The sequence below is a fragment of the Saccoglossus kowalevskii genome, chromosome 14, assembly GCF_978046115.1.
Source record: "Saccoglossus kowalevskii chromosome 14, keSacKowa6.1, whole genome shotgun sequence".
Classification (NCBI taxonomy): Eukaryota; Metazoa; Hemichordata; class Enteropneusta; family Harrimaniidae; genus Saccoglossus; species Saccoglossus kowalevskii.
In genome coordinates this window covers 26,058,150-26,340,285 of record NC_140654.1, presented here as the reverse complement: position 1 = coordinate 26,340,285, position 282,136 = coordinate 26,058,150, and the positions used below count along the sequence as shown (strand labels likewise).

The 282,136-nt window shown below is 34.8% G+C and overlaps 8 protein-coding genes and 1 long non-coding RNA gene across 20 annotated transcripts; 4 read left to right on the top strand and 5 right to left on the bottom strand.

Moving 5' to 3' along the window:
- Positions 1-1,242: 1,242 nt before the first annotated feature.
- LOC100367684 (uncharacterized) lies at positions 1,243-56,153 on the bottom strand. 4 transcript variants are annotated; one of them, XM_002737443.4, is made up of 5 exons: positions 55,770-56,153; positions 55,319-55,389; positions 36,041-36,216; positions 4,629-4,886; positions 1,243-3,968 (listed from the first exon to the last, which is right to left on the bottom strand). In XM_002737443.4, exons 4-5 carry the CDS (start codon positions 4,875-4,877, stop codon positions 3,609-3,611), a joined length of 609 nt encoding a protein of 202 aa, XP_002737489.2. In that variant the 5' UTR covers positions 4,878-4,886; positions 36,041-36,216; positions 55,319-55,389; positions 55,770-56,153; the 3' UTR covers positions 1,243-3,608. The 4 variants fall into 4 exon arrangements, with proteins under 4 accessions (XP_002737489.2, XP_085364201.1, XP_077867658.1 ...); XM_085508075.1 differs by lacking the exons at positions 36,041-36,216; positions 55,319-55,389; positions 55,770-56,153 and adding an exon at positions 32,938-33,013; XM_078011532.1 differs by lacking the exons at positions 36,041-36,216; positions 55,319-55,389; positions 55,770-56,153 and adding an exon at positions 9,062-9,176.
- Positions 56,154-60,546: 4,393 nt separating this feature from the next.
- Positions 60,547-126,576, top strand: LOC100367838 (oxidation resistance protein 1-like). 4 transcript variants are annotated; one of them, XM_085508074.1, is made up of 17 exons: positions 76,330-76,430; positions 93,616-93,755; positions 96,461-96,534; positions 99,580-99,687; positions 100,967-101,062; positions 101,658-101,924; positions 105,062-105,243; positions 105,529-105,725; positions 106,575-107,351; positions 107,568-107,798; positions 110,026-110,043; positions 114,053-114,212; positions 114,839-115,001; positions 118,693-118,806; positions 119,299-119,451; positions 120,054-120,223; positions 121,440-126,576. In XM_085508074.1, the coding sequence occupies exons 1-17, from the start codon at positions 76,354-76,356 to the stop codon at positions 121,573-121,575; spliced, it is 3,063 nt and encodes a 1,020-aa protein (XP_085364200.1). In that variant the 5' UTR covers positions 76,330-76,353; the 3' UTR covers positions 121,576-126,576. The 4 variants fall into 4 exon arrangements, with proteins under 4 accessions (XP_085364199.1, XP_085364196.1, XP_085364197.1 ...); XM_085508073.1 differs by lacking the exon at positions 76,330-76,430 and adding an exon at positions 60,547-60,935 and having other exon boundaries at positions 106,575-107,798; XM_085508070.1 differs by having other exon boundaries at positions 76,329-76,430; positions 106,575-107,798.
- On the bottom strand, positions 103,172-104,182 carry LOC146734635 (uncharacterized). The gene is made up of 2 exons (XR_014931628.1): positions 103,843-104,182; positions 103,172-103,347 (listed from the first exon to the last, which is right to left on the bottom strand). It is a non-coding gene; the product is annotated as an uncharacterized LOC146734635 (long non-coding RNA).
- A 9,262-nt stretch (positions 126,577-135,838) lies between the features above and the next one.
- On the bottom strand, positions 135,839-140,849 carry LOC144356984 (uncharacterized). The gene is made up of 3 exons (XM_085507723.1): positions 140,773-140,849; positions 138,033-138,392; positions 135,839-136,885 (listed from the first exon to the last, which is right to left on the bottom strand). The coding sequence occupies exons 1-3, from the start codon at positions 140,774-140,776 to the stop codon at positions 136,617-136,619; spliced, it is 633 nt and encodes a 210-aa protein (XP_085363849.1). The 5' UTR covers positions 140,777-140,849; the 3' UTR covers positions 135,839-136,616.
- Positions 140,286-141,914, top strand: LOC146734634 (uncharacterized). Its single transcript, XM_085507722.1, has 2 exons — positions 140,286-140,913; positions 141,225-141,914. Exons 1-2 carry the CDS (start codon positions 140,340-140,342, stop codon positions 141,608-141,610), a joined length of 960 nt encoding a protein of 319 aa, XP_085363848.1. The 5' UTR covers positions 140,286-140,339; the 3' UTR covers positions 141,611-141,914.
- A 6,007-nt stretch (positions 141,915-147,921) lies between these two features.
- On the top strand, positions 147,922-163,437 carry LOC102800710 (uncharacterized). The gene is made up of 4 exons (XM_085508064.1): positions 147,922-148,240; positions 153,574-155,105; positions 157,664-157,834; positions 159,682-163,437. The coding sequence occupies exons 2-4, from the start codon at positions 153,620-153,622 to the stop codon at positions 159,966-159,968; spliced, it is 1,944 nt and encodes a 647-aa protein (XP_085364190.1). The 5' UTR covers positions 147,922-148,240; positions 153,574-153,619; the 3' UTR covers positions 159,969-163,437.
- Positions 163,438-164,121: 684 nt separating this feature from the next.
- LOC100366925 (elongator complex protein 6-like) lies at positions 164,122-206,821 on the bottom strand. 6 transcript variants are annotated; one of them, XM_085508066.1, is made up of 8 exons: positions 206,664-206,821; positions 184,156-184,234; positions 178,153-178,223; positions 176,252-176,376; positions 171,504-171,696; positions 170,077-170,220; positions 165,098-165,206; positions 164,515-164,604 (listed from the first exon to the last, which is right to left on the bottom strand). In XM_085508066.1, the coding sequence occupies exons 1-7, from the start codon at positions 206,715-206,717 to the stop codon at positions 165,147-165,149; spliced, it is 726 nt and encodes a 241-aa protein (XP_085364192.1). In that variant the 5' UTR covers positions 206,718-206,821; the 3' UTR covers positions 164,515-164,604; positions 165,098-165,146. The 6 variants fall into 6 exon arrangements, with proteins under 6 accessions (XP_002737485.2, XP_085364195.1, XP_085364192.1 ...); XM_085508068.1 differs by lacking the exon at positions 165,098-165,206 and adding an exon at positions 167,360-167,384 and having other exon boundaries at positions 164,525-164,604; XM_002737439.4 differs by lacking the exon at positions 165,098-165,206 and having other exon boundaries at positions 164,122-164,604.
- Positions 206,822-209,759: 2,938 nt separating this feature from the next.
- Positions 209,760-222,215, top strand: LOC100367992 (bifunctional UDP-N-acetylglucosamine 2-epimerase/N-acetylmannosamine kinase-like). The gene is made up of 11 exons (XM_002737445.4): positions 209,760-209,839; positions 214,508-214,721; positions 214,851-215,458; positions 216,207-216,507; positions 216,887-217,100; positions 217,212-217,335; positions 217,937-217,999; positions 218,486-218,638; positions 219,432-219,602; positions 219,704-219,814; positions 220,727-222,215. Exons 2-11 carry the CDS (start codon positions 214,558-214,560, stop codon positions 220,975-220,977), a joined length of 2,160 nt encoding a protein of 719 aa, XP_002737491.1. The 5' UTR covers positions 209,760-209,839; positions 214,508-214,557; the 3' UTR covers positions 220,978-222,215.
- A 13,192-nt stretch (positions 222,216-235,407) lies between these two features.
- On the bottom strand, positions 235,408-278,620 carry LOC100368142 (solute carrier organic anion transporter family member 5A1-like). The gene is made up of 8 exons (XM_002737446.4): positions 277,844-278,620; positions 256,062-256,376; positions 254,611-254,775; positions 252,681-252,876; positions 250,824-251,010; positions 245,507-245,706; positions 243,702-243,766; positions 235,408-242,790 (listed from the first exon to the last, which is right to left on the bottom strand). The coding sequence occupies exons 1-8, from the start codon at positions 278,508-278,510 to the stop codon at positions 242,363-242,365; spliced, it is 2,223 nt and encodes a 740-aa protein (XP_002737492.1). The 5' UTR covers positions 278,511-278,620; the 3' UTR covers positions 235,408-242,362.
- Positions 278,621-282,136: the final 3,516 nt, after the last annotated feature.

Below are 282,136 nucleotides of genomic sequence, written 5' to 3'. Positions count from 1 at the left end.
AATTAAATCTACTCACTTTAGTTAATTTTTCAATTAATTAACCAGATTTATATGGATTTTTGTACTTTAGAGTTAAAAACCAAGGGAAGGTTTTGTATAGGTTATCATACCTGACTACTTTATATACCGGTAATCTTAAACTACGCAAACTTGGATTAAATTATAAATCGTGGTGGCTACACTGTCTTTTTTGTGCATATTCTCATAAGTATTTCTGTGTACGTTACACAGCAAGCCACATCATCTTATTTTTTTTGGTTCTAGAGTACCTGTCGCGTATTATACACTGCTAGCTGTGTATAGAACTAATTTCTTGAGTACTCTGCATATACGCAGAGACAAGGCAGCCACATTTAGCTGGGTTTTCTTACATAGTGTTGCCAAGTACAAAATGGCTAGGGTCCCTTCCATAAGGGATACTTTAAATCAGCCTACAACCAATGCTCCTTCTGAGGATGGCAAGACCTCTGCTACAATGCATATACCTGATTTATTCTGAAAGACTAAAGAGCAGTGGTTAATTGCTAGAAAATATCAACTCTATTGATATGAATCACTACTATCACCTTTTGGTCTCTAAACTTAAATTACATACTTCAGCACATTATAGTAAACAAGCTATGCATGGCACAGTCCCCGTTAGTTATCAAATTTAAGATGTATAGTTTTGATGACATCTTGTATCTGATCGTCAAATGAGAACTTGTCCATATTGAGAGATATTTTGAATATATCTATAACATAATGTACAATGAAGAAAGAAAATTTGAACATAATCAGTCAAAGCATGTCAGAGATATGGTTCTAGAAGCACGTTCATTGAAACAAAAAGGCCACCAGTCATATAAATATAATAATGTGCATCAGGAACCCATTAATGTATGTACCAAGTTTGAACACAATACATCCATAAATGCCAGAAATGCTTGATATTTGATGATTTTCAGCACAAAAATAGCTATTTGGAATCAGAACGTGAAACAAATTGATGTGCATATGTATAATATTATGTTTGATGTATGTGTGAAGTTTGAATGTAATTGGTCCAAGCATGTCTAAGATATAGGTTCAATCCATAAGTCCCTGTTTTCGTACTAATAATTCTTTAGTTTTACCAGAAGGCAATGACATTGCATTATTTTTATATATAACAACAGACTTAACATGTTCCTGGTTTGTTAGGGCAATCAGAATACTAATCGATTTTAAATGTTTGTGAAAACAAAGAAGCAGTCAACTCAATATTTTCAAATACAGTTTACTAGTTGTCAGTAGAATACAAAATAACATGTAAATACCCTCCACCTGAAAATACACAATACATTCTAGAATATAAGGAGCAACCATGGGTAAAGCTATCAACAAGCCACTGCAATGTACATTGTACATTCAATTATCGCTTCCTCAACTACAAATTTCGTCTTTGTATAAAATGTTCATATCAACCACTTACTTAGCAAAACACTTTGAAACTTTTCACCACCCAACTTTCTTGTCCAATTTTTCTGCATTTTTTTTGTTATATTCTAAATTCTATAAAATGAATCCTAATTTTGGAGCCAACAGACAAAATTTGATTCAATTTTCAGTTTTTACTCGAAAAATTGGCAATTTTTTACCAATCTGTTAAAGAAAACTGTTTTGTGAATTTGGGATTAATTGAGGGAATTGGTGGTGAAAACGTTTCCAATCTTCACACCAAGTATAAGAGTAGATATTTTCCAAATCAAACTAATGTTATGCATCCCAACAGATCAAGTTAGATTGCAACATTAAAGAAACTCTGTACATGTGTTCTTCACATGTATTTACCACAAGTTTACTTTTATAAACAATAATTAACAAACAAACATATTAAGTTAGGAAAAGATTCATGTGGACAGGTATTTTGCGTAGGTAAGCATCTTTAATTAGTACACTATTATTATATTTTTCTCTTCACTAATTCAGTATAAATGTTGAGACTTCAAGGATTGTGTAGCATTTTCATGTAACAAGATGAGTTAATGAATTTGAGTTGATGATTTATCTTTTGTAACTTTATTACAAATAGGATCCCTCCATTTACCTAAGGGGGTACCATACTCATTTGACTTGACACAGGGGGACTCTGCTCCAGTATTCGGGAAAATATCAATATAATATCCAAAGACCAGGTTTTATGACTAGACAGTCAAATTTGGGGAATTTTGGAAGGGATGAGGGCTAAGTGAAATATCCCAAAAATAGGGAGGGTCGTGTGGTTAACATGGGTTCTATAAAGACAGAATAGTATGGTTTCTCTCTTATAGTAGGAGCCGTGGAAGCTGAAAATGCAATCCCTGGACTAGTTTTGCGTAGTTTTTATGTCAGTAATCATACAGTACAAATGATTAAATTAGAATCAATGCTGCATTCCATGGATACCATAAATGCCTACATACAATGCTAGTAATATCTCATGTTATATGAGTAATAAAATACTCAGTGTTCATTAACCAGTTTAAATGCTACACACTGGATATTCTCCATAATCACAGAATCTCAGATGATTAACATGTTTTGATGTTATTTTTTCATTCTACAAATCAATAGCTGACTGTTACTAAGTGTTGTAAATATAGTGAAGTGGAATGAAGCGATTCTGGGCTAGTATTAGACGATTATATATACAAGTAAAACTGGTTATAAATAAAGCCAACTTCCATAAGGCTGTGAACTCTAGGCTTACAGTACATATCTAGTCTACCTATTTCAGAAAGAAATCTTTTGGCAATTTTTCATCATATGGTCTTTTTCTTATTCCTCTGATAAAGTGAAGATTTTTTACTAAAATGACAGACGAAATTATTCACTCAATAATATTAAATGGATCTACTGCTACTGCAAACGGCACTAAAAAAAGGATGACTTTCAAAAAATTCCACCGTACTGAGAAAACTCTGATCCAGTATATATATTTAAATGGGGTTATGTCCGAAATTAGAAACAGAGAATGCTAGGTTAAATATTGAATTACTGTATTTGTAAAGAATGTAAAGACAAATCCATTTTCTACATTCTTAATTGGCTATCTATTGTTACAATCCTTCAGATATCCTATGCATATGTCTCAGACAAGCCACTACTGATCACACTTAATTCATTTTGTTTTACAGATCAGATTCAAAATGGCTGATTGATATGGCAATTTGATTTATTTAGATTTTCCAGCATCATGTCTCTGACATGAATCCAAATTTTTTACATAATTCACCATTTCAGCACCATTCACATACACATGGGATGAAAACAGGGTATTTCAGTTAAAATTAACAATTATCTAGGTTTAATAGGTTATTAGTATGCCTCAATATGAAGTCAGTAGGTAATGGTGACCTTTAACCTTAGCCTCCCTCTGCAGTTAGTTCATTGATTCCTCCAATTAAATTTACATGGCTTAAAGGTGTCATAGTCATCGTGCATTCCAGTATTGTTTAAACAAATAATCTATTTTATTTTACGCATGTCGCATGAGACCCACATTGAACAAAATGCAATGTGATGACTGTACATTTTAATTGTTTTTTTAATTCACTGTTAATGCAAACATGAAAAAATTACAATAAGCTCCCGCGTTGTTGAATCAGTTAGTCTTTTTTCTCATTATTTTTATCGTCAGTCATCTTTGATACAAATTGATATTTCCAGTCTTCCTCACACACAAACTGTGCCCACTGAGGAACTGCTGTGGGCGGCAATGAAATACCGGACATGGCGTCTTTGATTTGGTCATCGCTGGCCATTGATGTTTTACGTCTTGCAACTGATTCCGCACTGGAAGAAAACTGTGTGAACGCATCGTCGTGGAACGCGGCAGGTTTTTGCGTAGGTAAGCATCTTGCTAAATGTACAGGTAAAGTGGGTTCATTACTGGTTGCCAATGACGAAGCTGATGATGTTGTTGTTATTACTGCAGCATCACTGTGATTTTGAGAAATTATTTCTTCCTTCAAAAAAAAAAAAAGATCACAAAATCATGCATTAACAATAGATAATCATCACAGATGACCCAGATTCTTCCCCCTTATTGAGTGTTTCAACACCCAGAAACTTGTATTCGTTAACATAATTCATTTGCCTAACTATTTCTGATTAGCGCCCTCACAGGTCACTTGTATTTTTACGTGACCTTTGACCTGTGGTCTAATAATAAATCGAATTCAAAGAAAATAAAGATCCAAGATTATTGTTAACCGCAATTCACTCAACCTCTTTATCATGTTTTTTTGTTCTGAAACATTATAGAATGCTATATCGATAAATTTTGTTCTTATTTCAAAAATCTGGGTTTTCAAAAGTATCAAAAATGCATTTTCCTTCAACATGGTGTTTTATGGAATTATTTTAAACATAGAGATTTTTGAAAAATATTAGGACGAGTTTCTCAAGAAACATAACAGTAAAACACAAAAGAATGCTATGGAACAATAGCTTCATGATTGCATGTAAAACCAATGAACAATGATGCCATTTATGACCAACTTTCTCAAAAATTATGAGTAGGTCTACCTTAACCTGAGATATCAATGACTACACTCACACCTTTTTATATTAAAATCCATTTAAAATAAGTTTAGCACCTCTTAAAAAAAGATGAACTATATTACCTCCTGTGGATTATCTAGGGCTTGGGGCAGTAAATGGTATCCAGTTTCCAACCAGTCCAATTCTGGATCTGGATCCAAATCTTCATCTTCAGACCAGCTGTCATCATCATCATCACTGTGATCATCATCTCCTCCACCTAGCAATCCCATCTGCATCTCAATTTCCCCATCAATCTCATCATCATTATCAGTACGTGGATCCCTTGGTATCGGCCCCATGTTATTACCAATCTTCTTTCCTTTTGACATTAATTAGATCTAAAACAATAATAATAAAACACAGTTGGTTAAATATTAAGTATTTTCTGAAATTTTTAGCGTGATATACATTGTGATAGGACAACATTGTCTCTAGACAATTATATGAAATGTACTAGCATAAAACTTCCTCCAAAATATTGACAACTGCTTCTGTCAAAACAAATCTGAAAGAGAAATCAAAAAAGAAAAAACCAAAAAAGTGTATAGAGATTTTCATCAGTTGAAAATCTATCTGATTATGACAACTCTTTATCATAAGTCATGTATCGTAATTTTCTCTCACTCATGGCAACTAAATGTAAATATAGCTCGAGCAAAAACTGTTTTTTCCCCATCTGCAATACAAAAGTTGAAACTCTATCTGATTATTTCAAATCTTTGTCATATATTACATACCACACTAGTGGACAGTAAATGTAAATCAAGCTTAGAGCATTTTTTTTTTTACAATTCATGGTAAATTAGAGTTGTTTACTGTTTCATTGTGTTACTATAGTAACATAAAATGTGAATACCGTAAAGTGTCAGGAAAAATGGTAGACAGGAAATCAAGTCATAATTAAGTACTTACATAAAATTTATTTCCCAGCCGAAATAAAATATCTGTGGTCCTGATAACCCTACCTAAAATTGATTGTCTTCCCTTAACATTTTTGGCCAAACATGGCAAATTTGTGCAAAACTGAACAAGATTTCAACTGGAAAAAACTGGATTTATTATTCCTAATTTTGGAAAAAATGGAGACTTTCGTCTAAACAACATTGGACATGGATTTTATTAAGAAGTAGGCAAGTTAGCGCTGAGTGAATAATGTCTGAGCTACATGTGTCTGACTTGTTTTTGAAACACAAGTAATCAATACAATTTATTTTTTATTTACTTTTGCCTCATCAATGATGGAGATAATTAAATACTCTAGTAGACCAACTTAATCTTATACATCAATGATGGAGATAATCAAATACTCTAGTAGACCAACTTAATCTTATACATCAATGATGGAGATAATCAAATACTCTAGTAGACCAACTTAATCTTATACATCAATGATGGAGATAATCAAATACTCTAGTAGACCAACTTAATCTTATACATCAATGATGGAGATAATCAAATACTCTAGTAGACCAACTTAATCTTATACATCAATGATGGAGATAATCAAATACTCTAGTAGACCAACTTAATCTTATACATCAATGATGGAGATAATCAAATACTCTAGTAGACCAACTTAATCTTATACATCAATGATGGAGATAATCAAATACTCTAGTAGACCAACTTAATCTTATACATCAATGATGGAGATAATCAAATACTCTAGTACACCAACTTAATCTTATACATCAATGATGGAGATAATCAAATACTCTAGTAGACCAACTTAATCTTATACATCAATGATGGAGATAATCAAATACTCTAGTACACCAACTTAATCTTATACATCAATGATGGAGATAATCAAATACTCTAGTAGACCAACTTAATCTTATACATCAATGATGGAGATAATCAAATACTCTAGTAGACCAACTTAATCTTATACATCAATGATGGAGATAATCAAATACTCTAGTACACCAACTTAATCTTATACATCAATGATGGAGATAATCAAATACTCTAGTAGACCAACTTAATCTTATACATCATATCATATTTTTAATATATTGGCAATTACACTTCATTTCCCATTGAATTTCAATGCCTGTAGAATCAAAGCTTTCAAGAAGCAGGTAGAGGTATTGATGTCATCTGGGATAATTGAGTGATCAACAGAGATATCTTGTACAAGTTATTGCGTGTAAGTTTAGATAGCTGCAGTTCTGTAGCTTGCTTGGTTGCCCTGTCGGTTATTTTGTTCGTCGTGGTGTTAACGCGAAACCAGGGAGCTACAGTTCCATCCTATGCGAGTTACCATATTTTACCGACCTGAAATCAGGTCGGGCCGTAACAGCCGTTTTTTTTCATTATTTTCACCTCAAGTTTCTACTTTTCTACTGTCGATGGGTCCCGAAACTATTTCATCAATTATTTTGAGGGCGATTGTCCGAAATTGGTCGTTTTCACGACGAAAACTGCGTGAAATGTGAAAACTGTGACGCCTTGTGACGTCACGATAACTTATTCAAGATGGCGGTAAACGCGGGGATTTTGCTGTAGTTTTCCGCGGTTTTCGTCGTGAAATCGACCAATTTCGGACAATCGCCCTCAAAATAATTGATGAAATAGTTTCGGGACCCATCGACAGTAGAAAAGTAGAAACTTGAGGCGAAAATAATGAAAAAAAACGGCTGTTACGACCCGACCTGATTTCAGGTCGGTAAAATATGGTAACTCGCATAGGATGGAACTGTCAGTAGCTCCCTGGTTTCGCGTTAACACCACGACGAACAAAATAACCGACAGCGAAACCAAGCGAGCTACAGAACTGCAGCTAAAGTTTAGACTACAAAATCTTTTTTTTTCAAAATTTTTGAACATTATTATCTTCACTCAAAATTTTAATGCATATTCTGAATTAATTTTTCCTTATTTTATTTGTAATTTTGAGATAAATTTGCCAAATTATCGAAAAAAACTTCATACGCAGGTTTTTTTCTAGCCTGGCATCCAGCCACTCAGAATATTCTTGAGGGCATGCATTTTCACCACCTTTGCGACCATCATGTTGAAAACAAAGGCTGAAATCTTTCAAAAAACTGAACTTTGGGATAGTTGTTGAGAACACTGTAACAAGATCACCCCTACATGTACAACAATTTTGTTACTCAGGACTATTTCAAAATTGTGCTGTTTCCTCAACTTTAGTTGTTTTCACTGGCTCTTTGACTGGCATTCCACATCAGCTCACATACATTGTAGAGTCCATAGAAGTACAATGTACATGGTAAAGTGGTGTGCGTCTTAGCAACAAACAACGCATGTTCCGTCCCAGAGAATACCTAAGAATGAATCGCTATGTAACTACATAGACAGGACTGATTTGCAGTCTCCAAGACTTCAGTACAAACATAATATATATCCATATACAGACTCAATCATATGTAAGACCTTCCCACAACGCTTCGGACCCACTCACTAGTCTTTTATTCACATATCTTTCAATGTCTCACAACCATAGATGTCATCAAATCAAGTTTATTTTACAAAAATAGGTTTTAACAAACTATGGCTTTTTTGCACAAGTTATAACATTGCATGGAAACAAAGTATGCATTTTATACTTTTGACAGGTGACTTTATGTCTTAATACAAAAAACATACAAGTACATGTCTTCTAATTAGTAGTAACTATATGTATAATATCAAATCAATCGGGCTTGCGGTTTTCAACAAGAAGAAAAAAATATCACTTTTGACCAAACATGACATATTTTACATGGATTGTATACGTCGCTATGAGTTCCATATCGAACAGGACGTGGTGCGACGACCACCGCACTTTAAAGATATCATCATGAAATAAACAAATCTAAGTGAGGTCTACCCAGGGTACATATACACCAAGTATCAAAGCAATCGGATTTCAGATGACAGATGGTCATACAATCACTTGTATGATTACTCCACTCGATAAAGTCGACAGCAGAGCTAAAAAAGCCTTTGATATGAGAAACAAATTTATTTTTCCTAAACTATGAAAAAATTATATCCAGACCAGTAAACATGTAGCATTAGATTTGAATGAATGAATTTGTTTTACTACTGAGGTATGTTAAAATTGCTGCATAGCAAAGTAAAGTATTTCACTCAAGAAATATAATCCAGCTCCGATCCAGCCAAAAGAGGAAAAAATATTCACAAAAATACTTGTTAATTGAAAATTTGCCAAGCTATTGAAACTGCACAAAAGTATTTACAATATGAACAATGATGGTGAAGACAGACATATATATTCCCCTCATCCGCAAGCATAAAACGGATCCCCATACAGGGCTGAAGTACAATGTAAGATGTGATACAGAAATATCAGAGTGGTGACATCGGATGTTTATGTAACCATAGATACTATTTATCTTGTGTGAATCTAAATCAAATAAAAAAGCGTGTCATGGCGGTGTATGCATCATTAAACAGCCTCTAGATCGACACACACATTGTACACTCCTAGACTACATGATCTGAAAAGAGGTACTTAGAATGCAACAGACACGTAATTTACCTTACTTTTGCAAGTCAATTGTGTGCATGACATTTTGTCGCTTCAGGAATACAATCAAGACGCAAATCTACCGCTCGCAAGTATCAGACAAGTGTGATAAAGCTGACAGAAATATGAATTTTATATTTGCGTCACAAGATATAAATTGAATAACGACCTAGGGTCATGTTAATTAAATCTCTGCTTGCTATACATGTGATAAATGGTTGTCATAACTACACCACTTTAATTTTGAGAGACCAATTTTTTGAAAATTTACCAAAACTAGTGAAATTTTATAGCTGTGAAAATTTCTTTGGGGTTCTATCAACACGGTGTGTCAGTGAACTGTGAAAAATCCTAGCAACAAAAATTAAACAGTTTCTGTAGTCAAACCTCATTATCAGAATTCCTGTGGCTTGGATTAAAACTTCCAGATAATGATTGCAAAAATTTATAATCCAATAAGCTATAATTTTTTCCAGCCAATATTTTGACCTTATTTATACATTTTTTTAATAATTTATTTTGACCTTATTTATACATTTTTCCATAATTTATTTGATATATTTTATTAGAAATGGACATAGTTTACCATATGTTACAGGGTTTGATGAATATTTTTTTTAAATAAGGGATTATAGTAATCCAGATTAGACTGTACATTTGTGTAAAACGGAATGCATTCATTTGATACACATACATTTGTACACTGTCTCATATTTTCTTTACTAAAAGTGCATCTCAAATAGAAACAAATATGTAAATATACAATTGTACTTATTGCATATAGGATCCTTCAAATAATACCAACTTAGTGTAAGTACATATTGTACATGCACTACGGTAGTAATAAAGCAATGACTTATTTTGATCACAGACACATCTCTGTAATTTATGTAAGTACATGCACTACTAATAGAGCAATTACGGTATTGTATGTTGGATTTTTAAAATGACTTATTTTGATCACAGACACATCTCTGTAATTTATGCAAGTACATGCACTACTAATAGAGCAATTACAGTATTGTATGTTGGATTTTTAAAATGACTTATTTTGATCAGACACACCTGCCATTTATGATAATTTAAATGTAAATGCTTTAATTCAAGAGAATTATGCAGAATGACATTTTGCATCTGGTAAACGTTTTCACTGAGGTCACAGTAACATTCACATAATATGATACTTGCAATCAACTGTGAATAAACAAATCATAAAATTTGAACAGTTGACTGACTGTCAAAATAAATCAATCCTTTTTTGAAAACTAATAATTATACTTGAGTTATTTGTTTTAGAAGGATAACATACAACATATTCATGGACCACTAAACAGTTTGTCAAACTTGAAATAGCACAGTACATCACAGAATGTGCAATAGCGCCCTCATATGTTCTGTTTTTTGGTGAAGTAAAACTTAGAAACAATTGTCATTGTTACTAAAAAGCCACAACTACAACTCCCTTTGACTTGAGTGAAATTGTCATTGTTGTATGATATCACCTAAATGGCAAATGAGACCAGGTGAAGATGCCATTTGAGAGCGTATTTGAGTCTGTATTTGAGACCGATTTAGAGACTCTCGAATACCACAAAGCCCAGAAATGAGACCGTGTTTGAGACCAGCTTTAGAGACCGTCAATTCGTTCGATCTGATTGGACAACTCAGCATCATGCCATTATAAACCAACCACACACACCATTTCCTAACCATGGTAAATATTTGAGTTTACGACACGTGGTCACGCCTGTAAAAGAGAATCTGGCGTCACACGCCACTGATTACATGAAAACAATGGAAAGCTTCAAAAGTATTCACACTTCGCAGGTGTTAAATTTGACACAAGGGACATGAAAACTACGATGGTTGTTACTGTTGTAGTGACTCGTTTTGACTCAGGTAAAATTGTCATTGCTATGAAAAGCTTTGACCCAGGTGAAACCGTCACTGCAACAAAACGCTACAACTTCCTTTTGTGCAGTTTTTTATTGACATTAATAGCTGATATGCATTTGAGGACACCAAATACAGTATATATTTGGTTTTGATAGTTAGTTAGTGCTACAATGTATTTATATGCACCATACATACAAGTTAAGCTTCTTTTTTTGTTAAAGAATATTGTGCAATGAAATTATTATTTTTGCTTTCATTTTCATAATATTTTAACAAAAACACAACATACAACATGTTAATCAATTAATTTGTTAATTAATTTGTTATAATAGTAGCATTTTATATGTAGTAATTATCGGTAGTATGTAAATTAGGCAATTATTAATACATAATGATTAATTAAACCATTATGAGTAATATTATGAGTCATTCAACCACATAATAAAATAGCATATATTCAAATACCAGGTTTCAATTCATTTGAGATTTATAAAGAGTTTCCTATTATGCAAATGATTTAATTAATATGCACAAATTTGAAACAAGAATTTCAGAGCCCGATAAAATTAATTTATCACAAGCATAAATGTTTGAGTGATTGATATGTGTCACCACCACTTCTGAGAAAAGATTACGATTGAATGAAGGCTAAAAATACTGACAAATTTATCAATTTAGTTTTTGAAATTATGACTCTCAATCAGCAGTACAATGTCCTTGTAACTTAATGGTAAAGTAATTAGTGCACAGTGGTAAAATTGAATTACATTGTGACGTGAGGCAGTTAATTCTTCCAACAGATACTCTATGTAATATCCGCTCTTACGTACCCAGTAGGCATGTGACACAAACAGTTTTTTAAACCCGACTCCAGGACAGGCAGGTGCATGTCTTTTTTTAATGACATACTTTCCAGGTAAAAAATTTATCCATTTTTTTATTGTTTAGGAACTTTAAATCTACCTTATAATATGTTGCCCAGTAATTTGTATTTATGTATGTACTCGACCAGTCAATGCGTTTGCGAAATGATCTGGTTATTAAATAACCAGCCTCTCGGCTGAGATAGCTCCATTGAGAATTGAAGATATCATCACAAAATGTACAAATCTGAGATAGGTCTGCCTGAGGTACCTATAATGTACAAGCCATGCATGGCACAGTTCCCGTTAGTTATCAAGTTTAAGATATATAGTTTTGTTTATAGTAATATAGTTGGAACATAAACATGTCAGAAATATGAATCCAGAAGCTGATGATTGATTATGATTATGAATTTTTAATAACATTAAAATTGCTGAAACTCAGTCATCATGAAATATTGTTCTGGAACAGCATTAATTAAAACAAAATGACCACTCATATTGTTATTAACTTCTCTAAATCTATCTATTTTCTTAATATGAACAAATTTGATATTTGTTGTAGTATATAGACCATACTGCTATATTATTAATTATTTACTGATTTTTAATTTGCTAAATTAAATTCACCTAAACATGTAACATAACAATAACACTTATTGTTTCCATAAAAAATTAGTGAACTTCAAACTTAGTGAAAGTCAGTTCAGCGAAAATTTATTTCCGCTAAAATAAAGTATTTTACAGACCCTAAAGAGCCAGCGAGCTATTAAAGATACATGTACACTCAGACTGTAAACAATTCTGAGTATCTAAAACACTGTAGCGGAGTATACACAAATATACTTTATTCAGAAGTACAGGTTCATTTAGGTGCTTCTTCAGTATTTCAGTTTGTTACACACTGCTGCCACATAAATACTTAATGATAGGATTGTAAAAACACTTGTGTGCCACTTTTAAGTGTATTTACTTGCTTGCGGAAATAGAAGTGAGCCAAAAGGAAGGATTTAAAACTATAATCTTTTACTGAATCAGAATCTAAATCACACTCTGGCCCAAATATTAAAAACTCACCATTTTAAGCAGTAAAAAAGTGTTTCCTCTAAAAATTAAGGATCCCGGGTCGTTATTTGATCCTCAGAGTTCCTGTAAGTGGCGACTTTGAACCTCGGATTGATCTGAATTTCGCTGACATGTTCCGAATACTATGAAGTCCATATACCTTGGCTATTTACAATACTCTTAGTTTTCACAAATTTAAAAAAAAAAAAAAATCTGATCGACCAAACGACCCAATTTTTAAATTTTTTGACTTGAGGGCAACATAAGTTTGTTTTTTGTTTTTTGGCCTAATACTGTCTCACTCTTAATAGGGTCAACCCGGAAACAGTAACATTGCCAGCTATGTTGATGACTGATTAAGTTAAGGTGGTACCACATATATGTACATGTAGTTAATTTTGGCTTAATATTACTTGAATTGAAGAATATTAATACTTTCAGCACCAGGAGCAAACAACCAAAAAATCAAAACACATCTACATCCACAAATTACTGCAATCTGTGTACCAGTCTAAATTGTAATTAAAATCATACAAATATTAACAGACAATTTAGGTTATTGTGTTACCATAGAAACCATACATTGTACTATGTCATATCAATCCACTTAAAATGAGCAATACTGATAATGATTCAGAATAGATGAGTAATTTATATTGCAGAGATGAGGAATGTTAAACATAAAACACTGTAAAATACTTTATTTTAGCTGGAATTAACTTTTTGTTGAAAAGACATTTTGGGTGTTTCGTATGGAATTTATTTTCACTGATTTTTGGTGAGTTGAAATATAGGAAAAAGTTGTATTCGCTGGATTTCATTTTCACTGAATAAATTAACTTCTTCAGAGAAAATGGCAAAAATTAATTCCAAGCGAAAATAAAGTATTTGACAGTATATATTATATATTATAACGCATAAACTACCCTTGCCTTGTGGTTATTTGGATGGAAATGATATTATTAACATGTGCAAGACAGCCAATCAGTCATCTGTCGTAGATGATTATTGGAGTTCTCAAAGTAGTACTTACTGTCAAACAAGTTATAACGTAAACAAAATTCCCTTAGGTGTTTATAAAATATATCTGACTGCTCATTTCTTTTGTGACAGTTTAGGCATTTGAGTGCTCTCAGATGGCTTCAATTAAGAACATATTCGTGTTTTTTTACGAATTTCTGTTTAACATTATGTTTTAAATTTTCATTCACAAAGTGCACTTTTATCATCAGTGTCTCATCCATGACGTACAATTCTTGCAATATTTCTTTGATTTTGCTCATTTTTTCCCTCAAATTGGTAGCTTTTTAAGTAATGACTAATGACATTTGCAAGTATATATGCACTATTTATGGCCAATCATCAGTTGGTATTACAGCTGTCTTGAATTGGCAAATGGGTATTCTAGAATTTTTATGGTTATATGCCTTAACCTTGTAATGGCATGGTAAATGATATCAAAGTATTGACAACTCAAAATGTATAGCCAATTGCCTACTAATTAAGCTATGTAGATTGACATCAACAAGTGGATTGGTCAAAAGGAACTCCCTATTTCATAAAATTACTTAAAATCTTAAATCATGGTCACATGATGGTTATGACACATAAACAACTCCTGGTTTATATGATTTAACCATCATGTGACCATGATTCGATCAGTACAAACAGGAAATAATATATAGTACTGTAATAATGATTTTCAATACAATGCGATACATGTAAATAGCAGACACCATTCCTAAAGTACCACATAATAAAGTATGAACTCGATGACATCGGTAAATGGTTTCATCTTTATTAAAATCCCATATACAGTATACAAGACTAAAGTGCATGTTTGGAGTTTAGAGCATGGCATGCTGGGAGTTTACCATACGTCAAGTTAATACGGCACACAAAGCCAACAATAGAACACATATGTTATTTGAATACAATGGACAAATAAACTACTGCATTGAATTGTATACAATGTGCATGATCTGAATGAAAATAGAAAAAAGGGAATTCGAATAAAATGTGGTTCGACTGACAGTACAAGGTCGAAGGGGTCAATTTTCCCCCCTTATGTTTTAAAAAAAAAGCCATGCATGGCACAGTCCTCGTAAGTTATCAAATTTAAGATATATAGTTTTGTTTATCGTAATAAAGCTGGAATATAACCATGTCAGGAATATGATTATGACGATTGTTTAGCATTAAAATGATTGACATTTGTATCTGATCGTCAAACGAGTAGCATTTTGAGAGATATTGCTCTGGAACAGCATTAATTAAAACAAAATCAGGCATTTTGGAAACATGTACATATCTATAATATGATGTATAATGAATACATAAAATTTGAATGTTCACAATCAGTCAAAGCATGTCAGAGATATTGCTCTAGAAGTCCATTCATTAAAACAAAATGGCTGCCAGTCAGCCATTTTGAATCCAATCTGAAATATAAAATGACGTCCATCAGGAACTTGTAATATCTAATGTATGCTATAAGTTTGAATGAACTCCATCAATAAATGCCAGAAATGCTTGATATTTGATATTTTTTTTAGCATAAAAATGGCCACCATTCGGCCACTTTGAATAGGATGTATAATGAATATTAAAAATTTGAACATAATCAGTTAAAGCAAGTCAGAGATATGGCACTAGAACCACATTAATTAAAACAAAATGGCTGCCAGTTGGCCATTTTGAATCTTATCTGAAAAACAAAATGATGAGCATCAAGTTCCTAATGCCCAATGTACATGTACATGTATATACCAAGTTTGAACAAAATCTATCTGTAAACAGCCGAGAAATGCTTAATTTTGATGATTTTTCAGTACAATCTGATCGTGGAACAAATTGATATGCATATGTAAAATGTCATGTATGATGTATGTGTAAAGTTTGATTGTGATCCAGGAATTTCTAAGATGCAGGCACAGACACACAAAGGTCAAAACATAAGTCCACATTTTCGTGAAAGAGGGCTCATTACAAAATGAACATGTGAAGGAGGGCTCACTACAAAATGAACATGTGAAGGAGGGCTCACTACAAAATGTACATGTGAAGGAGTGCTCACTACAAAATGTACATGTGAAGGAGTGCTCACTACAAAATGTACATGTGAAGGAGGACTCACTACAAAATGTACATGTGAAGGAGGACTCACTACAAAATGTACATGTGAAGGAGGGCTCACTACAACATGTACATGTGAAGGAGGGCTCACTACAACATATACTTGGGAAGGAGGACTCAATACAAAATGTACATGTGAAGGAGTGCTCACTACAAAATGTACATGTGAAGGAGGACTCACTACAAAATGTACATGTGAAGGAGTGCTCACTACAAAATGTACATGTGAAGGAGTGCTCACTACAAAATGAACATGTGAAGAAGGACTCACTACAAAATGTACATGTGAAGGAGGACTCACTACAAAATGTACATGTGAAGGAGTGCTCACTACAAAATGTACATGTGAAGGAGGGCTCACTACAAAATGTACATGTGAAGGAGTGCTCACTACAAAATGTACATGTGAAGGACTCACTACAAAATGTACATGTGAAGAAGGACTCACTACAAAATGTACATGTGAAGGAGTGCTCACTACAAAATGTACATGTGAAGGAGTGCTCACTACAAAATGTACATGTGAAGGAGTGCTCACTACAAAATGTACATGTGAAGGAGGACACACTACAAAATGTACATGTGAAGGAGTGCTCACTACAAAATGTACATGTGAAGGAGTGCTCACTACAAAATGTACATGTGAAGGAGTGCTCACTACAAAATGTACATGTGAAGGAGTGCTCACTACAAAATGTACATGTGAAGGAGTGCTCACTACAAAATGTACATGTGAAGGAGTGCTCACTACAAAATGTACATGTGAAGGAGTGCTCACTACAAAATGTACATGTGAAGGAGTGCTCACTACAAAATGAACATGTGAAGAAGGACTCACTACAAAATGTACATGTGAAGGAGGGCTCACTACAAAATGTACATGTGAAGGAGGACTCACTACAAAATGTACATGTGAAGGAGTGCTCACTACAAAATGTACATGTAAAGGAGGGCTCACTAAAAAATGTACATGTGAAGGAGGACTCACTACAAAATGTACATGTGAAGGAGGACTCACTACAAAATGTACATGTGAAGGAGGACTCACTGCAAAATGTACATGTGAAGGAGGACTCACTGCAAAATGAACATGTGAAGGAGTTCTCACTACAAAATGTACATGTGAAGGAGGCCTCACTACAAAATGTACATGTGAAGGAGGACTCACTGCAAAATGTACATGTGAAGGAGTGCTCACTACAAAATGTACATGTGAAGGAGTTCTCACTACAAAATGTACATGTGAAGGAGTGCTTACTACAAAATGTACATGTGAAGGAGTGCTCACTACAAAATGTACATGTGAAGGAGTGCTCACTACAAAATGTACATGTGAAGGAGTTCTCACTACAAAATGTACATGTGAAGGAGGACTCACTACAAAATGTACATGTGAAGGAGGACTCACTACAAAATGTACATGTGAAGGAGGACTCACTACAAAATGTACATGTGAAGGAGTGCTCACTACAAAATGTACATGTGGAGGACTCACTACAAAATGTACATGTGAAGGAGGACTCACTGCAAAATGTACATGTGAAGGAGGACTCACTACAAAATGTACATGTGAAGGAGTGCTCACTACAAAATGTACATGTGAAGGAGTTCTCACTACAAAATGTACATGTGAAGAAGGACTCACTACAAAATGTACATGTGAAGAAGGACTCATTACAAAATGTACATGTGAAGGAGTGCTCACTACAAAATGTACATGTGAAGGAGTGCTTACTACAAAATGTACATGTGAAGGAGTGCTCACTACAAAATGTACATGTGAAGGAGTGCTTACTACAAAATGTACATGTGAAGGAGGACTCACTACAAAATGTACATGTGAAGGAGGACTCACTGCAAAATGTACATGTGAAGGAGGACTCACTGCAAAATGAACATGAGAAGGAGTTCTCACTACAAAATGTACATGTGAAGGAGGACTCACTACAAAATGTACATGTGAAGGAGTGCTCACTACAAAATGTACATGTGAAGGAGTGCTCACTACAAAATGTACATGTGAAGGAGTGCTCACTACAAAATGTACATGTGAAGGAGTGCTCACTACAAAATGTACATGTGAAGGAGTGCTCACTACAAAATGAACATGTGAAGAAGGACTCACTACAAAATGTACATGTGAAGGAGGGCTCACTACAAAATGTACATGTGAAGGAGGACTCACTACAAAATGTACATGTGAAGGAGTGCTCACTACAAAATGTACATGTAAAGGAGGGCTCACTACAAAATGTACATGTGAAGGAGGACTCACTACAAAATGTACATGTGAAGGAGGACTCACTACAAAATGTACATGTGAAGGAGGACTCACTGCAAAATGTACATGTGAAGGAGGACTCACTGCAAAATGAACATGTGAAGGAGTTCTCACTACAAAATGTACATGTGAAGGAGGCCTCACTACAAAATGTACATGTGAAGGAGGACTCACTGCAAAATGTACATGTGAAGGAGTGCTCACTACAAAATGTACATGTGAAGGAGTTCTCACTACAAAATGTACATGTGAAGGAGTGCTTACTACAAAATGTACATGTGAAGGAGTGCTCACTACAAAATGTACATGTGAAGGAGTGCTCACTACAAAATGTACATGTGAAGGAGTTCTCACTACAAAATGTACATGTGAAGGAGGACTCACTACAAAATGTACATGTGAAGGAGGACTCACTACAAAATGTACATGTGAAGGAGGACTCACTACAAAATGTACATGTGAAGGAGTGCTCACTACAAAATGTACATGTGGAGGACTCACTACAAAATGTACATGTGAAGGAGGACTCACTGCAAAATGTACATGTGAAGGAGGACTCACTACAAAATGTACATGTGAAGGAGTGCTCACTACAAAATGTACATGTGAAGGAGTTCTCACTACAAAATGTACATGTGAAGAAGGACTCACTACAAAATGTACATGTGAAGAAGGACTCATTACAAAATGTACATGTGAAGGAGTGCTCACTACAAAATGTACATGTGAAGGAGTGCTTACTACAAAATGTACATGTGAAGGAGTGCTCACTACAAAATGTACATGTGAAGGAGTGCTTACTACAAAATGTACATGTGAAGGAGGACTCACTACAAAATGTACATGTGAAGGAGGACTCACTGCAAAATGTACATGTGAAGGAGGACTCACTGCAAAATGAACATGAGAAGGAGTTCTCACTACAAAATGTACATGTGAAGGAGGACTCACTACAAAATGTACATGTGAAGGAGGACTCACTGCAAAATGTACATGTGAAGGAGTGCTCACTACAAAATGTACATGTGAAGGAGTTCTCACTACAAAATGTACATGTGAAGGAGTGCTTACTACAAAATGTACATGTGAAGGAGTGCTCACTACAAAATGTACATGTGAAGGAGTGCTCACTACAAAATGTACATGTGAAGGAGTTCTCACTACAAAATGTACATGTGAAGGAGGACTCACTACAAAATGTACATGTGAAGGAGGACTCACTACAAAATGTACATGTGAAGGAGGACTCACTACAAAATGTACATGTGAAGGAGTGCTCACTACAAAATGTACATGTGGAGGACTCACTACAAAATGTACATGTGAAGGAGGACTCACTGCAAAATGTACATGTGAAGGAGGACTCACTACAAAATGTACATGTGAAGGAGTGCTCACTACAAAATGTACATGTGAAGGAGTTCTCACTACAAAATGTACATGTGAAGAAGGACTCACTACAAAATGTACATGTGAAGAAGGACTCATTACAAAATGTACATGTGAAGGAGTGCTCACTACAAAATGTACATGTGAAGGAGTGCTTACTACAAAATGTACATGTGAAGGAGTGCTCACTACAAAATGTACATGTGAAGGAGTGCTTACTACAAAATGTACATGTGAAGGAGGACTCACTACAAAATGTACATGTGAAGGAGTGCTCACTACAAAATGTACATGTGAAGGAGTGCTCACTACAAAATGTACATGTGAAGGAGGACTCATTACAAAATGTACATGTGAAGGAGTGCTCACTACAAAATGTACATGTGAAGGAGTGCTCACTACAAAATGTACATGTGAAGGAGTGCTCACTACAAAATGAACATGTGAAGGAGTGCTCACTACAAAATGTACATGTGAAGGAGGACTCATTACAAAATGTACATGTGAAGGAGTGCTCACTACAAAATGTACATGTGAAGGAGTGCTCACTACAAAATGTACATGTGAAGGAGGAATCACTGCAAAATGTACATGTGGAGGGCTCACTACATTTTTTATCCTAATCTCATCTTTGTTGCATACATTAATGCTGAATAAACTTGATGTGATAAAAAATACTTGCCATGCAATTTCTTCAAATCTATGAGAGAATTTGTTTTTCCTTCTTAAGCAGTGATTCGGTGACGAGGCCGGATTACTATGGCAACGATTTTACAAGCTCTGAACGAAGAATCCCGTAAAAAATATATGACATAGTGGTTTATAGTTGTAATCATTCAAAAATGTAATATATACAAGCACAAAACCCAGATTTTGTGTCTCGTACATGGAAATGTACCACATAGATTTGATCTGTAAGCACATATGCCTACAATGCATAGTATACATAATATCTACTGTAAAGTGCTTAATTTTTACTGATAACATTTTGGCATTCAGGAAGACAAAATTTCACAAAAGTCACTGACACAAATATTTCACTGCTACGAAATTTTGTAATTTTCACTGACCCGCACAACTCACAAAAATGTGTCTCTTGCGAAATTAGAATGCTTTTTAATACTGTATATCACATCAATGAGGCCACAACAACCACCACCAAATTTTGAAATCAAGAGTCTGAAGTGAAATGTAGTGAGCACTCCTTCACATGTTCTAAAATACATGTAGATGCAAGCACAGTTTTTTCAACACTTATTTTATTATTATCTGATATACTCAAAGACTAGTTTAATATTCCAGCAATGATTTCCTTCTATGATGTAGAAAATGTGGACAACCTTGGTTGTTTTTGTCATTCAGAATTTAAGTCTTTAGATTTACTGATAGGCAACTGCAGATAAAAGCAATGGAGCTCCTGATCACAGAAATGTATTTTATGCAAATTAGCTGATTAATATGCACTGAATATTTTCAAAATATCAGACTTTTTATGTACAAAGTTTCAATTCATATGAAAAAAAGCTGTTCGGAAACCACTAAAAGCTTTCAACATTGGGGGTATCAAGGGGAAAACATTCCAATGCCATTGAGGACTTGATCACTACATGTGATACAAGACCTTAGGAGGATTGTGACAGTAAAGTCTGGGAAGAGAAGAAATGTCTAAGCTCTCAATTTTCATTGAAACAACATTAATACAAATACAGACAAAGCTGCAGAATTTAACTGCATTCAGAAAAGTTGATGGCACATGTCAATCTTTTGTTAATTCGTTATTGTCTGCATGATTGGGGATTAAACAAAAAAATCTTCCCTATAATGAGACTTTTAGGTAATCCCCTGCTTGTAGATTACCATCAAGTGAGGATCATAGTTTCATCTCTGACTTCCCCAACTTATTTTTGTTGCTTGTTTGTGCTGTCGCAAGGGGATATATACATAGTCTTGGCTCTGATCATATAGGTATAACTATGGGTTGTAATTTCTATTCTATTTAGTGGGAAAACAGACAGAATCTGTTGCATGACTGAATAATTACCACTTTCACTGGATTTTTCTAATTTCTTGACTTCCTTACATAATTATTATAATAATAACCCTCCAAATAAAAGATGATTACATCTTTATTGATTTTCAGGTGTGTTCACACATGTTTAATGTGTTTGATGTAAGTTACATTGTACCTGGACGTAAAAAAAAAACATAAGTGAACATGCCCCTTGAAGAGGGTCCATCACCGGCATCAAGGAGTTTAAATATGGCGGAGACAGCGCCAGCGTTTATTTGCAAAAGATGTTGTAAGTGCATTAGTTTCCTAAACTGAATTTGAGTTCCCCAGTCAACTGTTTTTAAGTTTATGCAGGCTCGCAATGTGTCAAATTTGGTGGTTTAGTTTAGGTTTTTATATTGACCTGTATACATTTGTAAACTCAAAATATGCCGATTAGATCCAACACTTGGGAGTGAATTTCTTTTTTTTTTTTTGCTTTTTATTATCCAAACAGTCTTGGCTATAGACTGTTAAAATTTTGTAGAATTGTGAATAGTGGAACATACTCAAAAAATGATTTTAAAATATAGATAACAGGTGAAAACATTCTCTCTTTTGCTTAGCAAGGCTGTACATAAATAATAAAAAAGAAACATGGTGAAAAAAAGTAATGACGGGATCTCCATATTATGCACTATATTTAACTTTTTACAAAACGATAATACATTTAAATTTGGACCTGTTACAGCCATTTTAATTATGAGCAAGAGCAAACTTCTTACTGAGTGAATTGTTATGCAAATTAGCAATTATCTCAGCTTCTTTTTAGTGCACATCCCAGAACTTTAAAAAAAATAGCTCCTAGACGCTTTGACCTTTTGTTTTGAATTTTCACAAGTGATTGACAATGTGCTTATGTTCAAAACGCCGTCAGGGCATTGTTTTTGGTTGAACAGTGTTACAACAATCGTACATCCAACTAGCCTGGGTGTTAATTTATGCATAAACTGGAAGTAGTAAAATTTTAGATGCTGCCCTGCACTTTTTTCATAGTAAACAGATGTACCCATAAACCAATTTTGACAGGAAACAGAAGCATGGTTTAGAAGCTAATTTTTTTTAAATCACTTTGGACTAAAAAAGCACATTTTTGTGCATATTTCAAACTACAGTGTCCATAAAAAAAAAATACTAACAAAATTTTAAAATTCATACAATAAGCTTTCCGAAAATATATAGTTTTGTGGACAAGGGAGGTCATCTTGGTTTCCTAATTAACTAATTAAAATACATGTTACGTAAACTGCATCTCTACCTTAAAAAGATTCATGTTCTAACAAGTTTATATGTTTGTTTATTATTATGCGTCTGTCACCGTTACGTCAGAGTAACAGCGTAATTTTGTGGTATTGCACTGGTTGTTTTTATCCTACCATATTTGGAAACACAAATTCCAAATATGGAACGATTACGCGTGTTAGCATCCTATAATAATAAAAACAAGCATGGCTGCCCCAGGGGGTCCGGCCCCACACATGGTTTGCTAAATCTGTTCTAAACGTTTTGGATTTTGGCATTCCCATGATGTATTCCTGGGAGACAAAGATGTATAATAATAAGTTTATTACGAGAATACTGAAAAATATGCACTCAGACAATACATGGTCGCATTGACTTCTGCTGATCGTCGATTGATACTTCCGCTGTACTGTCTTTGTGCATTCTTAGCAGTATCCTCATAATAACCTCATTTACACAATGGATGTAAACTTCTTATTAAAAAAGATTATGGAGAATAATATAGCCGTAGCAAAATATTTGAAGAGCACAATTTTTAAAACCACAGAAAGTAATTAATTTACTTTTTCTTTTACTGACATTTTTCTTTTATTTTATCTTTTTTGAATTTTATGGTTTTTGTATTTATGTTCCTTACCATACAAAAACCCTCTGAAGGTTTTTAGTAGTGTAATAAAGTTATTATTATTATTATGGCATTTTCCATGGTGCGGAATTGTTAACTGTAAATTGTTAATGATTGCTCGATTGAAAAATTACACCAAGGACAGAAGTATAAATCTACCAAAACATATGCATATAAGTTGTATGCTTTTATCGAGTGGCCCCTATATTGACACCTCTTGTAAGAATTTCTAATTATCTGAAACAGCTTACGTGAGCTCAACTTTTTCTAGTGAGAACATGGTATTAGATTTACATATTGAAGTCTTTTTGCAACAAAAATTCAAGACAACAGTCGCCCGTATCCTAGTCGTATATTTTGAGAAAGTTGGTGATGAATTGTATAACAAAGTTTATTGGTTTATTATGTTGTTTGAAGTGGTATAACCATGCTCCACATACAACTATATTCCTGCTTCATATCCATGATTCAATTTTTTGACTCAACTAAAGTAGACAAACTGAAATTAGTTATTATAGTTAATATTTACATATAGTGTCAGAAATTCAAATACACATGCAGTATGTACGAGTTTAACCCTGATTGATTGAACTACTTTTATGAAATGTTAATTAGTATGCAAATTATCCAATTAAGATGCACAAACTCAGATATTTCTCTACACAAGCAGCAAACACGTACAGAGTTTTAATTCATTTGGCCAAGGTAATGTAAATATACAAAAAGAACAAACTGAAATTTATGCAAATTAGCTAATTGAAATGTACAGAATAATTCACAAATAGTATGTATGTTTTAACCCACTTACACATAATACAAAGATTTTTCTATTCAATATTTTAATGATTCAGTATACAACAAATACAATTTTTGGTTTATATGTATTCTATTGGAAATGTGCTTCTAATAGAGCATATGATTATATATATATAATTTATTTTAGGGATTTCTTTGTAAATTTAAATACTTAACTGTTGACACACACTCAAAGTAGACATGCCAGTCAATAATGATGGTGGACCCATATGCCACAGATCGTTACTGATACATTTGTAGCATCAAGATTTGTAATTGGATAAGTGTCAATAGTGTTGTAATTCATTAGGTATCAACTGACCAATCTGTCTGTTTCTATAGTGATGGGCTGAGAAGTATTATGACATATTGAATTTAATGAAGCAGAATCGCCTGAACCCAAGGACTGATGCAGTAAAGAAGATTATATTGAAATAACATGAGAATACTTTAATTTTAATACTGGTAATAATATGGTTTTGCCAAGTTCTTAATGATCATTAAATTCACTTGATTTAGAAAGAAGGAGACCAAAATGTGACACTTTTCTATAGTTTGCGAGTCGTAAAAATACATTTAGTAGCTGATTGTACAACTTTTTAATAGCTAGAATTGGTCCTTAATGAAAACCCTGTAATAATCTCAGGGCGACATCTCATTTTTCAGTTATACCGGTATATTCATTCGTCTAGGATGCCTAATATTACCCTGTATTGATGGACAGCTATAAAGTGCCAGAAATTAATATCTGCTTATTTTACTAAATATGCATTCTCTAAGTCTTGATGGATTTCTGCAGATAGGGGCTGGGATGAGATGTAGCATCACTCAGCCACTAGGAAAGTTTCACATGTTTTTTTGTTTTTCAAATACTATTCATATTTTTGTATTTCACTTATTTATAAAGTTTTTTATAAAAATATTTCATCAAACCAAAATTCAGAAATGTGATGAATATAACCACAGAAATGTTGCCAAAGTCAAAAAAGTAGGTCTGCTCCTTTTCACTACCAAACTTTCTCGGCCAAATTTTTCTGCACTTTTTTCTTCAATTATTCTGAAAAGAATCCATAATTTTGAGGCCAACAGGCAAAATTTGAATTTTCAATTATTTTTGGTTATTTCTCTCTTAATCTTCTGAAGGAAAGTGCAGACTATAACTGGGACTATTTTGTAAATTTGTGATGAAAAAAGGGAGCAGTATTAAGTATTGCATGAATGCAATTACAATGTAGCAATGGAATTATCAAAATGATTCAAATAAAACACAGAAAACAAAGCAAAAGAAAGGTTTTCAGGTTCAGGGAGTTCAAAATCTGTTTACAGCATGTTTGAGTATCAGTAGAAAAGTTCAAGATAGATGCAAGCTGTTTGACAAACTTTTAATGTGCTTGTATGCGATGAATTGAATTGTTGATATGTACAGTGAAATAACGATTCAATTTTGAATGCTTATCAGTTGAATGCATTTTTAACCAATGACATCACAGAAAGCTGTGAATGCTTGAAATGGTTCAGAATTATTGCATAAGCGCAAATGATTAGATTAAAATATGAGAAATCTGTTTTGCATACACTCCAAAACATTAATGATAATCATATTTATTATCAATGATTTGTCATAAAGTAAGCTCCTCTGCTTCACTGACTTGCCACTAGCAAATGTTTTAATAGTACTATGCACCAACTGGAGAACTTAGTTCATGGCAGATGTTCATAGGGTTTGTACATGTGCGAATTCCTTAAATTCTGATTTGTATAGTTGTGTGCATTTTTCTAGTTTATCCTTTCGTTTTACATAGGAATGAACCGGCTAAAACAAAATTCTGGATCTGGCTCTGAATTGGTGTGTTTCCAAATATACAGAAAAAGGTAGCTAAAATATTTTCTATGACAAATTTTAATGAATTTAACATGTCAAGAAATCTTCAGGTAATTATGGTAACATTTCATTTTGGGTCAGAAAATCATAGTGGTTATCACGAAATGTTGTTCCCCATATGCTCCCGAATCACAAAAATGGATAAATATTAAGCAGCTATTACTACATCGATACATGGAAAAAATTGATCAGGATTTTTTTCATCCAAACCTACATGTATACAGATTAACATGTGAGCACATGGTGGCATAATAGACCATTATTCAAATGAAAATGGACATTGTACGTCATAGCCACACTTTGGCAATTTATTGCCATCATGGAGGCAATGATACTAGCAGCTTTCCTTTGTCAGGAAAATCTGTTTCAATTGATGTCTTTACCATTCATCAAAGATTGATCCAGTCAGCAGTCAATTAACTACTTTAAATATCTTCTATTTGTCACTGCATCATTGCACGCATCCCAAGATGTTAAATGGTTGACACATGGTTTAATTTTTTGTCCAACGTTTTTTACTCCAAAATAAATTGTCTCACAAAAATGTAAATACAAGTGACAAAGTGTAGAAAAAAATTCAAACATAATAAACATTCGAGACTTCACTATAACAAGGAAAAAATATTTCTCTTGGTCTCTGGTTTCACATGGATGGGTAATTGTCTTATAATTTCTAAACTGATGGAACCCATTGTATTTGTATCTATGAGCTCATCACATGACAGATTCAGTCAATGGAAATACACTACTAGATCATTGTTAGATGGGATTGGCACAAATAAATGTCTGATTGATGCACAAGTGTTTACCGAATGGTCAAATGTTGTGTCTACCTAGCAAATCCAATACTGTAAAATACTTTATTATAGCTGGAATAAATTTTCACTGAAAAGATGTTTTGTATGGAATTTATTTTCACTGATTTTTGACGAGTTGAATGTAAAATATAGGAAAAAAGGTATATTCGCTGGATTTTATTTTCACTGAATCATTCCTTCAGCGAAAATAGCGAAAATTAATTCCAAGCGAAAATAAAGTATTCCTCAGTAATCTCTTAGATTAGAATGGGATTGACTTCAAACAAAAACAGTTGGGTTTAGAAATATTTGTATAACACGAGTTTGTTGACTTCAGCGTATATATTCAACTACATGTACCTGGTTAAAAAAAAAATGTAATGCAATATTACTCACTAGATATTCAAAATAAAAAGGGAAAAAAACATTGTGATATAGAAGTCATAAGTGTATTAACTTAACTAGTAAAGTTGTAAGATTTAATCAAAATACACTTTTAAGTCGTTTCAAATGCAGGACATATTCACGATATAACTTGCAGAGAATTATTTATATAGAGTACGGGTATTTAAATTTCATGGAAACCATTGGGAATTAAATTTGAATGTAACAGCATTTTCTGATTTGTTTGAAGTTGGAAATTAGGTTTTTGTCCAAGAAGGGATACATGTACATGTATAATGTATGGTCAAATAACCAAAGCTAGGCCATGAACATGTTCGGCATACATTTTCTTAAAAATTATCTAAATATTCAAACAATTCAGACAAAAAGTATGAATCCCCTCTCTACTAAAGACAGGAGGATGGTGGCACAATGGGATATCATCAGTATCATAGTAAGGCAAGAGTTTTTCTCGAAAAAATAAACAAGAGGGAGCACACAAAGATGATCGACCTGGAAACGCCATATCGGGAAGGGTTTTAACGGTGTATCGCCATTGAAATATTTTTGAAGTAATTTTAGAGTATTTGGTGTCCAGACACATTGTCAGCTGGTGTTGCTGGGAAGTTTTCACACAGAAAAATATATTTGAGAAAGATTTCATGTTGTACAGCAGCCAGAAGTGCGCGGCTCAAAAAATATATTTATGACTTGAAGATCAATCGTCGATTCAGTAAGAGGGTGCCAGCCGAGAGTATCAGGGCGCTGCATCCCTGTTCCCCGGTTTAGAAAAACCCCTGGTATGGACTGACGGAAAAACACTTGAAATCTCCAAGCTGTATGTACATAGGTTACATGTACACATTAAATTGACATGTACGTCTTGATGTCCTGCAGCTTACTGTATAAATATATTATTTAAGTAAAAATCCATTATAATTACGTACATGGACAGAATTTTTAAAACAAATCAAAATAAGTACACTGCATTGCAGAAGTTGAAGTAATCATGAGAATACTCTTTACACGAAGGCAATTGTAACAAATGACTCGTAGCAGAGGTAAATGTAATTTTGTACTGCCTATGTGCACACTTTGCAGTATTCTTGTGAAAACATTTTTATATACATTGTAGTTATGATTCATAGAGATAACACAGGGTCCATAGCACCAAAAGCCAAATAATTTTAAAGACTTTTCCAGACCTTTTCTCAAACTTTCTTGCATTTTTCCCCAAGAAATTTTGACCCTTAATTCAGGCCAACATCATCACCAAAGCTCATCAAAAATGAATTAATATCTATGAAGAAATTTAAAGACTTTTCTAAGATTTTTTTATTTTTCCTGTAATTTAAAGAAAACTCAGACTTTCCAGACCTCAAAAAATCCAAAGACTTTCAAAGGATTTTCCCAACGCTATGGACCCTGTAACAGCCCTCACTGTGAAAATAAACTTATGAAGGCATCTATCATTCACATCAGATCGTGTGACTAAAGCTATAGTCATCAATAGCATGACGAGAACACTTCAAAATCAGTCGCTGTCATCTTGTCTTTAGTGCCAGTCATGTTGTGTGCATTTCAATTTTAAAGATGTATAAACACATCACACAGAAAAGGATTTTAGTGAAAATGTTGATGAATCATGCAGTAACTATAACTGCCTTGAACCAGGCTAGCAAACAAGTGTTATGAGAGACATATTTTGTTGAAGCGCAGTCCACCAGTTGAGTAAAAACATACATGTATGTACAATTTGATACAAAAATACAGTATTTTTAATTTATTTTGTGATGAAGATCGCATTTCTATTGAGATACATGTACAGTAGAAATTAGATAATTGAAGATATCATCATGAAATGAACAAATCTGAGAGAGGTCTACCTGAGGTACCTACCGGTATATGCATAATATCAAAGCAATCCGGTTTTTAACAAGAAGTCAAAAATATTACTTTTTACCAAAAATGACAAAAATATTCATCAAAATTAGAGAATTTAAGATATCATCACCAAATGAACAAATCTGAGAGAGGTCAACATGTAGTACCTAGATATGTAATATCAGGGCAATTGGACCTGCGGTTTTTAACAAGAAGATGAAAATATCACATTTTACCAAAAATGACAAAAATATTCACCAAAATTAGAGAATTGAAGATATCATTACAAAATGAACAAATCTGAGAGAGGTCCACATGTAGTACCTATATATGTAATAGCAAGGCAATTGGACTTGTGGTTTTTAACAAGAAGTCGAAAATATCACTTTTTACCAAAAATGACAAAAATATTCATCAAAATTAGAGAACTGAAGATATCATTACAAAATGAACAAATCTGAGAGAGATCCACATGTAGTACCTATATATGTAATATCAAAGCAATTGGACTTGCGTTTTTTAACAAGAAGTCGAAAATATCAAATATCAAATTGTTTCAAGGCCAAAATGGTTGACAGACAGCACATATATTAGATTCACTAAAATATGATGTTATTTTACCGTGTATATTACTTTATAAAAGTACCAGCATAGAGCTTGTAATTAAGAAAAAAACAACGAAATAGTGAAACAAAAGACAGGCATAATAAAAAGCCCATCGTAAATTTGAATGAAATCTGCATGTATGTATATCTGAGGAATGGCATAAATAAAGAATTCTCAATTAATTGCAACCAGTCAGATAAATTGGATCAGGTAACTTCACTTAGTCAACTTATCCAGGAAATGATACATTGTATTTGACAGTCAATACCAAAGTAAACGAATCAAAATTAACAGTCCCTGCTTTCAGGCAACCATATCTGCTTACGTAAGACACACACTATTGAGAACACGTCAATGTCTGCCATTTACATCATCAATATTGACAGTTCTCAAACGAGAGCATCTTAATTTAAAGCCCACGATCGAACGTATTCAGAGCTGATGACAGGTACTCCAGTGAACATAACATAATCTTAATGTTTGTATGAACTGTCAAAACTAATAGCAAAATGGCATTAAATTTTAATGATAGGCATTTTAATATTTGATAATTATACCATTAAAATCTTGCACCCTAAAATGATTGCATTGCAATATACAGATGTATGGTATGAAGAGATTTGAATCATTGTCATTATAACAAAAATACATGCTCTTGAAATGTCAATTATTTTTATAATTTTGTTGACAGTCGTCCTTTGTATATCAGGCCTATTATAGACAAGCAATAAAAACTGCCACAGTGTGATCTAGACATACCATTGAATTGTGCAGACTCGTTTATTTTTAGCATATGGTTGTCTATGCTGTATTGTCCATTTTGAATAGTAACGTAGCAAAATCACAAAAATTTATAAAATTAAAGAGAAAAATAGACTCTTTTTTTTTCTTTGTTACTGAAACAAACATACAGGTATTAAAGGTTGTTGAAGCGACACACAATAAAAGTGTTCAAGTGATTGCATTACCCAGACCCCCGTGAGTTATCAGGTTAAGGTCTTACATGATGAATTTCTCATACATACACCTTTACTGGTGTATTATGTCAGCTTCAAGGCATGGTTCAAGCAATGTGGAAGCTATAAATATATCAAATAATTGCAGAGATAATTGAAGATTTCAAGACTGACATGTATCTATCATCAAGAATTTCTATTGTGGATGACGGAGCAAGCTCTGCCTTCAGACTTTGTTTGCCTCTTTGAGAGGTTTTTGTACATACATGCTGTACAATTACTGGAAAATCGGTGAAACCACCCCAAATTTGTCTGTACTTTTTTTCTTAAACAAGGTATTCTTCAATATTTCTGGAAATGAATTATAATTTTGTAGCCAACAGACAAAATTTGAGTTGATTTGGAGAGTTCAGACTATAAACAGAATTATTTGATGAAAAGAGGGATCTGGTAATGAAACGGTTAAGGTGGAATGCTACACAAATGTAAAATTATTGTCATTTTCTTCATTTTTACATATTTGATATTTCATGTCACAAAAAAGAAGAAAATATATGGAAAATCAGTGTACAAAATAGAGTGAAATAGCATGTTCTGTCTGTTTTTGGGCCTTTTACCATTGTCTTCTTCAGAATGGATATATCTTGCTTGATGACATATGCTGGAAAATTACTTTTTGATGCCTGGCATAACTCTAGGAATGTGTTTTCAGTGTGGTCTATGGAAACTGCTGCCAAAATGACATTTTATTCATATTTATTCGCTGTTTTTCTCAAAACAGCACCCATGTAATATCCATTCAGTGGCGTAGCTTCATCAGTGACAGAATAATTAGAATTACATTTGTGCATATTAATGAAGTCACATGACTTTTATAAAACCATGTCCAAAATGTTGAACAAACATTCAGGCAAATAATACCAAACAGTCTCTTGGCTGACATAGCTCCACTGTTAGCAATGCACATTTCAATTAAAGAACTGAAGATATTATTGGAAAATCAACAAATCTGAGAGAGGTCTACCAGAGGTACCTATATGCATAATATCAAAGCAATCAGACATGCAGTCTTTAACAAGTCGAAAATATTACCTTTTACCAAAAATGACAAAAATATTCATCGAAATCACAAAATGAATAAATCTAAGAGAGGTCTGCCCAAGGTACATATATACAGGTAAGTACCAAAGCAATAAGAATTGTAGTTTTCAAGAAGAAGTCGAAATAGTTGACGCGGATGACAATGGACAGTCATTCATATGATAAGCTTGGCTCGACAGTGGAGCTAAAAATAATGACGTGGACGCAGGACGATGTACAGTAATATGATTAGGTCCACTTGACTTTTTCAACAGCCGACCTAAAAATTCACAAACAGGAATTGGGAGAGGCATGTCAATGTTGGAATTTAAAAAGTAGAATTAAAAACCTGAATCCTAAAATTGGTTGTAATCTGCCCATCACCTCTGAGGGGAAATCATTGTACAATATGACATGTAGGGCCATAAGTCAACAACTATAAGCCCTCATATCATGGGCTAATAATGCAATTACTGGATTAGTCACGACTGAGTAGACATGTACATGTACTGGTAGAGGTTTTATCAAAAAGGTAATATATCATTATATCTAGGCTAAAACACAACATAAAAATAGAGGTCATAACTCAACTTGTATTTGACAAATTTATTTATCCCTGAATTTTTGCAACCCATTTCAAGAAGAATTTTGCATTTTAGGACGAAAAATATGTTGGTACTCAAAATTCATGGGATCACCACCAAATTAGACACGCTGTATTCCTGATACCTAGACTTTCACTTTTCTGGCCAAACAATAATGTCCAGATAACTTAAAGGGCGGCAGTCGTCGTGCCGCGTCCTGTTCGATATGGGACTCATAGCGACATATACAACGCGTGTAAAATACATTGTTTATTTACATGAAATTCGAACACGTGCTGCGCGATGACCACCGCGCTTTAACCACAGTTAAATAGCCTGCTGTAAGTCTTAAGAATCATAAATAAAAGTAATACTTATTGATTTAGAAGATATAAACTCCTCAACACTCGCATATCTGCCGTTTAATAATACCCGTTTCATATACACCTGCCGATAATGCCGAGGTAGACAGAAACGAAACAGAATGTCATCACACTGCACAAATATTGATTATTTGAGCTGCCTTGAATTCTCTGACGTATTTGAGAATTACAGTATTGAATATGTTATTAGAATAAAAGCAAAAATCAATATCACTCGCAGAGAATGACAGCTGAAAAAGAAACGCAGGACACTAACGATTTTTAATATTTCAAAGAGCAACAGATCAGGTAAAGTATAAAACGAAGAGAAGCAAATTTATCTGAACTTGTTTCCATGGTGACAACGATTTTGCTATTTACCGGTTCTGACACTGCTCAACAAGTGGTAATTTACAAAGATTCACAATATCTAACTAAACACGTACTGCAGTGAAGCAACAAAGTGACACAGTTACTAACAGTACAACAAGACCTGAATTTAAACGAAGACATTCTATTCAAATTGTTTTTCATCACAAGTTTCCTCTTTTCATCACAAATTCACAAAATAGTTCTGTTTATAGTCTGCTTTTTTTTTTAGAAGACTGTGACAAAAATAACAAAATTTGTTGAGTAAAAAATGAAAATTGAATCAAATTTTGTCCAAAATTAGGGTTCATTTTCAGAAATATTAAAGAATATAAAAAAAAAGTGCAGACAAATTTGTGCGAGAAAGTCCGGTGGTGAAAAGGTTAATGAACTTATAATTTTCTGTTTTATCAGTGATGATGCTTTATGCCTCAATATACGTACATCTTTCTAAAACCCAATAAATATAAAATAATCGTCTTAAAATGCAACACATCAACATGAACATAAGAAAGCTGCATATACGGTACAAGGAATTTCAAAATGTCTTCAAATTGGCACCATGCACTCACAGAGGCTAACGATAATGTCCATTAATTAATAGCTAATTCTTATAAATCATAAAAAATCCAATTTCAGTTAAGTTATGTTATTCAAGAAAAGTAAATTCTTTCAGTTTTATAATGCCACAATAAAATAGCATTATTATGTGTTACAGTTACATACACAATGTTAAAGAAAAATTACATTTTTTGAAACTTTTTAAAACTCAGATTTTCAAAATAATTCAGCATAACAAAAGGTATCCCATCATTAACAATAGATGACTTTTTCAGCCTAGGTTACCAGCCTACAATTTGAGATATAATATCTCTACCACAGAAACTCATGGTAAAAGCATTAAGATACTACCAAAATAGCAACTACACTGTATCACTAAAATACAACAATCATTTTCTCAAAAATTAGGCTGACTTTTTTTAAGTCAATATCTTTATTATATCACCTTGAAATATAATTTATTGCAAAAAGAATAAATTTGGGGTATTTTCATTTATGAGTAGGCTTCTACCTAATACTAAAACCAATAGATGGAATGCAGATGTTGTACATATTGTGTTTATTGATAGAGCACATGATAACGCCTCTAAGGAGTTGCACTAAAGTTTCTCATTAATTGAACACCAAGACTTCTGGGCATAGACTGCATTCATTTGTCTGCCTTTAGAAACATCTCAAAACCCATCTATTAGTTACCATGGAAACATGCACAAACAAGAAACATTATCCTTCCTTAACTGCCTACTATTTTTGATAACTGACAGATCAAATGTTTCTTCAAAACTTCATGAGACTATAAGTGATTTATTGTGAGAACTACCAAGATGCAACAGTCACTATATTTTTCTAGTGAAACAATTATTTTTGGGTAGGTCTGAAGTCCCACTCTAAAAACAACAAGCAGCTTGTCGGCTGAGATAGCTCTGCTGTTAGCAATGCACATTTCAATTAAGAATTGAAGATATCATTAGAAAATGAACAATATGTATAGTATTAAAGCAATTGGACTTGCTGTTTTCAACAAAAAGTCGAAAATATCACTTTTTACCAAAAATGACAAAAAATATTCACCAAAATTAGAGAATTGAAGATATCATCATAAAATGAACAAATCAAAGTATTCAGATTTGTAGTTTTCAAGAAGAAGTCGAAAAAGTAAAACATTGACACGAACGTCGACTGATGACGGACAATCACTCATATGATAAGCTCCGCTCGAAAAAGTCAACAGCGGAGCTAAAAAAAACTAAACCTACACAAAATTTGACCACTCTTAGGTTACATGACATTTTAATAAATGTTCTATATTTCATCTTGATTAGCATAGTTCTATAAACTTTCATTTCCTTGGAGACAAATTTCTTGAGCCAGTGAAAATAGTGAAATTTTGTAATCTCTGCTGTCTTACGAGACAAATTTTTGCAAAACTTTTTTTTCACAAATGTCATTTGGTAAAAGCATCAAATCGTGTAAATATGAGCCAAAATCCACTAATATCCACTCTAGTTTTGTGGCTTTATATGCACCATAACGGATGTATTTTCGTTGTTAGACTTTTTTTTTGGCAATTGAAATTATTTAATGATAAAGTTGATATGACTGAAGAACCCCTGTGAAGTTAACACACCCACAAAATTTTTATCCAATTTTTATTGATTTGAAATAGTTTTGTTTGGTTTAAAGCGAGGGAGTTGTCACCTGCGCATGCATCAGATGGCCATAGCATGTCATTGTTTACAAACAAGAGTCTACCCATGAGCCTTTGCAATTTTAGCATGTGTTGTTATCTTCACTTGGGACTCAATTCCCGCGTGTGCGCAGGTGACGACCCTCTCGCTTAAAGTTGTTGTTGTAAATTGTTGACTAGTAAATTGGATTATGATTTCTCATACAGGTAACTGAACATTGTTTTTAATGTACACAAAGGAGAATTTGTTTGATGGAATATATGTTGAGTAATTATACACGAGTAGAGAACATTTTGTACACCAGTACTATTTCATGCACAGACAAAACAACATTATATTTGAATATAATAGTTTATGTTGGCCGAAATATTGCCAATCGTAATGAATAACAGGTTTATTTAGAAAACATGTGCTGACCTCACAAACGTTTACTGAACAAACACATTTAAAATTTAATTATCTGCTAGAAAAAAAATGTAAACAAATATGGCACGTACCTTTCAATAAATCTTCAATTGTCAACATATGTTGTAATACTGTAAGAAATGTCAACTGTTTCACCTTTCTGTTTATATTTTGTATGTTTCCATTAAATACAAGATGTTGATCAGAGTTTGAAATCGTTGACTGATGTACTGGTTGAAAATTTAACAATGAATCTCCTGATGATAGTCTGTGAATGGGATTTAGATAGAGTACCATTGTTAGTCAAATAGTCTGTAATGTTTGTTACAGTGCTTTGACACATATTAATGTAAGTGCACATTGACAGCAATGAAAAATTACGATTAAAGCAAGCCCCAATATTGAGTGCAACTAAAAAAAAAAAAATTATTGCTTCTTCGGTTTTCAAAATAGATTGTGGTAAAATTTAATATAAATCAGAAAACTTAAAGAATAAATTCCATCATATGTGCCCATATGAATATTAACAACAGTTTATCCATGTTTTGTAAAATACTTTATTTTAGCTAGAAATAATTTTCGCTGAAAACACTTTATTGGCCTTCTGTTTGGAATTTATTTTCACTGAATTTTGATGAGCTGAACGTAAAAAATATAGAAAAAAAAGTTTATTCGCTGGATTTTATTTTCACTGAATTATTCCTTCAGCGAAAATGATTTCCAAGCGAAAATTTTACAGTACATGGTAATACTCATAGCAACGTGTTGATGCCCTTATGGTGGTCACTAAAAGATGATAACGAAAATTATTATAAAGACAAAATATATAAAATTAATGTATACAGCCATATTTAATATTAGTAATGTACATGTATGTGCATGCATTTTAAATAATAAAGGTCTACCTATGGCCATAACTCAGATTGTAACAATTCTTTGAATAAATGCATTTTTTATGTGCTTTTCCATTGGAAAACACAGTGCTTGTGGTTGATATAATTATTTAAACAGAGTCAATTTGGATAAAAGGTCTTCCTTTTATACTTTCGGAAATTGCAAGTATCTGAATTAAATGTAATCAACTCAGAGATTGTAATACCGTATTTGCTTTACTTATAGCACATATGCTGATTTTTCTATAGTCAAAATAAGTTATACTTTATTTTAATGATTTTGTATACAGTTAATGCATTAGAAAGAGATTGGATTACTGTGATCAGATAGAAGCATAGCTAAGAAAGATCATAATATCGATATCCGGCTTTTAAAGTTGTATTCCCACTTTGTATGATCTGTAAAAAAAATTCTCACTGACCTTTGTATGTATCATATCAAAGTATCATGTACAGTAAGTATATCAGAAATCTCATATTACTGTATCCAGAAATTAAATTTAAAAAAAATTCTAAAATACATTAAAATAACCTTGATTGATTACAATCCAAATTAAGTTTGATTTGGTGATTAGACACCATCTTGTTCCTCCCAAGTATAGGCTAAGCTCAGAATTTTAATATATTTCAAGTTTTGTTGACATAGCAACTGATTTTATCATATTTCATGATGATCACAATAATTTGTGTGAGGTATTCCGCATACATTACAAAATAATTAGGTCAATTAAGTCAATTAAGTCAATTTTGTAAAAATTTTAAAATTAAATTAAGGCAGATAACAAGAACAGGTATAAATGTAGAAATTGCCTATCCCAACATGGATAGACAAATAAATTATGATATCACTAAATTGTTTTTAAATGATTTATTTTGACGGGAAATGGAACATCATCGATTCTTGGGGAGGAGGTTTTACATGTGTAGGTTGTTTGGACGCACACCTCTGTACCATCTATTTTAATAGGCTCTACACAAGCTGCTGTGGAACACCAGTCAAAAAGCTGGTGAAATCAGATGAAGTTGAGAAAACTTCAATCCTGAACAACCAAATTTATATACTGTAAAACAGTAAATAGCTACGTATCACTTTAGCAAATTTGATTCAATGCATGAATTAACTGAATCTTAATTTAGATAAAGTGTCAATAATCCTACTTCGAGAATAGACTGTTCTAGTGACATCTTCATTCAGCAAAATTGTGGATTAGCTAAAAAATTAGCTAAAATATCTGTGGCTGTGATTTTGCTCAAAGTATAGCCACTGTACACTATAGGTCGGAACAATTCACGAAGTCGGAAAGTCTCATGTCAGGATTGACATTTATTGAACTTTGAAATGGAAACGTCGACATCGGCTTGAAACAACAACAAACGTAAAAATAATAATGACGATAACAATGTCAGGTGATGAAAATCGGGATGTTCGTCAGAGAATAGATGAGTTTTTTGAGAACGCTTGTGACAGAAAAATTGGGTTTAAAAACCAGCAGCCCATTTGCTAAAGTTGTTAAATAGACAAATATCTACTACAAGTACAGTATGTACAGATACCAAATGTTATCAATTTTATTTTGTCCTCCTTCATAGTGTATAGATGAATGATAAACATGTTTTCTATATTTAACAAAAATTTCGTTAAACTTTCAAAGTGGATAACTACAATAAAGAATCAATAGGTTCTGCACAAAACTGAAGCTGATATAATGTATATACTGTGTCTAAAGTTACACAATCTTGCATACCAGAGGTAAATCGATGTAGATTCATGCACTAGGTTGCTAAGCGATAAGAAAAATCTTAAATCATCTGCTGAGACTCTTATTCAATAAGCTATAAATGATAACCAGAGTAGGGATAATGCTATGGGAAAAATCACAGTCACAGTATCCATGGAAACAAATTTAAGTACCTTGTTTTATTATTTACTCTTTTCCATTTATTTGTCAGATCGATTCTCTCAGCAAAAAATCAAGAATATGTTTTGAGAGTCTTTTTTACTCGTTTACACATACAGTATTTTTATAGTCGTCTACCATACTCCAGTTCGAATAATCTGCACTTTGACGTAATTGACAACTGTGTTATTCATAAACTTGTCAGCATGATTTGACTGCACGTACCTCTTAAATCATTCTGCATACATATGTACCATAAAAAAAGATGAACAAGCAAACCTGATGAATAGACATTGTGTACAAGTTACAGGTAAACTCATCTATTAAAAAAAAGTCACCTGTACAAGCAAAGTTCAAACATAATTATGGCAGTGTGACGTAAAAACGACAGACTGACTCTCATTAGAGCTGCAATGTGTTTTTCCAATCGATTGATTGCCCTGGTGACAGGTACGGTCATGAAATACACCAATAAAACCACTTTTAACGCATCTACCGCTGAAAGCCGCCGTGGATAACCAATATGAACAGGAAAAAAACAGCATCAGTAGACAATGAGTGATGGTCTGTTTTGTAAACAATTATTTGTCGGCATGCAGGGCGCACAGGAAATATAACAGGGCGCTGACAATTTAAACAGGGCGCCAATTTCAGATAACAGGGCGTGGCGCCCTGTTAAATTCCCTCGTGGAGAACCCTGGTGTATGAATGCATAAGCGTATTTGCTCTAGAAATGGACATAAACAACATTGCATTTATTTGTATACTGGATCATAAAAATAAAAAATTCCCATTTACTTGTGACAATGTGGTACTAAAAAAGCAAATATAAATACATGTAGTATACCTATTAAGTCATTGGAGCAGTATGATGAATATTGCATGGCACATTTAATGGGTTGAATTTTCGCAAATCACATGGAATTGGATATAAAAATTCAAATTTCAAAAATTTGTTGTGATCGTTTCACTTCCAATTCAAATGTATGTTAGAATTTGATTTGTTAATGTTTTGACATAGTGTTTGTACGCATGTGTAATCACAAAAAATTTGCTTCTGGAATAATTCAAAATAAATTCACACATATTCAGACCATCAGATATTTCACATAATACCGGTAGTCCCAAAACCACAATAAAGCTATAGGAATGATTTTATTAAAGTACAATTTTAACCATTTGAAAGCCGGAATAACAATTTCATGAAAATGTTCTATATACTGTTAAAATAATGGGCTTAAAATCCCATTGACTACAAATCTTAAAGAATTATAGAAAATAATTATGTCAATTAATTTTGTTTATTATTAAAAATGATTGTAAACATTGAATTTCATGAAACTACACTACAATTGAAGGTGGAAATAATGATTGCACTCAAAATATAGAATAATATCTTCAATACGGGTTGAATGCATAAACCCCATTTTTTCACATGAAATTCAAATAATGTGCTATTTGTGGCATTCTAATGATTTGTTCATTACTTTTTTTTAAATTGAGAAAGACTTTCTTTCACTGTTTTAAAAACATATATTGAAGGAAGATGCATTAAGATAAAATCCATGAGAAATAAAGTGTTTTTACTTGCATGGTTTATCAAGCAATTACCAGATTAAAGCCTAAAAGCCTTCTGGGTGAATATTTGATCTATGACCAGCAAGTTTTGTTTTAGATAAACCACAGTATCCATAGCAACCATCAATAAATCATGTACTGTATTTTCCTTGGATAAGGTACAAAAAACAACAGCCCAAAGCGATGAGCGAGTGGCAAGCTAGGAGGTCAAAATAGTTTTTAAGGGTTAATTTTCTTTGCACAACATGATTGCATTATGCAAATTATATGTTAATTAATATGCAAATGAGAGCCTATATTTGGTCAAAACCTCCTAAGTACAATATTGATAAAATTTCTTATAGTATTAGAAATAATACAACGTGAAAATCTGAAATTGCAAAGAACTGGTATCGTATTTGCTCACCTCTGTCATTTACTTATTGAAGTGCAATATGATATATGGCATTACAAGGCAACTACAATATGTAACTAAGAAGACTACAATGTATGTAACAGATACGGTAAAAGGCTTTAATTTCATGAAGCAAAGTTTGGTGAACCAAAAAAATTCAGCAGTGAATATTTCAAAAGATGATTGTATGTGTTTTATCAAAAATCACAAGTGAATACAATCTCTGTAAAAGAGATCGACTATGACTGGCCGCAAGACAAGGACCTTTATTATATGCACTTTCATGATATTTCATCTTCATTGCTGCTTTTAAATCAAAACATTTTATGGTTAATAGTACATTAATAAATATTCTTTCTAGTCTTGTCCTACTATAGGACCAGTTCCCTCTTTTCATCACAAATTCACAAAATAGTCTCGTTTTCAGAAGATTGGGACAAAAATAGACAAATTTTTCTGAGTAAAAACTGGAAAATTTACACAAATTTCTTCTGTTGGCTTCAAAATTAAGGTTCATTTCCAAAAATATTGAAGGATATTAGAAAAAGGTGCAGACAAATGTGGAGGAGAAAATCCGACGGTGAAAGGGTTAAAGGCTTTCGAAAAAGATCCATTGCTCGAAAACATCTCGTCATTTTAATAAATAGTTACTTAGAGCACCAACTACAAAATATTATCTACTTCATGTATATATCATGAGGTTATTACGAGGATACCTCGAAGTATGCACTCAGACAGTACAGTGGGAATACCGACCGATGTGCAGCGGAGGTCAATATGACTGCGTACTGTCTGAGTGCATACTTTTCGATATCTTCGTAATAACCTTATTATTATACATCTTTTCCTTCCAAGGATACATCATGGGAATGCTGAAATACAAAAAGTTTAGAACAGATTGACCGAACTTCTTTGTATGGGGTCCGATCAAACCCTGGGGGCTGCCATGTTTGTTTTTATTATTAGAAGATGCTTACGCGTGTAATCATTCCATATTTGGAATTCGCATTTCCTAATACGGTAAGATAAAAATACCATGTAAAATATGGCAAAATTACGGTATAATAATATTTATTTTTCCATACTTTATCTGTATTATTTTTAGGCACTTAAAGCTGAATTAAAATTTTAAACTACTGAATATTATTTGAATATAATAGAAAACTATTACTCTGAAAAATGATATGCCAATTTTTTGAAAGATTTTTTTAATTGAGATATTTGCTCGATTAGAAGTACAGCACTAAAAGAAGTAGATATAAACTGAATATTTATTTTTTGCTAGATTACTAAAATAGGCTTATTTTGACGATAGACACAACCCTGTCATTTAAACATACAGTGTACAATGTATAAAGCGTACATGTATGTGCTACCAAGGGTACATACTAATGAACAAATTTCAACATAAACCCTTTGCATGTTCAGTATTTCAAACATTCATTTTAATTTATACAGCATCAATACTTTTTCAACAGTTCACAAAACCTCTAACATGTAGAACATTACGAGGTGGAAAACTATAATTACATTGCATGCATAGACACTATAGACATATTCCTTACATGCAACAACACAAACATCTTTAAAAATAAATGCAATGGAAACCTGCATGAAGAATAGCTCGCATGTCATTGCAGGTCAGTCTAGGATTGGTCTGAGTTTATAGATGACTACAGGCTGTAAGAGATATCACAGTATGCCTACTGAATTTAGTAAAGATTTATATGCGTAGACACGCTTGTCGTTTTGATATGTACAGGTGACATATTTGATGACCTAAAATTACACACCACATATTCACTGTCTATTGACAGAAGCACTTTTTTAACCAAATTGGTATCCTCAATACAGTGAAATGCCACTGATGCCCAGGAGAAACAATTTTGTATCTTAAGGATTGTAAAACAAGACTGTGCAAAGTGTGTCTTTCTATTCCGTCTTGGGAGTTGTAGCATACTGATACATGGTATTTTATTTCCTGTGTGTAAAATAAAAGATTCTCAGTTATAGCTGCTCAGAGTCTGTCAGCAATGCCCAGACCAGCTGTAATGTCAGGTAACCAACTAGGATTGGATAAAAAGTCTGTATGGGAAAGGGAAAAGTAGAAATACCTGTCCCTGTGGATAAGTGAACACACAAATTTATATGTTTAATCTCATTGGCCAAATGGCGAGTCACAAATGTTTTCATAGTCTTTAAATTTTACCCTACAATTTAAACATCATGAACCAAAAGCGAAAGAATATCTTAAGTTAATATTAGGTGCATTTATTCTCCAACAACCAAATGGACAGGCAATTTTTCAATGCTAATCACTAAAAATTCATAATTATTATAATAGAAAAAACAATTACCATCCTTCCACTGAATCACAATTTTTCTTTTAAAAATCCATGAAAAATTATACATGCACATAAATTAATATTTTTTACAATTAATTACCTCAGCAATAAAACTCCTGGAATAGCATACACTGAACAGAAAAGGAAAGCACTTATGCTTCACTTCTCATAATCTGTGAAACATAAAACAAAATGGTGACGCCCATTGACCGGAAGTGTGGCATTCTCAAAACTCTTAGTATATTTAGATTTCCTATACTTATCCATACTTTTCTATATATTACACATGTTATTTATAGAGCTTGATTCATTTTTTACCAAATATATCACACTATTCTAATATTTTCTAACTGAAAATGCTCTTGTTGTGGGATAGTGATGTTTTTGAGTTTGACAACCAATATTTTCTTTTTTGAAATTTGTGGATTTTCTACCCTCAGTTTATAATTTCAACAAGCCTAGCAAATTTGATTGTTGCATTTCACGGATTCCAGAAAAGATAATAAGTAAGATGGGTATATGAGGGATAACAAGCAATGAAATAATAGTCATAAGACTACAGCAGAATAGCCTATTTACTACGTTCACATAAGAGGATCTTGGCATGTGCCGAAATTTTGAATTCTTTGAGTTTGCAGAGGGATTACAGCAAATGTGTTCACATTAGAACCCACTTCGAACTCACTTGGCTCCTGTTGCAATCACATCCTCATTCATTGGCTATAGTAGCACATAAATAAGTATAACAGATAACATTCTGCATTCATTTCATTTATTACTATAGTATTTGACCATATATAGCTGTCTTTTCCTCAATCATCATGGCATACTTGTATGAATTGTTTTCTTAAATTCACCACTGAGGGCATGATTTCGGTTTTTGCCAAGCGTTCAAAAAGCAAATCTGGCCAAGATTTTTTTTTTTTCTGTACTTGCCCCCGATCGTTCACCATTCACACACATACATTTCGACATGTGCTGACTCAGTCCTGACTCTCATCATGTGATGGGATTTCTAACATGAAAGCCACTATCCACTTAGCTTGGGGGATAAATGTAACACTAAATAGAGGAAACTAAGAAAGGTAGCTATCATTGTCACAATCTTTAAAAGACCCCAAACTGACATGAAATACTGACATAAAAATAAAGTACAGCATATAATGTACAGTCAGTGGTTTCACCTTGCAGCAATGACAGCTGAAAGTTAATGACAAATGTGAGCTTGATACATTGTATTGATTGTTACAGTCTACCTATATACAAATGACAAGTCCATTAAACCTTGAAAGCATGTTGTGCTGTACACGAGAATTGCCAAGTATGCCTTGCAGCGACAAATGTCACAGATAGTACAATTACTCTATTTAACCAATTGTGGGACAAAGATTGATGTACACGCCCCATCGTACCATGCTTTCCAAACAGATTTTATAGGAATTTAACTATTTAAAGCAAACAAAATAATAGTAATAAATTAAAGACCTGTCTGTAAAATCAAACTAAACTAGAAATGTGTTTAAACTGAACACCTTTCTAACGTCAACATTTTTAAAATGTGATCGAGCCTGTACTCAACTTGAAATTATGTCCATTTGATTCAAAAATAACAAAATAACATTATGATTGTCATTAATTAATAAACAAAGAAAGGTATATGCTTCTCGGCAGGAAAAGGGTGTTAAAAACTTCCACAAACCTTTGTAAGTGTTTTGTAGTCCGCGTTAGTTATCAAATTTAAGATATATAGTTTTTTTATAGTAATATAGTTGAAACATAAACATGTCAGAAGTATGGATCCAGAAGATGCTTGATTATGATGATTTTTTAACATTAAAATGATTGACATCTTGTATCGAATTGTCAAACAAGTACTCAATGTCCATATTGAGAAATTGCATCTGAAAAATAAAATGATGTGCATCAAGGTCCTATAATGTCCAATGTATGTATCAAGTTTAAACAAAATCCATCCATAAATGCTTGATTTTGATGATTTTTTTGCACAAAAATGGCCAGATAATGAAACAAATTGATGTGCATATGTATAATATTATGTATGATGTATGTGTGAAGTTTGATTGTGATTGGTCCAGGCATGTCTAAGATACAGGTCGAAATGCATGCACGTACAAAGTCATTGTTTTCAAAATGCATTTGAACGGGGACTAACAACCTCTCTCAGACAGATTACACTATAAAAACCTCAATAAACTAAACACCTCTCTAAAACAAAACAATTTCTTCATTCCCTGTGCAAGTGTTCAGTACAGACAGGTTACACTATAAAAACCTCAATAAACTAAACACCTCTATAAAGCAAAACAATTTCTTCATTCCCTGTGCAAGTGTTCAGTACAGACAGGTTACACTATAAAAACCTCAATAAACTAAACACCTCTCTAAAACAAAACAATTTCTTCATTCCCTGTGCAAGTGTTCAGTACAGACAGATTTTACAGCAATTTAATATTTCACTAGAATTTATTTATAGCTCAATTAAAACACTTGGGCATGATTTTAGCTGAAGGAAAAGATATTTTTATACAGAGCTAAATTTTTGCTGATTCAGCAAACACAAAGAATATATATTTACAGCAAAAATAATCTACAGCAATTTGAACAGAACCTAATTTAACAATTAGTTTGCATAAATACCATGTGACCTTTCAAATCACTCAAGTAGAAATGTACATGTACATTGTCATTGTGACTTTGAGCAAAATTAACCCCAATCAGTATAGACTCTATTTTGTTGTAAAAACCGTAATTTAATTTTGCCACAGACTGCTTGGTTTATTACTGTACATCATTCCATTTATTTTTGTCAGGAAATCTTAACATGTCACCCGCTGAAAGACTCCACAGCCATAAATGTACCCAAAATATATCAAAGTGAAATTTGAGCCGCACAAATTTCACTCCAAACGTGCGTAGCATATGATTGTTAATGTGTTAACACATTCAGTGTAACACATATGCACATTACAACACAGCAAGTGAAACTCAATGAGAAGCCTAAGTTGACTGTGCTCTTCGATTTCAGTGTTTAAATTTTAACAGTGACTTCTTCTGTTAACAAACAGAGTTATATTGAAATCAAGCGATAATTAATATCAGTGATTCCTCTAAGCAAATTTGGTATTAAAAAATGTTGAGATTTCATCTCAAAAATCACTTTGAATCAGATGTACTTGAATGCAGCAGTTTAAACTGAGAAATCTATTCACCAAAAAAACCAAGGAACCTACAGCATATACACCCCTGTACAAACAACCATTAACGAGATGGGGAGATGGGTAGCCATGTAACACTGGCACAACCCATAGGTGCATACTAGCACTACATCGATAACTAATTACCCATATACTTTTCTGAATACAGTTATACAAATTATCTGTCTACTGTCTGAAAACCAAGTCATTTATAATAATACATTTACAATAAACAAAATGAATTATTTTATTATAACTGCAAAAAATGGACAATCTGTTTAAACACACAAAACCCTAGTGTAATGAGTTGAAGCTATGACTTTTAGTTTAGTTATTTGCATAATAATATTGATACATTGTCATGGAACATCTTGTGAGTATTTAGACTTAGTTCCAGGCCTAGCAGTTGAGCAATAAACATCTTAGCTAAAAGTGCTCCCCTCCAGTGCATTATTCTCCTCCTGGATTTGGTGACCAATACTCACTTTCACTCTACCTTGAGAAGTCTGTTCTCAGGTTACAGCTAGCTTGTCACATTAACCAATCACAAGTTAATAAATGGTGGGAAGTTCAAAACTAGATTTTATGTATGTAATTATTACAATTAATTGTCACAATTAATCTTAATAAGTTACAGGATGCTTCAATTCAAATGTGAATTCCAAATACGGAATATACAATGCTTCCAAGAATGCAAAACTTTTTGAAAACGATGTTCATTCATAGCGAGTAAATTCCAATAATTTTTACCATTTTGGACTTTCAAACTCAAGCGACTGGATCAAAAGATTTATCATTATAAGAGTACTGCAAAGTATGCACTCAGGCAGTACACAGTCACACTGACCTGAATGTAAATTTATCTATCAAGCTATCATCCGTAACAAATTCTGCCTGAAGCATATATGTAATGTAGCAGCAAACAGTGAATAAGGGAATTGTAAATACTTGCCAATAGGTGCTCTGCACTCGGAGATCATGTTAACCCCATTTTCTGCTTCCAGGACCCCCAGATTTTAGAGAGGGATCGAACCCCTACTTAAGTAAAAAAAACAAGTCCCATTTGTACACAGAATATATTGCCAGTTCCAGTTCATTTCTTTTTGGGACTTAATACACAGAAATGCTAATGCAATCTGTGGCCAATTGAAAGATTACATTGCATACTCTGCCACTCTAGCTTACATATGTATAATAAAAGATGACTATATTAAAAATACATAACTGAAATCTGATGTGCAATACCTTGAAAAAATTTCAAATTTCAAATAGAGTTTCTAAATATGAATAGATTCCATGATTAAAAAGATACTCTGAATTATGTGTCTATTGTTTGCCACTCATTGACTTAGTTATTAGTTAAAATCCTATACAGTACTGTTATTTTTAGGGTCTAAGTCTGCACGGTGTTGTTTTTGTTTAAGTTTGTCTTCTGCTTTTATTTGTTTAAACAGCATTGAAGTAGACTTCTGAAAATTGGTGATATACCTAACTTTCAGAATTTTGATTGGTAGAATGGTTGTTCAGCAGCCATCTTGGATTGAAATTAAACATGAAGTGGCTATTTAACTACTTTCTGAGAATCTAGACAATCTGACTTTTTATGTCATATACATTTATATACGAATATATATGCATGACAACTTTATCAGTAACATGACCTATTTTCGGTGAAAAACAGCAAAGAAGCTAAAAAATCTTCATCTACAAAACGGCTGGTCCGATTTACTTCAAACTTCATACATGTACATATCATCTCCTGGGTAAGACCTCTCACTTTACAATTCACTTTTCAGCTTATTCCAAACATAGATATCACTGTGTACATATTGAGGCATATTCTATGGTCAGCCATAATTTTAAAAAAATGCTAGCAGGCTGCACCAGGCAATGCCTTGATGGATGTAATTAGGACTAAAACGAAGACACACCACCCTTTGGGTCTTCAGAATCTTGAATTTGCAATCATTCAAATCTTGAAACTTGAAAAGACAGAAGCTGTTCTGCAGTTTTAATTGACTTTGTTTTGAGTGCATGCTAAATACGCCTAACCTAGGGAGTACACTATGTGAATGTAATGTATGATCTAATTCACTCAGATGCAGTAACATGATCAGTAAAACAATCATCAATAAATTCTGAAGTGGAGAACCCAATAGCTGAACAGGAAACAAATAAAAAAAGTCTGGGGTGCATCGCAGACTAGTCTTAATGGGAACTACATCACACCAAATGTTGATTTTTGTGACATGCTCACAGATTTTCCAGCCATCCAACTAGTTTTGCAGATCAAAATGTTGAAAATTTAATCACAAACGAATCTACAGAAATGCTCACTACATGCACTTTATATTCCTAATAATCAGTCTATTGTTTGTCATATACCGGTACTACATACCTATTTAATCAGTCTATTGATTGTCATATACTACATACCTATTCAATCAGTCTATTGTTTGTCATATACTACATACCTATTTAATCAGTCTATTGATTGTCATATACTACATACCTATTTAATCAGTCTATTGTTTGTCATATACTACATACCTATTTAATCAGTCTATTGTTTGTCATATACTACATACCTATTTAATCAGTCTATTGTTTGTCATATACTACATACCTATTTAATCAGTCTATTGTTTGTCATATACTACATACCTATTTAATCAGTCTATTGGTTAACATATACTACATACCTATTTAATCAGTCTATTGTTTGTCATATACTACATACCTATTTAATCAGTCTATTGTTTGTCATATACTACATACCTATTTAATCAGTCTATTGATTGTCATATACTACATACCTATTTAATCAGTCTATTGTTTGTCATATACTACATACCTATTTAATCAGTCTATTGTTTGTCATATACTACATACCTATTCAATCAGTCTATTGTTTGTCATATACTACATACCTATTTAATCAGTCTATTGTTAGTCATATACTACATATCTATTTAATCAGTCTATTGTTTGTCATATACTACATACCTATTTAATCAGTCTATTGTTTGTCATATACTACATACCTATTCAATCAGTCTATTGTTTGTCATATACTACATACCTATTTAATCAGTCTTGTTTGTCATATACTACATACCTATTTAATCAGTCTATTGTTTGTCATATACTACATACCTATTTAATCAGTCTATTGTTTGTCATATACTACATACCTATTTAATCAGTCTATTGTTTGTCATATACTACATACCTATTTAATCAGTTTATTGTTTGTCATATACTACATACCTATTCAATCAGTCTATTGTTTGTCATATACTACATACCTATTTAATCAGTCTATTTGTCATATACTACATACCTATTTAATCAGTCTATTGTTTGTCATATACTACATACCTATTTAATCAGTCTATTGTTTGTCATATACTACATACCTATTTAATCAGTCTAATGTTTGTCATATACTACATACCTATTCAATCAGTCTATTGTTTGTCATCTACTACATACCTATTTAATCAGTCTATTGTTTGTCATCTACTACATACCTATTTAATCAGTCTATTGTTTGTCATATACTACATACCTATTCAATCAGTCTATTGTTTGTCATCTACTACATACCTATTTAATCAGTCTATTGTTTGTCATATACTACATACCTATTCAATCAGTCTAATGTTTGTCATATACTACATACCTATTCAATCAGGCTATTGTTTGTCATCTACTACATACCTATTCAATCAGTCTAATGTTTGTCATATACTACATACCTATTCAATCAGTCTAATGTTTGTCATATACTACATACCTATTCAATCAGTCTATTGTTTGTCATCTACTACATACCTATTTAATCAGTCTATTGTTTGTCATCTATTACATACCTATTTAATCAGTCTATTGTTTGTCATATATTACACACCTATTTATTCATCCTATTGTTTGTCAATATCAAACCAGTGTGACAACGACAGGCAACACTAAAATACAATCACTGTACTCTCAGTGATCACAGTCAATGCCTGAGGAGTGGTGATCCTGGGTGGTATAGATCAAACATGATAACACAGTTATGATAGAATTAATAAGACATCATATCCTCACGTTGAAACTTACCTCCAACTACACTCCGAAGAATGATGAGAATCTTTACCGAAAACACCTTGGAATAAATACAACAGTGATTGCAAACTGCTCACAAAATTGCTATATTTGAAATTAGTAACAATGAATCTGTTTGGGTGATAACTTTGTTATCATTCAGTCAGATACGACTTCCAACATACACACATATGAATAGACTCACCATGCAGGTTTATGAAGGAGGGTTGAATGAATGAGTTCAATATCATGGTTATCTATGCAACAAAATTCTTCCATGCATAGCAGAAATTTGGTTCAAGGAATTGGATAAAATATGATAATGTATATACGTTCACATTAAAAGAATATTTTTAATCCTTGTGACAACTCAATCCCAAATTAAGCCAGGCATGTGCTTAGATCTTTAATGTGAATGCCACTAATGCTTGAATAAAATTGGACCAGGCATACCTGAAAATGAGCTCAGAAAACGAAAGGGCCGACGGACAAACCAAGTCCAATCCATTAACTAGCATCAAGGAAGAGGGAAACCACTTAAATGAAAAAACCTTGAGGTGGTTTGACCTTCAGACTATAGGAAACAGTCACAATAGTTTAAAGTAAAAACCAAAGCCATATATATTACAGAGTGGATGTCTTACAATTTTGGAATAAATTGAAAACGTGAAATATAACAACGGCAATAAAAATAAATTTTGCTGAAGGTAATCAAGATTTTAAATTAGTGGAATAAATGAATGAGCTATAATTTTTAATAAGTGTATCCTTGATAATGTTTTACCCTGTGGCTATAACTGTGTTAAAGTAATAATTAGTACATCTAAATGATATTTCACGGAATGTTTTTCTTTTATTTCATGGAGCAATACTCTAGCATACAGTACAATCCGATTGTATCATGACCAAAATCCCAAAATAGTTATCTGGCATTACCATTTTATAACAATTTACAGTGAAGTTCAACTTAATCTTTGCAGTATTTATGGTACTTCTGTTACTAATATGAGGTATATTTCATAGGCAGATAGATCAATACAATGTAAATACACATTGTATGTTCAATGGTTATGATAGCAAGCTAAGCAGGATAAAAACTTGCAAACTGTTATTATACTCAGACTGTACCAGTTGTTCTACAGGTTTCACTGTTGCTATAACACAATTAATGAATATAGATTCTGGGTGAAGAAATTTTTTTTTTTTTTCATTTTTTTTATTTAAACAAACTTGGCGAGAAACTGCTTTGTTAATGGTGGAATATACCTAAAAAAATGATTTTAAAATATAGAAAATGTGCACTAACATTCTCATCTTGGAATGCTTAGCAAGATTTATAAGACTGTAGATAAATAGTAAAAAAAAATTGGTAAAGTCTATAATATGTACTACTGTAGAAGGGTTGATTATTCAGTGAGTTTTAATTTTGCTTATTTCGCTGACTGGAAAATGTGCTAAATCACAGTCCCTCTGGGCTGTGGCTAAATTAAAACCCAGTGATTATGTAAAATTTAGCATAGAATACATTATCCAAATGATAAAACCCACTGAATATGCCCGAAATGGTAAATCAGTGAAATTTAAACCCAGTGAAAATTAGTCATTTTACAGTAAAGCGATTTTCAGTTTATATTTATGACTACAACAGTCATTGTAAAATAATCATCACATATATACAATGTAAATATATATCGGCAAAATCAGAGACATCGTTTTCTCTCTCATCAACTTTGTTGCCATGGTAATCAAATTGGTTACATACACTAATTAGCATGATTACAGTGCTTCATGTCCCATACTCCTTGGGTGGCACTGTCTACTTAAAGAATTCAACATCACTAGTTGCCAATTTCCTTGGCATCACTTGATGTACATCACAATAATAAGACATGTCTTTACCCCTGACAATGCAGGTAGCAGATATCATATTTGAAGCACGACAACTCTTGTGATCTCCTCTAGTGTAGCCGCTGTATAATCCCTTCAATGCTATGAATTTTTTCAGTTAAAATGTGGGTGCAACGTTTTGCAAATTAATTGTATTTAACAATAATATTTGTTTAATTTTGGACCAAATTCAGCCTAATTTCCCACTTCCTGCAATGTTTCAATGCTTTTAAAACAAACAGCCTGTCAGCTGAGATAGCTCCGCATGTAGCACCTATATATGTAATATCAAAGCAATTAGACTTGCAGTTTATAACAAGGAGTCGAAAATATCACTTTTTACCAAAAATAGGGAATTGATGATATCATCATGAAATGAACAAATCGAAGAGAGGTCTACCCAAGGTACATATACACCAAGTATCAAAGCATTCAGGCTTATAGTTTTCAAGAAGAAGTTGAAAAAGTTGACACGGACGACGACAGACTATCACTCATATGATAAGCTCTGCTTGACAAAGTCAACAGAGAAGCTAAAAATATGAAACAAATGATTTTTATTTGTATACGATGACTTTGTCATTCAAAGTGTCCACACATGCTCTTTCTTGTCACTTGAATTTGAAAGCAAAGTTTAAAACAATCTGAAATTGCTGCAAGATTATGAAAGTGCTTAAATTTTCAATATCTTTTATAAAATTTTAAGGTGTTGAAAGGTGACGAAAGTAAAGCAGGTTTTAAAATAATTAAGTACAAAAATTTTATAGTCCCAAACATTGAATATAGTTTTTTTAGATAAAACTTAGGAACAGTTGCATAGCACATATACATGTATTTAAAAAAAATAATACCACTATCACAAATATCATGCAAAACCAAAAATTTCTAAAAAAAAATCTTTGCAACTTTGATATTTATGATGTTATGCAATGCACATATAACTTCAATAACTTCACAGAATACTGTGCAGTAGTCAAAGGGTCTGATCTCATAAGCAGAACATGAGTGAGTGAGTGAGTGAGTGAGTGAGACTGTCATCATGTCCATGCATAAGACATACTCAACAAATAAGTAAAGACACTAAATTGCCCGAGTATTTTTCAGAAATGTATGTTTGTCATGCCATTTTGTGATTATCTCACAATTTTTCAATGCATTTCTCACAAGATCTTAAATGCATATCACATCTCTTGCACGCCTTCATTTCATAAATCCTTGATAAAAATAATTACTGTACAATTCGAGTGTAACATCCATACTGGCTTCAGGTGGCTTTGCCTTTTCATAAAACTGATAATTTTTAAAATGAGTATCACTGACATCGATAATTTTAACTTACTCCTCGAATAATTTACCTGTGTTACTGATATGAGACATATTTAGGCAAATTAATTTGCATGATTTAAATAATGCTGAAAAGACTTTTTGGGTGTTTTTTTTAAATTTATTTTCACTGATTTTTGACGAGTTGAATGTAAAATATAGGAAAAAAGGTATATTCGCTGGATTTTATTTTCACTGACATATTCCTTCAATGAAAATAGCAAAAATTAATTCCAAGCAAAAATAAAGTATTTTACACTAATGACATTTTAAGCAGGGTAAGCTAGTTTTAAGACTGCTTGAAGCTAGCTGAACGTTATGCATGGACCAAACTTATATATGTATGTATGACGTACTAAACTGGTACGTCAGTGGTAATGAATGAATCAAGTCTGTGAATTTGTTAGATATTTGTGCTGTTGTGGCTATGCTTACTGCTTGTTACAATAACACTGCTTCAAGGTAGATATTTATAAAGTTGGAGTATAGCATTAATCACTCACTTGATATGACAGCTATTATGTGTACATGCCCAAGGCACAAGAAAACAGTCAATTCAAGAACTTGTAGTATATGAAGGCACTACATTTTAATTAACTATTGTCAGTGTGTTTGCTGAATCTATATCAGCTTTAATGAATCCTGTAAAAATTTGTGTGACCAGAAGAAAATCACTATGACGATCTGTTACTTCAAGTCACAGTCAGCATAAAGTAGATTTAGAGTTTTTTGAATAAACAAATAATAGACCATTTTCTGTTCAATGTAAGATCCATAGCGTTTTGGGGTATTTTCACACTTGGTAATATATTATAACATTGGAATACAGTTAGTTTTGATGAAGTAAGGGTATCTCAATACAATAATACCCTCTTCAACGTTTTTGTGGCAAACGTTCAATTGGCGCCTTTCACATAATAAATGAAAACTCGAAATGAACAGAAAATCAACTATTCAGATACATTTTTCTGTTGCATTAAACCCATGTCAATTATAACACATTGCACACCTGTGTCATCTTAAGATAGACAAATTTTTATTGATACAACATTTAGTACAATTTCTAGACCCGTGACATTTAAATTTAAACAGCTGTGATCACATGGCAACAACAAACTGACACTAGTTAATATTATTGTTATATCATGGCATGAATGAATAAAGTAAATATTTGCTTTCAATTAAATAAAAGCACCAACCTTTTAAAAATTGAGATCAAAAATGTGTAATTTAATTTTGAGGTTAAATATAACTTTTCATGAGAAATGAATGCAAACTGATTATCTAGGGGGTTGAAATTTGGGAGGGGACATAATAAAAAACATTACCCCGGTAAGTTGTTTTTCTTCACTTACAGGTAGTGTTGAGGTAGATATTTTTTCAGGATGGTGTTTTTTTTTTGGCTGCTGTAATTTTGTTAAACTGGTGATACAATTAAAACAGTAGTCTGTATAGTAATATGCACTCAAAAATAACTGACAACACAGAAAAGTAAAGATAACATCTGTTAAAGGGGCACCTTCCAGTTAAGATTAATTTCACAACAAATTTACTTTCTGGATTAAAATAACAAGGGATAACAAAAGATAGATTAACATTGTAAACAACATAAACAATAGTGTCCCATGATTCTTTGGTGCAATCCATGGGATTGAGCGGTTCCCCTTTAAGATTAGAATGCCTTCCTTTGTGATCACGGTTGAATGCCACACTACCACAATTACAACAACAGTACATTACATTACCTGTTAAGTTGAGCTCATACACCTGGGGGCAGTTAATTCCCTGGGTTAATGTGCTGATAATCCGACAGCTTCTGAAATGCCAAGAAGCCAAGAACAGAGCGTTAAAACATAAACACACAGTTCACATCGTTGAAAGTACACATACAGTGACGAACTGTGAGTGAAGTGTTTTGTTTTCACCCGAACAGATGTTACTAGTAAAGATACGATTCACTGCAATTGATTGATTTTAATCATAACACGTTTTTCCATGGCACACATTATGAAATAAATAAATCACTGTCTCAATTCAGAATGACATCAAGGTCAGCGAATTATCGATAAATAAATAATAAAAACAAAACAAATAAATACCAAGTTATTGTTGTTATACCACATAAATACAACAATTATAGTAAATAAACAAACCATGAAATAGATTAAAAAAAAAATGCACTGTGCATTCCCATACCTAGTGTGCCTATTTAGGAATGGCGATCCAGCATAAGTTACAGCTAAAAGAGAGTTAAAAAACAATGCTGATGCTCAGAAAAAAACAACTCCTGATTCTATCAGGTGTGTATCGGTTCCACACGAATGAATGGACGACGTCGTCAGCTGTTTATACCAATATTACCAGGATATACGGCGCTGTGACTGGCAGGTGCTATTGTTATTGACACTGGAGTAACGATGTCGCACAATTTGTCATCCTACTCCAGCGGAACGAACATAACGATAACGACGACGACAGCAACAACAACAAAAGAGTCGTTCGCCTGCTACATTTAGCAGAACACAAGAGTCGACTCATCCACTCAGAACTCATGAAACGAGGGTCAAGGGGAAACTGTCACGTGATAACGTCCTCGTTCGTGTAAAATATATTAGCCTGCGTTTCTCTGACAAGTTGTGGAAAAATATGACATTGCACGGTACTAGCTGGGAATTCGGAGTAGATATATGATTATGGTTGGGACACACGTGCTCATATTACCCGATTTAACCATACGACAGTATCCACCTTCTGTCCATGTTTTTTTCTTACAGCGCCCTCTGTTGACAAGTGCAACGAAAAGTACAGTGCGTGTCTTTAGAAACAGCTCGCATATCTACACTCTATTACACTCTATATGCAAATTTAAACTTGAAAAGCATTTATATTTTGAATAATAGTATGAGTCATATTCCAACATTTTAAAATAGTAGTCTCACAATGAAACCTAGCAACGAATTATCTATATCGCAGTGAGACTTACTAGGGAACAAACAAAAGTCAATACAACAACACTATACGTATATTTTGTGAACCCTGGAACGTCTTTAGCAGTGTTTATCAAAAAGGCATATTTATGAATAACATATTATACAGCATGTAAAGTATGGTGAAATATAAAGTAAAAGGTAATGCGTGGTTAACAGGCTCATTTCCTCCAAACAATAATGTCAAACAGGGTTAGAAAGTTGGGCAGAAAGTCGAGAAATGATTGCAAAGATGCAGAGGTTAGTTTGGAAGTTGAAACTGTTTCATGGAAAATCAAAAACAAATTCTGAATATTACGTGTCGTGAAAATAGGTTGAAATGTCACTAAGTTTGATTGAAGGCTGCAAAAATTGGTTAGCAAAGCAAAAAATGTAGAAAACGTTGAGCGGGAAGTCGAAAATAGTTGCAAAATTGCAGTACTAGCTTGAAATTCGGAAACCTACAAGGAAGAATTGTTAGCTGAAAAGTTGAAAATGTTGGGCGGAAAGTCAAAAAAATAGCTGCAAATTTCGAGAAGCTATGTTGGAAGTCCAAAAGCTTGGCCGAAAGTCGAAAAGGGAAGATGAACAGTTCGAAAAAATGGTTGTAACGTTAGATAGATAGAATAATAAAATTGACTTGAATTCGACGAAAATACGTGATAATATTGTTGCCCAACTCCAATAGGTATTGTGGACAAAGTAGGTGCCATACTGAATTATTCTAGTGAAGAACTTGAGTAATGTAGATTCCTGACTCCCTTAGCAGGTTAGCAGGTGCGTGCGTAGCGGCCTTATAGGTGTATCAAATGTGCGCCTATACATACCAATACTTATTGAACAATAACAATAATGACAAACTAGAAACAGAAATATTATAGTTTATACATTTATATAATTGTGTTACAATAACAACATAATATTCTAATAAAACAATACACTTTAGTAAGAAAACATGAACAAAACAAATTTTTTTTTCGCAATACAACATACCACTGCATGAGACAATCTTTGTATGTTTTCAATGCCTTCAAAATGGACAGAGATATTCAAAAGGAAGGATCCGAAGTAAAATTGACAGGGCAATTGATACAAATATACGATTGTGGTTCATCTTGTTCTTGTTGACAAATTGCGATAATACCGAAGTATTTTAGAGAAAAACGAAAGAATCGAAGTTTGGTCGCTTTATCGCCTCACGAGCACGTTCTTCGAAGTTGTCAATAAACCAAGATTCGTCCAAAATATAACACTGTCAATCTTGAACACCATAGAAATGAGGGCGCACTACATTTGACCAAAATACATTGAACAATTTTCGAATCGCCGAGCTCAATAGCCTCAGCCCATTGTTGCTACAACAACATAGATCGGTACATTGTCTATTTTGGCAAGAGGTCAATTTTACAAGGACACTAGTGTGCTACGTTTGTAACAACATTATTCTGGTTTGTTTGTGAATTTTCAAAAACCCTGGATATATTGCCACTCAATTAACACACCCTCCATGAGTTCTCGTGAAATTTGCATATTATAAAATGTATTTTTTCAACAACAAAAACTACTGAAAGAGGTCAATTTCGATGGTTTTGGATGTACGTATGCGCTTGAGATAGGTGTTTTCTCAAACAATAGTCCAGTTGCAAGTTGGTAGCAGCCGTGTCAGTCTACGATGTAACTATACACAACAGTTGTCAAAATGATTAAATAATATAAGGTTATTACGAGGATGCCTCAAAGTATGCACGAAGACAGTACAGCGGGAGTATCGACCGACGCGCAGAGGAAGTCGATGCGACGGGGTACTGTCTGCACGTCGGTCGATACCCCCCCCCCCGTACTGTTTTCGAGCTTACTTTGAGGTATCTTCGTAATAACCTCATATTATTAGTCGGGAATTGTGATAATGATCAGTGTGGTGTCACTCTAATGTGGGCAGAGGCTCTAGAGTCGCTTTAAAGATACGATCGCAACCAAAACCTTACCTACCTCAGACATATTTTATATTTACTGGACGAATACACCAACAAATAGAGAACATTTTACTGTATTTTGCATGCATCAGGAATCAATGATTATAATAAATTGCCTAAAACATAATTTTAAAAATAATGTTGCCGTCATTAAATACATATTCAAAATTTGAAGAATTTGACAATTTCTTCGTGTTTTGCCATCTCCGAATCATCTTCGTATACGGTTTCTATTTGCATTTGTCTAATATGACGGAAAATGGTATGCGAAGTCAGAAAAAAAATGTGGAAAAGTTGTATTGCAAGTCGAATCGGCTGTCGGGAAAACTGAACTGGAAGTTGTATGGACAGTTGTTTGGAACCTCAGGAAAGGTCAGTGCCTACAACATATGTCTTACGAGGGATCGTTCCGAAGTTTATTCGGAAGATGTCAAAGTTGTCCGGGAAGTCTGAACTGCAGACAAGGAAAAGCAAAAAGTTAATTTAAAAGTCCGAAAATTAGCTTACAAAGGAGGCGATGTTTTCTGCAAATTCGTGAAGTTACATGTACTTTGTAATGTCGAAAGTTTTAAAACGTTGTTTTGGAAGGCAAGAAACATTAGATTATCTCATAAAAATACTGTTGTTTAAAGAGTGGCTTTAATGATAACTATGTCTGCTAAGCATCAAGAGGAGTGCGACTCCTATGAACTGCTGAAACTCAAAATGTATGTACAGTCTGATACTTCCACTTTTCATATGTACTCGAGTCGCGAAAACTGACGATCTGGCGGGATGTTCATGTCCACAGTGCACGTAAACAATCACAGCGAGTAGGGAATACAGCATGATGATTTACCATGATGTCTTTCCAGATTTTTAATGGGCTATCGTTAATGCGTAATGTAAACAAATTAAACTTCAGAACTAATGAGAATTGTTTTAATAACCTCAAAATAACATGATAATCTCCCAAATTCAGACGAGTTATACAACAATTGTCAAATTTATCAAAGTGACGTGATTGTGTTCGTTGAATATCGTTTCTAGGCGTTGTCGGGGGTGTTTGCACACCGCGGTAAGTGCATTTTTTTCATATCTACAACCAGTAGCAAACATGTAATATCGTTGGTGATATCGCTAGCGTCACTGGTAAAATCGCCTAAAAGATACTACTCATAAAAGATCATTGCCCTAAAAGTCTGGAGATATTGAATAATTGTCAATGACTACGATTACCTACTACCATTTTCAATATATTGTCGGTGCGAGCAGCTTGCACTATTTTCTTTTTTTACGATAAGCACCTTCGCCGATAGTGTCATCTTGTTACGTTTGATATATCGGTGAGGGCGCTATCATGTTATCTTGCCAAGACCACACCATCACCAACCAACTCGATATTGTTATCACAAGTTGGATAAATTCTGTAACTTGTGCACACCTGAATTATTCTTAATTACATCGTCTCATGATGACGCCGCCACTGTTATGTGTGAATAAAGAAACCCAAACTAGTATAAGACTGTGTCAACAAATTCCATTATATTAGAAATCGCATGTTATGCAAAATTACAATAAACTCGAAATTGAGTTGTATTTCATTACAGAAATCAACATTCCAATACATGGTTCAATGGATTGCTTAAAAGAAGAGTTTAAATGAATAATTATATAAGTAATACGATAGTTTGACAATTATGTACAATATTTAATAATAGCACATTTAATGGCATTCTATTATTTGTAAACATTAATTTTGAGTTGTTATTTTCATTACGGCCCATTCAAAACTACTTTTTGTGTGTATTTAACAGAGAAGAATATTTATCGTAATAAAAGATGTTGAGACTGTCTCAGATTCACCGCTGCGTCACATGTAATACAACATGAATAATAAAATGTTATTTCCTGCATAAGTACACGAAGGCGTTACATTTATTATGTGCCTGTTGTTTGTTTATTTATTCCCAAGTTTTTACAAAACGTAGCGAGGGCGTGGTTTATAATTGCCAGCTTGTTCTCGCAAACTCTCGCGAGACTTATTCTAGACGTCATCATAACAAATCAAAATGGCGGCGACTCATTTCGACGATTTTCGCATCGTCAATTCAATTTTCGCTGATATTTTTCGTCCTTAAAACATTGTGCAATTTTTTTCTAAAAATACGCAAATCACGTGAATGTGACCATAGTCATTATCGAGCTGCTAAGACGTCAGAAATCCCCTACATGAGAAGAGCAGCGCCAAGCGATAAAACGCAACTGACGTGATTTTAAATGGTGGAAAAGGAAAACCGAAACACGCCAACTCAACAACAAATTCCAGTTTTGCTTATTTCATCTCAAAAATATTGTTGATAGTTAACCGACAAGGATATATATGTATTGAACATGGCCTCTCTATCGACGAAACTCGGCGAGCAGTGTGATGATGTCTCCCAGTAAGTATACCTTTATTTTGCACTTCGCTTTGTACGTGCTTCGCCAAGTTTGTTGATGTTCATTGTTGATATGAAGTTAATTTGAATCGTGCGGTGCTTCCGTGCTCTTGACTGGGTGTGGTGTCGAAGAAAGCTGCACGTGGCGTTGTTTATCCCCATCATAATCCAATTGAATGAGCGCAGACTGACATTGTCTGCTGAGTCATCAGTTCCATATGTTTTATAATAGTTTATATTAATTTGGTAATCGTGTACTAAGTATATGACGTCACTGGAAGCGATAATAGCAAAACGTGTGAGGTACTGTTAGATACACGCGACAGTGTTTACAAACAATCCATTGTGTAATTACAGTGTGTTGGACGATTAAAACAACATAATACAATGAATGTCCCACCATTCATTCATTCATTCATTGTCCCACCATTCATTCGTCCATTCATTTATTCACTCAGTTAATTTTTTAAACACAGTCCCTCTATCACTGTGGTTAAACAATTGCCATCATAAAGTTTGTTTATGGAGGCTGAGAGGCCTTAAGGAACTATCTATTTATCAGCATACATGGAGGTCTTTCACATTATAGCATCCAAGGCCTCCAGCACTAAGTATAGGGGAATCTTTAGGTTGGATTTCATACAGTCCCTTTATAGATTTCCCTGTCCCTGTATGTTGTGCCCCCAATATCTTCTTTGCAACAATGTTCAGCATATGATGTGCATTCAGGTGTTTTTTTAATGACTCACAAAGCAACTATCCATTTCATCCAATTTGGACAAACGAAATAAACACACAGTATAAAGTAAGTGACAATGTTTTTTGATATCTAGCTTTGGAGATACACACATATTTGGTCACATATATGCATTACCACAATACACAGAACAATAACGTAATTGATTTCCAAAATATAGTTTTCATCTGCACATTGTCAGACTTTTACCTTTCAATACTTTTGTTAAATCTATTGAAATCCAGTTTTTTAAGTGAACCCTCGGGATTATAGTACAATATGACAACTTACCACCTGTGGGTGAACTGAAAATACATCTAATACTAGCCCTAAATACAGTCCTGTAGGTTGGCCATCTTCTGCTGATCATTCGGCCCCCACAGTCCTGAGAAGTCGCATAGACCGAGGATTCGACACCCGTTTACAAATTATAATGGAGAGCCTTTCTGCGCTTGTCATGATTGTAATCAGCCAAAATGTCTATTGTCCAATCTAGTGATCATAAATACTTTTCGTGTGGTCGAAAAATGAACTTACAAAACATTGGCGAAAGCTAGTTTTATGCAACGAAGCAACCTTTTGTTTATAAATATGTCAAGAACAATGTTGATTTGATCGACCCTAGTGGGAAATCTATAATTTCGTATTTGGGATAGTTAGTTGTCGCGTATTGACCTGCTTATTTTTTAAATCGCTCAATACAACCCTACACATAGTGTTGAGGATTCGACACCTGTTTACAAATTATAATGGAGAGCCGTTCTGCACTTGTCATGATTGTAATCAGCCAAAATGTCTATTGTCCAATCTAGCGATCATAAATACTTTTTGTGTGGTCGAAAAATGTACTTACAAAACATTGGCGAAAGCTAGTTTTATGCAACGAAACAACGTTTTGTTTATAAATATGTCAAGAACAATGTTGATTTGATCGACCCTAGTGGGAAATCTATAATTTCGTATTTGGGATAGTTAGTTATCACGTATTGACCTGATTATTTTTTAAATCGCTCAATACAACCCTACACATAGTGTTGAATCCCCTGTCTAAACAACTTCTCAAGATTGTGGGGGCCGGATGATGAGCAGAAGGATACCAACCTACATGACTACTCTAGTCTAATACATGTCATATTGAGAAGTTAAGTATTTCTAACAGTGAAATTAAAATGATTTATATATAATGTACTCAGATAAGGGAAAATGGTAAATGAAATGTGAAGAATATCTGTGTTACCGGTAGTGTTTTTATTGTCGGAGATATTTTTTGGTGGTGGGGGTGGGTGGGATGTTAGCTTGTGTGAAAGGAAAAATGTTAATCTGAAAATGTTTGCAGAGATTTTGATCTGGTTCTATCCACGGTCTCTCGTCTTATATTAGAGACGTTTTCATCAACTGAATTACTGTATGTAGTCTGTTATTTATATGCTAATTGTTATTATTGAAACAAAAAATAGTAACATTACGATAATACAAAAACATGGTACAAGTAATTAAAAAACAAAATATTGAGGAATAATAAGTGATGTATTGAAAAAGACATGAGTCTTATATTAATGCTGGATATGCAACTGCAATTAATTTGATGTGTGATATACAAATAAATGTAAAAAGTTATTAAAATTCATAGCAACATGTTGAAGTTATATAATTATGAATAAATATACTGTTAGTAGCTTTAATTTGACGAGTGACAAATTTTCACAAATTTTGTGAGTCTATGAAAATCGTTAATTTTTTTGGCATTAAAAATTTTTCTTGAGCACCAGAATACAACACAGTGACTTTTTTGAAATTTTGTCCAGCGACAGTTCTGGACATTGAGTGTCACTGTTGTCTCTCCTGACATTTTTTTTGCAAGTGCAAATTGCAAGTGCAAGTGCTGACACATAGTGCACTTTGCCACAGAAGTCATATTCATGTTTGGGACTACATGACAAGGCTTTGTGGCCATCTCTCTGTCAAATGGCAATTCAATGCACTATCCTGGCGTCAACTAGGCCTGGCCAACCAAGATTACCCCAAAGTCGCATTTGTTAGTGAATGAATCTCAACCTGTAAAATTGGCCTTCCCATTGAGTCTGTGGCACACTCACCCAGGGTAGGGGTTGACCCCTTTGATGTTCAGCTTAGGGTAGGATTTGAACTTGAGTCTGATGCGACAACCACTATGCTATCAGTGACCGGTAGTTGAAATTTTGTCTTCACATATGCTTATAAAGTCCTGATATCTTGACAATTTCTAACAATGAAGGTAAGGAAGGTCTAGGGATAAATTTTTAATGAATGATGTGAGTGTCATAAAAAATGTTCTTCTGTTTTCCCATAAGATGTTTGCCATTAATGTATTGATGATCATATCATAATAGTGTCATGTACATGTCAGAGAACTATTTTTGATTGATTTTAAAAAGTATAGACATATCGGTAGTGTATTATTACGTAAAGATTTGGTTTATGATGTGCTTGTTCAATTATTTTGATAAATTTTTGATTCATTGCACTACATGTCACTACATGCTTAGTATTTCTTTTATGATTGGTGCATTACATGCACGTGTATCAAAGTCATAATCTAAAAATATAGTTGAACAATTATTGACTTATTTGTGTGTATGTAAATTGTGATATATTTCTTGTATTAGAGGCACATGGTCACTGAAATGCAACTTAATTATGTGTACATGTATTTAGACTCGCCTCTCATCTAAATAAGCACATAACACTTCAAATAGAGCAAATACATGTATACCAGTACATGTAATAGCATGTACCCCTGCTAAAGTTGTACTTAAAATTGTACGCACGTCTTGCATAGATTTTAGTAATTCTTATAGTATATTGTTATTAAAAAGTACTCTGAATATTAATTAAAATGACATACTTGCCATGGAAAGTAACTCTTTGTAGTTCCTAGTACATGATCATAGCACAACTAGACTGTGAAATCTAGCTTACTTGTTTCAAATATACATGTACCAATCATTGGGAATGCAAATCACAGAGCACTCAGTTTCAAGGCCAAATGTGATAAAATTGGGGTAGTGTATATTTTGAAGAGCACGACTGCCTTTAATGTATTCAAGTTCCAAGCTTATAATGAGTACTGGTAGTCGATAACTATTGTGATCATATTTTCATACCATATTTACCCCTTCAGTTGAGACACTGTATAAAGCTGAATTGCTGAACACTATGCTAATAAAACACACACATATCGATCTGTACTTCAAAAATATGTTTATGATAATCTTCAATTTCACCGAAGTTACAAAAGTATGAGCAATGTTTTAAAATATTGACCATCATCAAAAAATACATGATGTTGTCATGTGCTTTCCATTCAGTACTTGTGACCATGAGTCATTAACTTTTAATATTACTATTAATATTATAATAATACATGTATCAGCGGGTTACCATGGCAGGGATGACACATGTAATCATTCTCTTCTATTACAATATAGTGATTTATGGACAATATCTCTTGTAATACAATTCCTGTAGGTGACAGTGTTAATATTTGGTTCATATCATTAATTCAAATCTCTTGTTCAGCCAAATAATATAAGGTTATTACGAAGATACCTCAAAGTATGCACAAAGACAGTACAGCGGGATATCGACCACCGCGCAGCGGAGGTCGATGCGACAGCATACTGTCTAAGTGCATACTTTGATGTATCTTCGTAATAATCTTATTATTATACATCTTTTCCTTCCAAGGATACAGCATGGGAATGAACAGAATCAGCGAACTTCTGTGTATGGAGTCGGGTCAAACCCTGGTGGCAGCCATGTTTGTTTTTATTATTAGAGGACGCTTACGCACGTAATCATTCCATATTTGGAATTTGCATTTCCTAATATGGTAGAATGAAAATACCCCGTAAAATACCGCAAAATAAAGGCACGCTGTAACTTATGGTGTTAAGGTTACAGATGTATATTAATGTTGGTTATTTGTACATGTAGCCCAGTTATTCACAGCAAATCCATCAAATTGTCATGAGATCATCAGCAGTGAACTTTCACACACCAGCTCAAATAATGGTAGTGTTTTTGGCAAAAACATGCCCGGTAGATGACTATCACCAAATGATCATTACGAAATGTAGGTCATATAACAAATTTCATACAAGTGTTCCCTGATGTTATTCAGCTCTGCTGTTGACTTTGTCGAGCGGAGCTTATCATATGAGTGATTGTCCGTCGTCCGTGTCAATGTTTTACTTTTTCGACTTCTTCTTGAAAACTACAAGCCTGAATGCTTTGATACTTGGTGTATATGTACCTTGGGTAGACCTCTCTCAGATTTGTTTATTTCATGATGATATCTTCAATTCTCTAATTTTGGGGAATATTTTTGTCATATTTGGTAAAAAGTGATATTTTCGACTTCTTGTTAAAAATCGCAAGTCCAATTGCTTTGATAATATGTATATATATAGGTACTACATGTGGACCTCTTTCAGATTTGTTAATTTCGTGGTGATATCTTCAATTATCTAATTTTGATAATTATTTTGGTGAAAAGTGATATTTTTAAATCCTGTTGCTTTGATACAATACATATTGTTCATTTTCTAATGATATCTTCTGTTCTTTAATTGCGATGTGCAGTGCTGACAGCGGAGCTATCTCAGCTGACTGGCTGCTTGTTGTTGACATTAAATAACCTATTGTCAAAATTTTCATAAAAAGTGATTATCTGGAGAACGGCATGCAACCAAACATACATCGATTTAGCTATTTGGGACTTAGTACATGTATCATCAATCAACTTGTTGCATTATTCTGTCACACTGTCACAAAACACAGAATTCCTATCCTACTAAGCAATGGCTTAGCATTACTTAGTATTCCATAGAATACACCTCTCACTATTGGTGATTAAAGCTAACTGATACATTGTACATGCATGTACAACCAGACACTGAAAAACTAATATATACTTTTAAATTGACTGCATGCTTGGAAAGTCCAAGAAAATGTTGATAGTACTCTGATTTCATTCATGAATGGTCTGTGGTATAAAATCATGGCTCTAATGGTTTAATTATTACAGATTTTCCACTGTTCTCTATACTGTTACAAATGTACCTGTATACATGTAATGTATGTTCTTTACTATTCACTCAACTGCAGGAGTTGAAATGTGGAGGATCCCAATGTACTTGATTTTACCTTGTGCTCCTAACTTAACTCGATGAAGAACCCAGACAGCTCTCTGTACTGTATGTTTTATTAGTAGTGCATGTGTAGATTACAGGAGTGTTTTAGTGCCATGTCTCTTCTACTCCAAAAGATCCTTGTTGTTTCACTAATTTTCAAGAATGACATCACTACTCTACCTTCTATTGTCATGTCTCTCCCATCCTAATCTAAACTGCCTTGTGTACAACAAGGAATCCCTGACTACAAAATTTTGCTTGCAAAAGTCAGAGTAAAAAGCCGAAAAAAGCTGTTTATGAACAAGCTGCTCTTGGATTGGTTTGACTGTTAGATGTTAGGAAGCCAATTAGCCACAGTCTTGTAAGTAGCTTGGCATTGACTCTCATTTTCATCTTTATGTATCAGTTATTTGACTGTACTGGTGCCAAAAGTGTGATCACTGGTCATATTAAACAGGTGGTTGTTATAAAAGTCACTTTACATATAAATTGCATTGGGATCACCCAAAGGTGGTTACTATTGTCTGGAGATCTTTATATAAAAGTGGTCACTTTACACAGGTGGTCTTTATATATAGGTGGTCACTTTACACAGGTGGTCTTTATATAAAGGTGGTCACTTTACACAGGTGGTCTTTATATATAGGTGGTCACTTTACACAGGTGGTCTTTATATAAAGGTGGTCACTTTACGCAGGTGGTCTTTATATAAAGGTGGTCATTGTACGCAGGTGTCTTTATATAAAAGTGGTCACTTTACACAGGTGGTCTTTATATATAGGTGGTCACTTTACACAGGTGGTCTTTATATAAAGGTGGTCACTTTACACAGGTGGTCTTTATATATAGGTGGTCACTTTACACAGGTGGTCTTTATATAAAGGTGGTCACTTTACGCAGGTGGTCTTTATATAAAGGTGGTCATTGTCCGCAGGTGTCTTTATATAAAAGTGGTCACTTTACACAGGTGGTCTTTATATATAGGTGGTCACTTTACACAGGTGGTCTTTATATAAAGGTGGTCACTTTACACAGGTGGTCTTTATATATAGGTGGTCACTTTACACAGGTGGTCTTTATATAAAGGTGGTCACTTTACGCAGGTGGTCTTTATATAAAGGTGGTCATTGTACACAGGTGGTCTTTATATAAAAGTGGGCACTGTACACAGGTGTCTTTATATAAAAGTGGGCACTGTACACAGGTGGTCTTTATATAAAAGTGGGCACTGTACACAGGTGGTCTTTATATAAAAGTGGTCACTGTACACAGGTGTTCTTTCTATAAAAGTGGTCACTGTACACAGGTGGTCTTTATATAAAAGTGGTCACTGTACACAGGTGTTCTTTCTATAAAAGTGGTCACTGTACACAGGTGGTCTTTATATAAAAGTGGGCACTGTACGCAGGTGTCTTTATATAAAAGTGGCCACTGTACACATGTGGTCTTTATATAAAAGTGGGCACTGTACGCAGGTGTCTTTATATAAAAGTGGGCACTGTACACAGGTGGTCTTTATATAAAAGTGGTCACTGTACACAGGTGGTCTTTTTATAAAAGTGGGCACTGTACACAGGTGTTCTTTCTATAAAAGTGGCCACTGTACACATGTGGTCTTTATATAAAAGTGGCCACTGTACGCAGGTGGTCTTTATATAAAAGTGGGCACTGTACGCAGGTGTCTTTATATAAAAGTGGGCACTGTACACAGGTGGTCTTTATATAAAAGTGGTCACTGTACGCAGGTGTCTTTATATAAAAGTGGGCACTGTACACAGGTGGTCTTAATATAAAAGTGGTCACTGTACACAGGTGGTCTTTATATAAAAGTAGGCACTGTACACAGATGTTTTTTCTATAAAAGTGGCCACTGTACACATGTGGTCTTTATATAAAAGTGGTCACTGTACGCAGGTGTCTTTATATAAAAGTGGGCACTGTACACAGGTGGTCTTTATATAAAAGTGGTCACTGTACACAGGTGGTCTTTATATAAAAGTGGGCACTGTACACAGGTGTTCTTTCTATAAAAGTGGCCACTGTACACATGTGGTCTTTATATAAAAGTGGCCACTGTACGCAGGTGGTCTTTATATAAAAGTGGGCACTGTACGCAGGTGTCTTTATATAAAAGTGGGCACTGTACACAGGTGGTCTTTATATAAAAGTGGCCACTGTACACAGGTGTTCTTTATATAAAAGTGGTCACTGTACACAGGTGGTCTTTATATAAAAGTGGGCACTGTACACAGATGTTCTTTCTATAAAAGTGGCCACAGTACACATGTGGTCTTTATATAAAAGTAGGCACTGTACGCAGGTGTCTTTATATAAAAGTGGGCACTGTACACAGGTGGTCTTTATATAAAAGTGGGCACTGTACACAGGTGGTCTTTATATAAAAGTGGGCACTGTACGCATGTGTCTTTATATAAAAGTGGGCACTGTACACAGGTGGTCTTTATATAAAAGTGGGCACTGTACACAGGTGGTCTTTATATAAAAGTGGGCACTGTACACAGATGTTCTTTCTATAAAAGTGGCCACTGTACACATGTGGTCTTTATATAAAAGTGGGCACTGTACGCAGGTGTCTTTATATAAAAGTGGGCACTGTACACAGGTGGTCTTTATATAAAAGTGGGCACTGTACACAGGTGGTCTTTATATAAAAGTGGTCACTGTACACAGGTGGTCTTTATATAAAAGTGGGCACTGTACACAGATGTTCTTTCTATAAAAGTGGCCACTGTACACATGTTGTCTTTATATAAAAGTGGGCACTATACGCAGGTGTCTTTATATAAAAGTGGGCACTGTACACAGGTGGTCTTTATATAAAAGTGGGCACTGTACACAGGTGGTCTTTATATAAAAGTGGGCACTGTACGCAGGTGTCTTTATATAAAAGTGGGCACTGTACACAGGTGGTCTTTATATAAAAGTGGGCACTGTACGCAGGTGTCTTTATATAAAAGTGGGCACTGTACACAGGTGGTCTTTATATAAAAGTGGGCACTGTACACAGGTGTCTTTATATAAAAGTGGGCACTGTACACAGGTGGTCTTTATATAAAAGTGGGCACTGTACACAGGTGTCTTTATATAAAAGTGGGCACTGTACACAGGTGGTCTTTATATAAAAGTGGGCACTGTACACAGGTGTCTATATAAAAGTGGGCACTGTACACAGGTGGTCTTTATATAAAAGTGGGCACTGTACACAGGTGGTCTTTATATAAAAGTGGGCACTGTACACAGGTGTCTATATAAAAGTGGGCACTGTACACAGGTGGTCTTTATATAAAAGTGGGCACTGTACACAGGTGTCTTTATATAAAAGTGGGCACTGTACACAGGTGTCTTCATATAAAGGTTTAAACCTTTATACACAGGTTTGTTTGTGGCTTGTACTTCCACCAAGATCACATTTTAATGCTGAACCAACATTTCTACTTAATTTTGAAATAAATATTAAATGTCTCGGCTCATTGAGCAGTAAATAACATACATCTGCTATTTGTAAAATAAATTACTCTTGTTTGACTGACAATATGTCAGTTTGGTTACGTTATGCATCAGCTGATATTTGGGGTAATCCGCTCCATTTTTTGTAAAAATTGTTTTTATTTTTGTAGACGTGCGTTTACTAAAAAAAAGTTAATATTATGAATTCAGTTCAAGTTTGTCCAATACTTGATGTTTTTTGCCTCTATAGGAATTCAATGGTCCTAAAATTAGCTTATAACATTTTGTCAAAATTGCAACTAGCTTCATGGGACATTTCTTATTCCTTGCCGTATTTAGGGCGCAAAGCAGTAAATTTAACAGAATGTACTTAGGCCCTTTGTCTGAAATGATTGAATAAAATATTTTGAAAAATATCTGCAAGTCGCTGCCCTTCTAAGGCTTGGTATTCTGATAAATATAATCTTGAGGCAAAAGTCTATATATTTTAAAGGACATCAATGCATTCAGATGTGATATCTAGGCATTGGCTTTTATAGACTGTGTGATTTGTTAGCCCTTGTAATGTAGCATAATGTAGTGAAAGCATTAATTTAATTTTAATTTTCCTATTTTGAGAATATTCAGTGGATTTTCCATTGAATTCTATTGTGATTTCACATGTTATTATAGATTTAATTTAGCAAATTTCACTTATCGAAAATAGTGATATTAAACTCAATAAATGATTAATGTATTTAGAATTTACATCAGACATGCATTTATATAATATGTACCGGTACATTTATAATGAAATGTTTTCGACTCAGAACTATGCTGTTAGTGTATTTTAAGATGTTTAAATGTTATGTAGATTGTCACTGTGAATAATCATGACAGTCGTAAAGATCCTTGTATGTTTTCACCCTGGATGAGAACCCTGGGAAAAATTAACTCCTCCATGCATGGTGATGAATAATTGACTAATTGTAACAAAGTAGAAAATAAAATTTCAGAATAAATTACCTTTAGTTGCCTTGTACTTATTTTATACTCATTGCTCTGATAAAATATTCAATTTTGAGTCCGGCATTGTGTTTTAACCCACTTAAAGGAGAGAATTGTGATGTACTGGTCGCTTACATGTGAATGCATTTTCATTCTCACTGCCTGCTATTGGTTAGAGTACAATCTATCGATGATAATTTAGCCTGCTACTGAATTCTCACTGACAGAACTTTTGAGAATGTTTTGTTTATTGTTGACAACTACATAAAAATAAAGTCGAGTGGCATTGTTATCGCATTGTCAACGACGTCGAATAATAGGAGGGGCATCAACAACCACTTCATATGCAAACTACAAACAGTATAAAACATCGGCAATATATCTGTGAGATGTCCATAATAATACTTTCTTTATATAATACCGGATTCTGCTGTAAATTCGCTCATCAGAAAAATCGTCCTGGGGATTTCACGGCTGGTGGGCGCTTATTTGGGGTGCAAAATTTAAAAAAATAATCATCAAATATTTTTGAGGGACTTATTTTCATTGAAATATCCTACTAAGCAGACTTTCAACGCCGTTAGTTGGGCCACCCAAGACGAAAGAAACTATTGCAGAATTAACAATAATTAATAATTCTTGCTGAATTAAAAAGTAGACTGCCTGAAATGTCATTACAGTGTCGCCCAGTGTCATTTTTCAAATACATTTGTTTTTATTTTATTGGTAACGAAAGAATATTTTAAACGAAGTTTCATATAAAAACAAACACAACTGCATTGCGTAGTAGCAAACGATCACAGTTGCGTAATCCGATCATGCTGCGTTTGACAATTGTTGATTATTACTCAGTAGTGATTATAATAATGCACAAAAAATAAATTTGTTGAATTGTTATGAAATTCAAACAAAATTCAATTTAGTTTCATCGTAAGCAAATGATTCCGATCGCATATAAACGCTCGATGCTGTATGGTATCCGCCATGTTTCTCTTGCATGAGTTGAGGTCAAATCGCTAATTAACCAATCAAAATGCTGAATGATGCCAACGTGTTCAAATCACCATAGCTCATTTAAATATGTTAATGTTATTGAACGCAACGCGGAAGAAATTTACCGATGTTGCGTGTTGTAGTACGATCTTTTGGCTTGGATTTTGATAGGGAAATGGCATGATTTTTTTTTTCAAACCTAAAAATAGTTATTTTCAAAAGATGAACTGAGCATTAGAAGAATAATTTAACATTGTTTACAGTGATAACTGCTCTTTGTCCAAACGAAGCTTATCCATTCACACTCCAAACACGCTCTTGAATAAAGCTGTGAAGGGTTTAATAAAATACGCATTTCACAACCGGAAATTCAACAGACGAACTTGTTACTTCACAGATTTTACATGTTTTAATTATTAGCAACTGTAACAAGTACAAGATTTCGAGAGTGTACAGCAAAAAATCCTAAGGACTCCTAACAAATATCATTGCAGAGAAAGTGTCTAGACATATAGCATATATAATATGGTCACGTTAAAAAATCGGCGAGGTATATCATATTCCGCTAACTGGTTACTTGTGTAAGCAATCGCAAACTATCATCGACATCAAAGATGAGCTACACAATGTCCATATCAGGATTAACTTGGGTTGAAACAAAAGGAAATAAGCCAGGCTCAAATGGTCACTTGAGATGCGTTGTGGACCCTTCCGTTAGTACCTCCATGCTCCGAATATTACCGAATGCTTGAGATTAGCGTAATCCATTGTAAAAAGAGGCTAAGAGCTAACGTGACCAATGTTTGTGAACGAATATTGACAAACGATCACAGGGTAAAGCTAAAACAATAGCGTCGTGACTTTTTTCCCGTTAGTACCGCCGTGGTACAATGTAACAACAGAATTGCGTGAATCCACTTTTACCATTGGTTGATTATGTCCGCAAAGGTCAATGTCATGACAACCAGACAACGATTCGTTTTCTGTCTGGTTCCCAGCGGTACTGAGCAACATGCCCATTCACAGGTCGCCGTACACACAAAATCCGCCGAGCTTTACAGGGACCCGGGACTTAGACTAGCAGTATACACATTTGTTATTTAGTTCATATATGCCATCATAATTTCATTTACGAAGATCTATTTTCATTGAGTGTGGCGCCGACCAGAAATAAAACGGCACGTCAGCGATTTAAAAAAAAATCAACGCTTTATTCCACCATTTACATACAAGTTACAAGTTTACATACGACGAAGTTGAAAACACAAACTTCCACACAATACCATTTCATACAGTGTATCTATTCACAATTTGTAAAAATTGCGAAGTTCGATCTGCAGTTTCACTGACCATGGAGCTAGTTTCCCGGCCGATCGCGTTGTTTCAAAGGTCTATTAGTTACGATTCACGTGGACAATGACATTCATGTACATACTCAGTTTTCCCACTGTAGCACATTTCCAATAAATGAAAGATACAACAACTTTACGTAAATATTAATTTATTTTCAGACAATTACGAGATGTCTCGACGTCGTTGACAACGCGATATCAATGCCACTCGCACTATGTACATTTTAGTACTAGATCTAGTGCCGTTTTAGCACTAGATCTAGTGCCATTTTAGTACTAGATCTAGTGCCATTTTAGCACTAGATCTAGTACTTTTTCGGATTAGTGCTACTAGCACTAACCACTCGCACTATGTCCATTTCGACACGTTTACATACCTCCACATTGGTGTAAAATTCATGTATAATTACCAAAAATATCCTCAGTAACCTATTTACTACCTTTGGCTAATTTTCCCCTGAGAGTTCTTATTACCGTCGCTTGCTGCTTATAACCTCAAATTCAAATGGTGACTGGTAAAGGTGACAGAAGCTTGGGGTTTCCATATAGATTTATGTTTGAAAGTGAGTGCATGTTGAAGTATGATGAATGCCAAAAATAAAAGATCAGAGTTTACTACTTTCAAAAGAAGCCCTACACATATTACGGTACTCCCATGGTGCATTGTAATACTCCCATGATGCATTGTTAAATTCCCATAATGCATTGGGATACTCCCTTGGTGCATTTTTTAAATTGCTAATATCTTGGGGATTTTCATATCTGTTTCATTCATGTAGCCATTATCACAATTTCAAATCTGTTCATTGATTTGCTGTCATATATGTACATGTAGCAGTGTTCTACCCAGGAAACGGTGTTTTGACTAATTTGCATAAGATATATTATGTCAATCACCTCTATGTTTGCATGGTTATGATAATTTAGTTCTGTTATATTCTATCCCAAATCAGCAATGAGTTATGAAAGAATTATCCAATTCTCACACATTAAATATTAATTGAACAGGATGGAGTGACAGTTTGTCACTCCTCTTCTTAATGCTTTGTCGTCATTTGAATTAATTACTAGTCTTTTTATGAAAACTGAATGCTTTGCACGGCATGAAGAAACTGTTGTATGCTCTACTATGTGTATGTACCTCTGATAACAACTGATAATGTACGCTTGTACATGTAGATGCTGGTGCTCGAAGTTTATTATCTTTTAATCCCATCAATTGAACTCATACCCTGGATAAGTATGTCACATCATTTTGAGATGGTATCTTAGTACCAGTAAAGATTCTGTGAGAACCTGGTAGTGCTATGCAAAGTACAATGTACACTGTTGTATCTTTTACACAAGCATTTACCTTTGTAAATGTTGTTCAGAAAACCATGATTTTGTAGGGGTGGATGCTTACCGAGCACCCCCCTCGGAAAAGAGTGCAAATGACATTTGTATTCACCATGTGACAGATTGAGAGGGATATTACATCTTTGAGGGAAAATAAAATTACGAAATTAGTTGCTTAGCCATTGACTTTTACAATGAAGAAACAGAAATTGTCACAAAAAATAAGCACATTTCATTATAACATTACGTACCACCCAAATTTATGAGGCTAAAAATATTAGTAAGAATGATGGACGGAAAATTTTACATATAAAGTACAGAGAAGTGACTGAGCGCAACAACAGAAGCGGTAGAGATCAGAAAACTATGCCATTTTGGGATGAACTACACGAAATATTAGGTGGAAGGCCAGCATTCAATCCTCAAACACCGGTGTTTTTACTAAGTGAGAACAGGTGCAGACAATTCCATGAAGGCACGACAATGTCTTATAAATCATCGGATAATTATCATCTAATAAAATCCAATGAAATGTTGGCAGAGATGTCTAGCTTAGACATTTTTAGACATTATTAGACGCCCAGACAAACCTGTCTAAATTAGACATTATTAGACGATATTATCGATAATATTGGAGAAAAACGAACTGTCCCAATAGTTGCCCAGACACACCTGTCTAACTTAGATATTTTTAGACATTGTTAGACGATTTTATCGATATTAACTCGTGTTACGGTTTTCTCCGATATTATCGTCTAATAAAGTTTAAGTTAGACAACCATGTGCAGGGAACCATTGGGTAATATCGAAATTATTGTCTAAGAATGTCTAAGTTAGACACCCATGTCTAATAATGTCTAATATTATCTAAGTTAGACATCCATGCATGGCAACTACTTCGAAGATCATTTTTTCTCTGATATTATCGGATATTTATCGTGTAATAAAATCTAATGAAATATTGGCATCAATAACTTGTGTTACGGTTTTTCTTCACGCACTTAGACATTTTTAGACATTATTAGACGATTTTATCGATATTATTGATAATATCAGAGAAAAATGAACTGTCCCAATAGTTCCCAAACAGACCTGTCTAACTTTTTAGACAACAACAATTCAGCAGATTATCTAATATTTGCACAACAAAAAAAACAGTGTTAACACCTGTGTGAGAACATAGCTTTAGTGTTGTGTGTAAACGTTGTGTTCAAATTTATTTTATGCACTAGTTCTTGTACTATTTATTTGGTCACTAAACACAAAGGGGGGAGGGGTGAGTGTCAAGCTTTGTCTAGCATAAATACTTCCTGCTTTACTTGTATCCATGTATGTAATGCTATACAAACAGTGCTTTATTGAGGGGGAAAAAGATGCCTTTTAAAAAGCTAAAAAGGAATAACCAACTAAAGCTAGAAAAGAGGAAGATCTCTGATCTTGGAAACACAGTGTAAGTCAGATTATTTTTATTCTCTTAGGTTCAGTAATGTGGTGTTGTACTCTGTATTATGTACTATTCTACTTGGTGGTAGGCCAGCATGTCTGCTAAAACCTCAGGTTGTTTATGGCATTTGTATTGCCGGCATATAGTGTTACGCTGTAAAGCATTGTTATTGCACTTGCATGGAAAGCACTAGTCTGTGGATTTTACTAGAATCCTGTGTGTGATTCACACACATTGGCACATAAAATGTGGGTTACGCCCCTTATATTGTATATCCGATATCACTCCATGCATCTACAATCAATATACATTCTACTGTTCAAGTTCAGATTATAATCTACTACTGTTGTTTAAGCTCTACAAGTTATTGTTGTGGATGACCATATACCGGTAGGTGCCAGTCAAGTTTTCAAAATCTTTGCAAACTCTGCATGCTTCAAAAATACTCTTTCTATTGTTCAATCGTAGTGCATCATGAGTTTGGTATGCAAGCTGTGTAATGTGTATAACACATGGTTTGTAAATGTACCAGGAAGCAAACTTAAAGAAACATCACATGTAATTAAAGATTTTATTGTTGTAAACTTTACACCACTTTTGGATATTGATTGAGGAAGTGGGCCCAAATTAAAACATCATTTTTTGTATGTACCAGGTACATGCATGTATCCAAGTCATTATAATGCTGAAAACAGGAAAAAATATTGTGGAGTCACCACCAGACAATTTTTTCAAGTCTGAAATTTCATGAAAAGAGGAAAGTAAAATGTTTTTTTTTTTATCATGGTTAAAATTATTTATTATTATCTAGAAATTTTTTAAACAATGACATGAGCTTAAATTTAATTATTCATATGAATCTTGATATTATTAAAAATTTTCAAAACAAAACATTTAATTATGTGGTTTTAAAATATGGTACATTTAGGAAATTCAAACTCTCTCACAATGTACATCTGTATGCTCAATTTAAAAAAATCTCCTTATTGACTAAACTAAGTTATAGAAACCTAAAACGATATATTCTGTTCAACAGGAATTCGCATAAATTGCTTTTATTGTAAACCGGATCATGGCATATTTTGTCACATGTGCTAATAATAAAACAAATTTGGTAACTATATGCATGGTTTTTGTGTATAATTTACAGCATGTCTCAAATGCTAAATTTTACAATACTTGAATGTTGAGGTAATTTGCTAATGGGATCAATAATTTCTCTTTACCTTATTTACTCACTGACTGACTGACGTACTAGACATGTTTAGTAACTACTGTATACACAATGGGGTAGAATTTTGATATCATCGCCATGGTGATTGTTATGCGGAGGAAGGAAACCAATCAGATATATTAACTGACACGCAAGGCATTTTTCCTGTGACCTATATAAAGTTAATTTTTGGAGTCGTGAAGGTTGTTTCCTGGTTTTGAAATGTCAGTTTTGAAATCGTCTATATGTAAATCATCGTGCTTGGCTAAGCAAGGAATTCTCATTTCATGTGTTGAGTTGTGCTTCTTTTAGAAAGAGTTCTAACCTTCACCCTAATGCTACCCCTACCCTCCAGTGCTCCCCAATTTAATTCTATATGCCCCTTCTAATGACACCTATAGTTAAGGTCGCGTGAGTTGTGCCCCCTGTGGTGCTCCAAACCCCAACACATGCCTGATAGAACGATTTAGTTTTTCGATTATGACGACAAATTTTTGTTGGTGCCAATCAAATTGCAGAAACGTCAGATAGTAACAGCCATCAAAGAACAACCATTCACGGCAGAGTTTATTTGTTTGTGTTAACACTGTTTTTTTGTTGTGCAAATATTAGATAATTTGCTGAATTGTCTGCTCGCGTTCTCACTTAGTAAAAACAACGATGTTTGAGGATTGAATGCTGGTCTTCCATCAAATATTTTGTGTAGTTCATCCCAAAATGGCATAGTTTTCGGATCTCTATCGCTCCTTTTAGAGGTACAAACTGTAGATGTAGAAATATCACCACTCGACCAGTGCTAATGTTTTTGTTACTTATTTATATTTAGTTAGACATACTTTCATAGATTTGACATCATAACTTGAACTTTAATACTAAAAAAGCTTTTGGCAATTGTACAAATTTACAAGGTTTTAAAAAGTGTAATTCAGTAAAATGTATTTTATATAAAATTTGGTTGTGTTTATACATAGACCCTTCACTGGAGGGTCTATGGTTTATACTCAACTTTAATTAATATTGTAGCATTCAATTGCCCATATTTGGATATTGTGTTATGTTGTTGTTGTACATAATCAGACAATAAATTACCATATTGTATTCTATTGTATTTCATGGGCCCTGAACCTGCATAACAATTGTATGTTTAATCAGAAACAAAAATTCATGAAACAAACAACTAGTATTTTAGGCGTTGTGGCATATTTTTTAAAAGCATACATGTATTACAAACTGGAACAAAGTATTTCAGATGAAGCATGTATCAAATTTAAACATTCGTTTGCGTACAATTCAGTGTGTCTACTGCATGTTTCAGGATAGTGATACATGTGTTCATGTTCTGGGGTCTTGGTGTTCTACACCACACACCAGCTGGTGCACTAGTCAGGTGCTGTTAGTGCATAAAACATGTACATAATACACATGCTGTATTATATCATAATAACAATACTAGGCTCCTTACAGTTAATTATTATTGTTGGAATAGTGTCACTAATTTTAATAAAGTGAGTGAATAATTATGTTCTTTCCACTTCGATTGATCAGAGACGATTCACCAAAATTACCAGAGGCTTCTTCACTTCCTCTTACTCTGACACACATATGCAAAACACACAATAACAAGACATGAAAGTTACAGTCCCCTTTCCCTGGTGACTGCCACCATAACCCACCAAGAATAAGAACATCATTTGAATGAAACCAAATCGAGCACACCTGAGAAACGGTTGATGACATGTTGAAATGTTTGTTGCTGCTAATAAAGAATAAAGTATTGTCACTTCAGCAGTTCAGCAATGTGAAACAATGACGATGAACAAATGCACAAAACATGAACCAAGTTTCAGACTACGTCCCCTGGGGACTGGGATTAATGTTAAAAAGTATACACTAGTCTGTGCACTTTGGGAAATACTAAATTCAAACAAATTATGCAAACTATATGCTAATTAGTATATAATTACTTTATCTTTGGAATGCAGCTTCCTGCAAAGTTGATTTAAAAGGGAAACAGAAGAAGGAACTATCAGATTCATTGGACATTTCTTGCTTAGCCATGATTGTCTTGCAAAGTCATGCTAGATGTCATTTATGCTAACATTGTTCATTGTTTTATGAATAATTTACATGTACATATTTTGCATTGTAATGCTAACATTGTTAGACAAATATTGTATTGTTATGCTAATGTTAATGATGTTACTCTCAGATTGTTAAAGGCCCAATTCACTTGCCCTGGGCAAGTGTAAATTGGAGGTGTGACTATGCTAATGAGTGTTGTTAATCACTTACATAGCCTATGACACATCCTGTTTCAGCAGTCCAACATAACGTGACTTTGATTGACAGCAGTTAATTACTCAAGATTAGTAGCGCGTCCCTTTCCCCAGTTCCTGTTTTTTACTTTTATCCGCCAAAATCTCAACTCTTACACTATTTATTGTAATAAATACTACACACAGTCACTGCTGTGATATTCATAGTAACATATATCTACTTTGGCACGACATAATCGACCTGTAAGTTAGAGAAAACGCGTTTTTACCGGAGCTTGGCTGGAGCTGTTTACTACAGTGTGACAAGCAAGGAAATAATCCCTATTGTTTAGGAGCGTATTTATAGTATACCTGGGCCTTTAAGGGCTGTAGTTGTCACGCTGTATCCTGTTCGATATGGACTCATAGTGGCGCACATAACAAGTGTAAAACACATTACATGAAGTTCGAACACACACTGTACGACGACCATCGCCCTTTAATATAAACTATTTTAAAATTAAGTGATACAATTTTAGATCAGTGAGCGAATAAAACAAACAAAATTGTCTTGGACTTGTTCTGCTTTCTATAACACCTGGACACCCAAATTTGATGCAATTCATCAAATTCTTAAATGCGAAACAGAAACTGATCAGGTGGTAAAAGGTTGTCCTTGTGAACTGGCTAAGTACATGTCAGTAATTTTGAATGGTTAATATGACAGAAAAGATATATTATTAATTTCAATTACGTACATGTATGTTGGTGAATTATCATTTACATTCCACATTTGTACATTGAATCATGTCAGAAAATGTTGTTCAAGTATTAAGTCATAAGCGCTGTCCAGGTCATATTATTTTATGAATCAACTTATTTTCATCGGCTGCTCTTTAACTGAATTACGAACATTTTGTTTTAGTTCAGTAGTGAATGAATGTCTAATCACAGCCAGCATACAAAAATTATTGAATTGATGACGTTTGAACACACATGTACCATATTTGCTCTAATAATGCATCCCTAATAAAAGCGCATTTAAACTAAATGTACACATAAATAAAACATTACATATAAATCTTATTTTGACCATAGACACCTGTCATTTACATAAGAATGTGTGCTACTAATAAAGCAAATATGGTATTGTATGTTGAAGTTTATTTGAACATGTGTCTGTCATTTACATAAGTACATGTTCAGAGTTTTACTAATAGAGCAAATATGGTGATACACATACATGACAAATTATATGCAGTATTAATACATTTATTTCTTGCGTGTGAGTGTTATGAAAATAGATATGAATATTGATAATACAGGTATATGTACATGATGTACATGTATTAGTTGATATATTGGCAGCATTGATGTACATTATGTTTAATAACATTGTAATTTGCCATCCATACAAATTTTACTCCATACTTTATGTCATAGACCCTAGAGTCTGTGGTTATGAACTGCAATTCGGTGTGCATTGAGTAAACTTATTGCCATCTAAACAATTCATCTCGGATACAATTCCGATATTATTGGCAACATTGGTGTACATTATGTTAACACATTGTAATTTGCTATCCATACAAATTTTACTCCATACTTTATGTCATAGACACTAGAGTCTGTGGTTATGAACTGCAATTTGGTGTGCATTGAGTAAACTTATTGCCATCTAAACAATTCATCTCGGATACAATTCCGATATTATTGGCAACATTGGTGTACATTATGTTAACACATTGTAATTTGCTATCCATTCAAATTTTACTCCATACTTTATGTCATAGACACTAGAGTCTGTGGTTATGAACTGCAATTTGGTGTGCATTGAGTAAACTTATTGCCATCTAAACAATTCATCTCGGATACAATTCCGATATTATTGGCAACATTGGTGTACATTATGTTAACACATTGTAATTTGCTATCCATTCAAATTTTACTCCATACTTTATGTCATAGACACTAGGGTCTGTGGTTATGGTCAGCAATTTGGTGTGCATTGTGTAAACTTATTGCCATCTAAACAATTCATCTCGGATACAATTCCGATATTATTGGCAACATTGGTGTACATTATGTTAACACATTGTAATTTGCTATCCATTCAAATTTTACTCCATACTTTATGTCATAGACACTAGAGTCTGTGGTTATGAACTGCAATTTGGTGTGCATTGAGTAAACTTATTGCCATCTAAACAATTCATCTCGGATACAATTCCGATATTATTGGCAACATTGGTGTACATTATGTTAACACATTGTAATTTGCTATCCATTCAAATTTTACTCCATACTTTATGTCATAGACACTAGGGTCTGTGGTTATGGTCAGCAATTTGGTGTGCATTGTGTAAACGTATTGCCATCTAAACAATTCATCTCGGATACAATTCCGATATTATTGGCAACATTGGTGTACATTATGTTAACACATTGTAATTTGCTATCCATTCAAATTTTACTCCATACTTTATGTCATAGACACTAGGGTCTGTGGTTATGGTCAGCAATTTGGTGTGCATTGAGTAAACTTATTGCCATCTAAACAATTCATCTCGGATACAATTCCGATATTATTGGCAACATTGGTGTACATTATGTTAACACATTGTAATTTGCTATCCATTCAAATTTTACTCCATACTTTATGTCATAGACCCTAGAGTCTGTGGTTATGAACTGCAATTCGGTGTGCATTGAGTAAACTTATTGCCATCTAAACAATTCATCTCGGATACAATTCCGATATTATTGGCAACATTGGTGTACATTATGTTAACACATTGTAATTTGCTATCCATACAAATTTTACTCCATACTTTATGTCATAGACACTAGAGTCTGTGGTTATGAACTGCAATTTGGTGTGCATTGAGTAAACTTATTGCCATCTAAACAATTCATCTCGGATACAATTCCGATATTATTGGCAACATTGGTGTACATTATGTTAACACATTGTAATTTGCTATCCATTCAAATTTTACTCCATACTTTATGTCATAGACACTAGAGTCTGTGGTTATGAACTGCAATTTGGTGTGCATTGAGTAAACTTATTGCCATCTAAACAATTCATCTCGGATACAATTCCGATATTATTGGCAACATTGGTGTACATTATGTTAACACATTGTAATTTGCTATCCATTCAAATTTTACTCCATACTTTATGTCATAGACACTAGGGTCTGTGGTTATGGTCAGCAATTTGGTGTGCATTGTGTAAACTTATTGCCATCTAAACAATTCATCTCGGATACAATTCCGATATTATTGGCAACATTGGTGTACATTATGTTAACACATTGTAATTTGCTATCCATTCAAATTTTACTCCATACTTTATGTCATAGACACTAGAGTCTGTGGTTATGAACTGCAATTTGGTGTGCATTGAGTAAACTTATTGCCATCTAAACAATTCATCTCGGATACAATTCCGATATTATTGGCAACATTGGTGTACATTATGTTAACACATTGTAATTTGCTATCCATTCAAATTTTACTCCATACTTTATGTCATAGACACTAGGGTCTGTGGTTATGGTCAGCAATTTGGTGTGCATTGTGTAAACGTATTGCCATCTAAACAATTCATCTCGGATACAATTCCGATATTATTGGCAACATTGGTGTACATTATGTTAACACATTGTAATTTGCTATCCATTCAAATTTTACTCCATACTTTATGTCATAGACACTAGGGTCTGTGGTTATGGTCAGCAATTTGGTGTGCATTGAGTAAACTTATTGCCATCTAAACAATTCATCTCGGATACAATTCCGATATTATTGGCAACATTGGTGTACATTATGTTAACACATTGTAATTTGCTATCCATTCAAATTTTACTCCATACTTTATGTCATAGACACTAGGGTCTGTGGTTATGGTCAGCAATTTGGTGTGCATTGAGTAAACTTATTGCCATCTAAACAATTCATCTCGGATACAATTCCGATATTATTGGCAACATTGGTGTACATTATGTTAACACATTGTAATTTGCTATCCATTCAAATTTTACTCCATACTTTATGTCATAGACACTAGGGTCTGTGGTTATGGTCAGCAATTTGGTGTGCATTGTGTAAACGTATTGCCATCTAAACAATTCATCTCGGATACAATTCCGATATTATTGGCAACATTGGTGTACATTATGTTAACACATTGTAATTTGCTATCCATTCAAATTTTACTCCATACTTTATGTCATAGACACTAGGGTCTGTGGTTATGGTCAGCAATTTGGTGTGCATTGTGTAAACGTATTGCCATCTAAACAATTCATCTCGGATACAATTCCGATATTATTGGCAACATTGGTGTACATTATGTTAACACATTGTAATTTGCTATCCATTCAAATTTTACTCCATACTTTATGTCATAGACACTAGGGTCTGTGGTTATGGTCAGCAATTTGGTGTGCATTGTGTAAACGTATTGCCATCTAAACAATTCATCTCGGATACAATTCCGATATTATTGGCAACATTGGTGTACATTATGTTAACACATTGTAATTTGCTATCCATTCAAATTTTACTCCATACTTTATGTCATAGACACTAGGGTCTGTGGTTATGGTCAGCAATTTGGTGTGCATTGTGTAAACGTATTGCCATCTAAACAATTCATCTCGGATACAATTCCGATATTATTGGCAACATTGGTGTACATTATGTTAACACATTGTAATTTGCTATCCATTCAAATTTTACTCCATACTTTATGTCATAGACACTAGGGTCTGTGGTTATGGTCAGCAATTTGGTGTGCATTGTGTAAACGTATTGCCATCTAAACAATTCATCTCGGATACAATTCCGATATTATTGGCAACATTGGTGTACATTATGTTAACACATTGTAATTTGCTATCCATTCAAATTTTACTACATACATCATGTCATAGACCCTAGGGTCTGTGGTTATGGTCAACAATTTGGTATGCATTGTTACGGCAACATTGGCATGCAATCTAAACGATTGTTCCATTCATATGGCCCATAACTACTGATTGCTTTGCTATACTGACAATACTGCTAACATTTGTTTGAATATACCATAAATCCAAAAACATTTTTTGACAGTTGTCAGTTACCTATATCACAGTATATTTTTTCTCATCCCAAGAAAAATAGACTTCCAGAAAACCTTGTTCAACTCATCACATCTTATTTCAAGTGCTGATCCTCCAAAGCCTTTAAACCCGTGTTTTGTGCTAGGCGACATTGAATGTCCTGACTTTTTTGTATGTGCAAACAGAAGTCATATTCATGTTTGGGACTACATGATATGGTTGTGCAGCCATCTCAGATGGCAATTTTAATGCGCTATCCTGGCGTTAACCAGGCTGGGTCAATCACAAGCACCGGCGGACTTTATCCAAGGTGGCACACTCACCCAGGGTAGGGGTCGACCCTTTCAATGTTCAGCCTCAGGTAAGATTTGAACTTAGGTCTACCAATCATGAGTCTGTTGCAACAACCACTATGCTACCAGTAACCAGTTCTTCTAAAGCCTTTGGTCCTTTTAAAGCCAGTGGTCTTCCACAGCAAGTGGTCTTCTAAAGCCTTTGGTGCTCAAAAGCCCATGGTCCTCTAAAGCCTTTGGTGCTCTAAAGCCTATGATCCTCTAAAGCCTATGGTCCTCTAAAGCCTTTGGTCCTTTTAAAGCCAGTGATCCTCTAAAGCCTGTGATCCTCAAAAGCCTATGGTTCTTTCAAGCCTATGGTCCTCTAAAGCCTTTGGTCGTTTTAAAGCCAGTGGTCCTATAAAGCCTGTGATCTTCTAAAGCCAGTGATCCTCTAAAGCCGCCCTGTGATCCTCTCAAGCCTATGGTCCTCTAAAGCCTTTGGTCCTTTTAAAGCCAGTGATCCTCTAAAGACTTCGGTCCTCAAAAGCCTATGGTTCTCTAAAGCCTATGGACATCTAAAGCCTTTGGTCCTCAAAAGCCTTTGGTGCTCAAAAGCATATGGTCCTCTAAAGCCTTTGGTGCTCAAAAGCCTATGGTCCTCAAAAGCCTTTGGTGCTCTAAAGCCTTTGGTGCTCTAAAGCCTATGGTCCTCTAAAGCCTATGGTCCTCTAAAGGCTTTGGTCCTTTTAAAGCCAGTGATCCTCTAAAGACTTCGGTCCTCAAAAGCCTATGGTTCTCTAAAGCCTATGGACATCTAAAGCCAGTGATCCTCTAAAGCCTTTGGTGCTCAAAAGCCTATGGTCCTCTAAAGCCTTTGGTGCTCTAAAGCCTTTGGTGCTCAAAAGCCTATGGTCCTCTAAAGCCTATGGTCCTCTAAAGGCTTTGGTGCTATAAAGCCTTTGGTGCTCAAAAGCCTATGGTCCTCTAAAGCCTATGGTCCTGTAAAGCCTTTGGTGCTCAAAAGCCTATGGTCCTTTTAAAGCCAGTGATCCTCAAAAGCCTATGGTCGTCCTCTAAAGCCTTTGGTCTTTTTAAAGCCAGTGGTTCTTTAAAGCCTGTGATCATCTAAAGTTTGGTGTTTATTTACAAACAACTGTATTTGCTTTATTAACCCGTGTTCACATAAATGACAGAGGTGTTGTGTATGTTCAAAATGAGTTACATTTGAAGAGCCTAACAGAGAAAAGATAGTGTTGGTTTAGGTCACTTCTATTTATATGCGCTTCTAATAGAGCAATTATATAGTCTCCAAAAAGGTATTATTGTTATCTTGCGCATTGTATGTTTTCAAATGCACTTATTGTATTTGCTTTATTATACCAACATGTGTCAATGGTCAAGCTATGTCATATTTTAACAATAAAATGTAGATTTAATATTTTTGTTTTATGTTGGTGTTGCGTTTCTGATAAAGCACATCCTGTAAATTGTATGTCTGTTGTAGCAATGTGCTCTACTTGAGTCAAACTATAATAGAACAATGTCTTTATTGGTCACAGCCTGGTCAAAATAGCCTCCATACAGTTGGTGTGAATAAATATCTTTTGTAATACCTCAATTTATTCATTGCAGTTTATTACAGTGGAGGTCATTGAAGTTTCACTTATGTAACATTTCTTGTTAGCAAACTGATATAAATTGATTCTACAAGGTTTGTCATTGTTCAATAACCTTAGCATATTACTCCAGTATGACATGTGCTAATTTACATATTTGAAAATTACCATAATTAATTTGACCAGCCGAGAATACAGGTGTCGAGTCTAAAAATAATTTTATGCACACCATATTTATAGCTATGTATCAAACATAAATTCTTTTACAATACAATGACAAATGCATTTATAAATTGATAACCATTACAGCACACAGCTTTTTTTCTCCAAATATATGGGATGGTTACCAATGAAGTTCTGAGTTACTGATAAGTCAATTGTAATTGTATTGTAGCATTGCCATGCATTTCTTATTTCACATTCAAGAAATATCAGATCCAGAAAACTACATACATGTAAACTGAGAAAAACAAATCTAAAGTTTATTTTGAATTGCTGGGCTACAGTGAGTTATTTGTCTGGAAAGAGAGCAGGAATTATAATTACCGGTACATGCGAGTGTAATTATATGTTAAAATGGCTCTCCGTGATACAGTAAAATGAGTGATTAGAGGAGCTATGCTATTAAAATCTTTTTAAAGAGCTGGAAAGTGATAATCAGCTCATCTGGGCCTTGACTTGGGCGAGTGATTACTCGCCTTAAAAAATAAGGTAGGAATTGACATTTTCTTGTAGCAAGTCTTGTTGAGAAATAAATCTTACAGCCTTTAGCAATAAAGCACTTCTGTGATGCAGGAATGACTTAGATGGGGGTGAGCTACATGTATGTAGTGAAGTTCTTGTTTGGTTTAGTTATTCGTCATTTGTCAATGTACACATGCCAATCTCTCAAATAGCTTAATTTTATTACTTGTTGAATAAATGTCATAATACGAGTGATGTAAGGAAAGGAAAGGCCTTCGTTTCACACATGTGTATCATTTGATAACCAGAACGTGCGACTTTGGAAAATAATTGAGAATTTATTTTGTCTATTTTCAAACGTACTGTAGAATACTTTATTTTCGCTTGGAATTTATTTTCGCTGTTTTCGCTGAATGGATGATTCCGTGAAAATAAAATCCAGCGAATATACTTTTTTTCCCTATATTTCACATTAAATTCATCAAAAATCATTGAAAATAAGTTCCATACAAAAAAGCCCAAAAAGCCTTTTCAGCGAAAATTAATTCCAGCGAAAATAAAGTATTCCACAGTAAATGGGACTTTCTGCACTTTCCTCATATATTCTTTAATATTTCTGGAAATGAATCCTAATTTTGGAATCAACAGACAAAATTTTAATTATTTTCAGTTATCATAGTCCTTGTACATTTGTTTCTCTTTTCACAAACTGCTTATACATTATACACTGTATTACTTTTACTTTTATTACAGTGGACAAAAATAATCTACAATGAAAATGTGACCTGTGGCCTAAATCAATAAATAAGAAAATCTATAAATCGTAACACAAATATTATTATATTCGATATTATCGGTATTAGACTGCAGTTGTTTGTAGATATCAGAAACTTCTTTATGCATTTATGTGACACACTACTTACAACAAGTACTGGTACACATGCCAACCTAAATAAACTTAGCTGCTTTCTCAATTCCTTTGATCATTGTTTGTGGATAAAAGTCTGGCGGTGTATCAGAGCTGCATGGCGGCATCACACTGTTTGTATCCTGGGTAGAACACTGTATACCTGTAATTTTCAATTTGGCTCAAACCTTCGAAAATAGAATTTTGTTTTATGACATTGCATATTAAACATTTAATAATACACATACAGTTGTAATATTTTATTAATTTTTTTCTCTCCAGACTGTAACTGTCATCAGTTGATTAAAATCTTTGATTTCAGACACTATGGCAAATACTGAATTGCGTATTGACTTGTAAAGATAACAAAATATTACTGTGAAGGCATTACTCATTCACTGCATTTCAATCTCAATATTTTTGCTGATAAGTTAAATCCTATAAATTAAATCCTTGTGGAGAAATTGTCTCCTTGGGAAATCCGTATGATGAAAATAGATCCCAGAGAAAATCACTGTATTCGCTTTAGAAGTGCATCTCAAATAGAAGCACATACAAAAATCTCATTGGCTATGTACAGAATTATTAAAATATAACTTATTTTGAACTATATCTAAAGAATCCCAGTAAAAATATTCACCATATCTTCCTTTTAAAGTATATTCTTTGAAATTACTCTAAAAGATGCAATTACCAGGATGTATGACCTTTTGAGGTTGTGCAGGATGTACCAGGATGTGCGACCTTTTGAGGTCATGCAGAAAGGCCTATTACCAGTAAATATATAGGTATTTGATCTGTGGATAAATGTGTGGTGTTATTGTTTAAGTTGTCGTTTTACATTATTGGTAATGTGTACTGAAACCACTGCAGTTTATATTTAACATTTCCCATCTTTATGAGCAAAATGTGAGATACTGTTATTCCTATTTCCTTTCCTTTGTTGAGGCCATTTTTCAATCTATCTTGGAATTAGATCTGTAATGTCATTGGGACATTAGGCTAATCTGATTGGAAATACATATAAAGTATGATGAATGTGACTTTGTGTAGCGCTTACAATATGCTTTCAATATGTCAACAGTTTGGAGTTAAGACTACATACAGCTCATTCTGTATATACTTAGTGTGGATGACATAATGATGTGGATTGCTTGGTAACTATAGTAACATTATGATGTATCTAAAAATTTCAGACTGATTTTATCTTGGCAGCTAGAGCATAATGTTTTATTGCCTCAGTTTTGATCACATCGATATGCTTAAAATGGTTTCTTTGTTTCCTCAATATCAACACAGACCTTTTTTAACCCCATAACCCAAGTTTCAACTTTTGTTATTGTCGTATATGTTTTGTCTATTTGACCAAAATATTCAGTTTATCTGTCTATGCCTTGGCTGTACAATTTGATTAGCAAGGAAAGTTGCTGAAAATATTCATATGTTCTGTACTTTGCGAAGTGTTCAAAGCTACCTGTGGGTTTATAGCTCTTCTTGTGTTAGTCTTTAGTCCTTGTGATGGTATTTCAGTCATTTGTGATGCATTGGTGTCAATAAATTTGCTTTTTTTCAGTATTTTTATCCACACTTATCGATGCCATTTGTCGTAGCATATTTGTGTTCTATTCCATGGGAGGAATCATACATATAGATCTTCTGTGTCAATACAAATCCTAATATCTGAAAATAACAAATTTAATGACACAAAATACATCACAAATGACTAAAATGCCATCATAACTTGTTAGACTAAAGAGAGACACAAGAAGAGCTATGGACCCACAGCTAGTTCGAAGCCTGTTATTAATGAGGTATACGAGGGGTGATCAATAAGTTCTCAGCCTTCCTTGTAAAACGTTACAGAAGAAAGATTTTTCTTACACTATTTTTGCACTTTGTCCATCGATGTACCAGTTTTCCTAAATACAGTCTTAAATACAGTCATAACTGTTTTTTAAAATACTATATGCTCTATTTACTGTACATTATGGAGCAGCCAAGATCAACAAAAAATTGAGTTTATCATAGATAGGTAGATAAATATTTTATTTGACACTCATTTGTTTTTACTGTGTCATCAAACTGCATCCATCTGATCTTTTGAATAATGATGTGTTTACCTAGTTGGCTTATCTCTTAAGTGGCGTTCACGTTAGAGATCTCGGCACGTGCCGAGACTCGGGACCTAGTCGGCACGTGCCGAAAATTGTGTGTGAACGGTCGGGACCGAGTCGGCACGTGCCGAAAAGAACTCGATCTCGGTCCCGATGGATGCTTGGGACCGAAACTCGGCACGTGTCGAGATTTACTGCCTGAACGCTCGGCACGAGCCGAAATCACGCTCTCGGTGGTAAATTTAAGAAAAACATAAGTTGATTGATACTAGCATGAAATTACGATAACAGGAAATTCGGATATACGAGTAGATGGTCGGATGCTGTAGTAATGAATGCAAACCGTCATCAGCGACGCATATTTATGTGCTGCTACAACCTCTATTTTCTTGCACATTTTACATTGACGTGAAAAAAATAATTATGTTTCGAATCTTCTTTGCCGTTCATGCGCACGATGGCTCGTAATAAACACCATTGCAACAAATGGATATAATTTCACTATAACAATTATTATTATCATCATATGCGTATCGTTTGAGCCAACAGATCGACGAATGAGAGCGTGATTTCGGCAGGAGCCCAGTCGGTCCTAAGTGGGTCCTGAATAACGTGAACACAACTGCTGTAATCCCTCTGCAAACACAACTGATTAAAAATTTCGGCACGTGCCGAGATCCCGTAACGTGAACGTAGTATTAGTTTTGAAGTCACATAACTGTTGTTACCTATTCTCCAAGGACTTACTGTACATACAATAAAACTATGTAAATTAGTCAACACTCATTTGTTTAGACTTACACATGCTGGGTGTCATTGACTCCATGTGTGGTGGCAGCAGTGGCCTTAGGTTCATTCAAAGGTCATTTGGTGATATAAGCACTAAGTATAGCTCTAAGTTTACACCTTGACGTGTGAGTGCATTCAGAATAGAGAATTGTCAGGTATGTATCAAGAGACATTGATGTATGATGTGCTCTGTAGAAAGTACTACATGTACCTCATAACCACATTGTATTATTTGTGCACATCCATCTTGCATGGTGCTTTTTAACCATATCATTTTATTTCAACAATAACACCATGATATATTCAAGAACACAAATATTAGGTAGTTATTTTACTGATTGCTAATTTCTCTGCATAACACCAGCACTGCTGTCCTTCAGCAATTATGATCTTTAGTCACCTCTTACTAGCAATCAATATGGTTAATTGATTTGTAGGTGTTATGACTTAGTATGATATATATTTAAATGCTTTGACATTGGTCATAGAATACATTGTATGTGTATGTGATTTGGAGTGAATTTCAGACAAATGCATTGTCAAGGGATACACACGCTCTATCACTGGGGAAAAAATATAAACCGCTTAATTTTTGTTGCTAGGAAGTAGGATTTTTTACGATTTTATGATTTTATGGCATTCAGAACTAGTGACATTCAGAATAAAAAAATTTCCTGAAAGTTACTGAGGCTGTTGGATGACTCCAGAGAAATGTTCAATACTACAAAGTACAGTATCCTGATTTCCACTGACTTGTGATATTAAGGTAGTTTATAGTATGTATGTATGTATGTATGCATGCACCATCTTTGAGCAATCATAAGACTATGAATAAAATAGAATAGAATAGAGAATAAACTGAAATAGAATCTTATTGTTATCATTGTCTCAATCAATGATGACGTCGTTTCTGACTAAGAAAACAATTTTGTGTGTCTTACAATATAGTTGTGTAACCATATAGAAAACAAATTATTTTGTTTTTCAATGACAATAAATGTTTCAATCTAATGTAATCAACAAATCATTGAAAAAGACAATAAATCTATATCTCTGTGCATCTCTGAGGTATCCTCAGTTTTCAAATACAGTACATGTACTAGTATGTCACAGTTAGCCAGTGACCAATTGACTTTAAAATTTAGGAGGTTTACACAGTTCATATTCTACAATTTGCAATAAGCAATATTATACAAGTGAAATCGTGTCTGCCACAGGCTTTACTGCACTTATTACCTACATGTATAATACCTCTATAATGTCAAGGTAATTTTATCAACTTTGGCCTTGAAATTGGGTACCTTCTCAACTTGAAGGGTGTTTTTCCTCCAAGCTACCCAAGTTTCTTCCATGCTAACGGAAAAATTCTTTGTCTTCTACTGTCTTCCTATTCCGACCCATCTCCCTAAAAACAGAATACCAGATATGTACCGGGTATTTAAGATAGAGGTAAATTTTTAAAGTTGGTTTCTGATTTAGAACTACGTGCATGTAATGCGTCATCTTCAAATATAGGTACTATAACGTATACCTTCACAACAATCTCTGAAAATAGGTCTACAATTACATTTCCATAAGTTCTTCATTCATTGCACGTCTTATTCAATATGGATTACAGGATAATGCTGATAATTAATCTGAGCTGGTAATAGGAATGTTATTTGTTCTTTTCACGGCTTTCGTCCAAATGTTATTTTGAACAAGTGTGAGAGTGAGGTTTGCTACACACATGTACGTGTATATATCGGTAGTATAAAGCATATTTATCAGTTAACTTGTATGCTTAATAAAGTAATTTATCAGTAAGACCTTGTATGGTTAGTAAGTTAAAGCAAATTTATCAGTCTGTGTTGAACAGTTAATAATGACCTGTTTGAAAAGCATATAGTGTACACAAAATCGGGAATTATCTTGTGACTGGATTGCTATACATAGACTTTTTACTTTATTTTATTAACAATTTATCAAATTTATCACCATTCAAATATCTGTAGATTTTTGTAGCTGCACTTTGTTTAGTCATTTTGAAGAGACATAGCATCTGAGTGAAAGAAGCAATGTGACTTGTAGCTCAACATTTTAGTGTCGTGTGTTTGTCAGTATTGCAAAGACAGTACCGCCATATAGATTATACATTTATGACTATACCGATTAGTGCAGTGGTGCATGAACATATATGCTTAACAAATGGAGTATAACTCATTAATGTGGATTTGTTTTTTTACAGGCTACGTAGTAAATCTCTGGATATTGGCCATGGTTATATAAACCCCTTAGCGCATGATGTACGAGAGTTCACTATGGAACGTACAAGTATACAAACAGATGGTATGCAACACAGCATAGTGCAAAGAACATCCTCCTTAGGTAAATTATATTATATTTTATTAGTTTCACTAATTTGTCTGTCTTTAGTAATTAAAAAGCTAAATTGCTATAAAAATGAGTAGCAAGGCCACCTAGGTTGTTGCTTTTTATGACAACCTGGTGGCCTTTAAAAAGTCTGATGTTCTCGAAAATAATTCCAATTATTTTCTTGGAAGTACTGGCTGTCAAATTGTGTATCTTCTGAAGTTTCACAGATGTAAGCCTAAAGTAATATATTAACTGGATTAAAATTTCACCTTTGTTAGATTGAAGTATCACTATTATTTGAGTTTTTAATTTTCAGCCTTGTCAGTGGTGCAGTAAGTTCTGTGCTTCCTTTCATATGCAGTCAAACATGCGTGTAGTCAGAGATTTTTTATTCATATAAACACCAGTTTATTAGTCCCCGTTCGGACGCAGTCCGAAAACGGGGACTTATGTTTTGCCCTGTGTGCGTCCGTGCGTCCGTGATCACCTGTATCTCGAACATGCATGGACCGATTAAGTTCAAACTTCACTCATACATCACACATTATATGGGACATATGCACATGCATTTTTTTCATGATCCGATTAACGATAGCCGAATAGCGGCCATTTTAAGGCCGAAAATGCATCAAAATCGCACATTTTCACCATTCCGGACCCGGATCTCAGTTATGCATGGACGGATTTTGTTCAAATTTGGTACATACATTAAACATAATAGGACCTTGATGCACGTCATTTTTTTTTTTGGATCGGGTTCGAAATGGCCGACTGGCGGCCATTTTGTTTTAAAGAATTCAGTTCTGGATCCGTATCTGAGACATGCTTGGATTGATCGAGTTCAAACTTCACACACACAAGATACATCATGTCACAAATATGTATGTGCATTTGTTTCATGATCTCATTAACGATAGCCAAATGGCAGCCGCTTTAAGGCCGAAAATGCATTGAAATCGCACATTTTCACCATTCCGGACCCGGATCTCAGTTATGCATGGACGGATTTCATTCAAATTTGGTACATACATTAAACATAATAGGACCTTGATGCACGTCATTTTTTTTTTCGGATCAAGTTCGAAATAGCCGACTGGCGGCCATTTTGTTTTAAAGAATTCAGTTCTGGATCCGTATCCGAGACATGTCTGGATTGATCAAGTTCAAACTTCACACACACAAGGTACATCATGTCACAAATATGTATGTGCATTTGTTTCATGATCTCATTAACGATAGCCAAATGGGGGCCGCTTTAAGGCCGAAAATGCATTGAAATCGCACATTTTCACCATTCCGGACCCATATCTCAGTTATGCATGGATGGATTTTGTTCAAATTTGGTACATACATTAGACATAATAGGACCTTGATGCACGTCATTTTTTTTTCGGATCAAGTTCGAAATAGCCGACTGGCGGCCATTTTGTTTTAAAGAATTCAGTTCTGGATCCGTATCCGAGACATGTCTGGATTGATCAAGTTCAAACTTCACACACACAAGGTACATCATGTCACAAATATGTATGTGCATTTGTTTCATGATCTCATTAACGATAGCCAAATGGGGGCCGCTTTAAGGCCGAAAATGCATTGAAATCGCACATTTTCACCATTCCGGACCCATATCTCAGTTATGCATGGATGGATTTTGTTCAAATTTGGTACATACATTAAACATAATAGGACCTTGATGCACGTCATTTTTTTTTTTCGGATCAAGTTCGAAATAGCCGACTGGCGGCCATTTTGTTTTAAAGAATTCAGTTCTGGATCCGTATCCGAGACATGTCTGGATTGATCAAGTTCAAACTTCACACACACAAGGTACATCATGTCACAAATATGTATGTGCATTTGTTTCATGATCTCATTAACGATAGCCAAATGGGGGCCGCTTTAAGGCCGAAAATGCATTGAAATCGCACATTTTTACCATTCCGGACCCATATCTCAGTTATGCATGGATGGATTTTGTTCAAATTTGGTACATACATTAAACATAATAGGACCTTGATGCACGTCTTTTTTTTTTTCGGATCAAGTTCGAAATGGCCGACTGGCGGCCATTTTGTTAAAGAATTCAGTTCTGGATCCGTATCCAAGACATGTCTGGATTGATCAAGTTCAAACTTCACACACACATGGTACATCATGTCACAAATAGATATGTGCATTTGTTTCATGATCTGCTTAACAATAGCGGAATGATGGCCAATTTAAGGCCGAAAATGCATCAAAATCACGTATTTTCACAATTCCAGAACCGGATCTCAGTCATGCATGGATGGATTTTGTTCAGATTTAGCACAATGTGTTGTACATATGCAGGTGCATTTCGGTCATGATCTGCTTTGAATGTATATGTCACTCAAATATGAACGGAACGGGGACATGTCATTGACAATGACTTGTTTGACCATACCATTGCCAAAAGGGCAGTCAAGTAATCACATGAAATAGGTGGTTTTTCATGTGACTACCCAAAAGTGGTCACTACTGAAGGCAAGTAATTGTTATATAAAAGTGGTCACTAACACTGGTTTGATTATAGTTTTGTCCAGTCAGTGTAATAAACCAAATAAAAACTCAGTAAATCATTTAAACAATTTCATCTCCAATCGTTGATTTAAATGACTTCAGCTGCGGTTTATTGTCAAAGCATGACAGCATCCTGTTTGTTTTTTGATTTCTTTATTTTCTTCTTTTTCTTCTAGACACTGCAAATAAGAGCAAAAGAAAAAACTGCAAGGGAATGATTCGACAGCCTAAAGGAACCTTGTCATATACGGTAAATAAATACTGAGTCATTAGTAAGAAAACATGTCTTTGTATGCACCACACAGACAGACACGACTAGCTAACAAATACGGGTATCTTATTTCGTCATTACATTTCGTTCAGTAATTCTAGAATATTCCCACAAGTTGTAGTATTCAAAAGCTGTTACTGTATTATTGCATCACGTGTCCTACTGTACATGCTCAGTATATATAGTATAAAAACGTTCTGTTCTCGGGACGGAGCTACGTCACAGAATGTTCTATGTTGCTGAGACGTGCATCACTGTATCATGTATTTCTATAGGCTCTGCGCGAGCTGCTGTGGAATGCTTGTCGAGGAGCTGGTGAAAACACAACACAAACTCAACTGAGCAATCAAATTAATATATGTTGTACATGTAGGGATCATTTTGTTACACTGTTCAGGAAGTCTCAACAACTATCCAAAAATACAGTTTTCTGAAAGTTTTTGGCATTTGTTTTTACCGTGATGGTTGCCACGTGTTGAAAATGCCCGGATGTCCGCCACCGAGAATACCATACAATATATTTGCTCTAATAGGAGTGTATATAAACCACACATTGCATTTATTATATACATGTACTGTATCACAATGTTGCTTATTCAGACCACAGACGTGTCTGTCATTAACATAAGTACATGTACATGCCTATTACCTACTCGCTCTTATGAACTGAACATGTGTTAAGCTGTATATGTTGTGGAATTAATTGTGAATAAATAATTGAACACAATTACTATAATAATACAATAGAGGTAATTAACATATTATATTTTTATGTAAGTTACTTAGCGCTTTTTTTTTATTGTGGAGGACAGTTGGCACATTAGTTAGATTTTGACAGAATTCACTGTATATGTTGTGGAATTAATTGTGAATAAACAACTGAACACAATTACTATAATAATACAATAGAGGTAAGTTACTTAGCACTAATTTTTCATGGAGGACACATTATTGCACTACTGCTGTAGGACTATAAATAGTACTGCATAATCTAGTATTGTCATTATCATTGACATTATGCTCAGCTCACTTAATTATTTATTATATACCCAGACCTGAGTGGTCTCAGTTACAAATCAATACATGTCTTGCTATATCTATATAAAGTAAATATTAGCAGAATTTCAGAGTGCAAATGTCTTGAAATCAGTATGCTGCATTAATATTGTATTAAAACGGTGAATGTTTGTTACTGTATGGTGTAGAATATTATTTTTTTGCTGACATCTTCATTATTTTAAATATGTTGTGTTTTTGTTTTTTTCTTGTCTCTGATTACGTTTTGAGTTTTATTTATAATTTATTCCTCCTGAAAAAAAGTAACAAATGTAACACAAACCTTTCTACTGCCGTAAGTTTTACTGCCAAAATTCTGGTGCTACTTTTTGCATTATTAGTCCCCGTTCAGACGTGGTCCAAAAACAGGGACATAAGCATTAATCTATGTGCATGCGTCGATGCATGCGTCTTGGTTGTTTACAGATGGTTTTTGTTTAAACCTGGTACATACATTGGACATTATAGGACTTGATGCATGTCATTTTTTTTTTCAGGATCAGTTTTAAAATGGCCAACTGGTGGCCATTTTGTTTGAATGAATTCTACTGCCAGTGGTTCTATGTTCAAAGTTGATATATTCATATATACTGTACATCATGTCATAGATATACAGATGTATTGGCTGACTGGTGGCCATTTTGTTTGAATGAATTCTACTGCCAGTGGTTCTATGTTCAAAGTTGATATATTCATATATACTGTACATCATGTCATAGATATACAGATGTATTGGCTGACTGGTGGCCATTTTATTTGAATGAATTCTACTGCCAGTGGTTCTATGTTCAAAGTTGATATATTCATATATACTGTACATCATGTCATAGATATACAGATGTATTGGCTGACTGGTGGCCATTTTGTTTGAATGAATTCTACTGCCAGTGGTTCTATGTTCAAAGTTGATATATTCATATATACTGTACATCATGTCATAGATATACAGATGTATTGGCTGACTGGTGGCCATTTTATTTGAATGAATTCTACTGCCAGTGGTTCTATGTTCAAAGTTGATATATTCATATATACTGTACATCATGTCATAGATATACAGATGTATTGGCTGACTGGTGGCCATTTTATTTGAATGAATTCTACTGCCAGTGGTTCTATGTTCAAAGTTGATATATTCATATATACTGTACATCATGTCATAGATATACAGATGTATTGGCTGACTGGTGGCCATTTTATTTGAATGAATTCTACTGCCAGTGGTTCTATGTTCAAAGTTGATATATTCATATATACTGTACATCATGTCATAGATATACAGATGTATTGGCTGACTGGTGGCCATTTTATTTGAATGAATTCTACTGCCAGTGGTTCTATGTTCAAAGTTGATAAATTCATATATACTGTACATCATTTCATAGATATACAGATGTATTGGCTGACTGGTGGCTATTTTGTTTTAATGAATGAAGTTCCTTGGGTTACATTTTGTGAAAGTGAAAGCAATGTCATTCAAAGTGACTGTTGTGGTTTCATTGTGTTGTGTCAAAATATCTCGAAAACATTACCAACAACCACAGATCAAAACAATATTGATGTTGTGATCTCACTTAAAATCACAGTTATTGTCACTTTGAGTATGTATCATATTACCTGGTATTTACATATAAAATTTTATCTTCATTCATTCAGCATGTGTGAAATCCTGCTTTCACCATGGATGCTAGAAAGAATGGAGATGCACAAATGAGACTCCTATTCTACACAAAAACTCATTTCTGTCACCTTGTAACTCCATGCAATATATAGCAGTTTGTTGTACATTTTCTAATAGTTTGTTTAAAGTTCTCTTTATTGTCATGTTATCATTGCAATATTTAATGATAAAATTTCTTCAAAATGCTACATTATAATTATATTGGCTTCAAATATCACAAAATTGTATTGTAAATTGAGTATTACCGCAGATGAAGTAGCAATCAATTGGTATTGTTATTTTTGTAGGTGTCTACTCGCGATTCCCTTGATAGTATAGCGTTACATTACAATACGACACCGTCTGAATTAATGAGATTGAATAGATTAGGATGCAGAATGATATTCCCTGGACAGGTAAGTCTAGACTGCTTTTGTCACTCTGTCTCCATGGCGAATTATTTTAATTACATTTTTTCCCTTCAACCACAACAAAGGATGATATGGTGTGACCTTTTTATGTTCATGCTGACTGCAGGAACAAATAGTGTGACCTTTTTATATAAATGCTGACTGCGAAAACGCTAGTTATGCACATGCGACAAGGGTGCTACATTGTACTTTGTCTGAGTCTGCTTGAACTGTGGTCTTTCTGAGCAATTCCCATGGTGTACATAAAATTAGATTGTGATAGCTGCCATTGAGATGAGACACAGTAGTAAAAAATGCATCAGAAACACAGGCGTTGATAACTTGTGTATCCGCAAGTCCTATACTGTATATTGTTTAATATCTTGTGTTTGGAATATTATTTTAGTATTTTATGGTAATCGGGAAAAATTTCACAAAAGTCAATGACACTCTGTGTCAGAGGACTACAGAGAAATTTCATGATTTTGACTGGCGCGAAAAATTCACAAAAATGTTTTTTCTACAGTATTCAGGGTGCATCTACACACATAAGCTGCAGAGTAAACTGAAAAGGGAAATGCCGAATTATTCAAGTTACGAAAACATTGAATTACGAAAAATTACCATGCCCATGTTTTAGAAACCACGCCCACTTTTACAAAACCACACCTGAATTGTAACTGTTGTAATGTAATTGTAATGTTTTTGTTTGAGACTGAATTTGGACATTAAAAAAAAAATGTATGTTGCTTGTAACTCGAACTTCTCTGTTAACTGTTAATTGAATATGGAGTTACAATTTGGATGTGGTTTCACAAAAGTGGCCATGATTTCTAAAATATGGGCGTTGCTATTTTTTGTAACTTTTGGTTTTATAATTGTATAACCATAATTCAAACAATTCAACATCTCCCAAGAGACTAATTTTCAAAGAGACAACATTTTGTTTCAGGGGAAATTTCCTAGAGATTAGTTCAGGTCTTGCCTACACTGTTAAATAGTTTTTTTTTCATAAGGAAATTGTATGTGCCAATGATTGACAATTGTGTTGAGCCACAATAAGTTCTCAAACTCATGGAAAATTGTTGCAAACATAATTTAACTATCTTCAAATATTTTAATAAAACAACTATTTCGGTAGTGTCAATTCAACGGTTGTCAACAGTTAACTTAATTGGAATGAGCATTGACGCCATTTTTTCATCTGGTAATATAGATTGGATGGCTACAGCCGCTGATGAAATACTAAAATTTGTACTGATATCATGTTAATTTATCTGTGTAGATGCTGTATGTACCAGACCCGGATTCCGTTGAGCCGGTTTGTGTAAGTCCATCTCAGTCACCTGAAGAAATCACACCTATCAATGAGAATTTCACTGTGAGTACATATCAGAGTCTATATGGCAGTGGAGGCTGTTGTGTTGAGATTTCAGCTGAACTCGAATGAAATACATATGCAAAATGAAGGAATTTTGCTGCTGACACTGTTTTTACCATTCATTTTAGTCATCTGTAGAGGCTTTTGTTTTAACTTCACCTTGATTAACCTAAAAAATCAGTTGTAGCGAACCATTATATTGTAGAATATGAGTTACAAAACAGGTTTTACCAAAATAGAAGATTACCAAAATGGAAAATACTAAATTATAGCTGGAATGAAAAAACTTTTTGAGTATTTTGTATGAAATTTATTTTCACTGATTTTTGACAAGTTGAATGTAAAATATGGTAAATACGGTATGCATAAAAAGCATTAGTGTTTTGTACACATTCACTGACTAGGTTTCACAGATTTGCCAAAATAATAATCTTTTAGTAAAACTATAGAATTATAACCTAGTGAGATATCATTGCTATTACAATAATATTTTCGTTCTACATTTATAATTTTACACCAGTTGTCTGAAGCAACACATGATTTATAACCATCCCAGATTTGGGATAACACCTGTCTTTGTATCATTTCTCCCTAGAGTATATCAGGAAGTTTTGACAAACCAAGGGATGTACCAGTGGTGTCGCAAAGACAAAAATCTAAAGACATTCCATTTACGAAAGATGAGTCATCGAAAGACAAAAGGAAAGACAAGAAAGATTTACTCCTGAAACGGCATAGTACTCCGAAACCAGGAAAAGTTGTCAGACAGTCATCACGACAGTTGTCTATAGAAAGCCCGGTAGAAACAGAATATTTTGAGAAATTTCTGAAGATTAATGTTAAGTACATAACAGATGGTCAGGTGAGGCAATACTGCTTATTTTCATTTGGAATTTTTTTAAATAGGTGAAAATAAGATTCAGTGAAACATTTATACTCTGTATTAGCATATAAATGACAAATGAGATTTACAGTTTTCTCTGAGATGACATTACATCTACTATAATGTGAAAGTAATAAAGTGAAGCACAACCTTTTATTTCTGACACACAGTGTTATGAAGTAATAAATTCAGCAGTAATTATCTGATATGGTCGGAACGCATTACATGTGAATCACACAGTCACTGCTGACGTAGTAAAACCATGTCAGCCAAATTATCATTTCCATCAAGAACATAAATTAACCAACTGGAAAACTACTTTTGCTTTGCATTCATCAGGAAGTATCGTGTTGCTGGAGATACGGATTGTTAAACAAGCCTTGGGAATGACACTCAAGGGAAAAATAGTAAAATGGATATTTCTCAGCAAGTTTGTTGGAATGGACTGAAAATGTGTTTGTATCAACATTTCACACATTAACAGTGCCCTCAATAGTTGTGCGAACCTCCTTTAATTAATAGCACTGGTTAAGAGGTCAAATAACAAGCATGAACGTTTAACATGGGCTAAAAAAAAATCTGGGTACTAGTTAAATCTGATCCATTTTAAAGACCCAGTCCAGATACTTAGCTTGGCTAATTGCCTAAAACACCATTGTATTCAATGTCCATTTGGAAGATTTACTAATTATATTCATCATTATTAGTCCCCGTTCAGATGCAGTCCGAAAACAGGGACTTATGTTTTGACCTCTGTGCGTCTGTGGTTCCGTCTGTGCGTCTGGACCTGTATCTTAGAAATGCCTGGACCAATCACAATCAAACTTCACACATACATCATACATGATATTATACATATGCACATCAATTTGTTTCACGATCTGATTCAATCTGATTAAAATCTGATGTAGTGTACGGGCTTTAATTATTTTGGCTATAAACTTATTTTAATTTTATTTTTTATTACTTTTGTTATTAATGCCCTTTTATTTTATTTATTTTATTATTTTACTTTGATTTTGATTTTGTGATTTTTTTTAATTCCGCCCTACCTACATCTGATCCGACGCCTATGTAAGTCCCGTTCAAATCTCGCGTAAGTAACAGCCAATCACAGCCCCCCTTTTATACAGGCTGTCGGTTGCTTACTTTTCAGTGTAGCGATACTCTACGGGCAATCTTTCTGTACATTATATTTTGCCAGCTTGAATAAACCATTAATAGAAAATTGTTAGTATATTTTTATTTGCAAAAGAAATTCCTCAGCATTTTACATTTTTTGTCATTACATTGAATATTTTTTTCACTTCCAACAAATGTGTACACTTCCAGATACATCTTCGCCAGCCAAGGTTCGTTCATTCAGTCATCGCTTCAATTTTACATCACTGAGCATAATTATCTAGAATGGAAGCAAAAAAATAAGTAAATTGTAATGATTAGAACACTGTAAACAGCTATAGTAAATAATGCAAACTGATTTTAAATTGTATAACGGTCACCGGCCCACGGCATCGACGCAGAAAATTGGAGCAAACAAATATTTCCTGATCAATTGCGATGTGTTCCAAATAAAAAATATTTTATTCCAGTCCAAATCAGCTCAATTACTTTAATAAAGAGTTATTGTATAATGTACAAAATGTTGATACAATTTGATGAATATTTACAGCTACGGCTTCAATACCGTAGACGATGTTGGCCCGATCTTCAACAAAACATCACCCGTCTCCAGGGCAGGCGACTGGAAAAAGACACTGGTGTTCGGTCGAAACGGTGGAAACAAAATCGTCACTCCCAGAATAACTATGCAAAATAACGATCTAAAGTCGAACCATTCGAGCCACAATATTAACATAAAAATGACTTTCGTTGCATTTGACAATGATAAACTTACCGTAAAGCCGTGTTATTCTCGGTCGCTAACGTCGGTATAATCCGCCATTTTATTTGAGTGTTTGCCACCCGACTCCGCCCGGTGACGTCATCATGTGCGCTATAGAAGGAGGTCTGTGATTCGTTGACTAAAATCGTCGATAGTGGGTCTCGTTGAAATCTCGTTACATAGGCATCGGCTCAGATGTAGGTAGGGCAGAATTAAAAAAAAATCACAAAATCAAAATCAAAGTAAAATAATAAAATTAAAAGGCATTAATAACAAAAGTAATAAAAAATAAAATTAAAATAAGTTTATAGCCAAAATAATTAAAGCCCGTACACTACATCAGATTTTAATCAGATTGGATCTGATTCAAGATGGCTGAATGGCGGCGATTTTTGTTTTAAAAACCATCAAAATCAAGTATTTCTCGGCTGTTTTCAGATAATAAATGTGGTTCTAGTGCCATATCTTTGACTTGCTGTGACTGATTATGTTAAAATTTTGAATATTCATTATACATCATGTCATACATATATTGGTTTGATGATCCTATCAAAAATGACCGAATGGTGGCCATTTTTGTGCTAAAAAATCATCAAAATCAAGCATTTCTCTGCTGTTTACAGATGGATTAACGAGGACTGTGCCATGCATGGCTTGTTCATTTTGGGATGCCATTTCCCACATGACAATCAACTTCTAGTACATCTGGGGACATTGTTCCCTGGGGAAAAAATGATCTGACTATACTACTTCCTGTGTTTTTGCAATCTGCACTTTCTTAATTGGGAGTCTAATGTTTATCTGCACTTTCTTAATTAGTACTAATACTTATGAATGATCTATGATCTCTGTGTATGTATGCGTGTATCCGTGTTTTCGAACCAACATCTTAGACATGCCTGGACTGATTACATTCAAACTTTCCACATACATCATACATATTATTATAAATATATACATCAATTTGTTTGATGATCTGATTCAAGATGACCAAATGGCAGCCATTTTTTGGTGAAAAATCATTGAAATCAAACATTTCTCGGCAGAAGATTGTGTATTCTTAACAAGTTTGGCCATTCCTTAACCTGTGCTGACTGCTGCTTCCTCTCGTGAGTGAACGCAGTTGGTTCTAGCCGATATGCAAACATGAAATTTGCTTAAATCTTGAGCATGACTAATCTCCACTGTCTGAGCTGAGGAAGTGTTCAACATAAAATTAATTTCTTTGCAGGGTGTTGTTAGTGGAGTGCTGTTAGTCACACCAAATGCCATTATGTTTGATCCCAATGTATCTGACCCATTAGTCATAGAGAATGGTGCCGACATGTACGGTATTATCACACCAATGGAAATGGTTATCAGCGCAGCAATGTACCATGATATATCCCCTATGTTGAGAAAAGACGCAACAGCGTAAGTATTCACTTGGAATATCGTGTGTGGTATACAGATGTTAAATTATGTTCATGTGCACCATGTTTTCTTCACATGTAGTTGCTGTAAGTAAACACCTTATATAGTGTTCCATTATTTTAAAAACATGCAATTTTAATGCATATTTAAAAATATAATAAAAATGAATGAAAATAACTGCATTTTCTGAAAAGCTGGTGGACAATCAAATAACATCTGTAAGTTTCAAGCCTTGAGGTGTTCATTTTTCAATTGTCAAATTAAATTAAACTTGACACTCGTTAGGGAAATCTACCATGCTGCCAATTGTCCGCTAGCAAGGAAGAAAAAGAAAAAAGAAGACAAGAAAGAAGATACTTCTGAAAATAAGGAGAATATTGATGATAAGATCTCCATGAATATGCAGCAGAGTTCACCAGAGGATGGTGAGACACAATGTGATGCTAACACAGAAGAAGATAAAGATGAAGTGTTCTTCCAAGGTAATTGTTACACACCAACTATAACAGAAAAGACTACATTTCTTTTGAGGAGTGTGATCACTTCATGTGACTGTCACGCCCACAGAGACCCAGAAGAGCATTCCATTTTTAAGGGACTTCATTATCCCAGCTCCTGTACACACTCATATCACTGTGTTTAATAGACACATTTCTTGCTCATCATTTTAACCAGTGACTTCATTCTTTGAGTTATCTAAGAAATATTTTGCACAGATAAATTATTTAAAAAAAGAAATATCAAAATATTCAGCCTATTTTGAACCAAAATAAACAAAATGTTATGAAAGTCACTGCGGCTCCCCATTTCTACAAACAATTGTCTTGCATGAATCTAATTTGGTTTTCTGTTCTGTATGCAGTAACACAAATATGCAAATGGCAACTCAAAAAAAAGTCAATAAAAGTATGCACATTTGTGTTATCTCTTCTGTGTTGATAAAAATCCCAATATCTGAAAATAACAAATTTAATGACACAAAATATATCAGAAACGACTAAAATACCATCACAAAGACTAACTAACTTCTATGCACCAACTTTCTTTGTGGTCCAATCGAATGTGGTTGTTTTGTGGCCACTGCTGACGACAGATTTCTAAATCATAATAAAATGTACTTGAATGTTTTTGTAACTGCATCTCTGAGATGACTTCATTCAAATAGTCAAACCTGTGTATAGGGAACACCCAAAACTTCATTGAAAAGGTCTGTTATAGACACATCGGTTTGACTGTATGTTATGATTACAATGCATGTTGTGTTTAAGGTTTGAGTTTGTTTGGTTTATTATTAAACATCTCTAATACTAATATATGTTTTTGTGTTCAAGCTCCTGAGAAGTTATGTGACTGCGTCAGTGAAAATAAATGTAAAGATGAATCAGATCATATCCAACCAGGAAGTAAAAGCCAAATTACAACTAAAGATACTGCCAGTGATGAGGTGGAAAAGTTGTGTAGAACCGTTGCTATAGACTCTGGAGATGGGAATGTTGAGACCAGGGAATCTACAGATACAAAACTACCAGGGACAGCAAAAATACCAGATAAATTGGTTACTGCATCAGCCTCCCTGGTAATGGGTGATGCATCCGTGGAATCTGGGAGTGTCAGTGTGTCTGAAACATTGGAAAATTGTGAAGCAAAAGGAGTGAAACGTGTGGACATAGAAATCCAGGAGGAGGCGTTGGTAGCTGTAGCTGACAAACAACAGATCGTGAAGCTCCAAGATCAGTGTGATATCGGTGAATATGTGGATGACTCAGTAAATAAAGGAAGTGTAGAAAGCGGTATAGCCGAAATGAATGAAACTATGACGACTGACGAAATGTCAGATATAGTTGTGGAAAGTGGAAGAATTAACACGCATGCGACTGTATTCAACGCTGATAACTCAAAACCTGAGGACAAAGCCAAAATGGTTAGTCACCGTAGTAGTAATGATGTAAAACAAGCTGAAACCGACTCTGTAGTGGATGGCAAAGAGGGTGTGTCGGAACTACCCTCAACTGATCCTGTTCCTGTGGATAGTGGCAGTGAAAGTGCTACGCAGCATCCCTTGGCTAGTAACACTAGCAATGTGAAGGGTGTGGAAGATGGGCGTTTTGGTGAGTTCAAAACTCTCGAATTAAGCCCCGATGGTGATGTGTGTGAACAAAAAGCTGAAATAGAGGGTACCACCTGTGATTTGTCATTGTTGAGTGATGTCTCAAAGGACTCGATCACTGAGATTCAATCTGGTGTTTGTAGTGATACGAGCCGAGATGATGATGATGATGATGCTATCAGACCACGTACTAGGAGTTTTGTTGATTTTTCCTCAGGACTCTTCGCTAAGGAACAGGATCCATCCTCGATGGTACCTGACATAACGGAAGTGATACGAGACACCAGCGCCACACAAATGGAGATAGAACGGATAAAAGCCAGCGCCCGACGAGTAAGAATCACTCCTAGAAATCGCAAGAAAAGCGATAGTGATCTTCAACAAGATCGCAAGGAGAGAACTAAAAAACAATTGGAGCGCCTTGCATCATGGGATACTAATTATCACGGTATGTTTGGATATACTGATTAATTGTCTCATTACACTTCAGTGTGCCATATTAATAATCTGATAATCTTCCATCTACAGTTATCTTTCTCCTCATCAAGGCATTTTAATTTTACACACTCATTTAATACACCATTATTGTGTGCTCTCGTGTTCAATACCATCATTGTTAATGACCCCAAAAGGTCACACATCCTGGTACTTTCTAGGGAGATCAATTTCCTGTAACAGCATAAATTTACAATATTAATATTTGTTGAAGTTCACTGACAACTTGAATTTTCTAGAAAAAACAATCACCCATCACCACCAAAAAAAAAAAAAACGGACACAGAAATTGAAATTACAACTGGTAGGTGTGAAACCTTGATGGGTAATGCATGAGGTACTATTGTAACAATGATGCTAGACTAAATGGCACAGTGCTATGGAATTAATGTTATGATATTGCACTCTCTGGTGGAGGTATCTCCATCTTTTCTCTTTGTTAAGTAAAAGATGCCACCACAATGAAGCATTGCCAGTCATTTCTATTCAGTCATGTGGATTATATTGCAAGCTTGTAACTTGGCAAATTTCAGAAGAAGCTGATAGTACCTGTGTACAAAATCTATGACTGTTCAGATGTTGTGTTCAACCTATACATGTACCATGAATTACAAACCAAACAGTATTACATGGAATACCATACTTGCTGTATTAGTAGCGCATACACTTATGTAAATAGCAGTATGTTTTTATGGTCAATTTGAGTAATATTTTAATAATCCAGCATACTGTACATGCAACTGTTGATTTACATGTGTTTCTATTGGATGTGCTTCTAATAGGGCAAATATGGTGTACTCTAAAATGACAAATTTTCACTGGGTTTTAATTTCGCTGATTTAGCATTTCAGGCATATTCAGTGGGTTTTAAATTCACGGTTTTATCATTTAGATAATGTGTTCTATGCTAAATTTTACATATTCAGTGGGTTTTAATTTCGCTGATTTAGCATTTCAGGCATATTCAGTGGGTTTTAAATTCACGGTTTTGTCATTTAGATATAATGTGTTCTATGCTAAATTTTACATATTCACTGGATTTTAATTTAGCGCATTTTCAAGTCAGCGAAATAAGCAAAATTAAAACCCAGTGAATAATTATCCCTTTTACAGTATACGCTGACTGATTATTAAATACTTGCGTCTTCTTGTTTTTTATCCACTCAAAACTACTTTGCTACAGTATCACTGCCGCTTGTTGGTTCATATTTACTTGTCTCGCTTAACTGTGCTGTGTATCATTGTGCTTTTGCTCATTTGGCTTTTGTCAGATTTCGTAGTGTTGTAATTACACATGTGTAGATTCTATAGGAAGTATTCAGAGTCGAAAATAAAACAAAGATAGCAAATTAGGTAGTGGTAAAGATGATACATTTTTGAGTTTTAGCATATCAAATAAATTGAATATTACTAGATAGTTACGTGTAGATACGTCTTTTTGCTATTTTTTGTTAAAGGGCTAATATTTTTTTTTACTTGAGGGGAGTGTCAACTTCTCTTGTAGAGTGTTACATAATGACTAGAAATGTGACAGAATGCTTTTGTGCTTCCAAGTACTTGTTAAATGTCATTAGCCTAGTCCTGAGCATGTTACTTGTCTGCTCTTCAATGCTTGTACAAGTTTGTCAATGCTATTCATGTAAAGTGTGCATTTTTTTTGCCATTCTCAGTCAAACTGCGATGTCTTTGTCACACATGTATGTTTTTATGTGTTTTTGCACTCAACATACCGGTACACATGTGTATGATGTCATTCATGTAAAGGGGAATGGGCTATTCAAGTTTATATAGAAATTTACAAAAAATTGAATTATCATTCTCTTGACCTGTTCCTCAAGTAAAATACTGTAAAATTTCTCGTTTTAGCTTGCATGTTATTTTAACTTAATCAGCTAATCTGTAATTTAGCTAATTAAAGATGTAGAGAGACTGGTATAAATTCTATGCTTGAGCAAATTTCTGTAAAATGACATGTATGGATTTCAAAGTTGTATAGTAGCCCCTCCCTCTTCATCAGACACTAATTATTTCCATGCTTCATTGTCATATATACTTCATAGGTTCAAGGTCAGCATCCCATAATGCACTTTCATTGTCTATGTATATTCACTTTATAAAGAATAACTCTTATATAACTCTAATATTTTCTGTTTTTTTCTACAATTCTTCTTTGCTTGCAGCTAAATCTTTATACAGAGGTAATGTTTTTTGCAATAAAGTAGTACATGTATTATGTATTGATAAAATTCCAACGGAGACAATGCTGGATATTTTGCAGTCAAGTAGATTGAAACTTGTTTTAGAAGGAGCTCTGTCTCCATGTTTTGACCCTGGTTTAAGGCAAAATTGTCATTCGAGCTGCATATGTTTACATGCATATTCAAACACAGTATTGTGATAAACGTAGCTCACTGTCATAACTACGGTACTCTTAAAGGCCCAGGTATACTATAAATACGCTCCTAAACAATAGGGATTATTTCCTTGCTTGTCACGCTGTAGTAAACAGCTCCAGCCAAGCTCCGGTAAAAACGCATTTTCTTGAACTTACAGAACGATTGTGTCGTGCAAATGTGGATGTATGTGACTATGATTATCACAGCAGTCATTATATATAGTATTTATTACAATAAATAGTGTACGAGCTGAGATTTTGGCGAATAAAAGTCAAAAACACGAACCAGGGAAAGGGACGCGCTACTAATCTTGAATAATTAATTACCGTCAATCAAAGTCACATGATGTTGGACCGCCGAAACAGCATGCGTCATAGGCTATGCAAGTGATTAACAACGCTCATTAGCATAGCCACACCTCAATTCACACTTGCCCCGGGCAAGTGAATTGGGCCTTTAATGGCATTGATTACCTGAATGACTCATCACTGATCTGTGTTATGCTATCATTTGGAAACTACAGTAAACACTGCTGTGCATGTAGAAAATCACATTCATTGCTCTTGAAATTAAGCGTTCGAAATTATGATTAATTATTAACTATAACTGAGGGGTATATGAAGATTTGTCTTCCTGATGTGACAACCTTGTCACCGGACACACTTTGAGACTTGGGTTCATGGATTTGGTTTTATCTGTCTGTGTCAAATCACAACTTTGAAACGTATGATCAGAATTGAATAAATGTTTTGGACAAATTGTTCAGTGTAATGTGCAGTGGCTCAGCGGTGAAAAATTGTTGTGGTTTTTTGCATCCATATTGACAACAATTTTCTGATTGTTGAAGTACTAGGTGATTTAGTTTTTTGTCAAACCTTTTCATATTTGGACTTTAAAAGGTTAAAACATTGCCCCCTAACGGAGTTGAATAAAACATGAAAATATATTAAAGCCAAATTAAATCAGTGCGACTGATAAGGAATATTTACAAAGGGATCCAGCCCTCTGTCTTTCAGTACACATGAACAAAGGCTATATACCGGTATATGCGCAGTTAGGATGACACTGTTGCTTAAAATAATAGACAAATAAATCAATATATGCACATAAATGCATTTCTTTGCAAAATATCAGCATTGTGTTGTATCATGGATTCCTTTGTCACCCACCTAACATTATCAGTTGAGAGTTATTGCACATGTTATATTAAAAATCTAGTTGTCAGTCTAGTCAGTCTCACCAGCAGTCTGCTTTGAAAACGGGTATTGTCTGTGTTCCAGTCTATTTTCTGGAGACTTTCTCACAAACAGAAATAGTTATGTTCAGTTTGTACAGATTGTCAAACTGAGGATAGTAGAAACAAAGTATTTGTTGTGTTTGGTTAACTGTCAAATTTTCGCTGCCGGAAATTTCTGTGATTACCATCTGTAATGCTGATGTAATTTCACATCAATTGTATATAGGTTTTGTTTCTCAGAATCATTTGTCTAGTTTCATTTAAGGCTGTTTGTGTCGGTGCAATGTTATAAAATTGACTGTAACTTCCTGTAAACTACAGTGAATTGTTTACTGCTGCATTTTGCAATGTGTTTGCGAGTGTATATCACCTGTAGAATAAAATCAATAGTATCTGATATTATCAAAGATTATAAAAATAATAATTGAGATGTTTATCCACTACTCTAATAATTACTGATTAATAAATTTTCCCTTAAGAGAATGGGTGAAATGTAATATGGCTGTCATCATTCGTTGTCTCCGCATCAGTAGGATGGGTTAGGATGTTTTCAGAGTATAGGAAATGTAGTCCAGCTGTTCTGTGAGAAAGTGAAACAGAATTTCTGATATACTAGTATTTCAAAAAATAGATGTGCGTTCCACTCGATATGAAATGTTTGTGTAATTTAGAAATGCTGAAGGAACTATTCCCTCATCAGAATTCTGATTTATTCAGCTATTTTTGTGCATGGAACAAAATACAAACTGATAATACTATCCAGAGAGGATTACGTTTGTTGATGTACTAAAGGAATTGTTTCGTAACACCTGGAGGGAATTAAAAAAAAAATTCAATTTGATGACCACTATGCTTGAAGATAGATTGACTAGACTGTTCATCTTTGATGTCTACAATATCATTCCATATTCTGTACTAACATTTAAAATTGTTATGTTATCTTATACTTGAATTATTGTTTGTATTTTCCATCAAAAAGTCAATAGTCAGTATACTGTTGTCAGTGACGATGTTTAATCATGGAAAGATAAGGTACTCTATGTAGATAGATAATTGGGTTTGGACATATTCATGTGTTTACTTTGTTAATGCCCATTGCATAAATGCTACCACTTCTATTAAGGAAAGGCAAATTTTAATAAATTTTGCCATTCAGGAAAAAACTCAAAATATTGCAGCAGTAAAGAATTCGCCGGGGACTTTACAGCAAGTCTCAGAAGTAATGGGACAGCAAGTTAGCTAACTTGCTCACTAATTCACCAACCAATGTCCTACAATTTCAATATTACTCTTCATTCTGTCACTAGAAATTTTTTGAAAGAAATTATTTTATTTTATTAATTTAAATTACTTTGTGAGATTTTACAAGACTGAAAAATTTGCAAAATTGTTCATGATGGTCAAATCACTTTGTCAAAACCAAAGTTGTTGGGAATTAGTGAGCTAGTTTGCTAACTTTCTGCCCCAATACTACTTTTAAGACAGGAATCACAGTAACTTTCACAACATTTTTCAGATTAAAAGATAGTGAACATTTCAAGCAATGACAATTTAATGATTTACATTTACACTTATGGTAGAGAAATTAGTGTACTATTTGTTCCTCAAAAGTTCATTTTAGTGTAGTTTGTTTTTGAAAAGCAAGTCTTCTCTAGTTTCACTATGTTTGTTTATGCACTTTGTGTACATTTTTCATTGTCATGTGACTTGTGTGATTACCCATCGTTCCACATTTCCTTTACTGGTGTCATTTCAGATACATGTACATCTTTTACATCGTTAAATCTTGGTGCTCCTGTCATACATTTGTATCTTTTCTGTTTTCTCATTTTTTCAATTTAATCAGGGCTTGAACTTCTTAAAGACATCAACAGTATATACCTCAATGCTCAAAGAGTTTGCCTTGGTGCTCAGAGTTTTCTTATACTGTTCTTATACACAAGGGCAATTTTATCAAATTTTGTCTTGAGCACTCTTAAGTTCGAGCCCTGCAGAGACTGTATACATTTGTATTTGTATCCATGTAATCAAGTGTGCATATAAGCTAAGAATACCTTGTATTGTTATGCTGGATATCACTGGGTTTGAGTGCCATTGCTATTTTTGGTGCAATAGCGCCCTCTAGTGTCACAAATGCCTAGTCTTGTTTAATGCAATGCATTGAATCATGGGATAGAGTTTTGCTCCATGCCTTCACACTGCCGTGGCTTCTTGGGGGACATTTTATGCTGATGTATAACATACATACTGCCAAGGACATATTAAGTAAGAAAAACGCAAGAGAAAGATGGAAAATGAAATCTTGTAATTATTTATGGTAGTGCACCAGCTAATGCTTTCCTTGTGGGAGATTTGGTGCCTGCTTAGGAGACATATCATTCCCAGTACAGTATCTCTAATTGGTATTAAGTTGCCTGATTAATAAGTCCAGTCATTCATAACGAGTAGCAGACTTGAGTCTATATGTATATGTATACTTGGACTTGAGATGTAGTATTCTCAAGCTTCTGTGTCGTTTTAAGTTTTGTTCAGCAAGAGATGTGTTATTTCATCTACCAATTGTTGACATTTCAGAATTACTCTTACGGCCAAAACGTATGAATGAGCCACCATTGTACCTGTGTTTAAAAGTAGGTCAGCCAATGAAGAAAACTTTTACTGAATCAAGTGCTATTGAGTCTTATAGCATTAAAACAAAGAAACCGGAGTACTGGTTTGCTGTACCAAAAGATCGGTAAGATGGTCATTTGTTTAACTAAGGATTGGTTTAACAAAAGTTTTTAATTGGACTTCAGTGTTCTCAAAACTTAATATTGTATGAGAACTGCCATCATTGGATTGTCTGTGTTTTGGAGCATACTACTGAAGTCTTTAGAATCTGAAATATAGACTGGAAGTCAAATTTGACCTATTTTGGTTCTTAAACAGTATGTTATGTATGGAAAACTGTAAAATTATTTGCTTTGTTCAGTTTTGTGAAATATCTTTTTGAGAGTTCGTACATTTTTGGGCATGCAAATTGTGTCATACATCACTGCATGCTGGCAGTCATGGCAGTAACAACCAATCATACCTACTTAAATTTTGATATTTACATTTCATAAGTTCATTTGGTGAACATGAGTTTGTATTGACCTCAGAACACTAGATTCTAGACGTTACATAGGCACAGACCCAAGAGCACTGTAGATTCTAGGCATTCGTGTAGCATAGGCTCAGAACACTGGATTCTAGGCATTCGCATAACATAGGCACAGACCTCAGAGCACTGTAATCTCTAGGCAGTCGTATAACGTAGGCACAGACCTCAGAACACTAGATTCTAGGCTATATATGTAACTTTCACTTTTTGTTTTCCAGAGCTGATCATTTATATGCGTTTTTTGTACAATGGTCTCCCAATATTTATGGTAAAGAAGACCCTGATGCCAAAGAAATGGGTTTTGTTGTGCTTGAAGAAGAAGATGCTCCAATGGAAATTGTTGAAGATTTCTTTAATGATCCTGTTTCCAAAGACTGGGAGGTAAGTTTATGTTAAACAAACCTTAGGTTATTTGAGTGTGTTTGCTATTCCCGTTACGGTCTTCTCACCTTAAGTAGACATCATGCTCAATGGCAAACTACTATATGTGAATAACATTGGCCATTGCACAGGAAACGACACTCTATTTTGCTCTAGGCATTATGTCTGTGTTAGAAACAGATTACGTCAGTTTGGTGTACTATTAATACTATTAATCAAAATTCGCTGATTATGCATTATACCATAATGAGTGTGTACCAATTTTGTGAGTTTAGGGAAATTCCAATTTTGTAGCAATAAGAATTTAACTGGGCTTTTACACAGTGACTTTCATCAAATAATGTGAGGTCCAATGGTTAACGTGTCAGCCCAACATTGTGAATATTGCTAATTTGACTCAGTGATTGGCTGCCTGCTTGCTAGGCTTGCAGCATTCATGGTTGGAAATAAGGTGTTCAGTTGGAGAGAAGGTGAAGCTGTTGATTCTGTTCTTGTCCTCAGTACACATAACAAATAATAATATCCTTGTCACAATGAATAGCTTAATAAATAAATAAATATTGTCATTCAAAATGTACTTAAAGTTATCAAATCAAAAACAAATTACAGAGTTCACATGAGTTGATAGGATGCTTTACCAAAGCTACACTTTTAAATAGATTTCACTTCATAGTATAGAATAATCAATTATTTGATTCTGAATTCTTTGTCATTCCTGTTATTTCTAAAAAAAATATTGGTTAAAAGTAATGTCATGTAATTCATAGAATAGGTATCTGACTCACCTAACACTATGTCATGCTAGGGGTTATCAGTGTTAATGTAGGAGAGCGAAGGTCAGGTTTGGTAAAATGCATGAACAAATGGAAAAAAAACATGTCATTATGCTTATCAGCTTTAAAAAACGACATATACTTGTAGTTTCTTCCAGCAAGCTTTCACAATATTTTAATGAGTGTGATTGCTTAGACCCTGTGTACCATGAGAAGTAGTACATGTGTTTTGTTGATAAGACGAATTGTCATTTCGCTGATATGATTTGCGGGCCAGTTACGAGGTCTTAGGTCAAGCTGATCATATTTTTGTTCCAAATATAGTTTTGGCAGCCTTTGTACTTTAGGTGTCTGCTTCAATGTGTTCTCGTTCTAATCTTTGTGGGATAGTTTTGGAATGTATCTTTGTTTCACAAAAAAAAGATGACAGTAGTAATACGGGTGAAAATGGATCCATAGATGTGATAGAACAGTTGGAGCTACAAGAAGTAGCTACGTACAACTGTCGAGAAGTGGACCTTGTGCGTCAAATGACGGTAAAGTGAGATGGTCAAATAACCTTCGACCTTGGATTATTGGATTTTCGATGTTATTTTATTTTTTCATTTGGTTAAAAACTTTGAAGGTTTACAAACATAGTCTAGAAAATAGGGTGGGAAAAGATTGTTGAGGCACATTTTTAAGGGAGTAAATTTTACAATTCAAACTGAAACAAGATTTCTATTGGGTGGTTGAATAACACTGGAACATTTTTAAATGAAATTGCACTCTGCATGTTGATTGACTCAACTTCAATTGGCATTGGAATTTATAAAGATATATGAAACTGAAGGGGAATACCTTCATTGGGCTGAGAGTAGCTAATCTTACCTTTGTTGCAATACTAGTCAAATGAGTGATTAACAAACTAGCCTTGCTATGTTTTGCATAAAATTTGTTTAGAAGTTTAGATGAAGCGCATATTTAATTTGAACTATACTTAGTTTATTTTTCAACAGTAAGCAAACATGGAACAGTAATGTTTGACAATTGATGTAACAATGAATAATACTAGTCACGACATTTTTTCTATGTTTTCTCAACATTGAATAACAAATGTAACTAATAGAACCCTGTCAAAAATCTACTTTCAAATTTACACCAATGATTTACAAGACAAGGAGAGATGTGAATTGTCTGTTTTTTGCAAAAACAATTTCTTGTCATGGAATAATGGCTCGTCAAAGATGTTAACATGGACTTTGTAACATTTAGTGTCTCCCATAAATTTGTTCGGATATCATGGATTTAGTTGTTTTGGCAATTAGTCTTTCATGTGATAAGTGACTATGTATGTTCAAATCCATATTTAGGCTTTCAAACAATATATGGTGAATGAAAGTTTTGTATAAGTTAACAGACATTGAATTCATCAGAAAAATGTCATGACACATTTTCGCTTGCTTAGCTTACTGATGATTCATTGTTATGCTGCAAAGCACAAATCTGACCATCTACTGCATGTAAAGTTTATTCATCATGCTCTGAGTGTTATCAGTGAAGAATTCACATAAATTTAGAATGCATTTCAGTATGATATTCACAGTTGTAATTTGCTAAAAAATGGACAGGTTTTTAATATTTTAACAGTTAAATATGCAGGTTTACAGGATCCCACATCAGAAGTGTTACTTGTACACTGATTAGCGACATTATAATCACCTTTGTTCCAAGTCTACATGTAGTAAGAATGAGTGATTAAAGCACGGTAGTCGTCGCGCTGCGCATGTGCAACATTTGTGTTGATAAACATTGATTTTCCCACAATCCAATGCGCTCTTCAAATGGAAATCAAAAGTATAAGGTTAGACCTGGGCGCGTCTTGCACTGATTACCGCCGATGACTTCTTCGATACCTTCCAATAACATGAAAATTGCTTAATTAAAGCTTGGAAATGTCTCATTTCGTACTAGTTGATCTGCGCAACAGTCAAGTCGCCATCTTTGTTTATATGAGACCCATATATCTCGCACATGCGCAGCGCAACGACTACCGCGCTTTAATATTCTCTTTGATTTAATTATTGAGTGCAGTTACAATCCAGTGAATAATTTACAGGAATGTTCAAGCCCTATCTGGAATAGAACTTTTACTCCTAAATTTGAGACTCTTGTATTACATCGGGTATACAATTATAGAACTACTCCATTTGTATTTATTGTATGTTGAATGTTGACATACACTTACAGTGCAGAGACTCTGTCAACACTTGTGCGTACTGTTAGAGTGACAAATGTTTGATTTGTTACTGTCATATTGAACATCAAAACAGCAACATTACCAGCTACCGCAAGTTGCTGACTGGTTTGCAATGCGTGTCTCAAGATCATTACTTGATTAGAACAGCTTAGTTCAAACAACTTTTCTGAGATTGTGCTGTTGAATCAAGTGTCCTGACATTTCATACTGTGTCAGTACATACATGGTGTTTGAACAACTTTGCCATTTATTGTGTAGAAATTTATATTATCGTGTCAGAGTCGCCAACTATTAGTTAGACGTCTGCTGTTGAGGTTGGCAGTCTCTGTTAAAGCAGAGCGAGTGTCACCTGTACACAGGTGAGAATTGAGTCAGCACACACTGAAGACACAAAGGCTCATGGGTAAAAGCTTATTTGTAAACAACACGCTATGGTCATCTACCACATGTGCAGTTGGCGACTCCACAAACTTGTTAAAACGGGAAGTCGTGTGATAACAATGCACATTACAAACGCAAAGGCTCATAGGTAGACGCTTGTTTGTAAACAACAGCACACTATGGCTGTTAGCCGCATGTGCAGGTGACGACTTCCTCCCTTTAATTTTAAAGTGTTTAGAGTAAGACAAAACAGTGTACCTTTCTCTGAATATAACGTTTATGTATTGTGTGATCACAGATTGTAACAATTGAAGAAGCTAAAAGAAGACTGTCCTTACTTGAAGGGGAAGAGTTACCATTGCCAGAATTGATTGGGAAATGTAGTTTATTAAGTACTGAACAGATCAGTAAGGTAAGTTTAAATCATTTGTACAATCATAGACCTGATACAACTCGGTTATATACTGTAAAACATGTTGAAAAAGTGACATACTATTTTAGCAAATTGTGGTAAAATGACATAATAGCGAAATGTTGATTCAGCGAATCTCTCTCGTCTTTGTTGATTTCCTGTTTTCACAATACCTGCCAAAACAAATGCTCTGTTATTTACCTCCGTAAAAACAAAGAAACTGTCAAGTGTAATAACGGAAGCGATCCAGATTATTACGTTTTCTGTGTTTATAAAGTGTGTGTGTAGAGAAAAAGACGTTGTTTGGCCGCCATTTTGAATTTATAATGAAGTTATTAGCGACATCTTAAATTAGCGAATTGGTTCTCTCGCTAAAAAAAATATGTCAGTGTAGGTATAGCAACACTGATCTCACTTAACTACTTTGACTGACTTCTCACTATACATGATATCACTCATCCTGTGTTTTCTAAAGTCTGTTGTTTTTTTTAGCTTATTTGTCATTTGCCACCTCGTGTTGAGGGATACAGCTGGGCCTTGATCTACAGTACTTACGAACATGGTTTTAGTTTAAAGACGCTGTATCGTAGTATGAATGGCTATGATTCCCCAGTCCTGCTGATCATCAAGGATTCCAAGGATAATGTGAGTTAAAATTATTAAATAATATCTTATTGCTCTTAATAACAACAATCTCTGGTGTCTCAATAAAAAACTTGAGAAGGAAGAAATTAATTGAGACTAATGGATTTGAGTTTTAGGTTTGCTTAAAGGGATCAAAATTAATAAATTTGGCTGCCTGTTTTTAGAGCTGGTAGTCCCATAATAATATTCAGTAGTTCATCCCATCTGGTGACAGACATGCAGAAAAGTATTGATAGAAATAAATAAATAAATAAATAAATGTCACTTTGCACAAATTGATTGGACACCATTGGTTCACTTAAAAAAAAAAATGGTAAATTTCTAGTAGTCCAGACGGGCTACTAATTTTGAAAAATTGTAGCACCAGGTTTGACAAGTATGTGCCTTGTGCTACTGGTGATTTTTGAGCCCTGGCCTGGTGCTGTGTTCTTTGGCATATAACTTTTAGAGGTTTTAAAGGTGCATTCCTGGTAGAGCAATATTTACAATTACAATAATTATCTTCTTTCATAAAAAATGTTTTTCCTGTATATGAGCATTAGAGGGCGCTGTGAGTTGTGCTGTTGATTTTAAATATATTTGTTTGTGTTTGTTTTCTCCAGTTATTTGGTGCATTGATATCCACCCCTATCAGAGTGAGTGATCATTACTACGGCACAGGAGAAACATTTCTTTATAACTTGACACCAGAATTCAAGAAATACTCATGGACTGGTTCCAACAACTTCTTTGTCAAAGGAGATTTTGACAGTTTAGCGATTGGAGGTGGAGAGTAAGTATAAGTAGGGCTCAACCAATTTTAAACCGGTTAACAGTTTATCCTACGGTAAAGAGCAAGAGGGGAGGGTAAACTGATTATTAAGGTAGAAGCATAATTGAGAAAGTTGGTCATAAATCGCATGACAGTGTTTATTGGTCTGTTAGGTAAACTCATGAAGCTATTGTTCCATGGCACCGTGAAATAGCATTCTTTTATGTATTCCAGTGATGTATTAAATTAAGCTAGTGACCTCCAACCAAATGAATAAATTCTGAGTATTACCATTCATGAGTAGACTTCTATTTTAAAGGAAAACCATGATCACCTTGGACATTCATATCATAGTCTGTTGTATATTCTTGTGACAAATGAAAACCATCTATGTCTTCCAACCCAGTGTGTTCCAAAATACCAAATGCTCTGCCCCTGTAGTAACACTACTGCTTGGTACTGTAAAACCATTTCTTTTCACTGGCATTTAATTCAACTTTTGATATTTTGAGCACTTTTCTTGAATTTACCAAGGAAATAATGTGTTCTATTGTTATTTTACATTTGAATATCAGTGAATATAGCTGAATTAAAACCCATTGAATAATTAATGCATTCATAGTACTTTATTGGTATAGCTTCATTGGGGAATTAGTACCTTAAACCCTTAACCTACTTGTTGATCACTGGCAGTAGTTCTATCCTTGATCAGGGATGTGGATATATCAAGATTGAATTTCTTCAAAAGAAGCTCATTTTTGTTGTTGTTGATGTTCCACATCATTATGCTGCATGTGACCCATTTCAAGCACATCATAGTGCTGTAAGCAGTGTGCCCTCTAACTTGCAGTCATTTGTGACTTTTGTGAGTCAAAAGAAAAAAATAGAATGGTGGATAGCATTGTTAAAACACATTGCGTAGCAACATATTGGGTTTGATTTGTGACAGGGTAGGGGGGATGTACAATAGTTTGGTGTCTTCCCTTTCATCAGTTAGCGATTTTTAAAAGATTCTAAGCGACATCTAATCTTTAGTAATATTTTTTTTTTTTAATCAAGTTTTTGATTGCAAAAATGACACATTAAAATGGCTTAGATGGCACACTTGATTTGAGTACTTGCAAGATGTTGAGGCATCAAGTTCACAAAAACTCACTCATGAATTACCATTTTGTTTTTATCTTTCAATGAGATGTATTCCATTGTGATTGAATAATTATTATCTTTTTATTCACAGTGGCTATTTTGGATTATGGTTGGATGGGGACATCTACCATGGAAACAGCCATCCATGCCAAACGTTTAACAATGACTGCCTATCAGAACATGAAGACTTTGTAGTGGAAGGCTTAGAAGCATGGGGTTTTGTCTAATAATTGACACTGATATATCAAATGATAAAGACATCAACAAGATTGTGCATTGCATAACCGTGCGAAGACGCTTTAAACATTCTATCCGTTATGTGTTTTTGTGCAGGTTGCCGGTAAACCAGGTTGCATGTCTTATACCGCAGAGAGTTGGAACAGGGGAGAAAAAAGTCTTGACTAAAATATAATTTATGAACTTGAATAATTCATTCTGTTCAATGAAATTTATTGTTTTCTTCATCTTTCAGTTATTCTACAAGACTAAAATGCTTATTATTAATGAGAAATATGGTTTTATTGAATTTTCTGCCAGTCAATGCAATCCTTCTGTTCTGAGTTTGTCTGGTTTAATCATCAGTGCAGTTATCTACTGGCGACATAAAGTTTTCATGATTAATGTGACTGACAATTCACCTTATGTCTGAGGAATTTAAATATATACAAATGTGCCAACCACTCAAATACACTGCTTTTGATTGGTGGAATAGTTAACAGTAAGATGATACTCAACCAATGTTTTGCTTAATTTGCATATTGACTATTTGCATAATACCGGTAGGAGAGTTTGTGCGACTAAACTAGGCTTTCCATGGGGTTGCTCAGCTGAACAAAAGTAACATGCAATTTAATGCGGCAGTTTTTAATTTCAAGTTACTTATATTTGTCAATAGGCTGTTTCAGTTGTTTAATATCCACAGATCAGAATGTATTTATCAACACTACTGTTTTAATTTGAGTTTCAAAACATGCTAATATGATCAACTGATGATTTCCACTTTGCGGTAGCATGTCATTTTGTGGGTTTCATTGTGTCTGCATTTCAGTTCATTGTATGCTTGCATGCTGACTTAGGTGTCATTCAATTGAATGCACTATAAATACCAGAATTGGCTCCATTTTTCTTTAAAATCTGTCAATATTGAAACCTCTAAATTGTGATGTAAAATCACAGTTAAACAAGCACTGATTTGAAACAATTTTAGGTCATTCACATTGCATCGTTCAGCACCAAGAAAACAATGCTTATAATGTCATGATTGATATGAGACAGTGGTACACTCCGTGTCAGAGTGCATTTAAAGCTCAGCAAGTCATCTGAAGTGATAGCATGGAACCATCATAGTGAATATATATATACATACTAATTACTACTGCATTGCATTCTCAGGAAGAAATCTACTATGTGTTTTTACACACAAATACTTCCAGTAGATCACAACTGTACTTACAGTAGTTTTAGAGAGCATGTCATTGTTAGGTTGGTCATTTTGAAAGAAGTGTTAGATAGCGGTCAGTTGTATCCACTGATGAGATGTGGATGTGGATATGCCAAGCAGTGAGCTGATAGAATTGGGTGTTGGAATTGTAGGTTAGGGGGTCTGTAAATAGTGTGAAGTAGTTGTAGTTAGGGGGTCTGTCACAAACATTTGTTTTACAATTGTCTTCTCATCTGATGGTATATGCAACCAACATTCAATCGTAAATTCTAGTCAGTTGTGAAGATACATGTATGTACTAGCCTAGGGTGCCCTTCTTCAGACATTATTAACCTAACCAGTCACTTTTTAAAGTAGTTTACAACCACTTGTCTAGATAGACATTTTTGTAGAATTTTGTTACCAATTTTGGTGAACTCCTAACCTAGACAGGCCTAAGTAGACTTCATTGTGGGAGCTTTCTGGACGAAAACTACATGTACATTGAAGTTGTTTGCCAATCTAGGGAGACTACTTCATGGAAGTTGTTTGCCAATCTAGGGAGACTACTTTTCAGCCTCTTTCAGCTCAGGATTGCATATCGATATTTATGTGGTGTAAATGGTATGTAAATTCCAACATTGTTGTATGTATGATAATTATTACCAGTCTTCAAAGGAAATACCTAATTTGAATTAACCTTTTCACCACCACCAGACTTTCTCGCCCAAATTTTTCAGCACTTTTTTTTTATATTCTTCAATGTTTTTGGAAATGAACCCTAATTTTGGAGCCAACAGACAAAATTTGAGTCAATTTGAATTTTTTACTCAAAAATGGCTATTTTTCTTCCAATCACCAAGGAAAGTGCATAAAAGAGTATAAATGGAACAATTTTTGTGATGAAAAGAAGGAACTAATGGTGAAAAAAAGTTAAGGAATCGTTTCATTCACACTTGTGGTTTTGCCTGTCGTCATGAAGTTCACATGTATGTGATTCAAATGTCAGGAGATAACCAATGTCTACTATAGTCTGTAATGAGGGAACTTATAACAATCCTCCTGCTTGTCGTCACAAGTGCAACCAGAGGTGTTTGTGGGCCATGTAATCTGAATAATGTAAACTTATAGTTACTGAAATCTTGTTAGGTCACATTTGCATATTCATTAACTTGCTATTAACCATCACAAGATTTTTCACTGAGTGTGACACATTCTTTGATTGTCAAACTTACATTTAACATCACAATGATTTTATCCAATAAGAAGTATTTTGTTAATCAGAATGTCTATTTGAAACACACTTTTCTATTGGAAGTTTAATGTTATTTGCAGTCGTATATAAAACTATTTCTGATTGGGTAATGATTTTCAACAGACCTGGCCATGTACTCCACCTGAATGTTCTCCATAAAAACATATTAATGACTGTTCCTATGTGTAAATTGTCTTGAAATCTCAGTACTAAGTCTTGATTAACTGCTGTTTCCGCTGATGTAACTGGTGTGTTGTCATGACAATTCATAAATTGACTTTCTAATCTCCTGTACAAATTTGGTTGGTGTGTTAAATGTGAAGTTTTATACCTAACAATTTCTTGACGTTGGTGGCGCTATATACATTCTGCATGCTGACGACTCACCTGCAGGTTGTATCCTTTTCATCACAGTCTGGTTTACAAGTTTATAAGTAATTGTTATTGTACCTCACAATTCCCCAAAATGTTGCGATGTTGATTTATGTGGTGTAATGAAAGCTCATTCATGCAGGTTACTTTGTTGCAATAGTTTCAGTGTATTTATTTTTCTGTTATATTAAAAAAAAAATGTATTATGTCGATTATAATGATTACGCACAGTTTACTTTTCATTCCTGGTGAGACACATACCGTAATTACAATTATTTGGTGTATTTAAAAAAAAAAAGTAAAGGATATTTTTATTTAGCAATTTACATGTACTTACCATGCATAAATGAGAAATTCATAGTTTATGTACTGGTATCTGACATTTACTTTATTTCATGGTTATGAAAACAGAAAAAAAGGTCCATTGAACTTCACAATACATTGCAGTGTTTCTTTGCAACTTTATTTGTATGCAATTTTCAGTGAAATCACTTACTTGAGCTGTGACATCACTTACTTGAGCTGTGACATCACTTACTTGAGCAGTGACATCACTTACTTGAGCAGTGACATCACTTACATGAGCAGTGACATCACAAACTTGAGCAGTGACATCACTTACTTGAGTAGTGACATCACTTACATGAGCAGTGACATCACTTACATGAGCAGTGACATCACTTACATGAGCAGTGACATCACTTACATGAGCAGTGACATCACTTACATGAGCAGTGACATCACAAACTTGAGCAGTGACATCACTTACATGAGCAGTGACATCACAAACTTGCTCAGTGACAACAACTTGCAGCAGCTTTTTAGAAGACCTATTTAGTCTTGTACTTTCAAAATAAATAATTATAACTTAAATTCTTTTCTCAAGTTTTGATGCATGTTTCATGTATAAAATTAATCAATGAATTTCCAAAAACAAAAATTGATGCTGTAATTTGTGAAAAATATCCACTTTTCCCTTCATATTTCATTTTGCAATATTCCATATTTGCTGAATTTTAAAATTTATTTTTTGTCATTCTTGTACGAAAATGTAATAGACAGCACAAGACAGATTTATTGGCTTGCCAGATATTTCAGTTATGCCAAAGGCTTCAGAATTAGTCTGTGAAATTGATAAGCCTTTATTTTTCGTGCATTTTCCCTTTAAATTTGTATGTAAAAATTTGAGATGTTTAGAAAGAAATTACTGTGATAACCAGTCATTTAAATGAGTGTTTTATTTCTCACTGTTGTCTCTGTGACTTTCCAATCAAATGGTTCTAACATCTGAGATTATATGGCTTACCAATTAACCTTTTCACCACCAGACTTCCTCATCCAAATTTTTCTGCATTCTTTTCTTATATTCTTTAATATTTTCGGAAATGAACCAATAATTTGAAGTCAACAGACAAAATTTGAGTCAATTTTTAGTTTTTACTCAAAAAAATTGGATATTTTTGTCCCAATCTTCAGAAGGAAAGTGCAGACTATAAACTATGTTGGGAATTTCTGATGAAAAAGGGAACTGGTGATGAAAAGGGTAATGATACATGAAAGCAAGGCTGTGAAAATCATGTGTCGTTTTGAGTAATGTCACCACACACTGAATATGTGTGCTTGTTAGGGTAGACCAAAACCCAGCTCCCAGTCTGTTCTACCTTTTGACACTTGTATTGATGAAGATTGTCACTGCTGCCATATACTGCCAAGAGTATATTTGCATAGTGCCTGGTAACATTGAGTCAAAGCATATATACATGACAGAACTTTATACATCAAAAAAAAAAAAACTGTCAACAAACAAGCTTCTTCCTGATTGGCTTAACTGTTATGTGTTAATGTTGGGTAGCCAATCAGGCAGGATCTCTTGAATAGCTTTGCATTGACTCATAACTTTGTGTCTCCTTACCTGACCATGAACTTTGTAAATTGAGATGTTGTCGTTTCATAGAAAGTATAATTTTAATGCACATTTATTGGGTGCTATTCAATTTCATGTTTTCGGACAGAGATGATTGAGTTAAGTAATGATTGTATCGATTACACATAATTCTTTTTTCTACTTGTGTTGACAAGTTACAATTTTGTGTTATGGACCTACTGTTTAACTTGCAGAGTATAGCCATTCAGCTGTCTGTAATGTAATCCGGACATGTGTAAATAAACCAGTGAAATGTACATGTTGTCTGTTTCATTTATTGTATAAGAACTGCAGAACTTTTGTTCGTGACTACTGTAGAATACTTTAATTCCGCTTGGAGGTTATTTTCGCTGAATCCCATTACGTCATACTGCTCCAAAGGATAGTCTGGTGAACTCATACAGCGGCGCTTTCAATTCGAATGAAACGGAAGTGAGAGCGCCACCAGTGTTTGGGATGTACATAATTCGGGGAAATTCGAAAAAGAAAAACATGTTTAATATTCGGTTGGCCGTGAATTGTAGAGGAAATAGCGTATTTTTTAAAAATTTCCATATTGTAAATAGAAAATGACAAAAGTCATAAATAATATTCCCCAAACCAATAGAATTTTGAACATCACCTTTTTTACTCCGTCGTGCCGCGTCCTGATCGATATGGACTCGTAGTGACGTATACAACGCGTGTAAAATATATTGTTTATATTAAATTCTAACGCGCTGCGCGACGACCACCGCCTTTAAAAAGCTGACAATCTTAGGGAGCAAATCACACAAATAGTTGAGCATATAAGGCAGTTTGAATCGAATATGATTAGAAACTCGCATCCCTAATACGTGACACAAAACAGCCAATCTACTCTGACTAGTATTTTCATTTTGAAGTTAGAATATTGTGAGATCTTGAGTCACGTGGTTTTGTTTTCAGATCGTATTAAATGGCCAACTTTGTTCAAATAAACGCAGAGCCATATCTCATGTTCAAACATAGATATATACATCTTATATCATGTCACACATATGAACATTTATTTGAGTGGTGATCTGACTCAAGACTGCCGACTGAACGCTATTTTAATGTTACAAAGGCATTTATGCCATTCCGGATCCAGATCTCAGTTATACACAGACAGTTTTCAGAGTTTTTGTTCATGTTGGTACATACAATTTATACACGACTATGTACATTTGTTTCAGGTTCTGATTGAAAATGGCTGATCCATTTCAGTTTTGTACACCACTAAACTTAGTACGGGGCTCTGTAATGTCACGACTTGCTTATTTCTTGATTTTCTATACAATTTTTCATAAAAAAGAATTCACACCTGTTGTTAGCTTTTATTTCTAGTCCTCTGGGTTACTGGTTCTTATTTTTATCTGTTGTATTTTTCGCCCCCTCTCGTCCTCCGGCCGACTTTACAACAAAATACGGCCAAGAACACGTAGTGAACGATGAAACCCCAGCCAAACCATTTGTCCCCGTATATACAAAACCCGTTATCATGTGACTGTTGCACTGACAAGCTTTCCTGCCCTTCGTGATACATTCTGCATGCAGGGAAATGTAACACTGCTACTTGTGACCGATGGTAGAGAATGGATTTAGGTGTGGTTCACGAATACCCTCTAGCATGCCGATCATATTTGTGTACACGCAAAGACATGTGGGAATTTGGGTTGCATATACTAGTATTACAAACACATTACTACCATATTACGCTTTACTATGGAGTTAAGTTTATTCCATAATAAAACTAACAATGGCGAGAGAGGCAGACTGAATATGTCGAGACTGTTCTATGTGAAATCAGAGAAGATCCATTTGATGTCTTGATTTCTTCCAGAACCCCAAAGTTCTACCTTGTCTCCATACTATGTTCTGTGAAAAATGCCTAGCGAATTTGATGGTCAAGTCTGGTGACAGTGTGTTAGATATGCCAAGAGAGGACAACTCACAGGGGTGTGGACTGTTCTCAATTTGAATGTGATTTATGTGTAAAAACCCATGAACACGCCAGCTCTCCGCTCTCATGAAGTACTCACGATTGATGAGTACAGAGAGATAGAATCTAGAGGTCATTAGATAACGGTACAGTCCTGAGTTTTACGTAGTAACTAAAATAAACACAAATAGAGTTCTATTGTGATATATGCCAGGTTCCAGTATTTCTTGCACTATACTATAGTGCACTATAGTTGATCACAGAGTTCCTGAACTAAAAAGAAAAGCAGCTAGAAGAAGAGAAGACAATGGCTAAAACTATACTAAATGAAATCATACCGCTGTGTAAGATCATAAAAAAGGGAAAGTTTATGGGAGTGCAAAGAAGATGATAGAAAAAGTAAAGTTGGAAGAGAATGATCTGTGCATTTAAGGACGGGAATAATAGATGCAGAACTGAATATTGATGTGATAGAATTTCACCATGTCAACGCAGTGAGGATAGAGCTATGATTGTGGGTAGGAGTGCCCCACAGCCAATTGAAAACTGGACCCCAAAAGATCGACGTTGGGGGCGTTATTGGGCTCAGAAGTTGGCGTTTCTCGCCAAAAAATGACACATATTTTGAACACTCACCCATGGTAGGATGCAAGCCTTTTTGGTGTTCATCATCAGGAAGGAAGTGAACTCTGGTCTACCGATTAAAGTCTCGTGTAACTGTCGATGAGATGGAGAATAATCCAATATTATTTCCCTAATTATTACTGTGATACTCATTCGTATTATTGATTCAATATTATTCAATTGTGTTTCAGTGCTTTCTTGAATTTCTTATATTGTTATTGTGTTTATTCAATTCAATCGTCTTTATTACATGCTTAACTCTTAATGCCATTCGATTCAAGTTCATAACCAATCATAGCTACAAAAGGACTGAATACTTGTTCTAGCACGCGAGTACATATAACCTTTTCCAGTGACGAGTAATAAAAGCAGTTCCTTGATATCGTTTATTTGTTTCCTGTTCCTTTTATTGACAGTCCCTTGTTTTACGCGCCTTGAACTTTACGCTCGTTAGGGTTGAGATAAGTGTGAAACCCTATTCTAAATTCCCCCCACAGTAACCGTGACAACCACTGCCATACCAATGAGCGGTTTAACATATAATAATCATGGTTGTATAAATCGAATGATTCCCAGGTTTGTGATTTTAACTGCTGATAGAAGACGCTTCTTGATTTTAATAAGTGCTACAATAATTAATGTTTGCTCATGGTTGAGGTGAAATTCCTAGAATTATGATACCGAAAGTAAAAACTGCCATCGTTCTTTATATTAGTCACGTGGTATATATTTGATTTCGGCGATGATAGTTATGGAATTTTAATTTAATTGAAGCTATTCTGTGTATCATGGGTTTTAGACAATGAAATATATCATGCATTACATTTTCATAGTGTGTTGTTTACTGTTTGTTTCACTGAGTGCAATGTGTTTTCAAAGTCTATTTCTCCCATGATGCAATGCGCAAAACGAAGTTTAAACGTTTCAACCGTGACACCTGCAAGCTGCATGCACAGTAATTGCACTCTTCCTTTCATTGCAGTTATAAACAAAATAATAACAATACAATGCATTTCTTGAAGAATTTCCATCGTTGTCAGTTTATAAAAATATCAAATTATGTTAAAAATGACTTCTATAAAATATTTAAACCACAGTTCAACTCTACATATACTACCTATATTCGGCTAGATGTATTCTTACAAACTATGGTGTTTAAACCTGCTTAGTGCTTGGTGTTTTTGTACAATTTTATTTGAACTATTATAAGAAATAGCTTCTTCACTATAAATGGATGCTAGGTCGGATGCTAGGTCAATATCAACTGTGTAATGACGTCAGAGTACTAGTATGTGTCACTACGAGCAGGGCGAGCAACAATGTACAAATCAGCAATGTGTGACGATTCATCGTCAGATCATGTGTTCATGTTTCAGCCAATTAAATAACTACTCTAAGAAAGTGGATACTAATCGCCGTGTTAAAAACATTGGAACAATCTCAATTCAAGTCATTACGCACGCCTCTCTCATGCTTACTTGTTACCACAGTCGATGATGACGCAAGAACAAAGTAAGTAAACAAACCGAACATTTATAGCAATTTCTAGATGTATAATGAGTGCGTTATAGAGAAATGAGGAGCGCGTATGCCTGCAGCTGCTATGCGCATTTACCGTACAATCGCGTGTTTAATGTTTATGTTGTGTAGATGTGCGTCTGCTACTGTGATTATGAATGAGTAACCTTACGTTTTCAAAGTCTCATCCATGGTTTCATCGGTAGTATTAACGATCTCCATCTATGGGAATATATTGTTAATGATTAATATTTATTTATTTAGTATTAATATTTTATAACTCCTCAATAACAATTTCGTTGTTTTCTTGTAGCAACAACCGGTATGACGAAACAACATCGTATATCTTTACTTAAAAATCGTGCGCGTTTAATCAACGACATGCAGTCTTCGTATTTTCTGAGGTACATGACGGAGGAGAAAATTCTAACGGCTGAAGTGGTCGCCGAGATGAGAGAAAGTGCGAGCACGGACAGAGAATTAAATGAGAAAATACTAGACTGTTTACCCAACAAAAACCGTGCGTTTAGAGTGCTTGTGCAGGCGCTGCGGTTTCACTCCAATCAACCCAGATTAGCCGAGCTTTTAGAACTTGATCATGGAAACAATGTAACCCAACAAGACACTGAGAAACAGGTCTCGGTCAAACGTATGTATTACACTAAACAATACATTTTATATCATATTTACAAAATATGTATTCGAGCAAAGCGTGGTTCTAAATGTTGCGGTTATGAATGGAAATACATATTGGATAAATGTGTTTCTGTTAGTGTCTTAGACTTAAATGGCGGTAGCCGTCGCGCCGCGCATGGTCTCATATAAACAAAGATGACGATTTTGACAGTCGCGCACACCAATGAGTACACGAGAGGTTACCAAGCTTTAAGTAGGTATTTTTGTTGGTGTTTGGAAGGTATCAAAGGAGTCGTCGGCGGTAATTAGTGCAAGTGTCGACCAAGGCAAAACTCGTCCTGGATTATGGGAAAACTAATGTTTATCAACACAAATGTCGCACATGCGCAGCGCGACGACTACCGCCCTTTAAACAAAATGAAAATTGTTCACTCGCTATATAGTCCAATAAATTCTAATGGTTCATTTAGCAAATTGTAAACCATCTGCAATTATCAAATTGGTATGCAATCAAGGTCGATTTGAATTTTTTAATTAATCTATTGATTTAATATCTCAATATTTATTATTTTTATTAATTTACTTAATTGTCACGATGCATATGGTAATTGGTTGTGGCGGTATGATGAAGTTTGGCTGAATGTGCTCTACTGAGGCGTAGGCGAGCAGGACGTAATGTATGTGTGTCTTTGTGTATGTATATCTTTTACACCATATATCTCAAGAACCACTCATCAGATTTCAATGAAACATAGTACATAGGTGCTCTAAGATAATTACTTAACTTTCATAAATTAACCATTTTTTTTTTACCATTCATCACATTCCAACTCAACACATAGGTGTTTTGGACTACCTGACTGCATAAATTGGATCATGTAACATCATATGCAATATGCATAACTGTAACTGTAACCATAGCCGCATTTAAATGCCATATATATTTGCCATATGCAAATTACAGAAGTATATGGTCATATTTCAATGATTCGAATAAAATAAATGCAATGTTTTGCTTCATGCCGCTTCTACTGGAGTTGTGCTTCTAACTTGAATATAGTGAACACAACATATTTTGTACTTCTTGCCTCCAATACCCTCGGCACCCGGGAGTTCTTTCTGTGGCCAGGCATCTCTGATTACAATTTGCCTAGCTTCATTATATCCTGGGTATTAGTATCTCTCAGTTGGATTGGAGGTTAAATATCTTAACCTAGCTCGGTGTCAATCCGGGGTACCAATCATTCTAATCTATCAGGCAAAATGATGGAAACGGGTTAGAAATCTTCCTCACTATGAGTACTCACGTCATGGAGATCACCTGATTCCATTAGCTACCATGACAACAATTTCCCTGTATACTTGGCGGTTTTGAACGTTGAAGTCGTTTGTATTGATACCTTGGATATCAGCCTGATATGTCAATATTTATAAGCGCATGGCCGGATTGCATTATGGGAATTAAGTGTATACTGATACACTTGGGTTTTAGTGTTAGGCATTGGTAATCGCTACCAATATTTCAAGTTTTAAGTATCTGTCAAATGCTGATGTTACTCTGAATTGAACATTTCTGAAAACAAAAATTCAAATAAAAATTCAGTCAAGTAAAATTGAAAAAAAAAAACATAAAATAATTTAAGACTTTTCAATGCAAAATGTACTCCTTGGTTGAAGTACATATAGAATGCATATTCCTGTGTATTAATTCAACCAAAGAAAACAACGCCGCGGCCACATTCCGCGGCCTTTGTTTAACGTTATTTAGTCTTACTGTAGCTCACTGTAGGTCGCACTCTTAGTAAAACAACCCGATGTTGACGCACGAGTGCCAACGATGCGAACTACGCCCTAACGAGATGGATCTTCTACACCTATTTACGTCATGGAAGCCTTCGTCGTCAGAGGGCGTGACTTATAGGAACGATGAATCGGTATGATTTGATAATGTATGTGATGTAACAAAAGTGAAGAATACTAGTATGTCAAAATGATATTTTGCCCTCTTCGTGCACGACACATTACCCTGTTGACATCCCGCCCGAACTTTCCAATTCAGCCACCCCCCCCAGAAATAATGAACTGTATATCTAACATGATTGAATCCTCTCACAAGTAAACTCTGATTTCTAGATGGGTGATATATTTTCATTGGTCGGTCTCTTAAATTGGAACAATGACCTCATTTGTGACGATAATCACGTCACTTCTGAGCAGCTAGTTCTTCTAAGTATCATGACTATGGCTGGCGAGAATTCATTCCTTGGAAATTTTTCACTTTGAATGACTTTGCTGACAATAATGGTTCAGCACAGTTATTGAGTAGAACACGGAATATATCATCCCGACCTAAGGCCATGTGTGGATGCAAAGACACTAGGAGTTTATGATTTAAATTAGCAGAAGAGATGAATGTTTTGTTTCAAACGTTACTAATGACGTCGTCAAAATCCGGATGTCCAGCTGTTATACCCAAGCAGTCAAAATGCGTTATCAGAAAAATCATTTTATATTATTTTTTATCAAAGATCCGTAAACGCATTAACTATTCGTTAATTTTCAATTTTGCTATTTTCGCCGATAAGTAAAATTTGCTAATATAAATAACAATTTAACTCATTGTTTCTCAGTCAAATTTGTCAATTTAAAGTGCGATGGTTGTCGTGCCGCGTCCTGCTCGATATGGGACTCATAGCGACGTACACAACGCGTGTAAAATACGTTGTTTGTTTACATGAAATTCGAACACGCGCTGCGCGACGACCACCACAAAACCCAGTGAAATTGCTCAAAGCATTAAATGCCAGTGAAAATAAACGGTTTTACAGTTCAAAGTATAGATTAATAATGTCGTGGAAATGTAAATGCTCTGTAAGCCGGGTTTGAATTTTAAAGCGCGGCTCCGCAATCCCAGGGATTGCACCAGTGCGTCATGGGAAATGTATTGCATTGCATTTTCAATTGTAGTTCATTCATAGTACAAATAACAGCAGTATTTAATAGAGCCGCTGTTGAATATTTGTGCTGAAGTCAGTAAAAACTTGAATTTTGTAGACATATTTTTAATCTCATAATTGCATTTGTTATCCATACTAATTGCGTGACGTCATTCTTTATTTTGTTATTATTCTGTAGAATTGGTGGAGCAGGCAGACACTGTGTTCATCAGCCGCCATCTTGGATCTCATTTCTACAACATAGGGTTGATGCTAGCCGTGTCCAAAGAAGATCTTGACGACATCGTTCAGTCATACCCATCCGACATCACCAGACAAGCAATGATGATGTTGTCGTCATGGATACTGAAAGCAGAGAGTTCTGCGTCGTGGGGCGCGCTAATAAGCGCAACTAAGAGCCTCGATTTGAATATGATAGCGCGAGTTTTAGAGGAACTTGCTTCCCAGCGGTGACGTGATACTCCAGGGCTCGAATGATTGTTATCTTCATCGATTACAAATCAAGTCATTGTTCCAATTTAAGAGACCGACCAATGAAAATAGATTACTCATCTAGAGTTCATTCGTAAGAGGACCCGAGCATGTTTGGGAAGGACCATTATTTATATGGGGGTGGCTGGATTGGAAAATTCAAGTAGCATGGTAATGTTTCTTGAGGTTTTACGCCACGGTGACGGCATGTTCATGGTGACTGTTTTATTATATCAATAGCTGTTTGTTTCAATGTAATGTTTACGTATTTTCAATCATGTAATATTGAACCCAAACTACATAAATTAGCACCGACAGGGCAAATGCTAAGATGTGCATACAGATAGAATACTATTTGTTGTAATTTCTTGACTGTCTGTATGCTAGTACTAGTATCACGCTGCTATTAAAGCGTACGATAAATGCACCTTTCCCATAAGTCACGCCCTCTGACGACAAAACGCTTTTGTGACGTCATTTAACCATTTGCTCATTGTCATTAGCATTTTTTCCAATGTTATGTTAGTTGGTTAAAATGCACCCCAGAATCATATTTTGAAGGGCTGATATATACAAAATGTGGCCAAGAAAACGTCAGAATAGTAAACAATTAAGCTAAAAGTCAGTTGCCCGTGTCAACTTTTGAAACTCTTCATTTTTACGCAATCATTTTTACGCAGCACAGAACGACGAAGCTGAAATATCGAAAAACTAACACATATCACAAATTTTAATTAAATAATCGTAGTATAGTTTAAGTCTAACTGGACAGTGAATGAAAATGTGTCACTACTCTAAATATCCAAACACATTTTAGTATAAGGTAGTAATAACAACTGTTTTTTTCAGCACACGCAGCACGTAGCGTGAAAAATGGGACAAACAGGATATTAAACTCTCACAGTGTGTGGTACACGTAGCGGCCGTCGTCACTTGAATTCTCTTCTTCAAATCGCCGTTTTGTTGTGTTTACTCGTAAGATTCGGCCACTCCAAACATATCTCTGATAATATACTACTCAAAATAGGAATGTGTGTTTTCATGGTTTCGTGACCTTAGAATCAGCCGTTGATTGTCTGTATTTGACTGTTTTTTTCAGGGTTCTCGTTTAGTTCGTGATATCAGTTGCTATTAGACATGCAATGAGAGCTTACAAACGCTTAGTGGTTAAGAGGGTGGTTAGTCAGCGCCCCTGTTTATTTCACGGAGTAGTTTTTGCATATCAATACGTGCGACACAAGTCGAGAAACAGGTTTGAAAATCATTGCCGTAACTTCATCGACGTTTTCTAGGGGTTTATGTTTTTGTCTTCAAATAATAATGTTGACTTTTATTGTTGCGCAAACCAACGAGTACAAACTGAGACGTTACCAAGCTTTAATTATGTATTTTTATTGGAAGGTATAGAAAAAGTCATCGACGGTAATTAGTGCAAGTCGCACCCAGGTAAAAACTCGTACACGTTATTTCATTAGAAGAACGCTTTGAAATGAATGAAATTTATTTTACCAAAAACAACATTAAAGGTAAAAATTGTACAGGTAGTAAATATATATAAATAAATAACGAATTCTGCTTAGAGTCCTTTTTTGCGGGAAAGTTTATCAACACAAATGTGACACATGCGCCACGCAACGACGAGAACCCTTTCACCTTCAATACTTCGTCATTTCAATTTTTAGGACCGTAGAAATTTGCATGTGATATATATTTAATTTCGGTATTTGCTCTTAGATTTGAGTCAGCAGACGCGGCTCTAATTGATACAAAACTCTGGCGGTAATCACTCGTGTGTGCTGACGTCAACCTAATAGAAAATATCGGGATTATATATAGAAACATAGTCAAATCAGTATTAGAGAAAGAAATATAGATCTTATGGTATATATGAAGTGACGTCTGTTGTTTCAAAAAGAGTGAGCATACCCTGCTCAACCTGTGATTGTCTCTGTATATCATTCCGTGTCATAACCAAGTGATTTTTGTACGAAACCCGAGGCCTACGTGAAACAAGGACATTGGTGCCACACTAGAAAACCATATGTATAATCATATTCAACCACAAGCTCATCTGCCGATTACCATACAATTAATGTGCGTGAAAAGCGTGGTTGGATGCAACGCTCCGTTCTCACAAACAGTCACGTGTTCATATTGCCAGCAATTCAACATCATCAGCAGTTTTGTTCAACTCTAAACTTCGTAAAGCGCGTATTAGACAATCCCATGATGCTTTGCGGCTGTACTTTGTCTTCCAGACTGAAAGCATCTTGATTGTTTGTCTCTCCGTGTTCCCATAGTGATCGCTGAATATGACATCCAATTGGTTGGCAGATAATCCGAGCACCAGTCCTAATTGATAGCTATGAGGGGCTAGTTGCCTAGCGACGAAGACCAGTTTCTCATCCCGTATTTCAGCTGCGTATAAGGTAATAATAATAACTGCAATTAACGATTTTTGTTTGGCGATTGACTATTCTAAATTACTAACCAATCACTCAGTGTCGATTAGGGAAAGGCAGTTATAGAGTCGTAATTAGGGAACTGTGTAATTCGGCATGGAAGGAAAATACGCTGACAATTAAAACAGTGTATAGGGACTCATTATTTATGCTGGCCGAGGAGTCAAGTTTTATTTGTTTTATTTTAATTTCTGTTTGCAAAGTACTTTAGCTCAGTTCCCGACAGTCAGTGAATTTCTAATATCTACAAAGGAACGCACTCTCAAATCTTGATTTTTAATAGTTGCTGAGTTTTTCAGTTTCAATACTTTTGTTTTACTTCAACATCACCATTACCACAGAGTAAGATTTGTTTAATTTTGATATAATTCCGTATATTTGAGAATATATGTCTTACCTTTAACTTAGAATCGCTTTACCAGTTTTAATGTGTGTTTTTTTTTTTGGGTGGGGGATTTGGAAATTCTTAATATTTTCATGGCATTTGTTCATTTTTTTTTATTTTCGAAAATTTAAATAGGACTTGTAATATTTAGTTATATTTATATGTTTGTCTGAACGTGAACGCTAAATCAGGAACGTCACTTATGTAAGTGACTTATGTCACGAATTACTAACACAAGTAATGCCCATTTAGAAATATTCACGCACCACAATAACTGTAGCTACAACGACCACATTAAGGATGGTCGTGGCCAACGCACTTTTGGGACAGAGATTCCCTGAAACATAATGCTAAATCATTCCCTGTGATAGGCAGTTTTAAATTCCGAAAAAGAAAATTAACAAACTAACTTTTACGAACTAGTTTACGGACCTACAATTGTATGATTTTTCCCATTTCAAAATAATTATAGTCATATCGTCGTTGTTTCCATGAAAACAATTTAGAATAGCCTCGATTTGCATTTGTGTTTTGTTATATATTTGATAGAACCTTTCACAAGAAAAATATCAAGAATTTGTAGTGTTTTTAAAATGTTTTACTTGTTATCGTCTAAGCAGAGTGTGGGAGATAACAACATACAAACACAGAACAGTGGGAATAATAATTCACAGATTTCTCAATTTTTTATTTTTGAAGTGGTATATATAATACGTACCAGATAGTCGTGTTGATATATTGTCTTGTTCTGCACATTCTGTTAAAGTACTATTGTGTGAGTTCGCACAAGTGTCTCTGTTTTCTTCGCTCTTCTCTAGCAGTTTTACCAAATTGTGTTGACCTGACCCGTTCCTCAACGCTCTGATTAAACCCACGACAGCGCCATCACCCCGCTGGAGTATAATTTCAAGTAATCGTTTGTTTTTATCAAGCAGCGTCCGATTTCCGGCATTGTTTATTTCTGACACCATGTCGAGGGAGAGTACGCCATCTTGGATAAGTTGAGGCGTGACGTAATCCGTCTGGATGCATTTAATAAGCTGCACGTAGTTCTGAAGAATCATCGGGATCATGTGACCTAGAGAAAAAAGTTATAACATTTATTTATTTCTAAGCAAAAGTTGCGATCACGAATTTCGAACGCTCAATGCACGATAGAACAGAATTGCAAGATCTTATTCTCACTGGTACCGTAGTGGTCCAGAATATTTACAGTCGACAACGTTTGCCTCGCTTACACGACTGTATTTCAACTGAAGTTAACGGCTCGAACCAGCAAAAATCGTCGTGTAAACGCGTTCGGCATTGACGATAGAACTGGGCCCCTGACCGAGTAAGCGCATCGGGCCGAAATAACGGCATCTATCGCCTTCTTAAAAACACGCAAGTTCAAAGCATGGCATGTCAGGAACCGATATCGTTTGCAATGTCTGTGAGGAAACTGTAGATAAACGTATTGCGGCCCCTCCGAGCATACCTGTTTTTCAAGGAATGTAAGTTCTGTCATGACATGAAACTCAAGAATTGGGATGGTCATCGGGGAACATCGATATCAAAGATGAGTTGACTTCCAGATCCGAAACAGTCTCTTAAATATTAAAAATATATTGATTCTCGAGTGACTGAGCTGTTCCGTTCCGTTCGGCTCTGAACGAACCAAACCGAGCTCAGCTCTCATTCGGACCAACCGTGTGAGATCTAATCTCATGATAATTGATTGGAGTATAAACCTAGTAGTTACGCTTAAACTCAATACAAGCTTTTTTCTTTCAGGATGTTTACGAATACAATACGTCACCAATTGATGACGTAGATGTGCACAAAATGGTAATCAAACTTAAGTTTTGCAGAGCTTCCGTGTGAATACAGAATATAAACAATAATTGGGGTTTTATAAATAAAAATATCAGAAAAATCAAACTGCATCACAGTCGGTGAAGGTCACACAAACATGTCCCTTAAATATGTCTACACATTACCTCCAATGTATCTAGATACCTAACTAATCAAAATCCGATTACCAATGTTTGAGACAGTCGATATGCAAATTAGCTACTTATTATGCACGGATATGGCCTTAAAACTAGGTTCAAAATTTAATCAAAAACCGCTGAGCGTTTTTAAGATTCTACTTACTAGACACTCACTCAGACAAACGGACAAACAGGCAGACAGGCAGACACACCAAACTCATTAGCTAAAAACTAATGAAAACTGGCGAATAAACGGAAGGTCGTGCGACTCACGATGATTGTATACGCTTGCACACAACCGGGATCAGTGTGGTGAAATCAATATCCACGACCATTTTAATTAGAAATACTGATTTTAGTTTGTTATGTTTCCAAAGGATGGGTGACGCAAAGTTCGTCTCAAAGTATTCCGAGTATTGGCACGTTCAATACATTCATGAGCAAGACTTAGTAAAGTATCTCGACCACAACTTACCGGAATTTCCCAAGTCATCTTGCCCCTCCATGCTCGTGCCACATAGAATGAGCCTGGGAGAAAATAACGTCTAAATATAGGTACTGTAAAATGACTAATTTTCACTGGGTTTAAATTTCACTGATTTACCATTTCAGGCATATTCAGTGGGTTTTAAATTCACGGTTTTATCATTTAGATAATGTGTTCTATGCTAAATTTTACATATTCACTGGGTTTTAATTTAGCGCATTTTCCAGTCAGCGAAATGAGCTAAATTAAAACCCAGTGAATAATTACCCCCTTTACAGTATTCGACGACAATGTTTACATGTATCGTTACTGGGGTGACGAACGCCATGCTGGAATTTAACGCGCATCGCGATTGTGCCGTTCTGAACCGGCGTAAAGTTACACCCCTGATACGTTACGAGAGACAATGGATAGAAACCGATCACATGCACGACTGTGACTAAAATGACTTGACGGGTGAACTATCGATTAAAACAGAGCGTATTTTCTTTCATTGAATATCCACAACAGCATCGACTCCAGCGTTGCATTGTTGTACTGTGATTAGGGAAGAGGCGAATGAAACATGCCGCGTACAAGAAAAACTACTCGTCAAGCATCGGTTGTAAAAAAATGTCCTAATTTGGAAGAAACTCTGTTGCGGAGACTAGACAAAATAGAAGATGATATCACGGAGATGAAGTGCTGTCAACAAAACATGACCATACGGATGTCTAGGTGCGAGGAATTGGTGGCCGATTGTGGCAGAAGACTGCAAACTATCTTTTACAAAACGGAGGACGTCGATAAATTCAGGAAAACTATTTCAGCACTGGAGAACAAATGCGCCGAATTTACGAAAAACACAAACTCGGAAAACTCAAAAATAGAAGAATTGGAATGTTACATTTACAAGGACACGAGAAATAAGTTGAATAAATTGGATATGAAGGTTTCGACTTTAGATTGGTCTATGAAGGCGGACCTTGATCGGATGGAGGAGAGCATCATCGGCTTACCCATGCTGAGAAGCGCTCTGGAAAATCTACGGAAGCACGCCGATCACAAGTTACGGATGGTGGAGGTGGAAATCAACAAATTAAAGATGGCCGCAGCAAGAGCAGGTCAGCCGAGGAACACGGAGTCCAGCATGGAAACAGGTAAGGGATTAGATGCGTTGAAAATAATAAAAATGCAACATAATGTGCGCACTGCAGAAGAAAGCTGGTCATGATACCCGGGTCATTTTCAATCTGAACGGGACATGGCCTCTAGCTTATTGTTACATGTCTGCGTTGGGTAATTTAAGACACCCGATCCAAGCTATTATGTTTCTAATTATTATTGCACAAATTTGTACGTATTTCTGATTCATTTTATGATAAGACGACTCACACGTTTTTATTTTTCAAATAATTTTTATATAGAGTCTCATTTATTTGAAATACATATTAAATTACGTTTGTTTCAGCGAGCGCCTGCCCTTCTCCCCAACCACCTGGCTGGACAAGCCGCTTGAGGGCGCCCGATAATAACAACACCACGGTGTCGGACAGAGATTTAGCTCATGTATGCTCAGTCGTTGCCACTGAATATTACAGGGTAGGACTGGAACTAGGACTCAGTACAGAAATGCTGTCGAGATGCTCTGCTAAATCCAGGGACGACAATTACAGGAAGACCATCGAGATGTTGAAACTCTGGAAAATGAAAGAATCGCGAAATGCAACATGGGACAAGTTGTTCGTTGCATTGAGGAGACTGGGATTGTCCGGCATGGTGACGTCACTTCAGGATAAAAACCTGCGATCCGGATCGGCAAAACTGAATTACATGGATAATTCAAAACTATCTTAATATTATTTTCGTATTTGCTGGAGGATGTTTAATGCCCTTTTTTGGTGGGTGCGGTGGAACAGGTATACTGAATGTCGGCACGAAAACATGGATTTGTTTTATTCGATGGTCAATTACTAGAACAACAACTGAATAGCATCGTTTTGAGTTTTGGTTGCATTACCTCGCTCCAGGCTTCATTTGGTGTTTTAATACTTGGGGCATACAATTGTGACCGCATATCTAATAATATAATGTCCGCAAATATTGTTATCATTGTTAACCAGAATAAATGGGAGACCACGAACGTGAGCGACTGCCTTAAGGTAGCGAGACTATTATTTGTGTTGAAAATTACGATTTTCACATTTATTTATTAATTGATGAAATGCACTATAAACTTTCATATGATAAAGTCAACATAACATAGAATGTCATGTAAGTTGGTTAAAATGTATATTTTCTGAAGGGAAGCAAGGCAGCCTCAGTAGTGTTTTCCAAAATCAACAACACAGGTTTAATCTGTATGCCTATAAGTTTCAAAGATAAACTCAAGACAAAGCAATGTTAGGATGTGTTATCAGTAGCTATCTGACACACAATGAGTGTTTCCAAACATTCGAGTGGTTTGTCTCCGCCCCTGTTTGTTTCACAGATTAGTCATTTGCATATGAATGTGTCAGACACAAGGTCACACAGCCACTGAAAAAAATCATTGATTTTGGTGTTTTCATATGCCGAATTTATCCAATTATAGCTATCCCATTCCTTTATTTTTTTGGTTTCTAATAGCCTTACACATTTGGATGCCCCTACACATGTTAAAACAGACCTTGATGGGAAAACAAATTGATTGTGCCGATAAACAAGCTTGAAAATCTTTGCTGTTACTTCATGGACGTTTTCTAGGAGTTTATGTTTTTCAAAATACAAGGTCTTTAACAAAAAATAACGTATACTTATTGTCGTCGGATTAACACCAAATTTTCACAGCTTTAAGGTGACAATGAGAGGAACTTGAATGTGTCCAGACAAACTATTTCATCGATTATTTACCAACGAGTTGTGGCTTGAGTTGGGGGCAATGTGACTAAAACAGTAATTGAAATTCAGCACACTATTTTTTTAAACGTGTTGCTTGAATAAAACTAACCAGACACATTCAATTTACCAGACTATTGAACAACTAGGAAAAGTGAAAAAAATTCTTCTTATTGCCAGCATAAATGCGTAATTATTTTTTTTACAGAAAAAGTAATTTTTCACCTTTGATTAAGTAACGGGTCATAGAATGCAGATACAGGCATGGCAAACACACCTTAGTAAAGCTTGAAGTCTGGCGATTCTAAAAATATATACTTTCCCGGGTCTATTTGTAGTCATTTAATCACAATTAGAAGATGAAAACAAGTAAGGTAGCGGGACTATTATTTGCATCACTGTGTTCAGGGCTGCTCGTTCCTAGCATTGATTTTAGACAAATGTGAATACTGAATATACATGGCCTATTGTATATGTGATTTGGGGCGCATACTGTCTAAATAGAACGGGAAATACAGTGTACAGATCAGTACACGTTTCTGGAGAAACCCGACATCTCGAAAGTCAAATATTTCAAATTTCGAGATGCATATTTATGAAATCAAGAAGAATTAAGAAAAAAGGATTTCGGGGGAATAGACTACGAACAAGCTATAGCATTACAATGAACATAAGTAATCTTGCAGAAAATTATGACGTCATAATTCAATACACTGTCTTTCTCAGGGACTGTGCTTATATGTAAGTGCAAAGCTACAACAAGCAGTTTGAATAATATTAATTGAAGTCGTACATGTCACATGACAATGTTAGTCGCTCACTCGGACAGCCAGAGAAGACCGAGTTACGATACAAATAGCAGAAGATAAAGCCGATGCAAACATAAGATATTGGGAGAATATCGATGCTCTGGGATGGAATACCCTTTCAGACCGTCAATAAAGTCCTTCATTTTAAAGAGGTGACGCTACTATGTGGTAATAAGATTCTGTCTGTTATACCCCCCCCCCCCCCCACACACACGCACAGTGCTTCATTCATCGCCCACCGACCACTATGCAGATGGTTTTCAATTTGAGACAGCAGTGTGGCGTAGGCAGTAAATGAAAGGATGGATAGTCTACGCAAACATGAGAGATGCTGCGCGTCATGAATTATACTAGCAAGTGAATATGACGTCATCATTACGTATCCAGCTTTAGGTGATAGCTCCAATGCTTACTGTGAGCGGTTCGTATAGAACCCAGTCACATTGCATATCGTTGTTTTGATAATGGGTCAATTGACCATTTGTCCAAATCACCCAGGGGCAAATCACTTAATTTGCAAGTTCATGTTGTGGTAAACATTCTGGCTGATGAAGTCACGTAATTGGGCACCAGCCGTGCCAAGAATGAAATACTCCCAGGCTGTAATCACCACTACACTCCTTTTTGTTCAACGAGGTTGTGAAGGTGTATATATATAATATATTGTTTTTATTAACTCGTGGTTGTTATGATAGAATAATTAATTGTAAAAAATATAATATTTTCTATATGATTTTTATATATTTAAGAGACATGTTTACATATTTATAAAACTTGGTTTGGAGTAAATCAAAATTTAGTGAATATTGCATGTTTTGTCTGTTTTAGGGCATTCTATGACATTTTGCCAATGATATATCTCAATACAAATTTTGCTTGGTGGAATATTGTGACAAATGATGTCTTATAAAATTGACATTATAGTTTGTGGGGTTTTAATGTCAAGATCTGTGGGAACCGCTGCCAAATTGTCATTTTATTTGACACTTTATTTAAAAAAAAACATAACACAACAAAAAATAGATTGACAGTAAATTAAAAAAGTTCATATACTATTGAGTAATACTAATGCAATTACATATTTGCCGATTTTGATACGAAGAATGATTGTCATTGCAATATATGCACAAGTCAAAAACCCACTAGTAGCATTCTACCCTAAATACAGTTTTAAATAGAATTAAAAAAAACAAGACATATTAATACATGTATAGTCATTCAATAAAACATTAACAAATCTTAAGACTTCGTGGTTTTCGGGAAAGATGCCTCTAAAATTAATGAAGACGTTTCATTTATAGTGCGCCTCTACGCCAATGCATGTATAGCCAATTTTTAACTGCGACTAGTGATTATATTTGTTCATTAAAAAACAGGGTGACACTCCAGTAGGAAAGATATACGTAAATACAAACAACATCTAGTAGTCTTGAACTCGGGCGTTTGAATGTACGAGTTTGTATTCAAGCCCAAACAAGTTTCAGATGACAGGCCCCTGTGAATTTATTTCGATTCCTTCTGGGTGGGGACTCAAAATTCTAGACAAGACATCACCGGGGAAATCTCCGAATGTATCATTCTGTTAGCCAGAGGGTCCATTGAATCCGGCGTTGGTGGTCACGTCCTTTTGGACACACAATTTCAGACAATTAGTTGTCTGAGACACAATGGAGCTAAAACGAGCTTTTTAGCTCCATGTACACACCGAACACTCGCACTATGTTAGTACTATAGGCTATGCGTCACGAATCGAACCATTGAGAAAAGGAAATTATTAAACAACACTGGTAGTAAAAGTCGTCTCGTACATTAATTTACACTATAACCAATATAAAATGAACAAAGACAAACAAAATCAATGAAGAACAACGATATATCTAAACCAAAATCAACAACGTTAGATCCGCGAACTGCAACGTACCACCCACTATATGCAGGAAACATCTAGTTATTTTGAATAATTTGATATGACAAGTAGTGTAATTTACTCACTTGATGCGTCGGCAAGGGCCGACTCTAAGAGTGAAAATGTGTACCCCAGTGGCGAATCCAGCAAAATGTATTGGGGGGTCCAAGCTACGCTTAAGATATACGGACCGTAAATCGCAGAGAAGCTATGCGTACTCCAGATGATACGAATCGTCATGCGTTTTTTTTTGGGGGGGGGGCATGGGCACCGCTGCCCCCCTCTGGATCCGCTACTGGTGTACTCTACTGCCATGTATCCGTCGTCTCCTGAATAAAGTCTCACAATACGAACTATGTACCGTGATGCTCTATCTCCAATTCTGACAAGTTACTTAGATTACGATTACCGAACATATTATCTACTCCTTATGGTTCACTAAGATAATACAACTCGGATTTGGCAAGCTGATGACACATTCGGCCAATATTAAGGCAGATATCTACCGGTACTCATAAATTGTGAGAAAGTTTGTCATAAATCACATGACAGTGTTCATGGTTTATTATGTAAAATCATGGAATTATTGTCCCACGGCACCATGAAATAGCATTTTTTTAGTGCTACAGTGACGTATTATAAGAAACTTGTCCTAATATTTTTCAGAAATCCATATTTATAGAACAATTTCATAGAACATAATGAACATAATTTGTTGACACTTTTTAAAAACCAGATTCTTTAAATAAATCAGGACAACATATTTTTCCGCCTCTGTCACCAGTCCACAGTCTCCGATACGACATAATATCAATGCCGTATGAACTTATAGTAAAAGCATTATAATCCTCTGACGAAATGCCCACTATGCACTAAAATACAATCATTTTTTCGAAAATTAGGCAGATGACCCCGAACTTTTTTAAAGTCAATATTCTTACACTGCCACGAAGTACAATTTATTGCAGATTGAATAAATTCTGGGTATTTTCATTTATGAGTAGGTTTCTACCCTGAGCTGCTCAATAGCAGGGATCGACTTATGTGATCGGCTGAGTTGAAAGAAAAGTACCGGATACGCTGTCCATATGCCGTACTTGCTGCATACATAGTTCGGACGATGGAGGTGATGTAAAACTGTCGGCCTCGTATGAAGTTCCCGTTAATGTACGTACAGTCCTTGTCAACTAATAGCGGATTACCACAGCATAGCTGGCACTTTCTTTTCTTTGGCCACCTGACTATGATAGTACTGTATTTAACTAACAATGTACTCGTATCGGTGACGATTTCGATTTATAACTTTTAAAATTGAGGGCGAGGTTCTTTATTGGTGTCATTAACAGTTTGTACAAGTCATTCTACTATTAGACACAGTGACATTTTCTATAATTTGTTAATAATTACGGGATAGTAAAAGACACGCAGCTAAAGTTTGTTAGCAGACCCAAGACGTATGGCCAAAATTGCCGACTGAAAGCCTTCAATAGACATAGCAAAATCAATGGGGAAAAATGAGACAGCAGGCAATGTGTTGAACTGAGAAATAACAAAACAATTAGATTTAGTTCACGTAATATTATTACCACACATACCTCGCACACGCAGTCGCGATGATATGATATAAATAGGGAATCGGATACAGTGATGGAAGTTAGAAGAGCTTACTAGAAATAACCAGCAAGCTCTATTGGCAACATTATAACATCTTATATAAGGAAGTACACGTCCTCACAACACTCACTCTAGGCCACACGGTGTGATGCGTTGTTAATTGCCAATATATTACATATTAAGCCATCACTCATGTTTAATGGACTCTCTGCTGATTGATATCTTGAAAATTACAGAAACAAAGTCTAAGCTCAAAACTAAGTAACCGAAAGGAATAATTTGCATTTTTTCCCCTGCCACACAGAGCCATGAACGTTTTTCATACAAAAAATGATAAATGTTTTATAAATTTCAAAGAAGTTTCGAAAACGACCAATCACAATGCATTACCAGATTCGGATGTCAAATTCAACGAAAGCCACGTGTGGAAATTTCTCTGTTACCTGAAAATTAATATTATCACAAATTACATATTTGCCTTCAAATTAGGTTCAGCAAAAATTAGGTTCAATTTCTCATTTTGAGAAGTTTTCCACATCGCCTAGACGACTTTTTGATACCGTATTTTACGGTTGACTTGCTCGGCCTTGCCCCCGTGTCTGGGACTGGAAATTTACTAAAGATTGGTGTATTAGGTACACTCGCTGTCCATCAACGAGAGAAAGAACGGGTCGTCTAAAACTGTTTCGGTTCGTAGAAGGCCAAATAAAACAGCTTAATCAAAATTGGCCCTGAATACACATAAGCTGATATATATACAAATATATATAGATAGATTTTATCGGGAATATCATATACAAACTCATGAATACATAATAACTTGAGTCGGTAAATACAAGAAAACCCCTATTCTAACAATAACTCATATATAGAGTTTGTATACAAAATATCTGGGGTAAGGTAGGGAGTTATTGACCTTGTAAATTTATTAACACCTAGGGGGTCTAATTTAAAGCGTCTGTCAGGCTGACTTTTTCACCTGCATATCAGACACGCATGGTTGGTCGAGGACCCAGTCCGTATACCTCCGTCGAAAGCCCCACTCCCCTCTGTATAGCCAGGACAGTCAGGCGACTGCGTTTGAAAGGAGTTCGGACCGTTTTTTAAGCGATGAACTCCTAAAAAATACGACCAAGAAGTAGATGGTTTGGTGCTACTACCAAGGTGCTGCTAGTACTACAGCTGACTTGGACGCTGTATTGTTGTTATGGACGCCACTTTTTGAATGACGACTGATTTTAGATTCGGAGGCATGCCAAGGCTGTAATACATATAGTACAGGTAAGTTGAAAACCCACTGTATACGTGTTTCTCCAAACTTTATCATCGTTAGTCGCCTATAAAAATGTCCTTTTTCATATATTTTTAGTGCGGACACAAATCTGATTGAACGTTTTTTAGTCTTTCGAGAGTAGACATTTTAAATAGATGCCGACAATACACAGTGAGACCCTGGCGATCCCAGACAAATAATTCTCAACTTTAAATAATCGTTAATTATGGCAATTATCCCCAAAAAATGAATTTATAAAAAAAAATCAAGTTATTATCTTCGATTGCCTATTTTTAGGGCTACCTGGTAAAAGCATTGGTGTATATGTGTGTGTGTGTGTGTGTGTGTGCGTAGGGGGGGGGGGGGTTACAACTCTGTTTTTAGATTTTTCACGGCCGCAATAAATTTAAAGTACTTTATCATCATGGTGTCTTGAACTTCCTTGTCATTTGAAAAATAACAATTAAATTCTATTGTAATTATTCACCAACTTCTCAAGGCCTGGATCAATTTCCTTCCCTCTGGAGAACAAAGGCATTTAAAAAAGTAACCTAATTTGCATAACAGAACTTCAAAGGTATCAAATATCTTGTACACAAGTACAGGATTTTATGGTTCGTGGATTGTTTCCTCCACATCAGGCCCCCAAAAGAACAAAAGAAAACAATAGGAACATTGTTGCGGAATGATCTGAGTACAGCAGGCCTGACCTCGCTAAATAATAGTCGGCTGGCATTGTCCCGCTCTTCAAAACACTCCATATTAGCCACGTTTTTTTAACCTATATGTGGTTTGCGATAAACCACCCTTATGATAATATTTATTTACAATTTTCAATTGCTGACCTTGTTCTTTCAAACTTAAGAACTTTTTTAAAACTTAAGACAGGTCTATTTGAGTGGTTTCGTGTCAGAACACGTTCACACTGTCTGATTTTAATGTCCTTGGCCTAACTGTTCATACCATAGACTTAGGAAGTTGATTTGAACATATTTGGATATTACTGAACTTTTTGTTCAGCTGACACAAGGTTTTTCCCATTCAAGGCCATATTAATTGATTTTTTTGTTAACGTACTACAAAGCTCATTGTCGAGAACCATCGGGAGATGGCCGAATTGGGGATGAAACTGGATGAAGAAACCAAGTTCCAGAATTCCCTAGATTATAGTACAGATGTATAGTTGGTTCAATTAGAATCAGGACAACGGACGCTGGTTGACTTGTTTTCAAAACCACTGTTGTGGACTTTAATTAGATATTGGCCTGCTCATATTGAATGAACCAGACTAATTGGGCAGATTTAGTACAAAGTTATTAACAGTTCAAGGTCCAAAATAAAAAAAAAACAATAGTTCAACAAAGTTATTTAAATAGTTTATAGCAATTGGTCTTAGCACAATTTTTCTTAATTTTTTTTCATGAGTAGATAATCAAATTTTAAATCTTAATGATTCACCAGAATTTATGAATAATTTCAACTTTTGTATTGACATAGTGATTTCATAATAACTTGAATTGTGTGAGTTGTATTGGTTAAAAAATAATAAAAACACATTATTTTACAAGCCTACTGAATGAGATAGTTCCTGAAAAAATTGTAATTTAGTACTATTTACAGGTGATCAAAATACTATGTGTCAACATGTCAGGAAGTGACGTCCATTTTGATTGTTTTGAAAAGAACAACCATACTTATAACAGTGAGTGAAATATATTACAGTGAACTGCTTTCGTGGTTCAATTTTTTTGGCAAATTCTACAGGACAGGGAAAATCAAATAATTTTTAAACCAACAAACATAAGATCCTTAAGATAGGGAGTCAGTGAATTTTGCTTTTATTGACACCCAACAAGTTACGAAAAATATCAGGCAGCTGAAATGTTTAACTGTTAACAGTAAAAACACAATATTACAATCAATACTAATGTTTAATTTGAGTTGTACAAGGTCAAACACAAAATGGAAAGAAAATTGGTAGTTTTTTGTCAGCAACTTATTGGTCTTTGTTTAATTTTGCGATAGACAACATTTTACAAATCAGGAAAAAATACAAAATTTTGTAGAAGTCAACATTTTGCCGAGGTTCTATTTTACCCGTTGAGTGCAAAATTTTTTTCTTACTCAAATTGGTTTAAATTTGTTCACATTTTCTGTAATTTTCACTGATTTCAATCTTTATTTTGGAACAAACAAACAAAATATGACATTACTTCTAGTTTTTGATCGAAAAATATTAAAATTGTTGCAACATTTTATGTAGAAAAGAGCAGCGCTATTTTGAAGATGATGCCTGAAGTTGACTTAAGGGTTAAGGCTGGAAGTCATATTGGAGGGGAGGGGGGGGGGGCAAGGGGGGTAGCTGGTACAGTTTTATGGGAAATAAAAAGGGCTTTTTACAATTTACAAGGAAAAAAAGACGTTTTTACAGTTTACAGTGAAAATTGTATGTTTACAGTTTACAGAGAAAATAAAGGTTATTTTACATTTTATGGAAAATTGAAAAAGAAAACCTAGAAAATTCTTGTACGTACCGAAAAAAATGACACATTTTTACAGTGTACGAAAAAAATATTTGATTGATTACGTTGTACGTCTAGCCTGTGATTACTGAATTACGGAATTTATTTTTTCAATTTACGTTGTACGAACAAAAAAATATTGCAATTACGTTGAACGAAAATAACCCTTGCCCCCCCCCCCCCCCATATTGACTTTGGGATTTGATCCCCACTGACCATCAAATCATTTACAGTTATTCTGTATCATAGACTAGTAAATCTGATCTGGATTTCTCATTCAAGAGAAAATATCCATTTTTGAATATGATCCCTGAATACACAATACACATACAGATATTTGGTATGTGATACACATTAATTTCTTTATAAAAAGTTAAGAACTGTATTTTAAACTGGGGTGGTCATTCTGTGCAATAAATACATTTGCCTCATACGAGTACAAATTACTTTTTTATTCATTCAAATAGACTGTAGTGTGGCAGCCATCGCGTTGCATGCTACCTGTCCCTCCATGTGTGTAAAATACAATGTTTACACAAAGTGTAAAAAGACATATTGAGAAATTCTAGATCTATATGATTTTGCAACAATGTTTTTTTCTCCCCACTTATTTGGGAATTCAAAACTGAGGTTCGACCATTTATGTACAGGTACATTAGACCCAATTAACCATTTTCACCACCAGTTCACTCTTTTCATCACAAATTCACAAAATAGTCCTGTATATAGTCTGCACTTTCCTTCAGAACATTGGGACAATTATAGCCAAATTTTTTGGGTAAAAACTAAAATTGTCTCAGATTTTGTCTGTTGGCTCCAAAAATAGGGATCATTTCCAGAAATATTGAATAATATTAATTTAAAAGTGCAGACAAATTTTGGCAAGAAAGTCTGGTGGTGAAAAGGTTAACCTTTTGAGTGCAACATTTTTTCACACCAAAATGTTGGTGCAACATTTTGTCTATTTTGGGTATTTTTTGTTCATTTTGTTGATAATTTTGGACCAAGTGGATAAGATTTCCTGCTAGCTACAAGACTTGATCAAAATTTTGAAAAAAAATATAAAAAAATTATGCAGGTTTTAATTTGCGATGGTTACAGAAGTTGACATTGGTGCTCAAAATGTCTCCAAAAAGTAATAAAAGTCCTGTCCAATGAAGTTTAAATCCCTAGTCATACACAAGATGTTTTATAGACTCTTGAAAACATAATCTCTTGACTACCTAAAAATTGCTTCTAAAGTAGTGAATCATGACTTGCAAAAATACAGTACAACATAACACTTCACCTGATTGGCTGATACCAACCAAATATTGTAGTATATTCACATTTCAACCAATAGTTATGGGAGTTATAAAACAACAGTGGGGATCAACCACCTGTTGATTTATCACCACATTCTAATCAGTAGACTCATGCTGGGGGAATTGTTGTAGTATTATGGTGGCCGACAACATAAACAAAGTTAGTCTGTTGACCCTTGACCCTGCTAATGTTATCCCACAATGCATCGTCTACAAACAAATCCATTCAGATTCTGAAGTGACTATCACCGACAGCCATTGTTGAGTTTCCAAGGTTCTGGTGTACAGATTTTCAACACCATTTTGGTTATGTCTGATTTTACCTGTTCAGACAAGCACATTTTTAACACCTGGAAGTTCAGTGTTCAATTAAACGATTTTGGATTATTGTAGCTCTATTTTGATATACTGAAGGGTGGGGGTTGTTTTCTCAACCAACCGTCTAGTAGAACACATGTACATAAATAAACCTTTTTTTTATTGGTTCAGGATTTGTCAGGTTGTCATGCACAGAACAAAATGTTCCTACTCAGGTCATCACGAACATCACTTTTTTTTAGGCTTTTCAATAAAAATAAAATTACTGTATTCACTGTATCATTGGCATGTGTTAGCATTACAGACTAAGGTATTTCAATGGCCAAAATAGATAATATTGTTTTATGATTCACTATACAACTTATTTTTGTTTTATATGCACTTCTATTGAAGATGCGCTTCTAATAGAGCAAATACCATATTTTAGTGACTATTTTCAAATAAAAATATGCTCATCGATTTAAAAAAAAAAATTGACGAAAAACTTTTTTTCTGAGCCATAAAATGAATCAGATGACATTATATGACATTGTGGTCTTCATTTGTTGATAGTACTTGGCAAACTGATTTTATTTTGCATAAGAACAATTTTTAAAGGACAAATTGTGGAAAAGTCATTGATGTTTTCTGTTATGTCTGGAAAGGTTTTTGACAATTCATTAAATCACGGAATTGTAATTGATCCAATTATCTTGTCTCAAAACACCTGGACTCGCCCAGGTTAAGGTTCATGTATATATAAATATAATGCAGTTAAATACTTAGTGCATAATGCATATGGTGAATCATGATTGAACACCAATTGTATCAAACGTATGTGAGTGTGCCATTTCACCTATACGCACCATTACATTCTCTTCATTTGGTTCGAGCACAAAATTGAGAAAAAGAACCACTGAACACTCACATTAAAATTTTAGCCAGAAAAAAATCTCTCTGTAAAATAAGTTTTTTAAAAATATAAACTTAAATTCAAATTTATACTGTGTAAGTAAAACAGGTTTATGCAACGATACTAGATTTGTATTTGTACTTTTCATTGTTATTTTTACGGGACACTGACAATCAAGATTTCAAGGTTGCATGACATAGCCTTGTCCTCAAGTCTCAAGTTCAAGGCCTGGTAGTACAAATGTAAACTTTCTGAATACAAATATCCTTTGATTGTAGTTTTAATCACATTTCTTTTTTTCACAGATCTCAATATAATCCATTCATTCCAGTGTTCCTAAGACAAGTTGCCATGGAAACCACTTATAGTTCTGGTGCTGATTTGCAAGAAATTGTCAACAAATTATACAAAAAGTATCAAGACATTTTAGAAGACTATGAACAATTCTCTTGTCAAAGATTCCTTTTTGTGACTGCTCTAAAAAACAGACTCCCATTGTACAGTGCTGAACCTCTTCGCCAAAGTCGGGTTCATATCGGTGTGCGCACACTGCAAGAAGTGAGGGCGCTATTGCACCACCAATGGTCATCAGATTCTGAGAATACAAGCAGTAGCACAAACACACATGGTACTTTAGAATTGTTTCTTAATTTAGTTGACCAATTGCGTAAACTTGAAGAAAACTTAACATCGCTTTTACCAGAACATGTTCAATTAATTTGTCAGGATGAATTGGGTGACTGGAGGAAACGACTTCTTGAGAAAAGCGACTTTTCATTTTTAGATAAAGAAAAGTTTACTTTGAGTTATGAGGATCAGCCGGGTTATGCTGGTGTCGTCAGCCTATTGCCATTTGTGTTAGATATTGGGCATAACACTTTTCAAATTTTAAATGAGTATTTAAGCGCCAGGAAGGTAACACCATATCGTCCGCAGTTATTGTCATTGGGGTCTATTGCTGACGATGAGGAGGATATTTTTGTGACTGCAAAGTCTTATATGCAAGACAAAGAGAATAATAAATCTACATCACCAGTTTTAAGAAAGCAACAATCACCAACAAGATCACCAAGGAAAGAACATGAAACTCAAGGAAAGTCGAGAAGAAAAACACCATATGCAAAATTAATCCGAAAGAGCCCAAGGCAAAAAACAGCAACTCGACTGCCACCACAAACGACAGTAAGACAGCCATCTATAGTTGAACTTGGCAGAGGGCCAATGATACGACAGTCTTCAAGGCTTCCATCACAGTATAAATATCATCCAAAGCAGTCAAAGTACATAGTGAAACAAGAAGTGCGTTCATTATCACAGATGAAATATGGCACATCCCAGGTACGAACTCCTCGAATGAAAACACCGATTAAAAGATTAAATGAGAAATATGATCATGTTAGATTTCCAAATATTGAGAAAGTTGTGCATTCGGGAAAAACTGATTGGAAGAACCTACAGGACGTGAAAAATGCACAGAATTATGAACACTCAAGGTTATCATATCAAGCTAATGGTGTATCACCTCGCGCATATTACAAAAGTCAACATCGATATCCTGTGAGTCCGGTTCTTTCACAAAGTCTTCCACACACAATGGACAATAAAAATATTCCAACCCCGTTGCAATCAAGTTATGATCCCCGCTACCGACAAAGACGATCCCCCTACCCTACCATTCTACCTGAAGCTCGACAACGACATGTTTCTACGTCGTCCCAAGACTCAGCTGATGCAGCTCCAGTTAGTGTTATTTATCATGGTAGTACCATCTATAATTATCCAGGGGAGGGTACCACTGAAATGGATTATACTACGAGAGCCATCAAACGCTTAGAAGGTAACTCAACATCTGTATATTAATAATTTTAATGATTCTCAAACATATCATATGGAATTATCTAGAAATAAATAAGAATGCCAGTTGTTTCAAACATTTTTTTTCTCATGTACCAAGTTTCATAAAACCAATGGCTGTCACACATTATTGACTGAGCAACATGGGCATTTGTTGAGTTTCAACAAAACAACTGTCCAATTGTCATGACAGGCTGCCTACTTGAGTCACGTTCTGTATATAGTGTCTGAAGTAGATTTGTTTCCAATGCTGGCAACCTACCCACAAACAAAATCGGTTGCAGCAATACTGTCTAATAATGGCAAACTACCCACAAACAAAATCGGTTACAGCAATACTGTCTGATTATGGCAAACTGCCCACAAACAAAATCAGTTGCAGCAATACTGTCTGATTATGGCAAACTGCCCACAAACAAAATCAGTTGCAGCAATACTGTCTGATTATGGCAAACTACCCACAAACAAAATCAGTTACAGCAATACTGTCTGATTATGGCAAACTGCCCACAAACAAAATCAGTTGCAGCAATACTGTCTAAATATGGCAAACTACCCACAAACAAAATCAGTTGCAGCAATACTGTCTAAATATGGTAACCTACCCACAAACAAAATCAGTTGCAGCAATACTGTCTAAATATGGCAACCTAGCCACAAACAAAATCTGTTGCAGCAATAAGGTCTAAATGTGGCAACCTAGCCACTAACAAAATCTATTGCAGCAATACTGTCTAAATGTGGCAACCTAGCCACAAACAAAATCTGTTGCCACAATACTGTCTGATTATGGCAAACTGCCCACAAACAAAATCTGTTGCAGCAATACTGTCTAAATATGGTAAACTACCCACAAACAAAATAAGTTGCAGCAATACTGTCTAAATATGGCAACCTAGCCACAAACAAAATCTGTTGCAGCAATACTGTCTAAATATGGCAACCTAGCCACTAACAAAATCAGTTGCAGCAATACTGTCTAAATATGGTAACCTAGCCACTAACAAAATCAGTTGCAGCAATACTGTCTAAATATGGCAACCTACCTACTGACAAAATCAGTTGCAGCAATACTGTCTAAATATGGTAACCTAGTCACTAACAAAATCAGTTGCAGCAATACTGTCTAAATATGGCAACCTAGCCACAAACAAAATCTGTTGCCACAATACTGTCTAAATATGGCAACCTAGCCACAAAAAAATCTGTTGCAGCAATAAGGTCTAAATGTGGCAACCTAGCCACTAACAAAATCAGTTGCAGCAATACTGTCTAAATATGGCAACCTAGCCAAAAAACAAAATCTGTTGCAGCAATACTGTCTAAATATGGTAACCTAGCCACTAACAAAATCAGTTGCAGCAATACTGTCTAAATATGGCAACCTAGCCACAAACAAAATCTGTTGCAGCAATAAGGTCTAAATGTGGCAACCTAGCCACTAACAAAATCAGTTGCAGCAATACTGTCTAAATATGGCAACCTAGCCAAAAAACAAAATCTGTTGCAGCAATACTGTCTAAATATGGTAACCTAGCCACTAACAAAATCAGTTGCAGCAATACTGTCTAAATATGGCAACCTAGCCACAAACAAAATCTGTTGCAGCAATACTGTCTAAATATGGCAACCTAGCCACAAACAAAATCAGTTGCAGCTACTGTCTCAATATGGCAACCTAGCCACAAAAAAAATCTGTTGCAGCAATAAGGTCTAAATGTGGCAACCTAGCCACTAACAAAATCAGTTGCAGCAATACTGTCTAAATATGGCAACCTAGCCACAAACAAAATCTGTTGCAGCAATACTGTCTAAATATGGCAACCTAGCCACTAACAAAATCAGTTGCAGCAATACTGTCTAAATATGGCAACCTAGCCACAAACAAAATCTGTTGCTACAATACTGTCTAAATATGGCAACCTAGCCACTAACAAAATTAGTTGCAGCAATACTGTCTAAATATGGTAACCTAGCCACTAACAAAATCAGTTGCAGCAATACTGTCTAAATATGGTAACCTAGTCACTAACAAAATCAGTTGCAGCAATACTGTCTAAATATGGTAACCTAGTCACTAACAAAATCAGTTGCAGCAATACTGTCTAAATATGGCAACCTAGCTACTAACAAAATCAGTTGCAGCAATACTGTCTAAATATGGCAACCTAGCCACTAACAAAATCAGTTGCAGCAACTGTCTAAATATGGCAACCTAGCCACTAACAAAATAAGTTGCAGCAATACTGTCTAAATATGGTAACCTAGCCACTAACAAAATCAGTTGCAGCAACTGTCTAAATATGGCAACCTACCTACTGACAAAATCAGTTGCAGCAATACTGTCTAAATATGGCAACCTAGCCACTAACAAAATCGGTTGCAGCAATACTGTCTAAATATGGCAACCAAGCCACAAACAAAATCTGTTGCCACAATACTGTCTAAATATGGCAACCTAGCCACAAACAAAATCAGTTGCAGCAATACTGTCTATTTCATAACTACACTTTGTTAATTTCATTAATCACTCTTCTACAGAGCGACTTCTGCCCCAAATGGACTTGCTGAAAGACAAGATGAGAAGAAGAGACATTAAACAAAAAGACAATTCAAATTTGATGAGAATAGTAGAAGATAAACTTAAAAAGATGCAAGATGAGATAGAAGACATTAAAACTAGACAGTTATTACATAATTATTATCTCAGGGGTAAGTACATGTTTTGTACAATTTCTTATAATTACTCCTTCATTGTACTTCATTCAGAAGACATGAATGTCACAGTCCCTGTTTAATTCTAAAATACTCATGTAAAAATAATACATGGAACATCTGCAAACAATTGAATTAATATGTACTCTATGTGGGTACAAGTCATCATAAAGTGATTTACCTTAATCTCAGAGTACACAAGTACAACCAAACTATGTCTCACACATGCTCAAGAAACTGCATTCATAAATTTGAGTAAACCTTGATGTACCTTTAATAACAACTTGACTTCTTTGTTAATTCAGGTCTTTGTATATTACCAGGACCTGGGTTTGTTTCAGTATTACCACTATAATTCCCGTCAAAATGTAGCCCTGACACTCCTCTACATTTTCTCCTGAGATTGGTAATGGTAATGTCATTGATTCAGATCAAGGTCATGACCAGGTCAACATCACTAAAAACCCTATCATTACCATCTTACCTAATTATTTATTCTGAGCATGCTCAGTTGTTCTCTCAGTTCAGTAGGGAGAGGTAGTTTTGAATGAAAATCATCAAAAAGACCCACTTAGGATTTTCTTGAAAAAAAAAATAACATGCATAATCGGCAGAGACTTGTTCATCAACCTGCCAAGTTTCATTGATATCTGCTGCAGAATTAAAATAAGAATTAATAGTCCGCCGTTCAGGCTGTGCCTGAAACAGGGACTAATAAGCTGCAGTATAGTTCAAGCATAACTTTCAACTAGTTTGAGGCTACCTTAGAGTGCATTCAAAAATGCCTCATATATAAGTTGTATCGGGTATTCTGCCTAAATATCTCTCATATTAATAACTTGGGTAAATACTCCAAAGAATATGTTTTAATTACTGATGATAATGATATTTGCTTTAAGTTTTTTCAAAAATCCAAAGCAAGCTGAAGTGGGAGTAAAGTTATGCCTGGACAGTACTGTAACTCGCATCTCCCACATGCATATGAGGTATCAACATTTCCCAATAAAATCTGTTTTCATGTGAGGTATGTTCAGTGGTTCTTGGCCTTGTTTTTTAAAAAGTTAACAAAAACTTTGTAACTGGTATTCTTCAAAAAAATTGTTATTTTTTTTCTCTGGTATGTGAAAAGCACAAAATGTTATTCCAATGTCTGTCTGTCTGTCTGTCTGTCTGTCTGTCTGTCTGTGTGGATGAATGAATGGACATATGTGAAACTGTTTTCTACCAATATCCCCAAAACTACTGGATGGATTGGAATTCAGTTTGATACAAATATACCTTATGTTGCACGTGTAGCATAACTCATGTTAAAAACAACTGCAAAAGGGTCCATCATAGATTACATTTAGGTGATCACTTTTTTAATTTGTGTAAAGACACACATTTTCCTTAATGTACATGTAGTTTTTAATGAAAGCCAAGTTATAATATATGCAATTTGAGTAGCTATGACTGAAATTAACTGAACTGCAAATTAAAAAAATCATCTGGTCCCTTTTAAAGTTGTTGGTCACGAGACAATTTTCAACTACAGTAACTCAATAACTGTGTAGTAAAAGGATCAATGAGCTATTCAGTGTTCATTTTCCTACTCATTCAGAAATATAACCAGACATTGCAGCAGAATGCAGAAATGGTGATAACATTTGTCCAGTAATTGGCAATCAAAACACAATGGTAACACCTGACAGGTTACCACTTCATCTCACGTTATTTAATTTTATTTCTATTGTCATATTATTTGATTCTCTATCTGATTTAATTCAGACCCTGTTTTTTTTGTTGACAACTAATTTCTTGTTTAACAGGCGAGTAATTAAAGATTTAATTTGTTTCAATTGTAGATTTCCACAAAGTCTTAACAAACAAAGACCTTGACATAATAAAAGACCATATAGCGTACAGAGACTTGACAGAGCTCGGAATTAAACTTGGACTATCAGAGATTGATGTGGAGGATGTGAAAGAACAAACAAACGCACTAAGGGAGCAAGTCTTTCAAATTCTCCTTGCTTGGAGAAACAAAGTTGGTAAATATGCAAGCCTGGATTTGATAATCGAGGTGCTGATTAAAATGAAACGCAGAGACACTGCGACTTTAATTATCAACGATATGAAACAAAGAAGTTAATGGATCATATTTTTGTCCATTCAAATTTGAGTAATTATTTTTGTTGAAGGAAGGTGGATGTTGTGTGGCATCATGTCCGATTACGACATAAAGTGTAAATCACATTGTATGTTTACACAAAATTTGAAAATGCTCTTAACAATGACCATAACTTTTTAAGATAAGATTATTAAAATAATTTACCAGGTATACTTCACATAGTGGTATCAAAGTTCACTCTTATTTGACGTCACGACGACCAATATTGTGGTAAATTAGTACAGCCGATGGCTGCCAAGTAAGATATTTTTAGTTTAATAGCAGGTTCAATTCAGACAGTCTAAGCAAATTGTTTGATAATATTAATAACTCCCAGAGAAAGTTTTTGATTTAAAATTTCTGTTGAGCATAGTGTGAGAATTATTGTGAAAACTTAAATTTTTACCTGGGAACTTTGGTGAGATAAACCCGCGAAATACTGCCTAGTATCAATGAATAATGTGATGGCTTTAATGAAGCACTGGGAAAACCCTTATTTACCTCTTTCCCTTTCACACCCAAATTCTCACACCCAAAAAACTTTTGTACATCTTCGAATGGACTCTTATAAGTCATGTGAAGTGCTGTACAACATAGGACTACAATGTACATTACAAGTTTAAATAGCATAAGTGTATTTTCCTGTTGCATCATATACTTTATGATATAATAACATGCAATTTGTTGCTGTTATAATTTGAAAGCAAGCTAGGGAGAAAAAAGGGAGATTCAAATTGTTACTTTTATGGGTTCACTAAGGAGCTTCAGTTAACTTCACAGTATATAATTGAATGAATTTTCATTTGATTACACAATATTCCATTGTATTTTAGAGCAAAACAATTTCTAGATGCACAATCAAAAGGAGACAATATCACAGACAAGCTTGTCATATTACTTATTCAAGACAATTATCCCTATTTATATCAACTTCCATTAAAATATTACAGATATTATTTTAGAGCAAAATGCCAACTAAATGGGAATTTCAATGACAAATCAAACGACACCACTTCACAAACAAGCTCAAGTCATATTCTATTAACTTAAACAAGGCAATTTTTCCCTATTATATCAACTTCCATTAAAATATTACAAATACTATTTTATGGGAGTTTTGAAGGACAAATCAAAAGATCATCGCAAACAAGCTCAAGTCATTTTTGGTTAATACAAATAAAATTCCATTAAAATATTACAGATATTTCTATAGACAAAAGAAACTCAGCATTTCAGGTCTGAAGCTGAATTTCTAAAAGATCAAAAATATATCATATCAGTTGAACATAGAGTACAGTATTGTAGAAATTGTACTCAATAATATTGTACTATTTTGACTTTTTCAGTTGTAAAACATGTTTATTCTGTACATGTGTATATTTACTTTGTGTGGCCAGAGGGCTTTGTCATTAGAGGGTATATTAGGCAATAATTGAGAGGCTTGTGTAATAGCTGTAAAAGTGAACACTTTGTACCAAATGAGTATGTGGCAACTTCTCCATGGTTTTGCTCAATAGGCGAGTTTTGAGTGGGTGCTGGTGTCAATCCCGTAGATTTTATGACTGAATATAAAATCAGCTCGGAAATATTATACACAATATGTATAAGACTGGAGTTGTCAATTTTCTACAAATTCATGTCTAGTAATCAAACTTTATCATTGATATACTAGTCAAGTTTAATACAAGGAATCATTTTGGATGTATAATAGAATGCTATAGTCCTAGCTTTTGTGCCTTTAATCAATGTACTGTGGAATATTTTATTTTTGCTGGAATTAATTTTTGCTGAAAAGGCTTTTTGGGCGTTTTGTATGGAATATATTTTCACTGATTTTTGATGACTTTAATGTGAAATATAGGAAAAAAAGTATATTCGCTGGATTTTATTTTCATGGAATCATCCCTTCAGCAAAAATAGCGAAAATAAATTCCAAGGGAAAATAAAGTATTCTAGAGTATATTAGAATTCATGATTTGATGGCTTCCATTACTGATAGACGTAAGTACCACCTTAGTATTTACGATTTGTATTTCTGGTTTATTAAAAATATTTATCATGTCATTTAAATAGCATCAGAGGAAGTGCCTTATTTAACCCTTTGATCACCAAAATCAACTCCAGGCATCATCCATGAAATACTGTAAAATGACTAATTTTCACTGGGTTTAAATTTCGCTGATTTACCATTTCAGGTATATTCAGTGGGTTTTAAATTCACTGTTTTATTATTTAAATAATGTGTTTTATGCTAAATTTTACATATTCCCTGGGTTTTAATTTAGCATATTTTTCAGTTAGCGAAATAAGCAAAATTAAAACCCAGTGAATAATTAATCCTTTTACAGTAGTTAAATGTATAGTCTGCTCTTTCCCACATAAAATGTTGTGAAATTTTCAAATTTTTGGATCAAAAACTAGAAATAATATCACATTTTGTTTGTTTGGTCCAAAATTGAGATTGAATTTTGCGAAAATTACAAAAAATTTGAACAAATTTACCTTTAATTTGTGGATGGAAACAAATTAACAATCAATGAGTTAATATAAAATGTTGCTATTGAGTAATAATTCATAATCTTTGATTTTATATAGATTTGTAAAGCATTCAAAACAAATGATCACAAATGTATAAGAATATTTTTTTTTAATAATCTAATAGGTATTTTATAATTAAGTATTTACTGAATACAAGAAATGGTTTTAGTTTTTGCAATAAGTGTTGAATATTTCATTTTTTTGATTTAAAGCCAAAATTTAAAAAAAATTAATAAATCAACATATTGTGAAGTGACGATTTAGTACAACATTTGATGTAAAAAAAAAAAAAATCGTTATTTTGTACAAAGGCCAAATATGTAAAATTTATTTTACCAGAAATATTGAAGTTTACAATGGAGTCATTTTACAGGGTGGGCGCCCCCTAGTGCCAGAACTTAGAATAGTAACATACTTATTCTGTTCAGCTTAGAATCTATATACGTTCTGAGGTCACCAAGACCCAAAAAGACAGTACTGACAGTACATTATTAATTTAACTATACAAATATTTGGGATCATATGATTTGCATGTGAAGAATTCAAACTATCCAATGAACGGCCAATAGTATGGAATTTTTGAATACATTTGCATGGCTAATGAGATAAATTAGCAATTGATGCTCAGAGAATGAATACATACTATAAAAGGGTAGGCTTAATTGTGTTCCGTTAGACATGTTTGCAAAGTGAAAACGTTCATAATGCATCTGTTGATTTAATTTAATGCATCTAATTTGTGTTACCATCATGTCTACTTCCGTGAAATGCCATTCCAAGAATGTACTTATTGACTTTATTACAAAGGTTCAAGTGCAAACAAGTAAAATTTACATTCCACATAATCTGTATTGAATTTTTGTAGACTTTATACGAGTAGATAAGAAAATTAAAATGTGTGACAAAAATAAAAGTTGTCTCTTTTTTTGTTGTACATGAATACCATGTTCCCAATTTGTTTATGATTGTGTTTGTGTTAGTTTGAAATGCACGATTGACTAGGATCTGAGCTCAAAAATGAATCTGAACAAAAAATCTAGTTGGACTTGAATAAAAAATAATTGCAATACATGTGTTAATATTTAGGCAGTCAAAGATGCGCCCTCTAGTGTTGAAGTAATTCTAGACGAGTGAAAAGCAATGTCTTCGTCACTAGAGGGCCTCCTAAATAGAAAGATGAATTCCATTTGTTTTGATAAAATGCACAGCAGCAGCTTTTCAAAGTTGCACTCTGATTATATGTAAAGTTGTATTAGGAACACTTGGACTATTTTATGAAATATGTGATGGTCTGAATTTGCATGACTAGCAGAAAATATTTACTGAACATTCAAATTTTTATATTCAGCATGTCTGACTGCTACAGAATGTTATAACTTTCCATTTGATTGGACATTCAATTTTACGCCTTTGAAAAGTGTTTTAGTGTTCTTCTACTTCTTCTAAATACTGTGCCCCACAGTATTTGTCGTAAGGGCAAGTCCAGGTGAATCCTCAGATATATTTCACAGAGAATAGACTCAAGTATCGTACTAAAAAAAAACTTGACAGATAATCACAGAGTGCAACTAAATCATTCTTTCACAATAAAACAAACTTCAAGTTTACGAATATTTAATAACAAACCAAAGAAATAACATTTTTTGTATCAAACCATTCTTATTTAAAACCTAGGAAAAGTAAGTTATTTTGTGTGCAGATCTACCGTAGTAGAAGATTGTTTGCATAATGTTCACATTATTCTCTAATATCACATACCACCAATTCAACTTTTATGGGTTTATCATTGAAGTCTGAATTAGAAAATCAAACTAAAAGAATAAAAAGCTGAGGAGAAAAAAATTTAAGGAACTAAAAACAGTACAATTCTGCGATTGGTTGAAATTTTAAAATTATGAAAATTTGCTAAATAATTAAATGGTAAAATTTTAAGAATAGACAACAGCGTCTGTCAAAGAACTGCTGCAGAAGTCCCAGGAGCGAAAAAAGAAACATGTTTGTCTTGTATTTTATACTGGTATATTTTCCGACGCTGTCTGGATGGTAAAATTTGCCATGGATCATTCCAGTGGATAGAAAGCTGTGAAAAAAACACACATCTTATATTATAATCAAATATTGTCGGCATTACATTGAAATAGATAATTTCATTATGTATAATTATTAACTTGATTCACTTAAATCTATAAAAATAAAGCCCACATGTGATATATATTAGACAACTGCCACACACATTCAGGAAATTATGTCCATTTACCAGACTTTTTTTATTCCTTGTTTCTAGAGTTTTTATAAGGCAATTTTTTTGAGGAGGGCGGGAAAAAAAAAAAAATTAATTATTTTTTTCCATTAGATTTGTGTGATTCTCAAAGAATTGTAAGTGAGATCATTGATCGGAGAGAAGAAATGAAATAAAATTTTATTCCATGTATAACCTTGTTTCTCATCTGCGCGAGACTTTGGCACTTCGATCATGATACTCCCACGAAAATGCAACTTGGGTTTGTTACGCGGCGGGTGGAAAAAAAAATGAAGATAAAAATAAGTTTTTTTTAGCAATTTTTTGCACTTACAAGTTGGCGGACGCGAGAAATTACGCTGAAATAAAATTTTATTTTTATTTCATTTTCGGCTCCTGTTCATTCGGCGGGTTCGTGAAACAAGGGATAATAAAAGACTGGCCTGCAAAAAAAAAACGAACTACAAATAAGAAATACCATATTTTCTATATTAGAAGCACAACTCTAATTCACATAAAACAACAATTGTGATCATTGTAGAGTGTATTTATACTGTAAAATACTTTATTTTTGCTTGGAATTATTTTTCACTATTTTTGCTAAAGAAATAATTCAGTGAAAATAAAATTCCAGCTAAAGTTTTCTACAGTATTTTGACCACACACTTGCCTTTGTCTGTGATATTACAGTTATGCACATTAATGAGATCACATGACCACACATGTGCAATGTCTTTATTACAACACCGATTTACATATCATCTGCAACAGTGCTTGAGATATTACACTTGCATATTAATGAGGTCACATGAGCTCATTTATACAAGGTGGGTAATTAATATACATGGATTTCCACTCTGGAGTAATCATAATTGAAATTTATCCAAAAGCATATATGTACCAAGTTTCAAGGAAATTTTATGTTTAATAGCCTATAAGAAACAAGTAAAAATGCTTAAATATGGATTTTAACCAAAAACTAATCAGGTTGACCAGAGACCCTCTTTTATGGGTTGACATAGAATTGCATTTTAATTAAGTTTAATTAATGGAGGTTGAATATCCTGTGACTTAACATAGAAATGTTTGCAAAACTTAGGTTTATTAAAGGGGTAGGTATGGTACAATTGTGGGATAAATTATCAATATAGTTGTGGGATAAATTATCAATAATTAATTACCAGGATAACTTGGCCTCTAAACCAATTCAAGACAGAATTAAAGTCTTTGATGACAATAATTATACTCCAGACAAAATAGGGATTAATAGAGCAGTGGATGATTTTAATACAATATTAGACACTTCAGCAGGTCCAGTATTTAAATGTAAAAATATCAAGAAAAAGAGCAAAAAAAAAAGAAATATAAAACTATAATAAGAAAAAAGAAAATGCAGGAACAAAACTTGATTGTGGATAAACTATTAAAGCAAAAATAAAAATAACCCTCAACAATTTTGGCATATTATTAAACAGTTAAGAGATACAGATAAAGAAAAAGAGAACCCAATTTCATTTGATAAATGGATGGAATACTACAAACAATTAAATGTCCAAGTTGATTTGAATGATTTTCAGAAAAACATTATTTCTACCACCAATGAGTTAGAAAATAAAACACAGATATATAACACATTAAACAACCACATAACTGAAAAGGAAATTAAATTAGCAATTAGTAAACTTAAAACTAAAAAGTCAGCAGGTTATGATGGTTATTGTTCAGAACTAATAAAATACAGTTCAGATTATCTAATTAAACCATTGCATAAGTTATATAATCTAATCTTGAATACAGGAATTTACCCAGAGATCTGGAACATTAGTATAGTTTCACACATATTTAAAAAGGGGGACCGAGATGATCCAAGTAATTACAGAGGGATAACAGTTTCCAGCTGTGTAGGTAAAGTACTATGTAACATAATTAATAACAGAATATATCAATTTACAGAAACAAATAATATAATAAATAATAATCAAGCAGGTTTTAGGAAAGGATACCGTACCGCTGATCAAATCTTTGTTTTAAAAACAATTGTTAATAAATATCTTAAACAAAATGGGAAACTATATACTTGCTTTGTTGACATCCAAAAAGCATTTGATAGTGTTTGGAGGAACGGCTTATGTTATAAATTACTAATCAATGGTATTGATGGGAAAATATACAATTTAGTTAACAACTTGTATGACAATACTAAAACATGCATTCGTTTCGGAAATAAAATTACACCTATATTTGAGACAAGTAAAGGTGTAAGGCAGGGGTGTGTGATCAGTCCAATACTTTTTAATCTGTATATAAATGATTTAAATAGTACATTAGAAGATAATACTTCAGTATACCAGGTTACATTAAATAATAATAAGATTAGTTCATTATTCTATGCAGATGATTTGGTATTAATTTCAAAAACAAATACAGGATTGCAAAACTCATTAAACAAGTTAAATGACTACTGCTATGAATGGAATCTCCATGTTAATCTCACAAAAACAAAAGTAATAATTTTCAGAAAATGATCAATGAAGAGCAGAGATGCATTTTATTACCAAGGTCACAACATACATTTGTAAGTTGTGTTAATACCTACATCTATCTTGGTATCTCTATTCAATCTAATGGTAAATTTAATGAAACCAGAAAATACCTATCAGATAAAGCTACTAGAGCTATGTATGTGTTATCAAAATCATTACCCAAAGTGGCTAACTGTAGAACATATCTACACTTATTTCAAGCATGTATAAAACCAATACTGTTCTATGGTTGTGACGTTTGGGGTGATGACATTTTGGAAAACTCAAAATGGAACAAAACAAGTATTGAACAAATACATATAAAATGTTGCAAAAAGTTATTGGAGGTAAATAAGCTCTCTTCAAATGCAGCAAGTAGAGCTGAACTTGGTGAATTCCCACTGTTGATTGATATTAAGGGAAATCTTATAAAATACTGGTCTCGTATCAAAGAGCTTCCAGAACACAATCTCACAAAACAAGCCTTTCATGAACAGAAGAAGTTAAACTTGCCATGGATGAATTCTGTTAAAAAATTGATAAAAGAAAATATCCCGATGAATAACCAGTCAGACTTATCACCCAGGGATATTAAACTAATTACCAACAACATCAAAGAAAAATTCATGGCAAACTCAGGACATACATTGTATGCAAAACTAAAACAAACATACCGGGGTACACCCTATGAAAAATATTTAGACACTCTTAATTTAAAACAAAGACATTGCATATCCAGATTTAGAATTAGCAACCATCCATTAGCAATAGAGAAAGGTAGACATACTCAACCAAAAACACCCCTAGAAAATAGATTATGTATACATTGTTCAGAGAACAAAATAGAAAATGAGGTACATTTTTTCATGGAATGTCCAAAATATTACAATAACAGACAAAAACTATTGAGAGATGTAATAATTCCAAACACAGCCCACAACATTAATCAGAAATTTATATACCTGATGAGTTGTAATGATGTTGACATTATAAGACAAGTGGGTGAATATGTATATGCTATATTTGACATTAGAACAGAACATCCAATTAAAAGATGATTCTTACTTTTATCATTTTTTTTTGTTTTCCTTTTCTTTTGAGCATTTTACATTTTTTGTTTGTTTATGTATTTCATTGTTATTGCTTTTAACTGATGAAAAAATTATTTCAAGGATGCAATCAAATTTGTTATTATTATTATTATTGTATTAATAATAATGTAAACTGAACCAGCAAAACCAGCAAAGACCCCTATTGTGTGTCAAAAACACAATAAATAAATAAATAATAAACTAAAAAAAACACTGGAATTAAATGTTATCTTGGATGTGGAGGGGGATTTTGGTATACCCAACTAGGCAAATAATAATTATATAATGTATTTACCCTTAAAATAATATAATCATTAGATGAAGAGAGAGATATACCAACAGAAAATCTCTTCATGTTGTTGTTCAAGGTTTCGCCTCGTGTAAGAAACACACAATAGGGGTCTTTATGTCTGTTTGTTCCACCAATATCTCAAGAACCTATTTTTTGATTTCTATGAAACTTGGTATATAGATACTTAGAGATAATGTGCAGACCTGATTTGTTTTTGGTTGTCATCCATGCATAATAATGATCTCATTTGCATAAAAATTAGCAGTGATCACATGACTTTCTAAATTCCACATCCTACAATATCAAATGGACTTTGCTTTATTGGAAAGGGATAGACAATGATAGACCTGTAATTCAAGTTGAGTTTGTTCGTCTGTGTATTGAGTTTTAAAAAATGGCATTAATCACATTTGAATGCAAAGATTTTGTTATCTATTTTTCGTCAATTTGAGTATCTTCTCTGGCAAACTTTTTCCATGATTTAATTTTCAAAACTGTGGAAACATGTAAAGCCCAGTACATTCATATTTGTGATCCATTTCATGGTGATGAAATAAGACCCTTAATAATGATATTCCCAAAAGATAAAGAATAAATAGTACCAGGTAAATGCTTAAGTCATGCAACCAGCCGTCACATATCTCGGTGAATTCTGTTCGTGTATCACTTCAAACTCGACATTGGCACATATTGGACATTCGTATACGTGGCTTTTAATGTGTCTAATTTTTTTTTTAACATGGGCTGCACAAACCGTGATGCTTAAACACATGGTAGTCATGTTTGACCGAAGAGATTGGATTAGTTTTACAGGGAGTGCAAAAATAACCTGATTGGAAAACCTTGGAATATTAATAGCAGTGTTTAAATTTGTTATGATCATGATATCAATTGTTGGAAATCTGCATATCATAAGTCAAAAATAGTGACAAAAATATTCACTGAAATTGAGAGTAGATATTGTCAAAAATTGATCAAATCTGACTGAGGTCCACCCAAGATGTCTACATATGCAATATCAAAGAAGAAGTTGAAAATATCACAAAGGATGATTCTACTAATAAACAGTGAAATGAATAGCTCTGCTTGATAACAACAGAGCTATTAAAACATTTTAAAATTTTGTTGACACAATTCCTTTGCTCAAAATCTGATTTCATGTTGAATCCATATATCCCATTTGAAAAAGGTTTCATACACATACTGTGTTTGAATCTGAGTTGGTGCATTATACTAAACACAAAATATCTCGACAAAACTTGCATTGTTTTCTGTTCTTCCGGTATATATAAAAACTACTAATGAATTGTCTTTTATATTTGCCTCACCCCCACCCAAATGCTCAGCAAAATGTCAAAACATTGTTGTTTTCAAATTGCCCTGGTAATAAGATTGAAATTGATCTTACCTCTCCATGTACATCTTTACAAAAACCACTGGACAGACCATTCATGTGTAGGTGCAGGTGACTAGAATACAGAAGATGTCTGAGGAGAAGACTGTTTTCTTCATCTTTATCTGAATGAATGAGGGTTACTAAGCAACCAACCGACTGGAATAAAGTAGAAATGATAAACAAAGCTTTAATTTGTAAATATACCTGTACAATAAAACCAACATTAAACAGTACTCATTTTGTCGGCCATATTGAGTAGAATCTCGAAAGAAATCAACTTCCTCTACCTGTACCAAACCTGAAAAAACTTAGTAATTGTACTCTCAAGTTATAAGCAAAAACGAACAAATAAAAGCATTTTTGATGAATAGACACAAATAGGTGTTGCCCATATTCTAAATTTGAACATAATCAACCAGCACATTTTAGAGGTAAGTTCTACACATATAAAATGTCGGCCATTTCTTTTAACAAAAAAAAACAATCTTGGGGAAAATCGGTCCATGAAACTTCTGAGATAAAGCAATACACAGATGGATGGACAAAACCGAATCCATAAGTCCCAGACTGTTCCAGTTGGGAGCTGTCAAAATTTGTTGAATGCATAATGTGATCAGTAACATCATAATAAATACAGACTACATTTATCAACAAGCACCCTAAACCATTGATGAATAATTAGTCACATAACCAATTCATCATGATCAGCCAAGTACCAGTCAAGAAACCTTTTTTTTGCTAAATCTAAATTTCTATGAATGAGCCAACTACAGTATAAATCCCTGGTATTAACAGATATTTGAGACATAAACAACCAGCTTACCTAGGTAAGTCAAGAAAATCTCTAAAAACATATTTACAAGATACACATGTTTTGTTGGACCTCTGCAGCAGTTCTAAGACAGCTGTTCCTTGGTACCGTAAAAACCCAAAAATGTTGTGACCACCTAAGGTAATGATTTAGCAGATGCTCATAACTAATTGGCCTCTTTTCAACCGATCACAGAATTGTACTTTTTTGTTCTCCAACATTTTTTCACCGCAGATTTTTTTTTCTTTGCCCAATGGTTTCAAGCTTTAATGAATGAGAACAAAAACTGTTGAATCACCAAGATGCTGAATTATTGAGTTACGAACATCAAGTTACAAAAATGACCACGCCCATATTTCAGAAACCATGCCCACTTTTTCAAAACCACACCCAAATTGTAACTACCCGGTATGTTTAATCAACAGAACTTAGAATTAAAGGTTTTCCTGCAAGGTTATTGAACTTAAAACCCAGTAAATTTGCTCAAAACATTAAAATAGAGAAATTAAATATCAGTGAAAATAAATGGTTTAACAGTAAACAACTCTGAGTTCGCCATATTTTCTTCATCACGTGTTTAATTATCATGATGTTCATTAACATTTACGAAAATTAACTGGAAACGTACCTGTATACTGCCACACAGCATAACAACACAATAATGCATAAAATCATAGACTGAGATTAAACTAATCCCCAGGCTTAACAATATACTGAGATCATCTATTAATAGTAATACTGGTGTTTGTACTTTCCCATCTGAGTTACACACAGCATTTCGTACCATTTCGTAGAGTGGCTGTAAAGTTGTTTTACTATCTCTGTTACAAAGTAGGAAGAAAAAAGAATGTACGTCATCTTTGGTTGTAGCTGTTGTTAATATCCATCAAAGGCTCCGATCTAAAAACTAACGGTAGGTTAGAATATGTGCTTTTTGAATTGAAATTGCATCCATTTCTAGACAATTTTTTTTTTATATTAAAAATGATTGGTACATTTTGTAAGAATTAGGCAGAGGGTTCTCCGAACCAGCCTATTCACATAGCTTATTCAGCCCACCATAGACTCTGGTCAGTCAAAATGACTATTTTGAACTGTAGGCGTTAATCTGCGATTCAGCTGATGACGGAGAGAGAAATCTAGGTCAGGGGAAACCCCATGACTTTATTGATTTTCTTCCATGTCACGTAAGACGTGACCAAGGTCAAGAGGTCAGCGCCATCTTGCCTTATGTTCACTCCCTTGTTTTCTCTGTATATGAGGGCTTAAAGCCAATTGCTACCGAAAGTGTGGTGGTTGGGAGGGTCCCAGAGTCTATAGGTGAATAGGTGGGTTAAAAACCCTCTGCCCAAATTCACTATGTTCAATTACGCACCATAGACTCCGGTTAGTCAAAATGACTATTTTGAACTGTAGGCAGAGTCAGATGCTGAAGGGTGGCAGGTTTCCGAGCAATACAGAAAATAAAAGAGTACTCGGAAAGATTACTCATGTGCTTGTACTTGGTGTCTATCGACCCTGTGTTGAGGACGCCAACTGGTTATAAACCTCAAACAATGTCAAAGTGATCCACCTAGATATGGAAGTCGGGGAGGCTGCTCTATCCTGCTTACCCTGGCCATAACACATAAACATGTGCTTGTAGCCCTGCCTCGACTCCCTAGTACGTCTCTCATAGCAACTCAAAGCTTGAACCGGGCATAGAAGCAACTCCCAAACGGGGGATGACGATCGGCTGTGGATCGTGTCCTGGGATTTGGTTCTTGGCGAGAAACCTGATTCGTGTATTAGCCCAGCTTGATTGTCCATAAAGGTAGCACTACCATCCGCGAAGGACAGGGTCCCTAACTCAGAACGACCCCTACCACAGACGAGAGCTTGTAGGAAGACTGTTTTCCACATCAAGTATTTAGTGGTGCTAATCGTAGCTGTTCAAAGGGTGGTCCGCTTAGAGCCAACAACACAACCGACAAGTCCCAATTAGGTGGTTCCCTAGATTGGGGGTCTAAATAGTCTCCTAATAATAGGACAATCGGCTAGTCTTGTCCCCAAAGTTTTCTCAAAGGCGGGTGACAAGGCTGACTTATAGCCAACATATCAACTGACGTATCAGGTTTGGATGGGACTTTTTTAGATTTCCCAGAAAACCTAATTGGTGTAGTAAATCCTGTTATATGTACTGACGACCGATACAGCAGCACCACCTGTTTCAACATTCTAGTGAACACGTACGGAGCCGTGCATAACCCGAAGGGGAGCACCCCGAATTTGAATACTTGGCCCAAATGGGCAAATCAAAAGAGTCAATGACTCACTGGGTGCATCGGTATGTGCCCGTAAGCATCACTGAAGTCTAACTATGGAGAGTAAAACAGTGCTTGGCGTCTCCAGGCGGAACCGATCGAGGAGCACAAAATGAGTTAGTTTGCTTAGATCTAGAACTGGACGCCAACCACCTATAGCTTTGGAACTACAAACATGTGTGAGTAGAAGCATGGACTTGTCGCCTAGTTTTCTACCCTGTGTATGGCACCCATTGTAAGCAAACTGTCTACCTCCTGTCAAATTGCCTCCACTTGAGGGGATCCCTGACAGCGCCCCCAACGGGGGGTTTGTCAATTGTTTGTTTTCTCAATTTCAGATTCTATGTCATACTTTACCCATAATCCTTTGTTTGAGAATCAAGATGGCCGACTACACATTACTGATGAAAAGTTGAATATCTAGAGAATGAAAAGTGATATAAAAAAACTGTAAATTGCATTCTACTACATTTGTGGAGCTTTTTCTTGGGGGGGGGGGTCATTGTGGTGTTTGGCTTGACTTCCCCTTTAAATTAGTTATGGTAATTTGAACACATGGACATAATCCATCATTTTCATTGGTTAATAAACGATTTGACCTGTCAGGTCAAAGAACACCGTTCCAGGTCAAAACATGGCAGATATTCATTTCTACAACATCGATCATTTAAAATGCGACCAGAATCATTCACTTACGATGAAATAAGTTAAAATGTATTTGCATTTCATAACAATTCAACAAATTTATTTTTTGCACGTTATTATAATCACTACTAGATAAAAATCAACAATTATAAAACGCAGCATGACATGATTGCACTACCACGATCATTTGCTACTAAGCAATGTAGTTGTGTTCATTTTTATTTGAAACTTCTTTTAGAATAATACCCGGTACTTTCGATACTAATAAAATGAAAAAAAAACAATTCTATTTGGCACACAAGGTTCGTTAATGTGATTTTTTTTTGGAGAAAAGTATGCTGGGTGACATTGTAATGAAATTTTCTACTTTTTAATCCAGCAAGAAAAAAAAAAAAAAATTTAGATTAGTTTCTGCAATAGTTTTTCGTTTTGGGTGGTCCAACTGCCGGCGTTGAAAATTGGTGTAGGTTGAATTTTCAATGAAAATACAAGTCCCTAAAATATATTTGATGATCATTTTTTTGAAATTTTTAACCCCAAATAAGGGCCCACTAGCCGTGAAATCGCCCAGGGCGTTTTTCGGATGGGCGAATTTACGGCAGAATCCGGTAATAGGGAGGCAAACTCGATACCAGGTGAGGCCCCATAGGTTCCACCACTGCTGGAACCCCACTTGACGCCACAGCACCCGGGGTACTGGTAGTCGAGCGGCAGGACTTCCCACCCATACTAACACTCCTCTCACTCACGCCCCCAGGGCCATTCGAACTGACTGCACGACTAGCCCAAGCTCTGGCAACACGGTCAGTCTGTGCAACATGAACGCAGTTTTGGAACTTATCTCCGGTAGAGCACATGCATCGTGGCAGAACCCTGAAAGCATTTTAAACAAAAGTGACATTTACAGTGGGGGTTCCAACTCGGGAGTTCCTGGAGGTGAGGAGCTCTACTTGGAGTGCTTTCTTTTCTACTTGTTAGCCATTTTAGCTACACTAAGAAATGAACAAGGCACTCGTGAGTAGAACGCAATGAAGCCCTACAAAAGTAGTCACAATTTTTTTTGTGTTCGGTATAAAAGAACACTGACCCCTAATAAGAAAAATGATATTCTACCAGACACCACGTCTTACTGTTAACAACGGTTACAGAAGGAGTACCTTAGAAAACTCAGTTGAAAAACTGCTGACTGTTTTGCTGCGATGCACACACGGTGCAGAGAAAACAGAGTGAACATAAGGCAAGATTGCGCTGACCCTGTGGAAGTAAATCTATAAGGTCATGGGGCTTCCCCTGACCTAGATTTTTTCTCTCCATCACCGACTGAATCACAGATTAATGTCTACAGTTCAAAATAGTCATTTTGACTGACCGGAGTCTATGGTGGGTAATTGAAAGTAGTGAATTGTATGTGTTAAGACTGATAGCATATACCAGTAATAGTAGTTGCATCCAAAAAATGATCAGTAGACCTGGGGTTGAACACCAAAAACACACTGTCCTATTTTTCAGTATTCAGCATATTCAGATTGGGAAGTCAGTGGCAACTGGCCGAGATTTAATCACTAATGGATGCGACTATGGGGGAACCTTGGTTAAAGTACCTTTCATTTTATAGCAAGAACACAAATTTCAACATCATAACACAAATTATTAGTATAAAGGTTTCGAAGCACATACTTTAGTTGTGTTCAATCTCAAAACTATGCACATTTAAGGATAATTTATCTCCTAGTCCTGTGCATAGTAACATTTTACATTGCTTTTTTATAGCTTCAAGGGTTTTGCATATGAAAAAAGTATATGATGTTGTACCCGATAGATGAGTCCACCATTAGTGTTAGTGTAGTAAGAATAATTGTCAGTAGTTGGCCATCTTTAACCAAATCACATGTACACATGTGTCAGCTAAAGTAATAAGTAGGTGTGAGGTTTGAAGAAAATTGTTTCAGAAGTGTTTGTGATACAGCCTTGGATGCATACATGCATACACACATGTACACCCCTTCACGTCGTACCATCGTTCAATTAAACTCAATTCATTGCAATTCAACATAGAACTTTGTTTAATTCAAGTTTAATTAAACAGAGGTTGAATATCCCACGACTTTCCACAGAAATGTTTGTGAATCTTAGGTTTAGTAAGGGGGTAGGTATGGTGCAATTATATTAATATAAATTGAACCATACCTTCCCCCTTTACAAAGTCTAAGCTACGCAAACTTAATTTAATTAAATATTAATATAAATTATGAACGTAGTAAGGGTCATCACAATGTACGTCCTGTCGTCATAAATTGTATAAAATTAAATGGAAGTCTTCAAAATGTTGGTAAGACACAGCATACATACACGCACACATGCATGCACGCACGCACAAAGACTAAACCTTAAATCCTGTTTTGAGATAACGCAGTAAGTCAATGAGTACCTAATACACACAAGTGGATTATTCTGCATTGAATCATCTGAACTTGCAAACAACTGGAGAGAACATTGCAATCCATCTATGAACATCAACTGATTCTTTTCTTTAGCCAAAGAAAGGTTAACTCCCTGTATAGAAAACATGTTACAGGTAAAACAATAAAAATAAGTACTGTAAAATACTTTAGTTTAGCTGGAATTAATTTTTGCTGAAATTTATTTTCACTGATTTTTGACAATGTATAATATAGGAAAAAAGATATATTCGCTGGATTTCATTTTCACTGAATCATTCCTTCAGCGAAAGTAGCGAAAATTAATTCCAAGTGAAAATAAAGTATTTTACAGTACCCCATCGGAAATAGAAGAACCCTGGCATAGCAAGGTAGAATGTTACTCACAAGTTTTTTTAAATGTACGCATATTTTAGTGTGTATGGTAGTGTCAAAATCTATCTATGATTTTTTTTTTTAGTATTAGTCAGCTTTTTTTAGTTCTGTTTTTAGAAAAAAAAAACAGTAAATTTATATGCATAAAATGTCGTTTTAGCAGCAGTTTCCATATACCACGAAAACACATTCCCTCAATTAAAAACTCACTAAAAATATTGTAAATTTGTTAATACTTTTAGACATCAAAAAACAATAGTTAAAATGCTCCAAGCATGCTTTTTTCACTCTATTTTGTACATTAATTTTATCTAAACCAAGAACAGGGACTGCATATTTTTATTCCATTCTCTTCATCCTTGTGACATAAAATATCAAATATGTAAATATAAAAAAAATAACAATAATTTTACTTTTGTGTAGCATTCTACCTTAACAAAGAATGGATCAAAGTTTTGATTGGAGGACTGTAACATGCCAGCTACTATGTAGCTAACAGTAGGCCACTATGGAGGAGTGCATGTACACTAACTTGTCAGTAAACTATTGAGTTTATACATGTATTGCTAGAATGATGATAATTCTGATGATGATTAAAAACCATTGGTAGCTATAACTGTGAATGTACATCAACTGGCATGCTTAGATTAGTGTCAAATGTCAAATTAGTGTACTTCCACGAAATTGTAAATACTATGTCCTAGCAATGAGAGTAGGTCAGAGTTTGAGTCAGTATACTCATAGAGCTGGTTAATATTCATGGCATCATGGGGCTGTATTATTGATTGGGGTGTCATACTTAGATTACCCATAGTCACCTCGCTGTGATCTATCAAAACATTGCCTGCCTGCAAATCACCACCACCAATAGCCAAAATGGCATCAGCAGATTATGTGCGAAAGTTTACTAGCTGAATGGAATACTCTAAATGCATTAATTATTCACTAAATTTGAATTTTGTTATTTTTGTTTGATAAGTAAAAAGTGCTAAATTAAACCTATGTGAACATGAAAATAACAATGAATCTCATAGTTTTTTTGACAAATTTGTGAAATTAAAACACTGAGTATGATCAAAATAGGGGAATTAAATGTCGGTGAATGATTTTCATTAACTGATATCAGATGACATCAAGTTATATCTTTGAAGAATAAATTTTGTCTTCATTGGATGAATTTTTTCTGAATTAAAGGACAGATCAAATAAAAAACCTGTCTGAGTAAACTTTTTGGTCACTTTGACAAAATGCATTAGATGTCAGCACTTGCAATGTGAATCAAGATAGATCCAGACTCGTTTCTAAGCACAAAAACATAAAAAAGAAAAAGAAAAAGAAGAAAAAAAAAACATTTGACACCCTTCACAAATAAACCCATGGTATTTTAAGAATATTTTTAAACACGGTTGATCAAGGCAATGGAAATTTGTGTTCAAAATTAACAAATGTGTAAAATGTTGCATCTAAATTTTGGCAGATGTAAGTTCTGAATTTTCTCTGTCTCATTATTACTCACCAGTTTCTGACCAACAGCATTGTAATGGCTGAATGATTGAGACAATGATACAAGACACACTTTATGACCACCTGCCAAAAAAAGGAAAGTTAACGATGACGTCAACGAAGATGACCTTGACTTGTCAGTAAAATTAAAACCAAGAAAAAAAAATATTTTCAAAATATTTTGCATATCATATGTAGACAGGAAGGTGTCGATATTAACAAAGAAAAACTCTGACTGGCATACGGTATACACATGTGCATTTGAAGGTAATTGTATTCTAAATCGAAGACACAGAAACATATTTGAAAACAGCATATTGCTGAGGTATACAGGTAGACAATGACATACATCAAAACATTTTTGGAACTACCGGGTAGTCTAGTATATTGTGAAGAGTGAATGACCGATCACTGGTAGCATAGTTGTTGTCGCATCAGACTCATGGTTGGTAGACGCAAATTCAAATTAACCTGAACATCAAAGGGCCGACCCCTACCCTGGCTGAGTGTGTGTGCCACAGACTCAATGGGAAGGCCAATTCCACTGGCCGAGATTCAATCACTATCGAATGCAACTTTGGGGGAACCTTGGTTAAGGTCCGCAGGTGCTAGTGTTCGACCAAGCCTGGTTGAATATGAATTCTGTCGCAAAATGCATTGTGTCAGCACTAGCACTTGCAATTTGCACATACAAAAAAAAAAGTCAGGAGAGACAACAGTGACATAAGAATGTCCAGAACTGTCTCCTGCCAAAAAAAAAAAAAATTATGAAAAAAAAAAAAAAAAGCAGTGCAGGCGAATAACTTACTTTTTTTCGAGTTGTTACAAACATACAAAATCAAAGAAAGCTTAGAAAGAACTCCCATGTGCTGAGAGTATTGGAGACACATTAAATATAATTTGAAATTACTTAGCTGAAAACTAATTATGCAAATCAGAAAATTAACATGAACAGATTTGATTGTAAAACTAATGTGGTCTGCGCAATGTAACAAAAACTCTATGTACCAAGTTTAATTGAAATGTGATTAGAACCAAAAAATTATGAATTATTATGCTAATTGGGGAAATAATATGAACAGAGTTTTACCCCAAACTAATTAGGTTTGTACATTGTCCTATAGCATCTTTGTACTAAGTTTCATTAAAATGGAAATTAGTACTTTAGATATCAGTGTGAAAGCTTAAAATTGGTTAATTATGCAAATTGGGTAATTAATATGTATAGATTTTAACCCACAATTATCCAGGTCTGTCTATTGTCCTACAGCATCCATGTATAAACATTCATTGATATGTGATGATTACCGTAAAAACCCGCAAATAAGCGCCACCCTCAATTAAGAGCCACTCAGTGAAAATTTGTTACATTTGACCCTCCATTAAGAGCCACCAAGAGTTGAGTGGTTTTGTCAATAAGAACCCTGAAATAAGTGCCAGCCACCTGGTTGTTTACAATCAGGCAGACACCGAGCTTATCGTGCCTCACTTCCACCTGCATTGTTTATTGCCGCACAGAAGGTGTGAGACGAATAAAGATTATCCCCATAACTTGCCTGATGTCCTGCGTAATTGAGAACGGAAGAATGATAGACGAAAGAAATGCACTGAGAGCGTGAATGTGACTGTCAACTTGTCCATTTTATATTTCTGACACACAATCGACCAATTCACAAACTATTCATAGTAACTACTAGTATGTTTTTTGCTGAAACACCGAAGGACACGTTGAGATATTCATTGTCAATGTTGTCTTTATAACCAAGTAAAGAACGTCACGATTTTAGAACGCCTTTATCGGAAAATCGGAGGTATCGAAAATACATTCTCACAGACGGACCGGAACAGGAAGTCAGCAGAAAACAAAAGATTTTTTCCTTAGCGTGGGGGGAATTTGGTTAGCGTGGGGGAAAACAGAGGTGTTAATCTGGTCATGGCAACGTTTGAGGGATCGTGACGTAGCTCCGACTGTGAGAATGTAATGATTATGCAGCCCACTCCCGCTGATCGTGATTTTGGGTTATTTTTTGCATTTTATTTGAGACATTCGTTTTTGGATGATTCGAGACAAAATGTTCAGGGAAGTAACAAAATAACTGGCATTAGTTTGGAGGACTCTCTTGCCGAAAATAATCAAAATTGAAGTCGAATGGATTAGTTCCACAAACTTGTGCGATCAACTTGTCTTACAGCAAAGTGAAGTCTACGTGACCCGCCTGATCCAAATATTTAAATTAGCTATTTGTGAGAATTGAAAATAATCTGAACTTGTACCAACCAGAAAATTCCTTGTAACAGGCCTAGGCTTTCGTGAATGATTTCGTCTCTCCGATTGGTCACAGGAAATTATTTTTAATACATGTAATTGTTACTTTCTCGGTATCGTTTCGTATTTGGTTATATAGGGGTGGGGCTATAGTTTGACCCTGTTTGCGTGGACTGTGAAGTACGTGAATATCATTATAAGCTGGCTTGATTATGAAACAGGAAATATAAATCAAAGCTGTACTGTCAGACGTCTAGCGCAATTAAAACAATGCCCAAGTACCCAAGCTGTACAAATCTATAGAAAAACGTGTTTTTATTTATTGTTTTTGCCAGAAATACAAGTGATTGGGCATCATTTTTATCATTCGTTCCATGCTTCCTTTGCAAGTATGTCCTCTCCTGTCGCTGCTGGTCAGATCAATTCTATCCGAAACTATTTTATATTGTCACCAAATCAACCACCACGCCAGCCACAGCCACGCAAGTTATTCCCAGTTTTCAAGAAAAAAGTTTGCCGTACCAAACTTGGTAAACAATTGTACAAGTGATTCGAGTGTTGGGTCAGACACTGAGAGTGCTACCAAATCCGACTTCAGGCATCGCTACGCATTGTCAGTGAAACGTGACTTCAGGCATTGCTACACATTGTCGATGAAACGTCGAATCGTCGTATTTATTTGACATTTGTTATTCCCATAACAGTATTTTTACAGAATAAATTAATTGCAATGATACATCATTAATAATTACTTGTCTGTTTTGGTTGTGTGTGTGTTTGCCTATCCCCTTCCCTATTTCACAATGAAAAAGTTTGATGACCCTGGTTTAAGAGCCACTGGCTACAGGGTTGTCAACATGTTACCTCAAATAAGCACCACCCAGAAATGAAAGTGTTACAAAGTGTCTCTTATTTGAGGGCTTTTACAGGAGTACCTGAGATATCAGTGTGAAAGTTGGAAATTGGTTAATTATGCAAATTAGGTGATTAATATGCACAAATATTTACCAAAAACTAATTGGGTCTCTGCATAATTTTAGATTCATTGAAATGTGATGATCAGTAGAAAAGCTGAAAATTAATTATGCAAATTAGGTAATTAATATGCACAATTATTTACCCTGAAACTAATCAGGTCTCTGCATAGTCCTAAAGGATCTATGTACCAAGTTTCATTGAAATGCGATGATTAGTACTTGAGATACCCGTGGAAAAGCTGAAAATTAACTAATTATGCAAATTAGGTGATTAATAAGCACAAATATTTATCCGAAACAATCAATCTCTGCATAGTCCTTGAGTATGTAAGTACCAAGTTTCATTGAAATGTAATGCTCACTACTTATATCAAAAGCTGAAAATTAATTAATTATGCAAATTAGGTAATTACATGTACTGATATTACCATAAAAACTATCAGGTCTGTGCAGTGTCATATGACATTTATGTACCAAGTTTCATTGAAATGTGATGATTAGTACTTGAGATATCAGTGGAAAAACCGAAAATTGACTAATCATTATGCAAATTAGGTAATTAGTATCCACGGATTATTACCAAAAACTAATCAAAACCTAGCATTAGTTCAGAAAATATATGTACCAAGTTTCATCAAAATCCAATGAGTGGTTGTTTAGATATCGGTGGAACAGTCATGGAACCACTAAAAAATAGCTAATTATCATGTAAATAAGGTAATTAATATGCACGGATTTTTACCAAAAACTAATCAAATCTGCACATATGTTCAGAGCATCTATGTACCAAGTTTCATCAAAATCCAATGAGTGGTTCTTTAGATATCAGTGGAACAGTCATAGAACAGCTAAAAATTAGCTAATTATCATGCAAATTAGGTAATTAACGAGCATGGATTTTAACCAAAACCTAATCAAAACCTAGTATTAGTTCAGAGCATCTATGTTCCAAGTTTCATCAAAATCCAATGAGTGGTTCTTTAGATATCAGTGGAACAGTCATAGAACAGCTAAAAATTAGCTAATTATCATGCAAATTAGGTAATTAACGAGCATGGATTTTTACCAAAACCTAATCAAATCTGCGCATTGGCCCAGAGCATCTATGCACCAAGTTTCATCAAAAACCGATGTATGGTTCTTGAGATAGCAGTGGAACAGTCGGACACACATACACACATACACACACACATACACACACACACACACACACATACAGACACACTAACTGCAAAGACTCCCATTTTGTGCTTCGCACATGGGAGTCAAAAATGTAGTCCCTCATCCCCTGGCTATGAATGTCATATTCCTGGGCTTCTCTAATGAATAACCTACCTAACTACTTGACTGAATTTGGCATTTTTGATACAAATCCATAATTTTTGGCATCAACGTTTTTTTTGCTTGGAATCGCAAAGCGATATCACTCAAGGATGCAGGTCAGTTGGATTGGATGGTTTATTTTGTTTTGAGTTTGTTGTGTGTCTAGAAAAACTGCAAAAATTGAACCTGGTTGACATTCTATAGTGATTGTATGAGTTATATACTTTAAAGGGGTTAATTATTCACTGGGTTTTAATTTTGCTGACTGAAATGGTAAATCAGCGAAATTTAAACCCAGCGAAAATTAGTCATTTTACAGTAACCAAGAGAAGATAATTTCACATTAAATTTAAACGATATCTTGAAAAATATGCATAAAACGAGGACAGACAATTTCCCCTCATATACATGTATCTTGGACGTGTATAGTAAAATGGTAACAATGACAATAATTACAAGGAAAATGACTGACATGCATAACAGTACGTTTCACATATGGACAAGCAGTGCTTTCAGTGTAAATATTACTTCACATAAACAAAAAAAATAGAAAGTTAACAAAGAGAACAGCAAATGAAATAAACAGACATATGTCCTGCATGTAGCAAACACAACATTTTTAGAACAAGGTACGTGTACAGGTTGACAGTGTATAGCCACAATAAAAGGTCAATTTAACCTATATGTATTAGTAAATACATTTTTCTGTTCTGTCAGTTTCAATTCTGATGTTTTTGACTAGTGCTTGTAAACATACAGTATCTTATTAATTTGCGCAAATAAAGAATAAACAGCAGGGCTAAATTTTGGAATAAAGTGACAGGCTTACATGTACGACTGACTTACTGTAAAAGCGTTTATTTTCACTATTTTAATGTTTTGAACGTATTCACTGTGTTTTAATTTCCTGAATTTGTCTAAGAAAGAATGAGTTTTATTGTTATTTTACATTTTCACATATATTTTACTTATCAGTGAAAATAGCAAATTAAAACCTAGTGAATTATTTATTTACGGTATGAAACCCCACTGAAGGATGAAATTCTGGAGACAAAACATGGTTAGTGTCACAGGGAAATGGACTATTGTGAAAGACATATTAATATACATGTAATGAAAGTAATTTCTCAACATGTAATTTCTTATTTGTTTCCTGACTTGGGTTTTGAAATACTGTAAAACATGTTGAAAAAGCCAAATGCAATTTTAGCGAATTGTGGTAAAATGACGTAATAGCGAAATGTTGATTTTAATAGCGAATCTCTCTTGTCATTGTTGATTTCTTTGTTTGGTGGCCATTTTGAATTTATAATAACGTCATTAGCGACATCTTGAATTAGCGAATCAGTTCTCTCGCTAAATTTGCAAAAAGACATGCTCGCGAAAAAGACATGTTTTACAGTATATATCTATATATATAGATTTATAAGAAAGCATAAAGTGACCTTACCTTTAAGAAACAAGGAGATATAATGGTGGAGAATAAATGTACCATCTGTTAGATTGTCAGAAAGCAATATAAACTGTCCCTGAGTGAGCAGAATATACACAAATGGTAAACATGAGCATTATTATTATTTTTAACATATACAATGTACAAGTATTTGAAAACCACACTTAAGAGTTTGTCTGTAAAACAGAGAACATTAAATTTCACTTTAGTATAAGTTGAATTTTAGTTATTTAACAAGCAGCCTGTCGGCTGAGATAGCTCTGCTGTTAGCAATGCACATTGCAATTGAAGAACAGAAAATATCAATAAAAAATGAACCACATGTATAGTATCAAAGCAATCGGACTTGCTGTTTTCAATAAGAAGTCAAAAATATCACTTTTTACCAAAAATAACAAAAATATTCATCAAAATTAGAAAATTTAAGATATCATCACGAAATGAACAAATCTAAGGAGGTTTACCCAAGGTACATATACACCAAGTATCAAAGCATTCAGGCTTGTAGTTTTCAATAAGAAGTCAAAAATATCACTTTTTACCAAAAATAACAAAAATATTCATCAAAATTAGAAAATTTAAGATATCATCATGAAATGAACAAATCTAAGGAGGTTTACCCAAGGTACATATACACCAAGTATCAAAGCATTCAAGAAGTCGAAAAAGTAAAACATTGACACAGACAACGGACGACAGACACCGCTGGACAATCACTCATACATGTATGATAAGCTCTGCTCGACAAAGTCGACAGCGAAGCTAAAAATAACTAGTTAAACTACAATTAAATTGCACTCTTATAGTTATTGAGTTTAAGTTGTAATTGAATTGTTTTTCTATATAGAATTGTAATTTGATCTAATTTTATCTAATTGAATTTAATGTAATTTAACAGAATTTAGGATAATAGTTTTACTTTTTGTGAGAGTGTACGAGTGATCCACATATTCAATATCTGGTTTGAGTTTCACATTTCCTATATAATAAATCAGATTATGAGTTACCCATAAAATTAGTGTGCCCACGATGGTATAATACTCTCATACATTGAAATAAAAAAACTTACAATTAATAGAAAATGTCTAAACGACAGTATGACAAATTTCCAACAATGTTGTACAGGATTTTATGCATAATAAAGAGATCATGTCTCATTTTTCCATCACAGAAGTCGTATTTTAGGTCACACATTTAGATCTTATGGAACATTCGCAGTACTGTCATGGATGTACATGTTAAATCAGTTTAATAAGCCTCTCTATATGATATATATATATTTTTAATTTTGTGAGACAAATTTTCTTTGGATGATACCGAATTGGTGGATTGGAAGTAAACCATGAAACATTCGCACTCAAATACAGTATAGTCTGAGTGTAAATTAACTTTCAGTCCGGCTATCAACTAGTTCTGACCTTTTATAAAAACTTGTAATTTTTAAAGCTTGTATCAATGTTATTATTAATTTCAACTTATTCTACGTAGTACACCTATGTTACTGATAAGATACATAGACAGATTACTAGACATAATTTAGATATTTAGTAGTTTTCAAAGCAACCAAAGTTAGCTTGAAGCCAGGTAATTGTTAAGTTATGTTTGGATCACACTGTATGCAAACATATAATTGTATGGATCCTGTATTGAATACAAATACCACACATGCAATGTGTGTACATACGGTATCTTGTAACCCCACATTAGTTTGACGAACATGACAACATAACCAAGTTTAACTGCATTAATTAATATTTATTTGTTATTTTTATAGTTAAATATAGTGAGGACAGCCAGTGAGGACAGCCAGAGTGGCCACAGACAACATTTTAAAATATATATATATAGAAAAAATATTGCAGAAATCTAAATACTAGCACCCTAGGAGTTGAATCCCATTCAAGTCTTGATGTCTGTAGCTTAGGCACTTCAATGTTCCATGGGTATGTCAGTAAATTTTTTAGTTGATAACTGCTCAGCTGCGCTCACTCACCAGCCACTGTCTGTGTCGATTTTGATCCAACTTGCACCAAAACGAACTAGCATCAGACCAGCTCGCACCAGAGTCAACACGCATCACTGCCAACTCGAACCAAGATCATATTTCTAAGCATTTGTGTGTGTTGGATTTACTCACATTAAAGGAAAAAAGGTTTTAAATATCATTGGTGATTGGCGGGCATGGCACCGTGGGATCTGTGAATTTTAATGAACTTGAAGCCACTAATTTTCCCGGGCGAGGTCCAAAAAGCGGGCGGTACTTATCATGCTTGTATATCAGCCCATTCCTTTGTATAATTCTCAAAGAAAACAGACTGGCGATTTCAGGCAAAGAAATGCATTTCTATCGAATTTGGAATATTAATCACGATCATGAACAATCAAGAACTTATTGATATACACACTTAAATGAATAATAACAAGCCATGCATGGCATAGTCCCCGTTAGTTATCAAATTTATGATATATAGTTTTGTTTATACATGTAGTAATATAGTTGGAATATAACCATGTCAGGAATATGAATCCAGAAAATGATGCTTGAATATGATGATTTTTAACATTAAAATGATTGACATTTTGTATCCGTCAAACGAGTACTTGTCCATATTGAGAAGTATTGCTTTGGAACAGCATTAATTTAAACAAAATTGCCACCAGTCGGCCATTTTGAATACATCTATATATCTATAACATGATGTAAAACGAATATATAAAAATTTGAACATAATCAGTCAAAGCATATCATGGAGATATGGCTCTAGAAGCGCATTCATTTAAACAAAATTGCCGCCAGTCAGCCATTTTGAATCCTATCTGAAAAAACAAATGACATGCATCAGGAAACATAGATTAGAAACGTCTACCATTGCCTAACCGGGAAGAAGGAGTATGTTTACGGGTGAATAGAATAACAATTTTAACTAGTATGAAGTTAAATGAGATCGATACAAATTATGAACCAGTAGTGATAAGTTTAATATTTCGTTAAAATAAGAATGGACATATCGGCGTTGAAATAATCATAGAAGTATAGATATCATCGGTAAAAACATGTTGATTCTCTGAACAGGAACTCATGCATGTGTGACCCAAGGCTCAAAACATGGAAACAATGGCTGGCTTTAATGTAATCTACTGTAAAAGGGTTAATTAGCTGACTGGAAAATGTGCTAAATTAAAACCCAGTGAATATGTAAAATTGAGCATAGAACACATTATCTAAATGTTAAAACTATGAATTTAATTCCCACTGAATATCCCTGAAATGCTGAATCAGCGAAATTTAAACCCAGCAAAAATTAGTCATTGTGGACACAGCAAAAGTAAAAAAAACACCTGTTAGCTGGTTGCCATGATGCCGACTTTTGAGGGCATCACCAGCCAATGGTAACTGTGGATTCACGCACGCAAATCTCAGCTTGCAAAAAGCAGAAATTTGCTCTAAACTATGGCATATCCACACTCACCCCATCACAACATTGACAAATAAAAAATCAAGCAACTCAAAAAGGATCGTTATGAATGACAACAGACCACGGTTACTAACCGTGAACATACTTATTGCCAATAAACCTGTGTTCAGGTATTTCATTGTTCCCAAATTTGATAAATACCAAGGAGATGCAAAATTCTTTTTTATCGTTCTTTAAAAATGATATATCGGTACATCTCACAACTTTTACAATATATGTCCACAATTGCTTGGCATTCCCCAACTACAAGTACTTTTCAGTGTTTGCATTAATTTGGGGACTGTGTTTGTCATCAGCCAATACCACTTGTAGTGACTACTAGTATCTAACAATAGCATCACAGGCATTGTATATTCATTTGGTTGAACAGGTTGAACGTGGTTAAACGAGGTTGAATGAAGCTGAACTGGATTTTGTGAAATTCATCTTTGCATTAGGTTGAACAGGTTGAACGTGGTTGAACGAAGCTGAACTGGATTTTGTCAAATTCATCTTTTCATTTGGTTGAACAGGTTGAACGTGGTTGAACGAGGTTGAACGAGGTTGAACGAAGCTGAACTGGATTTTGTGAAATTCATCTTTTCATTTGGTTGAACAGGTTGAACGAAGTTGAACTGGATTTTGGCAAATTCATCTTTTCATATGGTTGAACAGATTGAAGCTAGTGATCCGTACACCCAAAATAAAACAAATTGGGGGTCGAATGGATGAGTCTAAAATTTACTTAACCAAGGTTTCTGTATGAAATGATTGGGCAGATATATTAACCAATGTGACACATTAGTTTCCTGAATGATAATGTTTCTATATGCATGATTGCATGTATGTTCTGTAGTGTAAAACTTCATTGCTGAACTTTAATCTTGCACTTGTGGATCACAAAAAAATGGTTGAAAATATGAAGTAACACACACTGACATCAAATAAATATATACACTAGCAACAATGTCAAATATTTGACCCCTGACACACATTTTTAATTTGGAGTATTAACAAATAATTAAGTGTTGATGGTCCAAACTTAAATGGCAAACATTCTTTTGTGCTTCTGTCATGAAGGCTCTTCATTAAACTGAATGATTTGTTTGTGTGTGTGGACATTCAGTTCGAGGTACATACTGAAATTAAGTTTAATTACAAACCACACTCAATTTTTTGTTTTTAAACTATTTTTATTTAAACAATGCCTAACAAACAATACATGCATGGACATATAGACCTGAAGTATGGGATGATGTATGACAACATTAAAGTCAAGAAACAAGGAGTCTCTCAACTGTGATAGCTCTGCTCTTTCAATTAAAGAACTCAAGATTTCATCACTAAATGAACAAATCTGAGAGAAGCCCACCTGTAGTACCTATATGTATAATATCAAAGCAATCTGACTTGCGGTTTTCAACAAGAAGTTGAAAAAATATCACTTTTTACTAAAAATTAAAAAGTTAAGGAATCAAATATATCATCACTATGTGTCAGCACTTGCAATTTACACATCCACAAAAAAGTCAGAAGAGAAAACAGTGATATTCAATGTCTTGAACTTTTGCCTGGCACAAAAACATTTTTGAAAAAAAATAAATATCATCATGAAATAAACAAATTTAAGGTACATATCAGACTTTCAAGAAGAAGTCCAAAAAGTAAAAAGTTGATGTGGACAGCGATGGACAAGTCAATCAATAATATGGCTTCAAAGCAAAATGATCACCAGTAGGGGTTAGTTATTTTTAACCTGATAAAAAAAATTGAGCATAAGTATATCATCCAGTATCAAATATATACAAAGTTTTTAAAAATCGGTTTATAAACCTATGATCCAATCTATTAAAGACCCCGGACCATGTTCTCCCAGGGGCTAAAAATACACATTGCAGGGAAAGAATTAATACATGGTACTACACAAAATGTTATAATCTTATTTTCTTAGAAAATGGTATTTGCCCTAATAAAAGTGTATCTCCAGTAGAAATGCATATAAACTATTAATGTATAATGAATGATTTAAATATTTTTTCTTTTGCTGTCATTGACATAAGCACGTGGGCTATTAATACAATATCATGAATTGTAGAAAAGTTCCTAAATAGTGCAGCAGGCTCATGTAAGTCAATAGGCGAGTCGATGGGTATAGCAATATATCTTTTGTTTTAAGCTTTATCGTTATTGCAATTTTTTTTGTTTCAACTCATCAAAAATAGGCTAATAATAGATAATCAATATGCATGTTTTCAACATTAAACGAATTATGTCTGTGGATTACCAAAAGAAATATTATACAAATTTAGCAATTATTATACATAGATTTAGGTCTGTATATGTAAAAATTTTCATTATAATGTGATGATTAAATTAGTGGAAAGCTGAAAAGTTAATTATTACGCAAATTAGGCAATTATTATGAATGTACATGAACCCAAAACTAATTAGATTGTCATATTGTGTTAGAGTACATACAGACTATCTAAGTACAAAGTTTCATTGAAATGGAGTAATTAGTACTTGCATATATAAGTGATATAACTTGTGATATACATGTAAATGAGAAAGCTGAATATCAAGCAATTATGCAAATTAGGTGATTAATGTACACAAACTTTTACCCAAAACTAATCAGGTCTCTGCATATTCCTAGAGGATCTATGTGCCAAGTTTCATTGAAATGTGATGATTAGTCTTTGAGATATCTGTGGAAAAGCTGAAAATTAACTATGCACAAATATTTATCTGAAAACAATTAATCTCTGCATAGTCCTTGAGTATCTATGTATCAAGTTTCATGTGAAATGTAATGATTACTACTTAAAATGTGAAAAGCTGAAAATTAATTAATTATGCAAATTAGGTAATTAATATATACTGATATTACCCTAAAACTATCAGGTCTGTGCAGTGTCCTATAACATTTATGTACCAAGTTCCATTGAAATGTGATGATTTGTACGAAAATTGACCAATCATTATGCAAATTAGGTAATTAATATGCACAGATTTTTACACAAAACTAATCAAAACCTAGCATTAGTTCAGAGCATCTATGTACAAAGTTTCATCATGGGAGTCAAAATGCATGTATAACTGCAAGCAACGATCAGGGTATTTCCATGTAGCTATTATAAACATTTAATGAAATAATGACCATATATGATGACTTGATATTTGGTCAGATATTTTGTCAGAAAACAAAATTATTGCACCAGTTGCATGTTCCTATCTGCAACAGTACTTAAGATATTACAGTTATGCATATTATTGACACATGACCATATATAGTCATCAGAAACATCAGTCATATCATATTGATCACAGCCAAAAACTAATCAGGTTTGTGCATTATTTTTAGAGCATCAAAACCTACCATGTTTCATTAAAATCTGTTGAATGGTACTTGAAAAAAAGCTAAAAATTTTCTAATTAATATGCAAATTAGATAATTAATATGCACTGGACATCAATCAAAAACTAATCAGGTACTGGTACGTACAATATCCCAGGGCATCCATGTTCCAAGTTTCATTTAAATCTGTTGAAAATGCTTAAATTTAGCAAATTATTATGCAAATTAGGTATTATCGATGTATATACATTAGATCATTGTAATTATTTAGAGTATTTATGTACCAAGATTTATTGAGATGATTCTTGCTTGAGTACTTGAGATATTGATGGCAAAGCTAGACTAATTATTATGAAAATCAAGTAATTATGCACAGATTTTAATATAAAAACAATAAGGTTTGTGCATTGTCCTAGATCATCCATGTACCAAGTTTTATTTAAACATAATGATTAGTACATTAATTTTAAGTGAAAAAGCCAATAATTTACTAATTATGCATCCATGCACCAAGTTTCATCAAAGTCTAATGAGTGATTCTTTAGATATCAGTGAAACAGTCATGGAACATCTAAAAATAGTAAATAAACAAACTAAGAAAAATATACATGTTTTTGTGTGGCAAGGTGTTTGACCTCGAGTTTTTTATGTTTGGTCTTAACAATATATATTCAATTACTTAACATGAAATGGAATAAGTATGCTACAACTAGGGCAGTACAACCAAAGTGGTACAATGTACATCTAGGAAAAAAGAAGAGAAAGATAGAGTGACATTATTTAAGAGGTATTGATGTCAAGATAGTATCTAATCGATTTTAAATTCATGTTACCAGTAAATACACATGGACATATCATCAATCTTATGGATATGCTAATTTTTCTTTCAAATTTATTGTTGCTTTAGGAAGCAAGTCGTAAGGTAAGAGCCTACTCATAATTTGTGAGAAAGTTGGTCATAAATCGCATTAAAATGTTCATTGGTTTATTGTATAAAATTGTGAAGGTATTTCTTTTGTGTGTTACAGTGACTTATTTTGAGAAACTTGTCCTAATATCTTTCAAAAATCATTATTTCTAGAACAATTCCATAGATTCCATAAAGAATAATTTAATTTTTTGCCACTTCTTAAAACCCATATTTTTGAAATAATTGAGAAAAAAAAGTACCCCATTATTCACAATTTATAATTTTTCCGCCTATGTCACCAGCCAACAATTTAAGATATGATATATTATCTCTGCCACAGGAACCTATGACAAAAGCACTATAATACTGCCAAAATGTACACTATCTACTAAAATACAACGATGATTTTCTTGAAAATTAAACTGTGACTTACAACTTTGTTAAGTCGATATCCTTATATTGCTCAAAAGTACAGTTTATTTGAAAATGAATAAGTAATTCTTGAAATGTATCACTGGCTGCGTTAATTTTGTCATGTCTCACAACTGAACGTCCAAGCTGACTTTGTTTTGGCTGTAAATTCAATTGAAGATGAAGAACATTTTCTATTAAATTACCCAAAATATAACACACATAGGAAAAACTTCATCCAAAAATAAAAATATACAGTTCACATATATACTCTCAAGCAAAGATCCAGACATAATTATAGAACTTGTTAATTATATTTACACAACACAAAGATTTATTTAACATTTAAATACTAGTTACGTTCTTTGTTTTTTTTATAATATTTTTACATATATCCTGTTTATTATTCTAAAACACTTTTTACACAGAGGCAATAAAGTTATTATTATTATCTACCCTGAGGATCGCACCGACTGGATGAAAGTGTTCTTCCTGATGGCAAAGAGTCAAATAGTCACATTACATATTTAAATCAGTAAGAAACGAGTTCTTGAAAAGTTTCGTAATATTAAAATATGCGACAGCCTGAATGTGTTTCTGTCATCAGTCATATGTGACAATGATGGGCGAATAAATACAATATGATTGCTCCGTTATTTTAATCGTGAGGGTTCCATGATTTAAGCTGCTAAAAATCAGGATCAATCAAGCGCTAGTAATAGTACCAACAACACTTTTTACGTTTCTGGGACAATTAGTCAAATAGGGGATATAGTTAGTCAGTCGCCGATGTAGCTGTTGCTGTTACAACTAACATGTTGTAATTGGACTTCAATGCTACGATCAGGAAAATACAAACCAGCCGGTGCATGCTACGATCGACCGCCTTTATCATAGATTTCACACGCAATTCAGAGCTCACACCAATACCTTCTCAACTTGAATCCTATGCAGCCCTCAAAACAATACAGAAAGTCGCCCAGAGCAAAGTTTAGCTCGACACATTGCACTCAAAGCAACTGCGCGATGAATTGAACGACGTCAACAAGCAACTTTCCCAGAGCATAAGATTAAAAGACCGTTGACCTGGTTGGGCGTAGATGGCGCAGCTCATTAACATTAACCAATCAAAATCTATTCCCGAGCCGCTGCAGATCAACAGCAACATTTATCCGGCAATAATTACGTAGTGCTACAATGTACAATAACACAATACATCGTTGACGATGACAATGCGATAACGATGCCCCTCGCATTATGTACATTTTCTCACTAGAACCAACACAATTTCAGCAAAAGATCAAGTACCATTTCACCACTAGATCTAGCACCATTTTACCACAAGACCTAGTACCATTTAACCACAAGATCTAGCACAATTTTGCGCAAGTGCTACTCGCACTGACAATCAACTCTATGTCAAATAATATTTTTACCATCCGAAAATTACTCATTTCACCATGCCTATGCCTATTTTTCTGTGGCTGGTTTTACCATTGGGCAAGGAGTATGCCACCCTGTTGGTCATCACATCGTCAACATTTTGAGTTGGCATTGATGCAAGTTGGTCTGATGTGAGTTGGTCTGGTGCGAGTTGGTTTGATGCGAGGTTGTTTTGGTGCGAGTTGACTTGTTACCGTCTGCGACATATTATTGTTTGTAAGTTGCTAGCACATATAGTGAGACAGGACTCCAGAAGACGTACCTATATTTTATGCAATTTGTTTTTAAATTATGCTAATTTATTCATGACATAGCAATTTCTGTGCTCATGAATATTCATTAATTTGTGGGTCAATACATTCTAAAAGGGGCGATATATAAATTTTGGGGGCAAGAGTTAGAAAGGGGGAATTAGCAATCCTTAGGGGGTCAATACAAAAGAAGGGACCCATTTGGAGAGCATCACTGATCTTCGTTTCTGTTGTTGCATGTGACTGGCAGCTGTCATCTGTGTTCGTACTTGGATGATTTGCCGGCTTTGACTTGCTTCCATGTGAGGTAGTATTTTTGTGTTCTGTTTTTCTGACTTGAGTTCTTGATAGACTGAAGCTGCTGTTTATGTTTTTAATGTCTTTCACTTGCATTAAAAAATTGTACAAGTTTTGGTCGAAAAGTCGGGCAGGCATGGGAACTGAACCCGGGTCCTCCTGATCACTATGTGGACAACTGACCCACAGGACCACGATGGATTGACTGGTTGTGTATGCATTTGATGAAACTATATAGTGTGTATATATATGTGTATATATATAAATACAACATATTTCTATTATTAAGTTGCAATTGTCCCAAAAATTGCCATTTTGGTGTTTTTACTTATGTAAACTATATACATGCCATAACCATTAGTGTACATCTTTCCAATTGGGTGTTTCCATTTGCGTTGCCCATACCTGACCTGACCCTAACCCTAATACCAAGACAAGTTCCTGTTAATAATTCTGTTGCCCATACCTGATCTGACCCTAACCCTAATGCCAAGACACGTTCCTGTTAATAAATCCGTTGCCCATACCTGACCTGACCCTAACCCTAATGCTAAGACACGCTCCTGTTAATAATTCCGTTGCCGATCCTGACCTGACCCTAACCCTAATGCCAAGACACGTTCCTGTTAATAATTGTAGCTCAATACTGATACTCTGTAGTGCACTGTCTGCAGTTAAAGGGAACTAAATAGGGCCTATTTTGGTGTTTGTATTTATCAAGTTATGTATATTGATTATAAATTTGAAAAAAAAAATAAAAAAAAATGATTATCTTCAGAGTTATGATGATTTAAATATGAGAAACCATAAACTTCCGTTCGCGCCATCTTGCCATAAAAAACGCCCTCATGAGGTATAAACAGGTAAGGTAACAAAGCATGATGACGAAATAGTATCTGATTAAATATAAGCAACTTAGGGAGTCATAGTTGGCTGGACTGGTGAATTGACTTCTAGTCTAGGTTGTTTCGACTTTTACGTTAATGTTATTTACAAGCGTATCAACATACAAACATTATGGATGTGCGATTGATCGAGACAGGCATTTTGTTTTGTTTTTTGTCTAACTGTCTAATAAATGCTGTTTCCAGTACCGCACTGTGCGGCGTGCAAATTATTCAAAGTATAGATGCTGGAGTATGCAATCTTGAGTTCGTAGGGTGATGGTAGAAACATTTTCATCCATGTATTCACAGGGCTGCACTGGCAAATCATGGGACAAGTGTCACAGGAACACTAAGCAGATTGTTCACAGACTTCCGTGTAATTTAAAATACAACTATCATCCGAACAAGGGGCATCGTCGACGATATACTCTCATCACTCACACTGGACTGATCTGAATCTTCACAGTACACCGTACTTCCCTGATCATAAGCCCGGAGGCATGAACACGCAAGGGAAAAGTAAGGGATGAGCTTGTACCCGAGGACCAACTCAGAAAAAATGATTTTGTTTTGGGGTTAAACACTGTAACCATCTTGCTAACAACGAACGATTATCCAAAAAAGTTATTCGTTCACCACGCCGGGCTCGGGAAAATAATACTTATTTTTTTTAAAATGAGTCATTGATTTGAACGACACTTACAATGAAGAAACAAACATGTTCATAAAACACACACATTTTATTACAATACGATTTACATACCGTCTGAATTTACAGTGAAATAACGGGTAGGGTCTGTGAGGAAACAGTGGACGAAGGCATTTATCATTATCTTCGTTTTGGTATGTTTTCGATCGTACGCAAACTCTCGACGCAAAGCAATTTTCCACCATGAGGTTTTTCAGCACGATTTGACCTGGAACAACTTCCTTTGACATAACAGGTCATGTATTTCATTAACCAATCAAAATGATGTGTCGTAATGATGACATTTTCCGATTATTGACGATGATTTTTTAACGCAATGCGGAAGTGAATTACCGCAATGTTAAAATGCGAATTGTAGCACTGATTGCAACGAAAAAACGATGATTTTTCCCTAAAAACTGGCGATTCGCAATTTCCGAAATATAAATGACGGTTAATAGTAACCGTGGGTAAACTGAGTGTGGAGGAAGAATTTAAACACCTTTCTCGGTCGCCAACATGTCACATCGTTCTCAAAGTAAACCATGCCCAATAACCAGGTACACGACTTAACGATCACATTTTTGGCTTTTCGAAAGCTACTACTCAAAGAAATAGGGATTACTCCGGAATTGCAACATCGGGGTTCATCCTGAGTAAATGACAGAACAGAAAACATGCGAACCACGTTGTGTACGTTTGCCATGCACTCTGAAATTAATGCGAGTTTTCTCATAAAGCTAAAAGCATGAACCAAACTACCATGCCAATCACGATTATTATGAAATGAAACCCACCTTTTACACGCATATTATAATCGTGAATGCTCTCAACTCTATAAATACCAAGTAAAATCAAAGAAAGCTTAGAAAGAACTCCCATGTGCTGAGAGTATTGGAGACACATTAAATATAATTCAAAATTACTTAGCTGAAAACTAATTATGCAAATCAGAAAATTAATATGACCAGATTTGAGTGTAAAACTAATGAGGTCTGCGCAATGTAACAGAACCAAAAAATTATGAATTATTATGCTTATTAGGGAATTAATATGAACAGATTTTTACCCCAAACTAATTAGGTTTGTACATTGTCCTAGAGCATCTTTGTACTAAGCTTCATTGAAATGGAATAATTAACACCGCGAAAACTCCAAAATTTCGACCCCTCTAAAAATTTGACCGCCTATTTATTTGCCGGGTTTCGGTGTTTTATTTACCTCCAAATTTTCGACTCCACTAAAAATTGCCGACTCATTCTTATTCGAAAATTGCGACCAGTTTTAGTTTTCCCCCAAACGAAAAAAAAACCGATGTGAGCGTTCAAACGGGACCTTCCTCAAAGGCATGAATCCGGGTTTCTGATTGACTGACAGATTTTTATTTTATTGGTAACGAAAATATATTCTAAATAAACGAAGTTTCAAATAAAAACGAACACAAAAATCTCGGCATGCTGCGTTTCTGAATTGTTGATTATTACTGTACTCAGTAGTGATTATAATAATGTACACAAAATAAATTTGTTGAATGGTTATGAAATACAAATAAAAGTCAACTTAGTTTCATCGTAAGCGAATGATTCCGGTCTCGTATAAACGTTTGATGCTGTAGGATATCCGCCATGTTCTCTTAGGTCAAATAGGTCAAATCGCTAATTAACCAATCAAAAAGCTGGATGATGCGAAAACGGCATGATTTTTTTTAAATAAAAAAATTAGTTGTTTTTAAAAAATAAACTGGTCATCTGAAGAATAATTTAACATTGTTCACAGTGATAACAGCTCATTCTCGAAAGGAAGCTTACCCGCTCACGCTAGTCACGATAAAAATCATACACGTGTACTCTTGAATAGACAGACGTCAATGACTACGGTAAAACTTAGACTCTATTTTAGCCGGCAGGATTGATTGAAATGTCCGAAAAATGACGCCAAAATACACCTTAAAAGTCCCATTTTATTTTCTTAAATCCCATTATATTTTTTAATCCAAGGGCGAATTTACGGCAGAATTTGGTCCCTCAAATCACCGGTACGGTGCTCAAATAAGGGACACGTGAGCTTTGATTCTAACCGGATACATTGCACTGGGTCGGGGAGATCGTTTGCTAAACTTCCATGTATCTTTTGTCCAATGGGTACCTGTACTTCGAACATTCACAAGTTTTCCTAGGTAGTGCGAGACAGCTTTGTCTTTTGACCTATTAGTTTTGTGCTGACCTCTTCTCCGCGTCTTGATGTTTTGTTTTGCTTGTCATAATACTCACTGATTGATGACTTTGTTTAGATTTTGAGTTACAACTCGGCCACGACCTTTGCTTTTACCGTGAAACATGAGGAAGTTTACGTCAATTGACGGACATTGCATTTTTTAAAAACTAATGAAGCACACTGTCTATCATCCCCATTTTTTTTTGCTGATTTCTATTCTGAAAAATTCGACCGTCCGAAAATGCACCTTAATTTTGACTCTAAAAACACGTCACATTTCTAACACAAATTATTTAAAACCAGTCGAAATTTTGGAGTTTTTACGGTACTTTAGATATCAGTGTGAAAGATTAAAATTGGTTAATTATGCAAATTAGGTAATTAATATGTACAGATTTTAACCCACAATTATTCAGGTCTGTCTATTGTCCTACAGCATCCATGTACATTCATTGATATGTGATGTATAGTACCTGAGATATCAGTGTGAAAGTTGGTTAATTATGCAAATTAGGTGATTAATATGCACAAATATTTACCGGAAACTAATTGGGTCTGCATAATTCTAGATTCATTGAAATATGATGATTAGTACTTTAGATATCAGTAGAAAAGCTGAAAATTAATTATGCAAATTAGGTAATTAATATGCACAATTATTTACCCTAAAACTAATCAGGTCTCTGCATAGTCCTAAAGGATCTATGTACCAAGTTTCATTGAAATGCGATGATTAGTACTTGAGATACCCGTGGAAAAGCTGAAAATTAACTAATTATGCAAATTAGGTGATTAATATGCACAAATATTTATCGAAAACAATCAATCTCTGCATAGTCCTTGAGTATGTAAGTACCAAGTTTCATTGAAATGTAATGCTAACTACTTATATCAAATGCTGAAAATTAATTAATTATGCAAATTAGGTAATTAATATGTACTGATATTACCATAAAAACTATCAGGTCTGTGCAGTGTCGTATGACATCTATGTACCAAGTTTCATTGAAATGTGATGATTAGTACTTGAGATATCAGTGGAAAAACCGAAAATTGACTAATCATTATGCAAATTAGGTAATTAGTATCCACGGATTATTACCAAAAACTAATCAGAACCTAGCATTAGTTCAGAGCATCTATGTACCAAGTTTCATCAAAATCCAATGAGTGGTTGTTTAGATATCAGTGGAACAGTCATGGAACCACTAAAAAATAGCTAATTATCATGCAAATTAGGTAATTAATATGCACGGATTTTTACCAAAAATTAATCAAATCTGCGCATATGTTCAGAGCATCTATGTACCAAGTTTCATCAAAATCCAATGAGTGGTTCTTTAGATATCAGTGGAACAGTCATAGAACAGCTAAAAATTAGCTAATTATCATGCAAATTAGGTAATTAACGAGCATGGATTTTTACCAAAACCTAATCAAATCTGCGCATTGGCCCAGAGCATCTATGCACCAAGTTTCATCAAAAACCAATGTATGGTTCTTGAGATAGCAGTGGAACAGTCGGACACACATACACACATACACACATACACACATACACACACACACACATACACACATACACACATACACACATACAGACACACTAACTGCAAAGACTCCCATTTTGTGCTTCGCACATGGGAGTCAAAAATAGGAATGGGCTTCATACTCGAGAGGGACTTACGATCGGGGGAAGTACGGTACTTTAACGCAATTGGGCTTTCACTCTCAGAATATTGTGGTTCAAACGCATAATGCTCTAACCCACGTTTTAAAAAGCACATTGTGCATATAAAAGTTGAGTTTATACTAGTAGTACACAATGCTTGGCAGCATGAACGGCTATGTACAATGGCGTATACGAAAGCGATCAGATACTAAAACGTCATAGCTTTGAAAAGTACCCGGATGTTAAATATGTTCGTTCGTTATTTATTCCCCTTCATGAATGGCCTCCATGGTGTTTAATTGTAAGCACTTCAAATGCCTATCCAAGCTACAGTTATAATTAAAACAAAATTAAACCACTGCAATATTATTTCAAATACAGTTTAGAATATACACAACTATAAATTAAGGCCGCATTTAGGTTCGCTTTAAGTTGAATTGGTGTCAACTACTTAAACAACTTATTAATTTCCACTATTAACAAATGATTAAATTGTGAAAATAAATAAGTGGACATATATTTGAGACTTATTTTGGTGTAGACAAGTCACGTTTAATTAATTTCCACCATTAACAAGTGGTTAAATTGTGAAAATAAATAAGTGGACATATATTTGAGACTTATTTTGGTGTAGACAAGTCACGTTTAATTAATTTCCACCATTAACAAGTGGTTAAATTGTGAAAATAAATAAGTGGACATATATTTGAGACTTATTTTGGTGTAGACAAGTCACGTTTAATTAATTTCCACCATTAACAAGTGGTTAAATTGTGAAAATAAACAAGTGGACATATATTTGAGACTTATTTTGGTGTAGACAATGCACGTTTAATTAATTTCTACCATTACAAGTTGTTAAATTGATAGAATAAATGTGTGGACAAATATTTGAAACTTATTTGGGTGTAAACAAGTCACGTTTGATTAATTCCCACAATTACAAGTTGTTAAATTGAGACAATAAATGTCTCAACAAATATTTAATACTTATTTTGGTGTAAACAATTCTCGATCAATTATTTTACACCATTACAAGTTGTTAAATTGAGAGAATAAATGTGTGGACAAATATTTGAAACTTATTTTGGTGTAAACAACTCGCGTTTGATTAATTCCCACAATTGCAAGTTGTTAAATTGAGAGAATAAATGTGTGGACAAATATTTGAAACTTATTTTGGTGTAAACAACTCACGTTTGATTAATTCCCACAATTGCAAGTTGTTAAATTGAGAGAATAAATGTGTGGACAAATATTTGATACTTATTTAGGTGTGAAAACTCGTGTTTGGTCAACTTCCACCATTGCAAGTTGTTAAAATAATGAAATAAATATACTGGTATCATTGGATATTTGATTTAATTGTGAAACTTTCTAACAAAATGTTAACTGCTGACTTCGAACCCTCAATCAACAATTCCGCAGACACAGTATAAATTCCACAACACCACAGAAGATATTCGTCTGTTGCCTGAATTGTTTTCGTAATATAGGGAACACCATCGACACTTTAACAAAACTTACCTTGACTTGGGTCTTGTTTATCTCTTGTCACAATCTGGAAACTGTTGAACAAATTGCGCATCTTCCAGTTTAAGACGCAAGTTATATTATTATTATTATTTATTCATTCAGTTTTGCGTGGAGTTACGTGGGGTTTATTATTTTTCGCGACGTTCTTTGTTTACCTGTTACGGTTTGAGGGATTTTAGTTTATTTGATTTACGTTTTTACGGTAGTTTTGAGCGGGACTCGAACCCACTGACTTTTCAAGCAAATTTTGTTTTATCTCGATGGCACACTTGTGTACCACGCCACGAAGTTGGTCGTTGAGTGGTGTTCATTTTGCTAACTACTTCAATGTTCCGATGAGTTGAACGGGAAAGCCAAAACGATTGTTGGTTTCTGATTGCTTTCGTTCCGGTGAGTGTGTATGTAGTGGGATTCGAACCCATGTCGTTTGTATTGGGCGTTTTTTTATTTCCCATGTTGGCTACGCCGTAATATGCAACCACTTCACCGTTTTATTGTGATTTTGTTAGTGTTTAATGATGTCTTCCTCACCATCACGCCATGACCCAGTTTCAACCACACGGCCATTTTGCAATGAAGTGCGTGACCCTTGGCGTGACCCGACTGACTATATGATTATTCTGTTCAACTATTAGGCTAGGATTTATTACAGTTATCATTATATTGTCACGTGATTTGTTTCACCTTGTGTTTAATGTCTTAAGTATCTTTATTGTAATTTGTATATACCAATTCGTATATACCGAGCAAACTACCCCAATTGAAGGTTTGTGACGTCATCAATTCGTGTGTAGGTACGACTTCTAGAACCGTGCCTATAGTGATATACACCACCGTCCCTCGGTGTTGAGGGATGGTGTATACACTATGTATCTTTCTATAGCAAATAAGCACCACTCTCCGGAGATCGTATTTTTCGGTACTACTGCAGAGTGCTACACATGAACATGTGAATATGGCGGCTACTGTCAACTAGTAAGTAGTCCAGTGTATATACACGTTGTTTCGGACGTTTCCCAACACATAGAGGGACTGTCATATGTGCAAGGTTGGGTATTGCTGCAGTTTATGCAGCTCTCTTGGTCGTGGTATACGTTGCGGGGCGACCAGAGAGCTGCAGTTCCCTTCCCTAAAGAAATGCACAGATTTTTCAATATGCCAGTTATGTATCATTAAAATTGTGATTTTAATAAAATTACCTCGACTTGCAGGAAAAAATAGACAAATATGTTCTCACAAATATATCTGTTACTGATTACAGCAAGCTTTAAGCAAATTTGCCCGTGTAAATGAGACTATTTCACGTTAAAACTGTGCCGAAGTGGAACCTCCGATTGAACGCCGCCATTTCGAAGCTGACCTCTATCACGTGACTTGGCTCTTTCAGTGACGAGTGTAATCACGTGACTACAGCGGACGGCCATCGGCGCCTGTCTGGGACAGCGCTTCATGTGACGAAACAACGGCAGACGGCTTTTTAGCTCCGCTGTCGACTTTGTCGAGCGGAGCTTATCATATGAGTGATTGTCTGTCGTCGTCCGTCATCCGTCGTCCGGTGTCCGTCGTCCGTGTCAATGTTTTACATTTTCGACTTCTTCTTGAAAACTACAAGTCTGAATGCTTTGATACTTGGTGTATATGTACCTTGGGTAGACCTCTCTCAGATTTGTTCATTTCATGATCATATCTTCAATTCTCTAATTTTGGTGAATATTTTTGTCATTTTTGGTAAAAAGTGATATTTTCAACTTCTTGTTAGAAACCGCAAGTCCAATTGCTTTGATATTACATATATAGGTACTACATGTGGACCATTCTCAGATTTGTTCATTTTGTAATGATATCTTCAATTCTCTAATTTTGGTGAATATTTTTGTGATTTTTGGTAAAAAGTGATATTTTCAACTTCTTGTTAAAAACCACAATCATTTATGGTCAAAAATGATATTTTTAAATTCTTGTTGAAAACAGCAAGTCCCATTGCTTTGATACTATTCATATTGTTCATTTTCTAATGATATCTTCTGTTCTTTAATTGAAATGTGCATTGCTAACAGCGGAGCTATCTCAGCCGAGAGGCTGCTTGTTATAATTTTAATTTCATTTCACCATTAAGTGACTCATCTTTTATTGAAAAAATCAAATAAAGTACATGTATTATTAAAAATATTTTTTTCAAGCAGTTTTATTTATATATTGTGAAAAATCTAAAAATAATCTTGTAACTTGCCAAAGAGTGTTACAAGTGACAGGAGCAGACAGCATGGAATTCACAAAAGACAAAATTGTTGAGTCTTTTGACAAGAATCTGAAAGATATTTTAAAATTTGACCTAAAAGCTCAACAAGTAGAAGGTACTACTTGTATTTTAAATAATATACACACATTGGCCATATTACCAACAGGGTATGGCAAAAGTATGATGTATATTTTACCACCAATGCTCCTCAATATTATGCGGAAGGAGACAACAAGCCAACGGGGTAATGGGTTTCAGCTTTAGAACATTCACTAATGCATTGTCAACAGTTTCTGAGGTTTTAAGTCTAGATGCAATGGATTGCCTGCGATACCCTTTAACTTTCTTCTGGAACTCATCTCCACAATGAATGTAAGAACCGAGTGTATGGAAAACGAAGACCGAAGACCTAAGACCCTGGAAAACGAAGAAGCGAAGACCCTGGAAAACGAAGACCATGGAAAACGAAGACCCTGGAATGTTCCTATGACGCCAATGATACACGAATTCGTCCAATATTGGGCATTTACTTTCATTGTAAACTAACTTCCCGTACGAAATTCTTCATAATAAATTAAATTAACTACTTTTAATTGTGAAATTACATTGTATGGAAAACGAAGACCCTGGAAAACGAAGACTCTGGAAAATGAAGACCATGGAAAACGAAGACCCTGGAATGTTCCTATGACGCAAATGATACACGAATTCGCCCAATATCGGGCATTTATTTTAATTGTGAACTAACTTCCCGTACGAAATTCTTCATAATAAATTAAACTAACTACTTTTAATTGTGAAATTACAACGTGAAGTACTTATTTTCGTTGTGAACTCACAACGTGCGTATATTGAATGCGAAATAATACGTATATGTATAATTGCATTTTACTAAACATATGTAACATATGTAAATTATTTTTCGATCAGTTACGTTGCGTGCATGGTTCTGTTAAATCTAATCAATCACGTCATATTATTAAATGAGTTCTTAAATAAATTGCGTGACGTTATTAAATAGTTACCAAATGAAATTACGTACACCCCGATCGCATGGAATTATGTCGCTATTGGTCATGGTCATTAAATGGCATGAATAAATTATGTCAGAATAAAAATGCATATTGTAACGTTACTGATTAAAACGTGTCCAATGGAACTACGAAGTTAACTTTACTGACACATGATTGAATTTGCAATTCCATCCCGACCTCATTTAATTATGGTGAGTACGTAATGATTTATTTACGTACTCGTATTATAACGACATGCATAATTGCGAACTCATATAATAGCGTGATGTACTTAATTTAATTGCGAACTCGTTCAATAACGTGATATACTTAATTTCATTACACACATATATAATCCAACACGAGGATGTAATTCAATTGTAGCCCCTCGAAGACAATAGAATCACCTTCCCGGTTCCAATACGTATACTGGTATTTGGTGCTTATTAGAAGTACTTGCACTTTGAATATATTCGCATGTATAGTTACAAAGTTTAATCACGCACTTTATTTATAGATTACAATTTCATACAGACAACCAAAGACATTTAAGGATAAAATGCAGTTTTTTTCTCATTTTTGACCGTTTTTGCTTTTTTTGGCTTTCCTGTACGATGGGTTTCATATCTATATTTTGTTAAAAATAATTTAAAAATAATCATTAAAACCAACTTTAAAACACAGTTAAACTTGCTTACGTTTTGTTTATGTTTGAGGGATGATTTGCATATTCACGCCACTTAGCGGTTCCTGATTGACAGATGATATGTAAATTAAATAAGAGTCAAAAGTTTCATAACAGTACTATTTCCGGTGGTAGGGGTCGCGTGTTGTGATTTTGTGCACAGTTTACCGCGGTTTTGTAACACTAGTTGTAATATAAATAACCCAATAAATTTTCCGATTTGGAGCAGTGTCTTCGATATTATGGATGAGAATGTAAATGCGTTGTACCCTGGCTTCGAGGTCACTTTCGCACAACATATAATTTATGCAAGTACCGCCCCCTGTTTGTTCATGCGCTGATTATGTAAACATAACGGGAACATTCAGAGTGCCGCTAAATGATACTTCTCGGAACGCACTTTCAAGTGCGACTATTCTCATATTATCCGTACATTTATCTAATTTGTCAGTTATCCTTCATAATGTCATAGTTATCATGTGAGCTGGTAAATATTGTAACAGCGACTGTGAAAGTGACCGCAATTTGGCATGTTCCCACAACGACGTGCCGATTATGCAAACTGGCCATTATCTCAGTTTCTTTTGAAGCACTTTTTTGAAACTTCAATTTGAAATAGCGTCTGAACCGCATGTGGGATAGTTCTAAAATTCCACACAGTGTTGTTAGTACTTTGAACATCAAAACGGGGTCGGTTCGTTCAGACACCGCTATATATTAAACGAAACCATGATGAAATTAGGCATACTACTGGGTTTTACATTGATTATATCCGCAAATGTGTATGAAAATAATTTATTATGAATATTTCCCAATGAAATTCGTACGGGAAGTTAGTTAACGAGTTCACAATGAAAGTAAATGCCCGATATTGGGCGAATTCGTGTATCATTGGCGTCATAGGAACATTCCGGGGTCTTCGTTTTCCAGGGCCAGGGTCTTCGTTTTCCAGGGTCTTAGGTCTTCGTTTTCCAGGGTCTTCGTTTTCCATACACCTTGCAGAACCTGCCATTCTCAATTTTCAGTTAAAATGTCAACTGCGCATACTACGTCATTGTCATGTGTTCAGGTCACATGACAGAGGTCATCTTGAAATCCGTCGTTCAATCGATTAAATTACGTTCGGTCTAATTATACACAGAAATATATACTTTTCAAGAAGAAATAGTCCTTCATTTTCGGTCAGTAGATACCTAAGATGTTTGTGTTTGCAAGGATAACTTTTATTCGTTTTAAATTTCATTGAAATCGTTCGATAACATCAAAAATAGCGTGCGCCCCGGGATTCCGGGGCGGCGAACTGTGCGGTTCTCAATGGACGCGATCTGCAGCTCTATGGCCGCAACGTAATATCAAAATAGCTTAAGCGGCCAATAAGAGCTGCTAAACTGCAGCAAGGTTGGGTAACGTCCGACACACGGGAATAAGGTTTACAATGTAAATTACCTTGGGTGGTCGACTAGGAATGCAGTCTAACAAGGCATTCAGTTCAGTAAACATGTTGACGAAGGGCTAGTAGTGATCTCCATTCGGTGGCAATCAAACTTACGACCATAGCACAGGAATATTGAAGTAGACCGAACTCATTCTACGGAGGCTGCCATTTTGGATATAAGTAATAAGCGCCCTCATACTGCAACAGAAAAAATATGCTGCCGCAAAGCATTGTGGGACAAAGTACTCGTTTGGATAATGTACTTTCAGAGGACGGGTGGAGTTGGATAAGTGGTTGAATATTCAGTAGGAAGCTGATAATTTAATGACGCACAAATTTTAGCTATCTCTATTCTTGTTTGTTTCATAATTACATAAATATAAAGAATAAACACAAAAATAACTTGCATATGTTTTGTCGCATTTGTCGAGATTATTTAACCAAGAAAAAACAAAATGGACTACGACCCAACTAATACTACTCACTGTGTACATCTCGCACTATCTCGCGTTATTTGATGAAATAATAAAGGACATCGCGTTACTACGTTATAGTCGCGTTAGTTCGATCGGTTGTTTATTGAATTAAAAAATTAAGCCCTAAACACGGTTACGTAACCGTGCCCTAAACAAACTTGGCACGCATTTGACCAAAGGAAAAGCCGCGTTGCTAGTTTGTCTATAGTAGTCTGAGTTACGAACAATGAATTATAACGTGGGCTTTTATCCGGGTTTTTAGTGACTCCGTAACACACACTCAAAAACTACATCCAACGTAACTGTTGTACGTGTATATAGACCACAGACATATTTTAGTTTCCGCAATCGATAAGTGCTTATCAATTGTAAGGCGAATCACTGCGAATCACGCACTGACACTAATAATAGCATATTTTGGCACACATACGGACAGTGGCGGTAAACAACTGATAAGAAATGTCAGTGATTTGACAAGTATACATTTCAGTCTGATTAAAATCTGACGTAGGTATAGAGTCCAATTAGTATGTGTAACAACCTTTATTGATATCGTATCCCTTCTGGGATCTAGATTAGAATACAATAAGGATATAAGGAAAAATATAATACATAAGTAATAATAATAATAAAAAAGAAATAAATAGTAATACTGTGAAAATATTATTATATAAATATTTTTTGGTGTTATTTTGAGGCAGCTGGTAAATTGCTTTTCATGAAATTCTCTCTTTTAGTGAAACAGTCGCTGATAAACTTGGCAATTGCTTGGACGGTTTCAGAATTTTTTTTATTGAGAAGTGCTTTCAGATTACCGGATAAGTTTACGTTTTCAAACAAAGCATCTCTTTCAAATTTGTACTGGTTACAATTGAAGAGGAAGTGTTCTTCATCTTCAATTTCATTGGAGTCACGGACAGGGCATGTTCTATTTGAGATATCTATGTTGTGATATCGCCCAACTTCAATCTGAAGTATGTGGGCACTTATCCTCAGTTTAGTCATAGATGATCTGTGGATGGGGTTTTTAATAATTTCAAGGTATTTTTCAAGTGCAAAATCAGTTTTCAGCTGTCTGTAGGTACGAAGTTTATTTTTGTGATTAGTGCCTTTATTGTCATTATGCATTGTTTCCGTGCAGTGTTTCTCAAACATATTTTTTAGTTTTTTTGTAGCTAATGGGATAATACAGTTTTTTTTCGCAAACATCACTAATTTCTAAAAGGTTCAGTAATTTTTTTTATGCCTGTGGTCCAATTACTGACGTTTTCTTTGTCCAAGTTTGTAGGCCTCAGAGATCAGAGTGTTTTCATCCATATGTTTTATTTTCAGCCAGTAATTAATCATACGTTTGATGCTTGAGATGATAAGTGGGAAGATCCCAGTTCAAGTAAACATGCCAAGTTTGTGGCTTTACAGTTTACTTGTAGTAGGTACTTACACATTTTGTGATGTAATTTTTCCATAGGCAAGGATTGTTTAAACAAGTCTGTTGAGTGCATATTAATAATTAGTATTATTTTCATATTTTTTATTGTTTATTTACGACTAATTATTTTCTGTTACCTGTTATTATTAAGTTTTTTTTATATCATTCTTTCCGTTGTCTTATCTACTTAAATTAACTATCCAGCCAAAAGAACCGATTTACGAAAATAACAAACAAAAACAAAAAATAAATAAATAAGAGAATGGATGGAGTGATTTGTGCCCACGTGACGGGATGTAAGGTTGACTCATATCCGTCTGGCGATTAATCTTTCAGATTTTATCAGTGTACAATTCTGCCAGCTTAGACCACATGATATCAGCCTCCTGCACAACATTTTCCACTAACAAATTAAACCAAGTTTACACGACCAGCCATAAAATCAGACGATATGTACAAATTGTGTGTTTTCAGTTGATGCGGTTCTTTTTATTTTTGTTTACAAAGGACCAAAATTGGTAAAATTTTAGTGATTGCGTAAATAATATTCTGAATGAGTCACGTGACACGGTCAAGTGAAGAAAATATCTAACGTAGTATTTATCTGGAAAATTAGGCGTCAACTTGAAATCAAGTGTGAAGAGAGTTTTTTTTTGTATGCATTTTGTATTTGATTATTTTCAGATTGCCGTACTATAAAAATAACCCACCCTGCGTAACAACATACCCGGTCTGACCGCCATAATACTAGTATTATACTCGGACCGCTGATAATGATAAGGTGCAGCTTTAAACCACGCTTTTGTAAATAAGCACTCATGGCATATATAACGACCACCGCTCTTGATATAATGTACGGAATCTTATTTTAATAACATTGATATTTCGCCGTGCATTATCAGAGGTTGACCATTGTATTTCAGAATATATATATAAAATAAATAAAAATTAAAAATATTGCTCAAAACTAAAAGGAGGAAACAAATATTTTGCACAGTTTTTCTACCATTTCCTGTTTCTGACGGCATCACGTGTGAGTGTGCGTAGTTATCATGACGTATATATTGAAACGACCATGGACGAATGGTCACGAGAACTATTCCCAGGTACGATAGATTTCGTAGAAAAGTTATGACATTCCTATTTTTATAACTTGTTTTGTATCAATAACATTTCCACATATTGGTACATATAAAAGCCAACGCACGCGAGCGCTTCTTTATAACACAGCTTGGAGCACCGGGTGTACCCGCAGCTAATAGAGTACAGCGCCCAGTTCAAGGTAGGTGTTGATAATTTAGAGAATTGTATGTACGTATACTTTTATCCTTAATGATAAACAAAGCAATCAAATTACATATCCGTTTAAGTCGAATATACATGTATTTCTTGACGTTAGTTGATCGATTCGGACAAAGTGGTAATTTTGTCAAAGCGCTCTGAACCTTAGATATCAACTTGAATAACACGAATAGTTATATGAGTTTAAATTTACATTGGCTTGCCACGATTCTTCTCCGTTAACTAGAAACACTCTTAAAAATATAACCGGGGATTTTACCAAGTTTGTGAGAACTCAAAACTTTCATTTTCAATCAAGTGTCTGCTCTCTTATATAGCTTCGCGAACTTAAAGTTAACGAGTCTTAAACTTACATTGGCTTGCCACGATTCTCCTCCGCTAACTAAAAACATTCTTCAAAGAATCGCCGGGGATTTTACCATGTTTGTGAGAACTCGAATTTCACTTTCAACAAGTGTCTGCTCTCGTAGGATAGCTTCCCTGTTGGCGAGGCACTGTACGGAAATTAATGCCAGGCGATGAGGGCGCCATACAATACGTTACTGTAATTACTGTCCGATCCATGACTTGTTAACATAAGTCCAGCCTTGTTACTCGTTACAATTTCATTGTTTTATATGATAATTCTTTTTCAGAAAAGTGTTTCAAATTAGAAAATTATCGTCGGACCAAGATTTAGAAAAAAGAATTATAAAATTGCCACGTGTAACAGTTATAAATGTATAGCTGTAGAAGATTGTAGAGATATAAGGAATCAATCGGGATAGCAGAGTTGCTGTGGTAGTGATATAGTCACGATATTTATTTGTAGAGACATCGGATAATGATAATACATGTAGTGATAAGAACTTGGCTCCCAGGCGTTGGCTTCGCAGCCACGCCTAGATATACACAGCCCGTGGGACACCAGTTCCCTCATCATCATGCTCCCCTTAAAGCCTACTCATAATTAAAAACCCCCAGAATTTATGCAATTTGCAATAAACTGTACTCCAACCCAATATAAGGATATTGACTTAAAAAAAGTTGGGGGTCACCAGCCTTATTTTTGAGAAATTGATGGTTGTATTTTAGTGGAAAGTCGCCATTTTGACACTATTACAACATTATTACCACAGGTTCCTATGGCAGAGATATTATGCAATATCTAAAAATTTAGCCTGGTGACATAGGCTGAAAAAATTATATATTGTTAATGATGGACTACTTTTTGTTGTTCTGAATTATTTAAAAAATCTGGGTTTTAAAAAGCTCAAAAAGTGCAATTTTTCTTTAACATTGTGCTCTATGGAATTGTTCTAAAAATTTCCAAGAAATATTAGGACACGTTTCTCAAAAAGCATAACTGTAACACACAAAATAATGCTATTTCATTGTACCATGGACATTAGCTACATGATTGTACATAATAAACTAATGAACATTGTTATGTGATTTATGACCAATATTTTCAAAAATTCTGACTAGGCTTCTACCTTAAGAGTCCTCCCTCTATTTATAAGTGAAAACACGTGATATCGTTACGTCACTACGACGCCCAGCACAAGTCAACGTAGTTTGTCAGAACTTAATAACATGCCAAATAAGGAGTGCTAGACAGTCGTGATGACATTTGACATGGCGCGCATAAAAGTGTGAAAATGGTACAGGCTTAAACAATACATTTGAAAATTACATATAGGTGTTGGAATATGGAAATTAAAGTATTATTGCACGTACTGACATCCACAATTGAATGCAATTGTCATGTCATACGTACATGCGGGTAGCACACGGTGACACACTGGCTCGCCACAACTCTCCTCCGTTAACTGGAATCATTCTTCAAAATATCGCCGGGGATTTTACCATATTTGTGAGAACTTAACTTTCACTTTCAATCAACTTGAAGTGTTTGCTCTTGTAGGATAGCTTCGCTGTTGGCGATGCACTTTACGTAATTCGACGCAAGGCGATGAGGGCGCCATACAATACGTTACCGTGACTGTAATTACCGTCCGACCCAAGACTAACATAAGTCAAGAAGACATCTAGTATATTTCATAATATCAGAGAGTCCATGTTCAACTAATCTGCTCACTGGCAGCCAATGTAACCACAGCTTCCAGTCTTGTTATTCGTTACAATTTCATTGTTTTATATGCCAATTCTTTTTTAGAAAAGTGTTTCAAATTAGTAATTTATCGTCGGACCAAGATTTAGAAAAAAAGAGTTATAAAATTGCCACGGCTGGTCCAGTCTAAGTTCTTTATAAACGTATGGTTTCTGATTATATTTATTATATTGCAACGGCCAGTCTTTATTAACAATTTCTGTATTACCAATGCTAGCTTTATACATTCCAGTTATTTGTAATACACCAATTTGTCTAAAGTATACTTCAAAACAAATTATACATTAGTAAACCACATCAGTTATCTCAGCTTATTACAGAGAATATAGAACGTTCCTTGGCCAGAGAAATGTCTACCTTAGTGTAGATTATTTCGTTAGAATTTAGATGAGATGCCAATGAACTCAGTTTCCCCATTCATTTCGACATTGCTAAATAGCTTTCGGACATTAAAAACAGCATTTTTGCTGTTAGGCGATATTTATTTCGAATACAGTTAAAACGCGTCATTATTCAAAAGGTCGTTTTGAGGACAGCGTCGCGTCCAGTCGACCTGTTTTGTCGTAAAGAATTATGGGCATTTTTCGGATCAAAGTCGATCTTTTTTTCTATTGCTCGTGTGAACTCGTCCTAATTCTTTATGATAAAACAATTCGGCTAAAGGCGAATCTATCTTCAAAGGGGACTATCGTACTCATAGTTAAGCTGATACCCCCCGGGAGGACGCACGTGACCGTGAAATAAGCACATCCCCCTGGTGCTTCTTTTGTATGTTGTCTTACACTACCAGAGAAAACACTGGATCAACAGTTTTACGACCTGACGATGTCCAAATCGAGAATGTCCAAATAAATTCGTATATCTTTTGCTGAGGGGGTTTGTTTTTAAGTTGTTTATAAAACGCGGAATCGGAACCAGAATATGTGAAGCAACTCGATTAAATTGCTATGCTATAAACGAACGTAATAATGAATTAAAATGCAAGCTTATATAAGAGCACATTTAATTAAAATCAATTAAAATACAATTCATATAGAAATACAGTTCAATTAAATTGAATTTCTGTATAGGCATTATGATTAGGGATAATGGACATATAGGTATGTAGTGTGTCCGCAACCCAGAATCCTGTGCGGTTTGTACCATCATATATTGGCTGGCAAAGTTCGGTAAATGTCACTAGAACGAAATCATCTGCGGATATTCTTCATGCATTCTAAAAAGGTACATTTTCAAATAGTTTTTCTCCTTTCCCCTAAATTGCAGAATAGTTTGAAGTTTAGTTTTTGTCAACAGTAAACCAAACATAGTTTATGATATGATAAATATATAATTCTCAGGTAACTATGAAAATTCCTATCACCTGGTTGTGTCTTTTAAGTTTTGGGTGATATGGACTGGGGAGTTATATAGTTACATGGTGGCCCTACAGGAATGCAACTACAGATATGGACTTTATGTATGAAATGAATATAGATCTAAAAATAGAACTGACGTAATAGTGATTTTGATTTACGGTTAAGTAAAACGAAATTACTAGTACATTAATGAATGTGACTGATAACTTTAACTATGAAATCCTTAGCATCCCGTTGGCAGGCTAGTCACACTGGTTCTCACCACAAGAGGTTACGATCCCCCCTGCCAAATGCTAAGAACAACTGAAACTTATATATATATATATACATATTTACATGAAATATTGTCCACCTATGCGGATCTGTTTGTGCAGGAGTTTTACGACCGTATGCCTTTAGTGACGTTAACGTAATAGTAGAACACACTAAAATGTGTGAACTCTGCTTTACTGGCGAAATGGGATGGAAGTTATTTTGTTAGAATTATATTGTTTTTAGCATTGGTTCACATGGTTTAGAGATGTTATGTTATCTCGAATTGTAAACTGGTTACACAGAAACAATATGTATCATGACTGATTGGGATACTTTTTGCTATCCTCAGACATTTCAAAAATATGGCTATTTTCTCTAACATGATAAAATAGAAATTGTTGAATATTATTTATTATTATTTTCACAAAATACGATACTGTAATACTCGCTGATTATAAAGATATCACCAACTTTACAAAAAAAGTTTGAGTGGACTTCGAGTTTAAAGGGCGGTGGTCGTGACAGCTGCACATGTGCGACGTTTGTGTTGATAAACATTGATTTTCCCACAATCCAATGCGCTCTTCTAATGGAAATCACAAGTATAAATCCACCGAATGATTAAAGTGTTCATACCATATTTACACAGCTTGAAGTACGGGAACGACCAATTTTAACGAGTGATGGCCCAAAAGGATTTCCGGTTTGGTAAACTTATGTGTCCTATGCAACGTCACGGTATACGTGCAATATACACTCGTTGTTTATGTAAATACAAACGCGTACTGTGTGTGACAACTATATTAATAACTACTTCGTTATGTGTTTCAATATTTGCTTGAACAAGCTCCCCAAATTGCTTGATATTATCATCAAATGTGTATCTGCTTTTTCAATATTTTATAATAAACTTATTTTTCAGTTTGAAAGAATATCAGCTCACCGATCAGAGGCAGAGCTCAAAGGTTAACTATGGCTGACCACCATTCTTCTTTTCGACCAATAAAAGTGTGCGTTGCAACCAGTAATCGAGCAGATTATTCGAAACTGTCGCCAATAATGATTGGTTTGAGGGATGATCCGGATTTTGAGCTGCAAGTCATCGTAACAGGCAGTCATTTGTTGGATGATTTTGGGTGAGGAAAGATTTTTTTTATTAGAAAATTTATTTGTTAAATCGTCTTCTTGGTTTCAATCTTGTTTTCGGATACGATAAAACACTTTGATTAAAATCGCTAAATGTATTATTTCTTTACATTTTCCAGAACAACTATAAAAAATATAGAACGCGACAATATCAAAATAAACTGGAAACTCCACACCATTGTCCGAGGCGAAGACGAAGCAGCCATGGTTGAATCAGTCGGACTTTCCTTATCAAAACTTCCTGATATATTGCTTTATTTACAACCTGATTTATTAGTCGTTCATGGCGATCGTTTCGATGCATTAGCTCTGGCTACAGCTGCTGCACTTATGAATATCCGTATTGTGCACGTTGAGGGCGGTGAAGTTAGCGGCACTATTGATGACTCTATTCGCCATGCTATAACCAAGTTATCCCACTATCACCTATGTTGTACGGAGAAAGCTCGTGCCAGACTCATAGCGATGTGTGAAGATGTGGACAGAATTCTGCTGTCAGGTTGTCCCGTCTACGACAATCTATTGAAGATCGACACGTTAAGTACACGCGACAAAGTGATCAAGAAATGGCTTGGTGACGAGGCAAAACCCAAGCAATACATCATTTCTCTACAACACCCTGTTACAACGGAAATAGAACACTCACTAAAGATGTTCAATTTCGCCATGGATGCATTACTAGAGTTTGGAAAGAAAACATTGGTGTTGTATCCAAACGTAGATGCCGGTATGTATGGGACTACTTTCTGTTATCATGAGTTCTACTTCTTGGCATATGATGGCGCTACATCTTTCGAAGTCGAAGAGCGTCGCAGCAGTGAACCTAGACTGGCGCAGTCGGGCGATAATTTGTTTTTGCAGTTTAAATAAAATAAAAAAATCGCGAAATGGAGGTGTTAGCGGGAAACCCCCTGTAACTGTGAAATCATCCCGACTGGTTTATTCCGCATGGCCCTCTATCGACACTGCAGGAACGCTTCGATTTCTCAATGGGTAATTATGTAAATGAGTGTTCTATTTGACAGTCATCTAAGCCAATCACAACGTCTCTTCAACTGACCTCTGACCGAGAAACGTCGACAGTGTGACCTTTACCATGTTGACCTCATTATGCTCGCATTTCCGCGCCAACCTCATTATAATATGTGCAATCCTGGATATTTAATAGCAATGAATTTCCTGCAGAATAAACCAGCCGGGGTGATTTCGCGCTAACACCTCCATTGCGCGATTTTTTATATTTTATTCAAACTACAAAAACAAATTAATTGCCCTGACTGCGCCAGTCTACAGTGAACCATGAACCACGGTTAAACCCTTCTTAAACTGATTTGAAATTCTGTGATTGGACAGACGTAAAAGCATAATGAAATGTGTAAATTGCGCCCTCTATCAACGCATGCAAACCCATATGTCTCAACTCAAACATGTCATCGTATGTGATTCACACAGATTTATTCTTTCTGTACTACCAGGTAGCAAAGATATGACTAGAATTATACGAGAAAAGAAGATAGAAATGGGTGAAAATTTCGTCACTGCCAAACATATCCCATTCGAAGAGTTCATCGTACTTATGGCAAACTGTGGCTGTCTGATTGGCAACAGTAGTTGCGTTGTCCGAGAGACATGCGCATTCGGTACTCCTGTTGTAAGTCTTGGTTCCCGTCAAACCGGGAGAGAGAGTGGAGAGAACGTGTTCGCCTGTCCAGACGCTGACTCTAAACATACCATATTACAAGCATTGGAGCTCCAGTATCAGAAAGAATACCCAAGGTTTGGCAAAGTCTTGTTTGATATTATTCTACAGTTGCATACTATTATTATATTTAGAATATATAATATCGAAATACGAGATGAAATAATTACCTTATAGTTCATTCCATATGATACAAAATCTTACGTAACGGCGAATGCTCTTCGAATCACTGGTACGTATTATTAATTGAAAGCGCATGTGCAAATTGTCCGGTGACCCAAATTTCCCTTTTTTATTTCCGGTAATATATTGATGAAAGCATGAAAATAATGACAAATAATTCGGTTCAAACAGTACGTGTCACGTGATCCTGGGCTTGTCAAAAAAGATGATATAATAACCCTGAGCATTTAAGCTCTAAATAACAGAGACATATCATGTATGATTGTATTGAAGATCATTTTTATACGGCGATGGTAACTCAGTACGACGTATACTGGATTTCATGAGAGGCATCGACATTACCGAGAGGATACAGAAGACATACACGTTCCCTGCACTAACAACTAAGAAAAGTCAACACGTTGACAACGTCATGGAGGACGGACTGTGTGTGGTTACTGTAGCACTAGAGGGTGCTGTGACCAAAATGGCTTTGGTGAACAATAAGGTGACGAAACAGAATTACAGTACCTTATCTTTAATCAAATATCTAAGTGGATTCTGACTTCATATATTGTGGCATAAAAACAAAGTAACCATTTGCCATTGTTTTTCTCAGGGTGAGATCATCCATAGATTAGCCGATAATTCAATTAAGTGGGATCGTTTTGAATCTTGGAAGAATAGCCTGAAGAAAGCAATTGCCATGGCAACGGAACTAGACGTAAACGTGATTGGTTTGGGTAAGTGGAATCTTTGCAGAGATAATACTACAAACTATTTGCATGGCAGCCATTATTTTGCCACACTCTACTATTCTTAACCGCAGTGTATTCCCACTGCTCTATACGCATGAGTGGCTGTGACTCTAGACATACTCCTTGGTGCCACAAAAGCGACTGTAATTCTATACGCACCATCATCATTAGGAACCACAAAGTGACTGCGACTCAAAGCATAGAATATGGATTAAATTAGATGGGAAATTTACGACGATGCACCCATCAAAATGTTTTCTTGTTTCAATCGCAGATAATCAATATTTTGATGGAAAATTTGATATTGTACTATCTGCAAAACCATTTATTTTCACTTGCATTTAATGTCACTATTTTGGTCTGCCGGGCATATTATCTGTTTTTTAATTTCACGATTTTCCAAGGGAAACAATGAGTTATATTCACAATCCAGGATAATAGCAACACAGCGACAAATATACTACTTGAATCTGATGGAATTGGAAAATATGACGTATTCATTACGACACCAATTAGATAATTGGACAGAAACAATTCTGTCTAACTGAAAACATTGTGTATACTTATAATCCATATTTATTATTAGGTGTTTGTCTTGACACATTGAAGATTGACAATTACTGCAATGAAAATAAGAAAGTTATAAACGGTTAGTAATTCTGTACGGTAGTCGTCGCGCTGCGCATGTGCGACATTTGTGTTGATAACATTGATTTTTCCATAATCCAATGCGTTCTTCTAATGGAAATCACAAGTATGAGGTTTGACCTTGGCGTGACTTGCACTAATTACCACCGGTGACTCCTTCGATACCTTCCAATCACCTAAAATTACCTAATTAAAGCTTGGTAACGTCCCAGTTTGTACCCGTTGATCTGCACAACAGCCAAAGTTGCCATCTTTGTTTATATGAGACCCATATATCTCACGCATGCGTGGCGTGACGACTACCGCCCTTTAATCAAATTCCGCCTTCCTTGAATCGTCAACAAATTTCTATCGTAGAGTTAATTGTGAAACGATGTTCAAATGAATCAGAAAGTGTTTTATTCAAATACTGTTTGCAGTCAGATTCATGTGCATTACACCTGTATTACATATATTACAAACTAAAAACAATACGTTTCTTTCATAGGGTGGAGTAAATGTGACTTTGAAAAGTTTGTATATTCCGAGTTCTCTCTGCCTACTTGTATCGAGAGCGAGGCTAGCTGTAGAACATCCGCTGAGAACCACTTCGGAATTAACAGAAACCGGGATACGATTCTAAATATACTTATTAATAAAGGTAAACTAATTTGACTAGTTAAACTAGTTTGTTGATTGGGCAGAATACACAGCGACACCACATTTCAGGACACTTCCGGTCTGGAGAATTATTATTTTGATCACTTTGATTAATTGCCTCTATGGCATTTTATTTACAATATATTCATTTTGAAGGGTGAAATCGAATTTCCACAGTAATAAACATCACGGATAATATAAAATGTGCATTATGCAAAAACGACAACTTTGCGATATCGAAGGTAAGTATTCAGCCCCCTCTAGTTACGTCATATGACTGGTCACGTGCACTACCCATGTCACGTGATGATTCTATTGCCCCCACACTATGACTGAATCAGTGTTTTAAAGCAAGAGTCAAGGATAACCACATATTACTCCCAGATAAAAGAACTCGGCAAATGTAGGAGAATGCAATTCACATTTTTTTTATATCACTTTTCATTCTCTAGATATTCAACTTTTCATCAATTTATGTAGTCCGCCATATTGATTCTTTAGCAAAGAGTTATGGGTAGAGTATGACATCATAGAATTTGTTGTCAGAAATTGAGAAAATGATTTCATCTACAACATGAGAAATACTGATTCGAATTAGTTCAAATTTTCAAATCCTTTGCTTGAGAATCAAGATGGCTGACTACATAATACTGATGAAAAGTTGAATATCTAGAGAATGAAAAGTGATATAAAAAAATGTAAATTGCATTCTCCCTCATTTGGTGAGCTTTTTCTTGGGGGGTCTGTATGTTGTTTGGCTTGATGTTTCCTTTAATTATATAATCTTTTGACAGACATCGAGGCAAGGCTTGTATGCAGTGAGCAAAATCACATCTCTCCGGTGAATATAGGTCACATGACCGTACACATGAATGGCCCTCTTTGCGAATGCGGAAGCCGTGGATGTGTTAATTGTTACAGCTCCGAGAGGGCGCTACTCGCCGCTTCAGCAAAGAACTTGCAAGGTAGTAAGGAGATCATTTTCTTTCGTTTTTGTGTCATGATGGTTCGTTCTTACTTATATGACGTAACTTATTTAAATTCTACCAATGTCATTTCATTACAGAAGAGAATACAACTATAAACGGGGGAGAAAGAAACGAAGCAGACAGTTTACGTGACCTTGTCCTTGCAGCCAAGACTGGGAACATTGTAGCCCAGGAGATACTTAATAGCGGTAAGAGGGTTTGTCATTAGAAAGTTTGATGGTTTATTTTGAAAGAAATATTCTACAGATTATCTTGCAAGTGTTCCCACACGGGTCTACACAATTGCTTCTTGCTTCCTTGCTTAATACTCATACTTACTGTGAAAGGTTTCTTTGAGGAAACTATAAGTGGGGCATCTCTAAACAAGTGGATATTTACTACACGAGTCAAGAGTTTGACATGTTATTTCACTTGAATGGACCCATTTCACGACTTTCAAAACGTAACTAAAACGTAATTGGGAGCGCAAATTTAACATTTCACATAAATGACTGTGAACATTATCGGCAGTCGTCACGCTGCCCATGTGCTACATCTGGGTTGATAAACATTGATTTGCCCACAATGCGCTCTTTAATCACAAGTATGAGGTTTGACCTGGGCGCGATTTGCACTGAATACCACCGGTGAGTCCTTCGATACCCCCAAATCACCTAAAAATTAACTAATTAAAGCTTGGAAACGTCTCAGTTTGTACTCGTTGATCTACACAACAGTCAAAGTCGCCATCTTTATTTATATGAGACTTATATACCCCGCGCATGCGTGTTTTGGAACCAACGTTAAATGTTAAAAGTTCTGGCGATACATTGGTAACATGGTTGCTAATTTTAGACTAAATTCAATCTGTGTCATTTACATTTGTAAAAGTCACAACATATTAAGGCATTGACGTGTTTTGAAATTGTCAGCTATGATGTTAAAAGTTTTTCCTGCTTGCATGGACCAATCAGACTACTACTAACAAAATATGAAGATACAGAATATAATACTCTCTTCTGTTTAACCATTTACTTAATCATGATGCGGAGGTGAGATAGACATTATTTGATTTTCATTATTGTCTTTAATACATTTCCATTATGACGTCACTCACACAGGTGCTGATGCTTTAATATGTGCTATGAAAAACATATTAGCAGGCAGACGCATCTCCAGTATCATCTTACACGGTTACCTGGCAACGGCATACATCCAGAAAACAAAAGATGCGATGAAGAAAACATTCCACGGGAAAGTAGATGTTCGAATGGCAGAAGTGACAGAACCTACACTGAGAGGAGTAGCGGCAATCGTTATGAATTCGATGAAAAAAATCAAAAGCACGGATAGTAAAAGAGAACACATGTAATTTTTGTAAGACTGTATTTCCGGCATCCCACACTTATTTCTCTAAATCATTTCACCGTCTCTGTGAATAGCAATTCAAACTAGTGTTTTGGGTGTCCTTTGCATCTAAATGAAATTACATGTTTGGAATACAATATGTGTGAAAATGTGATAATCCATAGTCCACCTGCTATTTATTTAATTGATTGTATGTCCTTATGTGAATGTTTATATCGCGTATTGTGTGAAAGACGCGGACCGAACATCGATTTGATTTTGAACTCGAATTTCTTTTTTTCATAGCACAAAGTCGAAATGCCGATCTTTGAAATGGGAATATTGCATTTACTTCACCAAAATTGACCACCATGAAATGTGCACAGCACATTATTAAGCATTGAAAAATCCCCCAAAATACTTTCGCATTTGTCGAATCGATGTTTGACGCCACTACGATGCTATGACCTTTGTTTGTCCTGTTTTAACGTTCGATTTCATGCATAACACGGGATCTCGCATTGAACGTAAAATGGTCTATTTATACTGTTAAGCTTTTATTAGTAACTGGTTTATATGCTCACTACTATTTACAAGATTCTATGGGGTTTTGATGACTTGATTTTTATATTATCTTTTTTTGGATTATCTCACATATTTACATACTCGATTAACTTTACATTAAATAAAGTCGAATTTATATCTGTATATTTGAATTCCTGCATGCTATGCACTTATTTAAATGATTATTTAGTCTGTACTGTAAGACATTTTATGAAAGTGAACATATCATCCCCATTTTTATTGAGGTGAGGTCACTTTATGTTTTGAAATTGGCTTGTTACCAGCCTCGTCCACTCTCAAGTGACCAATTGTTGTGGTCATACATAAGGCTTGTTTGTAGTTTTAGGCTTTATTCGTTATACTGTTACCATAGCGACATCACATACGCACTTTTAGTTCACACTATTGTCTATAATCAACAACTTGCAAGTTTAGGGTGGAGATTATAAACATATATTACAGGAATTTGATAAATAAATTGATTACTAATTGTATTTAGTATTAGCAACTTTGCAAAGCTTTAACCGCGAGACACATCTCTGGTAATCACGTGATCGTGCCAACGACTTCAGCGATTGGCTGTTCGCATTATAACTGTGTCACACCTAAGAGATTTTTGGGATAGAGAGTTGGTAACACCCTTGGAGGGTTACCTCAGCTGACAGTTTGGATGAATAAAGCTGGACTATTTGTAATGAACTTATGTGTATTCCTTTGGGTCAAATCTAATATCTGTACATGTGAGTGTTATAAGCTGAGTAAGTCACAGTTCCCCGAACCCAATACTTACTTACCCAATACTTACTTACACAATACTTACACGTTGTACTTTGCTTACCTGGTAACCATTTCTATTTTTCACAGGGAATGCATGTGTTTCAATAAATTAAAAATTCAGATAAATCTTATATTCTTGTTTCCAGTTTAATTATTTGCTCATTGTATCATTCTAATTTAATATGTATTTTGTTAATTAGTCCCCGTTCGGACGTAGTCCGAAAACTGGGACTTATGTTTTGCCCTGTGTGTGTGCGTCCGTCCGTCCGTGCGTGCGCGTGCGTGCGTGATCACCTTTATCTCGAACATGCATGGGCCGATTAAGTTCAAACTTCACTCATACATCACACATTATATGGGACATATGCACATGCATTTTTTTCATGATCCGATTAACGATGGTCGAATAGCAGCTATTTTAAGGCCGCAAATGCATCAAAATCACACATTTTCACCATTCCGGACCTGGATCTCAGTTATGCATGGACGGATTTTGTTCAAATTTGGTTCATACATTAAACATAATAGGACATTGATGCACATAATTTTTTTGGATCGGGTTTGAAATGGCCGACTGGCGGCCATTGTGTTTTAAAGAATTCAGTTCTGGATCCGTATCTGAGACATGCTTGGATTGATCGAGTTCAAACTTCACACACACAAGGTACATCATGTCACAAATATGTATGTGCATTTGTTTCATGATCCGATTAACGATTGCCGAATAGCCGCTATTTTAAGGCCGAAAATGCATCAAAATCACACATTTTCACCATTCCGGACCCGGATCTCAGTTATGCATGGACGGATTTTGTTCAAATTTGGTTCATACATTAAACATAAGAGGACCTTGATGCACGTCATTTTTTTGGATCGGGTTTGAAATGGCCGACTGGCGGCCATTTTGTTTTAAAGAATTCAGTTCTGGATCCGTATCTGAGACATGCTTGGATTGATCGAGTTCAAACTTCACACACACAAGGTACATCATGTCACAAATATGTATGTGCATTTGTTTCATGATCTCATTAATGATAGCCAAATGGCGGCCGCTTTAAGGCCGAAAATGCATCGAAATCACACATTTTCACCATTCCGGACCCGGATCTCAGTTATGCATGGACGGATTTCGTTCAAATTTGGTACATACATTAAACATAATAGCACCTTGATGCACGTCATTTTTTTTTAGGATCAAGTTTGAAATGGCCGACTGGCGGCCATTTTGTTTTAAAGAATTCAGTTCTGGATCCGTATCCGAGACATGTCAGGATTGATCAAGTTCAAACTTCACACACACAAGGTACATCATGTCAAAAATATGTATGTGCATTTGTTTCATGATCTCATTAACGATAGCCAAATGGCGGCCGCTTTAAGGCCGAAAGTGCATTGAAATCCCACATTTTCACCATCCCGGACCCGGATCTCAGTTATGCATGGACGGATTTTGTTCAAATTTGGTACATACATTAAACATAATAGGACCTTGATGCACGTCATTTTTCTTTCGGATCAAGTTCGAAATGGCCGACTGGCGGCCATTTTGTTTTAAAGAATTCAGTTCTGGATCCGTATCCGAGACATGTCTGGATTGATCAAGTTCAAACTTCACACACACATGGTACATCATGTCACAAATAGATATGTGCATTTGTTTCATGATCTGTTTAACAATAGCTGAATGATGGCCATTTTAAGGCCGAAAATGCATCAAAATCACGTATTTTCACAATTCCGGAACCGGATCTCAGTCATGCATGGATGGATTTTGTTCAGATTTAGTACAATGTGTTGTACATATGCAGGTGCATTTCGGTCATGATCTGCTTTGAATGTATATGTCACTCAAATATGAACGGAACGGGGACGTGTCATTGACAATGACTTGTTTGTACTGTCTTGGCTTATTTAATGTCCACCCATCTCGAATAACTTTAATTAACTGTTTTTAAATCATCATTACACAGGCTTTCTAAATGGTTTTTCTTCTCAATAGATTTTAACATTTTCATTAAAGGTCACCGCAGTTATTTGAGGAAACTAAAGTTAAGCCAACCCACAGTTTCTTGTTGAAGGACTGTGGCCAATCACAATTGAGTATAGTAAACTAAACACAATAATATTTTGGATGCACGTCACCTTGCACTCATCGGAGAAACACATGATGATTTGCAAACTGTCTTGACAAACTATCCGAATTTGTAATAAGTGGAATCTGGAAATAAATATAAAATATGACGAAAGCACACAACAATGGAAATAGAGTTGTAAAACATCTTAACTTTACAATTAATTATATCAGGGTAACATCTGTTGGAACGATTCTATGACATCATATAGAAAGATTCTGTGACATCATATGGGAAGATTCTGTGACATCATATAGAAAGATTCTGTGACATATAGAAAGATTCTGTGACATATGGGAAGGATTCTGTGACATCATATAGAAAGATTCTGTGACATATGGGAAGGATTCTGTGACATCAGATGGAAAGATTCTGTGACATCAGATGCAAATATTCTGTGACATCAGATGGAAAGTTTCTGTGATATCAGATGGAAAGATTCTGTGATATCAGATGGAAAGATTCTGTGACATCAGATGGAAAGATTCTGTGACATCAGATGGAAAGATTCTGTGACATCAGATGGAAAGATTCTGTGACATCAGATGGAAAGATTCTGTGACATCAGATGGAAAGATTCTGTTGAGACATCAGATGGAAAGATTCTGTCGAGACATCAGATGGAAAGATTCTGTCGAGACATCAGATGGAAAGATTCTGTCGAGACATCAGATGGAAAGATTCTGTCGAGACATCAGATGGAAAAATTCTGTTGAGACATCATATGGAAAGATTCTGTCAAGACATCAGATGGAAAGATTCTGTCGAGACATCATATAGAAAGATTCTGTCGAGACATCATATAGAAAGATTCCTGACGAGACATCATATAGAAAGATTCTGTCGAGACATCATATAGAAAGATTCTGTCGAGACATCATATAGAAAGATTCTGTTGAGACATCAGTTGGAAAGATTCTATGACATCAGATGGAAAGATTCTATGACATCAGATAGAAAGATTCTGTTGAGTCATCATATAGAAAGATTCCATACATGAGTTGGTGAATACACTACATAGTTTGTAATTTCATTCAGCTTATTTCAGTCATAATTCAAGAGTAATAATATAGAGAATATGGCAAATTATAATTTTTCTGTAATATTCTGGTGTAATCGATAATTATGAAAATTATTTATGGGTGCACAGGGAATACATTCGTTGTGAAATATTCTTAATATAAATTTCTGAATTACCTTGTCAAAATCAGTTTTCAGGGTCTTTCTTCCCAAAACGAAAGAATTTCACAATGTCGAATACATGTCTTTATCGTAGTGTTATTCTCTGTATTCACTTAAAAAAACAATGTTGCCAATTTATTATACATTCAACGAAAATCGGGACAACAGAAATCGTCATGATCCTAATGTCCTGCGTTCAAAAACAGTTTGAGTCACCTTGGTAGACCAAAAAAGACAGACCAACTTCAATGAATTTTCATTAAAACATGAATGAGGACATGATTCAGTCATGCATATGTTCCCCCGAAACACCATGTGTTGGGTTTTCTCACTGCTTATGGCAAATTTAATTGCCTCAACTATTCACCTGATTAGTCATTGACAGTTTGTAGGTTTGTATTGTTTTTCTCCCTCATAACACAGAATTATTAGCTACATGACATGGAAATAGATAATTCGCGAATCACCTGAATTTCACATCACCTGTCGGAGGCTAGGCCGAGCAACAAACCATGCAGCTTTCAGTGTACCTAGGCAGGGTTCATGCAGGTTTTTTCAAAGTTTAGCACAGCTGAGAGAAATCGTTGCTTGTCGATCACCATCCTGCATCAGAAAAGTTTTTAATATCACTTTGAGTTTCTAATTCTATGTTAAATCTATTGCCATAGAAACCCAGAGGACCACATTTTTCGAGATGTGCACATTCAAAATTGTCCTGTGTGATCAGTATAAGTCCGTGTGAAAATAATTACTGTGATAATATAATGAGGTTGAGTGAATAAGAGACACCAGCCTTGATATTTCGCCAAATGACTTTGATATAATTGATTAGTTCATTTGCAGATTGTATTCATAGATATGATCGTAAAGCCTTGTGCCTGGTAATACACAGTATCACCACACACATAAAATTGATACACTTATTGGTTCATTATTTTCTGTCCAATTTCATCATTGCTATTGGGTCGGGTGGTTACTCCTATGGGTGATTGACCCCACTATGAAACTGAGCAGCATTGACACTACGCACTGCTTGGCCCATGTGGTGCTAACAGTATTGTAGCTAACGTTTATTGTAGCTTGAGAAGCACTGCAGCTGTTAACAGAAAACGTGGACCAATTTAATCTTGATTATGAGCGATCATTTCTCATGTGGTCTACCACACCTCTCTACCAATGCATATCACCTCCATCTAGTTCCTGAAGCATTGGCGATGACTTAGGTCGATGGTTTGGGTGGAATTTATCCATTATGCTATCACATTCAGCAGACTGAGTGTTCTCTAAATTGGTCTGACGCACCTACAAGCCCTGAGTACAGTCCTGTAGGTTGGCCCCCTTCCGCTGATCATTCGGCCCCACAGTTCTGAGTCGCATAGACTGAGAATTCGATACTATTGTGAAGGAATGCATCAGCCGATTTAAGAGGCATTCAGCTTTGCAGTTAAAAACTAAGCAGGTCGATACGTTCAACTATACTAAATACACTAACTGGAAGTGAAATTACATAAGAGTTCCCACTAGGGTCGATCAAATCGACATTTTCCAACATCAACCGAAAATACTATACGGCGCCATCTTGTTCTTGACATATATATTAACAAAACGTTGTTTCGTTGCGTAAAACTAGCTTTCGTCAACGTTCCAGTTTCCCCAAGCCAAGGATCTGAGGGGAGTTTTCAGAGGAATGCACACTGAGAAAGCGGAGTGAGTGGCTTTGCTACTGCGTTTAAAAGTATCCAGGCAAATATCTAAGAGAGTTTCCCAGGGAATGCATACAAATAAAGCCTGGATTTGATACCAACGAATTTTGGTACCCATATAAATTTGTTAGAAACTCAAAACAGAAACTGCCATAAATGTGGTTGGCAAACGTATAGTCAGGAGCTCTGCCCCAAGGCACCAGGTTGTGATTAAGCTCTGAATGGCAATGTCGCCAATTTGTCTTCAATGCTTTACCCCATTGGTCAGTTCATTCCCCTTTCTTGGGTAGGATATTGTTGGCAACTCATTACCCCTGTCCTGCCCGGCAATGAGACTGTCTTTCCTCATGGGAAATTGCAAATGTTGCATAGAAAATTTACTTGTGAAGCATCAAGAACCAAGAGATGTATTTACTGCATTCGATTTACTTCCTATGTGCTACCATATTGGTGTCCCACGTAAACAATCTTCGTTTGAAAGCAATGATGATGAAATTTGTGCTCACGAAAAGCTGACTTACTATTTTGAAGTATGTATAATGCACGTGAATATGTTTCTGCTAATGCTATGGACACATAGCATTTTCTTTTCTGTTGTTGCACCGCTATATTTAAGAGTGTGACGAGACTATATCATTAATGATACCAGACTGTTTTGTAGATTGTTGTGCAGCAGAAATCCTGTGCACATTCTATTTATTTGGTCTTGGTTTTTTACCCATTCACTCCCACTAGTATTTCCATGTTTAGCATTGATTTAAACAGAGACAGTTGTGAGTAGAAATGATCTGCAACAATTTTCCCTTTTTTCATTTCATTTAAGTTGACATCTGTTTGTCTGTGATTTTCATTGCTTATCTGAGTTTATTTCATCTGTGCGTTGGAACATTGTCAACCTTTAAGACTTATGCCAATGTGTTAAATGATATTTCACATTGAACCCACATAGCCAAAGCATTGAAATCGTGTCTGTTTTTACACTGAATCTTCTTGTTGAGCAAACATAGTCAAAGTATTGAAACTTTGCCTGTTTTTATGATGATATTTTATGTTTATCTAGCAGAGCAAAACCGTTTTATATATTTATAGTAAACTTTGTTGAGCAACTATAGCCAAGCTGCGGATAAACTCATTGTTGGGGTGCTTCTCTATTATATATGACGTTATTCACTGGTAATAGATTATTAGGGTTGTACAAACCCGTTTGTTTACCTAATCATACCTAGCAGAAAATCCGTGGAAATAATAAATTCATTTATTACTCGTTAGGCTTAATTACAGATTACAGCCCCAAATGGAACTACTAGAGAATATACCCGGTTCCAAAGGATACATCCAAGGGTAACATTCTCAAAGAAAAATGCCTCATTTAAGGGATCACCCCCAGGGTGATCATGCACCTGAGGTCAGTAGCTTGCATTCTCACAAATCTTTTCGATACACCACAATGGGCTTCTTGGAAACTTGTGGGTAGGTTGGCGGGTTTCCACAGATTGTCTAGTAGGTATGATTAGGTAAACAAATGGGTTTGTACAACCCTAATAGTTTACTACATCACCTACCGGAAAATTCGTGGATATAATAAATTACATTTATTACTCTTTAGGCAGAGTAGCATGCTCACCAAAGGTGGGGAAGCTTTGACGGCTGAAATGCACATTTTCTGGCACAAAAAGGCAGAAATTGTCAAAAAATTGAGAGAAATCTAAAACTACTCGCTAACACAGGGACAAGGGTAGACAGGGCCTCAAAAGTAGACCCCCTTTATTTAGGGATGTTTACTAAAGCCAGCCACCTGAACAATAAAATAGGACCCAATTTTAATGTATTAAAACAGTATATTGGTTGGGTTTGATAGCCAGCAGCGAGTACGCCATCCATTAACACTTTCGCACACAGGTCCCTTGGTGGTGCAGGCTTGGTCTACAAACACTGTCTGACATGTCACCACTGGTCCCAACCTGTAGAGACCCTCCTCCAACACTTGGAGGTCTCTCAGGTAATAGTTAATGAAACATTCTGAGATTTCCAGAACCCTGCTCAGACCACCTGCTCCAGCGAGGCACCATACATCAAAGCCGAAGAATTGGCGCACTTCATGTGCCTGGTGACGTTACAAACTAGTCATTGAAGAAGCCGTTAAATTATACGCTTCCACAGCTGTATCGACAATCAACCTTGAAATGGTGATATTCGAGTCAGGGTGGCTTGCCCCGTTCATAGCAGACAAACATGCGCTTTTCCACTGCCCCGAGACACCTTGGTGCGATCGAAATACCAGCTCAGAGTTCAGACAGGACATAGAATCCAGTGACATACTTCATGTCTGCCTTTCCATGGGCTTGAAGGGGGTGTTGTTACGCCACCAGGACCAACGACAAGTCCCAGTCTAGGGGATTCATTAGCCTTTTGGTGCATGGCCCCTTTGAATGGAAACTTAAACGGTTGTAGAATAACCAAACTCAAGGCCATTTTTAGTCAAGCAGACAAAACTAGGAACACAATATATAGGATATATATATGATATAGATTTTGCTTGATCAAATAAATACAAGGAAAAATCGGCTACCTCACTAATAGAGGGACAGAGATGATTCATCTGCCTTCCATTACAATAATGTAGAGTCTGGGCTCATACAAACGTCTGGTGCCGTCTGACTGTGTCGAAAGCGAGGAACTCTTCCGAAAAGCCTTGCTCATGCATGAGTTTGTCGACAGCCACCATGTATGTAGATGGAAAAACAAGGGAGTGTGATCGGAAGAGTGCCATCTGACTGGGACAACAGATCCGGAAGATCTGGCAACTCATCTGGGGACTCGACTAGAAGGTCCAGCAACATTAGGACCAGACCTTCACTGGCCAATTGGGCGCCACCAGTGTCAGAAGGCAGGTGGGCTTGCGTGACAGTTTCTCCAACACTTAGTGCACTAGTTGGAAGGTCGGAAAGCCGTAAGCGTCCATGGGCAAATGTTCTTGTCTCGAAGAGCTGTGACATGTGTGTCGGGAGGTTGGCATTCCGGTGATTGGCAAACAGATGTATCCGAGGACTGTCCCAGAGATGAATAAAAACTGATCTGCCACTCACTGGGGGACCTGACACTCTGCGTATCCCTGGAAAGTGGTGAGCCATTAGCTCCACATGGTTCCAGGCACCAAAGGAGAATCTCCTCTGCTAGCTTTGACAAGGTGGGGAAATACGTCCCCGCCTCCTTGCTGTACAATACTACTGAGGTGTTGTCTGTCCGAAGCAGATCTATGTGGTGGTGTGAACCCTTTGGAAAATATTTCAGAGACAGTATTACGGTCTGCAACTCCAACAAATAGATGTGGCGGCCTGCATACGTGGTTGGCCACATCATTTGGACTAGAAGGACCATCAGATGGCTGCCCCACCCTTGGAGCGATGCATCCATAATGAGAGGGGGGGCTGTTGCCAGGACTTGGTCTGCCAAGTGAACCCTGAACGTCATGTGGCCTAGCGGCCCATCAAGAACCTCTGACGAGGCTGGAGAGCTGCTGACACAACTAGACGAACTGAAGTCATACTGCCAATAAGGCGCTTCAGTTTGCACATAGAAGTCATTACCGTCGACCGGAGTTGCTTATTGAGCTCCACAAAAGTGTCGCACAACACCTGATAGGGGAAGACAAGCCCTTGTTTCGTTTTGAACTACATACCCACATACTAGGTTGCGGACTGTATGGGGTTGGACTAGAGAATATTCATTAAAAAGCCTAATTGGTGGAGGAGCATTTGCATTACTTGCATGTGATCCACTAACACCTCCCTGTCCCAGTTGTGCCCTAAGCAGTCGTCGAGGTATGGGTTCAGATATACCGACAACCGGTGGATCAGCTGGGTCACCTGTCTAAACACACACAAACTAAAAGGGAGGGCGGTGTACTTGTAAACTTGCCCACTAAAGGGATACTGGCTGCAAGAGTGGTGAATGGGGATGTGGAAATATGCATCACTCAACTCCAGCGGCGCCAGCCAATCGCCATAGTGCACTTACAAAAGCAAGGAAATAGGTATTTCCATCTGAAAGCAATTGAGCCCCACAAACCTGTTCAGCCACTGGAGGACTAGGAAAGGACGCCACCCCAAACTCCCTTGACCTAGTCCCTCGCTAGAAGACCAGAGGGGGGACGAGGAGTTAGAGGAGGAGGAGACCGGAGAGGACTTTGATACCCCTGAGACTGTACTACAAGTGTCCAAGGGTCATAAACTCTCCCTTGCCAAGCTGGTGTGTGCTACTACGTTCTGGAGGAGCAGACAGAGTTTTGGAGCTAGAGTTCCCCGAACTCCAGTCTCCAGCAAAAGGAGGACGAAGATGGGGAGGCTGAGCCTGATAACTCTGGAGGGGGACCCAAAGTCATACCACCATCCATGCCCAGGCAGCTGGTGGAGCCTTTAAAGAGACTTCGTGGCTTCCTGGCTCCCAGAAGTGCAAGAACGTCCTACCACCAGGGCCATGTTCTTAGACCTCTTCTGACACTCCCCTCTACTGGTCTTATTCTGCCCCTTAGATGGACACCACAAGTGCTTAGATTCTCGCTGGTTCTGGTCCTAAGCAAGGGACTTATTGCCTGAGTTATCATGAGGGTTTGGATTGAACTGCTGCCCAAAAAGGGCAAACAGCCCTAGCCAACAAGAATGATTGCTTCAATTTGATACATTGATCGCGAAGCAACCACCAAACAACCACTGCATCAGCTAGCCGGCCACACGCCCAAGGCCCTCTCCGTAGGTGATCAAACTCGTCTCTGCTGGAGTAGGGTAGATGCATCTACTCAGTACTGCCTCCCGTTCAATCGAAACCACTCCTGCCAAGTGGGCAGTACGGACTTGCAGGATGTCACACACGGCAACTCTCTGCGCAGCCAAAACTGGTCCATCTGCCCGCGGATCGTGGTTCATTGCTTAGCACTCAGGCGGTCAGAACTTAAAAGCGTGAGCTGATGCTCTAATGTCAAGAAGACCCATTCTACAAAGTTGATGGGTTTAAGTTTTGCCTGCAGTGCCCAGTGCACTTGCAGGCTCTGGTGCCAGTCAAATGACCATGCAACATGGGGCACTCTGCATGGCCTAGTGAAGCAAACATAACAAAGCCTGCTCTGACCGTACCTGAGGGAGGTGTTAAAAAATGGCAGAGGGCGCCCCCTCCATAGAAGAAGTGGACGCTCTCTTACCAACTGAGTTGTTCCCCTGACCCTCTTAAGGAGGGATCAAAGGAAGGATGGGACACATCTGACCCGAGTCCTGGCAAAGGGGGGGACAGGCAGCAGCACGGCCATCTCATCAGCATGGGAGGAGCCCCTTTCACCCTGATTTGTAAGGGAAGACAACGAGATATGTCGCTGTACTTGCGCAAGCTGCATTGGTACCAATGAAGTCATAGTGGATTGAACCAGTTCAGCCCCTAAGAGACACCTCGGTACTCAGCAACGATGTCAGAGTCCAAGTAGGAATATGCTGTTTACCGATGTCGGTATCTGTGGTGAGTAGCAACTGCTACTTGGGTTCCTGACAAAAGCAGTGGAACGATGCATGCCCACCTCAGTAATTATCGCACAGAGAAACTGACTCCACACTGGGAGAAAGTCTTGCCATTGGTGCTTCCAAGGTAGCAACCAACGTCTCCATCACCTCAGAGATGAATGGCTGTGAAGGTCTTGCCTCAGTAGTGGATCCTGCTATATTGAGCAGGGAGTCCGACCGTGACAACGCTTGATCTCCCTCAGTCCATGATAGGAGGCAAGCCTTGTCTCACTACCAATGGAAAAGGGAGAGATTGTTTTCACTCATTGAGAACAAACACATCGTTAGCTTCGGCTGGGGAATTCCCCTTTTAGAGCAACGCATACCAGCTTTATTTTGCAAACGCTTGCCCTCACCTTCAACCCCACCTCAAAGTGCTATCACAACTAAGAATGCCACAGAGTCCCGTTTGTGACCATAACAAAAATGACAAGACATATGTTTTGGGTCCCAAACTGGCAGCTCTAAGTGGCAAGATGAACGTATCTTATGTGCCGAATTTAGTCGACACGATCTTAGTCCGTGTAATAATGCCACTCCTTCTACAGCCACAGTGAAAATGTCAATGAGAAACACAAAGATTTGCACACTACTGTGTCATAATATTACTACATAACTAAATAGGGATTCTACAGGCAACGCAGGCACATAGCAATGTACCCACAGTACACAGAATGACCCGTTACAAACCAAAGAAATTACACAAGCCTAGGGGTTTCGGAAATGATAAATGGCTTCATAACAATAAGGAGAAATGTCCAGCTTGGGGAAATGTCATAACCAGAACCATTTTGCTAAATATTCAAGGACGAACAGACTTTTCCTAGTGAGCCAACCACAGTCTACTCATTTGAATAAGATAAATATAACGTTGACCTGTATAGAAACGCATCAAACATTTCCAACACACAACCATATAGATATACCCTTCAACTGAATGGGGTTCCAACAACCGTGGAAACTGATACAGGTGCAGCAGTAAGTTTGATAAGTGAGCAGCAGTTTAAATTGAAGGCTAGTCAGCAAGCAATACAACTACACACTGAGGGGCTACCCAGATTGAGAACATATGCAGGATAACATTAAACCCTTAGGTCAGACTAGAGCCACAGGAAGCAGATATCGTACATACATTAAAAGTACTGGCTGTACCAGGTAATGGTCCAAACTTGATATGCAGAGACTGGTTAGAAATAATAACTGGATTGGCCCGAATTTGTCATCTTGATGGAGAGTCATGGAACATTCAAATTGTTTGAACCAGGATTGGGAACCTTGAAAAAATACAACAATCAAGCTGCATGTTAATCCTGAGATAACACCAAGATAGTTGAAAGCATTTAAAAAAAGCTTCTGCGCCTCATAACAAAGAGGAGCTTAACAGTTATTTAGGTCTCTTAAATTACTACTATAGATTCTTGAAGAATCTTAGCACTGTTTTGGCACCACTGTATCAACTTGGACACCAGAACACCGAGTGGCAGTGGGGGAAAAGTCATCATGAAGCATTCATCAAATGAAAGGAACTATAACAGTCGTCTCAACTGTTGGTACACTATATTGGTGCTTCTCCATGTTGCATTGGAGTGGTACTTTCCCATCAAATGCTAAATGGATGGAACAGCCAATTGCTTTTACCTCACACACACAAGCACCTACAGAGAAGTGTTATGCCCAGATAGAACAGGAAGGAATAGCAACTACCTATATGGGCATAAATTTAGTATCAAAACAGATCATAAGCCATTACTTGGTCTGTCAGAGGAAGATAATCACAGTTGGCAAGTGCCAGAATTCAACGATGGGAAGCCACACCAGCCAATTATCAATACCAGTTAAAGTATAAACCAGGAGGTAATATAAGAAATGCAGATGGATTAAGTCGCTTACCCAAAAATGAACAACTGAGCAGTGCACCTGTCCCTGAAGAGGTGGTTCTTGCATTATCAACACTAGATGAATCACCAGCTGAGCTTGTAGCAAACTGGACAGCAAGAGATCCTGTATAATCACAAATCTTAAAGTGTGTAATTTAAGGTTGCAGAACAACTGTGACAGTACATCAGAACAGATCAGTTAAGCAAGGATGTATTTTGTGGGGGGTCGTGAACTATTATAGAGGAACATCATGAAAGTCATCCTGGTATAGTGTGCATGAAAGCTTTGGCCCAGAATTACATATGGTGGCCAGGGTTAGATGCGGAAATTGATGCCAGAGTTTACAATTGTACAGCATGCAAGGATTCTACAAAATCTACAACTAAACCATCGTTTCATGCTTTTGAATGGCCTAACCAGCCATTGTTCTGACTGCACATAGATTTTGAAGGTCCATGTGAAGGGAAAATGATATTGATCATTGTTGATGCTCTTAGTAAATATGTACCAATTGAGTGTTGAATATGAATTTGTACAACTGTTTGCAATCCTTATCAGTCGTAGTAAATGTTCGCTAAACAGAGGGCAATACTTATATTTTAAACTCGCAATTTGTCCAAAATGGGAGAATTACCAGTAATCCACTCCACACAATCAACATACTCAAATAAGACACTTTAATTTGTGGTAAAACATTTGTTACATTTTATTCCATGCATTTGCATATCACAATTTCTACAAAACTCAAACTACCACCAAAGATTACTTTTAGCTGAAGATCTAAATAAATTTAAGTTTGGCCTGCCTTAACTGAAAATGTTTTCTTTACTTACAAATAATTATCTTTCTGATATCCACTAGGTTTAAAATATTACCCATTTGATGGTATGACAGGACAATAGGTTTACATGGTTTAATAGGCCAATGACCCCTAAAAGTCACACATCCTGGTACTCTGTGACCTCTATTGGTCATACATCCTGGTACTCTGTGACCTCTATTGGTCACACATCCTGGTACTATCTGTGACCCCTAAAGGTCATATATCCTGGCATTCTCTGAAAGTATTGTTGTAATAAAAAAGCAATAATTACAATATACCTGAATTGATTTGGAATTTCCACAACAGCTGCCTATATTTTTCAGGGGGAATTTAAAAATTCTCAATAACAGGGAATTTGACACCCCTAAACAAGAACCAGGATTATTGATGTTAATATTTTAAATCAGAAACCAGGGTGTGAAAACGGAAGTGCTGTAATCTTTTTTCTGGAACTGTATGCGAAGGATAAATAAACCATCTTTGTTGTTTTGCTGGAGTATAACCCATTTTTTTTTTATTTCTCAGGGAAACTTCTAAACAATAAAAACAGGCAAGTAAACAAATAACAACCTAATATACCACAGAAGTTAATCATTAATATATCACCAATCCCAATTTTAAAAGGACACCAATGAATTTAAAGGGAACTAAAAAGAGAAAACCTGGATAAATAAGATTGTGATATGTAGTACTGCAACTAGCCATGCTAACATATCTTTGGTGGTAATTATCTAAATAGAATACTTGAGTACAGACTACAATATTGCATTCAATTATCGTTACAAGGTTTCAGTGATTTGTTGTCACAACAAGAAATATAGTTGTCACAACAAAAGTTACACTCAACACTGCACTCACATATTTCATCCATGAAGTCAAGTACTGTAAAAGCATTTATTTTCACTGGTAATTAATTTTACTGCTTTAATATTTTTGATTATGTTCGCTGGGTTTTTAATTCATGGATTATCCAGTAAAACAGTGAGTTTTATTGTAATGTTACATGTACCTGCAAACACATTAGTGAAATTAAAACCTAGTAAGTTAATTATGAATGAGTGTACCTTACTCATGTTTAGGATTTATGATAATTCACTCTTATCGCATGGCGGCCATTGCTAATTATTTGCATTCCAAGCAGCGTTTTCACATTGATGAAATGTATCAATGTAAATTTGTATATATCATGTATCATTGCAGGGAACTGAATATAAGACTTACAACGCAAACTCACCAGCAATGGTAGCCTCATGATAAAAGCAGATTTTCCTCCAAATAATATTTTTAAAAATTGCAATTCATCACTCTATTTGACTCTACCACGAAAAATGTGTGGCAGAACCAGATTAAATGTTGGTCGTCACGCCACATTATGTTCCATAGTGATATACCACATGTGTGAAATACATGTACATTAATTACTCAGAAATTGAACAAGTGCTGTGCAACTACTACTGCTCTTTAATTTCAGACACAGACTATACATATACCGGGTAATATGTTTTACAAACTGAAGGGAAACACCCAAATAACTGTTTACTATACATAAATTAAGCTACACGGAGTAAACATGACAAAGCCTCATGTCAAAATTCAAGGTTATGAATGAATGACTTAAATGGTGTTGGAATTACCCTGAGGTTCCAGATAAGTAGTGTTTTGGGAGCATATTTAAATAACATTTTGCTAGATTTGCAATCAAACCGAGAAACAATGATACTTCATCACAACATAACAGTGCTTCCACTAAATAAAACAGCGGCTACCAAAGCTGTTCTAAAAGATTCACACACTCCCATGGAAAGTATTTGATTGCCACTTAGTAGATAACTCACAGAATAACATACTCAAAGTAACCAAATGGAAGAATTACTTTTTTAAAAGACATTATAGAATTTAGCCTGGACGAAGAAGACAGATACACAGTATGCCAGCATACTTTTAGTTTCAGAAAAGGTTTTTTGTTGCCCAGAACACTGTTAGTAACCGTGCCCAGAACAACTCATAGTCCAGAGCAGCACAGCGCCCTCTAAGTTGCAAGCGCACTCCAATGGTTATGTTTCCATTGTGCTTACATTAAACCATTTAAAATACCAAAATAACTTTAATTTGATAAAAAAAATTAATTAAAAGAAATGATAATTCCACAGACAGAAAATTATTACTATCATATAAAAGCAAGCGAAAACAGCTCAGCAGTACATGTATTTACACTCAAATGCTTAAAGAGCAGTGGTTGTTGTGCCACGCATGCGTGATATGGGTCTCATACACAAAAATGACAATTTTTACTGTTGCCCACACGAGTACAAACTGATTGGAAGGCATAGAAAAAATCGCCAGCGGTAATTAGTGCATGTGGCACACAGGGCAAAACACGCACTTGTGATTTCATTAGAAAAGTGCATTGAATTGTGGGAAAATCAATGTTTATCAACTCAATTGTCGCACATGCACAGTGCAACGACCACTGCCCTTTAAATTAAAAAATCTGTAAATTGAAAAACCATAAATGTGTAAATATTGACAGATATCAGGTTAACAAAGTTACATGTGATGGACCATGTGACAAAACATAATCATATCAAGTTGACAGTTAGAATAGAGTCATGCGAAGCAAACATATACAGGACAGTAGTAATGAAAAAGTAGGGAACACCCAGTATAGACAATTCTATGGTCAAATATTATCAGCATCTATAAAAAATATTAATAAACATATCTGCATATCATTAAACTAGATTAATGATAATATTTTTATGCGTAGTAAGGGTAATCTGATCTCAAAAAATGAAAAAAAAGAAGACTTTTGTCACTTACATTGCGTAATTCTAGATAGTTCAATTGAAACAACTGTGTGTGCATTCTACTGTTGTTCCTTTTTTAAAAATCATGTGGGACATTAACCAGTCAGTTTTCACTGTTGGTTCATACTGACCTATGTGAATTCTCATTGACCTCTGTCACTCCATACCAACCTCCGTCAGCTCATTCTGACCTGTCAGCTCATACTGACCTCTGTCAGCTCATACTAACCTTCGCTCAAAATGGCAAGTCTAAAATGAGAAAGTATACCAAGTACTATCTATATAGCAGCACTGTGCTGAGTGGCATAGCAACCAGTATGCCCAAATAACAAATGAATCATACTACCGGTAATACATGTAAATAAATAAATTTGGAATAAGCTTTCTGGGTAATGCAGTGAAAATATTTCATTTTTGTCAATATTGGTAACACCAGTAAAAGGAAGGGCTGCTAAAAAAGGCCTGATTAGGAAAATATCCCGATCAAATCTTGATATAAACACATTAATAAAATGCCATCAAATGATGCAAATAAAATATTTCAAGGCAATGCAGAAAGAAAATACTGTGGTACATTTCTGGTTCTACATTATAAGGGTTCAGACAGAAATTACAATTACACAAATATAACACAAGTACATAACAGTTTTAAAAGTTGCATTGACATGGTGCAAGGTAATAATTAAAATAAATTTCTATTCATTCAAGTTTTTTTTTTTATATATATATAATTTTTATTGCAGGTTATTATATAACAAGTCTTTGAAGAACTCCTGCACAAATGAGTGTTTAAATTTCATTTTCTTTTTGATCCAACTTTTTTATTTCAACAAGGTGAAAAAACGCATGGCACATATGATGAGGGGTTGAGTGAGATGCTAGTATAGGCATTATTATTATTATGAGAATAAAACATGGTTTCTAATTCAAATCTAGATTCTATAGATTTGGTTTCAAATAATTTCAATAACAAATGAATTTTAATTATGCTTATTTTTAAATGAACAAGTGAAATTATTCAAGTGATAACTTTTTATGGCTTAATGTTGATTTTATTAATAAATGAAACAAGTCATTGAAAATGACACAGTCCCCGTTAAATTAAGTTCTCTTTGTGCTCGTCATATTAAAGCGAAGGGGTTGTCCCGAGCATGTCCTTGAAACTTGAGTTCCAAGTGGCGTATACAACAGATTGTTTATTTACATCAAAACATGTGTTCCGTGTAGTAGTAATATGGCCAAAAATAAAAACAGCCGTTATTCGGCCATCTTTGATCTGATTATGAAACACACTGATATGTATGATGTATGTGCTAAATATGAATGAAAATGGTACATAAATTGTGGAAATATAGTAGTAAGGCCAAAAAGTCAGATGGCTGTCAATCAGCCATCCTTGACCAGATTTTGAAACAAATTTTCATGGACATGCATCCTAATGTGTATAAAGTACATGTATGTGCCAAATTTGAATGAAAACTGACAGAGCACGTCCAAGATACAGCATAAAAAAAATAACAAGATGCCTGCCGGTCAACCATCTTTGATCCAATCGCGAAATAAATCGTATGGACAACGGAATCGGTCCACAGGATTCTGAACTCTGGACAGACTGGCGCACACACGGACGGACGGACAGACAGATGGACGAACAGACTCAGGAACTCACAGATGGTCGGGGACATGTATCCTAACATGTATGATCTATGTACTAAATTTGAATGAAAACTGACAAAGCACGTCCAAGATACAGCATAAAAAAAATAACAAGATGCCTGCCGGTCAACCATCTTTGATCCAATCGCGAAATAAATCGTATGGACAACGGAATCGGTCCACAGGATTCTGAACTCTGGACAGACTGGCGCACACACGGACAGACGGACAGACAGATGGACGAACAGACTCAGGAACTCACAGATGGTCGGGGACATGTATCCTAACATGTATGATCTATGTACTAAATTTGAATTAAAACTGACAAAGCATGTTCAAAATACGACATTTTCAAAAAACAAGATGGCTGCCAGTCGGCCATCTTTGATCCAATTGTGAAATAAATCATCATGGACATGTATCCTAACATGTATAATCTATGTACCAAGTTTGAATGAAAACTGACAAAGCATTTCCAAAATACAACATTTTCAAAAAACAAGATGGCTGCCAGTCGGCCATTTTGAATCGAATTGCTAAACCACTGCATGTGCATATGTCTCACATAAGGTACTAGGCACATGCAAAGAATGAACAGAATCGGTCCACAGGATTCTGAAATATAACTCTGGACAGACTGACGCACGCACGGACAGATGGTCGGATGGACGCACAGACGGACAGACTCAGGAACTCACGGATGGTCGGGACATGTATCCTAACATGTATGATCTATGTACTAAATTTGAATGCAAACTGACAAAGCATGTGCAAAATAAAACATTTTCAAAAAACAAGATGACTGCCAGTCGGCCATCTTTGATCCAATTGTGAAATAAATCGTCATGGACATGTACCCTAACATGTATAATCTATGTACCAAGTTTGAATGAAAACTGACAAAGCATGTCCAAAATACAACATTTAAAAAAAAACAAGATGGCTGCCAGTCGGCCATTTTGAATCGGATCGCTAAACCACTGAATGTGCATATGTCCCACATAAAGTACTAGGCACATGCAAAGAATGAACGGAATCGGTCCAAGGGATTCTGAGATATGACTCCGCACGGACGCACAGATGGACGGAGACCGAATTATAAGTCCCCGTTTTCGGACTTCGTTCGAACGGGGACTAAAAATATGCACCAATAGAAGGAGTGGACATCTTGGCATTTTCACTACCTAGCGACCATTACGGTGGAAACACAGGCCGAAAACACTCAGAAAACGATAATTTGGGATAGTTGTTGAGACTCCCCTGAACAGTGTAACAAGATTACCTCTGTGTGTACAACATATATAAATTTGGTTGTTCACAATTACAAAGTTGACTGTGTACTGTTTTCTTGAATTTAGCTATTTTCACCAACTCTTCGACCGGTGTTCCACAGAGCCCATAGAAATACATGGTACAGTGGTGCGCGTCTTAGCAACGAGGAACATATTTTAGTGATTTAAATATTTTCAAAATATTTCAGTCATAAACCGAATTTTCTCTATTCTCAGGGGCAGAGCTTCGTCAGAGAATGTTCTATATTGCTAAGACGTGCACCACTGTACAATATATTCCTATGGGCTCTGCATGAGCTGATGTGGAACACCGATTGAGAAGCTGGTTAAAACAGCATAAACTAAACAATGAAACAATCCTGAACAACCAGATTTATATTTGTTGCACATATTGGGGTAGTCATGTTTAAAATACACTATTCAGGAGAGTCTCAACAACTAGCTCAAAATATCGTTTCCTGAAAGTTTTTTTTTTTTTTTTTTTTTTTTATTAGGTTGCCAGGTAGTGCCAGGTAGTCTACCCCTGAAAATCAGAATCATAGCTCAAATAGAAGTACATATTAACCAAACATTGCAAACTGGTGCTTTCAAATACAACTTCTTTTGACCAGTCAAGCACTAATAATAGAACAAATTTGGCATTCCACCAGTGTTTAGCTGACTTAATGTATAACTTAATTCTACTCCACAATATTCATAAGCCATGTACCCTCATTACAACAGGATTTCAAACATATAATAATAACATGTAATCTTTTGTGACATCATTCATCACTTTATTGAAAAGTACTGAAATTCTGATCAATGACATATCAGCCTTTAACTAAGCTTGCCTTTAACTAAGCTTAACTACTAGCATAGTGGGTATTATTAACACTCAAACTATTTCATACCCCCTCATTTGTGCCAACTAAAACGCATATTCTGATTATCTGCTCATAACCTGTGAGAAAGACACAGCATTACTGAAGCTAATCATGATTTTTTTTATAAAAGCAGCAGCAGCAGGCTGCTTCATAATTAAGCGATAAACCATGGTATACCGATGCCACATCAAACAGAGCTTTCAAAAGACATGGTTGATTGTGGCCTTGGAAGTGGGACATTGTCAGTACAGGCCTGGATGTATACTAATGGGAGAAGGTGATCGTTATCAACACAGTCGTTGAGTTTTACTGGGTGTCCCACAGCAGCACCATTCTGGAATTCTTGCGATATATGTGACATACGTTGTCCTTCTTCTTCTTTAGTGGGTGCTTCTTTCTTGTTCATCCTGTTGTATTTTTTTTTACAGATGATAAAAGCCAGCGTCACAAATATCAGAGACAGGAACTTAAGTCCCAAACTCAGCCCAAGGTAGACAAAGCGAAATCTCTCCAAGTCATATTCCCAACATGAACCTTCATCACCGCATACCGTCTCCCATAGCATGCAGGTGTTGTCAATTACTTTACCATAGTACATAGGCGCAGGAACATAAGCTGAAAAACACAAACATTGTCATTTATAAATTAATTCGAAACTCCATACAGGTATTCAGTTAACATGTTACACAGCTTTTTCTCATTCATCTCGGGTACCCATGGAGACTTTTATCAAGTGATGTGTTAATATTATACTTCATGTTCAAAATTATCATGCTCATCCAACATAATTAAATGTTAAATAAACAAGCACCCTGTCAGCTGAGATAGCTACGCTGTAAGCAATGCACATTACAATTAAAGAACTGAAGATATCATTAGAAAATGAACAATATGTATAGTATTAAAGCAATCAGACTTGCTGTTTTCAACAAGAATTCGAAAATATCTCTTTTCAACAAAAATGACAAAAATATTAAAATTAGAGAATAGAAGACATCATCATGAAATGAACAAAATTACAAAAATATTCACCAAAATATGAGAATTAAAGATATCCTCACAAAATGAACAAATCTGAGAGATGTACACATGTAGTACCAGGGTACCTATATATGTAATATCAAAGCAATCAGACTTGCGGTTTTTAACAAGTCGAAAATACCACTTTTTACCAAAAAATATTCATCAAAATTAGAGAATTGAAGATATCATCACAAAATGAAGAAATCTGAGAGAGGACCACATGTAGTACCTATATATGTAATATCAAAGCAATTGGACTTACAGTTTTTAACAAGAAGTCGAAAATATCACTTTTTACCAAAAATGACAAAAATATTTATCAAAATTAGACAGCGAGGCTAAAAAGTGCAGAAAAGTTTGGGGAGAGAAAGTCCGGTGGTGAAAAGGTTAATGTATTCAAGCCATAAGTCACACTGACAAAACAACTAAAGTAGAAGTGAAACTAAAGCTCAGCAAATCATGAGTGTAAACAAGTACAGAACCAATTTGACTGCTATACTTACATAATGCCTTTATCAGTACAAATTGCATTCCAAGAGCTAATGGCTTCTCAGGTTCCGCAACACACCTAATAATAATAATACAGAAACAATTATTTTCTAATGGTCTTCTAATTCTTATTTTATTAAGATATCTATATCGGTCGATTCTAAAACTAATTAAACCTGAAATAGATAAGCTCTTAGCGTTTAAAATTTTCAAAACACACGCACACAAAAATAGGTATTGTGGCATGTGAGAAAGATAATACATTCAGATCAATCTACTATGACAGAAAAATCATTATCTTTCACTTGCTTTTGGGTGTACCTTTTTAAACATAATTACTGTAAGGAGGGCTACAAACTTACAAAGACACTACAGGTACTGTAAAATGACTAATTTTCACTGGGTTTAAATTTTGCTAATTTACCATTTCAGGCATATTCAGTGGGTTTTATCATTTAGATAATATGTTCTATGCTAAATTTTAAATATTCACTGGGTTTTAATTTAGCGCATTTTCCAGTCAAAAAAATTAAAACCCAGTGAATAATTAACCCCTTTACAATAGTTATCAGCCTCTTTGTATGTTACCCTTAGTGTCTGAGTTGCTTTATTTTAAGGAAGTGAATACTGAGAATTTTGGGTGGTTTTTCTGCATCACAGATTGTGTGTTGTCACAGCTAATGTATTTTACAAAACTCCTTTTGAATAGAAATGTAATGGACCAATGACCTGTAGAAATGGCACCTGATTTATGTATGTATCTTAGTAAACTATATGTTGCATTCAACCAGAAATCATCTACTTATCTCACTTAGTAGAGTGACCATACATCCACACAGCTTGTCGATCTGGAAATTGTTGGTGCGAATCCAGCGTGTTGCTGCTCAAAAACAACCCATTTTTAAATAGCGAAGGGAAAGTTGCAACTCTCCACTTATGTGACAACAAAATTAGTCTGAAAAACGGTCCTTTCTCAGTAAACGGGCATTGTTGAGAACAAATAAACTACTAAACGGGACAAAGAAAGAGTACTTTCCAAGTAAATACTGAATGAGAACTGTCTAATATCATAGGTTAGTGGGACTGTTAGAACAATAGAGATGAGCAAAAAGGCTGTATTACTGGGTTTTAAATTAACTGATTTTCTAGTGAAACAATTTTAAGTTTTATACATGTTCACATGATTTTATTTCAACTATCAGCAAAAGTGTTTACAGTACTATTTCTATTCCAGTAGAGATTGCATTACAGTCACCTGAAATTTGATTTCACAATCTGCATCTGTCAGATGCTTAAGAATTAAAAATACTATACTGTGTTTGCTCTATTTATAGAAGCACAAGTCTAAGAAATGAAGTCAGACAGATACAGAACCGAAAACTAAGACCTGGTTGCAAGAACAAAATTGAAGCTCTTGTAAATTTTCAACATTTTCATTCATTTGTCACTATTTTGTCAAGAAATTCCAGCCATACATACCATATAAAAGTAATATTTCTAAACATTTTTAGCCACATTTATTTTTGTTTGACCATTTGTTAATAAATTTACCCTTTGTCGAATGGGGAGCTCTGCATTGCATCACCAATAGGTGCATCGCTTTTAATTTGTTTACTATAACTAAACGCTGCATATTTATTTGACCATTAAAAACAACTTATTTTGACCATAGACAAACAAAAAGAGTTGAGTTGTTTTTTTCACAACATTTTTCACATTTATATTAATTTTTTCTATAATTTCTTTATTAATTTTGGATAAAATGAACATAATTTCTTATTCAAAAGTTTTCTTTGGTGCACAAAGGGTTAATTCTCACCTTAATGTTGTCATGATAATTGGTATCTGTGTAATAGCTGTAATAACTACCACAGATATCAAAACTGCCATAAACAATCCCAGTCCAGTGCTACAATCACGTTCACATCTACCATAAGTAGCATAGTTCGTTAAGGAATAATCCGATGGTGTAACTTCATTTACAAAGTATTCCGATATGCAAGCACAGTTGGTGAAGTTCTGAAAGTTGAATAAAAATTATAATTATTCATACTCTAATGGAAAATGTTAACATTTATATTTTTACATAAATTTAAAATGTAAACTGAGAACAGACTTCTCAGAGTAAAGTGAATCAAGTGAGTATTGGTCACCAAATCTGGGAGGAGAATAATGTACTGGAGGGGAGGGGATGTTACTCAACTGCTAGGTCTGAAGTCTAAATACTCGCAAGGTGTTCCATAAAATGTATTAATATCATTATGCTAATAACTAAACTGAATGTCATAGCCTCAAATCATCACAGTAAACATACAACTTCACATTGCGACAGCCTGTAGTGGAAAATTAAATTATGTACACTTTGCAGATGATACGCAATTACTAAATGTTTATTCAACATAAACACACAATTTTATTGAGTGACTGAAATGTCTCCTTCTCCAAACAAAGAAATGATGTTTTGTTTGCATGACTATTTATCATTTATTTCCCTGGAAAATAAGCGAATACCCTGTATGATCAAATATCAAAACAGTGAAATTAAATACCAGTTAAAATAAATGCTTTTACAGTAACCAAGTCATCATTATGACGATGCTATAAAAGCAAAATCAGTATATTAGTGAACAAAAAAAGACAGACATGCTCAACAAGAAGTGACAGAGATTATTCTATTACTGTCATTTTTTTATAATTTGCAATAATAACTGACATTCACAATGCTACAGACTTAATACTCACATAGTATTCAGAATATTTGATTCATACACAATGTGCATTTGGTTTTTGTTCCAGCTTTGTGCTCTCTAAGCATCTAGTTGCACTAATCTCAAAAAACATCTTATTATTATAATATTTATATAATTTGTAGTTAGGTAAAATTTACATTTTCTAAAATGAAATAAGTCTAAAACATAAAATCAGGGTGCACAACATTTCACCTATACAGTTAGATACAATTTTTTTTTTCTAAACGACTGACCTTCACCACAATCAACAAGCTGACCGAACTTGATTTTTGGGGATTCAATTTTGAATCATGATCCCTACAATATTACTGAGTAGTCTTGTTAGAGGACACACTGCATGTGTTCAACCATGTCTGGTTGATACCAGGAAACAACAGTAAATTACTATAGTGTCATTATAATAGAATACAGCCCTGTCATGTTGTCCCTACATGGACTATGGTTTCCATGGCAACACGTGTCTATATGTATAATATCAGTAGGAATTGAATTGCTGACATTTGATATGACACTGGGGTATCAAATGTGAAAATTTAAAGACGGCTAAAAGCAGACAATGAGCACTTAGTAGCAATGCAAAGCTTGAGGCAACCATAGTGAAAGATGATGTGTAGCCATGGCAACAGAGTACATGTAGGAAGAGCATGTAAAATGTAAACTGAGAAAAATGATATGATAGAACTGAGTACAAGAAGATTTTAGTATCACAGACGCCATGGTGATAGAGAATGTAGATGTCACACAATCCCATGATGCCATGGTGATAGAAAATCTAGATATCACAACATCCCATGATACCATGGTGATAGAAAATCTAGATATCACACAATCCCATGATGCCATGGTGATAGAAAATCTAGATATCACACAATCCCATGATACCATGGTAATAGAAAATCTAGATGTCACACAATCTCATGATGCCATGGTGATAGAAAATCTTAATATAACACAATCCCATGATGCCATGGTGATAGAAAATCTAGATATCACACAATCCAATGATGCCATGGTGATAGAAAATCTTAATATCACACAATCCCATGATGCCATGTGATAGAAAATCTAAATATCACACAATCCCATGATGCCATGATGATAGAAAATCTAGATATCACACAATCTCATGATGCCATGCTGATAGAAAATCTAGATATCACACAATCCCATGATGCCATGGTGATAGAAAATCTAGATATCACACAATCCCATGATGCCATGGTGATAGAAAATCTAGATGTCACACAATCCCATGATGCCATGGTGATAGAAAATCTAGATGTCACACAATCCCATGATGCCATGTGATAGAAAATCTAGATATCACACCATCCCATGATGCCATGGTGATAGTAAATCTAGATATAACACCATCCCATGATGCCATGGTGATAGAAAATCTAGATATCACACAATCCCATGATGCCATGGTGATAGAAAATCTAGATATCACACAATCCCATGATGCCATGTGATAGAAAATCTAAATATCACACAATCCCATGATGCCATAATGATAGAAAATTTAGATATCACACAATCTCATGATGCCATGTGATAGAAAATCTAGATATCACACAATCCCATGATGCCATGTGATAAAAAATCTAAATATCACACAATCCCATGATGCCATGATGATAGAAAATCTAGATATCACACAATCCCATGAAGCCATGGTGATAGAAAATCTAGATATCACACCATCCCATGATGCCATGGTGATAGAAAATCTAGATATCACACCATCCCATGATGATAGAAAATCTAGATATCACACAATCCAATGATGCCATGGTGATAGAAAATCTAGATATCACACAATCCCATGATGCGATGGTGATAGAAAATCTAGATATCACACAATCCCATGGTGATAAAAAATCTAGATATCACACAATCCCATGATGCCATGGTGATAGAAAATCTAGATATCACAACATCCCATGATACCATGGTGATAGAAAATCTAGATATCACACAATCCCATGATGCCATGGTGATAGAAAATCTAGATATCACAACATCCCATGATACCATGGTGATAGAAAATCTAGATATCACACCATCCCATGATGCCATGGTGATAGAAAATCTAGATATCACACAATCCAATGATGCCATGGTGATAGAAAATCTAGATATCACACAATCCCATGATACCATGGTAATAGAAAATCTAGATGTCACACAATCTCATGATGCCATGGTGATAGAAAATCTTAATATCACACAATCCCATGATGCCATGGTGATAGAAAATCTAGATATCACACAATCCCATGATGCCATGGTGATAGAAAATCTTAATATCACACAATCCCATGATGCCATGTGATAGAAAATCTAAATATCACACAATCCCATGATGCCATGATGATAGAAAATCTAGATATCACACAATCTCATGATGCCATGGTGATGGAAAATCTAGATATCACAACATCCCATGATGCCATGGTGATAATAAATCTAGATATAACACCATCCCATGATGCCATGGTGATAGAAAATCTAGATGTCACACAATCTCATGATGCCATGGTGATGGAAAATCTAGATATCACACCATCCCATGATGCCATGGTGATAGAAAATCTAGATATCACACAATCCAATGATGCCATGGTGATAGAAAATCTAGATATCACACAATCCCATGATACCATGGTAATAGAAAATCTAGATGTCACACAATCTCATGATGCCATGGTGATAGAAAATCTTAATATCACACAATCCCATGATGCCATGGTGATAGAAAATCTAGATATCACACAATCCCATGATGCCATGGTGATAGAAAATCTAGATGTCACACAATCTCATGATGCCATGGTGATAGAAAATCTAGATATCACACAATCCCATGATGCCATGGTGATAGAAAATCTTAATATCACACAATCCCATGATGCCATGTGATAGAAAATCTAAATATCACACAATCCCATGATGCCATGATGATAGAAAATCTAGATATCACACAATCTCATGATGCCATGGTGATAGAAAATCTAGATATCACACCATCCCATGATGCCATGGTGATAATAAATCTAGATATAACACCATCCCATGATGCCATGGTGATAGAAAATCTAGATATCACACAATCCCATGATGCCATGGTGATAGAAAATCTAGATGTCACACAATCCCATGATGCCATGTGATAGAAAATCTAGATATCACACCATCCCATGATGCCATGGTGATAGAAAATCTAGATATCACACAATCCCATGATGCCATGTGATAGAAAATCTAAATATCACACAATCCCATGATGCCATAATGATAGAAAATTTAGATATCACACAATCTCATGATGCCATGTGATAGAAAATCTAGATATCACACAATCCCATGATGCCATGTGATAGAAAATCTAAATATCACACAATCCCATGATGCCATGATGATAGAAAATCTAGATATCACACAATCCCATGAAGCCATGGTGATAGAAAATCTAGATATCACACCATCCCATGATGCCATGGTGATAGAAAATCTAGATATCACACCATCCCATGATGATAGAAAATCAAGATATCACACAATCCCATGATGCTATGGTGATAGAAAATCTAGATATCACACCATCCCATGAATCAAGATATCATACTGCAATATAGGGGCAATATACTAAGGGAGTGATAGAAGGTGATATACTAAGATATAAGGTGACACACTAAGATAGAGGGAGATAAACTAAGCTAGAGAAAGATAAACTAACAGATGGCGATATACTAAGCTAGAGGGAGATTTACTGTAAGATAGAATGCGATATACTAAGATAGAGGGAGATAAACTAAGCTAGAGAAAGATAAACTAACAGAGGGCGATATACTAAGCTAGAGGGAGATTTACTGTAAGATAGAATGCGATATACTAAGATAGAGGGAGATAAACTAAGCTAGAGAAAGATATACTGACAGAGGCGATATACTAAGCTAGAGGAAGATATACTAAGCTAGAAAGAGATATACTAAGTTAAAGGGAGATATACTAAGATAGAGGGAAATATACTAGAAGATATAAGGTGATATACTAAGACAGAGGGGGATTAACTAAGCTAGAGAGAAATATACTAAGATAGAGGGAGATATACTATAAGATATAAGGCGATATACTAAGACAGAGGGAGATAAACTAAGCTAGAGAGAGATAAACTAAGATAGAGGGAAATATACTTAGCTAGAGAGAGATATACTAGAACAGAGGGAGATATACTAAGATATAATAAGGTGATACACTAAGCTAGAGGGAGATATACTAAGATAGAAGGAGATATACTAAGATAGAGAGCGATATACTAAGTTAGAGGGAGATATATTAAGATACAAGGCAATATACTAAGCTAGAGGGAGATATACTAACCATTATTAAGCCTCCATCTTCACCGACCCCAATGACTGTTTGTTCGCATCCAGCGTGGCAAGGACTAAAGTATGTAATTCCATTGATACCACAGACTGGTTGATATGCATCAGATGTGCACCCGCACTGGAAGTTACAACCAGAAGTCACGTTGTAGAATTCTGGTGCCTCCTGAATTTCAAATATGCTACAGAAAAAGAAGAACACAGTGTTTAACTTCAAATCTTTGAATATTAGAGATTCTCAATATCTCTCCCATATTTTTTCCTCCTGATTTTTAACATTTTGCATTTTTTGTATATAATTTAAGTATAATTTCTTAATTATGGACCAACTGAAGTTAATTTCCTTTTGCTACAAGTTTTGATCAAAATGTTGACAAAAATATTGAAAAAAAAGTTTCTTGCTCAAAGGGTTCAAGATTCCATAAATTTCATTTGGCAGCATGACTTTCATACTTCAGGAGTCAACAAATTTAGTGCACCACAGTACTTTATGTTCATGTATCTAGCAGAAGGAGTTTTTTTTTAAATAGTACAGGTATGAAATTTGCTCCATACCATTTCCTGAAGCTGATTTAAAACGAATGCACAAGAGTTTTTTTTAAGCATAGGGCAAATTACTGTAACTGTTGTATCTTTACAAATAGTTCTATACTCCCTTTTATTTATTTTTTCAGAATATAGTTCCAGACACATTGTTGCATTATCTCAAGTTCAAAAACATCACAAAGAATTTGAATGGATCATGTGTAACTTTTTCCACATGGAGTCCCAATGTAATCCCCACATACAGTAATATCATGTTTATTTTAAAAAATAGGTTTGTACCCCTAATGATCTTTCATCGCAAAGTATAAACAAATTCCAAAGACTTTTGTGAAACAGTATTGGACAACCATAAAATGACCATAATACAAGTATACAAAATTCAAAAGTTGTTTTCCTGTCAACTCAACTTCCATTAACTGAAAAAAGCACAACTTTTACAATGCCCTAATACTATGAGTTGTTCATCATCTGATGCAAAAGTTTTCTGTGTCAATTAATCAAATTTGTATACACATGCACAGCTACATAATTTTTACTGAAAATTAAAAAGGGACAAACAAATCATATAAATGATTATAACAAAGATTTCTAAGATGAGAGTAAGTGTGTAATATGTGATAAAAATTACAGGAAAATTGCGATATGATCAAAAAATTACATAACTTCAAGAAACATACATTTCTTTGAAATCCAAATGCAAATTAGTGAGTCTGTTAAAGAACTGGTTGGTGTTCATCCCCAGACTATTTTTGGTAGTGTCTTTGCTTATTCACAAAACAGGAAATATTAAGTGCGTTTTAAGTTTTTTAATGTCGTTATAATCTTGTTCACTTATGTTCACTTCTTGTGAGATCTTCATCGCATATCACCTTACATATCTTACAAATCCTAGTTATTATGACATAATGTTTTTCAAAAAACAAGCATGTGTCATACTAGGACCTAACTGGGACCTAACCTAAAGGAATATACATGTATAGTAGACTAATTAACATGATACAAAAATAATACATAATTCACAAGTTTCATATGAATGGTTCTAGTATGATAACACTTGGCTACAAAACAAAATGCAATGAACCAACAAAATAGATTGCCATTATAAATCAAAAACGTGATAACGAACAATGTAGAGTTTGGGAAATTTGAATCTTCCAAAACTGCTTTCTACATTGTGCACCACGTAAGTGGCTCTAATTTTGACATGATGTAGCAGTGAGTATTTTGCACATAACAGGGAGTTAGTTGCACTGAATTTTAATGTTACATATCTGATATACACAGAAGAAATAGTTAGAAAACTTACTTGGCTTCATATCCAACAGATACACCAGCCAAACTGAGAGTATTGCAATGTAGCGGGAAGAACGCAGAATAACACAGGAATGATATAAAAATACAAATCATTGACAAACGAGCTGTGCCTAATGTGTTCATATTGAATTTTCTTACAAGGAAACCACCAAACACTGTTCCACCTGCTGCACCTGGGATCAATGTACCTGAATAAATAAGAAATTGAATTATTATACATCTGGCGGCTAGAACAATAGAATTAATCACTGCAAAATTCAGATGTGCTCAAATGTGTTCAGAATGTCTGCTTTATTTGGTTTGTATGAGATGTTCTACTGTTCCCAGCAAAGTAGTTTTGGCTGAAGTGATTTGGCCAGAGTATAAGGGTGAATAAACATTATAATCAAACATATTCCTTTGTTTATATCGGACACAGTATCAATGCAGTTTGAGACGGAAATAGAATCCTGTCACTGAATCATGTAGGCATTGAATACATGAAAATGTATGCCATGGATCTCAGAAAATGTCATATCTCACTAAATTACGACTGTAATCAGGAAAAATGTACAATAATAAGATGTGCTATTGGATACATTGTATTGTGTAGTGCCTTTTTTGCAGATATTGTGGTATCCTTGTATAACCACTTGCTATTTTAATTAAAATTTGAGAATTGATAAATATATAACAACAGAATCACTTACAATTTTTATTCATGGTCATGTATGTTAGAAATAGAGAGCAGCTTGTCATAGGCATGATACAAAGTAAAGTTTTGTAGTATAATGTAGGTTATAATTAGATTTTATGGATGAGATAAAGCCATTATAGCTGTTAAAAGCTGTTTTAGCAAATTTACTGTTACAGGTCAAGACAATGACACAGGCTTTAACTACATTTCTAAACTGTACAAGATTTTTAGTGTCCTATTTCACAGAAATCAATATGCCATATGATCAAAAACAGTTTTTTATTTTTACAACAATGGCTGACACATGTAGTATGGTAGTTTCCAACGTCATAACAAAGAAATATACCAGATTAACGCTTTTTTATTAATTCTTTTGAGCTAATTGTCACAAGTACACAACAAATTTCTAATTCATAAGAAATAAGAAAGATTCAGAGATACTGCAGCAAAGTGTATCAGGGATTTTTTTTTAAACAAGGGAACAGGAGCGCAGCGCCCTCGTGCCATGGCCATGCGCCCCCTTACCCTGGGAAGCAGATCCTCTAGCATCCATAAAATTCTGGTTGACCAGGGATCACATGTGACCTGTCTGATAGTAATTTTGGCCCCAAGGAAGTCTTAGAATGCTCCATTGTAACTTGGAATTATCAAAAACTCAACACCCTGGTAGCGGGAACCCTATCTCCCCCACTGGGTGGCGGCACTGAATTGCAGTGCTCTGTCTTGCAGTTCTTTTCCAGAAAAACCCCTGTGTATCCAGCTTGCAACAATTATTGTAATCATAAAGACAAATATTTACTTGTACTTGTGTCCTGACAATGCACACAGTACATCACAGTACTGACGCATCAATATAACAATCAATATAATATTTCATTAATTCTGTTATTTTAAAATGTCATATCAAAATGATGGCCTAATAGAAACATATTTGCTGTTTTTACTTTTGAAAGTCAGTGTTGTGTCAATAAATAAATTTTAAAATAAATAGATTCAACAATAATATCCAGGGAATATTGGAATATAACATAGAAAGTGCATCCATTTGAACCCTGTATTTTTTAACATATCACCCACTAAAAACCTCAAGAATAGTAAAAACACTGCATCAGCAGGGATTGTTTTGTTAGCAAGGCTAGGACAATCTGTGACATTGTCGTGGAGTGCAAAAGGAGCCTCAATATCGAATTCCTAGAAGACTGTCTGCACCGAAACTGGGACATGGAGATAATGGCAAATGACTTACCTGTAAGCAAGCTTGCCGACGATGGTGATAATGAATACTGTGTTTCAATAAACTTTGGCATAAAAGTGATAAACCCTGTGGCAATAGCAACTTCCATTGCTCCAGCCATTGTTATACAAATGTAAACTGGGTTGAGGAAAAGACTAAGAACAGCCCTGGGTAAATCTACAGGAAAATAATAACAAGGTAAAGGTAAAATATAAAACTTTAAAGCCATTTTTAATATTCAGAAAGGAAGGGGTGTGTACTTTAAACGATATAGCAACTACATGTTATATAGGCACTGAACATTTTTAGGTAAATTTTAAAATTTAAGTGCTAAATACATGTCGATTTTTAGCATAGTAATCAGTTAAAATAAACATTGACAATTGTGTACTGTACTACTCATTGCCACTGGATTATTATTATTTTAGACTGGTAATATAAGCTTAAAATTTAGGTTGGAGAATTATAGTTATTTGTTTACAGAGGGATTACTGCAGTTGGGTGGATTCATCAGAACTAGAAAAAGTTATGTTGATGTTAGTTGTACATGATTATTGATGAGAATCTCATAATCTTGCATTCACACGGTCACTGAATAATTCACATAATGACGCTGAACCCTAGATAGGCAATGTTTAGACTGGCCATATATTTCTGTCTTTTGTGTAACTTTTCAATTGGGCAATAATTAGTTGACATTTTAAAGTTTACTACCAAGGGCATGATTTCTGCTCTTGTCGAGCATTCAGACACCACAATCTTGGCACATACTGGGTTGGATAAAGCTCTTTATTGGAACGGAAATCATAATTTATTCAGCATGTGCTGACTCAGTCCCAACACACGGCATATGCCAAGACTTCTAATGTGCAAGCAGCTAGTGGATACATACATGTATGGTGTGTGAATTTGTTTTCGGAATATGTGAGATTGGCTTTTTTTCCCTAAAACAAGAAGCTTTAAAACAGCATTGATTGATTCTTTGGTATGTTACTAATGTGAATTTTGTTGTTTTCTGATTTAGTCGATTCAAAATAAATAACAAGCAGTCATTCTTATCATATAAATCGGTAACACGTGTATCGATAATAAGGGTACATTTACTCCCTCAGAATAAAGTCATTCCATGTCTACGTAAAGTCATATTTTAATGATCCAGAACAATGAATGTAATTATTTGTTTATGTGCTCTTCTATCAAACATTAAGCTTTTAATAAAGTAAACTGTATCACAGGGTTGATATCAAACATATTGTGTTACAAGTACATATTTCCTTTTTTTGTGATCAATGTATGGCCGACAGACTGCCATTTTTTTTGTACAATGCTCTTTGGGATACAACGACTTGAACAAAACTGGCAGGTAATTAGAAATCATATCCATTTAATCTAAAACTTAAACAACAGATTTAAAAAATAAATTGTACAAATTTTTGCAAGAAAAACCATGGGCGTTCACTTACCACTGAACTTTCCACTCGTAAATTTCATCTGAGTGTCACCACTTTCTTCATTGTTCGTGTTTATTGTTTGCTCTTCTTCAGTCTCAATTTTTTTAAGTTTTTTAGGAAATCCAAACAAAGGAATTGAGGTGGCAGCAATGGCAATGCCTATGAATACATAGCCAGCCCACCACGCACCAACCCAACGTGCATCAGAAGGATCAACAGGGATGTCTTCTTGTTTTATAGAGCCAAAATCCACATACAAGGTAAGTGCAGCCGCTCCAAATACAAAGCCAAGAGCAGGACCAATAGCACCCATGCAGTATAAAATACCTACAAGATACAAACATTGAAAACCTATCATTTACATTTACATGTACATGTACCAAGATTTACATGCAGATTTTATATAAATCACCTCAGAGATAATAAAATTCCAACTAGGAACCTATATTGATAAGATTCATTTATAAGTTGGTGCAAAGGAAATATGTTCATTCAAGTTTCTCCAGAATCTATGTCAACATATTCCATTGAACACATACATGTACTTCTTGTACATTTCATGAAATACAGTGATGTCTGCAGTTGGAGAAACGAGTTTTTCCACCATCAGCAAATTACAAATAAAGAGGACGAAAAAAAGGGACAATGTTTTAATTAACTTTAATACATGACTAAAAGTTGTGCATTTTATAAATATTATAAAAATTATAAATTCAAAATGTTTGTAATTCCAAATGATAAATCCATCAATGGTGTTATGACATCATATAGTGAGTTTAATGGAATCCAATCAGCAAGTGTACATGTGGCTGTGTACGAATAGTGTTAATGGGTTCAAGAATTATATTTGGATGGAGGTCATAAGAACTCATTATGGATATAATCAATGTTAAGCACTTTGGCCAATAAAAATGATATTTGTACATTGTGCATATTTGAAATTGAATGACAGCTGTCTGAATTTATAAATTGTTATAAATGTATGTTATTAAAGCGCGGTGGTCGTCGCGCAGCGCGTGTTCGAATTTCATGTAAATAAACAATGTATTTTACACACGTTGTATACGTTGCTATGAGTCCCATATCGAAGAGGACGCGGCACGACGACTGCCGCCCTTTAACTGAGGCAAATTTAAAGTTACCTTCTATCGGTTCAACATCATCATATACACTGTTCATACGAAATGAAAGCAGCTAAAAACTGAATATGTGATAGTTCTCACATTCTTAGTAAATTAGATTACACAATGATGAAGCACGTTTATGAATAGAAAATAAAATTAAGTTACCACAGTCCTATTAGTAATTAAAATGTTAGCTTTACAGGCAGTAGTTTCCAAGTACATTGTATATGTAATTAGAATGTCAAAACCTGTTGTTTTCATATGATAAAATAAATTGGTATGCTACAACTAATATTATCACCAATATTATATTTTATGTGACAAAACAATTCAACACCATTAATTACAATTATGTTAAAATGCCTGTATTCAAGTGTTTCATAGGATAGTGTGAGATATTATTGATATCTTGTAGATATTCTGGATACATGTAAGAACGTAGAGTTTGCCATTCCAAAAAAGGCATGTTACCACTAAGGCAAATGTTAAAATTTTAATCTTTTATATGGGGAAAACTACATCATTAATAATAATTATTAATCTATGTAAACATAGATGCGTTACGGCTATTTCACGCCATATTCGAACGTTTCCCTTTGTTTACATTGGATGTAGAAGCATACTAGGGAAATAGAATCAGGTTACTGAATATAAACGTTCGCACAGCACAACATGTTTTTGGTTGCCATTTTGGGGTATAATCTCTCATTAAATTATTACTATAAGCAGGAAAAAGATGTATAATAATAAGATTATCAAGAGAATATTTATGACTAAATATGCACTCAGGCAGAAATGGGTCACATTGACCTCCGCCACGTGTCTGTTGATACAATCGCCTTCCGCCTTCATGCATACTTCGCGATATTCTTGTGATAATCACATATTATTGTTATTGATATATATACTTCATTATTAGAACATTTCGTGGATGCAAACCATAATATATATTATTAAACATCTGTCACTGTAACGCGACAAGTTACAGTGTGCCATAATTTTGTGGTATTTTACAGGGTATTTTCATCCTAACATATTAGGAAATGCGAATTCCAAATATGGAATAATAAAAACAAACATGGCTGCCACCAGAGTGCACATACACTTGTAAGAGAAAATATGGGAATTGAACTATTTGAACTTGTATATATTACACAACATTTGAAATGATGTACTGTTCCTGAAAATTTTCTATGACCACAAGAAATTGAAAATACTGTTATTCAGTCTCAAAAACACCTACTGTAAAATACTTTATTTTAGCTGGAATTAATTTTCGCTTAAAAGACTTTTTGGGTGTTTTGTATAGAATTTATTTTTACTGATTTCTGACCAGTTGAATGTAAAATATAAGAAAAAGGTATATTCACTCGATTTTATTTTCATTGAAAAGCCTCAACTAAAAAGCACTCAGAGAAATATGTGTGATTTAATTTAAACAAATATTTTTCTTGTTTTTCTGGATTCACAGTCTACTAGACAGAATAATTACTACAAACATTCAGACTTTTTTACCATACACATGGAGAATATAGTGAACTATACACAGCTATCTAGAGGAGATTGTACTGTGCATCAAATCATCCTATAATCATCATCAGTAAAAAAGAGTGATTATATTGCCTGAATCACGTGTACATGCTGCTGACACCAACCTACATGTAGCAGAAAATATATTTCTCACATGTATATTTCCAGTCTGAAAAAGTGAAACCACTGACAGTTAAAAGTGATATTATATATATATTAGTATTATACATCTGTCACTGTAACCCCATAAGTTACAGCGTGCCATTATTTTGTGGTATTGCACTTGGTATTTCAATCCTAATTCATTAGATTTTTTTCAAAAAATTCAACTACAAATAAAATAATAAGCTATCACAATTAAAATAAATTTGGCAAAATGTGCTTTTCAATCTGTCCTGTATCCTGTAACACTGTGTAGAAATGCATGTCATGTATGCAATGAAAACTAAAAACATTACATTTCTTGTACACTTGATCATTAAAATATGACCACACACAGACCTGTTATTTGAGTTTATACATTATTACCAAGTAATACTATTATTGTATAAACTGTGCCAACTTACATGTACATGTAACTATCTGGGGGAAATGTCATTAAAAATCTATAATATATTTTATATAAACATTGATGAAACCAACTAAGACTAGAGGCATCTAGGCATTGGAGTTTGTCGTCTCAATAAATTTTCATCTCTGAAAAACATAATCCTAGTAATTAAATAAAACCAACTGGGACGTTCTGGGAGACACTTCATTACACTGTACAGTACAGTATCACCAACTGAGGTGATATACATAACTTTAATAATCAGGGGAATACTGTTATGGGAGGTATTAAACTGAAGGTAACAAGTATATATTGCGAGCACAACTGGAAGTTTTTAATCAACAATTCAGCACCATACTACATGTAGAAAATAGTAGAAGCTACATGTACATGTTGCACTGCTGTTAGGCTAGTGCACTTTAAATACAAGACAAACTTAGCGTAACATATACTAGTATACAAATTAACTTTTTCACCACCAGATTTTTCTGCATTTTGTTTCTTATATTCTTGAATATTTCTAGGAATGTACCTTAATTTTGAAGCCAACAGACAAAATTTGTGTAAATTTTTAGTTTCTATTCAAACAAGCAGCCTGTCGGCTGAGATAGCTCCGCTGTTAGCAATGCACATGGCAATTAAAGAACAGAAGATATCATTAGAAAATGAACAAATCTGAGAGAGGTCCACATGTAGTACCTATATGTATAATATATCAAAGCAATTGGACTTGCGGTTTTCAACAAGAAGTCGAAAATATCACTTTTTACCAAAAATTACAAAAATATTCATCAAAATTAGAAAATTAAAGATATCATCATGAAATGAACAAATCTGAGAGAGGTCCACATGTAGTTAGTACCTATATATGTAATATCAAAGCAATTGGACTTGAGGTTTTTAACAAGTCGAAAATATCACTTTTTACCAAAAATGACAAAAATATTCACCAAAATTAGAAAATTAAAGATATCATTACAAAATGAACAAATCTGAGAGAGGTCCACATGTAGTACCTATATATGTAATATCAAAGCAATTGGACTTGCAGTTTTTAACAAGAAGTTGAAAATATCACTTTTTACCAAAAATGACAAAAATATCCACCAAAATTAGAGAATTGAAGATATCATTACGAAATGAACAAATCTGAGAGAGGTCCACATGTAGTACCTATATATATAATATCAAAGCAATTGGACTTGCGGTTTTTAACAAGAAGTTGAAAATATCATTTTTTACCAAAAATTACAAAAATATTCACCAAAATTAGAGAATTGAAGATATCATCATGAAATGAACAAATCTGAGAGAGGCCCTACCCAAGGTACATATACACCAAGTATCAAAGCATTCAGGCTTGTAGTTTTCAAGAAGAAGTCGAAAAAGTAAAACATTGACACGGACGACGACGACGGACAATCACTCACAAGCCGGTAGGCTGGTTGGCGATCCGCTCCGCTTAAAAACAAGCAATATGTTTTTGGCTGTTTCCATGGTGTGACATAAACGTGAAGCTAATGTCGGTTTATAACTAATACGAAGTTCGCAAACCCCATTCAGTCTTTAGAAGTCACTTAGTTTACTACTAGGACCACAGTTACTCCTGTGCTAGGACGTATTCTGCTGTTACATTTATTATTTCCAACCGTTTTGCGATAGCATTTTCTAGAATGAAGCGTTTTCTGTAAATACTAGAAGCGAAATAATGAAATAACGAAATGGTAAATATTTACCCAAAGTACAGTGTGTTGATCTTCATAATAATATACGTCATAATGCAAAACACTAGTCACGGATCGTATATTTAAATATACGACTCCACAGTCCAGAATTTCAGACGGATATTAAGCAACCTAAGAGCATATCAGAAGCATTTACTCTAAAATATAAAAAAGAACTGCAGTCAAAAGTCAAGAATGCCAGCAAATGAAGGACTCTGTCCCACAATCCTTTGTGCGCGTTATTACGGACACGCGCAAAAAACTGTACCACGCTTGTCAAATCTGGGTCAAATATACAGTACGCTACTATCTTGCCAGATTGTTTAGTAGTGGAGTGTTTGGTGACCATTGAATTAGCCTGTGATTCATATTTTATGTGTATTAATTTATTCATCAATTTTCGTGATTGACAGTACTGCCTAAATTTTAGTAAAAAATACGCAACTGGTGAAACAGAAGAGCATCGCCAGGCGATGGACGCGGGGCTCTTTGGCAACGACCGCATAGAGGTCAAAATACGCGTTCTGTTTTTACTCGTTAAATTTGGCTCTTCCGTTTCGCCCCCTCCGGAATGTTCTACTGTTGCAATGGCAGTGGTGGGCCAGGATTTTTTTCCAATAGTTACGGCACGACCTACCTGTGAAGTATGAACAAACCCAGCTGAGCCGAAAAAATCACAGATGAGTTAAAAGCGGTTGCTGGTGAAAAGTTACCCCAACTTTGGGTCAAATTTCTCGGTAATGAAAACAGATATCAAAAATTCAAATAGTAACTTTGTGCCCACACTCAAGCTGAGTAGAATGAGCTATGTCTGAAGTGTTTTATCCCAAATTTGTAGGAGGAGATACATTTGGCGCAAAGCTATCCAAAAATCAGTTTTTTGGCTGTTGCTATGGCAACAGTGGGGCAAAATTTTTTTCCAGATTTCTCCCAATAACTAGGGTGAAGGTGTGACCTACCTGCCAAGTTTGAAAGAAATCGGCCAAGCCAAAAAAAATAACAGAAGAAATCATAAGTGAAAACACTGGAAATTTACACACACAGACACACACACAAAACGACAAAAGTGATTATAAGGGCAATCCTAGCGGAGCGGATCGCCAACATAATAAGCTCGGCTTGACAAAGTCGACAGCCGAGCTAAAAATTGAAGGAAAGTGCCGACTATAAACAGGACTATTTTGTGAATTTGATATGGAAAGAGGGAGCTGGTAGTGAAAAGGTTAATGAATGTAATATGAAAGCCACTTAAAAAATATAATTTTAATTTTGCAATTCCTCAACCTCCAAAAAACAATTTGTTGATCAAGGATCAATTTGCGGAAAGATTATGGCAAATCAATCTGTACATTATAATGGTGTTGATGGTGACAAATGAATAGACTAACCCAGCAAAGAAAATTTCTGTTTGACTCACAACACTGAGTTGCCATCACTACACATATACCATACAATGGGTAATACATAATGGGTATATGCATGATAACTGCTTAGTTATTTCATTAATATAATGCATTGTTATTTGACAGCCAAAGTACCACTGGGATTGACACTTTTGTTTAATATTTAATTAATATCGATTCTGATACAAACGACACAAGAAACATGGATCGACCACACTAATTAAATTTAATTAAATTGTGTACATGTATAAATATGTAATTATTTGTTTTTTGGTGATATATAAAATGTAGTAATTATGAAATATATGAATGATAGAAAAATTAGTAATAAGGATTAAATTTTGTGCGCTTTTACAACATTTTAGAAATCATATTATAACCAATGAGCAAACTACTATAATCTTGCCAGAGATAAATTGTGCTGGGAAAATCCTTACATTCGAGAATATATTTGTGAAAATGCATCTAACAAATACCCATAAACCAGTAGATCATGATTTTATATCTTGCAATTTTTATTTTTTTTTCTATTTCAGGTTTCTTTCTACAATTATATCAATAATTGTATCAAGATGGCGGGTCATATGAGTTTCAGACTTTAAGCCAGCTATCTGTCTACCTGTCTTTTTTGATAGGCCATCCACATTTTAGACAGGTACACAAATTCATCAGACAGGCACAATTTCTACAAACCTCTTCAATTTTGATAAAAAATTACCAGTAGATTACAAAATAATCAACAAAATATTGATTGTACGTCTCTGGTTACAGACTAGGTACTTTCTACCTATAACCCTGGTAGGCATGAATGTAATTTTCTTTATTTTGAAAACAACTTTTCACAAGGGATGGCATACCTGTATATCAAGCTGATTTATTTAATATGCTACCAGAATAAGCAATCTTTAGGTCTGTGAGTGGAGTTTTTTTTTAAATATATGTGTGCAGTCAGTTATGACAACTTTTCTAAAATACTAGTGTAGTTGAATTGGTTTAATTTTCTGTACTTTCAAAATCTGTGATGATGCTGTGTACTACTTTAAGAGGATTAATTATTCCCTGGGTTTTAATTTTGCTTATTTTCCTGACTGGAAAACTAAAACCCAGTGAATATGTATATATGTAAAATGATAAAACCGTGAATTTTAAACCCACTGAATATGCCTGAAATGGTAAATCAGCGAAATTTAAACCCAGTGAAATTTAGTCATTTTACAGTATTGAATTTGACTAGACAAAACGCTCTTTTTAATTTTGTATAATTCTGGGTATCGGTACTCGAGTCATTAGTTCAACATGTTAAAACACTGTCACCTATGGAGGGTTTAATTCAAGTATGAGCCCTATATATTTCATTGATATTTTTATTTTTAATTTGCGTTTCACATAACGATTCTAATTTATCATTTCAATATTTTCGCTTTAAACACCAGATTTGCATTTCACATAAAAAATTAAATTATTATAATTTCATTAATACTTTCACTTTAAATACCTGATTCGTGTTTCAGATTAAAATTTGAATTTATCTCCTGTTCTAGATTTTTATTAGCCATCTGTGACTGTGGTGGAATGGCAGGAATGCACTCGAATTTTAAAATGTTACAAGCAAAACATAATTGCAACAACGAAAATGCCAAGAGATGTCTGCAATAATCAGAGGCTATGCTCGTCATTTTTTTTCTCAAAATCTCAAGATGAATTACACAGATAATTTTTGAAAAGGTATTAGAATTCTATTTTGTTCTACCTTATACAGTGGTTGAAATGCCTGTCTGCATGCCCAAGATGGATTATTTTGCAGTCAGACTAGTACAAATGTAAAAATTTTAATTTACATGCCCTGTGGTCTGGTAAAAAATGTTCAATTTTCTTTTTCAATAACAATTTTGAAAATGAAATTTTACTAAATAATATTAATTATTGGATAAAGGTGAATGCCATACTCATTAAATACAAATTAAAATCATGAAACAAAGAAAAAGTTAAAATAGAAAAAATTTAAGTTATTCCTTGTGTGTTTCTTCAGAATGATGACTTGTGGTGATTGCATTGGAATGGAAACGGAAGTATTTTAAAATAATGTTTAATTCCGGGCTGTTAACTTTCAGTAAGAGCTGATAAAATTTGAAAGTTACCTACAATTTTGAGAAATTTCAAACAATATGTTGTCTAGCACATTAAACACATGAAGAATTAAATCAAAAATTGTAAGTATTGTCAAGATGCGAACTGCTCAAAAGATCAAAATTGAAATACTATTTGGTTGTTAAGCAGGAAAACCACTCTGAAAAAGTGATTATCCCACATAAAAATAAAGTTGTCCAATTACGCTTCTCTGTTTCATCTTGAATATCAAAAGCTACCATTTCTTCATTTCACATAATAAAATTGAATAAAATTTGGTGGACACAAAATACATTTTCCCATATGTACCTCTCAAATCAAAACTGGCTGGAAATAAGGTGCAATCAAATGATCATGTTTTGTCATAGTGGCAACGACAAACAGTCTACTGGTAATTGTATTTTCATCACGTTGATTGACGCATCACATTGTGCATACATGTATTTACGGTGTACCCAATATACTGTACTATGCATCCATTATGCATATGTATTGAGATGCCTTATCTTTGACTTCTGGGAAAGTGAACTATTAAAGTGGATATGGTTTTTCAGTATTTTTTCAGAAAAAATGTAGGTGCATTGACAATACTAAACGTTGTAATATTGTGATTTCTCCATTTATATTTATAGGTAATCAGTTTTTATGTTTGGCTGCCCCACGACAACAGTAGTTGTCCAGGGCAACTAGACTACTGTACCAATATTTTAAGCCCTGTAAAATTTACACAAGTCAATAAAATCTCAAGTGGTGCAGTGGACATTTCTTTAGTCTTTAACATAGTGTGCCAGAATTTTATTTTATTACACAAGGTACATTTTGAAGATGGTGGACGTCTTCAAGCATATAAAGCAACAATTTTAGCTTTGGATTAATTATAATCCAAATTGATTATCAAGAGGCAGTATTAAATAAAAGCAATAATTGAAATAATAGTTTAAATAAATGTTTTTAATCCCCATTGCATTTTTATTAGCAGAAAAGTTATCAGTGAGACAGGTAATACAATGCAATTCTTTTCTGAATATCATTTTTTGTGTAAATACAATAAAGTTCATTTTGAAGTAGTATTTAAGTAAGTCATACTGACCCTTTAAAAAAGGACAATATTGACTTAGAACAGAAATAAATTAATGCACACTAACACAAATTGATTTTATGAAAATCAATAAAAATACTGTGAGAACTGTCATCAATTGACATGTTTTATTTTAGAAACAGGGAATTGCCACTAGGCATAAATTTTTGAATATTTTATCAATAATTCCTGCTATATATAATAATATTGGGTTATTGTAAGGATGTTTCAACTATATTCTAGAAGATAATACAGTGGAAGTATCGACCAGTGAAGATCAATAGGACCTCATACTGTTTGAGTGCATGCATACTTTGCAGTATCTTTATAATAAATTTATTATTATACATCTTCCCTATCCAATCCCTTAGTTTGGCATTCCCAGAACAGAGCAAAAATCACTCACCAGCTGGGAAATACTATATAGTCAATCGATATATGACGCAGATACATGTGGCCTGTGCAATAACATGAAATTCTGGTACACAGTAACTTGTAGCAATTCGATGGCCGATGTATTATCATGAATAATGTCTATATTGTATTGCTGTTAATATTCTATTTGATGTGGTTTCTTGTGTAAAATTAATATGGATAAAATATTTTCAGTGCAATCCTATGTGTACAATATTATGTGGTTAGTTTGTAAAATGCAACAAAATGGTTTGAATTAACTTTAAAGTGCCACATTGGTTGTCAAATTCCAAGTAAACAAATAGTGTACTGTAAAATACTTTATTTTTGCTTAGAATTAATTTTCGCTATTTTGGCTGAAAGGATGTCATTGAAAATGACACAGTCCCCGTTAAATTTTGGAAAGTTCTCTTTGTGCTCGTCATATTAAAGCAGAGGGGTTGTCGCGAGCCTGTCTTTGAAACTTGAGTTCCAAGTGGCGTATACAACAGATTGTTTATTTACATCAAAACATGTATTTCGTGTAGTAGTAATATGGCCAAAAATAAAAACAGCCGTTATTCTTCCATCTTTGATCTGATTATGAACACACTGATATGTATGATGTATGTGCCAATACGAATGAAAATGATACATAAATTGTGTGGAAATATGGTAGTAAGGCCAAAAAGTCAGATGGCTGTCAATTGGCCATCCTTGACCAGATTTTGAAACAAATTGTCATGGGCATGCATATGTGCCAAATTTGAATGAAAACTGACAGAGCACGCATAATACCGCAGAGATACCGCATAATAAAAACAAAAAACAAGATGTCTGCCAGTTGACTATCTTTGATCCAATTGCGAAATAAATCGTCATGAACATGTATCCTAACATATATAATCTATGTACCAAGTTTGAATGACACCTGACAAAGCATGTCCAAAATACAACATTTTCAAAAAACAAGATGGCTGCTAGTCGGCCATCTTGAATCAAATCACTGAACCACTGCATGTGCATATGTCCCACATAAGGTACTAGGCACATGCAAAGAATGAACAGAATCGGTCCACAGGATTCTGAAATATGACTCTGGACAGACTGACGCATGGACGGACGGACACACGAACGGACGGACAGACTCAAGAACTCACGTACGGTCGGGGACATGTATCCTAACATGTATGATCTATGTACTAAATTTGAATGAAAACTGACAAAGCATGTCCAAAATACAACATTTTCAAAAAACAAGATGGCTGCCAGTCAGCCATCTTTGATTCAATTGTGAAAAAAATCGTCATGGACATGTATCCTAACATGTATAATCTATGTACCAAGTTTGAAAGAAAACTGCCAAAGCATGTCCAAAATACACTATTTTCAAAAAACAAGATGGCTGCCAGTCGGCCATTTTGAATCAAATCGCTAAACCACTGCATGTGCATATGTCCCATATAAAGTACTAGGCACATACAAAGAATGAACGGAATCGGTCCAAGGGATTCTGAGATATGACTCCGGACGGACGCACGGACAGAGACCGAATTATAAGTCCCCGTTTTCGGACTTCGTTCGAACGGGGACTAATAAAATCCAGCGTATATACCTTCTTTTCTATATTTGACATTCAAATCATCTAAAATCAGTGAAAATCAATTCCATACAAAACACTCAAAAAATCTTTTCAGCGAAAATTAATTCCAGTTAAAATAAAGTATTTTACAGTATTGTACATAAAGCGAGAGGCGGGAATTGAGTCCCAAACGACGATAACAACACAGGCTAAAAACGCAAAGGCTCATGGGTAGACGCTTGTTAGTAAACAATGACACACTATGGCTATAGTTTTAAGGTAGTTGAAGACACTTAACCAGACTTTACATGAACCGTATTTGATCATAAATGACAGAGGCATGTCTATGAATGAATCAGTAGACAGTTAAAATATATCACATATGCAAATACTGTAAACCACTTAATTTTCCCAGCTAGAAATGACACGATTTCAGGATTTTATGGCACCCGTGAAGACAAAAGTTTGCACGTGTCGTAAATCTCAATTGTGATTTTTACATTTTAACACACTCAACTATATTTTTGTAGGTACATGTATACCATATATGCACTGCATTTCAACTGTGTCAATAGTGAAATAGAAACATTTTGCAGAACTAGTAGCAGAGAAAAATATTTTTGGTTTTGGTTATAAAAGGGAGATACAGTGACTTTTGTAAATTTACTATTTAGTTCCTGGTATAAAAAATTTAGTAGCTTGCAGAACCTTCGAGTTCAAAATAATCTATTGGTAAATTATATCAGGTATGAACCCTGAAAACAAGCACATAAATCATTTCAACATCCTGATAAATATTTCAATAACTCCAAAGGACAATTTTTAGAATTCAAGGAGCTGGGTAACATAAATAATATTCATTGTTTTGTTACCTAAATAGACTACTAAAGCATAAATTGTACATATTTTCATTGGTGTTATGTTCTGTCTATAAAAACATGCATGTTTTTTTCAATTTATATACTCTAGCTGTAATCATTTTTCACTGAAATTCCATTTATAGTAAAAAATAGGTTTTTATATTTTACAGATAAAGCAAATTCCTAATTACATTTTAATAACATATTTGATAATTTGTGTTTAAGAATTAAAATTGGAAATTATGACATTTAATGTGGAAATGTTTTATAATGCTTACAAAAAATAAGATCTTTTACAATATAAAATATCTGATTACATTTTACACCTTACATCTTTATTTATTTAAATTACATTATCACGAAAATAAAAACTAATGCCCCTTGCCGACCCTCATTAAATATATCTTGAATAAAATAGAATACTTGAAATATTAAGGTAGTTCACTACCATTACCGGTAAAACAAAGAAAAACTTTATCACGGTAAATTATTAAATAATTGTTGTGTGACGATGATACACATACATGTACATGTATGTTATTCATATTTAAAGTTTTTATGGAGAAAGGAAGGAGGTGTTTTCAATCATATGCAAAATAATCCAAAAATCTGCCATTTTGCAACACTTTTCATAGGAAACCAAGTAAACACATTATTCCATGGATAACTTGTACTAATATTCAAAATTCTCCAATTTTTCTTGACAGCCATATGTAGCCCCCCTAACACTATATATCACGAAACAAAATTTTGAGATATGATTGAATCTTTCTGCCATAGGAACCTATTGTAAACTACTCAAAAAAACATTTTTGTTCAATTTTCAAGGTTGTTTTGTGGAAAACTTTGATAACCATATATTATTTCAGAATTTTTAACATTACAGTAACCCAACCCCTTTTGCTGGATTTCTGAGTATGTTTTTTAAAAGGCAGCAAACTTTAAAGTGATTGTAACTAAGATTTATCAAAACATGAATATGTGTTTACAACTATTAACCAATACTCAGTATAAAAAGTACTTTGACCTTTATAGTGACAGTGATAGCACATAACGAAAGTTCAGGGGTCAAACCAACAGAAAATGAAATGAAAATATACTGGTACATGTAATGCACACTGGTATCAAATACTACTGTAAAATCTGTATTAGAAGCTTATTAAAATGGTACAATGCAACAGAGGGAATGCGGCTTCTATTAGAGCATCTACACATACGAGAAATGATGAATTTTTGGTTCTCAATTATTTAAAAAGAATGGGTGCGACTTCTATTAGGGAAGCAGCTTCTAATACAGATTTTACGGTACCTCTGAAAATACAGTTTAATTTTCGCTTTTACGCAAGTACATTTTCTGGTCAGCTTGACCCCATGTTTTATAAGTTCAATGTTTAATTATTACCATGTACATTGTATAATGTAATCTATATAATTATTCATTCATTAAGCTTGTCAGAAAGTACAGTGTATAATAAGAAATTAAAAAAAATAATAATTGTGGTAATACATTTAAAAGTATCTCTCAGTTATATCGAACTGTTAAAATTGAAAAATATTTTCACAAAAAAGACAAAATTCATTTTATTCACCTTTTAGGAAAGTAGTTCTGAGCACATTATTTCATTATTATTAATTAAAAAAAAATGTTTAATTTTTATATACCCTGGGGAGCAGATCTTCTGGCAACCATAAAATTCTGATTGACCAGAGATCACATGTGGCCACAGTCTTTAACTGTGACCTGTCTGATAGTAATTTTGGCCCCAAGGAAACCATAGAATGCTCCATTTTAACTTAGAATTATCAAAAACTCCACACCCTGGTAGGGAGAACCCTATCTCCTTCACTTGGTGCACAACTGAATTGCAGTGCTCCCGCTTGCAGTTTTTTTCTAGAAAAACCCCTATACCCATATATTTTTATTTTGCCAATTTGACGACGTATAACAATGCTCAATCTTAGCCCAAAAAATCAGAAAATAGATCAGATTTTGATGCTACTGTATTAATCAATCTTAGAAGCCATCACAAATGGTACCATCTGTTAGGGCAAAGGGTATAAACCAGAATCCACATAAAGATAGGGGTTTTGATTCTTAAGTGAAATTAAACATACTGGTATGTGCCACTTATAGATTAATAGGTCAATTAGAACAACAACTGTGTATAAATATAGATTTATGTGCAAAACAGGATGCTACTAAGACACCAATGTAATATAGTACAATTCAAAAAGGATTTATTCACCTACATTTTCTTTTACCTAATTTATATGTAGGTGCTCTATACCCCAGTAACTATATTTTAGTCGATTTAGCCAACTGAACCTTGTATTTTAGCAGATTTAGCCACTTATACCTTGTATTTTAGCAGATTTAGCCACTTGTACCTTGTATTTTAGCAGATTTAGCCACTTGTACCTTGTATTTTAGCAGATTTAGCCACTTGTACCTTGTATTTTAGCAGATTTATCCACTTGTACCTTGTATTTTAGCAGATTTAGCCACTTGTACCTTGTATTTTAGCAGATTTAGCCACTTATACCTTGTATTTTAGCAGATTTAGCCACTTGTACCTTGTATTTTAGCAGATTTAGCCACTTGTACCTTGTATTTTAGCAGATTTAGCCACTTATACCTTGTATTTTAGCTGATTTAGCCAACTGAACCTTGTATTTTAGCAGATTTAGCCACTTATACCTTGTATTTTAGCAGATTTAGCCACTTGTACCTTGTATTTTAGCAGATTTAGCCACTTGTACTTTGTATTTTAGCAGATTTAGCCACTTGTACCTTGTATTTTAGCAGATTTAGCCACTTGTACCTTGTATTTTAGCAGATTTAGCCACTTATACCTTGTATTTTAGCAGATTTAGCCACTTGTACCTTGTATTTTAGCAGATTTAGCCACTTGTACCTTGTATTTTAGCAGATTTAGCCACTTATACCTTGTATTTTAGCTGATTTAGCCAACTGAACCTTGTATTTTAGCAGATTTAGCCACTTATACCTTGTATTTTAGCAGATTTAGCCACTTGTACCTTGTATTTTAGCAGATTTAGCCACTTCTACCTTGTATTTTAGCAGATTTAGCCACTTGTACCTTGTATTTTAGCAGATTTAGCCACTTGTACCTTGTATTTTAGCAGATTTAGCCACTTGTACCTTGTATTTTAGCTGAATTAGCCACTTGTACCTTGTATTTTAGCTGATTTAGCCACTTGTACCTTGTATTTTAGCTGAATTAGCCACCTGTACCATGTATTTTAGCCAATTTAGCCACCTTTGAAAATATAAGAAAAAAGTGCAGAAAAATTTGGGCGAGAAAGTCTGGTGGTGAAGAGGACAAACCAGAACCAAATTAGTTATTATTACAAATATTTTAATATTTTATTTTAGATGATCTAGCCACCGGTACAATGTACATTGTACATTGTACCTTGTATTTTAGTTTATCTAGCCTCAACTCATTAGCATGTCTTTCTTATTTGGAAAATATGTGTCAATTTTACTTCACATTTAAATACTTGACTTTGTTTACATTAGAAGTGCTGTAGATTGTGATTGAAATAGACTCCTGTCATCCATGAATACGAACGTTTGCACAACAGAAAACATTTTTCAGTTCCCCATCGGAATAAATTATGACCAAGAGTGAAATCTACTGGAGGGTCTATGGTGAAATACAGGAACACTAGGGAATAACACGTTTGATGATTCAGAATTGAGATTTTTTATAACCTCAATAAAGACTGTGCATGACGCCATGTAAATTCAATCGTTACACTTACATGTCCCTTTATGATGGCAGCAGGATATATACGAAACATGTTTTTCTGTAGATTCATGTATGTATAGTGGATGATGAGTTTCTTTATTTTGTTCTTAAACAGTTTCACTGCTTGAATCTTCATTTAATTTAATATATTCATGACTTAGCCAGTTTAACATCGTCTTATACAGTAGGAGAATATCCCCAAGTGCTTTCAATGAAAGCAGAAAATATTTTAAAAGAATGCAATAGCAGTTGGGATGCAAATAACATGTGGATATAGCATGTCAGACCCATGATTTGGGCATCATATGGTGTCTAAATTAGATTAAGGACTTTTTGGTTGATTTATAGATCAGTGAATATCTATTACACGCACAATGCAATCATCTGTAAACTAACCTGTACATTAAATATACATTCCAATTTCCGATTTGATAAATTCAATTTGCTACATATTCAAGCTTAAAGGGCATGACAACGACTTTAGAGAAAACATGTATGTACAAAATCTAGGGGCCAGTGCTAAAAAACAGGCATCCAGAAATTACAATATAAGCACCGACTTAGTGTTTCTTCAAAAAAATGCACGTAGAGGAGATGAATGTCATTCTATTATCGTGTAATTAAATACTTTAAACCGATTTACTTTCTGGAGTAAGAAATGATAGCAATTTATTTAGGATTGAGACTGTTATGCAAAATATTTGATATTTGGAATTTGTGTGAATTGTTGGAAACATGTATGTATACTATTAAATATGCTAAATTTCCAAGGACCCTAATTTGTGGTTGATGTGTACCTGAGATGTATGTGCAAAAATAACAAAATTTACCAATGTTGAACAATGGCAATTTAACATTAACCAACATGCCCTTAAAAGGGCATAAAAGTATGTACACAACACCTGGCAAACAATCCCTGGGAAAGAAGACACATGTGTTGTATACTGTATTATGCAAATTAAAATTAATGTACCATCTGTTGAAGTGGGGGTGGTAATTATGATATATACTTATTTAATAAAAAAAGTATGGCCTTAAAAGTATGTACACAACACCTGGCAAACAATCCCTTGGAAAGAAGACACATGTGTTGTATACCGTATTATGCAAATTAAAATTAATGTACCATCTGTTGAAGTGGGGGTGGTAATCATGATATATACTTAATTAGCACTTTAGTAAACTACACAATCAGATGCTGATAATTGATTTGTCATGGAAAAAAGTTATGAAGATACCACCCAATTTGTCTTTACTGGCAGTACCAACGTCAAATCAGTAACGAGTGGTGATTAGACATTTCCCAATCTTAGACAATAATATGATCATTATAAGCTACTGCTCTTGAAGACCAACATAGAATACTAAGAATTACATCTGTCACCGTAACGCCATAAGTTACAGCGTGCTGTAAGCATCCTCTAATAATAAAAACAAACATGGCTGCCACCAGGGTTTGACCGGACTCTACACAAAGAAGTTCGTTGATTCTGTTCTAAACATTTAGAATTTCAGCATTCCCATCTTGTATCCTTGGAAGGAAAAGATGTATAATAATAAGGTTATTACGAGAACACCTTAAAGTATGCACTCAGACAGTACGCCGTGCACCGCTGCACGTCGGTCGATACTCCAGCTGTACTGTCTTCATGTATACTTTGAGATATTTTCGTAATAACCTTATATTATTATGCATTAGGTAGCAAAAACAATAGAATTTATCAGGCAATAAAAACTTGTACAGACAAGTTAAAAAGGTTACATCATAAAACATGTCTAAATGTGTTCGGACATCATCATTATTTGGAAAATAGGCATCATAATTACGTCACATTTGAATACCTTTTTTTATTTACCTACACCAGATGAAGCATTAATGTAGCACGTGATAGAAATAAATCGAATCATGTCAAACACGAACAATCATTCAGATATGAATCTCATAAAATGCTTTATGTTGGCATTTACGGATGTTATATATGACAAATGGGAAAAGATGTATAATAATAAGGTTATCACAAGATTATACTCAGGTAGTACAAAATCACATTGGTTGATATGATCACTCTCTGTATTGCCTTCATGCATTCTTTACAGTATTCTCGTAATAACTTTGTAACATATTTTCATGACACAACAACTCTATTATTCATATTAAGATTATTCACAGGGATAAAATTGCATGAATGTCACTTTGTTTCTAGCCGCAACCTTCTCAGTGTCATAAATGTTTCCGCCAAAACTTTAGTGCAACATTTTGCCTATTTTATTTATTTTCTACAACTTTTTTTTATTATTTTTAGACCAAATAGAGTATTTTTTGACTAACTTCAAGTCTTGACTAAAAATTTGGTAAATATATGAAAAAAATGATGTGGTTTTATTTTTTGCATGGTGACAAAAGTTGACATTGCTGTTCAAAGCGATAAGGACCTTAGCGCAGTGGTCGATGGATGCAATAATGCAATGCAATACAATAACAATTTTTCTGATGTTAAATTAAAATGGTTCACTGGAATTTACACATTTAGAGTATAACTGAATGACACTTAAGGTAGAAGCCTACTTATAATTTGGAGAAAATTTGTCATAAATCGTGTGACAATGGCAACTGGTATATTGTGTACAATCATGGAGCTATTGTCCCATGGTACCAAAAATTGCTATTCTTAGAACAATTCCATAGAACACAATGTTAAAGAAAAAATGCTTTTTGAGATTTTATAAATCCCAGAATTTTTAAATATTTCAGGACAACAAAAAGTACCCCTTTATTAACAATATATTATTTTGTTTTTTATTTTATACATGTTTTATACACTGAAAGTGCCCCTTTATTCCCGTGTGTACAGGTTTTCAGCAACTTATCAATTTGATTTAAAAAGTCAGCAATGGTACAGTGGAAATGGCACTGTGGCAGTCAGGATAATGACTGTGGGAAGCTTCAGACCAGGATGGTGGTATAAGCAAGCATTTTGGCAGTACTGCCATACTATTTGTATCCTGGAAAGAACACTGATTGTGAGTGGGAATTTACTTGCCATATGTATAGGCTATAAATCATCTGAGTGATCTTGATATTACAATGAGTCATGAAGCGATGATTCAAAATAACTAAAGATCACTTGTAAATGGAGATAAAATAATAAAACATACATTAAAGGGTGGCAGTCGTCGCGCCGCGTTCTGTTTGATATGGGACTCATGGCGACGTACACAACGCGTGTAATATACATTGTTTATTTACATGAAATTCGAACACGCGCTGCGCGACGACCACCACGCTTTAAGTTAGAAACTAGTATACTGATATAAAATCACAAATAGCTGTGTAAAAAACCTCTTATCATATGGTTAGCAAATGAGACAAGAAAATCACCTCAACAACACACTGACCAGAGCATGATTTATGGCACAGCATGACCAACAGGCCACTACTTTGTAATTTTGAATAAATAATATAACACAATTGTCATAACAGTACCATATTTGCAGATTAGAAACACATCTACAATAGAAACACATAAACCAAATACAACAATTGTTGTATACTGAATTATTAAAATATTACATATTTTTACCATAAAAATAGACTTGCATATAATCTCTTGTTTGTTTGTTTGTTGGTGTTTTTCAAATAAAATAAAATATTATGGGAGTACATGTATATCAATGGCAAAAGCTAGGTTACTGGGAAATAAACATGCATGCAAGTCTGCCATCAACAAATATACCAGTACTTGTATTTTTATGGTAGCACATGCTTGAATTTCCAAGAAAACAAATTACTGTTACATATATTATTCATTGCAGATCTGCCACCATGCATGGGCACTCAGCTAAGGGAAAAACACTTAATATGAAATGATTCATCATTACTAATACATGTAAACTGATGCAATGATATTAAAAGAAGTTTTTAGCAGCTCCTAAAATTTAGAGCAAATTGGGCCAAATAACAATTCTGAAAGTCGTGGCACTTACAAGTATCAGAAGTGTGATTTGTTTACTTGATGATAAAAATTCAATAAAAAAAATTGACATCAATGCTTTATTATAGTTTTATTTGCTGGTGAAAAGCTCATATTACATATTAATTAAAAATGCCAAGGCTTCTATTAAAATAAAGGCACCAATACAACTTTAATTATTACAGATTTTCAACTAATATAGGTTGCATGTATTTCATAATTAGTCAACCTACACCAACAAGGCACTTGTTTGGATTACCAATTGATGTTCGAAAAAATCATCACCTTCGTTGTTTTTCATACAGGGGAATACGGGAAAGGTTTCCTGATATTCTGAGATTCTAATATCTTAACCTCATTTGTTCATTTGCTTAATATTTTTTTTGTAACTTATCAAAAAGCACTGTTATGGATACCAATCAGGAGAATGTCTCTAGAGATTGTTGTTGTTATGACAACCAGGATAATAATTAATAATGCATTTCTTAATTAACACTGTGTAAGGTTATCATTGTATGGGTAAAATATACATTTACTGGAATAAAATGGAACCAAGTTTTTTTATAAAATTTTGGTTGAAGCCTTTTCAATGTCAAAGATTGGTACAAGAATAACCATATTTTTCGATTAAAATCTAAAAATAGATTCAAATTTTGAATATTCGCTTCAAGACAGGGTTCATTTCCAGAAAAATTGTAGAATACAAGTGCAGAAAAATCTGGGTGAGAAGGTCTGGTGGTGAAAAGGTTATGCTGACTTATAGCTAACTAAAGCTTGCTTTCAAAGCTGCCACAAACCAAAACATGTAGAGTAATCTACCTAAATATAACTCATATTAGTAACATTGGTAAACATAAATAATTTGAAATTATTAATAATTAATGACAATGGTACTTTAAATCCCAAGCAAGCTAATTACTAAATTAATTGTCCATTGACCCCAATTTTTCTTTTTTCATTTTCTTACATTATAATGGAAGTATGGATGAGATACAATCTTCAATACATCTTGAACCTCCTTAATTAAAAAAGCGAGTATAATCAGTTATTTTTCGAGTTGTCAGCAAGATCCAGTTGATTAATTAAAATCATTTATTATTTATTGTTTTATCTGAGTGGAGGACATCAATTCTTAGGAAAATAGATTTCTATGGAGTGTCTGAATGAACATACAAATCTGCGAAATCTCACAGTGAACGATAAATCATCTATTAATAACCAGTGAAGTTATAGATTAAGCTTATAACAACATGTAGATTTCATTTTAGCTGTGGTTCCATAGCCTCAGACAATGATCCACACCTACTACAATTATGGAAATAAAAAGTTTGTTCACCCTATAACTTGTTGTTAAAACGCCCTCCACTCGCTTGGAACTGACATGCAAATAATTCACACTCTATATTCAGTTGATCATTCTTGAATTAAATAAACAGAGGTACGTGTATAGTCTACACGACTGGGTGGGGGTCAGTACTACATTGTATAAATTAAATAATACTTTCAGGTGAAAATGATATTCGTTTTAGGGGTTTTCTTTTAATCTCGTTCAGCTGGCCAGTAAAGTGTAGTCTGGTTTTGTAAACTGTCAGCCAAAAATAGAACAAACACCAAAATGTAAAGGGTCGTTAATTCACTAGCAATAATATTGTTTTAAAAAAATGATTCTAACTTACCCATGTATAACGCCGAGTCTTTCCTAGGGACATTGTCGTCAACATAGGTAGTACCCAGAGTAAAAATTGGTGAAGTTCCAAAACCCAGAAGTAGTTGAGCAGCGACAAAAATTAAAACATAAACCGAGTGCGATATTCTATCGTCTTCACAGGATGTCGGGTTTTCTAATCGCATTCCTTCGTGTTCACACACATTCGGACCCGTTTTGTTCTTTACACTGTCTATGATGTATCTAGTACCGGCAAAGTGAGGCACCGTGAATACAAATGTCCCCAAGAACATTAATAAAGAACCAACCGCAATCCATTTTGGTCGGTGTCCCTTTCCTCCGAAGTAGCTGACGAATGTTACAACCAATAAAGCCCCCATCTCGTAACAGCTTATTATGAACCCCGATGTTGAACTGTTTAACTGGAATCTTTTCTCTATTGTGGTCACAACACTTCTTGTGTACCCAGTGCCGACCATACTCTGTAACAAAGTCATCAAGCACGCGAAAAAAACAAACCACTTCCCAACTGCAAAGCATTGTAAACAATCGGGTCGCCATTTTCCGTACCCGCACGACGGCTGGTCCAACTCGTCCACTTTCGATATCGACTGCCTTTTCTCCTGAGAAGACACACACGAAGCCGGTTTTTCGTCACCTTGATCTGGCTGCTCCATTTTGAGCGTCCTGGACGATGAATTTCTATAAAACCATTGAAGAACTTATAGTATGTTATTGAATTTATGAACGTCGTCAGCTATCGAAAAACGGAATTCAGCAATAATCATGCGCATGCGCAATTATTGCTTTCACTTAAATATAATTTACATCGAAACAATGAAAGGGTTGTCTGTCTAACCCTTCACCCAATCACGGAGCTCTTTTTTGCCCTAATCATGACCAACGCATGATGTAACTTGTTCAAGAACTTGAAATATGGAGAAAAACAATAATGATAGCATTATCAGTCCTTTCCCTGTTTGTCTGGGTCATCGGAGAAATTATTTTGCCAATTAATTCAAGAACAGTTATAATTTTTAAAAGATATTGTTCTTGAAAATCACGAGAAAACGAAGATAGGCAGATAATCAGTTGTTCAAAGATTTCATTTTCTAATTTCGTTGACCCACGGTTGTTCTAGTAACCGTTGTTGACCTATTGTCTTGGCGTATTGATATTATTGGCAAGGTGCAGGTAAGTCAGTTTCCGAGAGCTGCGACCGTTCAAAAACTTGCATAGTATGGGGAGGGGCCACTTTGTTGTATGTATTGTGTATCATCATTGAGGTAAAAGTCCATGGTATTATAAATCCCATTTTTGTCACACCTTTTCCAAGACCAGACACATTTTAGAAACAATTTGTAAGTTGAAATGGTAACCAAAGCATTTCATACACATTGCCCTTTCAATGTGTCTTCAAATACAGCACTTGCATTTTCACGGATTAACGAACGAACTTAAATTTGCATTTTATGGTACATGTACTGAATTTATTGCACTATCACTCTAATAGAATAAATTGATATTTCATTATATTTGTAAATCATATTATCACGTAACATACGTTCTTTTACTGTATTTAGAGATTAATCAATTACTGAAAGGTAATGACATTAGAAAGCTGTATTGAGGAGCCGCTAAATGCCTGTAACTTGAAAGGGGTGAAATCGCCAAAGAGCGGTCATTCAAATATTAAATTCGTCAGCAGTAAAATACGCATACATAATCTATCACAGACTTCTAAAGTGTGCATATGTCTACAAATATAATTACACCCATCCCTATAATTTCGTATTTGGTCTGTATGAGATGCGGGGACGGGGGTTATTTTGATTCATTGTTTGCACACATAACAAACAGAAAAAACAAACATGTGAGGTGTTTCTGGTTCATCATACTTTTAATTACAGAAATTTTTACAAATCGGTTTCAAGATATAGAACAAAATACATGTATCTCGGTTTTGTTATTGATTAAATATTATACCAATAAAACACGTGACTAATATAGTTTGACAAGTGGAAAAATCCCAATCATAAAATAAATAAATAGAAACGTTAGTCTTGTGTGGAGTTAGGTTTGTTCCATAATTTATTCCTCCAGCAAATACATACACCCCAGCTGAATATATATTATATACATTACTATAGTTATATGTTTTATAATTCGCCGAGAATATCTCAATTGGCAACTCATTAGTAAATGCAGTGTTCTCGCTGTGACTGGCTTAAACGAAAGTCAAACCATGAACATTATTGTTTTAATCTGCCCTCATATTGTTACCGGTAACTGTTTTTATTACAAGCAATATAAAGCAACCACTTGTGGAGGATACTAGATGTCAATACTGAAGTTGTGAGATCGTGCATTACCGTCATTCAGTCGATTACGCAGGAATTAACAGCAGGATACAGTTTAACCATGGAGGTATGTTTTCTACCTCCATAGTTTAACCAATTATTTCTGAACGACACGAAAGTATGACAGCAATCGACATCGTACACACCATGGAGCTAGACAAGACTACCTCTATGTACACACATACTTGGGTGATATCTAATTCTATAGGTCTAATCCAGTCGGGACTGTGGTCAAAGTAATTTTATTTATAACGTGATCTTAATCCTAAAAGTGAAGATTTTTATCCTACGGCATGGCAGTGATTGAGTGAAATACAATCTATCAAACTGACCAATAACGTAATACCTATTAAAATGGCTTCTTAGCCATAAGGATCAATGTTAAACTGAATCATGGAGGCAACAATCTTTCTTTTACCTCCATGGTTAAAGTGAGGTGAATACACTAGTGAAACATATTAAAATGCGTATAACTTTTGACTAACACAAGTAAACAGAATTTAATTGACAGTATTTTTCTAGCATTTATAGAGTAAAATGAATCAAAACAAGTAAAAATAAGTGTCTATTCTAAGCATTTAAATGATAGAAACTAGCACAAACTAAAACATGCCAGAGTAGTCAGCGATACTAGTAACACTCCTCCGTTACCATGAGATGCGCCGTGCCGAGGTCAGCAAACGGTAATACGATGCTACCCTAATTCCACCCAATGCAAGATGTTACATCGGGTGACATACACCCCCCATACAAGGCTCGGATGCAGGTTAGAACTTTGTTACCCATTCATGAACATTAGACACTACGACAAAGACTTCCGATTTCGTCATTGTGAAATTCTTTCGTTTTAATACAGTATTTTACAGAGTATATTTATTGAAATTATTGTTCATACATATGTGTGTTATGCACACTACTTCGTTTGTAATTTCATCCAGCTTCTTTCAGTTATAATTCGAAACAAATAAATTGCAACACTAGTATAGCAAATTATCTTTTGTTTTTAAATATTCATGTGTAATTAATAACTATGGCGAAAATTAGTAGTGTGCATATAAAAACATTTCGCTATGAATAATATATTTCTGAATTTTCTTGTCAAAATAAGTTGCTTTGATGATTTAAAAAACAGGAAAGAATTTTACAATGTCGCGGTCGAAAACGGAAAGTCTTTATCGTAGTGTTATTCTTTGTGAAATCGGAATTACTCGGCACGACAGTTCTCTGCATTAGACAGTATATGACAGTTGTATCAGAATTACTCGGCACGACAGTTCTCTGCATTAGACAGTGTATGACAGTTGTGCCTAATCTAAGTAACGATGTCTTTTCGTTTCGGTTTATCCCTTCTTTGTAGATTTATAAGCGTTTCTTCTGGCATATGAAAAATAAAAACTGATTTATTTCAATTTGTATACCGACCACTTTGCAGTCCGTACACAAAATCAGTTATATCGGTAAGATTTAGGCTGATTTAGCATTTTTGCCCAGTCTGGCGGCGAATAATGTATTTTTTATGTCTATTGTTTGGTATATTTGAGTCTCGGTTCGAAATTTCATTCATATTAAATTTTCTTTCATCAAATATACTATCTCGAATCAAATAGCAGTTTGGGTGTGAATGTTAGTGTTTTTTTCAACGGTTATAACAACCAGGGGTACATATGCTTTGTACTGGAAATGAACAATATAAGTCATTGTATGCACTCTCTCTGGTAACAAGAAAAACAAACAAACATATATGTACAAATTTACCTGACTACACAAATCAGATATATGTATATATATATAAATGGCTAAATTACAGAATAATGCAATGATACGAAAATATGTGATCGCGAAAAAAATAAGACAAAAAGACAAATATGTGTTCCTATGAAGTATGAGTTGCTATTAATATTCATTAGCTCATTTTGTATATCACGTGCCAGGTGAGTAGAACA

Coding starts and splice junctions, on each gene's coding strand:
- LOC100367684 (XM_002737443.4), bottom strand. CDS start 4,877: ATGTCAAAAGGAAAGAAGATTGGTAATAACATGGGGCCGATACCAAGG. Junction 3,969..4,628: donor CCCTAGATAATCCACAGGAG/GTAATATAGTTC, acceptor TTTTTTTTGAAG/GAAGAAATAATTTCTCAAAA.
- LOC100367838 (XM_085508070.1), top strand. CDS start 76,354: ATGCCTTTTAAAAAGCTAAAAAGGAATAACCAACTAAAGCTAGAAAAG. Junction 105,726..106,574: donor AGATGAAGTGTTCTTCCAAG/GTAATTGTTACA, acceptor TTTGTGTTCAAG/CTCCTGAGAAGTTATGTGAC. Junction 120,224..121,439: donor TTAGCGATTGGAGGTGGAGA/GTAAGTATAAGT, acceptor TTTTATTCACAG/TGGCTATTTTGGATTATGGT.
- LOC146734634 (XM_085507722.1), top strand. CDS start 140,340: ATGCCGCGTACAAGAAAAACTACTCGTCAAGCATCGGTTGTAAAAAAA. Junction 140,914..141,224: donor GGAGTCCAGCATGGAAACAG/GTAAGGGATTAG, acceptor CGTTTGTTTCAG/CGAGCGCCTGCCCTTCTCCC.
- LOC144356984 (XM_085507723.1), bottom strand. Junction 136,886..138,032: donor TATATCAACACGACTATCTG/GTACGTATTATA, acceptor CCTTATACGCAG/CTGAAATACGGGATGAGAAA.
- LOC102800710 (XM_085508064.1), top strand. CDS start 153,620: ATGGAAACCACTTATAGTTCTGGTGCTGATTTGCAAGAAATTGTCAAC. Junction 155,106..157,663: donor AGCCATCAAACGCTTAGAAG/GTAACTCAACAT, acceptor ACTCTTCTACAG/AGCGACTTCTGCCCCAAATG. Junction 157,835..159,681: donor ACATAATTATTATCTCAGGG/GTAAGTACATGT, acceptor TTTCAATTGTAG/ATTTCCACAAAGTCTTAACA.
- LOC100366925 (XM_002737439.4), bottom strand. CDS start 206,717: ATGTTTACTGAACTGAATGCCTTGTTAGACTGCATTCCTAGTCGACCA. Junction 178,224..184,155: donor TATCTCCTTGTTTCTTAAAG/GTAAGGTCACTT, acceptor TTTTTTTGGCAG/GTGGTCATAAAGTGTGTCTT. Junction 171,697..176,251: donor AATCCACTTGTGTGTATTAG/GTACTCATTGAC, acceptor ACTTTGTAACAG/AGATAGTAAAACAACTTTAC.
- LOC100367992 (XM_002737445.4), top strand. CDS start 214,558: ATGGCTGACCACCATTCTTCTTTTCGACCAATAAAAGTGTGCGTTGCA. Junction 214,722..214,850: donor CATTTGTTGGATGATTTTGG/GTGAGGAAAGAT, acceptor TACATTTTCCAG/AACAACTATAAAAAATATAG. Junction 218,639..219,431: donor AAATATACTTATTAATAAAG/GTAAACTAATTT, acceptor ATCTTTTGACAG/ACATCGAGGCAAGGCTTGTA.
- LOC100368142 (XM_002737446.4), bottom strand. CDS start 278,510: ATGGAGCAGCCAGATCAAGGTGACGAAAAACCGGCTTCGTGTGTGTCT. Junction 245,707..250,823: donor AAGATGGAGGCTTAATAATG/GTTAGTATATCT, acceptor TTCAACTTTCAG/AACTTCACCAACTGTGCTTG. Junction 243,767..245,506: donor ATTATCATGACAACATTAAG/GTGAGAATTAAC, acceptor TATTATTATTAG/GTGTGTTGCGGAACCTGAGA.